The 244,352-nt window shown below is 46.7% G+C and overlaps 68 protein-coding genes across 68 annotated transcripts; 35 read left to right on the top strand and 33 right to left on the bottom strand.

Moving 5' to 3' along the window:
* Positions 1-78: 78 nt before the first annotated feature.
* On the top strand, positions 79-1,218 carry TREMEDRAFT_65289 (uncharacterized protein; the record flags this gene model as incomplete). The annotated part of the gene is made up of 1 exon (XM_007007496.1): positions 79-1,218. One exon carries the CDS (start codon positions 79-81, stop codon positions 1,216-1,218), a length of 1,140 nt encoding a protein of 379 aa, XP_007007558.1.
* A 6,772-nt stretch (positions 1,219-7,990) lies between these two features.
* On the bottom strand, positions 7,991-8,612 carry TREMEDRAFT_65291 (uncharacterized protein; the record flags this gene model as incomplete). Its single annotated transcript, XM_007007497.1, has 3 exons — positions 7,991-8,361; positions 8,390-8,480; positions 8,562-8,612. 3 exons carry the CDS (start codon positions 8,610-8,612, stop codon positions 7,991-7,993), a joined length of 513 nt encoding a protein of 170 aa, XP_007007559.1.
* Positions 8,613-9,291: 679 nt separating this feature from the next.
* Positions 9,292-9,895, top strand: TREMEDRAFT_65292 (uncharacterized protein; the record flags this gene model as incomplete). Its single annotated transcript, XM_007007498.1, has 3 exons — positions 9,292-9,540; positions 9,664-9,791; positions 9,841-9,895. The coding sequence occupies 3 exons, from the start codon at positions 9,292-9,294 to the stop codon at positions 9,893-9,895; spliced, it is 432 nt and encodes a 143-aa protein (XP_007007560.1).
* Positions 9,896-12,690: 2,795 nt separating this feature from the next.
* Positions 12,691-14,212, bottom strand: TREMEDRAFT_65293 (uncharacterized protein; the record flags this gene model as incomplete). Its single annotated transcript, XM_007007499.1, has 5 exons — positions 12,691-12,761; positions 12,807-12,843; positions 13,411-13,458; positions 13,790-14,003; positions 14,184-14,212. The coding sequence occupies 5 exons, from the start codon at positions 14,210-14,212 to the stop codon at positions 12,691-12,693; spliced, it is 399 nt and encodes a 132-aa protein (XP_007007561.1).
* Positions 14,213-14,605: 393 nt separating this feature from the next.
* Positions 14,606-15,794, top strand: TREMEDRAFT_65294 (uncharacterized protein; the record flags this gene model as incomplete). Its single annotated transcript, XM_007007500.1, has 2 exons — positions 14,606-15,421; positions 15,555-15,794. The coding sequence occupies 2 exons, from the start codon at positions 14,606-14,608 to the stop codon at positions 15,792-15,794; spliced, it is 1,056 nt and encodes a 351-aa protein (XP_007007562.1).
* Positions 15,795-16,201: 407 nt separating this feature from the next.
* TREMEDRAFT_65295 (uncharacterized protein) lies at positions 16,202-18,110 on the top strand (the record flags this gene model as incomplete). The annotated part of the gene is made up of 4 exons (XM_007007501.1): positions 16,202-16,234; positions 16,498-16,586; positions 17,060-17,180; positions 17,343-18,110. The coding sequence occupies 4 exons, from the start codon at positions 16,202-16,204 to the stop codon at positions 18,108-18,110; spliced, it is 1,011 nt and encodes a 336-aa protein (XP_007007563.1).
* A 1,984-nt stretch (positions 18,111-20,094) lies between these two features.
* TREMEDRAFT_34771 (uncharacterized protein) lies at positions 20,095-21,919 on the bottom strand (the record flags this gene model as incomplete). Its single annotated transcript, XM_007007414.1, has 9 exons — positions 20,095-20,224; positions 20,277-20,366; positions 20,430-20,487; positions 20,606-20,696; positions 20,877-21,016; positions 21,068-21,106; positions 21,302-21,409; positions 21,545-21,652; positions 21,784-21,919. The coding sequence occupies 9 exons, from the start codon at positions 21,917-21,919 to the stop codon at positions 20,095-20,097; spliced, it is 900 nt and encodes a 299-aa protein (XP_007007476.1).
* Positions 21,920-22,118: 199 nt separating this feature from the next.
* Positions 22,119-25,491, top strand: TREMEDRAFT_74703 (uncharacterized protein; the record flags this gene model as incomplete). Its single annotated transcript, XM_007007583.1, has 13 exons — positions 22,119-22,237; positions 22,286-22,300; positions 22,354-22,374; positions 22,527-22,650; positions 22,763-22,860; positions 23,101-23,198; positions 23,498-23,569; positions 23,728-23,806; positions 24,025-24,227; positions 24,287-24,439; positions 24,672-24,792; positions 24,848-24,968; positions 25,154-25,491. Exons 1-13 carry the CDS (start codon positions 22,208-22,210, stop codon positions 25,489-25,491), a joined length of 1,473 nt encoding a protein of 490 aa, XP_007007645.1. The 5' UTR covers positions 22,119-22,207.
* Positions 25,492-27,576: 2,085 nt separating this feature from the next.
* On the top strand, positions 27,577-29,011 carry TREMEDRAFT_65298 (uncharacterized protein; the record flags this gene model as incomplete). The annotated part of the gene is made up of 6 exons (XM_007007502.1): positions 27,577-27,645; positions 27,678-27,784; positions 28,173-28,218; positions 28,270-28,337; positions 28,369-28,499; positions 28,539-29,011. 6 exons carry the CDS (start codon positions 27,577-27,579, stop codon positions 29,009-29,011), a joined length of 894 nt encoding a protein of 297 aa, XP_007007564.1.
* A 444-nt stretch (positions 29,012-29,455) lies between these two features.
* TREMEDRAFT_65299 (uncharacterized protein) lies at positions 29,456-30,067 on the top strand (the record flags this gene model as incomplete). The annotated part of the gene is made up of 1 exon (XM_007007503.1): positions 29,456-30,067. One exon carries the CDS (start codon positions 29,456-29,458, stop codon positions 30,065-30,067), a length of 612 nt encoding a protein of 203 aa, XP_007007565.1.
* Positions 30,068-31,263: 1,196 nt separating this feature from the next.
* Positions 31,264-32,465, top strand: TREMEDRAFT_65300 (uncharacterized protein; the record flags this gene model as incomplete). Its single annotated transcript, XM_007007504.1, has 5 exons — positions 31,264-31,278; positions 31,576-31,885; positions 31,948-32,009; positions 32,054-32,189; positions 32,362-32,465. The coding sequence occupies 5 exons, from the start codon at positions 31,264-31,266 to the stop codon at positions 32,463-32,465; spliced, it is 627 nt and encodes a 208-aa protein (XP_007007566.1).
* Positions 32,466-42,850: 10,385 nt separating this feature from the next.
* On the bottom strand, positions 42,851-43,315 carry TREMEDRAFT_65305 (uncharacterized protein; the record flags this gene model as incomplete). The annotated part of the gene is made up of 2 exons (XM_007007505.1): positions 42,851-43,126; positions 43,172-43,315. The coding sequence occupies 2 exons, from the start codon at positions 43,313-43,315 to the stop codon at positions 42,851-42,853; spliced, it is 420 nt and encodes a 139-aa protein (XP_007007567.1).
* A 1,040-nt stretch (positions 43,316-44,355) lies between these two features.
* On the bottom strand, positions 44,356-44,982 carry TREMEDRAFT_65306 (uncharacterized protein; the record flags this gene model as incomplete). The annotated part of the gene is made up of 2 exons (XM_007007506.1): positions 44,356-44,540; positions 44,763-44,982. 2 exons carry the CDS (start codon positions 44,980-44,982, stop codon positions 44,356-44,358), a joined length of 405 nt encoding a protein of 134 aa, XP_007007568.1.
* Positions 44,983-52,642: 7,660 nt separating this feature from the next.
* On the bottom strand, positions 52,643-53,490 carry TREMEDRAFT_65308 (uncharacterized protein; the record flags this gene model as incomplete). The annotated part of the gene is made up of 3 exons (XM_007007507.1): positions 52,643-52,725; positions 52,830-52,985; positions 53,319-53,490. The coding sequence occupies 3 exons, from the start codon at positions 53,488-53,490 to the stop codon at positions 52,643-52,645; spliced, it is 411 nt and encodes a 136-aa protein (XP_007007569.1).
* A 289-nt stretch (positions 53,491-53,779) lies between these two features.
* Positions 53,780-54,607, top strand: TREMEDRAFT_65309 (uncharacterized protein; the record flags this gene model as incomplete). Its single annotated transcript, XM_007007508.1, has 3 exons — positions 53,780-54,150; positions 54,201-54,217; positions 54,240-54,607. The coding sequence occupies 3 exons, from the start codon at positions 53,780-53,782 to the stop codon at positions 54,605-54,607; spliced, it is 756 nt and encodes a 251-aa protein (XP_007007570.1).
* A 1,052-nt stretch (positions 54,608-55,659) lies between these two features.
* On the top strand, positions 55,660-56,157 carry TREMEDRAFT_65310 (uncharacterized protein; the record flags this gene model as incomplete). The annotated part of the gene is made up of 2 exons (XM_007007509.1): positions 55,660-55,717; positions 55,829-56,157. 2 exons carry the CDS (start codon positions 55,660-55,662, stop codon positions 56,155-56,157), a joined length of 387 nt encoding a protein of 128 aa, XP_007007571.1.
* An 825-nt stretch (positions 56,158-56,982) lies between these two features.
* TREMEDRAFT_74704 (uncharacterized protein) lies at positions 56,983-59,042 on the top strand. The gene is made up of 3 exons (XM_007007584.1): positions 56,983-57,080; positions 57,177-57,837; positions 58,101-59,042. Exons 2-3 carry the CDS (start codon positions 57,655-57,657, stop codon positions 58,848-58,850), a joined length of 933 nt encoding a protein of 310 aa, XP_007007646.1. The 5' UTR covers positions 56,983-57,080; positions 57,177-57,654; the 3' UTR covers positions 58,851-59,042.
* Positions 59,043-59,351: 309 nt separating this feature from the next.
* TREMEDRAFT_34949 (uncharacterized protein) lies at positions 59,352-62,481 on the top strand (the record flags this gene model as incomplete). Its single annotated transcript, XM_007007438.1, has 6 exons — positions 59,352-59,583; positions 59,776-59,840; positions 60,079-60,113; positions 60,166-60,332; positions 60,617-61,415; positions 61,575-62,481. The coding sequence occupies 6 exons, from the start codon at positions 59,352-59,354 to the stop codon at positions 62,479-62,481; spliced, it is 2,205 nt and encodes a 734-aa protein (XP_007007500.1).
* Positions 62,482-63,090: 609 nt separating this feature from the next.
* Positions 63,091-64,503, bottom strand: TREMEDRAFT_70076 (uncharacterized protein; the record flags this gene model as incomplete). Its single annotated transcript, XM_007007585.1, has 4 exons — positions 63,091-63,203; positions 63,485-63,898; positions 63,956-64,133; positions 64,228-64,503. The coding sequence occupies 4 exons, from the start codon at positions 64,501-64,503 to the stop codon at positions 63,091-63,093; spliced, it is 981 nt and encodes a 326-aa protein (XP_007007647.1).
* A 423-nt stretch (positions 64,504-64,926) lies between these two features.
* Positions 64,927-67,528, top strand: TREMEDRAFT_34790 (uncharacterized protein; the record flags this gene model as incomplete). The annotated part of the gene is made up of 8 exons (XM_007007419.1): positions 64,927-65,232; positions 65,276-65,299; positions 65,408-65,527; positions 65,601-65,665; positions 65,740-66,347; positions 66,451-66,627; positions 66,804-67,045; positions 67,289-67,528. The coding sequence occupies 8 exons, from the start codon at positions 64,927-64,929 to the stop codon at positions 67,526-67,528; spliced, it is 1,782 nt and encodes a 593-aa protein (XP_007007481.1).
* A 538-nt stretch (positions 67,529-68,066) lies between these two features.
* TREMEDRAFT_35021 (uncharacterized protein) lies at positions 68,067-70,094 on the bottom strand (the record flags this gene model as incomplete). Its single annotated transcript, XM_007007449.1, has 5 exons — positions 68,067-68,428; positions 68,564-69,066; positions 69,196-69,336; positions 69,475-69,755; positions 69,945-70,094. Coding segments are annotated over 5 exons (1,437 nt in total), but the record flags the coding sequence as incomplete, so codon positions are not given.
* Positions 70,095-72,798: 2,704 nt separating this feature from the next.
* Positions 72,799-73,293, bottom strand: TREMEDRAFT_34991 (uncharacterized protein; the record flags this gene model as incomplete). The annotated part of the gene is made up of 2 exons (XM_007007444.1): positions 72,799-72,887; positions 73,062-73,293. Coding segments are annotated over 2 exons (321 nt in total), but the record flags the coding sequence as incomplete, so codon positions are not given.
* A 1,681-nt stretch (positions 73,294-74,974) lies between these two features.
* On the top strand, positions 74,975-75,664 carry TREMEDRAFT_65316 (uncharacterized protein; the record flags this gene model as incomplete). The annotated part of the gene is made up of 1 exon (XM_007007510.1): positions 74,975-75,664. One exon carries the CDS (start codon positions 74,975-74,977, stop codon positions 75,662-75,664), a length of 690 nt encoding a protein of 229 aa, XP_007007572.1.
* A 2,285-nt stretch (positions 75,665-77,949) lies between these two features.
* Positions 77,950-79,434, top strand: TREMEDRAFT_65317 (uncharacterized protein; the record flags this gene model as incomplete). Its single annotated transcript, XM_007007511.1, has 2 exons — positions 77,950-78,351; positions 79,030-79,434. The coding sequence occupies 2 exons, from the start codon at positions 77,950-77,952 to the stop codon at positions 79,432-79,434; spliced, it is 807 nt and encodes a 268-aa protein (XP_007007573.1).
* A 3,783-nt stretch (positions 79,435-83,217) lies between these two features.
* On the bottom strand, positions 83,218-85,572 carry TREMEDRAFT_65319 (uncharacterized protein; the record flags this gene model as incomplete). The annotated part of the gene is made up of 5 exons (XM_007007512.1): positions 83,218-84,526; positions 84,577-84,943; positions 85,033-85,170; positions 85,234-85,446; positions 85,500-85,572. 5 exons carry the CDS (start codon positions 85,570-85,572, stop codon positions 83,218-83,220), a joined length of 2,100 nt encoding a protein of 699 aa, XP_007007574.1.
* A 2,928-nt stretch (positions 85,573-88,500) lies between these two features.
* TREMEDRAFT_65320 (uncharacterized protein) lies at positions 88,501-90,479 on the top strand (the record flags this gene model as incomplete). The annotated part of the gene is made up of 5 exons (XM_007007513.1): positions 88,501-88,561; positions 88,612-89,061; positions 89,108-89,459; positions 89,503-90,352; positions 90,447-90,479. 5 exons carry the CDS (start codon positions 88,501-88,503, stop codon positions 90,477-90,479), a joined length of 1,746 nt encoding a protein of 581 aa, XP_007007575.1.
* A 4,152-nt stretch (positions 90,480-94,631) lies between these two features.
* TREMEDRAFT_65322 (uncharacterized protein) lies at positions 94,632-96,116 on the bottom strand (the record flags this gene model as incomplete). The annotated part of the gene is made up of 2 exons (XM_007007514.1): positions 94,632-95,036; positions 95,715-96,116. The coding sequence occupies 2 exons, from the start codon at positions 96,114-96,116 to the stop codon at positions 94,632-94,634; spliced, it is 807 nt and encodes a 268-aa protein (XP_007007576.1).
* Positions 96,117-103,884: 7,768 nt separating this feature from the next.
* On the top strand, positions 103,885-104,604 carry TREMEDRAFT_65324 (uncharacterized protein; the record flags this gene model as incomplete). The annotated part of the gene is made up of 2 exons (XM_007007515.1): positions 103,885-104,287; positions 104,519-104,604. The coding sequence occupies 2 exons, from the start codon at positions 103,885-103,887 to the stop codon at positions 104,602-104,604; spliced, it is 489 nt and encodes a 162-aa protein (XP_007007577.1).
* Positions 104,605-122,799: 18,195 nt separating this feature from the next.
* On the bottom strand, positions 122,800-123,916 carry TREMEDRAFT_70078 (uncharacterized protein; the record flags this gene model as incomplete). Its single annotated transcript, XM_007007586.1, has 4 exons — positions 122,800-122,925; positions 122,978-123,202; positions 123,260-123,427; positions 123,542-123,916. The coding sequence occupies 4 exons, from the start codon at positions 123,914-123,916 to the stop codon at positions 122,800-122,802; spliced, it is 894 nt and encodes a 297-aa protein (XP_007007648.1).
* Positions 123,917-127,241: 3,325 nt separating this feature from the next.
* TREMEDRAFT_65328 (uncharacterized protein) lies at positions 127,242-129,143 on the bottom strand (the record flags this gene model as incomplete). The annotated part of the gene is made up of 7 exons (XM_007007516.1): positions 127,242-127,270; positions 127,421-127,648; positions 127,671-127,851; positions 127,942-128,275; positions 128,392-128,597; positions 128,663-129,019; positions 129,111-129,143. 7 exons carry the CDS (start codon positions 129,141-129,143, stop codon positions 127,242-127,244), a joined length of 1,368 nt encoding a protein of 455 aa, XP_007007578.1.
* A 485-nt stretch (positions 129,144-129,628) lies between these two features.
* TREMEDRAFT_65329 (uncharacterized protein) lies at positions 129,629-130,294 on the top strand (the record flags this gene model as incomplete). Its single annotated transcript, XM_007007517.1, has 3 exons — positions 129,629-129,710; positions 129,760-130,086; positions 130,146-130,294. 3 exons carry the CDS (start codon positions 129,629-129,631, stop codon positions 130,292-130,294), a joined length of 558 nt encoding a protein of 185 aa, XP_007007579.1.
* A 217-nt stretch (positions 130,295-130,511) lies between these two features.
* TREMEDRAFT_65330 (uncharacterized protein) lies at positions 130,512-131,848 on the bottom strand (the record flags this gene model as incomplete). Its single annotated transcript, XM_007007518.1, has 5 exons — positions 130,512-130,539; positions 130,622-131,189; positions 131,333-131,435; positions 131,481-131,550; positions 131,580-131,848. 5 exons carry the CDS (start codon positions 131,846-131,848, stop codon positions 130,512-130,514), a joined length of 1,038 nt encoding a protein of 345 aa, XP_007007580.1.
* Positions 131,849-131,994: 146 nt separating this feature from the next.
* On the top strand, positions 131,995-134,055 carry TREMEDRAFT_45638 (uncharacterized protein). Its single transcript, XM_007007461.1, has 6 exons — positions 131,995-132,070; positions 132,115-132,271; positions 132,324-132,365; positions 132,405-132,519; positions 132,565-133,927; positions 133,972-134,055. The coding sequence occupies exons 1-6, from the start codon at positions 132,054-132,056 to the stop codon at positions 134,003-134,005; spliced, it is 1,728 nt and encodes a 575-aa protein (XP_007007523.1). The 5' UTR covers positions 131,995-132,053; the 3' UTR covers positions 134,006-134,055.
* Positions 134,056-134,519: 464 nt separating this feature from the next.
* Positions 134,520-135,166, top strand: TREMEDRAFT_65332 (uncharacterized protein; the record flags this gene model as incomplete). The annotated part of the gene is made up of 2 exons (XM_007007519.1): positions 134,520-134,974; positions 135,070-135,166. The coding sequence occupies 2 exons, from the start codon at positions 134,520-134,522 to the stop codon at positions 135,164-135,166; spliced, it is 552 nt and encodes a 183-aa protein (XP_007007581.1).
* A 1,231-nt stretch (positions 135,167-136,397) lies between these two features.
* On the top strand, positions 136,398-136,955 carry TREMEDRAFT_65333 (uncharacterized protein; the record flags this gene model as incomplete). Its single annotated transcript, XM_007007520.1, has 1 exon — positions 136,398-136,955. One exon carries the CDS (start codon positions 136,398-136,400, stop codon positions 136,953-136,955), a length of 558 nt encoding a protein of 185 aa, XP_007007582.1.
* Positions 136,956-137,172: 217 nt separating this feature from the next.
* TREMEDRAFT_34801 (uncharacterized protein) lies at positions 137,173-139,458 on the top strand (the record flags this gene model as incomplete). The annotated part of the gene is made up of 6 exons (XM_007007422.1): positions 137,173-137,362; positions 137,496-137,529; positions 137,577-137,679; positions 137,778-138,354; positions 138,553-138,650; positions 139,048-139,458. 6 exons carry the CDS (start codon positions 137,173-137,175, stop codon positions 139,456-139,458), a joined length of 1,413 nt encoding a protein of 470 aa, XP_007007484.1.
* Positions 139,459-139,765: 307 nt separating this feature from the next.
* On the bottom strand, positions 139,766-143,156 carry TREMEDRAFT_65335 (uncharacterized protein; the record flags this gene model as incomplete). The annotated part of the gene is made up of 4 exons (XM_007007521.1): positions 139,766-141,217; positions 141,395-141,632; positions 141,774-142,768; positions 143,025-143,156. 4 exons carry the CDS (start codon positions 143,154-143,156, stop codon positions 139,766-139,768), a joined length of 2,817 nt encoding a protein of 938 aa, XP_007007583.1.
* A 358-nt stretch (positions 143,157-143,514) lies between these two features.
* TREMEDRAFT_34797 (uncharacterized protein) lies at positions 143,515-145,337 on the bottom strand (the record flags this gene model as incomplete). Its single annotated transcript, XM_007007421.1, has 6 exons — positions 143,515-143,944; positions 144,118-144,278; positions 144,610-144,918; positions 145,148-145,160; positions 145,202-145,232; positions 145,274-145,337. Coding segments are annotated over 6 exons (1,008 nt in total), but the record flags the coding sequence as incomplete, so codon positions are not given.
* Positions 145,338-147,201: 1,864 nt separating this feature from the next.
* Positions 147,202-150,809, bottom strand: TREMEDRAFT_70081 (uncharacterized protein; the record flags this gene model as incomplete). The annotated part of the gene is made up of 6 exons (XM_007007587.1): positions 147,202-148,129; positions 148,399-148,897; positions 149,126-149,241; positions 149,285-149,388; positions 149,459-149,992; positions 150,159-150,809. 6 exons carry the CDS (start codon positions 150,807-150,809, stop codon positions 147,202-147,204), a joined length of 2,832 nt encoding a protein of 943 aa, XP_007007649.1.
* A 321-nt stretch (positions 150,810-151,130) lies between these two features.
* Positions 151,131-153,686, top strand: TREMEDRAFT_65338 (uncharacterized protein; the record flags this gene model as incomplete). Its single annotated transcript, XM_007007522.1, has 1 exon — positions 151,131-153,686. One exon carries the CDS (start codon positions 151,131-151,133, stop codon positions 153,684-153,686), a length of 2,556 nt encoding a protein of 851 aa, XP_007007584.1.
* A 55-nt stretch (positions 153,687-153,741) lies between these two features.
* TREMEDRAFT_74707 (uncharacterized protein) lies at positions 153,742-156,159 on the bottom strand. The gene is made up of 5 exons (XM_007007588.1): positions 155,935-156,159; positions 155,606-155,864; positions 155,368-155,560; positions 154,467-155,049; positions 153,742-154,081 (listed from the first exon to the last, which is right to left on the bottom strand). The coding sequence occupies exons 1-5, from the start codon at positions 156,013-156,015 to the stop codon at positions 153,863-153,865; spliced, it is 1,335 nt and encodes a 444-aa protein (XP_007007650.1). The 5' UTR covers positions 156,016-156,159; the 3' UTR covers positions 153,742-153,862.
* A 1,180-nt stretch (positions 156,160-157,339) lies between these two features.
* Positions 157,340-159,033, top strand: TREMEDRAFT_72353 (uncharacterized protein). The gene is made up of 6 exons (XM_007007589.1): positions 157,340-157,485; positions 157,582-157,600; positions 157,687-157,732; positions 158,022-158,122; positions 158,239-158,407; positions 158,505-159,033. Exons 1-6 carry the CDS (start codon positions 157,420-157,422, stop codon positions 158,749-158,751), a joined length of 648 nt encoding a protein of 215 aa, XP_007007651.1. The 5' UTR covers positions 157,340-157,419; the 3' UTR covers positions 158,752-159,033.
* A 246-nt stretch (positions 159,034-159,279) lies between these two features.
* Positions 159,280-162,684, top strand: TREMEDRAFT_65341 (uncharacterized protein; the record flags this gene model as incomplete). Its single annotated transcript, XM_007007523.1, has 12 exons — positions 159,280-159,393; positions 159,615-159,802; positions 159,901-160,153; positions 160,366-160,585; positions 160,777-160,959; positions 161,069-161,155; positions 161,240-161,326; positions 161,425-161,634; positions 161,826-161,965; positions 162,183-162,297; positions 162,378-162,457; positions 162,640-162,684. The coding sequence occupies 12 exons, from the start codon at positions 159,280-159,282 to the stop codon at positions 162,682-162,684; spliced, it is 1,722 nt and encodes a 573-aa protein (XP_007007585.1).
* A 2,194-nt stretch (positions 162,685-164,878) lies between these two features.
* Positions 164,879-168,209, bottom strand: TREMEDRAFT_34999 (uncharacterized protein; the record flags this gene model as incomplete). Its single annotated transcript, XM_007007445.1, has 10 exons — positions 164,879-165,000; positions 165,406-165,575; positions 165,804-165,944; positions 165,990-166,060; positions 166,249-166,541; positions 166,740-166,960; positions 167,160-167,359; positions 167,453-167,561; positions 167,655-167,761; positions 167,808-168,209. 10 exons carry the CDS (start codon positions 168,207-168,209, stop codon positions 164,879-164,881), a joined length of 1,836 nt encoding a protein of 611 aa, XP_007007507.1.
* A 520-nt stretch (positions 168,210-168,729) lies between these two features.
* On the top strand, positions 168,730-171,864 carry TREMEDRAFT_70084 (uncharacterized protein; the record flags this gene model as incomplete). Its single annotated transcript, XM_007007590.1, has 10 exons — positions 168,730-168,873; positions 168,968-169,143; positions 169,184-169,554; positions 169,600-169,836; positions 169,880-170,037; positions 170,079-170,259; positions 170,305-170,807; positions 170,955-171,086; positions 171,332-171,478; positions 171,763-171,864. 10 exons carry the CDS (start codon positions 168,730-168,732, stop codon positions 171,862-171,864), a joined length of 2,151 nt encoding a protein of 716 aa, XP_007007652.1.
* Positions 171,865-172,017: 153 nt separating this feature from the next.
* On the bottom strand, positions 172,018-174,242 carry TREMEDRAFT_45640 (uncharacterized protein). Its single transcript, XM_007007462.1, has 7 exons — positions 174,150-174,242; positions 173,759-173,960; positions 173,686-173,717; positions 173,388-173,475; positions 173,119-173,333; positions 172,628-172,970; positions 172,018-172,349 (listed from the first exon to the last, which is right to left on the bottom strand). Exons 1-7 carry the CDS (start codon positions 174,234-174,236, stop codon positions 172,057-172,059), a joined length of 1,260 nt encoding a protein of 419 aa, XP_007007524.1. The 5' UTR covers positions 174,237-174,242; the 3' UTR covers positions 172,018-172,056.
* Positions 174,243-176,610: 2,368 nt separating this feature from the next.
* Positions 176,611-178,188, top strand: TREMEDRAFT_65345 (uncharacterized protein; the record flags this gene model as incomplete). The annotated part of the gene is made up of 3 exons (XM_007007524.1): positions 176,611-176,688; positions 176,835-177,067; positions 177,438-178,188. The coding sequence occupies 3 exons, from the start codon at positions 176,611-176,613 to the stop codon at positions 178,186-178,188; spliced, it is 1,062 nt and encodes a 353-aa protein (XP_007007586.1).
* Positions 178,189-178,692: 504 nt separating this feature from the next.
* On the bottom strand, positions 178,693-180,801 carry TREMEDRAFT_74710 (uncharacterized protein). The gene is made up of 6 exons (XM_007007591.1): positions 180,677-180,801; positions 180,391-180,542; positions 180,213-180,290; positions 179,836-179,987; positions 179,500-179,611; positions 178,693-179,356 (listed from the first exon to the last, which is right to left on the bottom strand). The coding sequence occupies exons 1-6, from the start codon at positions 180,795-180,797 to the stop codon at positions 178,874-178,876; spliced, it is 1,098 nt and encodes a 365-aa protein (XP_007007653.1). The 5' UTR covers positions 180,798-180,801; the 3' UTR covers positions 178,693-178,873.
* A 534-nt stretch (positions 180,802-181,335) lies between these two features.
* On the top strand, positions 181,336-183,673 carry TREMEDRAFT_65347 (uncharacterized protein; the record flags this gene model as incomplete). The annotated part of the gene is made up of 3 exons (XM_007007525.1): positions 181,336-181,403; positions 181,451-181,595; positions 181,643-183,673. 3 exons carry the CDS (start codon positions 181,336-181,338, stop codon positions 183,671-183,673), a joined length of 2,244 nt encoding a protein of 747 aa, XP_007007587.1.
* A 137-nt stretch (positions 183,674-183,810) lies between these two features.
* Positions 183,811-185,205, bottom strand: TREMEDRAFT_65348 (uncharacterized protein; the record flags this gene model as incomplete). Its single annotated transcript, XM_007007526.1, has 5 exons — positions 183,811-183,856; positions 184,068-184,202; positions 184,361-184,398; positions 184,704-184,787; positions 184,834-185,205. The coding sequence occupies 5 exons, from the start codon at positions 185,203-185,205 to the stop codon at positions 183,811-183,813; spliced, it is 675 nt and encodes a 224-aa protein (XP_007007588.1).
* A 461-nt stretch (positions 185,206-185,666) lies between these two features.
* Positions 185,667-186,866, top strand: TREMEDRAFT_65349 (uncharacterized protein; the record flags this gene model as incomplete). The annotated part of the gene is made up of 10 exons (XM_007007527.1): positions 185,667-185,709; positions 185,769-185,791; positions 185,838-185,880; positions 186,042-186,056; positions 186,102-186,168; positions 186,213-186,226; positions 186,262-186,296; positions 186,338-186,445; positions 186,514-186,673; positions 186,838-186,866. 10 exons carry the CDS (start codon positions 185,667-185,669, stop codon positions 186,864-186,866), a joined length of 537 nt encoding a protein of 178 aa, XP_007007589.1.
* A 56-nt stretch (positions 186,867-186,922) lies between these two features.
* TREMEDRAFT_72356 (uncharacterized protein) lies at positions 186,923-189,032 on the bottom strand. Its single transcript, XM_007007592.1, has 7 exons — positions 188,819-189,032; positions 188,721-188,760; positions 188,284-188,447; positions 188,130-188,232; positions 187,431-187,933; positions 187,160-187,328; positions 186,923-187,115 (listed from the first exon to the last, which is right to left on the bottom strand). Exons 1-7 carry the CDS (start codon positions 188,853-188,855, stop codon positions 187,073-187,075), a joined length of 1,059 nt encoding a protein of 352 aa, XP_007007654.1. The 5' UTR covers positions 188,856-189,032; the 3' UTR covers positions 186,923-187,072.
* A 200-nt stretch (positions 189,033-189,232) lies between these two features.
* TREMEDRAFT_45646 (uncharacterized protein) lies at positions 189,233-191,984 on the top strand. Its single transcript, XM_007007463.1, has 11 exons — positions 189,233-189,316; positions 189,374-189,440; positions 189,482-189,553; positions 189,602-189,820; positions 189,868-190,261; positions 190,323-190,434; positions 190,478-190,546; positions 190,591-190,777; positions 190,868-191,139; positions 191,235-191,575; positions 191,732-191,984. The coding sequence occupies exons 1-11, from the start codon at positions 189,295-189,297 to the stop codon at positions 191,858-191,860; spliced, it is 1,884 nt and encodes a 627-aa protein (XP_007007525.1). The 5' UTR covers positions 189,233-189,294; the 3' UTR covers positions 191,861-191,984.
* A 124-nt stretch (positions 191,985-192,108) lies between these two features.
* TREMEDRAFT_65352 (uncharacterized protein) lies at positions 192,109-193,207 on the bottom strand (the record flags this gene model as incomplete). Its single annotated transcript, XM_007007528.1, has 5 exons — positions 192,109-192,427; positions 192,510-192,533; positions 192,772-192,819; positions 192,977-193,025; positions 193,201-193,207. The coding sequence occupies 5 exons, from the start codon at positions 193,205-193,207 to the stop codon at positions 192,109-192,111; spliced, it is 447 nt and encodes a 148-aa protein (XP_007007590.1).
* Positions 193,208-193,710: 503 nt separating this feature from the next.
* Positions 193,711-194,418, bottom strand: TREMEDRAFT_65353 (uncharacterized protein; the record flags this gene model as incomplete). The annotated part of the gene is made up of 1 exon (XM_007007529.1): positions 193,711-194,418. The coding sequence occupies one exon, from the start codon at positions 194,416-194,418 to the stop codon at positions 193,711-193,713; it is 708 nt and encodes a 235-aa protein (XP_007007591.1).
* A 115-nt stretch (positions 194,419-194,533) lies between these two features.
* On the bottom strand, positions 194,534-196,258 carry TREMEDRAFT_65354 (uncharacterized protein; the record flags this gene model as incomplete). Its single annotated transcript, XM_007007530.1, has 7 exons — positions 194,534-194,638; positions 194,713-194,774; positions 194,836-194,897; positions 195,041-195,085; positions 195,156-195,286; positions 195,628-195,754; positions 195,822-196,258. The coding sequence occupies 7 exons, from the start codon at positions 196,256-196,258 to the stop codon at positions 194,534-194,536; spliced, it is 969 nt and encodes a 322-aa protein (XP_007007592.1).
* A 1,055-nt stretch (positions 196,259-197,313) lies between these two features.
* Positions 197,314-197,773, bottom strand: TREMEDRAFT_65355 (uncharacterized protein; the record flags this gene model as incomplete). The annotated part of the gene is made up of 3 exons (XM_007007531.1): positions 197,314-197,342; positions 197,387-197,473; positions 197,521-197,773. The coding sequence occupies 3 exons, from the start codon at positions 197,771-197,773 to the stop codon at positions 197,314-197,316; spliced, it is 369 nt and encodes a 122-aa protein (XP_007007593.1).
* A 333-nt stretch (positions 197,774-198,106) lies between these two features.
* Positions 198,107-200,096, bottom strand: TREMEDRAFT_65356 (uncharacterized protein; the record flags this gene model as incomplete). The annotated part of the gene is made up of 7 exons (XM_007007532.1): positions 198,107-198,273; positions 198,316-198,486; positions 199,025-199,384; positions 199,583-199,654; positions 199,704-199,721; positions 199,764-199,832; positions 199,877-200,096. 7 exons carry the CDS (start codon positions 200,094-200,096, stop codon positions 198,107-198,109), a joined length of 1,077 nt encoding a protein of 358 aa, XP_007007594.1.
* Positions 200,097-200,508: 412 nt separating this feature from the next.
* Positions 200,509-201,841, bottom strand: TREMEDRAFT_65357 (uncharacterized protein; the record flags this gene model as incomplete). Its single annotated transcript, XM_007007533.1, has 5 exons — positions 200,509-201,167; positions 201,216-201,278; positions 201,330-201,356; positions 201,399-201,494; positions 201,541-201,841. The coding sequence occupies 5 exons, from the start codon at positions 201,839-201,841 to the stop codon at positions 200,509-200,511; spliced, it is 1,146 nt and encodes a 381-aa protein (XP_007007595.1).
* A 507-nt stretch (positions 201,842-202,348) lies between these two features.
* TREMEDRAFT_45647 (uncharacterized protein) lies at positions 202,349-204,277 on the bottom strand. The gene is made up of 8 exons (XM_007007464.1): positions 203,860-204,277; positions 203,796-203,813; positions 203,504-203,754; positions 203,379-203,460; positions 203,288-203,334; positions 203,052-203,242; positions 202,821-202,982; positions 202,349-202,778 (listed from the first exon to the last, which is right to left on the bottom strand). The coding sequence occupies exons 1-8, from the start codon at positions 204,086-204,088 to the stop codon at positions 202,775-202,777; spliced, it is 984 nt and encodes a 327-aa protein (XP_007007526.1). The 5' UTR covers positions 204,089-204,277; the 3' UTR covers positions 202,349-202,774.
* A 176-nt stretch (positions 204,278-204,453) lies between these two features.
* TREMEDRAFT_65359 (uncharacterized protein) lies at positions 204,454-207,532 on the top strand (the record flags this gene model as incomplete). The annotated part of the gene is made up of 12 exons (XM_007007534.1): positions 204,454-204,672; positions 204,715-204,940; positions 204,983-205,134; positions 205,181-205,489; positions 205,539-205,666; positions 205,724-205,914; positions 205,956-206,077; positions 206,133-206,302; positions 206,485-206,714; positions 206,851-207,025; positions 207,137-207,327; positions 207,411-207,532. The coding sequence occupies 12 exons, from the start codon at positions 204,454-204,456 to the stop codon at positions 207,530-207,532; spliced, it is 2,235 nt and encodes a 744-aa protein (XP_007007596.1).
* A 200-nt stretch (positions 207,533-207,732) lies between these two features.
* TREMEDRAFT_34878 (uncharacterized protein) lies at positions 207,733-208,231 on the bottom strand (the record flags this gene model as incomplete). Its single annotated transcript, XM_007007432.1, has 3 exons — positions 207,733-207,829; positions 207,965-208,045; positions 208,125-208,231. Coding segments are annotated over 3 exons (285 nt in total), but the record flags the coding sequence as incomplete, so codon positions are not given.
* A 4,938-nt stretch (positions 208,232-213,169) lies between these two features.
* On the top strand, positions 213,170-215,566 carry TREMEDRAFT_45651 (uncharacterized protein; the record flags this gene model as incomplete). Its single annotated transcript, XM_007007465.1, has 11 exons — positions 213,170-213,358; positions 213,493-213,547; positions 213,727-213,832; positions 213,979-214,052; positions 214,168-214,266; positions 214,419-214,565; positions 214,702-214,790; positions 214,883-215,009; positions 215,061-215,136; positions 215,202-215,331; positions 215,479-215,566. Coding segments are annotated over exons 1-11 (993 nt in total). The 5' UTR covers positions 213,170-213,356.
* An 856-nt stretch (positions 215,567-216,422) lies between these two features.
* TREMEDRAFT_65362 (uncharacterized protein) lies at positions 216,423-217,668 on the bottom strand (the record flags this gene model as incomplete). The annotated part of the gene is made up of 3 exons (XM_007007535.1): positions 216,423-216,572; positions 216,649-217,438; positions 217,496-217,668. 3 exons carry the CDS (start codon positions 217,666-217,668, stop codon positions 216,423-216,425), a joined length of 1,113 nt encoding a protein of 370 aa, XP_007007597.1.
* Positions 217,669-218,511: 843 nt separating this feature from the next.
* On the top strand, positions 218,512-219,617 carry TREMEDRAFT_34983 (uncharacterized protein; the record flags this gene model as incomplete). The annotated part of the gene is made up of 6 exons (XM_007007443.1): positions 218,512-218,755; positions 218,824-218,931; positions 219,028-219,106; positions 219,292-219,379; positions 219,424-219,455; positions 219,581-219,617. Coding segments are annotated over 6 exons (588 nt in total), but the record flags the coding sequence as incomplete, so codon positions are not given.
* A 3,963-nt stretch (positions 219,618-223,580) lies between these two features.
* On the top strand, positions 223,581-224,446 carry TREMEDRAFT_57719 (uncharacterized protein; the record flags this gene model as incomplete). The annotated part of the gene is made up of 4 exons (XM_007007479.1): positions 223,581-223,673; positions 223,723-223,905; positions 223,957-224,022; positions 224,066-224,446. Coding segments are annotated over exons 1-4 (640 nt in total), but the record flags the coding sequence as incomplete, so codon positions are not given.
* A 3,907-nt stretch (positions 224,447-228,353) lies between these two features.
* Positions 228,354-230,147, top strand: TREMEDRAFT_65366 (uncharacterized protein; the record flags this gene model as incomplete). Its single annotated transcript, XM_007007536.1, has 5 exons — positions 228,354-228,383; positions 228,452-228,528; positions 229,103-229,188; positions 229,401-229,442; positions 229,963-230,147. 5 exons carry the CDS (start codon positions 228,354-228,356, stop codon positions 230,145-230,147), a joined length of 420 nt encoding a protein of 139 aa, XP_007007598.1.
* Positions 230,148-231,315: 1,168 nt separating this feature from the next.
* TREMEDRAFT_65367 (uncharacterized protein) lies at positions 231,316-236,252 on the bottom strand (the record flags this gene model as incomplete). Its single annotated transcript, XM_007007537.1, has 14 exons — positions 231,316-231,396; positions 231,622-231,661; positions 232,291-232,365; positions 232,746-232,903; positions 233,005-233,009; positions 233,328-233,365; positions 233,555-233,589; positions 233,702-233,802; positions 233,838-233,922; positions 234,103-234,188; positions 234,631-234,924; positions 234,976-235,516; positions 235,957-236,180; positions 236,210-236,252. 14 exons carry the CDS (start codon positions 236,250-236,252, stop codon positions 231,316-231,318), a joined length of 1,806 nt encoding a protein of 601 aa, XP_007007599.1.
* Positions 236,253-244,352: the final 8,100 nt, after the last annotated feature.

Here is a 244,352-nt window from a genome sequence, read left to right on the forward strand (position 1 = left end):
GGACACACTCAACATTGTTTGACCTGACCGAACATTCAGATTGATTTTCTACCTTTCTGATACTGAATTCCTCCCGCAATGGAGGATCAGTGGCAACGATCAAAGGTAGAGGAATTTCTCACACATCTAAAAACTGGTATTCTCGATGTGACGACACCAGGAGGCTGGAAGGTCTCCCTACTCACTTTCATGGATGAACCGTCAATGCAGGAGAGGAAGGTCTTCATGGAGAGAATTGAGTCCGGAGTATGGCCGGAGTTTGGAAAACCAATTATTGAAATTTCCGTAACTGAAAGAAGCTCATTCTCATACCCTGTACTCGTGCGTGTAACCAAACTCATGGCCACAACTGAACTCATTTCTGAAGCAGTTTCGAAACTTATAGCTACTCATCTGGAATTGGATATCAAGAATTATGTACAATGCCCTTCCACCAGGGTTCAGAGCCATCCTAAAAGAGGGAATCCAGTGATATCAACTCCGGCTCTGCACCACCAACCGCTTCACTTGCACTTGCTCACACAAGACTTACCAGCAGAGAAAGGTACGCTCAGGAGTCAGGCCGAGACTCTGTTGAGGACAGCTATAGAGACAGTTCAAAGTTCTTACTTACCTGATGGAACATCAACACTTCACCCAAACGGTGCTACGCAGATCCTTCATTGTCAAGATACAACTCATGTGATTGTGGTAGAGAAAGATTGGAATGGAATAATCACTATTGGGTTTTATCCAACACCAATACCAATTTGGCATCGAAGTGTTAAGAAACTTGATTGTATACCCGGACACAAGGAAAGGTTGACTGGTGTTATTAATGAGATCAGAAGTGAATACCCATCTTTGATCGACTTATCTCATGAGCCCAATCTGGATTGGAGCAAGTTGAAGGAGAGATACAATTGGAGAGCAGCTAGAACTGTGTCTTCCCCTAGACGCACTCAAACACCAGGTCCAAGAACAACTGCTTTGGCTGACTCACAATTTACTTCACGGCCTAACTCACGATCTTGCTCACGTCACTCACGATCTCGTTCACCAGCAACACATCCTTACCAAAACTTGAGAAACTCTCTGTCTTCAGGGGCAAAATCGCCCAGAGGGCGGTCGCCATATGGGACCACCACTCAAACTGTTTTCAGAGACCCGTCTCTTCCTCGGCAATCGAGAAAGGAGCTCCCTTCAGTCAACAGGGATTTCGTTTCGTGGACAGCTTGAACAAGACATATCGTCCGAAGATTTCTAACGGAGAAACCAACAAGTAGACGGCAATCAACACAGTCAAGCCAGGATTGACAATGGGGGGAATTGGCATCAGCCGGTAGATTACTAGGGTTCTGATCCAAATATAGAAGATAACCAGGAAGATGGAGGATATCTGATTCCCACAAATCTTAGATCCTCATTGAGCTTAGATGTGATTTCGAGTCGTTGGTTGTGAATCACAGGCAATTTTGCCCATCATATTTGCTGGTTTATGAACTCTCTGTACACATGATATGCATCTTGTCATTGCTGATATTCTTCAGGAGGTGAGATGAACATTCTCGTCCTACCAAATACTCGAGGTCTAAGCCCATATCGCGAAACAGATGGGAACTCCAACTCATAACTCCAGGCCGAGCCCACCGGACGATTCACCCATTGGTGCTGGGGCTGACCTCCATCATGCATCTCAAACCCCGGTGATACCACCTGTCACAACCAGCAAAAACGATCCGCTAACTCAGGTCTGAAATGATTCAGGATGGATCCCTCACACTTCCGAATTTGCAGGATCAACGTTGATCATCATTGGAGACCAAAGGGACCCCATCGAGATCCGTGCGGTCCGGAGACCAATTTCCCAGGTCTCGGTAGCGAGGCTTCTAGATTCAAGGACCGGTCGCTGAGAAACAATCCCCGTCTCGGGCTCGCGGGTTGACGGCATCCAGGGCTTGACGGCTTGGCGGCTCGACGGGCTTATACAAGAAAGGAAGGTTGAAATCCCGCATAACTGGGTTGGTCCGGACAGGAATATAAGGGTAAAATCTCCCTACTTGCCCTCCATCCGAATCCTCCTATTTGGGGTGACATTGCCAAAGCAATGGAACTCTCGGCTGCTGCTAGCAACATTGCTAATCAGCGTTTGGCAGTGCAAAGCTCTCTTCACCAGGTTATAGCTACTCTTGTGCGCAATTCTGACATCCCCATGATCGGCCTCCCAATTACATTCCGACATTTCAAAAGCCTTGTGGTGGTTTATCGATCGACATATGGGTCCACTCAGAGTTTCAAGGCCGTCCAGCTCAAACCAGATCATGTATCACTAACTGTCAGGATCACGCGGTACCACGGGTACCTTACCTTGTAGTCGTACTCTTTTCCATTCCCGTCCCCGTCTCCATTCCCGCGTCCGGGCTTACTCCGTTTGCTACTACGCCTGGATCCACTCATTCGACACCTCTACCCTTTTTTACATCTCCGTCTCGGTAACTATCATCGCTCTTCCTCTCCTATTCTACCTCGACTTCATTCCAAACTACGCATGCTCTTATCGGTATCACTCCGCTCTCTTTTTAGTATATAGACGTAGTCTTTTCTCAGCAATGTCTTGTCGAATGTATTTTGTGTTTTCCTAGTTATATCATTTGACATACATCTCATCGATCTTACAGATCTCTTCGATACACTACATCACTAGGTTTGTTCCCTACAAGGCCTCATTGTCATAGCTCATCGACGCAGACTATCCCGACGTCTGGTCCTTACATAAAATACATTCGACCTTACTTGTACCGAACAAGACCTAGGTGATTACCAACAACACGTTATCGGTTGTTAACAATGTCCCTTCCTGATTCACCCACCTTTGATCGCACATCTGTCGCAAATCTTCGCGATTTTCGACATGATCGTCGCACTTTCCAAGCTGAACTCCAAGAGATGCGTCAGCATCACCAAGAACAAAATCAAGTTATTATTCAGCTTCAAGCAGAACTTGCCGCTCTTCGAACAGGGCCGCAAGTGGGGAATCGTCCTGTAGAAGGACAAGGGACTCTCGAGAACCTGGGACAAGAACCTACAGTGCACGGGTTCTCTCCCAACGTGGCGGTAGTGGGTACAAACGAACCCAATCCGCATTCCAATCACTCTTCACCAAATTCCAACCACACGTCGTTGGATTTGAATGACACGTTGCCAGCTGTCAATCAGCAACGTCCAATTCATACTCAACCAATTCCAATTCCGACAAACGCGCATCGGGGCCAATCACACCTCAGAACCCCATTTACTAGTACTCCATTCTCTCAAACTCATCCTGAACGATTCAGACAGGGGACTTACGGAAGGCAAGGTGAACATATGAATTCCAACTACGACCTGTTGGGTTCAGACATAAGGAAGATGGATATCAAAACCCCCGACACGTTTCACGGGAACGGGGACAAGGTAGATGCTTATGTGGCTGAAGTAAGGCTTTATCTGGATCTTAGAGGGGGAGGTATGAACGATAGATTTAGAGTTTTGTGGGCGGCTAGTTATTTGAGGGGGAAAGCAGGAAGGTGGTGGCAAGCGTACTACGTCAAGTCGGAAAAGGACCAGCCAGAGTGGGCTTTCAACTTGAGCCTTTTCTTGGAACAGGTGAAAAGGATGTTTGGAGATCCTGATAGACACCGCTACGCGGTACAACGTCTAAAACGTCTTCGTCAAGACAAGTCGGTATCGGACTATTACTCGTCGTTCCTTTCAATTTCGGCTGATGTCGATTGGGATGACCGAGCACTCAAGGATGCTTTCGAATCTGGACTGTCAACAGAAATTCGAGTAGCTCTCGCAAATCGGGAACACCAACCTCAAACTCTTAAAGAGCTTGCAGACGCTGCAATTAGTCTTTACGTTCATCTAGAAGGTGTCAAAACTTCTTATCAATGGAACAATAATTCTGGTGGACAGGGCAACCGTAACAAAGAAGGGGATAGACAGAGGACAAACACACCTAAAGGAAATCCTACTACGTCTTCTCCGAAATCTACATATGGTCAGCGCGATTCCAACAACCAGAATGTGAAGAAAACAGACTACAACAAGTCCAAATCCAACTCTAGTAGGAAAAGTCTCACCTACGACGAGAAGAAATACAGACGAGACAACGGGTTATGCTTATACTGTGGCAACGCTGGCCACATGGCTAGCGCGTGCCCAGAAGCAAAGAAGAAACCACCAGTAACAGGGTCAAATAAAATCAAGCTGAACACCCTTACCGTAGATAATGGGTACCCTAGGAGGGAAGAGACGTTGTTGGAAAGGGAAACCTTGAAGGAGGAGACAGAGGAAACGAACCATGTCCACTTCTCGTCCATGGTCAAGGAATCAATGATTTCAACTACACCTAGTAGTATTCCAACCACGCCCATCTCCGTTCCAAACAACAACCAATCACTTATCACAATTCCTGTTATTGTTATCGGTCAACCAAATGTACATTCCCGAGCCATGGTAGATAGTGGAGCAACAGTGGACTTTGTAGACGAAGGATTTATTGAACGTTCTCATCTCAAACCTACCACAAAGACCCAAGTCGAACGACTCCGTTTACCAGATGGCGCTACACGCCTTCTGACCAAGGAAATACGTCTTCGAATACTGTTGGGTGAAGGTTTTGAGGTGTACGAATCAACCTTCACAGTCACAAAAATCCACCCTGCCCCTATCGTCCTTGGGCTCACATTTTTGAACAAGATCAACCCAATTATCGACTGGTCAACACAGACTTTGATTCCACGCTCGTTGGAAACCAACAACAGGTTTCAATTCCTAAATATTATTAGCCCAGAAGCTTTCGATCAAGAGGTAGAACCTACCGATATTAGGGGCGCTGTTTACGCACGGACTGTACCAGAAGACGAAACAGAACCAAAGCAAATCGTACCAAAAGAATATTGGGACTATCTAGATGTTTTCTCTAAAGGAGGAGCAAATAAACTGCCTGAACATCGTCCTTTTGATCACCGTATACCCCTGGTTGAGGGCAAAACACCTACTTTTGGACCCATATATTCCCTCTCCCATATTGAACAAGAAGCTCTCAAAAATTATCTCGAAGAAAACCTGAATAAGGGCTTCATCACTCCATCAGAAAGTCCTGCTGGAGCTCCAATCTTGTTTGTTAAAAAGAAAGATGGATCTCTACGGCTCTGTGTGGACTATCGCAGACTGAATGAAATTACAGTCAAGAATCGTTACCCTCTACCCCTTATCGGAGACCTATTGGACCAACTTAAATCCGCCAACATTTATTCCAAAATTGATCTACGTGGTGCTTACAACCTACTACGCATAGCAAAAGGGGATGAATGGAAAACGGCTTTTCGTACAAGATACGGTCTTTTCGAATATAGGGTAATGCCTTTTGGACTCACGAATGCTCCTGCGTCCTTCCAACACCTCATGAACCACATCTTTAGGGATATGCTGGACAAGAACGTCATTATATATCTAGATGACATCCTTGTTTATTCCCCAGATATCCAACAACACGTTAAAGATGTCCGACAAGTGTTAGAAAGACTTCGTCAACACAAGCTGTTCGCCAAACATGATAAATGTGATTTTCATGTTCAAATGGTCGAGTTCCTAGGATATGTCATTCGACCTGGAGGGATAGAAATGGATCCGAAGAAGGAAAAGTCAATAAAAGAATGGCCTAAACCGAAAACGGTCAAGGAAGTTCAATCCTTTCTAGGGTTTGTTAATTTTTATCGAAGGTTCATTGCAGGGTTTGCACATATAGCTAAACCCCTACATGAACTTACCAGGAAGGGGATATCATTCTCATGGGACGAGAAATGTGACAAAGCTTTCGAAGAACTTAAAATTAAAGTTGGATCAGGACCAATATTACGGCATTTTGATCCAAAATTACCGTGCATTGTGGAAACCGACGCTTCGGATTATGCCCTTGGTGCAATCCTTTCACAGCATGAAGACAACGTACTACGTCCAGTTGCTTTTGCTTCACGAAGCATGGCACCGGCGGAACTTAACTATCCGGTGGCCGAAAAGGAGCTGCTCGCAATAGTATATGCCTTTAAGGAATGGCGCCAGTACCTAGAAGGAACCGAAGTACCGGTAGTAGTCCTTACGGACCACCAAAGTTTACAAGTTTTCCTTACCACGAAGCAACTCACGAGAAGGCAAGCTCGTTGGTACGAATTCTTGTCGGAGTTTAACTTTATTATCCAATACAGACCCGGCAAGCAGTCGACGAAACCGGACGCGCTGTCCCGCAGAGTCGACTACAGGCCGTTGGATGTTAAACAGACCTCATTATCTTCAGAACTCAATGATCATAATAACCATCCACTGCTTACCAGCGAACAACTACTTCTCTCCATGATCAAACTACAAGGGGACAAACATTTCGTGAAAACCCAGGAGGAACGGCGTCGAATTATCCAACATGAACATGGTGGAAAGGATGCTGGACACCCTGGTTGGAGAGTAACATTAAGAAAAATTAGCGAGTTGTGGTTTTGGACTGGGATGAAAGAAGATATTAGAAAGTATTGTGAAGAGTGCGAAATCTGTCAACGCACCAAAGCAAGACGTCAAGCCCCTGCTGGTTTCCTACAACCCCTAGAAGTACCCGGAAAACCATGGGCTGATATTACTTGTGACTTTATTGGACCCCTACCCAAATCAAACAATTTTAACTCAATCTTGGTAGTTGTCGATAGGTTGACGAAAGTGGCTGTCTTTATTCCCACCGTTACCACTATAACTGCAGAAGATTTTGCGGAATTATTCCTCAAGAAAGTGTACACAAGATTTGGTGTACCAGACTCAATTGTGTCTGACAGAGGATCTTTATTCGTCTCTAGGTTTTGGAAAACCTTCAACACGTTGTTGGGAACGGACTTGAAGTACTCAACAGCGTACCACCCACAAACCGATGGACAGACGGAGAGAGTAAACCAATGGCTTGAACAATACCTTAGAATCTATGTCAATACGGAGCAAGATAATTGGAGCTCCCTTTTACACTTTGCTGAGCTATGCTACAATACAAACTGGCATAGCTCCATTCAGATGTCCCCCTTAAAAGCTTACTCAGGGCGGGACTATAGAACCAACATGATGCAGCCTATTTACGACAAGGCTACACCATTTCCTTCTCCACGTGCTACCGCAAGAGTTACAGCTCTAGGTAAACTTCAACAACGCCTAAAAGAAAACCTACAACGTGCTCAAGAAAACTATAAACACCAATACGACAAAAAACATAGAAATATTGTTTTCGACGTAGGTGACAAGGTTTGGTTGGACTCAAGGAACTTAAAATCATTAAGACCCACAAGAAAATTGGATCACCGCTTCGTGGGACCATACAAGATTATCCAGAAAATCAATGATAATGCCTACAAGCTAGATTTACCAAAAGAGATGTTAGCAAATAAGATACACCCAGTATTCAACGTAAAACTACTTGCTAGATCTAAAGGACAAGTGATTGAATCAGAACCAGCCTTGGTAACTTCCAAACAAGACGTGGTAGAAGAGGAGGAAGACCTCTACGAGGTTGAAAAGGTGATAGGGAAAAGGAAAATCAGACTACCTGGTCGTAACAAGGCCGAAGAACAACTTAAGATTGTCTGGACTGGATTCCCTGAAGGGGAAGCCACTTGGCAACCGTTGGAAACCATCAAAACCAACCCAAAAGTTATAGAATTCTTAAAGAATTCCAACAATTCGAGGATGGATTCCAACAACACGTCGTTGGGTACCAATGTACTTCATACAAAACGACACAGAAAACCAACTGCTAAGTTGCGTTTTGCTGAGACCCTTTAGGGGCTCAGCAAATAACAAATTTCAATAATACTTCGACATGACGAGAAAAGATTGCATGATGATACTCTTCTATGAACAAATTTGATGCTATCTACAGGTAGTAGGCTTCATTCCACCCGTACCACACAACAAAGGACACGATAATTGATACAAAAATCTATGCCTCGACTTCCTCGCCAGCGTTACCGGATTCACCCTCCACTTCTTCCGTTTCGGTGGTGGTATGAGAGGATTTACTCTCATCCTCGTCACTTTCCTCAATCGACGGTTCACTTGGTTCAGAATCAGACTCGAAATCGTCTACAGCCTTCTGTTTTCCTTTCGACTTCTTATACTTCTTCTTAGACGAACCAGTTTTGGCGATGGGGACCGGTCTTTGTTTCTTGTCCGGCAAAGCAGAGTATGCCCACCGAACATTACAGTAATCGGGGACTTGGATACCAACTACGTGTCCGAAACGATGGGGAATGGGTACACGGAAATCGGGACCAGATATTTTACATTCGTTTAGCTTCTGAAGGTTAGGAACTACGTGTGGTAGGAAACAAACACGCACCGGCGACGGCAACAGGTGGAGGAGAACGAACAGGAGGGACTTGAGATCCGGAACGGCGACCTTGAGATCCAGAACGGCGACGCTTGTTAGCCTATCTCGTCAGCCAGTCCTCCACCACAAAATCGAGGATTTTTTTCGTTTCTTTCGCACGGATCATGGTACTCGTACTCACAGACGCTTCGGTGGCCTTTTTCAAGGACGCAAGTTGTTTACGAGTAACCATTGTTAGTAAAAGTGTTGTTAGAATGGAGAAGGTCAGAAAAGAAATGAGTAAAGAGGTAAAGAGAAGAGACGAGAAGAGAAGGAATCGAACTACACGACGAGGGGAACATTATTTGATAAGTAATGACACGTCATGACCACGTGGAATTCCTGACAACCATCAAATTCTCTTAACAACCATCACGATGACGTCGAGACGACGTCTACCGAAGGAGGGGAGTAATGTCAGGATCACGCGGTACCACGGGTACCTTACCTTGTAGTCGTACTCTTTTCCATTCCCGTCCCCGTCTCCATTCCCGCGTCCGGGCTTACTCCGTTTGCTACTACGCCTGGATCCACTCATTCGACACCTCTACCCTTTTTTACATCTCCGTCTCGGTAACTATCATCGCTCTTCCTCTCCTATTCTACCTCGACTTCATTCCAAACTACGCATGCTCTTATCGGTATCACTCCGCTCTCTTTTTAGTATATAGACGTAGTCTTTTCTCAGCAATGTCTTGTCGAATGTATTTTGTGTTTTCCTAGTTATATCATTTGACATACATCTCATCGATCTTACAGATCTCTTCGATACACTACATCACTAGGTTTGTTCCCTACAAGGCCTCATTGTCATAGCTCATCGACGCAGACTATCCCGACGTCTGGTCCTTACACTAACGCAGATGAGACAGATGCCCCAACTATCCTTGAAGTCCTTCACTCTGAATGACTTTGACGCAGTGGCAACGCAAGTGAATAATGAATCAAATGGACAGTGGACACTCATCAATTCAGTCACTTCTAAGCAAGCTTCTGATGTCCGTCGAATGTGGGAGGAGTATTTGAGAACAAAGGCTCTCAATGGTAGTATGTATGCTGGCAGTCAAATCTGTGGAGAAGAAGACAAAGATAGTACACCTGAGGGGCAGATAACTCAACAAGTGAGTGTGCTCCTTGATGGTGATTCAGGTAGAATCGCTGTAGGAGCGCTTGTACTGTCCTACAGGCTGACTGACGGGTCGGTGTTACTTATCAAACCATTTCACACAGTAGAATATGAACAGAAAACTACTTGGGTGCAACTCAGTATCTTGCCTGCCTCCAAAGCACTGAGTGTGAGCTCCTTCTCACAAGAGTTAGGACTAAGTCAGACTCAGGTACAAAGTATTTCCAGTACTCTAGCCAGTCAAGAGTATAGAATAATTGACTCAACAAGTGAACTGTGGAGCTGAAACAACAAGATTTCTGGCAACACCATGGACCATGATGGGTGTCATAACTCTCAAATACCTGTAAATACCACATGTACATCATCCACCCCAGTCCCCTATCACAAACATGGTTTCTTCTCTTCTTGACAGTCCTGTCATGTGGTGCTGTGTGACATCACTTTCCTCCCATCAGATGAGGTTCCTTTGGACATCTGTTCGCCATCAATGATCCTACCTTCACAAACTTCACCACCCATGAGGGTATTAGGAGGCTAACTTCATCAAGGACAAAGTTAGTGTCATAACCCTCAAATACCTGTAAATACCACGTGCATATCATCCAGTCAAGTCTAGTCAACTTTACTCAAATCGTCTCAACTCGTTCCATTGTACCACATGTGGATCACCATTCAACCTTAATCACCCTCCCATAACTGAGTCAACCTGACTCAACATTGTATACATCAATCACATCATCTGTCGTCAGCTATTGTCATCTATTGTCATCTGTCATCATCCCAAGCTCCGGCCGACATGTACCAGGTTCCGTGTCCTCAGTTCCGCTCAGACCGGACAAACTGATAAGCGAGGGTACCTCGGGAGTAATATTAGCCAGATGGCCGGTCGGCATCTATTTCTGTATATGAACCCGTCCAAATCAACAAACAACAGAATCATCAATGATCGATAATCAGCCATCAATTCCTTAATTACTAATTAGTGCCTTAATTAGCCATCAATTACGGTGTAAGGGTACTGGAAACACAATGACTAAGTCACAGGTTGGGTCGAACTCGATGGAACTCTCGTAGAGTCTATGTATCTCTGGTGCTAAATGGTGGATAGTGTCTCCTCTGCAATCAATGTAGCCAAAGAATGATATTGAAGAATCAGCAAAGTTGGTACTTTGCTGATTGTACTATATACTGTCTACAGGTATCCATGTCTTACTCCCCGTCCTACTGCAAGCGTCTATGTACCTACTCGGACAGGTGAAAAACCGCTTTTGAGCAAACCCAGTGGGGAAATCTCGAAAAGGGAGAACCTGTCCCTACATACTGCAGCACTGCCTCCAACTCCCGCCGTTCTCTTTGTTAATCCGTCAAGTTCGATGAAGTTCTGTCACGAAGTGACAAGACAGTTTGGTTAGAGTCGGATGGGTTGGGTATTTAACCAGCGACCAGCGGTTTGCAGTAACCGCCGGTTAATAGGCCTGTTAGCGCAGTGGTTTAGACCACTGTCTCTGAAGGGCACTGTTATATTGTCCCAATGCTGTTTCGTTGGTCTTGTGACAAGTTCTCTCAATTCGTTGTTACTCCGTAACATACGGGTACCTCAATTAGTGATCAATTGCGGGTACCTTAATTAGCGATCATGCCACTGACATCATAGGAGTACGTACGTCTGTCAACGGTAGTATGACTCCCTCGGTTACCAAATGACTGGTTCACTGGATCAATCACCGGATCGATCACAGGATCAATCACAGGATCAATCACCGGGTCAACCACAGGATCAACCGGTCAACCGGTCGTCAGGATAGCCTTGTGAAAACACATGTTTGAATATGGTAAACATGCTGCTGATCAAAACACACCCGCTACTGATCGAGAAGTGTACACCACTGATGAAGAGTACACACTAGTGATGAGGAGTACGCACTAATGGTCAGAGGTTTCATCTCTTTCAGCAGTGCGGACGACTCAACTGAGAGAAACAGAAGGAAAGCCACTCTACTAAGCATATTCAGCCTATATTTGAACCTCTCGAACCTTTACCAAACTTGCAGGATTGAACCAGGTATTTTTGAGTCAGAATCTGCATAATGTGGGTGCTTAAGAAACACCCTCTGAACCCCCTGAAAGATCAGAGCTCATCTAATTCCCAGGCCTCAAGATCACTTCTCGCGGCTCCTTTATTCGTCTGACTTTTCAATGGGTTTTTGTCACGAACTACGTCGCGACACCTCGATTACTCCACCAACAATGACCCTCCTTTGGCCATCAAAACCCCATCACGCCTTAACCTCTTTACTCTACACGTAACTCAGGACTTCTGACACCAAGTACGGCGAAGTTAGACGGAGTTAGGCTAAGTAGGGACAATGGGAGCAGAAGTGCGGCGATGTTAGGCGGAGTTAGTCTAAGTAGGGACAATGGGAGCAGAAGTACGGCGAAGTTAGACGGAGTTAGGCTAAGTAGGGACAATGGGAGCAGAAGTGCGGCGATGTTAGGCGGAGTTAGTCTAAGTAGGGACAATGGGAGCAGAAGTACGGCGAAGTTAGACGGAGTTAGGCTAAGTAGGGACAATGGGAGCAGAAGTGCGGCGATGTTAGGCGGAGTTAGTCGAAGGAGGAAGAGGATGGCCGAGGGCTCGGGGAAGTTGGACGAAGTGCGTTGAAGTACGTCAAAGCGCGAGAGGGTTGGATGAACGTCTAGGAGGAGTAGATAATATTAGCTGAGAAGATCGCTGAAGTTCTTCAGCGATCCTTGATTGTTGTCAGTAGTGAAAGACAGATAGAGATAGCTATAAATCAAGATACATCGCCATCAGTAGAACAAAACCCTAGTTAGAGTAACTACGCCGAAGTACGCCGTAGTTACACCCCTTTCGACGTCTGCGCCCTCCTGGTTGGGTGAGACATCGACTCAGAGCGTGAAGTTAGCCGAGGTTCGTCGACCGTCGGTCTATTAAGAAATAGTTGTTCGACGGCCGTGACAGTTTTCAGCCTTTGATGAGGAGATCTCTTCTGGGGCTTCTAGGATGAGTCAGAGGCTTCTGAAAAGCTGTTTAAAACACTGCTTTTGATACAGGGTTTCTTCAGGGTCTCCTCAGGGTTTCCCCCCTCGAAGTAGGAGAGGCGAGGAAGGAGTTTTAGGCTCAGTTTGGAGGTCTTTGTCTATAAATAGTGGTTCTAGCTCTCTGTTTGTTTCTCTGTCTCTCTGATCTCTCTGATCAATTGTCATCTTTGATTTCAACTCTCTACTCTAACTTACTGTTGCCTTTAAGACTGTTTGAGACACGCCATTGCGGCTTCATCCTCATCAGTTGTATATTTGTGACTGTTCCGACAACCCCTCCGCCCCACAACAAAGAAGAAGATCCTCTTACACCTCATAACATCCACATTCTTAGAGCCAACAATCGTGGAATATGTCAAGGTAGAATAGTGTCACAATCGTCGTTTCTTCTCCTCTACTGACCGACGGTCAACAAACCTCGGCTAACAACGTCATAGTGGGGTGTCGATGTCTCACTAGGACAGGGTACTCATCAAGGAACTACGGCTAACTTCGCCGTAGTAATACGTCGAGTGGTAAATGATAAGATGATCGTTGATGAACTGCGGCTAACTTCGCCGTGGTACGTCGAACTGCTCGATGGTAGCTCTCCTTAACTCGAAGGTTGTAGCTACTGAATATATCTCTTGCTACTGACAACAATCAAGGATCGCTGAAGAAGTTCAGCGATCTGTAAACTATCTATACTGCTCCTCTCTTCTCATAGAACATCCCTCAACTCTTGCACTACCTCACGCTCAGTCCTCTTCGTTCAACTTCGCCGTACCTCGCCATATCCCCGATGTCCTACTCCGCTCACCTTGCCTAGCTTCGCCTGTCCTGCTCTCCCTCGGTCCCCTTCTCCTAACTTTGCCGTAGTTCTCCGCTAGGCAGGGTTATCGTGACAAATACCCTCTTGGTTCTCGTAACTTCGCCGTAGTCGGTCTCAGTGGTTCGGGTGGTAGTTGGTGATGGTGAAAGGAGGGTTGGTGATGGTGGTTGTCAGGGATGTTACGATGTGGTTTGTGACACAGGGATTGCTTGCCCATTTTGAGGATGATCGCAAGGTCCTATTCTGCGGACTTTCCGCTCATACGACAGACTCAATGGAGCCTCATCCATGTTGAAGATACAAGAGGGGGCATATAGGGCGGTATCTTATACATGTTTCACCTATCAGACATCAGCAGATAACTCACAAACAATGGAAGACACACTAGATCATAAAACACTTGTTTGGTCCTCACTTTGTCTGCTTTGAGCCTTGCCAGCTCCTGATAAGTGTAAAAGCGGGATGTGAGGACATCCTTATGTCTATCAACAAAGCGTCCAACCCAGTTCTTCCCCAATGATTCTTCACAGACAGCTTCAGCAAGCTCTTCGACATGACGGGGTGTAAGGAGGGTACCACGGCTAGCATATTCATTGATCTTGAGCACTAACTGCTTCTCTTGTTCTACTGACAGACAATGAGGGGCGTTGATACGGTGAGGAAGATGGATGGAGCGATGTTGGTCATTGAGGGTGGTTCAGGGGACTTTGAAACGATCTGCCACGCTTTGGTAACTCTTGGAGGGGTGCTGATTCTTGTACTGAACGGCTAGAGCTATCGGACCACCCATTGTTGTCTAACTGAGAGAGAAGTATGCAAAATCTATCTCAAAGCTATGAAAATGTGGCACTGCCGAGAAACACGTGACGACGAGTACTCCATTTCTTCCTTGAGAAACCTCATCAAGCACTTCAGGTCATGAAGCTAAAACAAAGAGAGTTGAAAGGTTTGCCAACTTGTCTCCCGGGCGCACAGGCCTCCTTTCATCATTTTCCTTATGCCCGACGAGCGCGGATCAGGCATAGGACGAGGGTGCAGAGAGAAAGAGTGGGAGAATAAGGTTATAAAAGATCCTCCTGTTCCCCTTCCCCAAATGAAGTCCATAAATCTTCACTGCCAACACCAAATACCGCAAGCGGCTCTTTCAAGATCTTGAACACCCTATCAAGTCAGACTTATTGGAATGCTAGGTGATCCTTACTCAAAAGAACGCGCTTACGCTTGCCTTTGCTCTGTTTTGGATGATTGGTGGCAAACTGGGGAGCCTGCAGCAGTCGTTTTCACAGATTTGGATGACGGAGTGGAGAAGGCCATTTGCATGGATGGGCAACTGAGCATTCACCCCAGAAATCAGGCAATTGCTGCCATCTCAAATCGAAGAGGCGAGGGCCAGAACAACAACTTTCATATCAAAACAGGTTTTGTCTGTGAGGCCACATCATCCCCTGATCTCACTCTGGTAATTTTGTCTGCTACACTGAATCTCACTTCTCATCAGCAGTATTTAGCGGGCGAAAAGACAAAAGCAGCTTTACTAGATAAATCCAGGTCAATGCACAAGGAAGTATCAATGACTTTTGGCAACTTGGATAAATATGGGTCCCCGGCATGCTTGCTTGTGAAGAATCTCATCTTGTATTGTGCAGACCCTAGTGATGTAAGCACCAATGTCAGGGGTGTCTGGGAGGTACAGAATGAAGGTTCAAAGCTGATGTCTTTGTCACGAAGCTTTCCGGACGGACTCCCAATGTATACAAGCGAGGAGAGCAAGCTTGGTACTGTGGTGAAGGAGATTCTACTTGACCAATGGACCAATACCGGTGAAGAGGTCACGATGAAGTGTGGGAATTCCGACGATGATACTTGCATAGCGTTGTGCGTCACGAATTGGAGATTCTGTGTGGCCTACCCTGAGGATGTACCGGCAAGTATGCAGCTTTCCAAACATAAGCTACCAGAAACACTGTCTTTATCACACAACTTCCCTGGAGGACTACCTGTATACAACAGTGGAATGTGCAGAAGGCAATCGGCTGGTGTTGGCGCTTACTGACTTATGGCTGAAGAGGGGTGAGATTGCTTTTATTTGTGAAAATTGGGATGATCAGAGCCAAATGGCACTGCATGTCAAGGACGGAGTACTGGATGCTGTGAAGCCTGATCGTATACCAGAAAGTGTCCCGTCCATAGCAGAAGAGATCCTGCCAACACTATCTATGTCACTCAGCTTCCCTCGAGGACTTCCTAGATTTCTCTTTTGTCCTCATGGCAAGACAGTGGTAGCAACAATATCATGCGGCCTGGCTGGATGTTCTGCTTCCCATGCGGCGGATATAGTGGAACAGATTCTGACCGTACCCGAAGAGGTGTGATCGTTCCGGTCGGGACTGGCATCTTCTCCCGCCACATTGTGGGTGGCATCATTGGAGCTCAGATGTGGAGTGATAGAACACAAGTGGCAGACAGAGACGGAATGCATGTGATTCAAAGCTATCCACGGCACTGGAAGGCCCATAACTAGAGCCCATTGTTACCGTAGATGAAGGTTGCGCAAAGACCAGAACAGGTCTTGGTAGCCCTGACAGTAGTACAACATGTACATGTGTGTGTATTTAAGCTATGGGTGTTCTTGGTAGCTGGTCCATATGGCAGGAAAATACTGGAAATTGTGGACCTGGAGAGAAGTGTTTTCGGCCGGATCTTGCCTCAAGCTGCTGGGGTATGAGAAATTATCTGACCGTTTGTTAGCTAGAGCCCCAATGTCCATGTGAGGGTCGTGATGGTCTTTCTCTCCAATTGCATCTATAGAAACGTAAGTCTATTCGATGACAAAATCATCTCACAAGTTTGTGAGACCCTAGGATTATGGTCCAACCTTATATCGACGTAGGAAACGTTTTAAAAATGATGAGGTCGACTCAATGTCACTAGACCATCTTGGATTCTAGCGATATCGATCCAAGGCAATAGAGCTGACCGGACCATTATTTACTCAAATTTCACGTCTCTTGTCATGCTTCCAACATCTCTTGTCAAGCCCATATGGTCTGAGGGGGATGTTCATGCGACCAACAGGACTGGAGGTGCGACTTTCACCCGGAGAAGTGGGCATGTGCGGCGGTAGGGGACGGACTCAAAAGGAATGTGAGGAGAAAAGCTATGAGGTCAGTGAGACCGTATCTACCTCGAAAGATTTATCACTCTTGTCGGAACAAGAAAGAGGAAGGGACACTAAACAGACATGGTGTGACGAGCAACATTCCTTCTACACTTTCCGTGACGGCCGTTTCTTGAGACGATCTTGTGGTAGAGAAACCTGTTGGGGTTTCCTTGAGGGAGAAACATGCACAGCCACATAAGCAGAAAAGGAGCTGAGCAGTAAGATTCTTGAACCAACTTCTTGTATGACATCATGCTGTTCCCTCGTCGGAGAAGAAGGGGAGATCGAGAAGAAAAGAGGTCCGTGCGGGGCGATGCACCTCTCACCTTCCCATTGTTCTTCCGTGAGGTTCTCATCTAGTCTCCCAAGCTAAATAAATAGGTGGAAGAGGGAAGAGGAGGCCCTGTCAATCCTTCATATCTTTCTCTTCTCAACCATTTGAGTTCAGGGAGGTCACTTGAAACTGCTTGCTGACAGGTCCAAAATGCGCGTTACTCAGAATCAACACCGTTTGGCTGAGATACGAGAGTCTCTTATCTCACAGTTGATAAAGTCTACTTCAGAGGGCCCAGATTCTGAGTGTTCTTTGATCTCATTTGTAGGTCGAGGTGGTGCTTATCACTATCGCTTTTTGCTTTTGGGGATATCAGACCAGACTGGGTCTCAAAGGACTCTCTGGTGGACCAAACAAGTACCCGTAGGATTTCCAAGGCTCTAAAATGCTGAATCTCTGAAAGGCACCGAGGAAGAGATTGCTCAGGCGGCAGAAACGGTCCTAGCATCATATGCGTCCCAGCAACCATCTAAGATAATCATCAATGGTCTCAGGGCGAGCTACAATTTGAGTGCTGCACTACACTCCCTGGACCTATGGGCTCTCAGGCAGATGTGTTCGGGACAGATTGTTCGTCAGTACTCATTTGGTACCACAAAGTATAGGCTATGGCAGTTTACAACGGCTAATAGTGAACTCCTCACACCCATTTTTGAACGAGTTTGCTGGGCATTGCAGCCTGGACCAGAGACCAGGAGAATAAGGGCCGTCCCCATAATAACAGCTCACACTACCTACAATCTAGTGATTCAAAGAGAGTTTGAGGGAGAAAACATTGTGCTCAGTCTTCAAACTGGCTATTGCCCCGAAAACCTGCCCATTGACAGGTGCTCAGAATACGTCTACTTAGCGGACTCAGCAGACGTCCACGTAACGAACTCAGCAAGAGTAGAAGACGCCATCGACAAGAACTCAGCAAGAGCAGCAAGAGCAGCAAGAGCAGAGAACGCCATCCACACGGCCGCCAGCTTAGTGGCAAAGGTAATGAGAGAATATCAGAAGACCAAACCAGATCCTGAGTGGACATTGAGAGGATGCAACGTGGTCCATTGGAAGACCGAACTAGATCCTGAGTGGACATCTGTAAGGAAGTGGGGAAATTTCAGTCCACATACGGATGTAAACCAGAATCACCCAAAGACCATGTATGACACTTCTACAGATATGGACCTCAGTAGTAGTAGTGGTAACTAAGAACCGGTGGTACCATACAGGCAGGGTAGAGTGCTTGTACTATCAGCCTCCTGACCCTAAGGTTTGATATGCGCATATAAACAACAACAAGGGATGAGGAATCGGATGATGATCAATGAGCCAGGAATGATGCATGAACACGAGAGAGAGTGAGTATACAAAACAACACTCATCATGTACCGTTCATCACGGTTACCCATGACTAGATGTGCTTGGAAAGCCACTGTCATCCGCATGAGAAAGAGAGATGGACGCTGAAAAGGGTGACGCGAAACGTTGTTTTTCACTTTCCGTGCTACCTGTTTTCAGCTTATCTTTCAGGGGAAAACCCTGTTGGGGTTTCCACAGGTGGGAAATTTGTACAGCCTCATAGTTAGCAGAAAGGAGACTAGCAGCACCAACTCCAAGTCTGTCCTCCGTATGGCATGTTGTCTTCGTCGTCGGAGAAGAGACGAGGTTTCACGATAAAAGGAAGTCCGTGCGAGGCCGTGCACGTCTCACCTTCCCTTTCTTTCTTGTCTGGTTTTGGCTTCTTCTTCTCAAGCATTCATCCAAGCTATATAGGTGGAAGAGATGAAGAGGAAGACCCTTCAATCCTTCTTAGTTTCCTCTTCTCATCTAGTTACTTTTGGTATCAGGACTTTCAACAATTTGGGTGCAATTGGTGCTCAAGATGAGTAGCATGACAAAAAACGATTGGGCACGGGTCCATGCTATTGAAGAACTGGTTAAACAAGTGTTGTCAAGGAATGATTGTCCTTTATCTGTACTTATTACTAAGCTTTATCTGCCAACAGACTCACAACGAAAAAGGGTGAAGTTTCTGACTGCGGAAAAAATAGGAGAAACCAGTGTAAGGTTGACATGGGCTAGTGTAGTGCCCGTGACGGTTCCCAAGGTTTATCGAGTCGATCAACCAGATAAGCAAGTTTGGCTGCAAGGGACAAAATCACAGATAGCTGAAGCACTGTCTTGGGTTGAAACCAGCAACAGTTCAATCCCGGGCTTAAGAATTATCAATGATCTGGACATATCTGACATATCTGCATTCCATCGTTTTGCGATTCTGTCATACTCTAGGTTCGGGAGCACAGACACAATGAATGGGCCATGGAATATCATAATGTACCCTCACATTCCAGGTCTCTACGAAGCTATTTGCTTGGGTATATATGTAGAGTCACCAATTTCACAAAGTAAAGGAGAGTACATTGAAAAACTCGGAGTAGTGTCAGGTATCGAAATACGATCACCCTTACCTGGGACTTCATCATCGTGGCTTGTCATTCAGCGCAACAGATCATCTATCACGATGACTCTCCATGACGGGGACCCACCCACAGGCCTACGTATTCTGGAATGGCATGAAACACAGATATATACCTCTTTTGATAAGCTCAGAGCAGCTACTACCCTGGTGGCAGAAATCATGGAGCCCTATGGAGTAAATGATCAGACTGATCCATTGCAGCCTGACTGGGAATCTGTGATGGATGTAGAAGCTGGGCGGTCAGCCTTCTTTGAAGAACAACAACAAAAAAAACGGGAATATGATGCTAGGAGGTACATACATCAAAGAGCTGACGTTGAGGATACTGCATATCACAATGATACTGACACAAGTGAATACGGCACTTTTGAGCAAGGGGGTGGAGGTTCTTTTGAGCAACCCAGGACGATTGGGATGAGCGACAGGGGGAGAGACTGGAATGAGCGACCGGAGGGAAGCAACCTGGGGCGGACTGGGAGGAGCGATACTAGAGTGAGCCAGGCGGAAAACAGTACTGCGGGATCGAGTACCCGCAGGCGCAGGAGGAACAGTTGGGGCAGTCCGACTACTGGAGAGTCTAATCACAATTCTGGTAAAAGAACAAGATATAATTGATGCATAAGATTGAGAGAGTGATTTTGGGTCTACATACAATGCAATCTACAATAGAATCACACAAGAAGGAAATCATAATCCTCGGCATTTGAGAAGCAATCACGATTGAAAGGGATGTTGTACCAACTCGCGATATAAATCCTCCGGTATATCCTTGACTAACGCCACGCAGACATTGATCACTGGTCTCGCTTCGAGCGGGGGGAAAGTACGTAATATCTTCATCGGACTGATATCAGTGTTTCATATTTTCTTGATGTTACTAGAGGGTATAAACATACGAAGGAGAAATCATGAGATCTTGTTTCATAAGAAGCAATTGAGCAATAACGCAGAGAACGTTCAAGTGAACTCCGAATGCAAGTAGAAAACTTGATCATTAGCATAACCCAAGCTACTCAACAATGGGGATAGACGGTAAAAAAAGGACTCACTCCCATAATTGGAGCACTTCGTCCAGAGGTGGTGTACATGCGCATAGTGTCAATACGGCTGATAGTCAGTATGTTTCTACTTTCCTTTCGGGTATGATATTGTTAATGATGCTTGGATTTAATAGGAGGAGGCAATGAAAATCAGACGGAGGGTAGATAATGGTGATGAAACTCACATGGGAAGGCGTAGAGCTCAGCAGAAAGGTTTTTCGAACGTAGGTGATCGTATAATTCTCCGTCGACAATCTTCAGGCATCGATCCAGGAGCTATGAATGTAAGCACTAGTCACAATAAAGCGATGACGGGTTGACCCGGCATCGGAAAATGTCATCCGTGGTGAATCTGGGGATTTGAAGGAATGAGTGTCTCCATTCCGATTCAATCATGTTGTTGCTTCACTATACGAGGGATACTGGAGATTATGGTATGAAGCCGCGATTACCCACCTTCAAACCTCGATGAACACCCACCAATGTAGGCTGGACGTATAAAGGACAACAGATTTCGATAAAGGTTGAAAAGCAAGCAAAAGCTTCCAATTGGGTGGGCATGGTATACAGGAAAGGAGCGGAGAGCACGTTCATCCCTGTTCAATAAGCCTCACAAATCTGCACCCCATCTCAGGAGGGAAGATTACCTTGAACGTAGGTGAATGGAAGACCATCCCTCTCGGAACCTATGTAGCGTCAGCTGGAATGCTAAATCGTACACGTTATCAAAGAATGTTGAACAGCTTTTACTTGTCCTGTCAAAAAGGTCGTGAACCCAGATTTTGGCGAGGAGTCAGAGGACGAATAGTTGAGTCACCAGGACTAGCGACACGTTTCGTATATGGCGTTGGACTGGAGGGGAAAGTAAAAGTTGGACTCACCATGATTCTTCCACACGAACGCCTCAAGTAATCTGATTAGCATATCTTCTTTGACTTTACCTTTGAATTGAGTGTCGGTAGCTAATGTTCGAAAAGTGTCATTTTTTACTGATCTATCAGCTCTTTCCATCTCAGTCGTTTGTATCCTCTCTCCTCCTGGACGATTACACCTCACACGCTTCGTCTTATAAGAGCGAGGCTTATCTTGAGGAAGTAGAGAAGTGAGGAAGGGAACCAACTCACTCTTCGTGCTCACACTAGATGGTCCCATAGCCACATATCGCAGGTATTCATCCGCTTGCAAACGTTCGACTCGAAGCATGAGTTTCCATATTCTCGGTCTGAGTGGTGCTCTTCCTTCCTATCCTGTCAGCCACCCTTGTAGGAGACACTGTCCACAAGCGTCAGTATTTATGGAGTGAAGCAGTAAAGTAGAGGTAATAGATCATTTATGGAGGATATCGGAATCAACCGAGAGTGACTTACATCATTTGGGATACCTTCTGTCAATACCAATCTCCTTATCCTCTTCAAACCATCTGAAATATCCGAAGCTGATCGATGTTTCGATGCCGGATTCAACAAGGTGGAGAATTGATCGTATACGTCTTGAGGCATGTCGTCTAGCGTGTATCTCAGTAACAGACTAGGATTCTATAATGTCAATAAAGACACAGTGGTAATGGTGAGAGATGAGAATAAGAAATATGACCAGGTTGAGTGAGTACAAAGTCAAACGCGAAGTTTGTTGTTTTTGTTTCCCAACCGTACCCATCTCGTTTTCGTTTTCTATTTTCGTACATACATACATCATTCACTTAGGTATCATTTGACTGATCACTGATCTGTGTACTTGACCACAAGACAGACGACGTACATCCCAAAAGACCATGATCCCATACAGAGATGCTCAGCGAGGAAATCTCCACTGACATGGTGGGTTTTTCCAATCTCTCATGATAGGAACTTGACTGATGATATCAGGACAGGATCACTCAGGTATGTTCCCCCCCTTGGTGTTTTCGATCTTGAATTAGTTTACTGAACTACAGTTACAAGATGCAATATTGGATGTGAGTCTATACATCTATCAACCGTCTGGAATGATATCGCGCGAAGAGAGGGAGGATGATGGTATATCATGAGGGATTGGATGGATAAACATAGGGAGGAAAACATACGGAAATCGAGAGAAAAGGGTGAAGGGGATGACACTGACACATAGCTTCTCACTATCACTCACACATCTATCGAATATATAACCAAAAGAACGCAGTTCGAACAGACAAGTTTGTCCATACCACAAACATTATCCACCCCTCTGGCCGCACCCAGGGAGGAGTACAAGGGTGAGTAGTCTCAATGCGTGTCTTCCTCCCTAAGCCCTCCCTTCCTAATTTTGACTGGGAGAAGGATAGATAGTGGTAGTGATCATAAGAGATAGACGATAATGATACACAGAATCTATACAAGCATTCGTTGCGGACATTGTAAGACGGAGTCAAGATATAGAAAAGCTCATCGAGGCGTTACCGAAGAAAGATGACAGTTTCGCCAGGGTGAGCTCTACAATATGATTTTTTATCTCCCACAAAGCAGCCAAGACGTCTCTATCATCCATCATGTCATCTCGGTCTTCTAAAAGGATCTCTCTCCGACCGTTCCATTGGGATTAGAGCACTCGCCGTTCACAGGACCTGGGAAGTTATCCGGCAGGTTGAGAAGGAGATATCGAGAGCTTTCATCACCTCCCGCCCTCAATGAATGCTTTGTTGTGAAAGGGTTATACTGATACACAGGCTGCAAGACTACAACAGCTTCAAGACGAAATGACAATAGCCAACGCGGAATACATGAAAGCTGTCAAACAAGCGGAAGAGCTCTTGGCAGAATTACGGTCCGCCCTGGCTGCTGCATTGGGGAACGAGGGGAAATGATTTGAAGATGGACAATTGTAGATCTATATCATAATGCATGCGACTTTGCTTATATCAATGCTTATCCTCCACCTCTGTCTTGGTCTATCCACATGTCTCAATAGCACCGGACAGACAGGTGAATATAGAACAAGATACTATGGATTCGGGAGGGAACATGGTCGCGTGGTGGAGGACGCGTCTTCTTTTTTTGCTCTTTCTATCTAACATTTGACTTTGAACTTTACCATCTTTTGAAGCACATACAACTACAAGCAAGCATGGCTACGTTCGGTGTGAGACCTGCAGCTCCTCCACAGGATCCTAGACTTCAACCTTGGGTAGAAAAGTAGTGAGTTGTTCTCTACCTCTCCTCACCGTCAAGCTCCGCAATGAGCAGCGTTATTTTCGCTCGTCTCGCTGTCTCTCCTACACATCCCGGCTTTTGTTGCAATGCAGATAAGGGGAGATCTGAGAATGTGGTTGTGAAGACATCTGATTCACCTTCAGTCGACCGAAAACTATCGACGATGTGTCATCTCAAGAAAATACCGTCGCCGTTTTGAGAAAAGCATTAGCATCGACTAATGTGAGTGTTTCCTTCTCCATCTGGCCTTCTACCTTCTCTTTCAATCCCCCCCCCCCCACTAACTCTGCCCCTGCCTCGCCATCTCTCTTCGTCAGCTACAGCACTAGTCATCAATGGCTGTTATCCCCTCCCCCCTGACCCCATACCCTCGACTAGGACCACTAGCGTAGATCATTCTCAATGTTTCTGGATCTTTTAAGAATCTTCGCTAACCCCAGCTACCTCACATGCTCTTCTACGGTCCACCAGGTACAGGCAAAACATCTACCATTCTCGCTCTCGCCCGTCAGCTTTTCGGACCGGACCTATTCCGATCCCGTGTGTTGGAACTGAACGCTAGTGACGAACGAGGGATCACCGTGGTGAGGGAAAAGATCAAAACATTTGCAAGGGAGACTCCTAGACATGTGAGCTTGTCTTCGTGAGTATCCTGTTTTAACACCTTGTATCCTATCATGTATTGAGAGCTGACCCGCTCAGAGATGGAAAGACGTATCCCTGTCCCCCGTTCAAACTCATCATTCTCGACGAAGCAGATTCTATGACACATGATGCCCAAAGTGCGTTGAGAAGGATTATGGAGACTTATTCTCGGATTACTCGATTTTGCTTGGTGTGCAATTATGTAACGAGGTCAGTGATTCGACTTTCGTCGGTCGCCCCACTGGTGCAACTCCCCTCCCCCCTTCCCAGGTTCACTTCCCCCTTTCTTGCTTACTTCGTCAACATGATCCTACGCAGGAATGCCTTTGGCAAATGATTGTAACTCCCCTTGACATGATGCTCGTGACTCAACTTGAGGCTTGTCTAATACTTCCAACATATTAAGATAGATCTCGGGCGTTTCAACGAAGCTGACACCCAGAATCATAGAACCCCTTGCATCCCGATGTTCCAAATTCCGCTTCAAACCCCTCGCTCAAGGCAGCTCTCAAGCGCGTATGGAGATGATCGTAAAAGCGGAGGGCGTAGACATAGAGGATGGCGTGAGTTAATCTCTCTGACTTCTGACTTTTTCTGTTTCCAGCTGACAGGCTACAGGTGTTAGACCGTATTCTCGAATTGGCCGGAGGAGATCTGCGTAAGGCCATTACATTTTTGCAGACTGCTCAAAGGCTACATGGAGCGACTTCACCTCCAACTCCTATCTCAGCCATGTCAAGTGAGTTTAGATTGTTCTCTCTTGAGCTCGCATTTCTTCCCCCGAGTATGACAGCCATTTTCAGCAGTCTGAAGTCCTTTCCAGATCTTCGGTCTTTTAATGCCTGTTATTCTCCCAAATTGAAGACGTTACTGCACTCAGAGTTCCGTAAAAAACATTCGCAATTATAGAATGTTGATGTTCAGTTCATGAAATATCCGGAGTTGTACCAGACACAACTATCCATTCCCTCCTTCGGTCCATGGGCGTCGATCCATTCTCCGGTATCGACCTTTCCATTCGTTCCACTTTTGACACAGTCCGGACCGCCGTCAAGTCCATTTCCCGAGAAGGTTGGTCCGCCGGTCAAGTCCTCGAACAATTACACGACGCTTTGATACCCATCCCCACCATTCCCGCTATGCAGAAAAGTCAAGCGGCTCTGGCTATCGCCGAATGCGACAAGGGGTTGTGTGAAGGGGGGGATGAAGAATTACAGTTGTTAGATTGTTGTTTGAGGATAAGGGAGGTGATGGGGAGATGAAAAGATGTTTTGGGGGGGCGGTCGAAAGTATCATCAAGTTTTGTTTTTGGTAGTTTTTTCATAGCTTGAACGAAATTTGTATCTACAGTAAATGGGCTCTGTCCTGACTGCATCAGATATGTACCGTAACTACCTACCTCTTCATCATCCTACTTGTCAAAGATATCATTGTGAATTTCCATACACCGGAGCACATCAGATCCCCATGACGTCTTCCCACCCGGCCCCTGACTATCTTGTCTCAATCTTCTCATTCTTTTGTGTCTTGGACTTGTATGTCAAGAATGTGATGCATACTCCGACCCACCCCAGTGGATGTAGCACCTCTGCCTTAGGTGAGGTTTCTGTGCACCTCAACCTGTGCCACAGCCTTGAGGTTGAAGGGAGTATGCAACACTTATGTCACATACAAGTACAAGTATATACCATCCACCGCCCCTCTTTGTTGAGGTGAACAGTCAGCCACCGGATCACTCTACAAACTTAGCAGAACTTGCCGCAAGCTGAGACCCCCGTCGAAGCGGTTCAAATGACCAATATGTCGCATGTTCTATTGGTATATGTATATCAAACAAAACCTCATCATAATTTCTCTATTTGTTTTGTGTGTGTGTGTCAGGATTGAACCGTGCAAATGATTCATGTCAAAGTGCTCTGACTATGGTAGACCTCAATAGGGACAAGCCTAGTACTGTACCATAGTTGAAGAGAGCTTGCGAGTTCATGAAAATTGGTCAAGAAATGGGAGTAAAGCTCATGGATCACATCCAACTAGAGATTTTGGAGGATGGACTACTTCCATAGGGTGAGAAGAAGGCTGACCATTACTGAATATACCAAGCAAAGATAAGAGATAAAAAGAGGTAGGAGACTAAACTAAGACAGCCAAAAGTGAAGTGAGACAGGGATGAGGAAATGTGACGTGTGGTACTACTGACCACACAAATATGTACTTAAAAACTGTCATTGTATCCCAGCTAAATTGATCCCCTGCCTTTCCAATTTCGTATTTACGAGTAGGTACAGGTTGAGTAAGTACACGTAGAAGGAACAGCATGAGGGTGGTTCATATAGATCAGTAGGGGGAGTAGAAAACGGAGAGGGGAGAGAGAGAAAGAATGATGGTAAAACTAGTCACCACCCCTATCATAAAGACTTATATCCTGACCATGTGTGAGCTCTAGTGCTCCTTGCCTTACAAGAAGGAGGGAGAAATCTTCAACCCCAGATTCAACTTACGTATGTCAGTGAAGGACGGGATCCGCGACAGTTCGAAGCGTCACGGCTTCCATCCGTCACCTAACTCATACCTACATATTACCCTTCCCCCCCCCCCCCCCCCCAGGTCCTTTCCCGCACTTTCATCATGAATTTCTTCCTACATCTTCCAGGTAGCATACCGGATCAATCTTCTCTTCTCTAAAGCTACTACGCCTACATTGGCATGAGCTTTCTTGAAACTAGAGGTCTTCAAACCTGTCTCAAGTGCATAGGATGACGTGATGAAAGAAAAGAGATCCGTGCGAGGCCATTTTTTCTACCCCTTCCCATTCATCACTCCGTTTCGTCATTGTTCACACCCTATGACGTGTAAAAGGTAAGGGTGGAGTATGAAAAAAAGAGAAGAGATCGTCCACCATGAGCTAGATTCTGATCATCCTCTGATCCATCAGTGAGAACGCAATCATCATTTCCCCCTATATCCTATATCGTCAGTATCACAATTTTGGTTTTCACACGAAGAAATCTATAATCCTGGTTGTTGAGGATGTCGGAAGCTCAACCTTCCATTCGTGGACTGATTGTGATGACAGAAGTGACTCTGACTTTTGATCGATTCAGACATTCAACGGTTGTTGGCACCACATACTTCAATCTTGACAACGGCCAAACCGAGGTTTGGTTGTTGTACAAGAAGAGGTAAAACCTGTATATTACTGGTTAGAATGGTCAGACTCCAATTGGAACACTATCAAACAGGCACAGAGAAATGCTACGAGAGATATGGCAATTTCGCCATCGAAGGACTTGCCAAATATCACTCATTATTCCAAAAGGAGAGTCACGGAAGATCAGTTGGTCGTAATGTCAAATAAAGTTGTAATCACGGACAAATCTACTGGTTTGTTTGTCACAGACGCTCAAGGGGAGGAGGTAAGAGTCAGCCTGGAAGATGCTAGCTCAAGACCTTTTTGGGACAGCGTGGTGCAGAAGGTTCTGACAGGGAAAGTAAGGCAAACCTCGACTCACACAGGAGGCATCGATGCCTTACGGGACAAGGAGTGAGAGACAGGTGTGTCACTGTGAGCACCATGTTGAGTCATCGGTACCGTCTGGAGAGAAGTTCGAAAATCTCGAATGCATACCGTACTTGTCTTGATTGCTGATGATCAATCTTCCAATCTCCGTCTTCTACCTTGTTTGGTGTTTATCTATATATTGGGACATGTTAGTACACTTTTCCCTTCAAGGTCGCACACATCATTCTTCTTCGTGACCCTGCTAGTGATTCTTATATAGAACAATCACAAGCTTCCGGCTCACTTTTCATCTTGGATTAGCTTGTATCACCGAATGGATGAAAAGTGAGACCGTGCGCGACTAATTCATCTTTCATTTCCCGACCTTTCTATCTCATGACGTATCCATTGAGTGTGAGATCTTCCCAAACGATGACGAAGTCTCTTTCTCACGCCACAATCAGGGTCCGCTCGCGGAGGGATTCAGGTAAGTTGAATTTCTGAATCTCTATTGTTTATCCTGACTTACTATCTCCAGCAAAGAAGGAAATTGAGCGCTATACTTGTCAATTATGTCATTGTCAACAACCAACATTGTTGGTTCAGGTAGGTTGGAATTGGAAAGAACCCATTTTAGACCTAATTTGAGCAGACCTACAGGTGCAGAGAGGGCTTCTATACAGGGAATATACATTCTCAGTAAGGTATGGGAGGGACATTGCAGTCCGTTTGGTGGCCCACTGAACATCATATATGATTCCGCTACCGGTAAGTCAGTGGTGGTGGAAGTCCATGTGCACCCTGGAGCAAAACTTTACACCTACCGACCACTTTCTGCAGAGGACTCGTTGGCAGAGCAGCGTTGGTTTAAAGAGGTATCTAGAACAATTGACCTGCCTTCTCTCTTGACATATGAGGAGATGTCTCAAACATGGGGACTCTTGCCTTCTGTTGTGGGGACCATATCACTGGCTACTGCACCACGGAGGGAAATTGCCAGACAATTGGCTCTTCCCCCCTCGCCAACAGCCATAAGCACAATGTTGAACAGGATGAGTATAGATGGATTGGACAATCAAAGTCTTGAGGATCATGGACCAGTTACTTCCACCTCACAGCTTCAGAACATTCCACCACACCTAAGAGGTAGACCAGTTGAGGAAGGAGGTAGTGAGAGTAGTATTAGGGTGTCAGGATCACGAGTACCTATAGACGGGTTCCTCAAGAGTCGTACACAGAAGTCGTACTCCGTCTACCCGTTCCCGTCTCCGCTTCACTAATTCCGCCACGGTATCCTCCATTCTCCTGTCCTACCTAATCGCTAGTACTTCAACATGCGATACTTTTCCTTCACCTCCGTGTCCCTCATCTATCACCGTCTTCCTTTGGTCTATCACCCCATATCGCTTTCCATCTTTATTCCGTAGATTTCGGTATCACTCCGCTCCCCTTTTAGTATATAGAAGCACCCCTTTTTCGTAGATGTCTTGTCGAATGTATTTTCTCGTCATTTAGCAAATCCTTTGCCACTTGATCTCATCGACTTATAGTCTCTTCGATCCACTACATCACTAGACTATAAACTACATCACTAGGTTTGTTCCCTGCGAGGCCCTCTAGCCATAGCTCATAGACGCAGACTATTTTCAACGTCTGGTCCTGACATAAAATACATTTGACCTTACTCGTACCGAGCAAGCCTAGGTGACTTTTCGATCACCCCCATGCCCGATTATTACTCGACTTTCTTGTCGATTTCCGCTGACATAGACTGGGACGACCAGGCACTAAAGGACGCTTTTGAATCAGGCTTGTCGCGAGAAATACGCATAGCTCTCGCGAACCGCGAACACCAACCCAAAACCCTTCGGGACCTCGCCAAAGCTGCTATTAGCCTTTACGTACATCTAGACGGGGTGAAGGTAGCGTCAAACGGTAATAACGGTTCCGGAGGAGGGTATCAACAGAATAAGGACAACACAAAAAACAATTTGAATATCAATAAAGGTAATTCAGACAATACTTTCCAGAAATTTAAATCAGGTCAGCAGAACAAGACCAATGATAATAAGGAAAGAAAATCACAAAACCCCAAAGCAAAAAGCGACAATGAGAGAAAGTCTTTGACTTTCAAGGAAAAGAAACATAGAAGGGATAACGGTCTGTGTCTGTACTGTGGAAGTCCAGATCATATGGTAATCAACTGCCCAGAAGCGAAGAAGCGTCCCACGCCAGCGACTGGGGCAAACCGGATTGGACTAAACAGTCTGACAATCGAGGGCCCCAATAACGGTCAGGATAAGGACTGTCACGGCCGTCGAACAACTTCCTCCTAACAGACCGACGGTCGACGAACCTCGGCTAACTTGACGCTTCTAAATCGATGTCTCACCCAATCAGGAGGGCGCAGACGTCGAAAGGAGTGTAACTACGGCGTACTTCGGCGTAGTTACTCTAACAGGGGTTTTTCTCTGATGGTGATGTATCTTAATGTGTATGTAGCTATCTCTATCAATCTTTCACTACTGACAACAATCAAGGCTTGCTGAAGAACTTCAGCGATCTTCTCAGCTAATATTATCTACTCCTCCTAGATCTTCACCCAACCCTCTTGCGCTTAGACGTGCTTCAACGCACTTCAACCAACTTCCCCGAGCCCCCGGCCATCCTTTTCCTCCTTCGACTAACTCCGCCGAGCCTCGCCGTACTTCTGCTCCTACTGTCCCTACTTAGCCTAACTCCATCTAACTTTGCCGTACTTCTGCTCCTATTGTCCCTACTTAGCCTAACTCCGTCTAACTTCACCGTTGTAACGGTACTGGAAACACGATGGCTAGGTCGCAGGTTGGGTCGAACTCGATGGATGTCTCGTGGAAGTCTAGGGGCTCTGGTGCTAATGGATCGTGTCTCCTCTGCAATCGATGTAGCCAAAGAATGATATTGAAGAATCAGCAAAGTTGGTACTTTGCTGATTGTACTATATACTGTCTACGGATATCCTCGTCCTTGTCCTCTTCCTGCTGCAAGCGTCTACGTACATACTCGGACAGGTGAAAAACCGCTTTGAGCAAACCCAGTGGGGAAAATCTCGAAAGGGGAAAACCCGTCCCTACCTACTGCAGCACTGCCTCCAACTCCCGCTTTTCTCTGTCCTAATCCGTCGAACTCGATAGAGTCCTCTCGATTCGTTGTTACCCCGTAACAAGTTTCCCCCCCTGTCTCAAGGATCCTCGCCGAGGATCCTGAGTCCTGTAACCAAGTGATTCACATGGATTGTTCTGAGACACCTTTGGTGCGCCCTGACGTCACACCTACGCTTAGTGTGACGGTTGCCATGAAACGCGTCACCCGCACGGACCTCCAATGTGATCGAGAAATTACTGACCAAGTTACCTCCCCGTCTTCTTTCTCTTCTTTCCTCCTCACTCTCTCTTTACCTCTTGTTTGTCGTTCTTTTTACTTATCTACCATTATCCATCCATATCTTACCCATATCTTAGCGTATCCTTCCAACTCTGACCTGTCTGTGAGCATGAATAAGCGCACTGTAAGCAATTCCTTTCGAAGTCGATGTACTTCTTTCTATTTCTCACTTGGCTGACGAGATTAGTTGTCTCCTTCTTCGTCTTCTCGTCGCACTCGGGCCTCTACCTTGGCAATTTTACCGGACGCCGACCCCGAACATCTCATGTGTCAAACGAAAAGAATGAGATTTACTTCCCAAGTTCCTGGTACTACCCAGACTCCCACGGTTGACGCTTCTCGAAGGGCTCTCGACACCATTAAGGATTGATATCAATCCGGTCCTTCTCGCGATCAACAATCGTCTCACCTTGATGACCAGGCCATCGAGCAATATTTCGACTTCAAAGGGGGTGCCGGGCCATCTGCCACTGGTGAGAACCTATCTCCCGCCAAATCCGTCGAATCCGAACACGGCACCGTCGTTGAAAATGAAAATTCTCCTGGTAATAAGTCCCCTGCGCCACCTTCTGATTATTCAGAGGGACTTGTCGAGGTTCCCAATGAACTCGAAACCATTTTCCACGCCCCTCGCAAGGTTCCGGCCAATGAAGAACTGGCTAAGTTGCTCCAGGATCGAAAAGACTCCGAGATCGGTGATGATTCCACCGAGTTCTGTTCGTTTCTGACTTGTGAGCTGCCCTTTGGTCCAGTATGACCTTCTCCTCTGTTCGTCTTGCGTTGAAGGACGAAGCTCTGGATCGATTCCGCGAGACCAACTCCATCAAGCCCACTGTAAAGTGGTTTAAGAACGCTGTAAGCCTCGAATTCTTTCAAGTTTCATCGATTCTAATCATTAGCTCGATCGTTTGGCCCAAGGTTGGCGCCTCCGCAACAAAAATGGTGCTGTTGTTCGACTAGAGGGTGAGCTCTGTACCGATTGTCAACGCCGTCTCGATGGTGGTGAAGATTTTCGTGTTGGTTGTATTGGCCCTCGTAAGTTCTTGTTGCGACTCGTTCGATGTTGATGCAATTCAGTTGGTGGTGTTTGTGGAGAGTGCTCTGCGAAGGGAACTTCAAAGTGTTTGGTGAAAACCAACAATCCCGAGTCCAAATTTCGCGAGGTATCTATCTTCTTCCTTCGAACTTGGTCGATGTTGATGTATAGGGTATCGTTGTGGGAGCAAGAACGGTCACTTCCAAGGTTACCTTTGTCCTGGAGCACGAACTTTGTGCAGCTTCGGTCCGTTATCGATCCCTTCCCGCCCATGATCAATCCGCCTGTCTGACCCAACTTTCGGGTTACATCCATCTCTTTACCTCCCTTCTCCTTCCTCTCCCCTCTCAACATCTGGATCTTTACAAATCTCTCCATCTTATTTCTGCCAACTACGCTCCTCCTACCGCCGATGAAACTCTGGATCATCTTACTTCTACTGGGGATCCAACAGGATTGAGTTCTTCTCAACCAGTCGCTGGCCCTTCGTCCTCTCCTCACACCCCTCTTCCTCGCAACATCATTCATATTCCAGCCTCGGTTTGTCGCCTTCGAGCCGATTCCAACGCTTCCATTGACTAGCGTATTCACATTCCTTTAATTTGTAGACATATTTCCTGTGTATGTATCCATTTCCAACCGAGTTTTTGTGACTTTGATCGAATTCTCACTTTCTTCTGGGTTCCTTTTTCCTCTTTTCCAAAAATTCACCAAAGGCGGCCAATCCTTCTACATTTTCTCGTGGTTCCCAGTCATAGGCCGCATTCCCTGTGTATCCTAACCATTTTACCTTGAATTCTTCCTTTCCTCGTCGAATTCTGCTGTCCACAATCGCTTCCACATGGAATTCCTCCTGGCCGTTTATTACTACAGGTGGTGGAGGTTGTACCTGTCGACCTGGTATCATGTCCCTAGGATATGGTTCCAACAACGTGACATTGAAGACATTGTGCACTTTCATTGATGGAGGTAGATCTAATTCGAAAGCATTTTTCCCCACTCTCCTTATGATCTTGAAGGGGCCAACGTATTTTACTTCTAATTTTCGACTGGGTCTTTCCGTCGTAAGATACTTCGTACTCAGTAGTACCTATTCTCCCTCTCTGAATTCTTCTGGTATACTCTTGTGTTTCCTGTTGTAGTATTCTGCACTAATCTCATTAGCCATCCTGACCTGTTCTTGAACAGCCGCATGTAATTCTCCCATATCTCTCCATTTCCTCTCCAACTTGTTTGACTTTGATCGAATATCGTGCGAATGGATGTCATAGTGTGGCACATAGCCGTAACAGGCTTCAAAGGGACACAGACCGTGGCTACTATGTGGCAAACAGTTATAAGCGAACTCAGCAATTGGTAGAAGTTGATCCCAATTGTCCATGTTGTAGTTTACATACATTCCGAGCAGGATTTCCATCTGTTGATTTACTCGCTCAGTTTGTCCATCTGTTTGAGGGTGATACGCAGTCGAATATAAGTTCTTTATTCCTAAGAACTGACATATTTCCTTCCAAATTTCCGCTGTAAACTGAGTTCCCCTATCTGATACAATTGTTCGAGGTACTCCATGTTTTGAAAAGATCTCCTTGATGTAGATGTCGGCCACTTTGTTCGCTGTTAGTCCAGTTGTACATGGAATAAATCTAGCCATCTTGGTTAGTCGATCGACTATCACTAGTATCGCGTCGAACTCGGTCGATTTTGGTAGGGGTCTGTCACGAGACATACTGACCAGCATATGCACGATATAACAGTGCCCAACGGAACAGTGATCTAAACCACTGCGACGAAAAGGCCTATTAATCGGCGGCGGTTAACACTACCGCCGATCGCTGGTTAAATACCCTTCCCCGACTTTCGCTCGACTTGTCACACACTTTGTGACATTATGCACTCTCTTGGGCCCCCGCTTTGGGGCCCCGACAAGGGGACCCCGCTTGGGCCCCCACACTTGGGAAGGGTACGATAGACCGAAAACTTACTCCGAGAGGGAGGTTTTCCAAGTAGAGCCTGGGTTACCCCCGGCGCCGTCCCGGGAGTCGAACCCAGGATCCTACCCGTAACCGCCGATTAATCTGGCACGAGACATACTGACCAGCATATGCACGATATAACAGTGCCCAACGGAACAGTGATCTAAACCACTGCGACGAAAAGGCCTATTAATCGGCGGTTAACACTACCGCCGATCGCTCGTTAAATACCCTTCCCCGACTTTCGCTCGACTTGTCACACAATTTGTGACAGGGTCCCACCATATCCATAGAGATATCTGTCCATGGGAGTGTGGGTACTGGTAAAGAGACTAAATGTCCATACGGCTGATGTCGATGAGTCTTATGTCGGTTACAGATCTCGCATCCTTTTACATATTTCGCAATATACTCGTCCAAATGTGGCCAGTAATAGTCCTCTTTGACCATGGTGATAGTTTTGTCTCTTCCTGGATGACCCACTAGTATCGAATCGTGTCTTGCTTTCATTACTTCTAATCTTGCCTGTCCCTCTGATATGACTACTCTGTTTCTGTACAAGAGTAATCCGCTCTGTGTCCATGATACTATTGGTGTCTCGTTGCTAGCCTGTGTCTTCTGTGTGTCCTGTGTGTTCTGTGTGTTCTGTGTGCTCGGTGTGCTCGGTGTGCTATTTGTCTGTGTCATTTGTAGTCCTAGTTGTCGTATGTTTGCTATGTCTTCTGAGTCTTTCAGTCCGTTCTTGATGAGTCCGAATAATGAGTCTTCCCGGATTGCTCCTCTTACTATGTGTCTTGGTCCTTTGTGTTCTGAGTCCATTGAATTCGATCCAATTTGTTCGTGTGTCGGTAGCAATTGTAGCCAGTTACCTTTGTTTAGGTCTGGGTCCTTGCTACTCCCTCTTCCCGGATGATAATCTCCTCGTCTAGTCAGAGCATCTGCTCCCCCATTTTTGCTACCTGGTCGGTAAGTGATCTCTATGTTGAAGTCTCCCAATATTTCCAACCATCTCATCTGCCTTCGATTTAGTTGTCGTTTGCTTTGGAAGTATTCTAGGTTCTTGTGATCTGTAATGACTTTTATAACATCACTACTGTTGGCCAAGTAGGGCCTCCAGGCGACCAAGCAGTCCACGATGGCTAGTAATTCTTTCTCTCCTACCGTGTAGTTTAGTTCACAGGGTGTCATTGCTCGAGACCAGTACGCAACTGGGTGAAGTTCGGTGGTTCCCTTTATTGATGGGTGAGGGAATCTTTGAGACGCTATCGCACCTATTGCACAGTCGGATCCATCGGTTTCGATCCAAGTTGGTCGGGTTCTATCAAAATGTCGAAGTACTGGTGCTGTGGTGAATGTTTTCTTTAGGTCGTCAAAAGCCTTTTGGCATTCTTGCGTCCAGTTCCAAGCGTGATCTTTCCTGGTCAATCGTGTGAGAGGTCCCACAATATGCGAAAACCCCTTGATAAACCTTCGATAGAAGTTCGCAAAGCCCAAGGACACTTGAGTATCCCGGACTGTCATGGGTTCTCCCCATTCTAGAATGGCTTTCACCTTTTCTTGATCCATTTTGATCCGTTCGTGTCCTATTACGTACCCCAGCAACTTCACTTCATTTGAACTCCATTCGCATTTCCTCGGACTGACGACCAAATCGTTTTCAAGTAGCCGATCTAACACCTTTTGGACAATTATCTGATGGTTTTCGATCGTGTTGGAGTATACCGTGATGTCGTCGATATAGACTACTACCCCTTCGTCAAGTAGATCGTGAAACATGTCTTGTAGAAAGTTCTGAAAGGTGGCTGGTGCATTACACAACCCATCCCTTAGGACTGTGCTCTCGAAACTGCCGTATCTTGTTCGTAAGGCAGCTTTATGTTCATCTCCTTCCTTTATTCTAACTAACTGGTAAGCCCCTTTCAAATCGAGCTTAGTGAAGATCCTTCCTAATTGAAGTCGATCGAGTAGTGTCGAGATGAGTGGCATTGGGTATGAATCCTTAACGGTTACCTTGTTAAGCGCCCGATGATCCGTTACCACTCGATAGGGAATCACTCCCTTTTTTGGAACCAGGAATACAGGAGATCCATAAGGGGATTTACTTCTTCGTAAATGGCCGCTGGCCAAACCGTCATTGATCCACTGCTTTAGGAATGCGTCCCCATGTTCATCCAGTTGGTATATTGGACCTGGTTTTAGCTCTGCTCCGGGGGTCAATTCGATCTCGTGATCACATTCTCTTCTTGGTGGTAGTTTTCTGGCCCGTTCCACTTTAAATAACTCCAGGTATTGGTGCCATTGTGTCGGTATGACCTGTCGTAACTCTTCTTCGCTCATTTCATCTTCTCCTTTTTCCAACGCCGTTCCTCTTACCAATCCTTCCTCCAATCTTGGATACTTCTAACCGTTATCTTGTCCGATTCTGTCGAACTCGATCAATCCCTTTCCACAATCGATCCTTGCCCGAAACTGTTTCAAGAAGTCCAATCCCACCAGTACCTCGGGGCCTTCGTATGCCATCACATCCAATCGAGTCGCAATCTTGAGTCCTTCTCCTAAATCCAATTCAGCTTCTACATACTCGGTCACTAACGTCGCGGTTGTTCCATCGAGGAACCTGATCTTCCGTGGTTCTTGATACTGTCTTTTTGGGAATAAATGATATAATGGACAGGCCGGCTGTACGTATCTTCCGGTAGCTCCGGTATCAATTAACATTCCAAATCGTAGGGTATCTTTTTCTGCCTGTATTTTTATGTATATTATAGCTGAGTCATTACTGAGATCTATTGGTAGTTGGATCTTGTGCGATTCTGTTAGATCCTGGCCGCAAGTGGTCGCATCACTTAGGCCAGGTATTCGTTTCCCTCTTCTTCAAAAGTCACCGCCATTCCTCGAACTAATGGCCCTTTGGATCCGGTTGGGATCGAGTACGATCCACTAGGAATTGGTGAGCTATGCGGGTTTGGGGATCCCCTAATGTTGTTCCTCGTATTTCCTCCATTTGGACAGTTGTTGGCGTAATGTTCTGGACTTCTACATTTGAGACAACATCGGTTCTCCCTCCTCCAAATCATTTCGTTCTCGCTGAGACGTCCTCCGTCCTCTGTCCAAGTGACCGGAGGGTCATTTGGTAGACCATAATTCATCATCCCTGGTTTTCCACCGGGCAAAGGTCCTCTACCAGTCGATTGTGAGTGGCGTTCTACCGGGTTGGGCGGACTGGTATCCAATCACATCGAATTCGATCGAGGGGGAAGCCAGGTCGTCTCATTTTTGCGTCTAGCAGCCCATCGATTCGCTGCAATCATCGTTTCAGCCATCCGTTGGTTCTCCTCAGTCCCTATCACATGCTGTTTGAAATAGATCCAGTCCGATTTGGTTTGAGGGTCGGTGTTATTTACCACTACCACTTTCAGTAGCTCTTCCTTCAGGCCCTGTATGGCTGAGGCGATTTTCATTGCATCTGGTACCTTTCCAAGGTGTGTTGACCAAAGTTCGAAATTGGCAAAATACTCGGCGGCCGTATCAGTCTGTCTTAACTCTTGCAATTTCCTCATAGCCGTCCCTGCCATGTTAATGTCACCAAATTGAGTTCGTAAATGCTGGATGAATTTGTCGTAGCTCTCTAGCCATTCGGTCGAATTCCATATACTTGGATTGGTTATGGCCGGAGTCAGAAGCATTTGAGGGGTGCCTCGAAGATACCCGTACATGAACAGGATCTTTCTGCGATCGGTGGCGTACTCTGCCCCTTTGAATTCGAAGTTCATGTGGCATGCTGCAAGGAAGTTGTCCAATTCCCCTTGTTCTCCACTGAAGGTAGGTGGATCCGCACACCTGGTTCTTCCTGTTCGTTCGTTGTTGGTAAGTTTTGGCTCCAAACACGGCTTGTTGTCTTCAATTTCGATCGAACTTGCCCCTTTCGAGGTGAGTAGCTGTTGGTTCTGTCGGTCAGCTTTGATCATAGCCAGTTCTTCCCTTAATGCATTTTGTTCCTTTTGTTGTATTGTCATAATGGCTAATAATTGTGACAACTGCTGCGATAATTCATTCAGCGGATCTGGGGTAGTGGTGGTAGAAGTGAGGTCATGTGAAATGGTACTTCTCGAAGAACTTGTTGGTATTTCTTCCTCTGGGACCAGCCCTTGTTCCAACTCCTCTCTTTCTGGTATCATTTTCCTCGCTTTCCCTCTGGTGAGCATGCAGTACTCTCCAATTCGACCCAAGGTGCGTGAGGCTGATTCTTCAACTTGTAACGGTACTGGAAACACGATGGCTAGGTCGCAGGTTGGGTCGAACTCGATGGATGTCTCGTGGAAGTCTAGGGGCTCTGGTGCTAATGGATCGTGTCTCCTCTGCAATCGATGTAGCCAAAGAATGATATTGAAGAATCAGCAAAGTTGGTACTTTGCTGATTGTACTATATACTGTCTACGGATATCCTCGTCCTTGTCCTCTTCCTGCTGCAAGCGTCTACGTACATACTCGGACAGGTGAAAAACCGCTTTGAGCAAACCCAGTGGGGAAAATCTCGAAAGGGGAAAACCCGTCCCTACCTACTGCAGCACTGCCTCCAACTCCCGCTTTTCTCTGTCCTAATCCGTCGAACTCGATAGAGTCCTCTCGATTCGTTGTTACCCCGTAACAACCGTACTTCTGCTCCCATTGTCCCTACTTAGCCTAACTCCGTCTAACTTCACCGTACCTCTGCTCCCATTGTCCCTACTTAGCCTAACTCCGTCTAACTTCGCCGTACTTCTGCTCCCATTGTCCCTACTTAGCCTAACTCCGTCTAACTTCGCCGTACTTCTGCTCCCTTATGCTCCAGACCCCGGTATACCTTATTCTCACACTGTACTTTGCCGTAGTTGGTCTCAGATGTCCTGAGTTACGTGTAGAGTGAGGAGGTTAAGGCGTGATAGGGGTTTTGATGGTCAAAGGAGGGTTGTTGCTGGTGGGATAATTGAGGTGTCACGGCGTAGTTCGTGACAAGGACACAACAGAAGCGAATCAGAGTTCACAAGAAACGACGACCCACCGAGTCAGTTTCAACTCCATGACAGTGGAACCCGTTTTATCCTTCCCCAATTCCGATATGGGCTCTCCAGTAACCAAAGACCCACACAAGCTCATCACTATTCCCATTGTCGTGCTCAGTAATAAGCAAGTCCCAACGCGGGCCATGGTAGACAGCGGTGCTACAGTGGACTTCGTAGACGAAGGATTCGTGGCCAAATTCGGATTCAAACCTATTAAAAAAGCTATACCGGAACAACTCCAATTACCAGACGGCACTACTTGCCTTCTGACGAAGGAGATACATTTTCGGGTACTACTAGGCGAAGGTTTCAAACCCTATGAGGCTACCTTCATGGTCACGAAGATCCACCCAGCACCAATCGTACTAGGCATGACCTTCTTGAATAAAATGAACCCGATTATCAATTGGACTTCCCGAGTTTTGTTACCTCGGCCGTCCACATTAGATAACGGCATTCAGCAATTAAACATCATCAGTCCCAAATTGTTTAATCAACATAACGGTCCAGAGGACATAAAGGGTGCGCTATACGCAAGGGCTGTACCAGAAATCAGCACAAACCCAACAGACATTGTACCACCCGAATACTGGAAGTTTCTTGACGTATTCTCAAAAGGAGATGCTGATAAACTTCCTGAACATGGACCATTCGATCATCGTATTCCCATCATGGAAGGGAAAACACCCACTTTCGGACCCATTTACTCCCTGTGAGCAATTGAACAAGACGCTCTCCGGAAATATCTAGAGGAGAACCTTTCCAAAGGGTTCATTACGCCATCCGAGAGCCCGGCAGGTGCGCCTATTCTTTTTGTTAAAAAGAAAGACGGGAGCCTCCGTTTGTGTGTCGACTACCGTCAACTAAATGAAATTACCGTCAAGAACCGCTACCCATTGCCCCTAATCGGCGACCTTTTGGACCAACTAAAGAATGCAAAGATCTACTCCAAAATTGATCTTCGAGGGGCCTGTAACCTACTGCGAATAGCAGAAGGAGATGAATGGAAAACAGCATTTAGAACGCGGTTTGGCCTATTTGAATATAGGGTTATGCCGTTTGGACTCACAAATGCGCCAGCCTCTTTCCAACACCTAATGAACCATACATTTCGCAACATGCTAGATTGCTCGGTGATCATCTACTTAGATGACATCTTGATCTACTCCCCGGATGTCAGGACTCACATCAAGGACGTCACAAAAGTCCTTGAACGACTCCGTCAGCATAAGCTCTATGCTAAACATGATAAATGCGAGTTTCATGTTGACCGTGTCGAATTTCTCGGATACGTGATCAAACCTGGAGGAGTCGAGATGGAACCCAAAAAGGAGGTAACAGTGGCGGAATGGCCAACTCCAAAATCGGTCAAGGACGTTCAATCCTTTCTAGGCTTCGTCAATTTCTACCGGCGGTTTATCAGAAACTTTGCACATATTGCCAAGCCTCTTCATGACCTTACACGAGCGGGGATAGTATTCTCCTGGGATGAACCATGCGAAGAAGCTTTCCGAGAACTCAAAAAGAAAGTTGAATCAGGGCCCGTCTTACGTCATTTTGACCCCGATTTGCCCTGCGTAGTGGAGACCGATGCTTCCAACTACGCACTTGGAGCTATTCTTTCACAGAGAGAGAATGATGTACTACGCCCCGTCGCTTTTGCTTCAAGGAGCATGATTCCAGCAGCACTCAACTACCCGGTCTCAGAAAAAGAGCTCTTAGCAATTGTGTATGCTTTTAAAGAATGGCGACAATACCTAGAAGGAACCCAAACACCGGTCATAGTTTACACAGATCATCAAAGCTTACAGGTTTTCTTAACCACCAAACAACTTACTTGACGACAAGCAAGGTGGTACGAATTCCTCTCAGAGTTTAACTTCACTATCCATTACAGACCCGGAAAGCAGTCAACGAAACCAGACGCTTTGTCCTGCCAAGCGGACTACAGACCATCGGATAGTAAACAGTCATCTCTGTCTTCCGAACTGAACCCATTCAACAACCAACAACTCCTCTCCAGTGAGCAATTGCTATCTGCCATGGACCGGGAGCCTAAGAAAACTAGTTGTGTTGATGAGGAAGAGGATCGAGAAGAAATATTACAGAACGAGCATGGCTCTAAGCATGCCGGTCACACAGGTCGGAGGCTGACATACAAGCGGATCATTCGCTATTGGTGGTGGCCGGGAATGAAGGAGGATATTCGGAAATATTGTCAGGAATGCGAAGTGTGTCAACGTACAAAAGCAAGACGACAAGCCCCAGCCGGGTTACTCATCCCACTCGACGTTCCCGGAGCCCCCTGGTCGGAAATCACTTGCGACTTTATCGGTCCCCTCCCACGCTCCAAGGATTTCAACGCCATCTTGGTAGTAGTAGATTGCCTAACAAAGATGGCAGTCTTTATACCTACAGTTACCACATTATTGCCAGAAGATTTCGCAGAACTGTTTGTTGAAAAGATCTATACTAGATTCGGAATCCCTGATTTGATCGTCTCGGACCGAGGTAGCATATTTGTTTCTAGGTTTTGGAAAACCTTAACTACATTATTGGGAACAGATTTGAGGTATTCAACCGCCTATCACCCCCAAACCGACGGCGAAACAGAGAGAATCAATCAATGGCTCGAGCAATACCTTCACGTATATGTCAATATGGAACAGGAAAATTGGAGTTTGCTTTTACATTTTGCAGAACTCTGCTACAACACGAACTACCATAGCTCAATCCAGATGTCCCCACTTTCTGCTTACTCAGGCAGGGAATACCGAACCGACATGATGCAACCCATTTTTGACAAGGCCACTGACGTACCGTCTCCACCCGCAATCGCACGGGTTAGTGCTCTAGGAAGATTACAGGAAAGGCTGAAGGAAAACCTTCGAAAAGCTCAGAAATCGTATAAACATCAGTACGACAAGGGAAGAAGGACAACCAGTTTCGTAAAGGGGGAAAAGGTTTGGATAGACAGCAGGAATCTCAGAACCCTAAGGCCGATGAAGAAATTGGACAACAAATACATCGGTCCCTTCAAGGTCCTAAAGAAAATCAATGACAATGCTTACAAAGTTGATTTACCCCCACATATGATTGTGAATGGGATCCATTCAGTTTTTAATGTTAAGCTATTATCAAAGGTTCAAGGGGATATTCAAAATCCGCAGCCAGCAATGGTCGCGTTACGAGAAGAACCGCAAGATTCAGAAAAAGACACTTACGAAATCGATAGGGTTCTTGCAAAAAGAACAATAAGGGTCTCCGGAAAAGGAAAGAAGGAGGTTCAACTGAAAATCAAATGGGTTGGCTACCCAATTGAAGAAGCTACTTGGCAACCCATGGATTCAATTAGTGGTAATCCTAAAGTTAAGGAATACTTGAAGATCTGCGAAATGCGCAGAGCCGTTGCCGAAAATGTGAACAAGGATTTCGTTCCCATTTTGCCGGCTAAAAGGCAAAGAAAACTGACCGAACGGTCACGTTTTTTGGAACACTGTTAGGTTTCCGAACACACCAAGAACATAACATACTTTGGCAAGACAGAAAAGGGATTTCATGTTTCACAAAATCTTTCTTGATACTCTACAAATTTGTTTCTCCAAAATAGATTTCATTATACACACGCTTCACCGCTCTAGCAGGCTATTTGGAGGAGTTCCATCGTACCAGCCCGTCGTCATCCATCTGAGGCAAATCCTCACGCCCCTTTCCCTTCCTAGTCTTAGCCTTTTTTGCCCTGGGCGTAGACAAAGTCCCAGCGGGCAAAGGCTCAACGGTCCTCTTCACTGCAGTCCAAGGAGGTTCAAATTGCCAGGAACCAACAGCGATACTATCGTCCAAGCGATACGATGACCACTTTCCGAAAGGACAACCGGGCACTCGTTCATCTTCACCCTGTATTTTTGCACCGTCAACAGCCTATTCCGTTAGCGGAAAGCACTTGCTGAAGATAGAACAGCCTACCAGGGCGACCTTCTCCACTTCAGCATACGCTGTATCCACATGTTCAAAATTGTGATTGGGATGCCCCTGCAAATGACTCCCCGCCTCGGCCAAGTGGGCTAAAGCCAAATCAAGGGGGGGAGATAGGGAAGAGAACTGGGCCATTGTGTCACGGTCCTGTCCTTGACAGACCTCAATGGATCAAAGACAGGTGGACTGCAACTGTTTAATTAGCTTGGACAACGACGGTTAGTATGTTGTCCGTGGTCTTGTGATGTGGTCGGACGGCTAAAGTGACTTGCAAAGGATCTGGGCAGGTCGAGATGACGGTGACGGTTTGTGTGATGGTGTGGACAGGGGTAATGATGATGAGCGATATGTCAGATGTAAGTAGTATGTCAAGAAGAGGTCTTTTGTGAGTGGCAAATAATATTTTGATCCTTGAGAAAAAGAAACTACAAAATAGATACACGCAATTTATATACTTTTCGAAAACCCCCTCACCCAATAATCAGTACGATTCTCGTATAATGGAGCCACCTGATAATCAGATGACAATTGTACGCGAATCACCTGATATCATGCATTATCGTGTGATAATCACCTGATATCATGCATTATCGTGTGATAATCACCTGATAATTGGTGTATTAGCTGACACTGGTGATAGTCAGGTGAGAATCATACGAGAATCAGGTGATAATATGGTGGATCAGGTGAGAGTCAGGTGAAAATCCCTGACTCAGATGATAGTCAGATGACACTCAGGTGACAGTCCCTGAATCAGGTGATTTGGGGCACGACTTGGTAGAGTCGTGACACATCGAGAGTTCCAACTGGGACCTAGGTCCGACCCGGGAATCCACGCATAGATTGCAGGTACCCCTTTCAATGAGACACCAAAAGCAACTTCCCGGTCAGCAATTACCCCTCACTGAAAAAGTGTGATGGGCTTACTGTCCTCCAATCCACACTTTAGGTGACCCCAAAAACCTTACACTTGGGACCAGGCAATGCCACTTATTCATCTTCGAGGACCACCTTCCCTTTCTCTCTTTCAACATCTCCGAACAATTTGAGCAGGGTATAGACAAACGACCAATAATCCCGCCTTTTATTTTCAAAAGGTCTATAATCGGTTTGACCTTTTCCTTGGTTGACGCGGCTTTCAAATTGGACCACAATTTTAGGTACTTCAGAAATCCCTACCCCCCAATTAGCGTTTTCGGAAGGGGGATGGAGATAAACTTTACCTGGGCGGTTGGACTTTCGATCTTAAATGGAACAATTTCGACATCACGATACGCATTCTGATGACCCCCCTCTTTAGGAACCACAACCTCACCATCCTCAATGTAACGAGGGGGCACCGAATCAGAAACACCCTTGCCTGCGGATCGCACTGTCACGAACTACGTCGTGACACCTCGATTATTGTTGATAAGTAATGCCACATAACTACGACTCGAAACTGTTTATAGATACGATTCCATCCGTAGTCTTCGATGTGATTCTTACTATCATTGTAATCGTACTCGTCGTACACATTCAAACAGATTAAAAGTCTCAGTACCTCTGGATATAGTGAAGATATCACACCGATCGTACGCACTCGAACGTGCATACGAACCGACCCGACGAGACATCGGGAACCGTACGACGAACCGTACACGAAGCACCGTACTGGTGTAGTAGAATAAGGACAGTCCAGCTTCGGTTGTGACGTAGACGTCGCCTCGTAGACGTATAAAATCCAGTCCGTGCTGGTGGCGTACACAGTAGAGGCCTCTGGTGTACGTCTTGTGTACGATAAGTCCTCTACGAGAGTCCATTATTGTAATACGATTCATAAGCTGAAATACAAAGCACGATGTCTCACAATCGTTCGACTACGATTGGTCTTGAATCCGTTCCCGTACTATCGAGTCAAAGCAACTACTTCGATTGGAAACTTGCCATAGAAAACTATCTCCTTATCCATGGATGTCTTGGGATAATTGAAGGTACGGATGTCGAACCGTACCGTCCACCTACGATTGCTCGTACGGTTCGAGCAGGCTCAGTCGTACCTACAGCTGAGGAGACTATCACCCACACCTCACTCGACTCAGATGATGAAGAGCGCTGGGAATCGTGGTGTAAACGCGAACTTCAAGCTCAAGGTGCGATCATGAGCAAAGTTGAACGCGGTTTGCTCATTGATCTACGATCTCTTTGAACCGCATACGAAATGTGGACATTCCTTGCAACAGATATGCAACTACAGACACCCGAACATCGTACGGATGTCGAACGCAAGCTACGAATGCTTATGCTCAAGTCAAACCCTACGGATACGGAGATGACACAACACCTACAGAAATTTAACCTACTCTGGCTTGAAGCTGAAGAGTCAGGATGCAAGTTCTCAGCTGATACTCGTGCGCTCTGGTTCCTCAATTCGCTTCCTCGAAGCGACTTCAAAGTCATGCAATCTCTCTACATTAATCTCCCTACGAGTTCGAAGACGTGGGCCGAACTTCGACGCTTGTATCAAGTCGAAGTCGCAGATCGTGCACGACTCATTACTCCTACAATGTCTGCTCAGATCAATAATACAAGTGCGGATCATGCGCATTCGCATACGGATACGCATGCGAATACGGATTGGGTTAAGACAGCAGAGTGTCACTATTGTCATAAGAAGGGACATCTTAAAAAGGAATGTAGGAAGAGGATTAGGGATGAGCAGAAGGGAAAATTGAAGGGATCGAAGGGAAAATCGAAGGGGTCGAAGCCACAAGTCAATACAACACAATCGACCACGACTACAACAAACGAAGGCTCTTCGAACCCTACGATTGATCCATTCTGGGCTGCTGCTATCAGTCTTACCGAGCCAACCGTACAGTACGTAGGCTCGAAGCTCGTACCCGAATTCCTCCTTGACAGTGGAGCTACCCACCATCTCACACCTGATCGTACGATTCTCTCGAACATCGTACGACTCGACACGGCTATCACGTTCGGTCTTGCGGATACTACGACCAAGGTTCATGTATATGAAAAGGGAGACATTCTACTACGACTCCCCTCTGGTCAAACCGTACGGATCACAGACGTATACCTTACGAACGTCGCACGACAGAATATCCTATCCGCAGGTACGCTCAAAGCTCGTGGGTGGGACGTAGACTTCGTAAAGGGCGAAATTTGTAAAGGAAAGGAGATTGTTACGATACGAGAACATGGTGTCCTCCCATATGTAAAAATGGGGGAGCTCGTACCCAAGACTACGGGTACGATCAGTTCGACAACTTGTATTGGACCACTACAAACCGAACACAATCGACTTGGTCATATAGGTCGTAATCGTATTATCGAGCTCGCACAAGCGGGGGAGCTACGATACAGTGCGGATGAGTTGAAGGCAGACTCGTGGCGTACGGATAGCTGCGCGGTTTGTCAAGAACAGAAGAACACTCGACTTCCAAAGAAGGATGTCAGTCCGCATGGAACTCGTAATTGCGAAATCATACATTCAGATATCTCTGGACCCCTACGACCTTCGGCGCAAGGTGCGACATACATCATTACGATGTACGATGACTACTCGAAGGTCAATCGAGTAGTGACCGCACCGAACCGACAGCATGTCGTATTCTACCTTAAGGAGTTTGTCGCAAAGATCAAACGACAACTCGGTGGAACCGTACGATTCCTTCGTACGGATGGAGGTACCGAATACGCAGGATTGCAAGCACGACAATGGTATGCAGAGAAAGGTATCATACACCAGATCTCTCCACGCTACACACCTGAACTCAATGGTGTAGCTGAGCGCTTCAATCGTACTCTCAAAGAGATGGCTAGTTCGATGCTATCTTCGGCTTCCCTCGATCATTCGTATTGGGATTATGCTGTACGATACGCATCCGTAATGATGATGAAGACAAATACGAGTGCGGACGGTACAAATGCGTGGTTCACACTCACAGGTCGTAAGCCAGGCCTAGAGAAAGCTTTCATGTTTGGTGAACTCGTATACGTACAGATACCGATCGAAGTACGTGGCAAGTCGCAGCTTGACTTCCACAAAGGAGAACTAGCAAGAGTCTTAGGACAAGAGGAAGGTATGAGTGGTTGGATCGTACAATACAAATCGAATGGTTCGATCGTGGTTAGTCGTGATGTGCAAAGCGCACAGGAATACATTCGACCTTCGGTCACAGTACAAGATCGTGTTCCCGTACCGGTCGTACCAAATACGAATACAACTACAGTCACTACAACACTTCCTGATCCCCTCCCTGCACCTGTACCTACGACACCAGTACGACCTGATTCACCTGAATCCGTACACGATTCCGTACACGAATCTACTCCAATCGTAGAGAATCCTTCGAATACGATCCCTGCGGAATTGCCTGCTACAACTGCAGAAAATACACCTGTTGAAGCTATTGAAGATACTACTGCTGAAGAACCTACAACTACTCCTACGGTTCAACAGCCTGCACCAATCGCATGGGTCGTACCGCAACCCACTCGTACAAGCGAACGAATTAGAGATCGTATGAGCGTACAAGGTACACTCTCTGCAGTGACCTGGTTCCCTGTTCAAGCTTCGCACTATGGTCTAGCCAGTGAAGTTGCAATGATACTCGCAATCGAAGGAAGTGATGTCGTACCACAGACTGTGGGGGAGGCTCTTTGTAGTCCGCGAAGTACGGATTGGAAGATCGCAATGACTCGCAAACTCGACAATATCAAGTCGAAGGATACATGGAAGGAGACTACACTTCCGCAAGGTCATAAAGCTATTGTTTCAAGATGGGTCTTTGCAATAAAGAAGGATGCAGATGGGAAGATCCTCAAGTACAAAGCTCAACTCGTAGCGAAGGGATTTTCGCAACAACCTGGTATAGATTACAAAGAGACGTACGCACCGGTAAGTCGTATGGTCAGTCTACGAATCGTACTCACGATCGCTGCATCGTACGATCTCGTAACACATCAAGCAGATGTCGAAGGAGCTTATCTCAATGGTGTACTTGAAGAAGAAATCTACATGAGATACCCAGAAGGTATGGCTCGAGCTCCTGGGTGTAATACCTTACGATTGTACAAGTCACTGTACGTTTCATGAATGACACTATCAAATAATGACTTGTCATAATCACAAGTTCAAACCTCCACTCTCATATCTTCCTCTGCTCTCAAGCCTATCAGGCGTAAACTCCAAGTCTATCTTTCCTCTGCTCTCAAGCCTATTAGGCATCAACCCCAAGACTATCTTTCCTGTGCTCTCATGCCTGACAGGCATAAGCCCCAAGTACTTCTCTAGTTTCTCTTTCCTCTGTTCTGATGCCTTGTAAGGCATAATCTCTTAGTCTCTTGTTCTCGCAGCTCTTCTATGTTCTGCATAGTTCCTCATAGTTCCTCATCGACCACCTTCGACAAAGTCACCGACTTCCGGCGCATCACATAGGATATCATAGTAGGACGTAGGTAAACGCAGATATGGCATCGTAGGATATCAGTGGTAATCGGTGGGATGCATGGCAATGCATGCAGGACAGTGCAGAACGGTTCAGAGCGCTCGTATTCCGCAGGTCTGCACGAGCCTCTTGGAAAAGGCTGATTTTAGTATTTAAACCCTATCTAGTGCTGTAGTTTTCTTCTTCAGCAATGTATCTTTTCAATTCCCTTACCCTCGTTTGATAAGTCACTCAGTAGGTTCTAACCCAACCTCTCAAACCCTCAGTACCTAAGGCAGTCACCAAGGTCCACGAGCCAGAGACTAAACCCCTCAGTTCCCAAGGCAGTCCTTTGCTACCGCAGTCTACCCGCAGGCGTGACAGTACGGTCTCAAGCAGTCTGCACGAGTTTGGTGGATCGAACTCGGTAATGCGCTTGCAACATACGGATTTGTACGACTCGAATCAGATTGGGGAATGTACTACAAGGCATCTAAAGGTTCAGATGGTCCTATTATCGTACTCGCATATGTGGACGACCTCATAATCGCAGCGCGAACTCGAGACGTGATCATACGACTCATGCGATTCCTCAAGTCGAAGTGGACAATGACAGAAATGGGGGAGATGAAGCAGATACTAGGGCTCAAGGTAGTTCGTGATCGTACGAACCGTACAATTCACCTATCGCAACCAGCGTACATCGAATGTGCAGCTGCGGAGAACTCAGTTGCGATTCGAGCCTACGGTACTCCCCTCCCACAACATGTAGAGGATCTCTACACCACTTCGACACCGCTCGAAGCTACGACTCCATATCTCAAGATCATTGGATCATTGATGTGGATCGCAAGTTCGACACGACCTGACATATGCTTTGCGACACGGTATCTTGCTCGATTCTCTGCCAAGCCAACTGAAACGCATCTCGCACTTGCGAAACGCGTAATGTCGTATCTCGTACATACGAAAGACTACGTTCTCAAGCTTGGGGGAGAACCATATTGTCAGGATCACGGGTACCTATAGACGGGTTCCTCAAGAGTCGTACGCAGAAGTCGTACTTTACCTACCCGTCCCCGTACTCCGTCTGCCCGTTCCCGTCCCCGTCTCACTAATCCCGCTACGGCGTCCTCCGTTCTCCTGTCCTACCTAATCAATTACTTCTTTACCATGCTATACTTTTCCTTCATCTCCGTGTCCCTCATCTATCTCCGTCTTCCTTCGCTCTTACACCCCATATCGCTTTCCACATTTACTCCATAGATTCGGTATCACTCCGCTCCCTTTTTAGTATATAGAAACACCCCTTTTTTGTAGATGTCTTGTCGAATGTATTTTCTCGTCACTTAGCAAATCTTTTGCCACTTGATCTCATCGACTTATAGTCTCTTTGATCCACTACATCACTAGACTATAAACTACATCACTAGGTTTGTTCCCTACGAGGCCCTATAGCCAAAGCTCATAGATGCAGACTATTTTCAACGTCTGGTCCTGACACATATCAACTCGAAGGATGGGTTGATGCGGATTTCGCTGGTTGTACGGAAACACGAAAGTCTACGACTGGCTATCTATTCAAGTTCTGTAATAGTTCGATTCAATGGCAATCTCAAAGACAAGCTACGATCGCGCAGTCTACGATGGATGCGGAGTATATTGCAACCGCAGAAGCTGCTCGTGAAGCCATATGGATACGAAGTCTATTGACTGAACTCGGTTTCAAGCAAGTCACAACACGACTTAATTGCGATAATCAAAGTGCGATACGACTCGCACACAATCCTGGTACGCATGCTCGATCGAAGCATATAGACGTACGACATCATTACATTCGTGAGAAGATATACAATGGTGAATTGAAACTCGAATACGTACGATCCGAATTGCAAGACTCGGATTTCCTTACGACGATCCTACCAAGAGAACCACACGAAAAGAACTGTCTTTGAGTTCGACTCGTACACAATTCAACACCACACTCTATATCCCTTCTCACCTCCCTCACTCATCTTGTCAATTCGGATCACGATCTACATGATTCGAACTCGACATCGCTCGAATCGTACGACGCATAGAGCGTCATACCGAACACTTCGTACTGTGCACACGAGATTTCCTGGTTTGCTCGTGATTCATGCCTTTTCATCCCGTACGTCCAGGTCTGCGATAGAGATCCCATTGGGTTACGATACGATCTTATTAGTTGGTTTAGAACATGTTAGTTTGTCTATTGGAGTTAGTGTCATTAGGGGGAGTGTTGATAAGTAATGCCACATAACTACGACTCGAAACTGTTTATAGATACGATACCATCCGTAGTCTTCGATGTGATTCTTACTATCATCGTAATCGTACTCGTCGTACACATGGGAACAATTATTCCACCAACAATGACCCTCCTTTGACCATCAAAACCCCTATCACGTCTTAACCTCTTTACTCTACACGTAACTCAGGACATCGGAGACCAACTAAGGCGAAGTACAACGGGAGAATAAGATATACGGGGGCCTGGAGCATAGGGACAACGAAGTATGGCAAAGTTAGACGGAGTTAGGCTAAGTAGGGACAAAGGGAGCAGAAGTGCGGCGATGTTAGGCGGGGTTAGTCGAAGGACGGCCGGGACTCGGGGAAGTTGGACGAAGTGCGTTGAAGTATGTCTAAGCGCGAGAGGGTTGGGTGAAGATCTAGGAGGAGTAAATAATATTAGCTGAGAAGATTGCTGAAGTTCTTCAGCGATCCTTGATTGTTGTCAGTAGTGAAAGATTGATAGAGATAGCTACATACAAATTAAGATACATCGCCATCAGAGAAAAACCCCAGTTAGAGTAACTACGTCAAAGTACGCCGTAGTTACACTCCTTTCGACGTCTGCGCCCTCCTGGTTGGGTGAGACATCGACTTAGAAGCGTCAAGTTAGCCGAGGTTCGTCGACCGTCGGTCAGTTAGAGAGAAGTGTTTGATGGCCGTGACACGCGCCAACGGAGTATGATATGCGACCGTGCTTCGAGGACTTGGACCATGTTCAACGGGATTCTGGATAGGCACACCGCTAAACAAGGGCCCAGTACCGGTATCCTTGTCACCCTGCGGAAAACTTCGACTTTGTCTTTCCAAGGGACAGGAGAGGGATTAGTATCTTCGGAACACCCTTGAGGCAAATCATCTGGGCCTGTGACCGGTAATTGATTCTACCACCGAAAAGAATATCGTCAGCCACAAATTATCGATTTTAGAAGACTGCTCACAGGAGTACAAGGAGGAAATCAAGGACGAGGAACATCAGGACTACCAGTTTCAGACATGGTGATTCGCCAAAAGATATTCTAGAAAAGGATTCAGCAAAGGTAGAATGGATGTTAGCAGAAGAAAGTGACAAGGTAAAAGGACAAAGAAGAGAAGAGGATACTGGAAAGTGGATCTTGAGATCAGAGAGTATGTGATACTGAAGTACATGTCATAATCTAGGCGGTTCTCTCGATCACATCACACACCCTCGCTACCATCATCTCTATCCTCACTACCATCATTTCAATCAAAAAGTGCCAAATGCTACACTCAATTCAGTGGAGTTTTGTTTTTCAACAGGACTACAGGACGTCAAGGCGACCTCTATTGACGGGGGAGAGTAATGTCAGGATCACGGGTACCTATAGTCGTGTGCCTCAAGAGTCGTACGCAGAAGTTGTACTCCACCTACCCGTTCCCGTCCCCGTCTCACTATTCCCGCTACGGCATCCTCCGTTCTCCTGTCCTACCTAATCGTCATTATTTCACCATGCTATACTTTTCCTTCATCTCCGTGCCCCTCATCTATCACCGTCTTCCTTTGGTCTATCACCCCATATAGTTTTCCATCTTTATTCCGTAGATTTTGGTATCACTCCGCTCCCTTTTTAGTATATAGAAGCAGCCCTTTTTGGTAGATGTCTTGTTGAATGTATTTTCTTGTCATTTAGCAAATCCTTTGCCACTTGATCTCATCGACTTATAGTCTCTTCGATCCACTACATCACTAAACTATAAACTACATCACTAGGTCTGTTCCCTGCAAGGCCCTATAGCCATAGCTCATAGACGCAGACAATTTCCAACGTCTGGTCCTGACAACTTGGAGAGAGTCATAGCCGCGCTCTCATTATGCAAGGATATCTAGATCCACTGATATGCACATCTCTTGACATATGCCAAAATGCACCAAACATGGGGCTCACCGCCTTCTTTTGTAAGGACAAACTCCATATCAGAGGCCACTAAGTCGTGTTCGGAAGCTACCTGGCCATCAGATTTCTCCTCCTTACCAATAGTCGAAGCGACACAGTCATCGGAGAGGACGGACATAGACCCATCAGAAGCTGGACCAGCTCCCGCTACCCCACAGCTTCAGGAGTTTCCACCACACCCAAGCAGAAGACTCGACAGGGGAAAAGTTGTGATTCTGACCAGCCAACCAGCTGAAAGTAAGGACTTAGAATAGTGATGATTAGAGATTGCAATGGCATAGGAATGATGGGTGATGGTGACCCTACATTGCAGTTTCAAACGATACATACTAACAATTGAGTCCCTACCCGCTGAGGGCACAAGAGCTGTCTGTCCCATTAGAAGCCAATACTTGATACTCTATGGAGGAAAGCGAACGGGAGCAAGTCGGCGAGAGGGAGGAAACCAATTTCTTTCGAGAACGTCATATCACCACTTACCTCCCATCTTCTGTCTCAATCTTCCACCGCGGCATCTACTGAAAGAGGATACAGACAGAGAGCTTAGACTGGTCACACGGCACCATTCATCCGGTAGAGACACGGCCTCGACCTTCACCAAATAGTCAGAAGGGTGGTCCGTGCACTGCCGCCGAGGCCGTGCGCACGTCATTTTTCCTTCCCACCGGAAATATTCTTCTCATGACGTATGTTAAGGACACGGCCGGAGATGTTCACCGTATGCTAATCAGTGAAAGCAAGTTGAGAGGAGCTATAAGGGTGCACAGCTTGTCCTTTCTCCCTCTAGAAGCTTGGATCTCTCATTTTCAAGGCAGTGCATCCTGTGTGAAGGGAGTGTTCATGTGTGGAGGTTAGGGAGGTCTATATAATGAGCACCCCCAGAACTCTGAGTCTGGCCAGAGATATATTTATTGATAAACAGTGGATTCACAACAATCATCATGCTATCTGAAAGCGCTACAACTGAAGGCAAGAAGGTTCTTGCTGAGCTGAACAACTCATTTGCTGAGTATGGGGGTCCTGTGTATCTTGTGATCAACAATCTGGATTCAGGAAACCAAGAGGCAGTTTGTGTGAGTGAAGGTCCACAGGGTCAACATGATTACACCTGGTCACATCTGTCAAACATACCCGTTGATGCTGTCTGTCCAGACCCTGTGATCAGGAGTGCTGCCCCAACTTGGACACTATCAAGATTGAGGGACTTTCCAGGCATGGAGGAGTACAAGCACAAATACCCCCCAATGCCATTGAGGGACTTCAACTCCGGTGATTCTACTGACAGGTCTGAAACCGGTCAAGAACCCTTGCTGTAAGTTGACACCTTCTACACTAAGATTGATATCCCTACTATCAAACCAGTACTCCCCCTATGCAAAGTCATGAAGCTGATCCACATAGGGAGCACCCAAGCCCTTGCTGCCAAAACTCACGACTCAGAGGCGGAGGAGCGCATGGGAGAATTCTTCCACTACCTCCGAGAATGGGATTTGTATGACGTCGTGATTGCTACCTTCCTGAACAGTGACAAAGACAACAGTGACAAAGACAACAGTGACAAAGACGATAAAGACAAGAAGTGGACGGTAAGAAGGGCAGGGGCCAAAAAAAACAGGTCTACTACCCTTCACAGACCCCCAACCGGACTTGACTATAGTCAGACCATACAAGTCTATCCACCAAAGGGAGTTAAGACTGATCCGATCTCCATGTCTGGGAAAGATGTTGAGCAGTACCTTTCTCAAACATCAAGGAACCAGGAAGTCTGAAATTCTCACCTGGAGGCAACACGCCCGGAAGCTTAAACAACAAGGGCAGCGCCCGCCTGAGGTGTATCCTGGTACAAGGATGACTCAGCAGGTAGTGTACTTTTGACTGATGATGGAACGGAGGTAAGAGAAGACCTTATACGCGATGCATGGAATCATGGTGAGCAGCAATGTCAAAACATTTGATCCGACTTTGGGTCTCGTTTGAGGTCTGGTTCAAGATCAGACCCTCAAGTCGTTTGCGACCCAGTTGGTAGGACTGAGAGTAGTCCTATGCCTACTGATCTCTGTATCATCAAAGGGAACCCGGGGATGGTAAGAGATAGGGTTGAGACCAAACCCTACCTCATGGCTGTACTTTCTTCTACACCTAACATCTGTATACTCTTCTGCTGTGTAGGGGATACTATCACCGTACGCAGAGAACGTCTAAATATAGTCATATCCCTACCGATGGTCCTGAAGATGATCCCTCTGCCGCAAAGAAAGATGAGTCCGATGTAACCACACATAGCACACACTGAAAACACACATGGCGTCATTCATAGAGTTTAAGTACGTTGTCATGGGTATCCTCACTATCCGACATCCTAGCTTATTGAGTTAAGGTTTCTTGATTACCTTCTCCCCTGTCATGAGACAATCTTTCAACCCATTCGGACCATCAAAGAGTGTGGTGTTGAGTTGGGGATCCCTTCCATTCCTCCGTTTGGTACATACGAACTCGTGACGCCATCAAAGAACGGCGAGTTGCCTGGGGAGCCGTGCGCCCCTTCTCCATCCTCTCTTTCAGATGTTCTCATGCCACTGAGATGTGTGGGAAAGAAGATGACAAAACTTCCCCGAGACATAGCATTCCCTTTCTCCTTCTCAATAAAAGCTTCTCATAGTGATAAGGCAGTGTAGGTTGAAGTTGACTGACACTGACCCCGGATGGCAAATCTACGACATATATGTATTCCGAACCCACCCCCTCAGACAACAACACGATCGTCGGCATCTATCGTCTCATTCCATAAAACCATCAAACATACATACCAACTAAGTAAAACATGTCAAATTCCAAGTTGACACCTGGAAGCGACGCCGCAAAAGCGCTTGTTTTGATAGGTGAGCTGGTACAGAGCGCAAGTAGACACCCGGACTGGTCATCCATCACCAATACATTTAACCCTCCTGGTTTCTTTGAGCCATGGGTGGTAAAAGTCAATATTGGGAAAGGTAAGACGACTTTCAACGTCTTACCAGCTTCGGAAGTTAATTCGGATGAAACCGAACAAGTATTCCGGACCACGGTGCCCAACATGACAATAAGTATGGAGAGTGTCAATCAGGCTATAGAAGAAATCGCACCAACCGGGCCATACTTTCGAGGTTTTCTGCCAGGCGATGCCATTCGTCGTATATTGAGTGTCTCTCGGAGTCCTCAACAGACTCAGAATGATTGGTCTCGTGCGGAAAGTGAGACGGCCTTGCCTTACTCTGAAGAAAATTATGGAGGAGTAATCGCTATTGACTTGATGATTGAAGAGGTCTCCGAACTATCATAGGAGGATGCAGCTGACTTCTTGGCCTTGTTGGGGAATCTCGAGAGCAACGTCGATGGCATGAACGGCAGTGAAGAGGTCGAGGTTGATCATCCACCGGAGTAGACTGAATCGGCTTGAAAAACAATGAGCCTGGTGATTGATAGGATGGAGAGCTGATAGATGCATGGAAGGGACGTGAGAGTTACGATGGAAGTGACTGAATGCATTTCGACGTTTTGATTGGTGGCTTCTCAATGACTAAATTCAGCATCAAAGGAGGAAATCGCCACAGTGCCACAGTGCCACAGTGCCACAGTGCCACACTGCCTCTGACAGGGGCTAACGGCGGGAGTAGCCGGCGCTGAGCTGAAGCTTGTTTCCCCTCCACTTGCAGGTTACATGTCACAACAAGGTCACGGATCACGGTGAAACGTTAGGCTGTTTGGACTGAGGGATGAGGGAGGGATGGATGGAGACGCGTTCAAACAAAGAGGTTGTTCCATGCTACATGCTACATAAAGTCTCCATCCTTATCGCCCTTTGTTCCGGCTGCCATCACCTTTGAGCGTATCATCCATCATCCCCCCCGGACCAATCACCATCAACTCTTACTCGCCACTCACACCCGGATAGGACGGCGATCTCATCAACACGGGTAAGTTTTGGTTATCGGTACATAGCTTCGGTAGGTCAAAAAAGGAAGCGGAGCGAGATCACCCGAAATCCGACTCTTTTTTTCAACATCAATCCCGTCTCATCTTTCCTACCCCCTCCTTTTCCCTCATCACTTTTCGCCGTCTTCCTTTTCCTGTTTCTCTCTCTCTCTCTCTTTCCTTCCCCCCTTCTTTTACCACCCTCCACCCTTCATCTTTTCACCTGAGGGGATTCAACGAATAGGAGACAGAAGAGTAGTATCGACACTTACCATGGTGTCAATCTGAAACGTGAGTAAAAAATCCATATCCCTCGTCCCATGGTTAGCTTGTCCATGTTACAAAAGGAACAAAAACAACACTAGTCGTGGCCACTGACGTATTCAGTTCATCTCAACTCCGCGTCTACAACTCGACCATTCTACAACGAGTAAATAGTAACATCTAGGACCAGCCGCTAGCCGACAGAGAGAGCAAGGTGTTTTAAAGAGACGATCATGTTGCTGGATAATTGAACCTCCCCCTCACCCCACCCCATCATTCCCCCACGACGACAACATCACGCTCCACATTGACGACACATCATCAAACGCCCCACTCACCCACGAGCTCACACCCTTCACTCTTACCGCATATCTATTCGACTGTCGATAGCAAACGTCGTCATTTCGCCACTATTTCCATTTTCTCTCAGAGTCAAACAAGTCTTTCATCGCCATCCTAAAAGAGTAAAGCCACGCCACGCCTGACGCTGTCACACCACTTGCAATCGTGACCGATCGAGTCAATCTTCCAAATTCATTCTCCCACAGTATAAAAGGTCGTCAATATCGCGTCGACTTTTTATCATCTTTCTCATTTCAAAATGAACCTCTCTATCCCAGTCATGCCTTCATTACCTCAACGACCAACTCTCAGATCATGCTTGTCCCCTCCTCGTGCTCCATCACAGGAATCAATGAGCTCGGCTTGTTCTTCTCGCTCAACATCATTTTCTTCTGTCAAATCTGTGAGATGGCAGGAACAGCCAGAAGGGGAGCCAGTGACTGTGAGTTTATCTCCCATTTCTTCCTAACCTGTCCGTTCTTGTCCATACGGTTTCATGTCCCACCGCGCCTTGCTTCACTTCGCCCCTCACCATTGACCTTCATCGCGTCTCATCCCCGTTCCCCCTTTCACCACTGGAGCTCATGATCGGACGCAACTTCGTCACCTTTCCCTCTCTCGCCACCGCACTCGCTCTCTCTCGCTCATACTTGCCGTCGTTGAAGTCACGTATTTTACGCGGGTGACCAGAACTAATAATCTCAGGCATACCACCCTACATGGTCCAAGGCGGAATACGATCGCACTCCTCTCGATCCACCTTCTGACGCTGAACGTAATTGCGTTTTTCCCGAACGCGACGCTCGTTGTATACGCCTCGACATCCCTTCTTCTCCCACTTCACCTTCTTCCCCAGTCTTCCCATCTTTCTCTCACAGTCGTTCCACACCTCAAACCCCTCATCCGGGGATGATCATGGCTCAATTACCAATCACATTCGAGGATGACGCTATCGAGTCAACCCCAGATACACCCATAGCACGTCAGATGAACCCCCAACAATATACTTCTTCTGAATCACCGGACGAATGTGATGATGGAGATAGTGACTGGGAAGAATGTATGGCAAGAAGGAGAATGATGTTTGCCAGTATGTGTGGTGCCAAACTTCCTCAACCGGAATTCGATGGTTATAGAAGTATGTCTACAGCTTTATCGGAGATGTTACATAGTATGGACGTTCAAAAGTGGGGTGAGAGGGATGATCATGTTATTGAAAATGATGATAATGATCATGGAGAGGAACAAGGAGAGAATAGTAAAGTGGATGGGTTGAGAAATCTGGAAGGATACTATGGTGATGTGGAAACTCACACGCCTAGTTTATCTTCAGCGGAGAGTAGTGAAGAAGAGTGTGTTTTGGAGAGTCCGAAGTTGAACTCAAGAGGTACCGATCATCGTGGTGGGTGCGGAAGAGATGATGTAGGGAAGTCAGGATTGATTGGGGTTTTGTAAGATGAGTTCTGGTGGTGTCATGGAGATAGATGTCTTGGGTATGGGAGTCTCTTTGGGATAGATGAGATGGTGGGAAGTCACCTTTAGATTTAGTTTGGAGAAAGATATATGGTGACTGATTCAATCATGTGTGTAGCTTGATTTACTTTCCAACAGAATAGTACGATTTTATGAATGTCACGACTTTTGCTTGTTGTCTTTTGCCCAAGTTGATTTATCCCATTTGTATCCCTCGACGTAAGTCTGGGTACGAGTGGACTATATGTACTTCAAGTATGTAGTAGTCTGGTCATTGTGACATGTGACAGAAGTTAAAGTTGCGCACAAAGCTAAATGTCTTTGACTTTCTTTCCTCCGTTCTCCATCTCCATCTCTCCCTCCCACTTTCCTCTCTCTCCCCATCATTCACTTTGTCAATCAATGTGCACATATCTACCTATCTGAGCTACATACATACTACACCTTGATAGCCCATCTGAATCCGTTCATTCATCCTTCACCATGACCCACTCAATCACTTCAACCGCCCCGACCAATCCACCCGGCTCGACATCTTATTACAAACCCCCAATCTTCTCTCTCCCACACGAAATCATCTCCACAATTCTTACTCATATTCCGGATCGATACAAAAACCGCACTGTCAAGTCGTTAGAACTAGCTCTACCAGGGTACACTGTAACGAGTAAGGAGAAATATGGATGTGTGGTCCTTGAATCGATCCATTCGATACGTCAGATCACTCTTGAAAGGGCCAGAAATGATCAGAATACAGATAGTGCGGCAAGAACACAAGACCATGACGCTTCTGAGTTGAGGAATCTCAACGAGAGGGAAGATGACAGGCAGGAGATTATATTTGGAGGGACTAGGGAGAACAAAGGTTCCATTTTCGCTGAAAAAAGATCAAGGATTGAAGTAAGAGAAGAGATTAGGAAATTGTGGAGAGAGATGAAAAATGAAGGTGAATGGGTCAAGACATTTGGGTTGGTGAGTTCTTTTAGGACTTTCTACTACCTCACTGTCTATTCTATGATTATAGACCAATCGATTATCTTCCATCTTATACCTTTATGGACTACCTGAAGATTATCCTTCACTTCCTCCTCATAGGGCACATCATCATCGTTTCCTTTCTATTCGATGATCTACCTAGATTGATGTTGGCCTACCTGGAGACTGTGTGATTATGGGATTCTATCGATAAATGGGTTCAGCTGATAAATAGGAATCATGGCAATGTGATCCTGACCTTTTAAACAAGTAAGCAAATATAAGTTGCGTAAAATCGGGGTCATTGAACACTGACTGAAAGTGCTCTACGATGCTGTCCCAACATCGACATGATAATGCTTAATATCGGAACTGATTTCGGACCTGATCATCTGGCTGAAATGTTTCAAGAACCTAGAAATTTGAGGAGGATGGAACTTCGGTTTAGGTTATATGTGGAGAGAGCTACTTATTTACAGTTTTTGTCTGGTACGTCTGAGTATTTTGTTTCTCATTCATACCTCTGCTCATGACACTGTACATCTTCCATATTCCCTATCGCGCTATTCAAGTGCTTCATTGTGCCTTTTATTTTACTCACTATGAGATTCCCTCTTCTTCACGTTGTTTCCCCCTCCTGTTCTCTTCGTCCTCTCAACATCTGTAACGATCCTAATCACCCGAGTCATATTGAAAATGGTTGCGACTGAATACATCCCTTGTCGGGATGCTTTTTTTGAGCTTGATTTCCTATTGTACAGTGCTAAGTCCAGGAATCTACTTCGACACCGCCATAGAGGTTTTATCTCGTTGGCCCGCTTGCCCCAGTTTCACCCACTTATCTCTCGTCGAAGATCCCCCTCCGCGCCAGAACTCATCTCATACCGATTCATCTTCACTCGTCACTTCTCTCACTGACCTGACACTTGACCCATCACCCATCCTCAAGCCTGATGATCGGAGCACGAATCCGTCAAATTCTTCTACCGGTCTGGGAGCGAAGAGTATTACCACCTCTTCTCAACACACCTTTCTCCCAACAAAAACCAACTCGAATTCTGAAACTTATACCGGTCACGGTCCCATTCCTTATCTCTCCGAAAGACTCGCATGGGTAAAACCTGATTCTTTCGCCCAGCCTATCGTATTTTTCAACTTTAAATGTCTCTCCCTTCTCGGTTCTTCACCCATCGCATCTAATCTCACTCATCTTCGTCTTCGAATCCCCTCAAGAGACCTAGCACCTGTACTCATTTCTCAAACTCAACCCGTTTTCCCTTCCTTACGATATCTAGATATCTCTACCACCAACATGCGTCTAGGTACGACTTTGATCAAACTTCTCAAAAGTCATCCTTTCTTAGAACATTTGGTCTTGGACAGAGTAAATCTGTTCGGCTTCAAAGCTCGTGAGAAAGGTGCGGAGATGTGTGCGGAATTGGCGGGATGTATCATCAGCGCGTGTGTACAAAGAGGGAAAGAGAAAGATCAAGAAATTGCTGCTTGGGATTTTGCAGAACGATCTAGAATCGCAGCGGTCGAAGCTAGGATTAGAGCTGAATCTTCCAGACGGTCAACCAACTTGAATGTTTCGTCATCCTCTTCTCCGTCTGCTACAGCAAGGCACTCAGGTCAAGTTTCAGCTCAACCTGACGATCACGACCAAGATGAGGTTGATAATGAGACAGAAAATGAAGAGGAAGATGGTTCAAGCGACGATGCCACAATTAGGAGAAATGAAGAAGAGGAGAATGCAAGATTAGAACGTGAACGTTTATTAGCAGTGGCAAGATCAAGAAGGGGACATCGATCAGCCGCTCAATCAACTTTTTCATTACGAGATCGTCCGCTCAGAACCAACACCATATCTCAATCACAATCACAAATACAAGTACCTCCAAGTGATAGGATATACATCGTTTTACCTCCTTTACCAAGTATGAAATCCATTTCCATTGGTGGAGAAGCACAAGGTGTAGCAACGGTCAAAGTTAAACACTGGGAAAGTTCATTTCAAGAAGAATGGAGATTAGGTTTAGAGCGATTATTGAACTGGGCTATACATCAAGGTGAAAGGTATGAAAGAGCTATGAAGCAAGTGAGAGAGTATGAAAAGATTATCTCTTCGACGAAGGGAAGTGGGAATGGGAATGGTAAACAAAAAAACAAAGACAAGGGGAAAGGGTTGAAACCAAGGATGAACGTGAGATTGTTTAGATTTCCATTTCCAGGAGAATTCGATGCCGATCAGAAGAACAAAATCTTCGCACACGATGAAAGAAATGACGATAGAGTGTCTAGAGTTGAAAATGATATCAATGAGATTAAGATTGAAAATAAAGAGAAGATAGAGTTGGAAATTCCATTAAAAGGTCTGATCGAAATAAATCCAATAGAAAAAGAATATCTTGAACCTTATCGTCTTTATCTTTCTCAAGCTCAATTATATCAAAGTGATACTTTACAAGGTATATCAACTAAACCGAAATGCGTTTTGTGTACTGTACCGGATTGCGAAGGACCGCTGAGGAGAGGCGCGGAAGGTGAAAGATTAGATGGGAGAGGTGGGATGGAAGGGAAACATGTGGTTGGTTGTGGACATGAAATAGGTAGAAAAGTTTGGGGATGGGGAGAGTAGGTTAAGATTCATCTTTACGTTCTACTCCCTATTGGATCGTGATCTCTTTTGTGTCTTTTTTGGTTGGAAGGTGTTGCAATGTTGATGATAAGATATCTGGATGAGGAAATATCATAATCATGTAGCTATTATCATGTACATGATCAACGAACACAATAGTTTCAAACATTATATCAGTATCACGTAAGATGCAAGCTACCTGACCAGTGAATGTAATCGTCGATTTTCAGTCATTATACCACATACTTGGAAATGAGATGCATGTCTAGAACGTCAGGTTTCTTACGTGTATCAAGAGCGCACCATGGCGTGGGAAAAAATAACGTTTGGACTTGGTAGATATGATGCTGGTAAATGAAAGGCTGATAAATGGGACGGTCTGACATTGCCTCAGAATGGGAGAGAAAGATTGATAGACAGATGTCGTTCTTGTATCTTGTGAGTGGGGTGATATGATGATAGAGTCGTGTCGATATGAAACCAAACAAAACGTAGGGAAGGCTGATCAGATTGAAATTGGATCGAGGTTGGATGAGTGGCGACAAGAAAATGTATACCGTGATTTTGAGTAAAGAAGATGTTGCCGCGAGTGTGGAAGAGCTAAAAAGATCAAAAAGCGCCAATTTTAGCATTGGCTAAAATCATCTGTCGACACTTCCCATTGAAAAAGGTCTTCCAAAGTTCATCTCGGACTTCTGGTAATGTGATCAAAGTTCTTTTTTCTGTTCGTCAGCGATATGTTCCAACTCAAGTCATCTCCCGGGTCCCCTCTTACTATGACTAATCTTCCTGATGCCATTGCCTACCTCTGATTACTCCTGCTTCCTTGCTTGTCCGTCTTCGGCCATTGCTATCTTCTTGTATCCGCCCGAGCGATCACCTCTGTTCTCATCTCCGCGCTCCCATCTGCGCTCATTCCATGACGTCACACATTAACATATAACGAACACCAAAAGATGAATGATATATGATGAAAGATTGAAGAATGACAAACCCAACTCACTACTATCCTCATGTCCCAAATCAAGCAAAATAACACTTCCCTCACTCAATCTCAAAGCTCCAGATTCTATCAACTTTCCCACTCTAGCCGGAGTTCCCACAGCTACCGAAACTTTCGTCTTTTTCAAATACTCCTCTTGAGCTGAGAACTTCATATGTTTCGCGAATAACTTTGCTACTTCTCCATTTCCACGATAAGGTTTTACGGCGCGAACCACATCTACACATCGGAGACCGGAAAGACATAGTATGATGATGTTTGGTGAGCCAAATGTTGTGGGTGAGAGTGAGAGAAGAGAGAGTTGTTTTTGGAGTGAAATGAATGATTCAGAAGAAGTTTGTGATTGATCATTATTGATTCGGCCCTTTGAATCATCTTGCTTTTTGGTGGGAGGATTTGATAGGTCTTTGCTGTCTTTGATATGGCTGGGTTGTTCTATGATTGACTTTGAAGACCTGAAGCTTTCTAAACGAGTGGATAAGGGAAGAAGGAAGATGTTTAAAGGGAGATATAGGTCAGTCAACTCCAATTCACTCGCTTGGGGCAAGGAAGCCTTTAAAGAAGAGGTGAATAGGGTAGATAAGATCTCGGGAGTGTAATCTGCGGGAGATACATCTGATGTTATAGTCGTTACACCGGTGTGTATGCGCTATAGTCATTAGCATGAACTTGTTCTTCTGCGCAGAGCTCTGTTTGAGCGAGATGAGGAGGACTGAGAAAGGTAGAGAGGGAAAGAAACAAACCTTTGCTCTCCGGATCTTATCCTTTTCCCTCTTCCTCTTCCTTTTCTCTTTTTGCTTATCTACCTCATCCTTGTCTTGATCAAGCTCTCGACCTTCAGACTCTTTCCGTTTCCCAAGGGTCGACTTTGGAACAGGACGTGGGGAGGGAGGTTCGAGGTATTCGTCAGGATCAACGTTGCTTTCCGCCTCTGAAGACGCTACGAGTTCTGGATCAAGTTCGAATTGATCGTCTAGGTCGTCGCCTCCGGCTCCACTTTTACCCATAGCTAATGTCATGAAGGGTTTGAGCTGCTATGCCGGCTATCTATCTCATACCAGTACTAGTAAGTAGGTAAGTCGTAACTTTAGTCGGACACCCAAGCAAATTCAGCCGAGTGGACGAGTGAGAAATATTTCATCACGTGATTTGTCATTTTCTCGCCACGTGGTTTTGTGTGCCTGACTGTACCTGAGACCGAGTGACGTCGTCATTTTTGTGGTCATTTTTCCTGTGCCATCATTTCATCTCTTTCTCAATACCATACCTCTCTTCACTTGCTTTCTCATACACTCTTCTCCCTCCCGTTATACCCCCTCGTATACACCTCGACAGAACGTTTCGAAATCACAAAGGAGATCAAGCGAGCTGTGAACAAAACTCCGACCCTCGCCACCTCTCTCTCTTCCTCAAAAGCAGATGAGAAGATAACACTTCAAACCATGATTCCCATATTCTCCCTCTTCCACCTTCTTCCCTTGCTGCCCATATCTCTGGGACAGCTCACCCCTTCTGTAACATACAACCCTCCGAATCCCACACAAGCTCTTGTCCCCTCTACTGGCTCTCCTAATGCTCAATGGTCAAACGTGTTGGGAAACACGTTGTGGTTTTACGATGCCCAACGATCTGGACGATTAGACAATGGGAGTTATCCTAACAGAGTCGGATGGAGGAACGATAGTGCTTTACATGATGGGGACGACTGGGGTGTGGATCTGACTGGTGGTTGGTATGATGCTGGTGACGTCAGTTTCATCGTGTGATGTGGATTCACAAGCTGACGAATAGTATATAAAAGCTACTTTTCCCCTGGTGAGACCATACTTACGTACATCTCCTATCAAGACTGTCTGCCACGGTATCCTGCTATTTGAGCTTCAGTCTGTCATGGGAGAATATAAGAGTGAGCCTGACTGGTAGGGATTCACAATGTTCGCCTTGAGCTGGGGAGCGTTGAGTTATGGTCAAGGATACGACGCCGCCAAACAAACTGAATATCTTGATTCCACCATTCGATGGGGATATGACTGGTTAATGAAAGTGAGTTATCAAACCCTCGTCTGTTCTTTACTCTAGTCTTCTTACCCGGTCAAAGATTGACGCTCACTCTCAGGCGCATCCCGAAGACGACGTATTGTTTCTGCAAGTCGGTTCAAGTGTAATCGACAACGACTATTGGTGAGTCTTGAACTTGGTATCCTACTTGCTCTCATTACCTTTGCTCCTACTATGAACCATGGCTGATGAACCAGGGGCGGTGATCAAAACATTCCCACTCCACGACCAGCTTACCCAATCAACTCCTCTTCCCCCGGTACAGACGCATGGGCCTCAACCTCCTCCGCTTTCTCCTTAGGAGCTCTTTTATATTCCGGTCAAGTATGGAATACCACCACTTCTTCGTCTCCTCCAACCTCTCCTTCTCTGACAAACTCTACATACTCCGCCCTCCTACTTAAACACGCTGAAACCCTTTACAACGTGGCCAACTCCACACGACCTTTCGTATCGTACGACGCTTCCGTCCCCGAAATCACCGACGCGTATGGTTCTACTGGATATTGGGATGATCTTTGTTTGTCAGCACTGAGCTTGGCCATAGCGACCAACCAGTCAAAGTATTATTCAGATGCTTATTTTTGGTACACGAATTCGTCACTTACCAATAACCAGAAGATATGGAGTTGGGATAAGAGAACCGTAGCGGCTTATGTGCTATTTGCAGAGACATCGGTGGCTCGACCGGGCTTGGCACAAGGAGCAGGATTAGACGTGAATGTTACGGGATGGCAGACGGAGGCTGAGGGGTATTTTGATAAGATTCTCAATGGGGATTTCAAGGATGCCCATGTGACGAAAGGTGTGTTCAGCACGGTAAACACGTTATATTTTCTTTCCTCGACTAAAATGATAGGGAGACACCAAGTGCAGATGTGATGACAAAGACTTGTGCTGACTTTTAGGCGGTTTACTTTACTTTGGGGAAGATTCCGCCGATAATTCACTTCAACCAGCTTTGGCGACGGCTACACTTATGTTCCGTTATGCACCATTGGCGTCTTCGTCGGATAAGACTCAAGCGTACAATGCGTTCGCTCAGAGTCAGATCGATTACATATTGGGAAATAATGCGATGTCATGTGAGCGGTCTCTCAATGTTCTCAACACCTATACCGGTTTCTTGACCCTTCCACACAACCTCGACTATCATCATCGACAACCTCATTCTCATACTCCCTCCTCCTTGAGGTGAACTTCCGGGTGGTTGAGATCTGCATTAGGGGTGTAATGAGACCCTTTTGTGACTGACTGTTAGCCGTTTATATAGTCGGTATGCACCCTAACTCTCCTCAAAACCCTTCCTCCGCCCCCGCATCAGGAGGTGACAATATCGAAGATGTACGAAATGATCCTCCTGTTGAAGCTCATGTTATCTATGGTGGAATGGTGGGAGGCCCTTTACGGAATGACAAGTTTTGGGATTGGAGGGATGATTGGGTTCAAACGGAAATAGCTTTGGATTATAATGCCAATTGGCCAAGTGTGGCTGCTATGATGGTGAGTCACCCATACTCTAACGTCTTACCTCCCTTCCTCCCCCCGTTCACCTACTCTTCCCAGTCGCCACTCTTTATATTCACCACAAAGTCGCCACCTGCCTCATTGACCTCACTGGTTCCACCCAGTTTGTAGGAACCATACATCCCAGGAATTCTCATTAATTACTCGTACTGAGATGGGAAGGCATTACACTTGTCCACATGGGACTCAGACACGTTATGAGAGACGATCTGACATTAGATCGCAAATAATTCCGCTGATCCATTCTACGTCTCGTTGGCCGTCAGGACTTACTCTACACCATCTGGTCAACCATGTGACAACGCCTTGCCATGTCATGGAACTTCCAAAGGTAAAATAGCAGGGATAGTCGTGGGTGTCGTCTTGGGCGTTTTGTTGATTATTGCCGGATTGGTATTTTGGAAAAGAAAACAAATTGCCAGATGGTGGAGAAGAGGGTATAGGTTACCAAAAGCTTGATCTGGTGTGTTTGGTGAATGGAGTTGTGTGAATTTCAACACCGTCTGTCATCCTGTCTCCATCCTTCACCCTTGTTAGTCTTTATCGTTCCGTCTCAACCTTCATCTTGCTCTAACTTGGTTAGTTATTCGAATCATAATTATCTGAAACAATTTTTACAATTGTCATCTTTATCATTTGTTGTTTTCAAGTGCATCATGGAGAATTAGTGTGAATGTGAAGATACAGGTAGAGTTTATGACTACGATGCACAAAACGATCATCACTAGCATGGCAATTTTGATAGATGTACTCTTTTCTCTGATGACACGGATCCATTTCATATGTAAATGTTTGAAGATGATACTTTGAGGTTGATGTATTCTCAATGTGGAAACGCGATGTTAAGATGTTCAGATGGATGGATGAGCCGGAAATGTACGACACGTTGTCGTTTGAATGTGTTGATGACTGTCGAGTAACGATGTTCATCCACCGAGTTGTATCACGTCGCTAGTGGTCCTCGAAAGATGATTCAATGGTAAACTTATGAATCTCCTCAAACCTTCTTCTTCTTCCGAGGTTGTAAAATTGTCACCTCCCTTTCCACTCTTTTCTTCTCAATCACCCCCATACCGATCTTAGCGGGTATAAACCCTTTACAACTTTCCCATCCATCAACACCTATCTCCGACTTTACTATATTTTCCACACTGTTCAACCAAGTTGCAGAACTTTCCAAGCCTGCTGATGTCGTCGAAAAATCAAGATTGAGTAATGTTTCCAGTAATCTAGAAAGGACCAATGGGGGTAAATGAGGATCTTCTCCTTTCCTCTCTTTCCTAATATCCAGCATGTTTTCATGTTCGGTCGATATCGTCCCTGTCATCTCTTTCTCTGAAGTTGCTCGGACAGTCTCTTCTGACTTCGCTGGGATTTGCTCTTCGATCGTGCGGGGTTGACTCTCGTAAGTCTCTATCGGGTTAGTTGTTGTTTGTAATGTAGTCTGACCTATTATGTGTGACAGATAAGTGGTTGAAAAAGTTGAAGGGGAACCATATATTGTTAAACTGAAAAAACCTGTGACATCCCCACTTGAACATTCTTGTCTGAACCCCATTCTTTCCCAAAATTCTTTCATTGAAATTTCACTCAAAGCGTTATAAGATCTTTGTCTTTCTATATTATCTTCATCTCTATCTTTTTCTCTTTTCGTTCTCTTTTTCTCATCATGTTTCATTGTTTTCTTTCTTGGTGAAACGACATGATCATTTTGTGATGTTATTTTCCATTCTGGAGAAATCTCGGATTTTGGTGCTGGGGCCGAGGTGAGGTTATTTTCTGTGATATGGGTTGAGGTCGAAGCAAGGTTTTGTGATTGTGATTGTGGTGGTGGTGGGGGTTGTAATGTCGGTTTGGAAAACGAAAGGACTAATTCTTCTAAAAATCTAGTTTTGGGATCATCAGGAAGAGAAGGGATGATATTTCCCAAACTCTTTGTTTGATCATACATGTTATGGAAAGACTTCGGAGGTTTTGTATGTGGATCACCGGATGAACTGGGGTTTGCAGAATGGGATTGGGATTGAGATGAGGGAAGTTGAGTTGTTCTGGAAAGAGAAGGTATCGAGGATGAAATCTTAGATGTTGAAGTGGGAATAGTCGTAGATGTATGAATGTGGGTCGACGCTGGGAAAAGAGGTTGAATGAAGGGAGGTGAATATTCCCATTTTAACCATTCTGGTATTGGTCGACGAGGAAGACCTAACATACCTTTCGCTTCGGCTTCAGAGTAACTAGGAAGTAAATAAGATAATCGAACATCATTTCTTACTTTAGTAGGTGATATTTTAACAGGCTCTTCTTTATCCTTTACTGATGTCGTCGCTGAAATGGTCGTATTCGTGGATTTGGTCGTATCCGTAAATTTGGGCGTATCTGTATATTCGGTCGTATCTAAAAGTGACATAGAATGAGGTTGGATATGCGCCCCAAGAGATTCAGTAAATCTTTGAAAAGATTCAGATGAGGTTGATGAAGTTTGAGACAAAAGATATTTCATGGATACTTCCTCGAAAACACTCTTCCACCATTGACATAACTTCAAACCACCCAAAACTACCTTATTTCCTTCTCCCTCTCCGGAATTAGGGAACAGATAACGTGTTTGACTTCTGGCGAAAAGAGTGATGATAAGTTTTGGTTGTTTGGATTTCGATTCAAAAGTCGAGATTAAATCCCCAGCCAACTTCATAGAGTCAGACACAGATGTCGATTCTGAATTTGATAACCGTGTTTCCAACGGAGTGATTTGATTTTCAAGTTCGGGCGAAGGTTTATCGGGTTTCAGTACAAAGTCGATTTGAGATTTGTTTAAATTGTATGAAGCTGCATCGGCGTTGATCTGAGATGGAGGAGAAGAATTGGCCTGAAGGACGAAATAACTGAGGAAGCTGATAACCAAAGTCCTAGTGTATGCTAAAGGAGAAGGAGCATAACCTGAAGAATCGACTTTACTTATGTAAAGTATCGATGTGGAACCTAGGGTATAACGATATGCCGATAGAGCAGCTACGAGCGTACGCGGTGAGGATGAGGTGGAGGATAAAGTTGTCGTCTTGGATGAAGAAGTTTGAGTATCATCAGATTCTGTCTTGGTTGAAGAAGGTATCGCGGTAGTGGTTTCCGTAGAAGGATGGATAGTAGTTTCGGTAGAAACAACCACTAAATATTCTTCTTGTTCCCATTTCGGTCCTGGTGAATGAGGGAATAAACTTCCTGTTTTTTTAGGAGAAGAAGAGAGTACGGTGAGGTGGATCGAGTGGGTATTGGGGAGTGAAGAGAAAGATGAAAGAAGATGATCTCGGAGACTATGAGTTAGCTATTGAGTACTGTGATTTGGGCCGATGTCATGAGGGATATAACGTTGGTAAGAGAGGGTGAGTTAAGACCAGTGAAGATTATTGGAGGAGAGCAGATGTTTTTTGGTCAGCTGAGGAGAAGGGGTATACTTGATGGAGATGGGTGTTAGACGATAAGGGATGATTTGCTGGGACAGCACTGAGGTGACCACAACAAGGCCCGAAATCCAAAGAAGAAAAGGGAGAGAAGCGCAGAAAAGAAGGAAACGACATCACTTACGAAGGCATATTTTTCATATCGTAACGATAGCAGTGGGCATGATAGATACAGTGACAATGATACCTTCGATAACCAGGTAATACTTGATGGCTGACGACAGCAAGTAGAACATGTAAGTTTAGTAGATGGATAGAGAAGGAATACGCGACGTGACGTGAACCGTCACTGGCTGTGTCTTACTACTTTCACATCATACATGTCATCTCATTTCTCATATAATCACGACATACCAACATCTACCCATACCCACACTGAACCTACTCCCTCATACTCTCATCAATCTGTCTCCTTCTCCACCCAAGATTCACAGCTACGATCCAAGCTCTTATCAACTGTACATGTCTTCTTCTACCTTCCCTTTCCCTCCTCACATCCTTCATATCCATATTCACCTCATCATGATCTTCCTCTACTCCTAACGCCATGACGTGCTGTCCATTCTGTTCCCCGTCTAACTCTACACGCCCATCAAAGTCCAAACGTCTCACGCCTTGTCCTTCGTCCAACTCTAACCTCTTGACACCTCTCACAATCTCTTCATCCGTATGTCTCTTCACCGGTAATGGTAAACTTCCCGTTGAAGATAAAGATCCTCTTCTACTATCTCTATCGATATCCGCTAAAGAAGGTAAAGCCGGTCTGCTTGACTCCACTTTGTGCATTGCAGGGAGTTTCAAACTTGGATCCATCTGAACATCCACTTCGTCAATCAAAAGACTTCTAACTGAGATCTTCGGAGTGGCCTCATCTTCAGGTTCGGGAGATGAATAAATACGAATTTCAGAAAGTGACGTTTCTTCTTCTCCATCATCATCATCATCCGGAACATCCGATAAACCTGTACGTTCTGCACTCTCTCTTGGTCTGGTAGACATTGCCGCTCCAAGTGGGGCAACATGTCTATATGTCTTTTTATAGAATTCCCTTGGAGCGAGAGCGATGGGTGAAGGGCTGGATTTGGAAGGAGCGAGAGAATCGAAAGAATAATTGAGATGATGATAATCATTGTTATTAAAATCTCCTAATAAATTAGGATACTGCGGATAGAGGGAGGTAGACATGTTGGTTCTTGGTAGTGCCGCGATAGGTCGTTTAGAGATATCCAACGAGGTTTCTGTATTGTTTGACATTCGGAAACGGGAGTTGGATGGATCGATAGACGGGTATGAGTTGTTGTGATTGTTGTTGTTGTTGTATGTATTGTGGGTCGATTGTCGTGAAGGAGGTAAAGGAGGTATACCCGGCATTCCTACCAATCCCAATGAAGCAAGTTCATCAGCACCAAAGAGATCTTCAATAGGACTTTGATCTGACAGAGGTGAATCGGAAGAACCTCGACCAAAGTCATGTGTCTGTTGAGGACCTGAAGTGGTATTACCGTTGGCGGCATCTTTTCCTAAAGAAATCATGAATTGATTGAACAGAGCTAAATCTGATTCTGTTCTGATTTCAGGTATCTGCATAGGAGGTTGTGGTGCAGAGGTGGATTGAGAATTGGGCATCGACATTGGTAATGGTACTGAAGGGAGTTGAGGAACAGTTGGATAGATTCCTTCGTGTTGCGATACATGTAATGAAGATTGTGAAGGGTAAGATGTCATTTCAGGAAGAATAGGTGGTGCCCAAGAATTAAGTCGATGAATCATATCGTCGTCATAAGCGGGAGCCACTTTACGTTTCTTCATTTCCGCGATGAAACTATCAATAGATTCTCCTTCATGTCCTTGTCCTCGTTTCATCCCAGTTCCTATTTCCTGTTTATTGTCCAGAATCGTTTCTTGAGCGAATTGAGCCGCATAAGCTTGACTTTGTTGTTGTTCATATGCCAATTGTTGAAGTACCAACATTTCTCTTTGTTGATAGGCAGCCAGTTCTTCATGTTGACGTTTATGTAATGCAGCCAAAGCACTCGGAGTAGGAGTGGGGGATGAACTCTTGGCTTGAACTCGAGACATGTTGGTGAGTAAATTTTCGTATGGTGAGGAAGGTTTTGAAGCGTTAGAGGAAGGAGGAGATAAGGAAGTGGAATGGGCTGAACTTCCATCGCTGATTCGTCGACCGGCGGTGGGTTCGATGATGGAAGTATTGTATGCTGCATCGATGGTAGTGGGGGCTTTGGATAGTTTGTGGAGGGCGTGATGTTCTGCGGTATGTATACGTTCATGTTTTTTCAAATCTTGAGGTCGTTTAAATGTCTTTTTGCATACACCGCATGGGTGAGGTTTCAAAGGTGTGTGGACTGATTTTAGCGCTGCGCAGTCTCTGAACGGCTTGATTTCATCACTCAACCTCCTCAGCACTGAGCTGGTGATATGATCCATACAGACCTACTGTGAAGGGAAATTCCAAGAGGAGGGAGGGTAGATGAGAAGTAAGCTACGAATATAAGGGTAAAAGAAGTAATTCAGCTCACCTCTCAAATGACTAGTGATATGATCTCTCTTCACGCACTTGACCCCACATCCTTCCCACCCACAAGTCAAACAAAGATTATTCGTACTCTTTCTTCCCACATGAGCATTGCATAAATGTTCATATAATTGATCCGGTGATGCGCTAACATATTGACATTTCGCCCATTTACACGGTATAGCCTCACCGCCACCTTCCTCCTCGTTATCTCCTGACGATCCCTCAGTGTTCATCCGGTTCTGCCGAGGTAAAGGCGGTGTGATAGGTTCCGAGAAAGAAGAAGACCCCGTTGAAGAGAGAGAATGCGACAGGTTGTTGGAAGGTAATTCGAGGTATACAGAAGGTGGAAGAGGAGGATAAGTCATTGCTGTGTTTCTTCGTTGCCGAAGAAGTTTCAGGTTGTATTTTCGAATCCCGACCAGATATACAAGTAAAGATGTTAGGATCAGATGAGGAAGGAGTTTGACTGATGTATGTTTGACACGTTTAGGTGTCAAACGGTGAAAGTATGAGTGTGTGGAGGTTGTAGTGAGGTTGTGAGAAGGAAAAGAGAAAGGGGGAGGGGGAGAAAGTGAGAAGAAGCCAAGATGTTTTGCCAAGACCTTGGCGCTTGGCCTAATCGGTGGCCCCGCAGCAATTTCCACTTTGGGCCATTTTACGTAATCTATTCTTTTCCTGTAAGGTCGGAAAACTCGTCCTCCTTCTCACCTTTCAACTACGAAATGTGCCCATGTGAGCTATATATCCCCCAAGGCTTACTAATAATCCAGTGACGCTAGACTTATGGTAGGAATGACAACGGAAATAACGGCATCACTCATATCTGATTATCTGACCAAAGGTCCCGGTTTGATGGCGGAAGCGCATGACCGGCACACCGCTTTGCCTCACTTTCGAATATCTGTTCCTTCGTTTAAAGCGTACGGATTGACTTTCACCTATCACCACCCCCCTTATCTATCGGCTCTACGTGATTTAAAACGATCAGCCAAGTACCACTCCACTGAATGTCAAACTCGCCACCAACACTTCTAAAAGAATCCACCAGCTGACGTCTTACCTTGCGTTGGAATCACCGTCTGGCTTATGAAAAGTGCAAATTCAATACACTCGATTTTCCTAATTTTAGACTTTCTCCAACGCAAGTAAGGAAAATACGTACTCCTTCTACTTTCATTTCCAGCCCAAGTCCACGAGAGATCCGTAAATTCTACAAAGCTCCAATCGCTCCACCCAGTTCGCGATACGAAACTCTTTTCCTAAATCCAGACTTCGAGAGTCATCGACCCAAAATCCCGATACGTCGTCTGGTACGTTCGAAAACCCCTACGAATCATAGCTCCATAGCTACATAAAGTCACACGTCGTACTAATTGTAGATTCGAGACTCCACTTGGGCCATTCATGAAGTGACGAGCAATCTCACGGAACTCCTTAGAACAAAGATACGTTATCATCCAGAAACTCATTTCCTGTATTCCAGACATCGAGAGTCATCAACCTTGGTGTCCGATATGTCGTCTTCCAAGTCAAATACCCTTCAAAACATAGCACCATAGCTATGCGAGACCATACGTCGTACCAATCTTGAACTGCAAACTCGATTCGAACCATTCATGACGTGATGCAATCCCTCAAACCAAAGATATGTTATCAAGGGGTTACTCGACCTCCATTGTTCTAACTCATGAAACTTATTGCTCATGATGAATTAGAGGACCCATCAGACCATTCTCGAGAAGACGTGCTCCACAACTCCACCGAATAAACGATGTCGTCAATTCCCCGTCCGGGGAGTTTGGTCGATGAGCTTATCTTCCAGTGAGTGGACTTCCCTCAGAGTGGAAAAGTATATAAAGAGACTGAAACTGACTTGATAGAAACAACGTCTCAAGTCTAATTCAATATCACACCATGAGTTCCAGTGGGTCAGACTCTTCTGATGACAACGACTCGATAACAAAGGTCAACGCCGACTCAAAATATTCCATGCCCTCAGATGCCGATTCGACCGCTGCGAGTATGTACAACATGAAGGTCGGCACCGACTCCCGATATTCCATGCTCTCAAACACCGATACGATCGCTGCGAGTATGAATAACATGAAGTCAGAAGAAAAGACGCCAGAAGTGACAAAAGAAGAATCACTAGAGGTGAAAAGCTGGTTGACTCGATTAGAACAAGCTCACAGACAAGGTAAATCTGGTCTTCTTTCAGTTGACAACTTTTTCAACCAAATTCAATTAGCAAGAATCACGCAAGTTCCTGACACTGCAGTCATACTCCTTGCTTCCATCGGTGGGACTCTCCTCAATATTGATTTGTCAAGCAGCCTCCATTTCTACAATGATAAGGGACGACATGGCTGGATGGCATTCGGCCAAGGAGAAGATGGTAAACAGTATGAACTTTCTCCTTTAGCAAATGAACCAATAGGTACAATAGATCTTAATCATGTTTTGAAGGTGACGACCCCTACAATTAGTGAAGCATTTTCATTGGCGAATAAATTTGACCAGGTTTGGGATGAAGAATATACCTATGAGGTAGGAATATTGCTTATCCCTCCAAATTTATCAAGGCCGGTCAAGGCTCGTCTTTGATTTTCGACGGTGGTCAGGATCTACCACTTTGTAATAGAAGATTAGGAATCCCAGATGAGAGAAGAGATGTGATGAAACCTAATGATGAGAATATGACTACCTGTATATACCTTATTCTTACTAAGCATACTGCTACCAGACGCTGACGTTACTGATTCAAGAGTAACCTTCTTGGCCCATCGACTCGGTGGTGGAAAGGGGTGTTGGTCGAACAATTGAAGAATATGAGTTTTTTACAACTACAAAGCTGCTCGCTTTTCTCATACGACCTCTTTCTTTGTCTGTACTATCCTGAAAAGTACGTCCCAACACTTCCTGATCCTTACTCTCGAGGACAGACGATTCCTCGATATTTGCTCGGAGAACTTCGAATCCTGTGACACTTCTTTCATTCCTGACATGTCTCCATCTTTCCTCTGTCCCCCCGCCCTTCGTCGAAATTGAAGGGGGGAAATCCTGAACCCCAGAAATTCTCATACACTGCATTTGACCTCTATTGATGGATCTTCACCTTTGTTCATGCCATGATATTCTCCCTACAAGGTTCCTCCTTCTTCCATCCTCCCTCTCCCTCTCCCTCTCCCTCTCCATCTCCCCCGACCGTCACCCTTTGTGCGGAGATCAAATCGCGCGCCTTCGTGTCCACAGTGAGCCCGCTACCTGCAGGAGGCTCCACACAGCTTATAAACCATCCCACAAACATGATTCTCCTGGGAGTTTTATTTATTTCATCGTCAACAGGCAAATTTCCACACCCGAAATCAGATGGGTAGCAGTGTACTCAACCAATCACGCTCCCTTTGGACCGTAAGGACTTCCCCTCCTGATGAGAAGAGGTCACAACAAAGGGAATATGTGGTGGAACACCCCACAGAGTTTGGAGTATTCATGTTCGATGTTCAGTCTGACCAGAGATGGGAAAAAGCTGTGCACCGACTATCAACTCATAAGCCAGAAGAAGGTATCATTGGATATGTTTTGTCCGTTGAGTCCAATTGCAATGAACCTCCTTACACTCACACCGAGGAGTATTGTGTCTTCTCCCAGTGGAAAAAAGGCAAGTGGACCGTGCGACTTACCAGGGAGAGACCTAAAACTATGAAGCCAGTCTGTGACACAATTCATTGTTCCAGATATAAGTCATCAACCAGTGAGCTTCCTGTGGAAACCACTGCTTTACTAGACAAAGGAGGACGTCCACTTACATATTCTGCTATGAGGTTTCGAGGCAATACACCCACTACAAGACCATGGGTGGAATGGAAGCTTCCAAAGACAAACTTCATCTCCACATTGAGGAATTTTTGTTTGTGCACAAGTGAACTTCAAATCTCAATGGATCAGGACCCAGATGATATTAACACCTTGGCTGAGTTTGAAGTGGACGTCACATCAGTCAAGCAAGACCGAAGTGCCTATTCATGCACAGAGATGCGCAAGCAGCCTTTTGCCCAAAGTGAGGATACTCTGGTTGAGAAACATGAGGTTAGGAAATATGATTGTCACGAACTACGTCGTGACACCTCGATTACTCCACCAACAATGACCCTCCTTTGGCCATCAAAACCCCATCACGCCTTAACCTCTTTACTCTACACGTAACTCAGGACTTCTGACACCAAGTACGGCGAAGTTAGACGGAGTTAGGCTAAGTAGGGACAATGGGAGCAGAAGTACGACGAAGTTAGACGGGGTTAGGCTAAGTAGGGACAATGGGAGCAGAAGTGCGGCGATGTTAGGCGGGGTTAGGCTAAGTAGGGACAATGGGAGCAGAAGTGCGGCGATGTTAGGCGGAGTTAGGCTAAGTAGGGACAATGGGAGCAGAAGTGCGGCGATGTTAGGCGGAGTTAGTCGAAGGAGGAAGAGGATGGCCGAGGGCTCGGGGAAGTTGGACGAAGTGCGTTGAAGTACGTCAAAGCGCGAGAGGGTTGGATGAACGTCTAGGAGGAGTAGATAATATTAGCTGAGAAGATCGCTGAAGTTCTTCAGCGATCCTTGATTGTTGTCAGTAGCGAAAGACAGATAGAGATAGCTATAAATCAAGATACATCGCCATCAGTAGAACAAAACCCTAGTTAGAGTAACTACGCCGAAGTACGCCGTAGTTACACCCCTTTCGACGTCTGCGCCCTCCTGGTTGGGTGAGACATCGACTCAGAGCGTGAAGTTAGCCGAGGTTCGTCGACCGTCGGTCTATTAAGAAATAGTTGTTCGACGGCCGTGACAGTATCAAGGATCGCTCTTACCGACGACCCGTGCGAACCTCGGAGAAGTACAAAGATAATATGGAACCAGAAAGAAGAATTACACGAGGGATGAGTAGGGATGGAGACAGGATGGAGGAGAACGAGAGGAGAGCATTGGAGGAGCTTAGCAGAGCAATGGGGCAGGACCTTGGAGTGGAGGATAGTGTGGGGGGATCAATTCAAGGAGATGAGTTCGTTCCACCGGTGCCTTCTAACCCTCCTTCTCCTCCGTCTAATGCTCTCCCACCTGCGGGATCCCCACTTGGATCAGACCAAACCCCACGCCCAAGAGAAAACACTGGAAGTACGGCGAACTTGGGAGAAGAAGGAACACAAGGGGTGGTGTTGGCCTTGATGCAGATGGTGGCGAATATGAACAAAGACATGATGGAGGAGAGAAGGCGTAGGGAGGAATGGGAACAGAGAAGAGAAAGGGATACAGTGGGCGGGATTGCAGAAGGGATATCAGAAGGAGTGAGGTACGCCATGGGACGGCAAACTTCGGCGACCCCAAGCGTAGTGGGCGAACAACGGAAGGGGATAAAGCTACCTAACCCAGACCTCTGGAGAGGAGATCGGAACAAGTTAACCGCCTTTCTGTCTGAGTGCGACGTACATTTCGAATTGAACTCTCATCTTTTCCCCGACGACACTAAGAAAGTCTTTTTCATGATCTCTCATCTACGCGAAACACCTCTTCTTGCAGTGCAGCCCGATCTATCCAAAAGACCTCTTCCTGAGTACCTCACGACACACGATCAGTTCGTTAAGTACCTCAAGACTAACTTTGGTGATCCAGACGAAGAAGGAACTGCGGCCCGACAACTTAACGACCTCAAGCAAACCGGGTCTGCTTCGGACTACTTCTCCGCCTTCCAGCGACATGTTGCGATTCTTAAGTGGTCTGATGATGGAAACCTAGTTGACCGAGCCAAGAAAGGACTAAAATCGCACCTTCTAGATGAAATTGCAAGACACGGTAGATCGTTTGGGACTGTGAAAGAGCTATTGGAGTTTGTGATTCCCTTGGACAACCGCCTGTGGAGGAGACAAGTGGAGAAGGAGGCAGAGAGGAAAAGGGAAGGAGGGATAAGGACAACGACAGTGGTGGAAAGTCAGAGGACGGAGAAGAAAGAAGAGAAGAAATGGGAAAAGGGGCAACCTTCGGCGCAGGGTGGTGTCCAGGCGGCTATGATGTCGACGGTGGTAAAGAGTACACCGCCAAACATCGACGAAGTTCGCCGAAGATGGCCTAGGCCGAGCTCCGATCTGAGGGAGACAAGGAGGAAGGAGGGGAAGTGTACCGAGTGTGGTGAAGCAGGACATTGGCTGAAGGAATGCCCTGTAAGGGAGGCTAAGGTTAAGGTTGGACTGTTGCCTCCATGGGGGGAGAAGTTCGGAGAACGTGGTGGAGGATCGGGAGGGAACGCAGTACCTCTCGGACAGAGGAGGAACTTGAATGCGGTTGGAGGAGAAGCAGATTTGGAAGAGGACCAGGGAAAAGAAGAGGACCTGTTGCAGTAGGCGAGGCTCGGCGGGTCCGCCATATTCTCTCGGCCACCATTCCCAAACCCATAAAAGAAGCACAGCTGATGGAGCCAGAGGATTGTGAATACAAAAATACACCACTCAGTACCCCTTGTTCATGCAATGTCGATAATCATCTCCTCATCCCTTCCGTTTCCAGAGATCAACCTAAATCGGACATTTTCATTAATGGAATAAAGCTAACTACGCTCTGGGACACTGGAGCTACTTGTTCATATATAAGCCCTAAGGCAGCAGCGAAGATAGGTGTAGAAAAGAGGCGATATCAGGTGAGCGTACCCGTTCACATGTTCGACGGCTCGGTGAGTGTCGCTGGACCCATCACCGAGTTTGTCGAAGTCGGATTTAGTTTGACAAAGGACGCCGAAGTGCGATCTGTTTGTCTCGATGTAACAACGCTCTGCGACGCAGATGTTGTGATAGGGTGGGATTGGATGAGGAAGGAAGGGGTTGTCCTTGATGGAAGAGACAACTCGGTGAAATTTCCCATCCCAACCCCACCAAGTGCGGCGAAGTTAGCGGCCATAGGGCTGCCGACTCTGACGGACGCGATAGACCTCCGCGGCGAAGATGAGCTTGAAGAGCTGAGCCCGGAGGAACAAGACGAGTTGTTCCAGGTAGTTCCTGAACAATACCACCAGTACATTGACGTTTTTAATCCGAAGAAGGGAGGAGAGACCCTTCCCCCTTCAAGGTCCTACGATTTGAAGTTTGAGCTTAAGGAGGGGGCGAACCTTAAGGTCGCCTCCCTCTATGCTCAAGGAGAAGATCAGAGACGCGCGCTGAGAGACATACTAGATCGCGAAATCGCCGCTGGCCGAATTCGGGCAAGTAACTCGCCATACGGCTCACCAATGTTTATGATACCGAAGAAAGCCGAAGGACAGTGGCGAATGGTCATCGACTATCGAAAACTGAACGAAGCGACCATACCAGATGCCTACCCTCTCCCTCTAATAGGTCAAATTACCGAAGAACTTGGAAAAGCGAGGTATTTCAGCAAACTAGATCTAATTGGAGCATACCAATTGTTGAGGGTGACAGAGGGACATGAACACCTGACGGCGTTCAGGACACAGTATGGTATGTTTGAATCTCTGGTTGTTCGTGATGGGCTGCGAAACGCCCCCGCGGTCTTCCAACACTTCCTAAATGAGGTGTTTAGAGAGCTACTAGGGAATGGAGTCGTGGTCTACATTGACGATATCCTCATTTATGGGAATACGTTGGAGGAATTACGAGGAACTACGGCGAAGGTCTTTGAGGTACTGCGGAAGGCGAGCCTGTACGTGAAAGCTAGTAAGTGCGAGTTCAAAAGAGATTCGGTGGTGTTTCTGGGTTTCGTGGTATCCTCTAAAGGTGTATCGGTGAACCCAGAATACATTGATGCCATCACTTCCTTCCCACGTCCTAAGAATCTACGAGAGTCAAGGGGATTCATTGGAGTTGTAAGCTACTACAGGCGCTTTGTCCCCAACTTCTCGAAGATTGCTAGACCTATCAATGACTTGACAAGGAAGGAGGTACCATTTGTATGGGGAGTCGAACAGGAGTCAGCCTTCAAAGAGTTGAAGGCTAGGATGTGTACTGCGCCGGTGTTAGCCCATTTTGACCCTACATTGAAGACGATATTACAGACAGATGCGTCGTTCTTCGGCTGGGGGTTCATAATTTCGCAGATCAACACGGCTGGTCAAGAACACCCGGTAGCTATTGAGTCTGGTGCTTTCAACACAGCTCAACTGAATTATACGGTAGGAGAAAAGGAGTTCCTCGCTGTAGTGGAGGGTTTCAGAAGAAGGAGACACTTATTATTGCAGGTGGAAACCACAGTACTTACCGACCATCTAAACCTTACCTACTGGATGGAACCGAAACAACTCAGTCCTCGGCAAGGTAGGTGGGTAGAGGAGCTAGCTAACTTCAGGTTTAAAATGGTTTATCGGCCAGGAACCCAGGCAAGTCTTCCAGATGGATTATCTAGACGGGCGGACTATCATTCCGGGAAAGGAAGTACCATGGTACAAGAGAGCAACCTTATCCAAGGTCTGCCGAAGTTCGACGAAGTTGACGCCACCACGTCGGAGTTGCGTCACCTCCTTCGAGCATTGCAAGGGACAAGGGAGGTAAAGGAAAATGATCTTGTGGACCCTATGGATCTAGTACTTGGAGTTCAGGAGGACGAAGACATAGAAGGGGTCAGAGAAGAATTATTAGGAGTCGTTTGCGCTGAGTGTTCTCATCCTACGTGTAACGATAACGTGCAGGAACCAGGATCAATCACCGAACTACGCCGTAGTTCGCGGTCTCCTCTAATCCTTCGTGGGGGGTGGAACTCAAGAGGTTTCCTCACATTCGACGATCGCATTTATGTGCCGAACTACGCCGATGCTCGGCTGAAGATCATGAAGATGCGACATGACTCAGCCTTGGCCGGTCATCCAGGTTCGGCGAAGACCCTTGAACTAGTCCTGAGGGATTATGTCTGGGTTGGAGTAAGGAAGGATGTTGAAGATTATGTTGCTGGATGCGCGGTATGTCAGAGAGCGAAGACTAACAGGCAGAAACCTCATGGGGAGCTTAAACCACTGGAGGTAGCTACGAAACCTTGGTCTAGCATCTCGATGGATTTTATCGAGGAGCTGCCAAATTCCCATGGATATAATTCCATCCTGGTAGTGGTGGATCGGTTGACCAAATGGGCCATTTTTATCCCGACTACGACGAAGTTAACCGCAGCCGGCCTATCAGAGTTGATATTGGACTATGTGGTGGCCCAGCATGGGTTGCCAGAGAATATAGTATCGGACAGGGGATCGAAGTTTACCTCCAAGTTCTGGAAGAATTTGACCGATAGTCTCGGAATAAGACTACATCTCTCTACTGCATATCATCCACAGACTGACGGACAGACCGAACGAACCAACCAGTCTTTGGAACTGTATCTTCGAATCTTCACCTCCTATCAGCAGAACGACTGGTCAAAGCTACTCGCTCGAGCTAGCTTTGCTTACAACAACACCCAGCACTCTGCGATAAACAAAACCCCATTCTATGCGAACTATGGATATCACCCTCGTTGGGCTGAAGAGATAAAGGCTAGCGAGGTCGAAGTGCCCGCTGCTACGGTGGTGGTAAAAGACTTGACTGAAATACACAAAGATTGTATCGAAGGAATTGAGAAAGCTAATGAGAAGTACGCCGAAGGATACAATAGGAAACACCGGACTACGCCGAGCTTCGCGGAAGGAGACCTAGTGATGCTGTCGTTAGAGAATATTAAAACGAAGAGACCAATGAAGAAGTTAGATGTTAAGCAAAGTGGGCCGTACAAGGTAGTACGGCAGGTAGGTTCTCATGCTTGTAAATTGGAATTACCAGGAACGATGGCAGGTATCCATGATGTATTCCATGTCTCCTTGCTCCGTCCTTATCACCCTCCAATATTTCCTGGTCAGCAAGCTGAGCCACCTGGGCCAGTAGAAGTAGACAATGTGGGAGAGTCTTGGGAGGTAAAGGATATTGTGGACTCTAGAGTAAATAAGAGGTCAGGAAAGTTAGAGTACTTGGTAGAGTGGTTAGGTTACGAAGGAACAGACGATTCAGTATCATGGGAACCAGTGGAGAACGTCGATGGAGCTGATGACATATTGGCGAAGTTCCACGAACTTCACCCTACTAAGCCGAAGGAAGGGCGACTGCGAAGGGCTAGGAGATAGAACGTACTGCATACAACATAGGATTACAGCTACGTACCGCTCACTTGTCCTTACTCTTACCCTTACCTTTTCCTTTTCCTTTCTCCTTCGATCTACTCGGTCCTGCGGGATTGGTGTGGAGGCTACCGATGACCGAAGGTAGATCGAGAGTCTCAGACGGGAACGCAGTAGAGAGAGAAGCATTCCATGCCCGATTCATAGCCCCAAAGAAGTCACCGAAGTCCTGGACATCTCGAGCAGCTTGCATGCTCGGGGTCCTCCACAGAGAACGTATGGTCCGTAGACACTCGAAGGGAAGACTGAGGAGGTCGAGAGCAGTCTGGGCGGAAGCTGGGACACGAGAATTACTACGGCGACCTAACCAGTCAAGGGACGGTGGTGGCTCATACGCCATAGGAGTGACTAGGAAGGGGGTGTCGAACAGTCTTCGGCGAACATCGGCTATCTCAGTAAGGCTTCGGCGAGAGACGCCCGCTAACCTTGTCCTTGCTTCGTCGTCCAGAGCCCCAGTGTTGACTACATCTACTAACGCCGCAGTAAGATTGTTTAAAGCGTTAGCTTGACGAGAAGAGAAGTCAAGCAGGAGAGATGTATCATTTCGGGCGGCCTCAAGCTGAGTAGTGAGACCGAGGACGAGAGAACGATAAGTGGCGAATTCCTTTTCGTCCTCAGGAATACGGACGTCCAGGGAGATACGAGGGTGGACGAGGGACAACCGGGGAGCAGAGGGACCAGCACGCTGAGTATCTTCATTTTCCACATCACCATCATTGAAGGCAACCTCCTTCTCTTTAGATTTCCCTTTTGATTTCTTTAAAGAAGACTTCGGTGTCTTCTGGGAAGCAGAGGGAGGGGTGACGGGAGGGGCCGCCGAAGAGGCCGGAGGAACAGAAGGACACCGACTTCGGGTGCTGTGAGCCGGAGGAGAAGCTACCACTGGAGAGGACGGACGTGGCGCCGAAGGACGAGAGGCCGAAGGACGGGAGGCCGAAGGAGCAGAGGCCGAAGGACGGCGAGAAGACGAAGGAGGAACAGCCGGGAGACGTGATGGGCCGGCCACAGGAGCGAAGGGCGACGGCGACGGAGGCGACGGGCGGAGGTCCGGCGAAGTACGGCGAACCGACCGGAGAGACGAAGACGGTACCCGCGAACGGGGGACAGACGCTGGAGTCTGGGGAGGGGGGAGAGGAGAAGCGTCGAAGGGACGGGGCGGGATGTCCCGGGCAGAGGAAACGGGACAGAAGGAGCAGGGGCCAGACGTGCATGAAGCACAACGGAGGGCCTTGTTGTGTGGCCTGACCGCCTTGAGGCAGGGCCAGTTTGGACGATTATACGTGATAATCTCACGTCTACTAATTAGCAGGAGTAACTTCGGCGTAGTACGAATAGGTGGACTCACCGGCAACGATCACACGCTTCGTCAACACCAACCGCGATCCAACGACCAGGCTCGGACTTCATCTTCTCCCACAAGTACTCTTCTTCCCGCAGTGATCTCTTCACCCGTTTGGGCGAAGGCTCCCCTCTGGGAGAAGGGGGGGGAGCAGCGACGGGGGCGGCGGGAGCAGGACCGGCGGCGGCAGCAGGAGCGATGGCGGCGGCAGCAGCGGCGGCAGCAGCGGCGGCAGCGGCGATGGCGTTGGGGGGGGGGAGAACCCCGGAAGAGGAAGAAGAAGAGGAAGAAGAAGAAGAGGAAGAAGAAGAAGAGGAGAGGGAACGGCGTCGTTTCTGGCCCACAATTTGAGCAGGGGGAGGGGCAGGAGCGGCTGCGAGTTAGCAATGTCTTGGAGAGCTAAAGAACAGATAAACAAGGCCAAGTTCGGCGAAGGTGTGAGAGGTTGGACGAAGAACTCACGCTCAGGACTATCTACGTTGTTGTCCTCTACACTAACCGCCACCATATCATCATCCGAGTGTTCCTCTAACTCGGTTTCACCCTCCGACACGATTCTATCATCCTCATCACTATAATCACCCCCTTTTCCTTCGAAGTCTGACTGATCGTCCGACTCCGAACCACTGAGCGACTCCTGGTCGGAGGAGGACGGAGACTCACCAGGACGAAAGGCGGGCGTCCTGCGGCGAGGGCTGGCGGCAGGAGGGGAAGCAGAGCGAGGACCAGGAGGAGGAGAAGCAGAGGGAGAACCAGCGGGAGGACCGACGGGAGGAGAAGCGGAGCGAGGAGGCGGGACATCGCCAGACGGCTCCCCCAAAGAGAGGGTGCCGAGGCCGAGGGAGGAGACTTGGCGAGATCTGTCGCCGAAGGAAACTGAACATCAGCCAAGTCCGGCGAAGTAAGGTAAGTGTCGAGGAATAACTCACGAGCAGACGACACCATACCACCAAAGTTCCTCATGGCGGCGAAAGGGTTAGAGGTGGGAGTAGGAGGGGCCATGACGTTAAAAATACTTAAAGAAATAAAAGATGATTCAAGGTAACAAATCTGTTTTCTAGGTAAGAGAGATAGAAAGTTTTGAAAGCAGATGGGAAAAAGAGAGAAGCTCGACGAACTGCTCAGTATTTAGTATAATCAAACCTAAACCCTCGTCGTCAACATGCAGCAAACTTCGCGTTTCATCAACAAAAGGCATCGCAGGGACGATCAAAATTCCCACGCTATAGTGTCTCATCTCAATATAAGCGAGGGTTACTTCGACAAACAACGGTGTTGTTCGGCTGCCATTCAGGAAGCGTGTCTCACCTACAAAAGACACAGGGCTTCTTACGGCAAACCTCGACGAAGTTAGGGGAGTCTCATTGTCGGGTTTTGGAGTGAAAGGAGGCCCAACTACGAAGTGCGGCGCAAAGAGCAGAAGAGTGGAGGATGGTCATGGGGAGGGAGAGAATGGGGTACTACGCTGCTAAGTTCTCTTGCCACGACAGAGGTGTAATCGCTCACGAGGACGTTCGCGGCTAAAGAAGGGGGCGACTGTCACGAACTACGTCGTGACACCTCGATTACTCCACCAACAATGACCCTCCTTTGGCCATCAAAACCCCATCACGCCTTAACCTCTTTACTCTACACGTAACTCAGGACTTCTGACACCAAGTACGGCGAAGTTAGACGGAGTTAGGCTAAGTAGGGACAATGGGAGCAGAAGTACGACGAAGTTAGACGGGGTTAGGCTAAGTAGGGACAATGGGAGCAGAAGTGCGGCGATGTTAGGCGGGGTTAGGCTAAGTAGGGACAATGGGAGCAGAAGTGCGGCGATGTTAGGCGGAGTTAGGCTAAGTAGGGACAATGGGAGCAGAAGTGCGGCGATGTTAGGCGGAGTTAGTCGAAGGAGGAAGAGGATGGCCGAGGGCTCGGGGAAGTTGGACGAAGTGCGTTGAAGTACGTCAAAGCGCGAGAGGGTTGGATGAACGTCTAGGAGGAGTAGATAATATTAGCTGAGAAGATCGCTGAAGTTCTTCAGCGATCCTTGATTGTTGTCAGTAGTGAAAGACAGATAGAGATAGCTATAAATCAAGATACATCGCCATCAGTAGAACAAAACCCTAGTTAGAGTAACTACGCCGAAGTACGCCGTAGTTACACCCCTTTCGACGTCTGCGCCCTCCTGGTTGGGTGAGACATCGACTCAGAGCGTGAAGTTAGCCGAGGTTCGTCGACCGTCGGTCTATTAAGAAATAGTTGTTCGACGGCCGTGACAATGATGTACTCAGCTCAGAAGAGGTAGGTTCTTCAATGGACAAACTTCTTTCTTCATTTCTGTGCCTGAGCCTCCCTACAGCCTCACATATCACCCGGATTAAACTGGGATGAATAGTCCTTTTTTGGAAGGTTGGAATGTCATAGGAAGAGATGCATGAAATTTGAGAGGGCCTAGAGTGTTAGCATCATGAATCAGTAATCATGACTCAGATTGACCATGGACTCATAGTAATAGTGACTCATAATCAGTCAGGATTGACAAGGACAGTCCAGGCAGTAATCACAGACGGTAGTTATCCTACCCAGACGTCTGCTTGCATCTGGACGTTGTCCACCATGAAGTCACGTGACACCGCCTTTTTTGCCCATAGCGTCCGAGGTCCCGTCCTTGTGACCGCGGTTGCAGGAATTACACCATACAAACAGCTGTGGTTACAGACCTCCGCCGGTTCCTGAGTGTGAACAAGGGTTACAATGAACAATGCAAAATTATTTTCCCTATTGGCAACTGTCTTTCATTCTGTCACGGCCGTCGAGCAATTACTTCCTAATAGACCGACGGTCGACGAACCTCGGCTAACTTCACGCTTCTGAGTCGATGTCTCACCCCAACTGGGAGGGCGCAAACGTCGAAAAGGAGTGTAACTACGGCGTACTTCGGCGTAGTTACTCTAACTAAGGCTTTGTTCTACTGATGGCGATGTATCTCGATTTATAACTATCTCTATCTGTCTTTCACTACTGACAACAATCAAGGATCGCTGAAGAAGTTCAGCGATCTCTAAACTATCTATACTACTCCTCTCTTCTCATAGAACGTCCCTCAACTCCTGCACTGCCTCACGCTCAGTCCTCTTCGTTCAACCTTGCCGTACCTCGCCCTATCCCCGATATCCTACTCCGCTCACTTCGACTAACTTCGCCTAACTTCCCCTGTTCTGCTCTCCCTCGGTTCCCTTCCCCTAACTTCGCCGTAGTTCTCCGCTAGGCGGGGTTATCGTGACAAATACCCTCTTGGTTCTCATAACTTCGCCGTAGTTGGTCTCAGTGGTTCGAGTGGAGGTTGGTGGTGGTGAAAGGAAGGACGGTGATGGTGAAAGGAGGGTCGGTGATGGTGGTTGTCAGGGATGTTACGACGTAGTTCGTGACAGTCGCCCCCTCCTTAGGCGCGAACGTCCTCGTGAGCTTTGTATGCATGTAATGAAGAAAAAGACACTCAGCAGGTTACAGGAAACACAATTGGTCATATAACAGTTGTTGGTAGATGATACCATGGTTCATTGTTAAACGGACAGTAAACTTCGTCGAAGTTCATCGTGGTTGCTTGTTGTTACCCTGTGGTAGTTACCTTATAGGTGAGACAGAGGATTTGGGGTACAACAAACCTCGTCGACGTTCGTCAGCGTATCCCTAACTTATATGAATGTGAGACACGTAGCGTGGGAATTTTGATCGTCGTCATGGTGTTTGTTGTTGCTGAGACACCTTGTTATGCGAAGTTACCAGCGCCCTGACGACGAGTAGCCATGTCAGTTATACTAAATACTCAGTACTTCGGCCCACTTCTTCTTCTTTCCCAGGACTAATCCTAAATCGTACTATCATCGTCTATCGATTTCCAGTCTTTACCTTACCAAACGTATCAATTTGATATATTTCAACAAAATGTCTTCTCGTCCGGAGCTCAACGCCCATAAATTTTTTGCAGATCGCTTCGCCGCTGTCCGTAAGTCTACTTGTACTCTCTATAAGCTACTCTGTCGCTGATTGTCCTAGTCGCTCAGCAGGGGAACTCTCCCCGCCAAGTGTCGTCTATGGGCTTTGGAGCCTTAGCCATCACCGATGGCTCGCCTTCTGCTGCTGCAGCTTCCGCTGCAGTTCCTTCTGCCCCCGCGTCCCCTGCTGCGGTTACGACCCCTCTCTCCTCTGGCCAACAGGAGGTCAGACCTGCTCCTGTTGGCCCTTTGCAAGCTTCGGGTCAGTCCGCTACTGTGGTGGAAATCGACGATGATGATGAAGAGATGGATGGTGATGAGGAGGCGGTTGGTGTTCGTCGTGGCGAAGAGACGGGTGTGTTGGTTGATGATGGTGAGACGGGTGGTGCAGATGATGATGATGAGATGGGTGAGGTCGATGAAGATGAGGAAATCCTCAGTGTTGATCTCGGTGATCCGGCGCTGTTTGAGGATAGAGAAACTTGGGTGTCAGAGTTGGAAAAGTTAAGCCGTATGTCCCCTTGTCATATACCCTGCTCGTAAGTGCTGACATGTAGCTGTTCGTGATAATGAGGGGTCTCCCGAATTCCGCGTACGGCTCCAGACTTCTTTCGGGAAGAAACGGGTTGCGTATCAGGAGAAGATGGATACTCTGGCTGAGATTAAAGCCGAGAAACGTCGCCGTTCCCCTTCCGCCCACGACGAAGTAACCCCTCCTTCGGCGAAACGGGTCAAAGAGACCCCTCGATCCTCTACAGGACAGGCTGAATTGTTTCCCTCCCCTTCCCACGAGCCAGGGAGTGCTCGCAAGGCATCGTTGCGAGAGCAGGATAGGCTATGGAAGTTGTTTATCGATGAAAGGGAGCGATGGGAGGTCGCCAGTATCGATGAGTCCTGTGATAGATGTCGGTAGGTTCCTTCCCTAGAAGTTTATACATCTGCTGATCAGTAGCCGTGAAATTATCACGTATGGGAGAGCGAAATGGCCGTGTCTACGACCGGTCAAACCTCATAATCGCGGGTCCCGTTGTGCTTCTTGCACTTCTGGCCCCTGCTCGTTCTGTCCCCCCAACACCGCTCGGGATATTCCTCCTAGACCTTCTGCTCCCCTCGGTCCCCCCTACACTCCGTCCGCCGCTGTTCGCCGCCGTCTTCCCACAGCCCAAGACGGGGACTATCCTTCGCGCTCTCCTTCGGCGAACTTCTCCTCTCCCGGCCCCATCTCGCCGTCACCCGCCGTCCGTTGCCCGCCTAACTCTCCCGTGGCCGGACCGTCTCGTCTCCCTGCTACTCCTTCTGCAGGTTCGTCTCGTCGCGCGCCTCGCCGTGCACCCTCTGCCTCCCTCCAGCCCTCAACACCTGTGGCTGGCCCATCTCGTCTCCCGGCTACTCCTTCTGCCGGTCCGTCTCGTTCCACCAGGAGCCGTCCTACTCCTGTGTCAACCCAAGAGGAGTCTCCCCTAAGTCTCCCTCCTGCCCTTGGGACCCGAAGCCGTCAACCATCTGCTCCTCCTGCTTCTGGGCTCTCGACTCCTGCACCTCCTGTGAAAGCTCCTCCGAAATCTTCGAAAGAGAAAGGCAAGAAGAAGAAAGCTGTCCAGTTCGAACCGGCTGTGGTGGAAAACGAAAGTACTCAGCTACCAGAGGAAATCCCTCCTTCCCTCGACCACCCCACTATCGCTATCGACCCTCGGATACCAGAGGAAGACAAACAGCTAGCCACCTTTCGCTCCGTCATTATTGGTTTAACCACTCAATTACAAGCCAATAGACGAGATACGGCGAAGCTCGTCGAATATTGTGTGAAGTTGGTCTCCGCGATGAATACTCTCTCTCGGACAATGGCAACCCTTGTGAACTCCTCCGACATAGGGCCATTAGGGCGAACTGAGTTAGCTAGAGTCTCCCGAGAGCTCACAACGGACATGAGCGACTTCTACCGCAATCTCTTTGACTCTCCCTACCTCCTGAACCCCACTGAGTATATGCTCCCCCCTACGCTGGACTGGTTAAAACCATCTCAACCAGCTCGACTCAGTTCTCAGGATGGTGCTTTCCTCGATATCCTAACTCTTCCCGCAGACTGTCTTAGAGCACTTCGTCAGTTGTGGAAATCACCTAGTCTGAGTCTCGCTCGTGATCCTGCTCTCCACTCCGCTCACATTCTCGCCTTTAACACAGCATGGAAGGAGACTCGAGCCCTCCGACGGACGGTGGCACCGAAGGTTACTGAGAGTAGTTCTGGGGGTGGTCCTGCACCGGGGAACGAGGATCAGGGAGGAAGTTCGCAGCAGTGAGTTGTACTTAGCTAATGTTGTACCAGTTGTATGAATTACTTCCTCGTTCGTGATCTTACCACTCGTCCTTTCATCGGCTTATCCGGGTGAAGTTCGTGGAACTTCGCCAATATGTCATTAGCTCCGTCCACGTTTTCTACTGGTTCCCATGATACTGCGTCATCTGAGCCTTCGTAACCTAACCATTCCACTAGATACTCTAACTTCCCTGACCTCTTATTCACTCTCGAGTCCACAATATCCTTTACTTCCCACGATTCTCCCATGTTATCCACCTCTACTGGGCCAGGTGGTTCAGCTTGCTGACCAGGAAATATTGGAGGGTGATAGGGGCGAAGCAAGGAGACATGGAATACATCATGGATACCTGCCATCGTTCCTGGTAACTCTAATTTACAAGCATGAGAACCTACCTGCCGTACTACCTTGTACGGCCCACTTTGCTTCAGATCTAACTTCTTCATTGGTCTTTTAGTCTTGATGTTTTCCAATGACAGCATCACTAATTCACCTTCCACGAAGTTCGGCGTAGTTCGGTGTTTCCTATTGTACCCTTCGGCGTACTTCTCATTAGCCCTCTCAATCCCCTCAATACATTCTTTATGTATCTCGGTCAGGTCCTTCACTACCATTGTAGCAGCGGGTACTTCGACCTCGCTAGCCTTGATCTCTTCAGCCCAACGGGGATGGTATCCATAGTTTGCATAAAATGGTGTTTTGTTTATCGCAGAATGGTGGGTGTTGTTGTAGGCGAAGCTAGCTCGAGCAAGCAACTTTGACCAATCGTTCTGCTGATAGGAAGTGAAGATTCTAAGGTACAGTTCCAAGGACTGATTGGTTCGCTCGGTCTGCCCATCAGTCTGTGGATGGTACGCAGTAGAAAGATATAGTCTTATCCCGAGACTATCGGTCAAGTTCTTCCAAAACTTCGAGGTGAACTTCGATCCCCTGTCCGATACTATGCTCTCTGGTAACCCATGCTGAGCCACCACATAGTCCATTATCAGCTCTGATAGCCCAGCTGCGGTCAACTTCGTCGTAGTTGGGATAAAAACCGCCCATTTGGTCAATCGGTCCACTACTACCAGTATCGAATTATACCCATGGGAATTCGGGAGTTCTTCAATAAAATCCATCGAGATACTGGACCAAGGTTTCGTAGCCACCTCCAGCGGTTTAAGCTCCCCATGAGGTTTCTGCCTGTTAGTCTTTGCTCTCTGACATACCGCGCATCCAGCCACATAATCTTCGACATCCTTCCTTACTCCAACCCAGACATAATCCCTCAGGACTAGTTCAAGGGTCTTCGCCGAACCTGGATGACCGGCCAAGGCTGAGTCATGTCGCATCTTCATGATTTTTAGCCGAGCATCCGCGTAGTTAGGCACATAGGTACGATCATCGAACGTGAGGAACCCCCTTGAGCTCCATCCTCCACGAAGTATTAAGGGGGACTGCGAACTACGGCGTAACTCGGCGACCGATTCTGGTTCCTGCACGTTATCTTGACATGTCGGATGGGAGCACTCAGCACAGGTTACTCCCAATAGTTCTTCTCTAACCTCCTCCACCTCTTCGTCTTCTTGTATCCCAACTATCAAATCCATAGGATCAATGAGGTCGTTTTCTTGTACTTCCTTTGTACCCTGTAAAGCTCGAAGTAGGTGTTGTAACCCAGAGCTAGTGTCGTCAAGTTCGTCGAACTTCGGCAAACCTTGAATGAGATTGCTCTCTTGCACCATGGTACTCCCTTTTCCCGAGTGGTAGTCCGCTCTTCTCGATAATCCGTCCGGCAGTGTGGCTTGTTTTCCTGGTCGATACACCATTTTGAACCTGAAGTTAGAGAGCTCTTCGACCCACCTACCCTGTCTAGGGCTAAGTTGTTTAGGTTCCATCCAATACGTCAAATTCAAGTGATCTGTGAGAACTGTAGTCTCTACCTGTAGCAGTAAGTGTCTCCTTCTTCTGAAAGCCTCAACGATAGCTAGTAACTCCTTTTCGCCTACCGTGTAGTTTAACTGCGCCGCCTGAAACGCCCCGGACTCGATAGCCACCGGGTGCTCTTGCCCCAACTGGTTCACTTGCGAAATTATGAAACCCCAACCGAAGAACGACGCATCTGTTTGTAGTAGTGTCTTCAACGAAGGATCAAAGTGAGCCAATACCGGGGCCTTACACATCCTATCCTTCAATTCCTTAAAGGCTCTTTCCTGTTCTACTCCCCAAACAAACGGTACATCCTTCCTGGTGAGATCATTGATCGGTTTAGCAATCCTGGAGAAGTTGGGGACAAAACGCCGATAATAACTGACAACTCCCATAAATCCTCTACTCTCTCGCAAGTTCTTAGGACGAGGAAAAGATACAACAGCATCGATGTACTCCGGGTTACTGGAAATTCCCCTCTGTGAGACCACGAACCCCAGGAAGACTACCGAATCTCTCTCAAACTCGCACTTACTAGCTTTAACGAACAAATTCGACCTCCGAAGCACTTCAAACACCTTCGCCGTAGTTCCCCTCAGTTCTTCCAACGTTTGACCATAGATGAGTATATCATCTATGTAGACTACTACTCCTTTTCCCAACAGTTCTCGAAAACTTTCATTCAAGAAGTGCTGAAATACAGCAGGAGCATTTCGTAGACCATCTCGGACAACAAGAGACTCGAACATACCGTACTGAGTCCTGAACGCTGTTAGGTGTTCGTGTCCTTCTTTTACTCGCAGGAGTTGATAAGCCCCAATTAGATCTAACTTGCTGAAATACCTCGCTCTTCCCAGCTCTTCGGTTATCTGGCCGATCAGAGGCAGTGGATAGGCGTCGGGTATCGTTGCCTCGTTCAACTTTCGGTAATCAATGACCATTCGCCATTGACCTTTTGCTTTCTTCGGTACCAAGAACATCGGTGATCCGTAGGGCGAATTACTGGGTCGAATTCTTCCGGCCGATATTTCGCGATCTAGGATGTCTCTCAGCGCACTTCTCTGATCTTCTCCAAGCGAGTAGAGTGGAGCAACCTTCAGGTTCGCCCCCTCCTTAAGATCAAACTCCAGATCATAGCCCCTCGAGGGAGGTAATTCTTCACCTCCCTTCCTTGGGTTAAAAACATCAATGAACGAGTGGTATTGTTCAGGAACCACCTGATACAATTCCTCCTGTTCCTCCGGACTCAGTTCATCCTGGTCATCTTTGTCTCGGAGATCTATCGCGTCCGTCGGAGTCGGCAGCCCTATGGCCGCTAACTTCGCCGCACTTGGTGGGGTTGGGATGGGAAATTTCACCGAGTTGTCTCTTCCATCAAGGACAACCCCTTCCTTCCTCATCCAATCCCACCCTATCACAACATCTGCGTCGCAGAGCGTTGTTACATCGAGACAAACAGATCGCAGTTCGGCGTCCTTCGTCAAACTAAATCCGACTTCGACAAACTCGGTGATGGGTCCAGCGACACTCACCGAGCCGTCGAACATGTGAACGGGTACGCTCACCTGATATCGCCTCTTTTCTACACCTATCTTCGCTGCTGCCCTAGGGCTTATATATGAACAAGTAGCTCCAGTGTCCCAGAGCGTAGTTAGCTTTATTCCATTAATGAAAATGTCCGATTTAGGTTGATCTCTGGAAACGGAAGGGATGAGGAGATGATTATCGACATTGCATGAACAAGGGGTACTGAGTGGTGTATTTTTGTATTCACAATCCTCTGGCTCCATCAGCTGTGTTTCTTTTATGGGTTTGGGAATGGTGGCCGAGAGAATATGGCGGACCCGCCGAGCCTCGCCTACTGCGACAGGTCCTCTTCTTTTCCCTGGTCCTCTTCCAAATCTACTTCTCCTCCAACCGCATTCAAGTTCCTCCTCTGTCCGAGAGGTACTGCGTTCCCTCCCGATCCTCCACCACGTTGTCCGAACTTCTCCCCCCATGGAGGCAACAGTCCAACCTTAACCTTAGCCTCCCTTACAGGACATTCCTTCAGCCAATGTCCTGTTTCACCACACTCCGTACACTTCCCCTCCTTCCTCCTTGTCTCCCTCAGATCGGAGCTCGGCCTAGGCCATCTTCGGCGAACTTCGTCGATGTTTGGCGGCGCACTTTTTACCACCGTCGACATCATAGCCGCCTGGACACCACCCTGCGCCGAAGGTTGCCCCTTTTCCCATTTCTTCTCTTCTTTCTTCTCCGTCCTCTGACTTTCCACCACTGTCGTTGTCCTTATCCCTCCTTCCCTTTTCCTCTCTGCCTCCTTCTCCACTTGTCTCCTCCACAGGCGGTTGTCCAAGGGAATCACAAACTCCAATAGCTCTTTTACAGTCCCAAACGATCTACCGTGTCTTGCGATTTCATCTAGAAGGTGTGATTTTAGTCCTTTCTTGGCTCGGTCAACTAGGTTTCCATCATCAGACCACTTGAGAATCGCAACATGTCGCTGGAAGGCGGAGAAGTAGTCCGAAGCAGACCCGGTTTGCTTGAGGTCGTTAAGTTGTCGGGCCGCAGTTCCTTCTTCGTCTGGATCACCAAAGCTAGTCTTGAGGTACTTAACGAACTGATCGTGTGTCGTGAGGTACTCAGGAAGAGGTCTTTTGGATAGATCGGGCTGCACTGCAAGAAGAGGTGTTTCGCGTAGATGAGAGATCATGAAAAAGACTTTCTTAGTGTCGTCGGGGAAAAGATGAGAGTTCAATTCGAAATGTACGTCGCACTCAGACAGAAAGGCGGTTAACTTGTTCCGATCTCCTCTCCATAGGTCTGGGTTAGGTAGCTTTATCCCTTTCCGTTGTTCGCCCACTACGCTTGGGGTCGCCGAAGTTTGCCGTCCCATGGCGTACCTCACCCCCTCTGATATCCCTTCTGCAATCCCGCCCACTGTATCCCTTTCTCTTCTCTGTTCCCATTCCTCCCTACGCCTTCTCTCCTCCATCATGTCTTTGTTCATATTCGCCACCATCTGCATCAAGGCCAACACCACCCCTTGTGTTCCTTCTTCTCCCAAGTTCCCCGTACTTCCAGTGTTTTCTCTTGGGCGTGGGGTTTGGTCTGATCCAAGTGGGGATCCCACAGGTGGGAGAGCATTAGACGGAGGAGAAGGAGGGTTAGAAGGCACCGGTGGAACGAACTCATCTCCTTGAATTGACCCCCCCACACTATCCTCCACTCCAAGGTCCTGCCCCATTGCTCTGCTAAGCTCCTCCAATGCTCTCCTCTCGTTCTCCTCCATCCTGTCTCCATCCCTACTCATGCCTCGTGTAATTCTTCTTTCTGGTTCCATATTATCTTCGTACTTCTCCGAGGTTCGCACGGGTCGTCGGTAAGAGCGATCCTTGATACTGTCACGGCCGTCGAGCAATTACTTCCTAATAGACCGACGGTCGACGAACCTCGGCTAACTTCACGCTTCTGAGTCGATGTCTCACCCAACCGGGAGGGCGCAAACGTCGAAAAGGAGTGTAACTACGGCGTACTTCGGCGTAGTTACTCTAACTAAGGCTTTGTTCTACTGATGGCGATGTATCTCGATTTATAACTATCTCTATCTGTCTTTCACTACTGACAACAATCAAGGATCGCTGAAGAAGTTCAGCGATCTCTAAACTATCTATACTACTCCTCTCTTCTCATAGAACGTCCCTCAACTCCTGCACTGCCTCACGCTCAGTCCTCTTCGTTCAACCTTGCCGTACCTCGCCCTATCCCCGATATCCTACTCCGCTCACTTCGACTAACTTCGCCTAACTTCCCCTGTTCTGCTCTCCCTCGGTTCCCTTCCCCTAACTTCGCCGTAGTTCTCCGCTAGGCGGGGTTATCGTGACAAATACCCTCTTGGTTCTCGTAACTTCGCCGTAGTTGGTCTCAGTGGTTCGAGTGGAGGTTGGTGGTGGTGAAAGGAAGGACGGTGATGGTGAAAGGAGGGTCGGTGATGGTGGTTGTCAGGGATGTTACGACGTAGTTCGTGACACATTCCTTTCAGCTCTCTATCACCTGCTTTTGCTCTATCCAACCATATAATGTCTTGTCAAAACTGTCTTAACGCTACTATACATGATGAGATTGCAGTGTCATGAACTACGTTGTGACACCTCGATTATTGTTGATAAGTAATGCCACGTAACTAGTAACTACGACTCGAAACTGTTTATAGATACGATACCATCCGTAGTCTTCGATGCAATTCTTACTATCATCGTAATCGTACTCGTTGTACACATTCGAACAGATTAAAAGTCTCAATCTCTAGACTTCGTGAGGATATCGCACCGATCGTACGCGCTCGAACGTGCATACGAACCGACCCGTGCGGAACCACCTGCTACAACTGCAGGAGAAACACCTGCTCCAGAACCTACAACTACTCCTACGGTTCAACAGCCTGCACCAATCGCACGTATTGTACCGCAACCCACTCGTACGAGCAAACGACTCCAAGATCGTATGAACGTACAAGGTACTCTCTCAGCAGTAACCTGGTTCCCTCTTCAAGCATCGTACTATGGTCTAGCCTGTGAAGTTGCGATGATACTCGCAATTGAAGGAAGTGATATCGTACCGCAGACTGCAGGAGAAGCTCTTCGTAGTCCGCAGAGTACGGAATGGAAGATCGCAATGACTCGTGAACTCGACAATATCAAGTCGAAGAATACATGGAAGGAGACTACACTTCCGCGAGGTCGTAAAGCTATTGATTCAAGATGGGTCTTTGCAATAAAGAAGGATGCAGATGGGAAGATCCTCAAGTACAAAGCGCGACTCGTAGCGAAGGGATTTTTGCAACAACCTGGTATAGATTACGAAGAGACGTACGCTCCCGTAAGTCGTAGGTCAGTCTACGGATCGTACTTACGATCGCCGCGTCGTACAATCTCGTAACACATCAAGCAGATGTCGAAGGAGCTTATCTGAATGGTGTACTTGAAGAAGAAATCTATATGAGATACCCAGAAGGTATGGCTCGAGCTCCTGGTTGTAATACCTTACAATTGTACAAGTCACTGTACGGTCTCAAGCAGTCTGCACAAGTTTGGTGGATCGAGCTCGGTAATGCGCTCGCAACATACGGATTCGTACGACTCGAATCAGATTGGGGAATGTACTACAAGGCATCTAAAGGTTCAGATGGTCCTATGATCGTACTCGCATACGTGGACGATCTTGTCATTGCAGCTCGAACTCGAGACGTGATTGTACGACTCATGCGATTCCTGAAATCGAAGTGGACAATGACAGAAATGGGGGAGATGAAAAAGATACTAGGGCTCAAGGTAGTTCGCGATCGTACGAACCGTACGATTCACCTATTGCAACCAGCATATATCGATCGTGCAGCTGCAGACAATTCGGTTGCGGTTCGATCCTACGGTACTCCTCTCCCACAACATGTAGAAGAACTCTACACCACTTCGACACTGCTCGAAGCTACAACTCCATATCTCAAGATCATTGGATCATTGATGTGGATCGCAAGTTCGACACGACCTGACATATGCTTTGCGACACGATATCTTGCTCGATTCTCAGCCAAGCCAACAGAAACGCATCTCGCACTTGCAAAGCGCGTAATGTCGTATCTCGTACATACAAAGGACTACGTTCTCAAGCTTGGAGGAGAACCGTATCAACTTGAAGGATGGGTTGATGCGGATTTTGCTGGTTGTACGGAATCACGAAAGTCTATGACTGGCTATCTATTCAAGTTCTGTAATAGCTCGATTCAATGGCAATCTCGAAGACAAGCTACAATTGCGCAGTCTACGATGGATGCGGAATATATCGCAACCGCAGAAGCTGCTCGTGAAGCCGTATGGATACGAAGTCTATTGACTGAACTCGGTTTCAAGCAAGTTACAACACGACTTAATTGTGATAATCAAAGTGTGATACGACTCGCACACAATCCTGGTACGCATGCTCGATCGAAGCATATAGACGTACAACATCATTACATTCGTGAGAAGATATACAATGGTGAATTGAAACTCGAATACGTACAATCCAAATTGCAAGACGCGGATTTCCTTACAAAGATCCTACCAAGGGAACCGCACGAAAAGAACTGTCTTCGAGTTTGACTCGTACACGATTCAACACCACACTCTATATCCCTTCTCACCTCCCTCACTCATCTTGTCAATTCGGATTACGATCTACATGATTCGAACTTGACATCGCTCGAATCGTATGACGCATAGAGCGTCGTACCGAACACTTCGTACTGTGCACACGAGATTTCCTGGTTTGCTCGTGATTCATGCCTTTTCATCCTGTACGTCCAGGTCTGCGATACGGATCCCATTGGTTACGATACGATCTCATTAGTTGGTTTAGAACATGTTAGTTTGTCTATTGATTGGAGTTAGTGTCATTAGGGGGAGTGTTGATAAGTAATGCCACGTAACTAGTAACTACAACTTGAAACTGTTTATAGATACGATACCATCCGTAGTCTTCGATGCGATTCTTACTATCATCGTAATCGTACTCGTCGTACACATTCGAACAATTATTCCACCAACAATGACCCTCCTTTGACCATCAAAACCCCTATCACGCCTTAACCTCTTTACTCTACACGTAACTCAGGACATCTGAGACCAAGTACGGCGAAGTTAGACGGAGTTGGGTTAGGTAGGGACAATGGGAGCAGAAGTACGGCGATGTTAGGCGGAGTTAGTTGAGGGAGGAAGAGGATGGCCGGGGGCTCGGGGAAGTTGGACGAAGCGCGTTGAAGTACGTCAAAGCGCGAGAGGGTTGGATGATCGTCTAGGAGGAGTAGATAATATTAACTGAGAAGATCGCTGAAGTTCTTCAGCAATCCTTGATTGTTGTCAGTAGTGAAAGACAGATAGAGATAGCTATATACAATCGAGATACATTGCCATCAGTAGAACAAAACCCCAGTTAGAGTAACTACGCTGAAGTACGCCGTAGTTACTCTCCTTTCAACGTCTGCGCCCTCCTGGTTGGGTGAGAGATCGACTTAGAAGTGTCAAGTTAGCCGAGGTTTGCCAACCGTCGGTCCACTAGAAGATAGTTGTTCAACAGGCGTGACATGCAGATTGTTGGAATACATCAGATAATTGGCAAGAAGACATTGGGGAACTTGGAAAATGAGTAATTCTTCCTCAACACAAGCTCATTATCAAGTACGCATACACAGATGGCAAGAATGGTGCCAAAGCATGAAGTTCAGCACTGGGTATGTGACTTCGTATGAATTGGCCAACACCGGCCAACATTGGTGGCAGATCACTTGATGGGGCAAAGTAGGTACAATCAAAAGAGGCTAATTGTTCCAGAGGTATGGTTACACCAAAATACGCCCTTAGATGGATATATACTCAAGTGTTATTTTACCCAAATAATGGTACAGACATAAGCAAACAACAACGACAAAGTACACCTGAGGAAGCAGAAACATCAGCTTCTGGAGCAAGAGCAGCAATTTCTGATCTATTGCCAACATACTCAATTGAAGATGTTGAAACTAGTCTGGATATGGTGGAGGAAAGTCAACTGCAAGCTTTAGATGTGGTTGAAGATCTAACTTGAGGAGGAAAAGTGCCTACAACAACAGCTAGAGAAAGTGGTGTGTTCACTTGCTACGTATAACATAAAGTGCTTGCTGAATGCCAGTTTTGTTGAAACTCAGCTGAATGGCGCAAAGTTTAGCGTCAATTAAACTTCATGTAGCTGCTCTGGTAAGTTTATGGAAACAGCAAAAATACAAAGGTATGGATAGCCATCCTCATCCGCACTCAGCAGCAATGAAAAGCCTCTTGTTGGTCCTACAACAAGTAGATGAACAAACAAAAAGGGGTTTGTTCATTGATAAGACAAGCAGTAAGTTAGGAGAGCTAAGCACATAATTAATTATTAGATACCATCTTTGACGGATCTGAAAGTAGAAAACAAATTGAAGATTGTTTCAGTGCTTATGTCTCTCAAGATACCGAGCAAGGCCTTCATGATGCTGTAGCCCACACTCTAGGCTTGTAAGTGCTCTACCGGGGTCATAAGCAACAAGGCATGGATCTTTTGGATTTGGCGTACACTGTGTGGGACAACAAGGGACCAGCACCCATAGTAGTTGTTGTGTGTGTTGGTCAATGTGAGAAAGTTGATAAGTATGGCAAAGTGGAGTATTTGGGGTTGTTACTCAACAAAGATGTTTTTATGTGTCCTGTGGGTATCTTAGCGGTTCACCTATTTGCCTGGTGAGTGAATGTTGGCCAACGTCGGCTGAGCTAAAATAATATGAATGTGTCACAGTTGTCGTTTCTTCTCCTCTACTGACTGACGGTTGACAAACCTCGGCTAACTACGTCGTAGTGGGGCGTCGATGTCCCACTAGGACAGGGTACTCGTCGGGGGAACTACGGCTAACTTCGCCGTAGTAATACGTCGAGTGGTAAATGATAAGGTGATCGTCGATGAACTGCGGCTCACTTCGCCGTAGTACGCCGAACTGCTAGGTGGTAGCTCCCCTTAACTCGAAGGTTGTAGCTACTGAATATATCGCTCGCTACTAACAACAATCAAGGATCGCTGAAGAAGTTCAGCAAGCTGTAAACTATCTATACTGCTCCTCTCTTCTCATAGAACGTCCCTCAACTCCTGCACTGCCTCACGCTCAGTCCTCTTCGTTCAACTTCGCCGTACCTCGCCATATCCCCGATGTCCTACTCCGCTCACCTCGACTAACTTCGCCTAACTTTCCCTGTTCTGCCCTCCCTCAATTCCCTTCTCCTAACTTTGCCGTAGTTCTCCTCTAGGCGGGGTTGTCGTGTGTCACGCCTGCGGGTAGACTGCGGTAGCAAAGTACTGCCTTGGGTACTGAAGGGTTTTAGTCTCTGGCTCGTAGAGCTTGATGACTGCCTTAGGTACTGAGGGTACTGAGGTGTTGGGTTAGAACCAACTAGGTGACTTTCAAAGATGAAGTTCAACTTCAAGATGAAGATACATTGCTGAAGAAAGAGGGGGGAGATGTGCTCCTTATATACCCTTCAAAACTAAAGTAGGTGTACTAAATAAAAAGCGTGTGAGGGATTTTCTAGCCAATCACATAAATGCCTCAAAGTGAGTGCACCGTGGGAAACTAATTCCAGCCAATCACATAAATGCCTCACTGCTAAACTGCTGAACCTTCCAGGCTTCAGCCAATCACGTAAATGCCTCACTGCTGAACTGCTAAATACCATGACTCATATTTTCCTTCAATCCTTATCACAGTTCCTAGCATGAGTCATATTTCCTTATCACTATTCTGAGCATGAGTCAGAATTCCTTATCACTATTCATGACATCGTGACAAATACCCTCTTGGTTCTCGTAACTTTGCCCTAGTCGGTCTCAGTGGTTTGGGTGGTGGTTGGTGATGGTGAAAGGAGGGTCGGTGATGGTGGTTGTCAGGGATGTTACGACATAGTTCGTGACAGAATGTTAATCCACTTAAATTTCAAGCCGGCAGCCTTGGAGAAGAGGAATTTCCCAAACTTGGTTCTTGTGACACATGGTACAATGATAAACTCCTCCAACATTTGTTTTATTCCCATACAGATCAGCTCATGTATAAAGCACAATATGATCCAATTACTCAGGCTTTGAAAAGCACACAAGTCAATACGGGAAAAAAGACACATATCAATAGAGCTGGAGGAACTCAGCTGGCCAAAATCGAAGGTGTATCAGCTCAAAATATTGCTTGTGCAGGCCATTGGAATCAAGATGTTTTGGAAAATGTTTATCTACTCGGTAGGTCGCAAAAGTCCTGTCCCCTCCCCTGGCTGTGAATAGCAGGTGAGTCTTTTGCAGCCACCCGTACCAAACCAAACTGCAGGAAGACAGCTCTATGCTTCCATGGAGATGATAGTAGAACATCCAGCATCTTACTCATTCCTTTGCATGCATGCCTTTTGTAGTGGCTTCCCGACTAATGTTATGGGAAAAAGAGCAATTTTGGCTGTGAATTTGGGGTTGGGACAGGACTTTTGCGCCCTATGAGTAGGTCATATGCCTTGGTCAGTATTACGTGTGTTGGCCGGCATTAAGCCATATGGATGTCAGAATCACTACCTCCCGCATGATATCCCTGTAACGGACACTCTGCAAAGATTGGTATTTCCTTTGCTTGAGAAATGGTAAGCAAATCTTGTCTGTAAAAGCACGGCTCATGCAAAGGGAGATGGGTCTTTCCTGATGGCAAGGTGACACTATACCTGTGGCGGAGGGCAACACACGGTAGACACGACTTTGCACACCCGGAATTCATGCATTTTCATCACCCGTTTTCACACATTATCCTTCATATCTTTACCATCTCTTTAGCTAGTCTGCTTCACTTGTGCTATGGCTGTAGAGGCCTCATAGGGGACAAACCTATTGATGTAGAAGATCTAAAAGACCTGAAAGGTTATTGAGATTGAGTGGCGAAAGATAACACTAAAGAACACAAAATACATTTGACAAGGGGGCTATGGAAGTAAACTGCATCTACATATATGGGAAAAGGGGAACGGGGTGATACCGATGCGACAGAGTAAAGACGGAAATGGATATGGGGTAGAAGAGTGAAGTAAGACAGGGATGTATATGAGACACGGGGATCGAGGAAAAGTATCATGTGGTGTGAGAAAATGGAATAGGGGTAGTAGGAGAGGACACAGTCAATGAAAAAGAAGTATGACTACTACACTCCCGTAACCAGGTACCCGTGATCCTGACAAGATGTAAACAGGGGAGAAACCCGTTTACTCACCACATCCTGATTGCCTGCCAAAGTCGAGAAGGCTTCCTGGAACCCATAGATGTCCTCACTACCTGTTCCTACCGCACGCACGACGTCATTACGGCTTCTTCCCACTATTTCCATCCCGCTGAATAAAGGATCGATTTTTACGTTTGTAATGCGGGAGGGATATCCGCGTGGAGTTCCATTTTTCACTCATCTCCTTCTGACTTGATAAGTTGTAACTTTCCTCCCCTTCTTTCTCATACCACATACCTTTTCCCTAGTAGGAAAACAGAAACAACATACTCGGTTCTAGATGTCCGGTATCGGCTCCTCGACGGGGACAGGTACGCGCAAAAGGGATCAGTCGATCCGGCTTCAAACCCTGAAAGGCCTGGTGACGACCACACCGGAAGAGCTGAGCAGGTGGCAGGCACTAGGTGAAGCGACCCAAAAAGCTGCAATGTCAGGGACATCTACTGGTATCCTCATCATAATGAGATCTGAGCTTAGTGGCAAGAAAAGACAATTCTATGATGCTTGGACGTGTGTTGGTTCACACTTGTCATACGAGCAATTAACTACACGGAGTCCACGGACCGTTATAAATCAGGAAAATCCAGTGAAACTTACACTTCTCACTTCTCCAATTGATGAAAGTAATTGTGCTTGTGCCTGTACCACACCGTGTGAAGAGCAGAGTCATCTTGAGGTGCAAAGTAAGTTAACACAGCTACCTTCCATGCTCCCTCTCTCCAACATCTCCGAGGGGGTGGCGCATGTGTATTCCCAAGCTATTGAGAATCGGGCTGCGTCACGGGGGTGTTTGACCCAATTGGAACGTGACAAACGTGACGCCAAAGACTTAGTCCATGAATTGTTTAAGCAGTGAAGGTCCACCACCATTGCGTAGTAATATCAAGGGTCCAGTTAGTGCACCTGAGAGGCAGGGGAAGGGGATGAGGGAGACACATATGTTTTGAGACACCCAGGATTAATGCCTCAAGATACGTATGTGCATCCAGTATATGGTTGATACACTGTTAGTAAGACAAACTTCCTCTTTGTTTTGTCGAGACTAATCTGTTACGGGGTAACAACGACTGGATGCAGATCCATCAAACTCGACGGATTAGGATAGAGATGGGCGGGATTTGGAGGCAGTGCTGCAATTAGGTAGGGACGGGTTTTCCCTTTTGAAATTTCCCCCTGGGTTTGCTCAAAAGCGGTTTTTTTTACCTGTCTGCGTATGTACTTAGAAACTTGCAGTAGGAGAAACAGGGGAACAGAGATGTGGACACCTGTAGACAGTATATAGTACAATCAGCAAAGTTGGTACTTTGCTGATTCCTCAATATTATTCTTTGGCCACATCAATTGCAGAGGAGACACAATCCATCACCTAGCACCAGAAACACCCAGATTTCCACGAGAGTTCCATCGATTTCAACCCAACCTGCAACCCTGTTAGACGATAGAATCGGGCCAGGACGGCCGAACCGCCGTTGGATAATTACCCCTTCTGTCAAACATTCCGGCATTCAACTTATCCTCTGAACTCTATTCGATTGTCCCTGGTTTACTGTGTGTGAGTGGAATGTGATAAATATAGAGACATGTAGAATTGATGCGTGCTCTTTTTCCCCTCTGTATTATCATCTGTCACGAACCATGTCATAACATCCCTGACAACTACCATCACTGACTCTCCTTTCACCATCACCAAACCACTATCCATCATCAACCACCACCACCCAAACCACTGAGACCAACTACGAGGAAGTTATGAGAACCTAAAGGGTATTTGTCACAACAACCCCGCCTAGCGAAGAACTACAACAAAGGTAGGAGAAGGAGATTGAGGGAGCAAGACAAAGTGCGGCTAAGTCAGCGGAGCAGGATATCATGAGGAGAGAGGAGAAGTATAGATAGTTTACAGATTGCTAAGCTTCTTCAGCGACCCTTGATTGTTGTCAGTAGCAAGAGATATATCCAGTAGCTACCACCTTTGAGTCAAGGAGAGCTACCACTCAGCAGTTTGACGCACCACAGCAAAGTTAGCTGCAGTTCATCAACGATCATCTTATTGTTTACCATTCAACGTTCCACTACGGCAAAGTCAGCCGTAGTTCCCCAACCAGTACCCTTCTCAGTGACATCCCTGAAGACTAGAACATCTACCTGCCAATGGGGTTTGTTGGTGGGAGAGCTTGGGCGGAAGGGAATGTGGCTAATTGCCTTGCTTTGGCTGCTGCGTATGGGCAGCCCACTCTCTTTGTGACTGTCACCTGTAACCCAAACTGGCCTGAAATATCTGCCTCCTTGCGACCCGGGCAGGATTACACAGACAAGCCTGTCATTGTTGCGCGTGTCTTCCACGAACGCCTGCTACTCATCATGAAGGACCTTCGCAACCTGTTCCCTGACATCGGATCACCCCTGTACAGCATCAAAGTCATTGAATTCCAAAAACGAGGGCTCCCTCACGCCCACATCCTCCTTTGCTACCCTCGCGACCTGATCTCCACCGAAGCCATTGATTCTGTGGCCTCTGCCTCCCTTCCCTCTGACCCTGCCGACCGAGCGTTGGTCACTTGCTTCATGATGCACCGTCACCCAGATGGGGGTCCTTCCCAGTACTGCAGGCGCACAATCAACGGGGAGCCTGTGTGTCGCTTTGGATTCCCCCACCCCCTTCAACCCACGACAACCATGGACAAGCTTGGACGTGTCAAGTACAGGAGGCTGAACCCTGGCGATGAATGGGTGGCGAGCTACAACATACAGCTGCTCAGGCGTCACCAGTGCCACATCAATGTGGATGTTGCCAGCACGTCCGCCCTCTTCCAATACCTCTTCAAGTATGTCAACAAGGGTCCGGACTACTCCCGTATTGCAATTGTTGCTGGAGAGGTCTACAATGAGGCGGAGCATTTCCAACGTGGCCGTCACCTCTCCGCAAGCGAGGCAACCTGGAGGATACTGGGTTACAACATATCAGACCGGTACCCTGGAGTGGAATGCCTCCCGATCCACCTCCCTGGACGTAACACAATACGATACGGTGCCACTCGGGGTGAGGCGGGGAGCATGTCCCCCCTTTTACGCTACTTCCATCGCCCCTCTGGCATCCTCACTGTGCTCACCCCCGGCGACCAGGCTCAAGTTTCCTTTGATGATCTCACATTCTGCGACTACTTTCGACACTGCCGTCTTGACACTGTGGGTACGAGGCATGGGGAAGGTGTCCCCATGTATGAGGAGACCGATCTCCCAGACAATCAGGTTCCCAAGGTGGTTGTCCCAAGACAGAACCCTCATGTTACAAGGATTGCCTTGGTCAAAGCCTCACAAGGGGAGCTCTTTTACCTGCGTGCCATTGCCAATGCACGCTCTGCCAGGTCGTTTGCCGACCTCAAGACTGTGGACGGCATAGAATATGATACCTTTCAGGAGGCAGCAAGAATGCTGGGCCTCTTTGTGGCTGAGAACGAGGCGCAGATGGCTCTCCGGGAGGGGCTGGCCAATCTCTTGACACCTGCCACCCTGAGGGGCCTGTTTGTGGACCTGCTGCTGAACGACGCTCCAGGGCCTCTGCTGCTGTGGGAAGAGTATGGAGAGGTAATGGCTCAGGATTTCACCCTGCACGCTCAAAACGATCTGGACAGGGGTAAGGAGAGGGCGTTGCAGGAGATAGGGCGGATGCTGGGTGAGCATGGGAAGTCTCTGGCGGACTTTGGGCTGCCTGTACCAAACGAGTTTGAAGGGGAGGTGGCGCATCACATCAGCCTCTTTGCTGACAGACGGGTGGAGCTGCGTGAACAGGCCGACATGAGACTCAACCATTTGAATGCGGAGCAGCGGGCCATCTACGATGACATCATGGGAGCGGTGATGGGGGGACGTCCCTCATGTGTGTTCATCGATGGGAGAGCGGGTAGGGGGAAGACTTACTTGGTGGCTGCTCTCCTGGACCGACTGCGCTCCGAAGGCAAGATCCCCTTAGTGGGGGCCTCATCAGCGTTTGCTGCTCTCCTGTACGAGGGGGGGATAACCATACACTCCCTCTTCAAAGTCCCTGTTAATGAGCGCAACGAGGAGCTGGCATCCATGGTTACCCCCCACTCCCCACGTGCGGACCTGCTGCGGGAGGCGTGCTGTGTGTTCTGGGACGAGGCTCCCATGGCCAACAAGGCTGTGCTTGCCTGTGTTGATAACCTGCTGCGCGACACATGTGACCCCAACCTGCCCTTTGGGGGGAAGCCCTTCGTTCTGCTTGGAGACTTTTGACAGTGTGCCCCGGTCATCAGAGGGGGGACCCAGGCTGAGATCGTGGAAGCGTCCATGCGCACTTCCTACCTGTGGCGTCACTTCACTGTCCACCGTCTCATCACGCCCATCAGACATGCAGACGACATCGAACTTGCCGACATGGTCGACATGGTGGGCGACGGTACTACCCCCCTGCAGGACGACATGGTTGACCTGTCCATGATACCCACCGCCCTCACAGGGGAGGACCTCACCGACTTTGTCTTTCCACAACATATCCGGTCAGATGCGGTGGCATGCCTTCACCGGTCCATCCTCTGCGCCACCAATCGCCAGTGTGACCTCTACAACTCCAACATCATCTCTACCATTGATGGTGAAGAGCGTGTCAGCTACTCCCATGACACCATCAAGGAGGTGGAAGCTCTCAATCCTGAGGACAGCCGCGCTCTGCAGCCCCATACGCAGCAGGATTTCCTTCATGCTCAGACCCCTCCTGGGGTGCCACCTCATGTGTTGTCCATCAAGGTGAACACCATCGTCCGCCTGCTCCGCAACTTCTCCCAGGAAAGAGGTTTGGTGAAGAATGTGCGCCTCAAGGTGACAGGGGTGGGTCGTCAGACGGTGACCTGCCAGCTCATTCGTGGTGTCAATGGTGTTGGGATGCTTCAACCTCACACGATCCTTATCCCTCGCATCACCTTTGAATACCCCTTGCCCAGGAAGGGCTTTACCCTCCAGCAAAAACAGTTTCCTCTTGCTCCTGCCTATGCCACAACGGTCAACTCCTGCCAAGGGTTGACTCTGCATTGGGTGGGGCTGGACGTTTCCAACCCGGCGTTTTCTCATGGACAATTATACACCGCGGTCTCGAGGTTCAAGCAAAGGGAGGATGGCCGGGTGTATTATGGCAAGGAGGATACAGTGACTCCAAACGTTGTCTTTCGTCAGCTTCTCCTTTGATTACAAGATTTTTTGCTTTTTTGGAGGTAAAATGTGAATGCATGTGATTTTGATTTTGTGCCTGCTCACGGGATTCAGCACGAGGGGCGGGAGCCCGCGTAGCGGGCGACCTGTCTCTATGAAACCGAAACCTGGATGTAATACCTTGAAGTTAATAAAGTCTCTTTACGGTTTAAAACAATCGGGTAGGACATGGTGGATAGAACTTGGGGAAGGATTATCTCACCTAGGGTTTTCAAGAATTGAGTCAAGGTGGGGTCTCTACTATAGACCAGAAGGGAAAATTGAAGGAAAGGGAGCAGCAATACTGCTAGCCTATGTCGATGATCTAGTATTTGCCATGAAATCGAAGGAAGAAGCCAAGGAAATTTTCGATGGGCTAGGGAAAAGGTGGATAATAACCGACCTGGGGGAGATAAGTACCATTCTAGGTATGAAGGTAACAAGGAACAGAGAAGAAAAGACGATATGGTTAAACCAACCAGCGTACATTGATAAGATAGTTCAGAAGTTCCCTGAAAACGACTTACATCGAGACCGAAAAACGCCACTACCCCTTACTGCAAAAAATCCTTTGATGTTGGAGGTGGAAAGTGAAATTTGACCATTTCAAGAGTTGATAGGATGTCTACAGTGGTTAGCCACATGTACTCAACCAGATATATCATATGCAGCATCATACATTGCTAGGTATCTCACCCCCCCCCCCCCCCCCCCCCCCCCCCCGGGTGACGAAGAAAGTGTGGGAGGAAGGAATAATGGTAATTACATACCTTCGGTCCACTTGGTTACATGGTATTTGTCTTGGTGGCGAGGCTAGCAATCTAGCAGGATGGGCTGATGCCAATTGGGCAGGATGTAAAGACACACAACGATCAACAACAGGCTTGATCTTTATGTCACAAACGACGTTGTGACACCTCAATTATTCCACCAACAATGACCCTCCTTTGACCATCAAAACCCCTATCACGTCTTAACCTCTTTACTCTACACGTAACTCAGGAGATCTGAGACCACCTACAGCAAAGTACAACGGGAGAATAAGGTATGCGGGGGCCTGGTGTCATGAATCAGAAATCATGACTCAGAATAAGTATGGACTCAAAGTAATAGTGACTCATAATTAATCAGGATTGATAAGGACAATACAGACGGTAATCACAAACGGTAATCACAGATGGTGATTACAGATGGTGATTACAGATGGTGATTACAGGTGGTGATTACAGATGGTAATGACAGATGGTAATGACAGATGGTAGTCACAGATGGTAGTTACAAATGGTAGCTACAGGTGGTCAAGGGTGACCAACGGTACTCGCAGACGGTAACTAGTTTTAGTCTATATAAACTTGTACTTTTCAGTAGTTTCTTCAGTTATGAATCTCCTCTTTATTTGTCAAACACAGTTGGTCCAAGCCCGACACTTCTAGTCCTCGCCATCCCTGTTCTCCTCGACGTCATCACTTCATCCTCCGTCCTCTCTGTTACTCTCTTGACGAGCCAGAGACTTCATTGGGTCATAGTCCCATTCTCAGGTTACAGCCCTGTATTCTGTTGTCCTTTGTGACAAGCCCCACCTTTGTGACACCTGGAGCATAAGGGAGCAGAAGAACGGGGAAGTTAGGCGGAGTTAGGCTAAGTAGAGACAAAGGGAGCAGAAGTACGGCAAAGTTAGACAGAGTTAGGCTAAGTAGGGACAAAGGGAGCAGAAGTACGGCGAAGTTAGACGGAGTTAGGCTAAGTAGGGACAATGGAAGCAGAAGTGCGGTGATGTTAGGCGGAGTTAGTCGGAGGAGGAGGAGGAGGATGGCCAGGGACTTGGGGAAGTTGGACAAAATGCGTTGAAGTAAGTCAAAGCACGAGAGGGTTGGGTGAACGTCTAGGAGGAATAGATAATATTAGCTGAGAAGATCGCTGAAGTTCTTCAGCGATCCTTGATTGTTGTCAGTAGTGAAAGATACATAGAGATAGCTACATTTAATTCGAGAGACATCGCCATCAGTAAAACAAACCCTAGTTAGAGTAACTACGCCAAAGTACGCCGTAGTTACACTCCTTTCAACGTCTGCGCCCTCCTGGTAGGGTGAGACATTGACTTTGAAGCGTCAAGTTAGCCGAGGTTTGTCGACCGTCGGTCTGTTAGAGAGTGGTTGTTTGACGGACGTGACACTTTATGATGAACAACTCACCGATAACATGGAGTTCAGAAAGACAAGCTACAGTATTGTTGTTGACCGTCAAAGCAGAATACATCGCAATGGCTGAAGCAGCAAAGGAAGCTCAGCAGTTGAGAGGATTGCTGAGGGAGATAGGCTATGATCAGCTAAATCCTACTGTCTTAAAATTGTGATAATCAAGGATTGATATCACTAGCAAGAAAACCTGGTACTCACCAGAGGACAAAGCATATTGATATACGACATCATGCTCTTTGCGATCTAGTCAGTAATGAAGTTATTGAACTAGAGTACATCAGCACTGTCTCTCAGAGAGCAGATGTACTCACGAAGGCTTTAGGTGGACCAGTACATTTGGTGAATATGTCAGCGATACGTGTAGAACCACCGAAGAAGAAACACATTGGTTCAGTATATGTGACATTAGATGATGATGAAATCATCAATTACGATCATTCTGATTTTGAAGATCTAGGGGACCTATCAGGTGGCACGGAGAACAAAGTGGTATCAGAGAGAGGTGTGTGGGTAGAAGGAAGTTCAGAGAAACCCACCAAAGAAAAAGAGACCACCAAAGGAAAAGTTGTAGTGAGCCATAATGAATAAATTTCAGGTGTACCTATGACTGTGAGTAATTCTAAAATAGGTCAGAAACCACAAATAGAACCTAGAGTGGTCAGAGAGATGAGAGAGAACAAGAGAACAAGAGAACGAGAAGGGAAGACAGTCTGCTACATGGTATAAAAATAAAAAAAAAGACCGAAGAAGAGATCTACAGACCCCCCATCTTCAAACTCACAACCCCTCGTTTTTTAGGTCAGGACGTCTCTCACCCCTCCTATCCACCCCTCCATATTGAAGAGGAGATCAAACAAAGCAGAAGAAGATCCCTGTGCCCCACAAGAAAGATCTACCAAGAGGCCCCGGGAATGTGACAGGGTACCAAGCAAAGCACAAAGACAGTATACCTGTCATAAATCTCGAATCTCGGTCGCAGCACAAGCAGTTTATTAAGGGTCTCAGCTCATACTATGAGCTGAGCATTGGATCTTTTAGCACAAGAGCTTAGTGCACGTCACCCTTTAGGCGTATGCATTACAGAATGCTCAGCTCCACCATGACCAGGGTTCGACTCCCTGTGTGTGCACATTCTCGAACCCACTTCTTTGTGGCACACAGAGGCTTGTGGCAGTGCCACATTCTGGGATCTAATTTGTCATGGGAAAATCCGTAGGAGGATTTTCGGTTCAGAAATTGCTGGCTGCTGGGACATCAGCCCTTGAGGGGGGGCTCCTGTCATAAATCTTGAATCTCGGTCGCAGCACAAGCAGTTTATAAAGGGTCTCAGCTCATACTATGAGCTGAGCATTGGATCTTTTAGCACAAGAGCTTAGTGCACGTCACCCTTTAGGCGTATGCATTACAATACCATCAATGAGGGAAATTCTGAAAATCAGTCTAGGTAATACCAGAGAACGTGAACCACATACCCTTTCTTTCCTCTGGCCTAGAGAAGTCACGGAGAAGAAAACCAGCGCGGGACATAATGATATTTCTAATGAAAAGAAAAGTTGTTTGGTTGGTGGTGATTCTATGAGATGTTGTCAGCCAGGGACATGAAGGAAATCCATAGATTCTCGAAATTCTACTATTAAACCTGAAGTTTTGAGAAGTAGACAGGATAGAAGGAAGTTCAGACAGTCAGAAATTAGTGATAAAAGTGGAGAAAGACGAAAGGTGGACATACCGTTTACTGGAGGTAAAAGTGATGAAGTAAAAGGAAAGATAGAGCAGAGTGAGTCGTCAGTAGTGAGTGGTGACCACGTGTCAGAGCGGAGCCGCGCAGTGCGGGGCCCCACCAAAACTCATTTCACGATTTCACCTACCACTACTACCACACACATGACACTCAACATTTCATCATTACTACCTTCTACATCATCACAAACCTCGCCGTTGCCATTGATAAATCTTTCGGGACTACTGCAGAGTTGAGCATTGTCCTGTCACGGCTGTCGAACAACTATCCACTAGCAGACCAGCGGTCGACAAACCTTGGCTAACTTGACGCTCCTAAGTCGGTGTCTCGCCCAACCAGGAGGGCGCAGACGTCGAAAGGAGTGTAACTATGGCGTACTTCGGCGTAGTTACTCTAACTGGGGTTTTGTTCTACTGATGGCAATGTATCTCGATTGTATATAGCTATCTCTATCTGTCTTTCACTACTGACAACAATCAAGGATCGCTGAAGAACTTCAGCAATCTTCTCAGTTAATATCATCTACTCTGTCATGAATCACAAGTATCAGTTTCCGCATGTTTTATTTCTGCTCTGATGCCTTTGAGGCAACAGACCTGAACCTTTGGTTAGTTATGTTATCCTCAGTTAGTATGCCTGGTATGGCATTAGACCCAAGACTTTAGTATAGTTAGATTTTAGGCGAACGTATGTTTTACGTTGTCATGCGTACTTCTGCGTGCAATCAACGGCGTATTACACGCAGCACGGCGAGAACAGGGCGCAGTCAGTTGCTGTTAGTTAGAAAACAGTAGGGAACGCAAGGATTACAACGGTTTCCTACGCAGGACGACTCCACCTGGTAGAACACCTGTTTTACAGATATAAACCCCTCATAGTTTTACATACTTCTTCTTTACTTCTTGATCAAAAGTCATTTCCATTGCCACCCTTTCTTTGAGTCCAGTCCAGTCCAGTTACAGTTCCAGTCCAAGTCCTTCCTAGTCTTGTTAGACAAGCCAGAGACATTCTTTGGGTCACAGTCCCATTCCTTGTTGGACTCAGTCTTGTTATCTAAGTATATTCCTTGTCACTCCTAGTCCTTGTCCCCTTGTCCTTTGTCCTCTGTCCCAGGGTGGGCAGTATCATTGACATACTCCTCCTAGACGTTCATCCAACCCTCTCGCCCTTTGACGTACTTCAACGCACTTTGTCCAACTTCCCCGAGCCCCCGGCCATCCTCTTCCTCCCTCGACTAACTCTGCCTAACATTGCCGTACTTCTGCTCCCTTTGTCCCTACCTAGCCTAACTCCGTCTAACTTCGCCGTACTTCTGCTCCCTTTGTCCCTACCTAGCCTAACTCTGTCTAACTTTGCCGTACTTCTGCTCCCATTGTCCCTACATAGCCTAACTATGTCTCACTTCGCCGTACTTCTGCTCCCATTGTCCCTACCTAACCTAACTCCGTCTAACTTCGCCGTACTTGATCTCAGATGTCCTGAGTTATGTGTAGAGTAAAGAGGTTAAGGTGTGATGGGGGTTTTGATGGTCAAAGGAGGGTCATTGTTGGTGGAATAATTGAGGTGTCACAACATAGTTCGTGACATGTCCCGTGGGGGAGTGTTAGCCGATAGAATCGGGCCAGGACGGCCTGAGCCGCCGTTAGATAATCACCCCTTCTGTTGAATATTTTTCCGTTCAACTTATCCTCTGAACTCTATTCAATCGTCTCTGGTTTACTGCGTGTGAGTGGAATTTGATCAGTCTAGAGACATGTAGGATTGATGCATGCTCTTTTTCCCCTCTGTATTATCATCTAACTATCAGTAAACAATGTATCTGATTGGCTTGAGAAGGAAGCCGATAATCATCTCTTTGGGATGAGATGTAGCAGGTGGAGCGGACAGAGATCACAGACGGAATAAGGCCTGATCTGCCGGAGAGGGAGAGATCGTCAAGTAGGGACTGATGAACAGATGCTGGTGGGTAACAGTGCCGTCAAACACGGGTACGAGCGAGTTTGACTGAGGTGATCGAAGGCAGAGGAAAAGGACAAATTTGCGAGCCGAGATCGATCGACGGCAGGGGCAAGACGGCAAGTGGAACAACTTGAATGATAAGGCTGGTTGGTCTGCTTGGATCCTCATCGTTGCTCATGTTGGCGATGTATAAAAACATACATAAGTAGGTAACGGGTGAGTTCTGCCGGTGGATTCTGGGGAGGATCTCAGTAGTTAGTTGTGAGTGGTGGACGATTGTGGCACCTGAAAAATGTGGCACTTTTCGACTTTTCGCGGCCGGATCATGACCCACGCGCACGCTTCTTCTACCTTCCCCGGTCAACACGGAAAATTTACATCTGCCAATCCCCCCTTCTAATCCTTTCGTGATAGAATCAGTGACGCGGTAACCACTTCACCAGCGCCGAAAGAATTTGACATGCTATCGGAGGATTATATCGTGCTATAAGATGAAAAGATTATGCAATTTTCACGCTGTCTTCCGATTCCCTCCACGAAACTGACGTCAATATGACGATCAACGGAGGTTGTCAGAAGATAAAAGTGGTCTACGGAGCATGTGGAACATACTAGAAAACATGGCGGACATCAATTTGACGTCATCCAAAGGCCTGGATCAGGTTAAAACCATGAGATTGGCATGAATTTGATCATCAGACCCGGTTATCCGCCACGATGACGTTTTCGCTCCACCTCTCTTCGGGTCATACCGTGGGAAACGAGCCATTCGGATCATGCACTGCTACTTGACGACATCATAGTCCTTCTCATACTTTTCTGAAGGTGGTATGAGGCCTTCACAAGTTGAAACTACTTAAGGACAATCAAGGGGACACCCAGCCCACAATTTTTATCTTCATCAACCAAAGAACACAATGCAGGAAACCAATTCCACGATACTCACCAGAGTACCACTTACTCCAATTCCTTCCTTGTACTTTGACGGCGGCTCCGACTGGGATGACAGTGGCCCCACCACGCCTACGGAGCTGGATGGGTCAATATTGGCAACCATTCCGACCTCTTTGGACAAACCGCCCCCACAGTCACATCAGGCTACAAGAGTGGAAGACAGTAATGGACCTACCCAAGAAATGGACCAGGCATACTCAAGCCTCTGGTGTGTCAAGTGGCTGATGTCTCGGCTGAGATACACTCAACCGGGTACAGAACTGGACAGGTCGTTGCAGCGCGCCTTGGGTTTGGTTAGGGCTGATGGTGATCCCAGAACTGCCATACTGGGTTTTCCAAGCACAGGCAGCGGGAATGATGGGACCAAACTATATGCAATCCCCAAGTTTGTCAGGAAGGAGTCCAGTCACGAACTAGCAAAGAAAGGGTGGGCAGTAACCGCCGAGGAGGTGCAGACTTAGCAGGGTACAAGTAAGCAAAAACATATGTTTTGCTTCCAAGCTCCCCTTAGAGTTCTAAGTACAAGCTCTACAACCATGGACAGGCATCCTTTGATATAGTATTGGCTCAATTGGATGCAAAGGTCTATCATAGGACTCAAGAGGGAGGTGTGATACCTGCGTTGTTTGTTCAATTTGTGAGGTGACCCATGTAGTGGATCTGACCATCCCCTACATACTGATCAGTACCCAGCTACTAGATTCTCTTCCAGATACACCTACCCCTGTCTCTTGTCTGCCTATCATGGTCTATACAAGTGCTTATACGCACTTGCCTCAGTTACGCCTTCTTTACCTATAGTCTCTCCTGTCTCCTAGTATATAGTATTCACGCATAACGTGTCAAAGACGCAGATTCTGTCACGTCTTTCCTACGTCAAACGTCAGCTCATTTATGCATATAAGCCGGGTCTGAGGGGGATCTCTTCCTCCATTGTCTTTCTTCTCCCATCCTCTTTCTTCTCACTTCTTCTCCTCCTTTTTCCTCCACCTCTCTCAGACCCTCTTTGGTTTCCTTGATACACTCTTTACTTACATCTACTAACCTTTGATCATCGCTGGCTAGTATTATCCACATCACAGAGTTCCGATTCAGTATCCAGCCCTACGGGTAGGTTACATTTATTTATTTGTGGTGATCCTCACAAGCAGGATCGTTACAACCCACGGGAGCCGTCACACTTTGGAGCGTCATGGGGATCAGGGTGACTGTCAGAAGATTATAACCTATCATAGAATTCATGTCAACTGTACTGTGATTCTTCTCAACCCCATTTGTCAATAATGATTGCTGAAAGTGGTAGTGAACGGTAGTTACACCTGGTAGTTCTTAACTATGTAGAAGGCAATGAAGAACTACCAGGGACAAGACAATTTGGTATGAGGCACCGCTTATCACAATGACGTGAATTTCAACACCATTCACATCCATGACTAGGTTGTTCAAGTCTCCTTGTACAATGTCCAGCCAGAAATACAAGCCAGAGATGCATTTTAACCCTTGCTTTTGGTGGATCATCAAGGAGCATCTGGCGCATTTTATCAGATCATGTATGGAGAAAGTTGGGTAAAAACTTGCTCTAGTACCTTCGCACAGCCTCCGACATCCCTCCACAAAAAGATGTGATTGTCCAAATTGACATTTGTTGATGAGCAATTCTTCTGTGGGACATGGGCTCTTGACCATTACACTCCAAACTGTCACAGGAGAATGTTATGTATGACACTCCTAAGTGGCACAGATCATCCATTAGTCATGCTAGCCCCTGTGACGCTCTGAAGTGTCACAGCTTCCGTGGGTGACGTAACATGTACTTCACACTCCCACTGATCTTTGTATCTGATGATTTGCTAAGTAGGCGTTCAGCGCTGGAGTGGTGTGTCTCTGTTAGGAACACAGCCGGAGACGGAGCCCTCTGGAGCTGCACACACCTGATCAGACCCAGTCAGAGACAGTCCACTCTGGAGGTGCATGACCCAGTATCAGACCCAGCCAGAGAAGCACACTATATAATTCAACGTGTCACAATTTTCACAACTGTTATACCTTTTGCCATGAGTTCTCGGACGACAAAAGCTTGGAGAATGGTTCTAAGAAGTCTGGATCAACCTTACTCACAATAGTCCCATGAGGGAAGCATCCAATCTGTCCCCCCACAACAATCACATTCCGCCATTTCCACAACAGAGAAGGCAGTCCAAACAAGGTGTCACAGACGTCAAATAACTTCTCTCTAACAGACTGACGGTCAACAAAACTTGGCTAACTTGACACTACGGCTTTGTTATGACTGAGAGCTAGGCAGTGACCAGACTTAACTTCAGTGGACGACAGCGACGGAAGACAAAGTGATAGCGTAAAGTGGATTGGACGATGATGACGAGCACCTCAGTGGTGAACGCGTTATGGCGTAAGTCACTAAGATAACAAGGGATGAGTAGAGTGAGTGGCAAAGTTTTATGAGAGTAACTTATGAGAATTCATCGACAGAGGGAAAAGAGCAATTTCAGCGCTCTTATATAGACCTCTGTTTCTACCGAACTACAAACTAAACCAGCTACCTCCACCTTGCTGAATCATCAATGATGTCATGATTGATAAGCATCTGAGTAAGCAGCTTATCAAGCAATGATGTTATTGCTGATCAAGCAGCTGAGTAAGCACAACTAATCCCCATGCTGAATCAGCAATGACCAATCCCCATGCTGAATAAGCCATGACATCATATGATATCATGTGCTGACCAATCCATACCAAGTCTCCTAATGTTCTGATATCTGTCTAACCTTGATAAGCTCCATTCTCCTATTCCACATCATGCTCCTTATCATACTCTACAATGCCAATCATACCTCCTTGTATGCAGTGTCATAACAGGCTTCGATGTCTCACCCAAACAAAAGGCACAGGCGTTGAAAGGGGTGTAACTACGGCGTACTCCGACGTAGTTACTCTAACTGGGGTTTTTCTCCGACGGCAATGTATCTTGATTGTATGTAGCTATCTCTATCAATCTTTCACTACTGACAACAATCAAGGATTACTGAAGAACTTCAGTGATCTTTTCAGCTACTATTGTCTACTCCTCCTAGATTTTCACCCAACCCTCTCGCGCTTAGGCATACTTCAACGCACTTCATCCAACTTGTCATGAATCAAGAATCATGACCTAGTATCGTTATGGACTTATAAATAGTGACTCATGATTAATTAGGAATTGAGAAGTAATTAAGGAACTGCAATACAAACGGTAGTGCAGAATGTAGTGCAAACTGTGTTACAGATATTGTGGACCAACTGTAGGACAGTTGGTAGAACCAAGTCTTGTCTGCAGTGCCATTGCACTACAGATGGTAACTAGTCAACAAGTATATAAACCCATAGTATCAGTATCTTCTTCAGCAATGAATCTCCTTTTTCTCTTTTATCTTTTCTAACCTTTTCTCGATCATCCCTGTCACGAATAGACGACTGATGATGATGAAGCCACAATGGCGTGTCTCAAACAGTCTTAAAGGCAACAGTAAGTTAGAGTAGAGAGTTGAAATCAAAGATGACCATTGATCAGAGAGACAGAGAAACAAACAGAGAGCTAGAACCACTATTTATAGACGAAACACCCCAAACTGAGCCTCAAACTCCTTCCTCTCCTCTCCTACTTCCTGGGGGGAAACCCTGAGGAAACCCTGTATCAAAAACAGCATTCTAAACAACCTTACAGAAGGCTCTGAATCATCCTGGAAGCCCCCAAAAGAGATCTCTTCATCAAAGGTTAAATTCTTGAAAAGAAAGACGAATAAAGGATCCATGAAATGTGATCCTTTGATACCTGAAACTCTCCTATGCTGCCTGGATGAGCTCTGATCTTTCAGGGGGTTCAGAGGGTGTTTCTTAGGCGCCCACATTATGCAGATTTTGACTCAAAAGTACCTGGTTCAGTCCTGCGGGTTCGGTAGAGGTTCGAGAGGTTCGAATAGAGGCTAAATATGCTTAGTAGAGTGGTTTTCCTTCTGGTTCTCTCAGTTGAGTCATTCGCACTGCTGAAAGAGATGAAACCTCTGACCATCAGTGCGTACTCCTCATCACTAGTGTGTACTCTTCATCAGTGGCGTACACTTCTCCATCAGTAGCGGGTGTGTATTGATGAGTAGCGTGTTTTCCATGTTCAAACACGTGTTCTCACAAGGCTATCCTGTTGACCGGTTGACTGGTTGATTCCGTGGTTGACCCGGTGGTTGACCCGGTGATTGATCCTGTGATTGATCCTGTGATTGATCTGGCAAACCAGTTATTTGGTAACCGAGGGAGTCGTACTACCGTTGACAGATGTACGTACTCTCCTATGACGTCAGTGGTGTGATCGCTAGTTAAGGTACCTGCAATTGATCGTTAATTAAGGTACCCGTGATTGATCACTAATTGAGGTACCCGTAATTGATGGCTAATTAAGGCACTAATTAGTAATTAAGGAATTGATGGCTAATTATCAATCATCGATGATTCTGTCGTTTGTTGATTGGGACGGGTTCATATACAAAAATAGATGCTGACCAGCCATCTGGCTAACATTGCTCCCAAGGTACCCTCGCTTATCAGTTCGTCCGGTCTGAGCGGAACCGAGGACACGGAACCGGGTACATGTCGGCCGGAGCTTGGGATGACGACAGATGACGACAGATGACGACAGATGATGACAGATGACAACAGATGACAACAGATGATGACAGATGACGACAGATGACGACAGATGACGACAGATGACGACAGATGACGATAGATGACGATAGATGACGATAGATGACGTGATTGATGTATACAATGCCGAGTCAGGTTGACTCAGTGATGGGAGGGTGATTAAGGTTGAATGGTCATCCACATGTCGTACGATAGAACGAGTTGAGACAATTTGAGTAAAGTTGACTGGACTTGAGTGGATGATATGCACGTGGTATTTACAGATAGTCGAGGGTTATGACAATCCCCTTGGGTAAGAGAGTAAGAGACGTCACTCAGTTGGTTTTAACCCAACACTCTCAGTTCCCTCAGTATCAACATAGTCATTCCATCCTACAAGCCAGATACTAACCCCTTCAGTATCCAAGCCAGTCCCTTTGTTATTGCAGTCCAACCGCAGGCGTGACACAACTTCCCCGAGTCCCCGGCCATCCTTCTCCTCCTTCAACTAACTCCGCCTAATATCGCCGCACTTTTGTTCTTGTTGTCCTTAGTCCGCCTAACTTTGTCTAACTTCGCCGTACCTCTGCTTCCATTGTCCCTACTCAGCCTAACTCTGTCCAACTTCACCGTACTTTGCTGTCCTTATGCTCCAGGCCCCCGTATACTTTATTCTCCCGTTTGTCACAATCGTCGTTTCTTCTCTTCTACAGACCGACGGTCGACAAACCTCGGCTAACTACGTTGTAGTGGGGCGTTGATGTCTCACTAGGACAGGGTACTCGTCGGGGAACTACGGCTAACTACGCCGTAGTGATAGGTCGAGTGGTAAGTGATAGAATGATCGTCGATGAACTGCGGCTAACTTTGCCGTAGTGCGTTGAACTGCTCGGTGGTAGCTCTCCTTAACTCGATGGTTGTAGCTACTGAATATATCGCTCGCTACTGACAACAATCAAGGATCGCTGAAGAAGTTCAGCGACCTGTAACCTATCTATACTACTCCTCACTTCTCATAGAACGTCCCTCAACTCCTGCACTGCCTCACGCTCAGTCCTCTTCGTCAACCTCGCCGTACCTCGCCATATCCCCGAGATCCTACTCCACTCACTTCGACTAACTTCGCCTAACTTCCCCTGCTCTGCTCCCCCTCGGTTCCCTTCCCCTAACTTCGCCGTAGTTCTCCGCTAGGCGGGGTTGTCGTGACAAATAATACCCTCTTGGTTCTCGTAACTTCGCCGTAGTCCGTCTCAGTGGTTCGAGTGGAGGTTGGTGATGATGAAAGGAAGGTCGGTGATGGTGAAAGGAGGGTCGGTGATGGCGGTTGTCAGGGATGTTACGACGTAGTTCGTGACACCGTTGTACTTTGCCGTAGTTGGTCTCAGATGTCCTGAGTTACGTGTAGAGTGAAGAGGTTAAGACGTAATAGGGGTTTTGATGGTCAAAGAAGAGTCATTGCTGGTGGGATAATTGAGTGTCACAGCGTAGTTCGTGACACTCTACGAGCCAGAGACTAAAACCCTTCAGTACCCAAGGCATTACTTTGCTACCGCAGTCTACCCGCAGGCGTGACATTGTCCAACTTCCCTGTCACAGACGGGTAAATCCCTGTCACGGCTGTCGAACAACTATCTTCTAGTGGACCGACGGTCGACGAACCTTGGCTAACTTGACGCTTCTAAGTCGATGTCTCACCCAACCAGGAGGGCGCAAACGTTGGAAGGAGAATAACTACGGCGTACTTGGGCGTAGTTACTCTAACTGGGGCTTTGTTCTACTGATGGTGATGTATCTCGATTGTATATAGCTATCTCTGTCTGTCTTTTACTACTGACAACAATCAAGGATCGCTGAAGAACTTCAGCAATCTTCGCATCTAATATTATCTATCCCTCCTAGACGTTCATCCAACCCTCTCGCGCTTTGACGTACTTCAACGCACTTCGTCCAACTTCCCCGAGCCCCGGCCATCCTCTTCCTCCTTCGACTAACTCCGCCTAACATCGCCGCACTTCGGCTCCCATTGTCCCTACCTAGCCTAACTCCGTCTAACTTCGCCGTACTTCTGCTCCCATTGTCCCTACCTAGCCTAACTCCGTCTAACTTCGCCGTACTTCTGCTCCCATTGTCCCTACCTAGCCTAACTTCGTCTAACTTCGCCGTACTTGGTCTCAGATGTCCTGAGTTACGTGTAGAGTAAAGAGGTTTGGTCGTGATGATGGGGGTTTTGATGGTCAAAGGAGGGTCATTGTTGGTGGAATAATTGAGGTGTCACGACGTAGTTCGTGACAATCCCCTCCATGACACGCAAAATACACCTCATAGTATGACTATGCTCAGTGAGAATCTACATATCGGTACTTGTATGTAACAAAAGTGATGCATACTCCGACCAACGCCAGTGTGGCACCAACACCTCCGTCTATGGTCCTACTTCTATCATGGCCAGGTAGTCCGTGTAGGTGGTTTAGAATGATGTCTGCAGTCCGTCTGCTTTCTCCAGCTCATCCCGACGTGCCGACATACTTTCTATCAACTGATTTACTCGAGTGATTGGGATCCCATCCCAAATGCGCTGGATCTCCTGGAATAACTTCCGTCAACAACATATCCTACTTCTAGATCGTCAAAGACAGGGAATTCACCTTGTCTGCATTTGTAGGCTGTGGTCTACCATGATCTAATTCATGCTTGACATCAGCCCACATTGACTTGATTGGATTGAGATCCGGAGAGTATGGAGGATGAGGGAATTGTTGAAGAGAAAGCGCTGCCTCAGCATCCCGAGTAATTTGTGCTCGATGTGCCGGAGATCCGTCTACCATCATGCAGACTCCGCCCCCCTGTTCCTCCTGAACTTCCGCAACATACTTTGAGAGGAGTGGTCAAAGGATCAAAGTGATGTACTTGTCTGCATTCAATCCAACTGTTTTCCACCCTTTTGGTCTTTTGATACGTTCAAGGGGAATGCGAAATAGGGGAAACTTCTTGTTGTACGCTATAGCTCCCCAGATGGGGACGGAAATATGATTGGAGTGGAAATGAATGTGCATGTGTTTGGAGGTGTATTCTTTGTGTGCTCGTCGGATAGTCCACTCTCAAGATGCTCTGTGTTTTGATCCCTCAACAACAGTACATTCATCTGTGTATACCCCCTTCTTCCAATCCCGCTCCTTCGTCTCCTTTTTTCACTCCTTCCTTTTCTCAACTCCAATAGGGAGCAACCAAGATTTCTTGCGTTTGATCCTCTTGTGTAGTCCCTCCTTCTCAGCTACCCGTTTGACTGTTTGTCCGCTGACATTGTTTTGGTGTTCATCCACGTTCCGTCCATAATATTGCCAAGGAAGGTTTGGATTATCATCAATTTGACCAAGGATCTTGCGCTTAGCCGGCTCAGTTACTTTGGAAGGTCTACCGGAACGAGGATGTGAAGAGTGTGAGTTGTCCTCAAGCTTGCGTTTGGTGGTTCTGTGGACGGTGGATTGATTGATGGATTTCTGTGCCGCAATCTCATTCTGCTTCTGACCTGCGTCCCAGCGTCCATAGATCTCACTCCGCTTCACCTCTGACAGTTCTCTCCTCATCACACTCCTCTTGGACACAAGGCAGGAAGTATGGACAGATCAAAGTTAAAAAGTTTCGATGATCCACACTCAAGTGCCACACTCATCGGCGTTGGTCGGAGTATGCATCACTTTTGTTACATACAAGTATGAAAACACATGTATTATCCATGATAATATATGATAATACGGTTATTCTCATTGAGAATATATAGGGATAGGTGAGAATACATGATAATACATGGGAATAGGTAGATGATCCATGAGAATATGTCTATCCTTGCTGAAGATACATGTATTATCACCGAGAATACAGATAGTCTCAGTCTTGGTGTGCAAAGGAGGGTATGGATTAAGGACATATGTAGACTATATAAACAGTGCATCTACTTTGTGTTTGTCTTTCTTCTCAAGGATCAATATATTGTTTGCCACACACAATCTAGACCTCACTTTGCTTACCAACGTCGTCCCCCACATCACAACCTCTCTTATCGTCATCACAATACCCCTTGTCACCATCTTGACTTGCCCGGATCCTTCGCAAGACATCTTAGTCGTCCGACCACATCACAGGTTCACGGACTACATCTATATCGTTGTAGTCCCTGCCTAGTAAACCATTGCAGTCCTCCTGTCTCTGATCTCAGAGGTCTGTTAGGGACAGGTTCGTGACATTCCCCGACTCCCGGGCCATCCTTCTCCTCCTTCAACTAACTCCGCCTAACATCGCCGCACTTTTGTTCTCGTTGTCCTTAGTTGTCCTAACTCCGTCTAACTTTGCTGTACTTCTGCTTCCATTGTCCGTGGTCCATCTAACTCCGTCTAACTTTGCCGAACTTCACCATCCCTATGCTCCAAATGCCCGTACACCTTATTCTCCCGATGTACTTCTCCGTAGTTGGTCTCAGATGTCCTGAGTTATGTGTAGAGTGAAGAGGTTGAGGTGTGATAGGTTTTTGATGGTCAAAGGAGGGTCTTTGTTGGTGGGATCATTGTTAACAGCTATGCAAAAGTGGGAATCCCCAATTGCATCCGTGCTGGTTGTACTATTTCCAACGATAATTGGGGTGTCACAACGTCATTCGTATGGCTGGCCAAATGACCAATTACATCGTCTTGCATACATCGTTCAACATCATTTCTCTTTTCTCCACATAACTCAATAAGAAGAGTACTTAAACACTTGCCAAGCATACCATTCGAACGCCCCAGACTCCCCCTACACGCACATATTAAAATGGATGCATATCATGCAGGAATTATCAATGATGAACCCGTGAGCCCTCCCCCTCCTTCTGATACTGATCAAATCAGGTTCATCAACCGATTCCTCTCTCCCACAATGAGATTCTCATGCTTTATGAGGACATTCACCATTATCTTGACCCTATATCTATCCTTGTTACCTCTCCCCCTGATCTCCGTGACCCAGATGATGTAGTGGACGCTCAGGATGACATCCGTGAAATACTTGAATTACTCAACTCCCTTCAACTGTCTCTCCCTGTCAATATCTATACAGATCTCATGGTCACTGTTGGACAATTAGAACAGTCTCTGGACTGGCTGGCTGAGTCTCTCAATCAGCCAGAAGGGTTCCTTCCCCCTCCTCCTGGTCGGCGATGGGTACGAGGTGATAATGGCCGTATGAGACTTGATATTGATCAAGATTTGATGTTGCTACTCATGGAGCATGGCTGGAAGGACAGAGAGCTACAGGAGATGTTTGGATGTGTACGATCTACACTTCAGAACAGAAGAAAGGATTGGGGATGGTCAAAGAGGGGGTTTACTGTGACTAGTGATCTTCAACTCACGGAGGTGAGTAATAACTCACTTTCCTCTGACATTGTTCTATGACATTGGCTAATGCGTAGCATATCAATCGCTTTCAAGCCTCTACCACTGGGCTCCTTGGTGTCAAAGCATTGCAGGGAGCCCTCCGATCTGCTGGTGTCTTTGTTCCTCGCTATCGAGTCCGCGAAATACTTCGATCCATCGATCCTGCAGGTGTTACCCTTCGCTGGGCCCGCAATATCAAGAGAAGGGTGTACAGCGTCCCCTATGTCAACTCTCTGTGGCATATTGATGGCCATCACAAGCTGGTTACATGGAAGTTTGTCATCCATGGGGCCATCAATGGCCATTCCCGTGTAATCACCTTTCTACACGCCTCCACGAATAATCGTGCAGATTCAGTACTCGATCTATTTCTAAATGCGACTGAACGATGGGGTTGGCCTGCTAGGGTGCGAGCAGACTATGGAGGAGAGAATTTACTGGTTAAGGATGTCATGGAACATGTTCGCAGTGAGTCACGACACCTTTTACCTCTTTTATCTCTGTGTTCAAAATCCCTACCCACTCTTCTCTGTCATTTGCTGATGTCTGCAGGTAATATCCGTCGTCCCTTTATCCAAGGCCCTTCAACTCGCAACCAGCGTATTGAAAGACTATGGGTGGACCTGCAGAAGTGGGCTACTCTGTCTTACCGACGTGCATTCGAAGCCCTTGAGGCTGAGGGTGTCCTCGATCTGAATTCCCCCCTGCACATGTGGTGTCTCCACTTCTGCTATCTCCCTATGCTGAACCAGAGTCTCAATGACTTCAGAGTCTTTTGGAATAACCACGGGGTGCGGACAATGCAGGGCCGAACCCCTGTTGACCAACACCTGCGAAGTAAGTCTCATCTCCATCTTATCACATGTGTCAGCAAATACTGACCTTTAGGTCGTGTGGAAGCGAAGAAAAGGGGAATAAACATCATGCGAGACCCCCTGGCCCTCCCTCCTGAGACACCTGAAGCCATGCGAGGCGATACAGAGCAAAATTTCGAATACTATGGGATAGACAACTTTGGCCGAAGGGAAACTCGTCAACCTCAAGATATGGACCAGTATGTTGTTGTCCCGCCGGTTCTAGTAGGTGTACAGCCTGGAGTTCAGGCACTGTTGGAACAGCAGGAGACAAAACAAGTGTTATCTCAGTTTGCCGGGCCATCCTGGCTTCCAGGAGTGGATTGGGGACGACAAAGGTATATCGATACAGTGAACAAGTTAGGTGAAATTTTAGAAAATCGTTTTGATTTTTGATTCAGCAACAACACATGCTCATGAGATGTAGATAATATTGCTGGATAGCCATGAGAGAGCTCTTTCAGGATTGCATCCCAAAATCCATGCATGCAATACGCATACACATCATCTGAGGGCTTTTCAAAGTCACCAGTTTCACTCTCCTTGTAGTTCCGCGAACCGCCGACCAATGTGGCGCTCCAACTTTCCTCTTTCTTTTCACATATGTTTTCCAAAATCCTTTATTCACATTCACAAATCTCAATATTTCAGTATACAGCCTTCAGGTAAGAGAGAACTAACCCGTAGCTATCAGAAAATATTCATTTGAACCAAACTTAATTGGTACGATTTGACTTAATGACTCGACCGGATACTTTGCTTTGTCCAACGACTTTAGATTCACTTGGAGGGGTTACCTGGATTGGATGAGCAGTTCCCGACCTACTTGAGCCGGCCCTGGACTTCTTGGCATGTCCTGGACCTGCTACAGCCTTGCCTTTACGTTTTCCTGATGGTCCAGCTTGAGATTTGGGCTGAATCACACTGGATCCTTGCTGCGAGTTTGTCATTTGGCCCCGAGGACGAAGATTCTTGGATTTCTTGGCTAAAGCAGATAGATCTAGGGGAGGAAGTGACTCAATGTCATCCATACCAAAGTCTTCACTATTCACGTCTGTATCATCAGCTAAACCCACAGGCCTTCAGAGGAGGATAATTACCAGCAGAGAGCAATTGATCTTCGGCCGACTCGTGTTCTTCTGTGTCTGTTGACATGTATGTCTGTGGGGAAGTTGGTTCTTCTTTGATTACTGGTCTCTTATCGATAGGAGAGTCAGTTAGATCGACTGGGAGGGACCTAGAACCTTGTCGAGCGGGCTAGAGGACAAGTAAGCACATTTTTCATGAAAAACTTGTAACTTCCTTCACCCCCTCCCTTCTCCTGACTCGTAGGTCAAAATTACTCACATTACGAGACGTGCAGGCCCCTAGATGAGCTGTGTATAGGTGGGAGGCCATCTTCTGACCACAGGCGTCACATTTTCGGGTTGCAGCACTGCTTGGGGGTGGGGTACTAGGTTCGTCTTTGTCCGAGTCATCAGATCCATTATTCTCCTCATTCTCCAACCTCTCCACTTCCAATTTCCAAGCTTCAGCAAAAGAGGAGTCCCCTGTGGTACTGTCGGAAACTATCCATGCGTATTCAGCGCGAACAGAGAGATCGTGGACAGCTTTCCCCCAGATCGCACTAGATTGACCAGCTCGCATGAGGACATGGGAGAAGTCATCTCTCTCGCACCACCTGTCCAGTAAGCTCTATTATTGGTTTTCCCTTGTCATTCTACTGCCAGATCCGCCAGTAGAAGCTGCGGCTTTCTCCTGATCAGACAAGGACAGAGATCAATGAAAAAGGCTCACGAAAATAGAGATCCAACCAGTGAAACCCCATTACTTGCAAAAGACTCAAGAACTATGGTCTGTATCTCGATAGGTTCGTTAGCCCAGCCAAAGTAGGGCATAGCAATGAGCTGACGAGCTTGACAGACATTGAGAAGGGCCTTAAAGTTGTTACCACGGAGTACAATTTTGTTTTCTTCGAAGTAGCGGGTGGGGATGTAAATTACCTGCAGATCAGCAGATTCTATCATATAGCAATAAGACATGCCTTCCCCTTCTTCCCCAAAGTAACTGCACGACCCTTACGAGTAATAGTAGCAGGTTTATCCACCTTAGGCCCTGCAGAACCAGCACCTGTATTGTTACGAGATGTCCCCCCAAATCCCCCTCGGTCGAGGTAACGAGCAAACCTAGATGACTCGAATGCACGTCCAGGAGCTTGATCACCACGTCCCCTTGGTGTAGAGTGGCTTGCTTGAGCTGCAGAGCCTTCCAAATGCTGAACTGCAGAGGCTAACTGGGCCGGGCCATGAGGATAACGGGGGACTGCAGGAAGGGGCCGAACCAAACCAGGGGGTGGGTAGCCAAGCTGAGCCTCTAGAGCCTGGATTCGAGCAGTGACCTGGGCCAGGTTGGCAAAAGTCTCTGTCTGTTGGTCTTCAACAGACTTATTCTATGAGACATTAGCCAATTTCAAGAGGAAAAGAGAAAAGAGTCAGGGTTGAGTGAGAGAGACATACAAAGTGAGAAGGAGTTCGTCCGGGGTCAGTCATTTTTGACTCTTGCACACTATGCAGAGTATGTGCGTGTAGGGGGAGTCTGGAGCTTTTGAATGGTATGCTTTGCAAGCTTTTAAGTGCTCTTGTTATTGAGTTATGTGGAGAAATGGGAAATGATGATGAACGATGTGTGCAAGACGATGTGATTGGTCATTCGGCGCTCCATACATTCGCGGCGGAGGTGCTAAATCCATTGAAAGGTAGATAGTAGGCTCGCCAAAAACCCTATTAGGCGCCTAAAAGGTGGTGCCCGGAGGATGTCATGTATGGTCTGGTCTTGTCTCCATCCAAGCTACTAACTACAGTAGTAGCATCGGTGATGCGGTCACGTTTGAAAGGAGATATCTAGCTTACTCAGACTAGACTACTTCCCTCAGCTGCACTAAAACTCGACTTGAGAACCTTACGCAACCAACCTCGTTTGTTTCTTGAACTATCCTCTTCTCTCCCCTCGACCCTACGTCCTCAACAGCCGCGATATGCCATATACAACACCTTATGAATGGCTTCAACCGAGCTCGAAGGAAATTGCTACTCGAAAAGATGTTCCATACCTTCCTTGTAGGTCTGATTCATCTTCATGAGAGAGACTACGGATTGACTGTCCTAGATGTCATTGGTTCTAATGGAAGTGTTTCCCCAGAGACGCATGGTACACATCGTAGGCTTTTAGATGGATACGCAGATCTTGCCGTCTACGAATTACTCACAGCAGCAGAAGAATATAAGATGACAACGTTAATCGTCCGTTTCATAAGGATCGATAAGGATGAATCGAGTTGGATGACGTATCGGATTCAAGGAAGGTACATAGTGGAGAAAGTGGCTACAACGAGACCTATGGGAGTCGAATTAGATACCATTCGAATGGAACCAGGAATTTACGGGCCGCCAGCTTTGACTGGAACCGATTTTGAAGTAACTCAAACTGGTGTAGGTGAAGAATTACGACTTACAGGATCTAGATCATTTGTCTTTATCTTTGCTGACTTTCAGCGTCTACCGAAGATAAGTCTGGAAGAGGGTCAGAAGACTATGATGAATGGATGGCATACAGCACTCCGGGCTTCATTTTGGAATTGGTCGAAAGAGTACGCTTTACTTCATTCAGATCCGTCGTCTTTCACACACATAGACTCAAATAGTCATGTGAGGAATACAGTAAGTCATAGAGAATCAATGATCCCTTCGATAAATGTCAATCTTATCATTACGAGGTTGAGTTATGAGGAGCATAATGAAAATGCACTCCTCTTGTACAAGGTTGTTCACGGTGGAGAAGACTGAATGCCTATTTCAGAGGATGGATGAGAAGCATGATGCATGATAATGACCATGTGATCCGGTTTACTTAACGTAGTTTCAGTCTACCGCTCTCCACTTTATCACCCTTATTCACAGCCCATGACTCGACCTGATCCAAAGATAGGTGAAGCAGTCTCCCGCCCCACTCAAGACTGGTCTCAAGATACGTCTTCTTCAACACCTCCCAAACCCGTTCCCGTATTCCACTTTCGACCCAGGATAAGATCATCTTTTCGTATGGTGAAGCGGAAGGATTGTCTAAAAGTGCGTAATACGCCAGAGGACTGAAATGCTCGACAGAGACAGCATGATACGCCCTGATCGAATACGCCAAAGCTGATCTGAGCAAGAATGGATCTTGAGGTTGGGTAGGTGGAATTGAGTTTAATTGGGAATGGGTAAATGGGGTTCGAAGACGGCGTGATTGATGATTTGTGAGTTCCATGAGGGTGGAGTGAAAGTTTGTGGACGAAGAAGCATCCTGAACGAGGTGGAAGAGGAGTAACAAGGAAGCGAATTCTTCTCTCGCATCACGTCTCGAAGAAGAATCAAGATCGATCTTTGAGATACGATCGGCAAGGTTATCAAGGGCGGACGAATCTTGCTGTTTTGACTTGCCCTTTCTGCGAGTGGAATCTACGGCGAGGTACAAGCCAGGAACCAAACCACTTAGAGCGGATAGCAATTGACCGGTGTTTTTGGCCAATATGCAAAAACGGACAGACGATTCGAATACTGCAGGGTAAGCATTGAAGAGTCACACGAGAAAGACCAACCTTCTACAGAAAAATCGTCTGTGCGATGTGAAGCCACTACACCTTCACGGAGTTTCCCTAAATTCGGATTAGCGCTATTTGAGCTGGACGAGGGAAACTTACGAAATAAGAGAACGATACTCTGTAATGACTCCATCTCCTCTGTATTGGCAAAATTTGGCGGTTGATGTCTCGGAGTTGAATGCGTGGTGTAATGTTTCTGTATCTAAGTATGTCAGCGCGAAACAAATGCTGGTAGAGTGATTCTCACTCTTTGGTCGATGTATCGTCGATAACGCTCTTGCGTCTTCCAATCTTTCAGACTAGCCTTCGTCCGTGAGCTGCCACAAATAAAGAGAAAGTGACATACGCATCGCCCTCTGCCCCATCCCCACCACTTCTTGACACGGATTGTATGTTTCCCAACATGTCCTGCTCCGTGCTCGCTGCCCTGGGTCGCATGGGTTTGAGGTCGGAGGCAGGCGCCGCGAGAGAAGACGAAGACGCTGTAGGGCCATATCGGGGTTTATTTATTATCCTACTGGGAGCCGTTGAAGACGCGGAGGGCTGACCAGAGAGTTGTGCTTGTGGCCTACGAAGATGTGGGGGCTTATAAGATTGCATCGTTGATTCGAGCATCATGGAGCGACAGAGGGGAAGGGTCGGCAAGAGGGACCGGAACCGTCTCGTCTGCCACATTCACTAATCCCGGATAACGCCACCCCTCTTCTTCCTCCCCATCCACCTGCTCGCTGCTTTTGGTCTTTGTAACATCCATCCGCCTTCTATAAGGTATCAACAGACTCCTATCCGCCGACGTAAATCTGGACATATACCTGGCAGCATGGCAGCTCTCGCAAGGTGAATATTTATATCCGACCAAATGGACGTCGACTGACTCTCAGGGCTCTACCTCTCCCCCTTTACAATCCTGTAGAGGAATACGAAGATGTCGCGCCATTGTCCATCCCCCAAGGGCCATCCATACCTAAATATGGCAAGCGAAAGGGTTGGAAACCTAGACAGCAACACGACTTCAACGGTGGTGGTGCATATCCAGAGGTGAGCATACGACACTCAGGCTGTTTGTTGGATTTGCCACTGACACGAGCAGTGTCACATCGCTCAATACCCTTTGGATATGGGCAAGAAGAAGGTGAGTTATTTGTCAAAGCGAACATCGCTAATATTGCAGGCTGGTGCCGGATCGACGCTAGCTCTGCAGGTTGATGCGGACGGGATGGTTAGGTACGACGCGATCGCTCAGCAGGGTAGAGCCCCGGGTAGTAAGGTGCAGTCGAGCTTCAAAGGTGTGTCCATAGTATCTGTTAGAACTGTTCTTTGCTTACTGGTAGACCTCGTGCCTCTCGCCAATCGACATGATATCTCTGACAAGGAACGGGCGATGGAGCGACCGGACGAGACCGCAGTCCAAGAGACCGCCGAACGGACACGTCTTGCTCTGGAGCGACTGACCAGTGCAAAGATCAAAGCTGCTCAGCCGAAACATGTCGCCAAGGCAAACACCGACTCGTCTTATATTCGCTACACACCAGCCAACCAGAGTGCGGACGAGGGAAAACAGAGAATAATCAAAATGTCGAGCGTCCAGGAAGATCCTCTCGAACCTCCAAAGTTCAAACATAAAAAGATTCCCAAAGCCCCTGATGAACCCCCTGTTCCCGTTCTGCAATCCCCACCTCGACCCGCTACGGCTCAGGACCAAAAAGACTGGATGATACCTCCTTGCATATCCAATTGGAAAAACAACAAAGGTTACACTATTCCCCTCGACAAGCGTCTGGCAGCGGATGGGCGAGGGTTACAGGACGTGCATATCAATGACAACTTTGCCAAATTCTCTGAAGCTCTGTACGTCGCCGACCGACATGCTAGGGAAGAGGTACGGGCGAGGGCGCAAATGCAACAGCTATTGGCGCAGAAGGAGAAGGCACAAAAAGAGGAGAACTTGCGACTACTGGCTCAAAGGGCAAGAGAGGAGCGTAGTGGAATCACACCTTCTGTCACCGCTGCGTCCAGTACGCGAGGACCGCCCAAGGAGCTTGGCGTGGGTTTGGCCGCGTACGGCAGCGACAGTGAGGAAGAGAGTGAACAGGAAGAGGATGTCAGTGAGGACGAGGAGGACGATGAGCAGGTCGAGGAACGTGAGAAAGTGCGACAGGAGAAGAGGAAAGAGCGAGAGAAACAGATGAGGATGAATAATATGGGTTCGGAGACTCGCGCCAAGATGATCGCTCGAGAACAAAACCGAGATATTTCCGAGAAGATTGCCCTTGGTCTTGCCAAACCGACAGCGTCTAAGGAAACTTTACTCGACTCTAGATTATTCAACCGAGAATCACTCAGCACTGGCTTCGCTGGCGACGAGTCGATCAGTATCTACGACCGTCCTCTCTTCAACGGGTCTTCAGCTGCCGCGGCCATCTACTCTGCTCGTGGGAACGCTGGACGGGATGATGAAGCATATGGTGGTGGGACTGAAGAGGGTATCAGGGAAGAATTGGGCAAAGACAGGTTTGCATTGGGTAACGCCACCCGTGGATTCGACGGCGCCGACAGTGCAGTGGTACGTGAGGGTCCAGTGCAGTTTGAGAAGGATGTTGTGGTCGCTCTTGATGGGACGTCCGATCCCTTCGGCGTAGAACAGTTTATGGACGCCGCGAGGAAAGGTGGGAAACGGACTGCTGAACATGATAGGTAAGCCTTATCTGAATCAGAAAAGTCGGTGCTGATTTTCAAAGGGAAGAGGCGAGGAAGAAACAAAGGGAAGATTAGATTTGTTGTTTGTCCACTATGATTTTCTAGCATGTACTGATATCTTCTCCACCACCGCCTCTTTCAAAAGATTTCTCACGCGCTTACATTCTCACCGTTCTCATACCCAACTCGGCCGACAGTCAAACGGACCAGGCCCTGACGACGAGGAAGACACAAGAGGCAAAGGGAGTTGACCCGGTCTTTGCGATGATTTCAACAAATCCTTTCTCGCATCGAGGCAACGTTGGCCAGGCCGGGCGATATGGTCTTTCGCTATCCTATGCTATCTTCGTATGCGATGCCCGGGTCTGCAAAGGAAAAGCGATGCTGGTGGTCAAACATTCACGCTCCGCCGGTATCCTCTCCCCGACACCGATCATACTCCGCCCACGGGCTGCCAGATAACTGGAAAAAAGCGATGTTCACGGATATCTCCTTTGATGCTTACGGTGCCATGGACGCTAGTAGGAGAATTTCCAAAGGGTTATAAGGGGAATCAGAGGTCCACTATCATTGTTGCCCTCTACCCGAAATGGCGCCGAATTTGAAAGACCTCACAACGAGCTTGCAAGCTACCCATCCGTACAAGTCGAACAGTCCCAATCTTCCAAACAGCATACCAACATTCCTCCAGCAGTTTCCAACCCCGCCCTTGAGCATTTCACGATTCTCGAGCAATTTAGCTTCGTACGGACCGAAAGCATCGTCATTCATCGACTCCACAAAGGAAACGTCGCAAATGCACGGATGGCATTTAGCTGACTGTCGAGCATATGCAACCATGGTTGTTCTTTATTTGACACGCGACTCAGTCGTCGGCGACACTCCGACGGGTCAAGACTCGTATGCAGTTCTGAACGAAGCCAATGAGGCGGCAATGGAAGATTGGGCTGAGAGTTACTTTGACGAGCATTTCAACGATGAGCAACGGGGTCGTGGACGAGCTCTCTCGGAGATGTTCTCAAATCTGAAAAGCCAGCGACCGACGTGAGTCTGCCGGTCGAGAGCGAGAAGCCTTCTGACACTGGGCAACCCACATCCAAGACATGCCAATCTGATGATTGGACACTGACCACCTCTAGGGTGAAAGATGGTCACCTGAAAGTTCAAGTCACATCGAGAGCAAAATGGTCTCCTGTGCGATCGCCTCATTCGCTGCCCACTTTTCCTGAGCCGTAAGAATTGGACCTGGGACTGGCCCGATTGGCCGATGTGTCATATATATATATATATGTATATACATGCGCATGCAGTGAGAGTTTCCGATGGTAGATATATGATTCGTCGCCGTCTACATGGTCACACAAGGTAAGGAAAGAAGTTGACCGTCATCTGACATGGTTGCTTAGTTGAGCAAGGAACTTTGAATTTTCGCATTCGATTTCTTCATCTTCTCGACCATCAACATCTCTTCATCTTTCTCTTTCTCTTTCTCAAATTTGAGTTGGATCAGAGAGCACGACAGGTCCATGACGTCTCCAGTGATACATCTCACAGGTTACGACGACTCTTACTTGGGACGAGTACGACTGGGCGAGTGTACCTACTCTATGAATTCCTCTTTTCACTTCTTTCACTCAAGTACTTATCATTCTCATAAACTCCCAAGCCACCTTTCATCTCGACTTCCCTTCATCTACAAACCCTCGTTACTCTCACTTCTTCTCGCTTTCTTTGGTCTAGCGATGAGTGATATCAAACATAACAATGGATGCTGACTTGGAAGGTTGAAATGATTTTAGTCAATCCCCGTGAGATGATTTGATCGTTGGCTCGGAAGACACTCTCCCACCTTCCCACACACAGTACTTTCCCTCTCTCACGCTCATCTTCCCATCGGTCAACTTTTGACACTCTTCCATCGCCTATCAACACCCCACTCCATTCTTCCTCCACTTTTCCCATTCTCACACTCACCATTCAACGTCGCCAAGAAGGAAAACTCTACTTTTCATTCAACTCGAAATTATCTCATGATTCACCGCTCCACCATCTTCTCTCTCCTAAGTACAGACATGAATTCACATTTTGTTGATTCTCTCTCAAGTTCTCAGACTTCACCTCGACAGGATCTCACCTTTGTTCCATTCTTTCGAGTTCTCATACACTACCTTTCTCGTTGGCCAGAAGGAATTTCCACATATGTATCGCCTCGTTGATCATCCTTCTTACGACGTTTCGTTCCCTTGATGACTTTCTCTGCCACGCATAAATGTACGACGCCTTCGTCTCACGATTCTTTCGACTTCACCGGCCTGTCCCGGCGACAAAGAGAGGGGTTGATAAGCGGTGTCAGGGGGTTTGGAAAGGATAAAAGGCTCGGTTGTTCAGATGAGCCTCAGAAGTTAAATTGAAAGCAGGCTACCAAAAACACAAAGACAAAGAAACATCCACTTGAATAATTGAGAAAATGACAACTAGTCGTCGAAGCACCGCCTACTCAAGCCCTGATGATGCCATCGATGACAAGATACGTGGTCTGACTAAGGGGTCTGGGTCGTCCCCTCCAGTTTACCAGATGTTGGCCTCGACCTTATCGATCTGCTTTTCAAAACCTGGGTCAGCCGTCTGGCGGACTTCACGAGATACAGGGGCGCTTAGGGAATGGGTGGCCCAGTATGCGCCTTGTTCAGAGACTGAAGGCCAGAAGGAGATCGTCTCTCACATGAAGGATTTTCTCAATCACCACACGGTGCAAACGAGCAACCCTGTAAAAACGGGGGAGGCGAGAAGCAAAGTGGTGTATACGAAAACCGGCAAACATTTCATTGCCACAGGTCGTTGGATTTGGAATAGGGAGTCAAGTGCGGGTGTTTCAATGATTCGGTCTCTTCAGCTTATCCCCACTGGGCCTTTAGAGAATTACAACACGAACCGGATGCTAGCGACGACGAAGACGGCGGGCATGGCGATGAGTACGGCGGCGACAAAAGAAAATCGTATTATAAAGATTGAGGAGGCGTCATAGACTGGATATGAGTTGATAGCATGCTTGTCATTACATTTCTATGATCATGATGACCAGATTCTTGGGTCGGCGGGTTTAAAGATGCATCGTTTTCTCTTTCTTCCCATTAACTTCCCAACTGAGGGGCCCCTCTAGTCATCGGACCGAACTCCGCTCTGCTGTCTTTGTCCGACTTGACAACTTATCACTTTACTCATACCTTGTGCATATCCTCAGGATGGCTTCGTATGCTGCTCGTCTAAGACTGACGTACCCTTTCAAACCCCCTTCGACATCCATAGACCATATAGTCATTGGAGGAGGTGTCGTCGGTCTCAGCGTGGCGGCGGGTTTGGTCAACGTGTGTGGGAAAGACCGAACGACGTTTGTTATTGAGCGACGTGATCAGGTGGGTGGTGTGACTCATTGTAGTTTATTGAAGGTAGAAAGCTAATGAATCAAGTAGCTTGGGCAAGAAACGACGTATGTCTTATGTCATACAGTAACCCGTTGGCCGCTGGCCGTCGAATAGGAATGTGAATCATTACTGATCGAGTAGAGCTCGGAATTCCGAAGTGATTCATTCTGGTATTTAGTAAGTTCATCTTTTTATGAGATATAGGTGAAAGCTGAGGAAGAAAGTTATCCTGAAGGTACTTTGAAATCAAGGTTATGTATTAGAGGTAGGGAGATGATGTATGAAAGATGTAGAAAACTCGGTATTGATCATCGTAAAACACAAAAAGTATGTCCTTCTCCTTCTCTCTCTCTGTTCCCCCCTTCCTCTCCTTTCTTCTTCCCATTCTCTCACCATTGGGACTTTGTACATGAGCTAATTGATAGTTATTAGTAGCAACAGATTCATCTCAAATTTCTTATTTGACAAAAATAAAAGAACGTATGACCCAACCTTCTTTCCTTCGTTCATCCGAGAAAACACACGAATCAACTTCAGTATGTCCCGTTCAACCACTTACAGGTGATCAAGCACGTGAACTCGAACCTGATTTATCTTCTCAAGTAGTATCAGCTCTTTTGATACCTGAAACGGGTATAGTAGATTCTCAAGCTTTAGTAGATTCTTTAGCTAGAGAAATTGAAGAACCGGAATATCTTTATTCTTCCAATGCTGAAGAAATAGCAGTAGGAGTTGATGTTACTGGTGAAAGAAGAAGAAGAGAACCAGGTGAAGGTGTTATAATGTTAGGTACTAGAGTAATTAGGATAGATAAAGATTTTAAAGAAGATGGTTGGATAGTACAGATGGAAACTGGTTGGGAAGGTTTAAAAGATGGTGAAAAAGGACAAGTTGAAAGTGTTAAAACTAATGTTATTGTAAATGCTGCTGGATTAGGTGCTGTGAGTTTGATGGAGGGTTTAGTCCCGACTGAGGAAATGAAAGAGATGTGGTTAGTTAAAGGTGAGTTAAAGATGTTGGTACCCTTCCTTCATCATCTACTCATCCATTTTATCACCAGACCACAATAAGTGAAAGAGGTTTTCAATCTCTCAAGAGTTTGATGTGTTCAGGTTCGATTGATATCTCCTACGGAAATTGATAATGGGGGTTTAAAAGCAAGTCGGGTATCAAGCGAAAGATCAACCGTTGACAAAACAGGAAATTACATGTCTTATAAAGGTCCAGGAGTGGAGAATATATCTAGACTTATTTATCCTTGTCCAGGTAATAGTGTAGATCATCTCGGTACACATCTGGTTCGTGTGCATCATCCTTCCCATCTTCTTATCGTTTCAATCTCCGATCTCCCTTTCGCCCCCCTCCCCCTCCCCCTCCCCCTCTCTTGATAGATCTCAACCTTATGTTTCCCTACAACACTCCATTTCTCAACACAAAATCCGTATTCCTTCATATCGGACTTTTCCCTATTACTAACCTCTTCCCTTCCAAGTTTATCTTCATTCATCATTCTCCATCCATCATCCATCTCTCTCCCATCATTTCATACCTCCAACACATCATACGACTCCCCATTGCATCCATAAACCCTGGAACAACATCCTCAACCTCTCCATCCACCATCTTTCCCCGTGCACCAAATATGTCACTCACTTACCCATCAAACATTCTGGAAAGAAAGAATCCTAATTCCAGACAATCGACTTATCAGGTAATATAAAATTCGGTCCCGACGTCCAACCGATAGGTCCAAATTCAAAATACCAAACCAACCCTGATTTCTGGCAATCTCACTTAACACCCACAGTCTCAGCTGAAACATTCGCCAAATCCGTTCAAAGTTATTTACCCAACATTGATCCTTCTCGTCTCACACCGGATTACGTTGGGTTCAGACCGAATCTAGTTGCTCCAGGACAAGGTTTTAGTGATTTTCATATCGTTCATTCCAAAGATAGAAAAGGTTTGATCGAATTGTTAGGTTTCAATTCACCTGGTTTGACTAGTTCTTTAGCTACTGGTGAATATGTGGGTGAGATGGTTAGAAGGGAGGTTTATGGGTTGAAAGGGTTGGATTGGGGTGGGTTGGGATATGGGTGGAGATGATATGTTTTGTCTTCTTCTTTTTTGAGGGAGAGGGGGAGGGGGGGGGGGGGTCGGATTTCCAGAACGGTGAATTGGGTAGTTGGTCAGATGGGATATCTTGAGTACGAGAAGTGAGAAAAATGAGTAAAAACGAAAAGGGATGAAAGCTTAGTGTGGCAGTGCTGCTTGAAAAAGACAGGTAGATGTATGATGGATAAAGTGAAGGGAAAGTGGTTCAGGGGAGACGTTCGGAGGAGAAAGAATATAAATTTGAATTGTGATCGTTATGTCCGATGTATCATCTTGAAATCCACCCAAATCCCATTATTCATGTCTTAAAATAAACCTCTAAACCTCTTTCAACATCTTGCCAATAAGTTTTCCCACCTATTTGACTTTTAGGTAATTTATCAATCACCTCCATTAAACCCGTTGGTCTCACACCATATTTCTTACTAAGTTCTGAGATTTTCTTCCTGTACATTTCTTTCATACTCACCACTATTTCCTTTCCTTTCACATACTTTTCCACTCTCTCGGTCGGTGTGACAGGTTGAGGTGTTATCGATTTTCTTTTTCTTATATTTTCAAAAACAGGTAGATAAGAAGTTGATGATTCGGGAGGAATGGGAATTGGGATATTCGTATTTGACAGTATTTGTTCATGATCATGCTCATGTTCATGTTCAAATCCTTCTTCTTCATTTCTTCTCTGGGGGATTGTCTTGTTCGTCATGGAGGGAGATTCGGGACGATTATTGATTTGTGGAGTTGATGAAAAAGGAGATTGTAATCGTTTATGAGAAGAAGAGTGACGTCGTAGTTCAATTTCAACAAGTTCATCTTTCATAGATCTCAATTTCTTTCGAGGAGTATGAGAACTTGATGTTGATCTTCTTTGGTCTCGTAAGGGTAAAGTAGGTTGAGTGGAGATAGGATAAGATGGGAAACCGATTTGGGTATTCTTCGAAGATGAGGCGATTCCAAATGTGAACGTCATTGTTTCTGGTGGAAATTGATGAGATGGAATGCTCGGAATATTCTCCATATTGGGTACTACTGCTGGATCATGCTTCGTGGTTTGATGTGAAGGTTCAGGAATAGGAGAATGAATAGGAGTTGTGATATTATCGTCCACTTGCATTTGAGAAGAAGAAGGTAAAAGTAAATCTCCCACCAAAGCTCGATCCACAAGTTGGTCCAGAGGAGTTTGTTCATTGACATTCACAATTATCGATGAGGAAGAAAGGACAATCATGGGTGGGGTCATGTCGTCGACACCTTTTCGTTCCCGATTAGCTTCATCCTGCATATCCACGTGTTCTTGCTCATGTGTCTTCTCACGTGAAGCTGCCGTTCCTGGTCCAGTACCCGCAATAGGAGCTGTTGTGTCGATATTCGCTGACCTGGCATTGGGCGCGACGGGAGGAAGAGGAGCAGTATCGATATCACCGCTACTCCCAGTCGCAGCAGCAAGAACAGATGGGTTTGTCGAGGTTGTCTCTTTGATCGAAACGACAACATTTTCGTTCGTCCCCATAATCTCATTTCTTCCTTCAATCTCTTTCTCCCTCTGCTTGATCTTTTCCTGCTCTCTGGTTCTCTCTTTCTCCATCTCTTTTTCCTGCTCAGCTTTAGTCTTTAAAGTGTCGCGATCAATCCTAGCGGCTCTGAAACGCTCGATACGTCTCGTGAACACAACTTGATTCCTTTTGAACCTTTCATGCCATGATTGATCGGAATGTCTACCGATGATAGGGAATTGATGTTCCATCGAGATCTGGGAATTGTCAATCATTCGTTGCTTTCTCAATTCCACTCTGATAATTCTCGTCTTTCCCCTTGAAACCATTCACCCCTCACAATCCTTGTTCAATCTTCACTACTTGGCACCTCCTTCGGACTGATGTTCCGCTCTGTTTGAAGTCATGACAGTGTACATCGTTGTGTTTCTCACATCTGGGATACCCGCCTCGAAGGTCAAACCCCAAGCCTCTACTCCTATCCGTCCGGAAAGAGAAAACAAGTGAAGATGTAATGTAAGAGTTGAGAAGAAAACAGAACACATGATAAGTGAGACATCACCCACCAGATTAGAATAAGTTTTCCTACTCTGCCATGAACCCCCAGGATGATAAGCAGCGAGGTATCGACAAAGAAAATCGTCATCCTCTGGTGTATAATCCACTCTAGGTCTGATGATCAGTTATGTCCATACCTTTCCCCTCTACCACTGGGGCAAAACTTCAAAGCCCCCAATACAATATAATGCGACCAGTTGGTGTTTGCGAGAAGACATCGACAGCATTGTGAATTTTTTTACTGAATGGACTCACTTTCCCGTAGGTCTTCCTGGACCTCTACTAACGATTTCATCCTCCGCTATCATACTGTCCACTTCATCCTGATCGCTACCTTGATCATCTCTTCTTCTTCCATCCTCTTCACCATCCCTCTTTCCTCCAGCTCTTTCCCCGTCATTCACACCTTTTATCCCATTTTCACCGTTTACCCCATCTTCATCAACATTTCTGTTGTTTCCATTTCCATTCGATCTTATTCCACTTCTTTCGCTCCCATCTCCATCTAAGTTCATTCCTTTCTCTTCCACTGTTTCCACAACTTCATCGATACTCTGATCATCCTTCCAATCCAATTTACCATCTTTAACACAAGCTTCTACCCAATCTCTCTCTACTACTTTCTGCCAAAACCTACCATTCCTTTCTCTTTCCGGCATAATCTGCGTCCTAAAGAAATTACTATCACGATCAACTACCAGAACGTCCGCCGATGATCTTTTATCAACACTTAGTGCACCTCCATATTCTAATAATTTTCTCACTGTGGCTTGAGCTTCAAGACCGTGCATCTCGTTGACCATACGAGCTAAATTGACAGATACCCATACTTTCAAAGGAGTATTTTTCTTTCTTTTCTTTTCGTTACTCAAAGTACTTTTCTCAACTTTGACTTTCGAGTCTACATGTTGTACAGTGGTTTCGACCTTGTTTTCTATGTCGTCATGATGTACAATCGGTTTGACTTCGAGTTCATGTTGAGTGGTAGGTTCAGGTAAACGTGAATTTGATGAAGGAGTAGGAAGAGTTGAAGATGAGGAAGAACCAGGATGAACGAAAAAAGGTAAATGAGTAGGTTGCGTGACTCTTGTAAGTGCGTTCAAACATAATGATAACCAATGATATGGTCTGATTTCAGGTACAGGGGAAGAAGGAATGTTGGTAGAGTCGGATGAAAGTATGGGAAGGAGTGGATTATGAATGAAGATGGTACTTTGTTTTATCGAAGTGACATGGATCGCGCCGAGTCGCTATGGGTTAGCGGGGAACGGAGGATAAAGTTTGAGAAATGTTTGAAGAGATTGAAAAAGAAAGGCAGACTTTTGAGCTAGGGCTGACTTGGATATGGTGGATGATAGATGGTGGATGATAGATGGTGGATGATGGATGGTGGATTGTGGATGGGGGATGGCTAAGGGATGATATATTAGAGACCGATGAAATATAGATAGTAGGCTACTGCCTCAGAGGAGACCATGTGAGGGAAGAAGAAGAAACACAACTCACCTTGACTAAACCTCTCAAAACATCACCAATATCATCATCGAAATGACCTTGTGCGAAATACACCCTCTCCCCTTTCAATACATGAGCAGCGTCCGGTGTGGGTAAGTAAGACATGATTATGTATGTGGCCATGTGGGGTTGTAGTACTTAGTCGAGGATGTGATTGAACATTTAGAGTAACTTAGTGAAGCCACAAGTACTCACTCAAAGTTGACGTGTTTTCCGGAGCCCCGCATGTTGACGTCCCTCCTATACTAGATCCTCCCCCACAAAGCAGGGTGGAATCTTATACAGCTCGATGATACAAGTGATGAAGAAATGAAGAACGGCTTTGTAACACCAGTCTACTCTTGTATATCTCAATGATCCAATATGCATGCACAACATTTCTTTCCAGGGGTATATATCTTCTTTTCCATTCCATTTCTTCCCTTTCCCCTTCCTTACCTCTGAACCCCCCCGGGCGACTCCCGACCAGAACACAACCCCCTCAAAACCTTCTTCCTGTAGCTTGCGGTGCAGGTCGATGCAATACATGTCCATGTCCATGTCTCTGTTCCGTCCCTCCTGTCCCCGGTCTGGAATTAGGTATTGGCGCTGGTGATCCTCTAGGAGGGATAGGAACACCTCTTTGTGATCCTACAGGTGGAGGCATCCCAGGTCTGTTCGGTGGTACTTGTCTTGCATCTCCTCTGAAACTTGGAGGATTCCGATTGGCTTGTATACCTACAGGAACGGTGGAGGCTATTCCAGGTCCGACGGGGGTTCGGGAAGGTGATGGACCTGAATGGGTTCGGGGGACGGTAGGACGGAGTGTGGATGCTGGACCGGGTGGACGAGGGGCTGTGGAGGCTGGAGCGGAGGAGGATGCAGGAGGGTTCTGATGGGCTTTCTTTTCTGCTGCGTGGAGGATTTGGTCGCTTATCATCAGCTGGGCTTCTATGCGTGCGTCATGGCAAGGCATGATATCTGGCCGGAGGGTGTGAATGTGAGCGAGGGTATAGATCTGAGTGAGATTGTATGACAGAGAAATTCAGTACAAATGTTCAAATGTAGTGTGTGAAAATTGGATGAAGGGAAAACTCTCACTCACTCGAGTAAATTCAGACATGCACAGCATACAACCCATTCAACGCAATCTTCATTACCCACTCCTAGAGTCTGCCAAACTTGTTTCTCGTCTTCCGTCTTACCGGTGATAGAAATCCTGGTGCCGCCTCCTTTCTCCGGAGGGTTCTTGGCGACTTTGCCAAACTTGACATCAGTCATGGGTTCGAATCTCGGTTTATCCTCCCTCTTCACCATTTCCACCATACCCATTCCTTCTTCTTCCTCGTGCATCTGAGTGACGCCCCCTGTCTCCCCCATCTCATTCCCGGCAGAGACTGGACACACTCCACCCAAAATAACAAGGGCCAAAGGTCCTCTGGGATACAATCTGACGACTCTTGTCCAAGTACAAGTACTACTCATACTACTCAAGAATGGAATTGGAATATTCTTCTCAAGCAGGAGTTGGAAAGCTCTCGACAACATCCCAGCACCTCCGATGAAGGATACCAAGGAAAAGCAACGAAAAACCCACCTCTATCCGTTTGGGAGGTATCTGATGTCCAGCATATTTGAAATAAAACATTGTCCAAAACTCCGCATTAGGATTCGGTTTACTTATCTGATACAAAGGCGTATCGTCTTGATTTACGATTTTATAAATCGGACTGACCACTCCTGTATTCTCGATTGTCCATTTCAAATCGCGTGAGGCTTCGCATCTGACCACATTGGCGGATTTTGAATGGGGGTTAGGGGTGGAACTACGATGATGAGGAGGGAAAAGTTTGGCGACGCATAAGTCACCTTGGGGTGAAGGAGTGAGGAGGTAGTTTACGCGATTCTTTTTTTTCAGCTCTGTCTCCTTGATCAGTCCAATGGATGATGCCAAAAATAGGAGGGAACAGAGAGAGAGGTGGTGGTGGGGGGGGAGGGGGGGAGAGAATCAATCAGCTGGACGAAGAGATCTGGAGACGGATGGTAGAGAACGCGGGTCGTCTCAACCGGACGAAGAATTCCAAAACTAGGATGATAGGGAAGGCGGGAGGAAGAGAGAGGAGGGGAGGACTGACTTCTTCCGTATGTCTGTTGATTAGCTATGGTCAAGAATAGTAAGACAACCTTACAGATAAGTATATAAAACAGAATTTGGTTGTCCTATATCTCAACATTGTCTCTCTCACAACAGAAAGACTCACCATGAGGAGTGACGATGAGAGTAGGGAGATGATTTGGCATTGGTGCATGATGAGGGGAAGTGAAACTATGTGTCAGCCGAGAACTGTGTTGACTCGAAGGCTTTTGTCAAAAGTACCAAGAATTCACCCAAGACTTCCCGATAATTATAGGTGGTATGAGAATTTATAGATGGTATGACCACAAGTAAAGATGCGATGAGGTAGGAACTTACACCGTATAAATGGCTATTCCCCAAATTCCAAAAGGACCAAAATGATGAATTCGTCCGATAAGAAACAGCAAGATTTACAAATACGCGTCGAGAGATTTAAGAAAGAACAATATCAATTTTAAATCCCTTCTTCAATCTTAAAGACGACTCACCTGCCATATTATCTTCTTTCCCTCTCTTTCAACCGTAAATGTATTGGGGTCTGTGCCTTGGATAGATATGTAAAAACGGAGATATGAGTTTGTTGTGATATGTGTAAAGTTTAGATTATGATGGATGATACGTTGAGATGTTTGATGTGATGCGATGCGATGCTTGATGTTTCAGAATTCGCTAATCCGGTCCGAGCAAACACGTCCAACGTCCAACGTCCAATCGTTTTGACAACACTTCGAAGTTGGACTCTGGATTATCACACTTTGTCCTCTTCTCAGGCCCCTCGGAAGAGCTTTGATGCGGAGAACGAGAGGGATAGAATGGTATGATATCGAGATGAATGATGTGCACGGTCCGTAAGATTGTAGACGGTGGTGGTGGTGGTATTGCCGATATGTATCCTCGTGTTCTGTCCAACACTCCACGATGTCAAGCTCGCAGCTAAACTTTGATAAGGTGGTGTATAACTGAATGGATCGATGAGATGAGTTGGTATTGGTTGACAATGTGGATCTCTCGGATGGAAGGGAGGAAGGAAAGAAGGAAAGAAGGAAAGGAGGGAAAGAAGGTATCAAAGGGAAGTACAGTGTAGGTAAAGCAGGAAAGGTCTTAATACGCCTTTTCTAAACGTTTTTGGACTTAACTACACCCATTTCAAAAAGAAGGACTTTAATTACACCTCCCTTCCTGGACCCCCAATGCATGCTTTGCATGCATTAAAAACACTCTCCTCCACCCCTAACCACCTAACCCCCTAACCCCCTAACTTCCCCTAACCCCCTAACGTCGTTATGCATGGTCAATCCCCCCCCCCCCCTAACTTGGTGCCCATAGTCCTCCCTAACTGGGGGGCAGTAAAAAGGACCCTTCCCCCAGCCAAAAGACGTAGTTAAGACCCAGATCTCGGAAAAGGCGTATTTAAGTCCAAAAACGTTCCGAAAAGCGTAATTAAGACCTTTCCTCGTAGGTAAAGATCGTCTGAAATACCTCCTTTGGTATTTTTTCTTCTACTCGTGTACTTTTCTCTTCAAATGTCCCAGGTACCCTGGTATACCAGGTGATAGGTGTTGAAAGAGTTGTGAGATTGATGAGATTTCACAGAGTCGCCTCTGGAGGTAGAGTGTTGGATGTTGGCCAAGGTGTAAGTTGACGCGGTGTATTGGTATTGAGTGTGTCTCGTAGTACGTATGTACTCACTCTGACACTTATATGATCCGATGATCCGGTGTTGACTTTAAGGAGTGTACAGTGAGGAGGATTAGAGAAGAATGTTAAGATGAATGTGTAGATGTAGAAGTGAAGAACAAAGAGAGTCAAGTTTGAACAAAATGGCTGGTTTTTGTTGTTTCACCTCTAACTTACCTGTATCTCCGCAGTAAGTTTGACCAAGCGTTATATGTAGCATAATCAATGCCGCATAATACTACTCGACTGTATACAAGTACGAGTACTACCTCTTGTAGCCATGTAGCATGTAGCAGGTAGAAGGAAGGAGATGAACGCGTAAATATCATGCACAATGCTTGCATTCGTATATGTATATTGCAACAAACAACCCCCTCAAACTGCCCTTTCTTCAGCGGCATCTTGCCAACTACTAGAACTAACACTACCACTTTCTCTTTTCCCTTTACTTTCTTCCGATCCACTCCTTCCTCCATCTCCACTAATTCCACTACCTCCACCACCTCCACTCCCCACACTACCTCCATTACCTTCCCTCTTCCCTCCTTGGTCCCTTTCAACGACCTTCGAATCAGGTTCATCACTATATCCTTCCATTCTAGGTGGATCATCATCTCCTAAGAAATCATCATGATATCTCAACCTAGTCCTTTCATCTTCTTCCTCATCCTCATCCTCTTCACTCTCTTCATCACCAAAAGCATCATATAACTCTTTAGTTCCTTTTCCTTTCTTTCTCAATCTACCTAATAAACCCATAGGTACATCTTCACCAACAGGAACGTAAACACCTCTTGCACCTTCTCCATCATTTGCCAAACCGAATAGATTCTTTCTTCTCCTAGATCGGAAAAAGAAAAACATTCCAACTCCAGAACCTAGGAGAATGATAATCATACCTGCTCCTGCTATCCAAGTGGATGATCGACCTAATGATTCTATTCCAGAAAACCAACCTTCGTCTAAATGTTCTTCTTCGTCGGAAGGTGGAGTTATATCTTCTCCTGGAACTGGTGTTGGAGATGCTAATCCTGGTTTATCAGCTTCACCAGAAGCTTCACCATGATCTCCTGGTAAATGTTCGGTAGGTTTAGGTTTTTGAGATAGAGTAGCGGTAGCTTCTTCCGATCCGGTTTCTTCTTCATCCGCTTCACCTTCTTCCGCTGGAGCCCATAAACGAGCTAGAGAGGGATCGACACATTCTCCCCAGAGTTGAAGGGACCAAGCTATGAATCGACCGGTACGATCGGCATAACCTTGGTCGTGTACACGAATGGTCCATGTACCGATGGGATTTTCGTCCCTGTCTTTAGCAATGGTACAAATGTATATCACGGTCGCCTTCTTCCGCCACCATCTTCTATATTCGACATTCGTTACATCCTATACAATGACAGCATTGAGGAAGAAATGAAACAATGGAGGGAGATATTGGGTATTTCTCTTTGAATTGAAGCAGACAATTCGCAGTGGAGCTCGACCAGCGGGGATTCGACGCTGGACGCCCCCCTCTTTAACATAACATTGACGAGGAGAAGATGAGAGACGAGCAATCGCAACAAAAACACTCACCAATGTTTCAAAGTCATAAACTTCCACCCCGGAAACCCAGTATCGGCCTCATCAAACCTTCTCTTCCTCGCCAAAACACTTTTCACGCCGTTTGGACTCTCCAACTCTACCTCGACATCTCCCCTCCTACTATGGTCGATCCACACCCTGACCGTGACATGTTCCAATCTCTCAAAATTGCTATCATCCAACATGGCCTGAGTGACGGAGAAAGTGCTGACCACGTCGTCGGTAGAGAGGACCGAACCGGATGGTTCGATCTCTAACACGGGTTCATCTTCAATATCTCCTCCGTCCGTTTCTTCTGGTTCCGTCGTATCTTCTGGGGAGTCATCTTGTCGTTTGGAGAGTCTGATGGTGGAAGAGGTTTGTCGTTTACGATGTCTGGAAGAAGTAGAGTTCAATTCGGTGGTCGGAAGGTAAACGGCAGGGGAGTCGAACCATGCTTGGGGCTTGACCAGAGTCCAAGATTCGGCTGCGGCGACAAAACGACCTGCGTCTATTCGACCGTATCCGTCAGTGAGTCAGCTTATCTGATACTGCACATGACCTCCATCATGAATATGGTGATTGAGGTCGAGCGCTGCTGGGGGTTTGACGCTTGTGTTCGTCACTGCGAACAATGACAATTGTTGCCTCGTGGGGCAATCGCTGGTGTATGTGGACAGTAGGCCAACAGCTGAGAATTTATGTAGGACTATGACGAGCAGTAGGAAGAATGACTTACACTTGTAACTGAACATTCTTCCAGCGGCCGTTTTCTCCCAATCTGGATCATCGGGGTTGAAAAATACTGAATTCCTCACTGCTATATGTTGAAAATCTCTCCAAGACAAATCGGGCCTAACATTCAGCTCTGAGCAGGGGTTCAATCAGATATACTCACCTGACAGAAAGTGTAAGTGCGAGAACTCCTGCTGCCAGAGGAGCGGCAGCAGAAGTTCCACCATGCGTATGAGCACATTTATCTTTCCCGACATCCGTAGTATGCTAATGGTCAACCAAACTGCTCAGTACATATAGTGATTTGATAATGAAAGAAAAGGTCGACTAAACCCACGATATGATCCCCACTACCTGAACTAGGAGCAACCATCATCATTGCCGAACATAATTCTGAATAATAAGGATGTAAACCTTTCCTATCCACCGCTCCTACTGTGATCGAAAAGATTGAATTGGTATATCCATCAAAATTACATTGATCGTCCATTCCTCCTCCGTTACCAGCAGCGAAGACGAATAAAGAACCTTTTCCATTCCTACCATTTTGAACGCCATTGACCAAAGCTTTGAGGATGATACCTTCTGGTGCTTCCATGGATTTCCCATCATCCGGTGGACCCCAAGAACAAGAGTATATCTCGTTCAGTTGATATGCATAATTCAAAGCGGCCGCTTCGTCTGCGTCGGAAATGGGTGCAGAGAGAATTCTGACGCCGGCGATTTTAGAAGTGTAGGCAACCCCGACTCCACAGACATCGTTCGGGACAGCGGCTATTTCACCGGCGCAACGGGTACCATGTTGATCATCACTCAATCGGGGAACGGGAAGGTCGGTATGGTCATTGAAATCGTATGATCCTTCGGGGTACTGTATGTGAGCATGTGGTGAGTCTGCGATGCTTAATGTGATTATCACAATAGGGCAGAAGTCGTGTGACAGAGTAGGATCTCGGTGATGAAGCACAAAACCACCCGCTGATGAAGCAGTAGAATGACGAGGGGACTTAAAAGTGAGAAATAACATGGTCACTCACAAAATTATCTTTAAGATCATCAGATTCCATATCCAATCCATCATCCACGATAACAACTTTCACATCATTCCCAGTCACACCTTTGCCCCATAAACCAGTAACGTTCAATTCTATATCTGGCATTTGAGTATTGATCAAATGCCATTGTTGATGTAACATTGGATCTTGTAAATGTAATTCGTTTTGAGCATACCATAATTCCGCTTCGTCCTGTCTCACATTCTCTCTCCTCTTGTCCAACAGTTGTAATCCGTTTTCATGTGGAAAAGTCCGTTTGGCCCGTTGTTTCAAATGCAATGGAGTGAGAGAACGTAAATGTGATTTACTTTGATTCGAGTTGGATCTTAATGAATGCCATCGTTTGATGATTGGATCTTGTATCGACCTTGGGGTTAAATGTGATGGGGTTTCACCTGGTGTGCGGACTATCCAATGACCAGGTAATTCGCCTAAGGGTTCTATCAATTCCACACCAAGAGAAGAGGAGATGGTTTTAGCTTGTGTGAGGGATGAAGATGGGTGTAAGTCTAAAGTATAGTAGGAATGTGTGTCGTATGATTTCGGTTGAGGTCGACGAGGGAGAAGACTGGGTGTGGTGAGAGAAAGGAATGGAAAGAGGAGTAAGAGATTGAGGAGATGATGAGATCGCATGATGGTGTGGAAGTACAATTGATGAGAGTGGGTTGGGGGTGGTACCAGGGTTACTACTGTGTGAGTACCTGAACCTCGGGGAGAGGAAGGGATGGTTATGCCTTCTTGTTATGGGCGATGAAGGATGGACGGAGGGAGGAGTACAGTGATTCGGCTCCACGAAGTCACCCCGTTATGCCAGTCACGTACCAGTGACCATTCTTATCAACCGTGGGAGAATTGCTACTTTGCTACGCAATTCCCGTGTCCAAGCTACTTTGAAACCTTACAACTACTTTACTACTCACGACCTCGCGATCTCGACGACTTAGACCCGACGCAATGACGACCAACAACGACCACAACGCCAATGACTCTTTAACTTCCCTAAATGCCTTGCTCAGACGTACAGCCTCTTCCCAACCTCTCAACCTCTCGCAGTCGGATTTACAACTCATCCCTACATCTTTGTCAAGCTCGAACAGAGAAACCAAGTCCATCTCCCTCATTATCTTATCTAAATGGTCCAATCAATTCAACCCCAAATATGATAACTCCAAGGATCATGAGGAAACCCACCGACCCTCTTCCCAAGATTTGATCCCAACCCTTCGACCATTTTTACTCTCCACATTCTCCGAAGACAGACCTCCAGAAGAATATATCCCTTTCACTTGTCTCATCTCTCATCTATACCCTCTTCACCCTGCAACATGTACCGACATACTCACCACTTCGACCTTCGAAAGTGAAGCCGGTAAAGAAGATGCTTTGAGCGTTTTACTCGAAGCTGCCGAATTACCCTCTTCCCTTCAACTCGCATTAGCCGAAATGTTCGTCCATGCCACATCTACAAAATCGGGAAGAGAATTGATACGTTCCCGTGCATTGGATTGGTTAAAAGGAGGTATGACAATGGGATCTGAATTAGGAGTTTTATGTTCTGTATCACTTGCCAAATTATCAAGTGCTGATCGTGATATCCAACCCACTTCTACAACTACATCAACCGAATCGGATAATTTGGAAATTGACGATGTGGAGATATGTGAACGGATGATTTCTCTCATTCAATCTTCTCCTTCTTCTTCTTCCATCTTATCAGAAACATTAGAAGGTATCTCCATACTTTCTCTCAGACCTCATATCAAAAATCTCCTTTCTCACAATGATAAATTCCTCAAATCACTCATTTCTTTATCACCCATCCCAACGCCAAAAGGAGGTAGTTTGCCTCTTGTCCCTAGAGGTGAAATGAATAATGAGGTGAAATCTGATCTTGTGGATTCAGGTATTTGTTATGGTATCACTACCATTCTTGTCAATCTTACCAATCCAAAGAGGAATTTAACGGAAGAAGAAGAACAAATCAAAAAACTTCGTTCTATGGCAGTTGGGAAGAAAGTGGAACTGGAATTGGACCCAATGGTAGAAATGGAGATGGTTAAGGAAAGAACTAAGAAAGTGATTGATAATGGTGTTGTCAATGCTTTAAGTGGATTGATACGTGCAGAGAGTAAACTTGTAAAGGAAAATCTAGGAAGATTATGTTTGAATCTTGTGGAAGATGTAAAGAATAGAAGTTTGTTTTTGAAAGATGGAGGATATAAAGTTTTATCAAGTTTAATTAGGGATTTGATACCTCCTTCTTTGGTTGTTTACGATCCCAGTTTGGATTCTTCAACAAATACCAAAGCACAAGACTCTCAAGACAAGTCTACTTCCTTGACAAATGAATCCACTTTGAAAGATGAAGTAAACGAAAATGTTGGATTGACAAATACGAACCACGCAACTACGAAGATAGTTGAAAGTATTGAAGAAGAATATGATATAATACCAGCTATACAAGCAATGGCAAAGATGATAATAACAACACCACCTCAATTACTTTTCACTCCTCCTTATCAAACCACCTCCCTAGATGCTATTTCACCACTTTGTAGATTATTACTGGAATCAAATACGTTATTACAATTCGAATCTTTGATGGGATTAACGAATTTATCTTCCATTTCTACAGAACATTCAACAAGAATATTCTATTCTTTCGTATTTCCTTCTCATCCCTCCAAACCTTCTCATTCCTCTTCTCTCCCATCCTTATCTCAAAATGATCCCCCTTCTTCTGATCAAATCCAAAGGAAAAACTCCACGAACTATTCGTCGGCAAGACAGAATGGAAGTGGGAAAGAGAGCAGCGGAATGTTTTCATCCCCAGTCACACCAACTCGAATCCTTACGAAGATAGAAGAATTAACGATCGACCATAATACCCTCATCCGTAGAGCGGCAACACAACTCGTATGTAATTTAGTTTCATGTGAAAAAGCCTTTGAAGCGTGGAGTGGGGAAGATGGTAATTTTAGGTCAAAAGAGAGATTGAACATTTTGGCAGTTTTGAGTAATGGGGATGATTTATCAACGAGATTAGCTGCGGGAGGAGCATTGGCGATATTGACAGAATCGAGGGAAACGTGTAAGAGGTTGTTAGTGATGAATGGGAGGAATATTTGGGAGAGAGTGTGGGAAATGATGGGGTTGGAGTATGAAGAGGATGGTTTTGACTCTACTACGGAGATGGAAGTGGGTATCGAAAATCCGAACGAAAATCGCGAAGGAAACAAGACTGAGAAAGGAGAGAAGGAGAAGGAGAAGGAGAGGGAGAGGGAGAATGAGCAAGATGAGGGTTTGATATTGAGAGCAATAGTGATCATTTTGAATTTACTCAATCACGTCGTATCTCTTTCAATGAAAGAACAGAACGAACAAATTACCCAAATCAGAAAAACAAGAATGGAAGATATTCTGAAAAAGTTGATGAGTGAGAAAACGGGAGATATCTCGGATTCTGCTCAAGAAGCTCTGAACATCTTGGGACGGTTAGGAAGTACGTAAGATCGATTTGAACATCACGAGCAGTTGAAGTCGTTTCATACATGGCGTGTTGGCATAGATGATTTCAGATGCATATGATGATGTACTCTATTGGTTTGTAAAACGAAGCAAGAGTTGGTTTGAGTGAAATAAGCTGGAAATATAAAGGGTCGTACGTAGGGTAGGGTAGGGTAGATTCAAAGAGTAGGATCAAATGGTATCCATCCTTTACATTTAAAACTTTGACACATACATTTAACTCTTTTATCCATTTCTCCAAGTTTGTACGAAGAAACGGGAGTGTTGCTCGGATGGGAGGAGGGTATGGAGGAAGTGGGAGGGACTAAGGGAGTGGTAGAAGATGCAGAAGAATAATCGAAGGTTAATTGTTCTCCTGGTTGAATATCACGTCGTGTCTACATTATTCAGCTCTTGAGAAATTGATAGGTTGACGTCGAGTCATAATGAGATTGAAATTCTTTTGACATGATTGAGGAATAATTAAGCTTTCAAGTTTTGACATGGAGAGTGGGAGAATAATAAGATAGATATCGAGCCAGTTGAATACTATCAAGACTTGGTTTGGAGGTAAATGAAATAATCTTCCCCTTCATAGCGTGATGAGGGACGATAGGAAAAGACGATAGGAAAAGACAATAAGATAATGGATGATAATGATATCATATTGCATATCTAAATGATGAAGAATAACCCAAAAAAAAGAAAAAGAAAAGAAAGAAAAAATCATCATTGTAAAGATCATATGAATTGAACAAGTGATGAGATCCAAGATAAACTCACATATACTCCAGCTCTTGGCCAAACATTCCCTGAACCCCAAAAAACAATCTCAATGATACAATTTGGATCACAAGAATGGTTCATATATCTTGAAACGTTTCCTATACGTCTAGGATCTATGTGCCAAGTTTGGTTCGGAAGTCGGATTGATAGTATGTAATTGTCGTTAGTCATCGTTGGTGTTTCATTCAGAGATGATATGGTTCTTCCTTGGGATAATGTCGTTTCTTCTTGAGACAGAGTGGTTTCGTTCAAATCACCCTTTGTTGGGAGTTCGTCGACTAGAATATCCAGGATATCGAGTGACGCTTGGGAGGTCTCAGGACATCTGTAGGAGGTAGAATGTGTACGTGATGCCCAACGAGTATGAGCTTGAAGAGATGTCAAATATTCTCCTGCGTATAGAGCTATAAAAGTACCTTTTGGTAAGATTTGAGATACCGAGTCGAGTCGGTTCACAGGATCGATCAACTTTACAGAGTCGGAGGGTGATGTGTTATTTATCGTGGATGAGAGATGAACTTTTGGAGTGTAGAATAATCCTAGACCTTGTGTAGGGGTAGGTTGGACGGATAGTTTGGTTCTGAAAGTCAGTCTGACGAATCACTTTATTTCCCGACTCCGTCTTTCGTTGATATCTTGTCTAATCTGTGATCATGACAACTCTTGTCAAGTATCTGGAGAGTCAAGTGGCAATTGGACAGGTGCACATCAACGTTCCACGTTCTCCTCCTCTTCTTCCTGGGTCAAAACTTTGATCGACCACCAAAGCCCCAATTTGAATTCCGATGCAACAATCCCTTCACCCCCACCTCAAACTCTTCCTCGCATACACTGTTTTCTTTCCCGTCGACCTCATATATCTTGATCTGTGAGGAGTCATCAAGCAAAGTTGACTCACCTAACCCCTCGTTGACTGACCCGATTAGCACACCATTCCCCACATCCGCACTTAGGTCCACATTCCACCAACGGTAAATTGGGCGGTAGAGCGTCAAGCAATAATACCTGATCCCCTGGCAGCTCTTGCTTCGATAATATTCCATGCTTTCTCCCTACGCTTTGTAGCGACGTAGGAGTAGAATAAAAGTTACCTAAACCTTATCAGTAGACGATGTACAAGTCATAAAATGACCTACCGAATGAAGACACACAATCACATTGGGATGAACTTGTACATGTCCATTCTCCTCTCGAATGACAATCACATGATATGCTCTCTTCTCCTTCTTCGTAGTCTACAACGTCTTCCTCATCTTCATTACTCCTTACTACTTGGTCTTGCGATACTTGTACTGTCCATTCTCTGTCACCTTCGACGGTAAGTTCACTGCTGTCAGGTGGACAATCAACCTCCGTAAGGGGTGTCCCATTTGGTAAAACAGAATCCGTCACATACTATTCATCAGTCCATACCCCATGTGTATGACCAGATTGGTTCTTCGTGGTGCATTAGACGACGACTGACCTGGACAAAGTCACCCAATCCCCCATACAACGGAATGGGCACAGTCTCTCCACCAGCGGAAATGTCGGGATAGACCGGCATGAAGACGGCCACGTGTGAGACAGATTTGGACACCGCCCTGAGGGCATCGCAGGGTCTTTTTTGAATCGGGCGCCGGGGCGTTGACGAGTGGGTGATTCAGTAGTCACTGCGCCCCGCGAGTCGTGTATAATGAGGATGGTGCTGTGCTGGGTAATTGAGAAGACAAGAAGAAAGTGGTGGTAGTGTGGTCGCGAGGTTGAGTTGTTGGAATACTACTGGTCTTGGATGGACAGTGCGTGGGTGGTTGAGTCGGGTGGACGACCTCCACTTTTAGGCACGGTGTGGGAAGAGCAGTATCAGTGGGGTGAGGACTGAGGAGTGACGCGTGAAGACGCGACGACGTGGTTGAAGATCGTCCGATGGTGATGACGAGTTCTTTGTCCGAGCTGGCTGCCGGCTGCATCGAGGAATGAGGCAAGGGCAAAGCGCACAGCGAACCGAACTTCGCGCACGACACGAAATCTCTTCACGCACGACAAAATCACGTGACTAGCCGTTAGGCATGCCGCAGAATCAAGTTAGGCGTCTCAAACCACGTGGCTTCTTGTGCACAGATCGCCCTTCCACTTTTCTCATACTTTCAAGTAATATCAATTAACTTCATCACTTTCTGCAACTTACAGGAGATAAGCTATGATATTGAGACACTGACCATCGTTCTCAGGACCCTCGATAATCCCCATTGAATACCTTCCAGTCAGTATAGGCTCTGAGGCGGCCGGAAATTCATGGGGAGAAGGGGTGGAAGGGAGATCAGTTTATCTCGGTCAGTTCTTGACCTTTGAGCCTGAAACTTTTACTGACCAATAGAGGGGGACGATCTCTACATGTCCGTGTAAAAACCAGGATCTTTCTATGCATAGATCATGGAGTAGGTTAGCAACTCTGGCCACAGGACAATTGGGGAGGGGGGGAGGACGGAAGGGTGTCCCTGCGTGCGCCTAACGTCTCTGTGCTGCATGCCTAACGCTTTATCACGTGATTTTGTCGTGCGTGAAGAGATTTCGTGTCGTGCGCGAAGTTCGGTTCCGCACAGCGTCCAAGCTTTCAGTTCCTATCCATTGTGCGTCAAGGAACAACAAGGTTGACTTGGCCGATGCGCAGTCAGTACATAATTCCCTTAGTGAACCATTAACAGAGTTTGAGGCTTGTGTGTGGCAATTGCTAGAATGAACCGTGCACCGTGAACCGCGCACCGCACAGATCCCTTTGTCCCTAACCGCCCCCCTTGCCTCGTTCCCGTTTCCTTCCCACACTCTATTCTTCCCCCCCCCCCGTGGCCCGTGGCCCGTGTCTCACTACTACTACTTACTTATCCCTTTCTTCTTCTTCTCTTCATCATCACTCTTTCTCTCTTCACTACCACCACTTCATCCTTCATTATCCACAGACATCACCATCGAAATGTTCGCGAAACTCTCTTTGCTCGCTCTCTTAGGCTCAGCCTTGGCTCAGAGTATCAACACGCCCGTGAGTTGACTCATCTGTTGGAAAGTCGCCCAACCTTCCTTTGTCTATCAACAATAACAATGACAACAACAACCGCAGAATCATGCTGACTTTCAGCCTTCTCTCGTGGAGTGTCGTGAGTCCAATCACTTGTCACCCTCGTCGATGACTGCCTCTCACTTGTATCTACAATACATCAGTAGAAGACTGACCGATGAATAGAACCCGCAGCACTCACGTTCTCCGGTGGTAGTGCTCCATACATCATGTGAGTATCGACCGGTTCATATCATCCAACCCCTCCCCTTCTTCATATGACCTCTTTACTCCTTGTATCCCTCTTTCGTCCTGACTTTTGCGGTCTATCTCCCAAAGCTTTTTCACCGATTCTGACGTTTGCGGGTAGTGTTAGCTACTTAGGCTCGGGTGGCAACCTGAACCTTCTCCAGTTTATCGCAATGCTGTATACTCTGTCTTGTCTAGGCAGCATTTCCTCCGTCCTTCACTCCCGCTGGTGCATCACCACTTTGATGAGAAGAAAAGTGGCTCACCCACAGCGCCGTCATACCTGGTGGCCAGGTCACCGCCGCCGCCATTGAGACCATCTCCTCGGATGCCACTTCGAGTCCCTTGACATGGACCGTCAATCTCGCCTCAGGTGAGCTTTTCTTCTATTCAATGACCACAATCTTTCCTATAGACGCCTCCACTCTCAGTCACATCGTCTCCGTATCATCAATGTCATCACACAAACCTCGATGCTGACTTTTGCAGGCACCAACATCACCCTCAAGATCACCGACTCGACCGGTTCCATTGGTTACTCGTCGCCTCTCGTCATTCAGTCCGGCGACAGTAGCTGTATCGGCCAGTCAGCCTCGGTTAGCAGTCCCGCCTCGGCTTCCGTCTCGTCCACCTCTGCGGCTTCAAGTGGTGCTTCCTCGTACGTCTATTTCACTTTACTCATTTTTACTTCATATGCTACCCTTCCTTTACTGACCCCTGATCAAATACGATATTGTCCTATCGCTAACATTCAGTGCGGCGTCCGTAGCATCCTCCGCAGCCCCAACTACTACATCTAAGAGCTCCGTCGCTGCCACCTCGGCACCTGCGAGCACCTCTTCCACCACCAGTTCTGTCAAGTCGACCTCCTCGACTCCCGTCTCGGCTGCTCCATCAGCCTCTGCCTCTGGTACTTCGGGCGCTATGGCTGCTTTTAAGATGGGTCCTCTCGTCCCTGCTATCGGAGCCTTGTTCGCCGGTGCAGCCGCTTTCCTCCTATAAGTTGATCAGCTCGAGGTTTCCATTCCTTTCGGTGATCCTCTTTATACTCGATGGACATGGAAATCTGCAAAAGTAGGAGGTTATGAAGACGATGATGGTGATGATTCACTCCTTGAACCCCAAAACGCTCGTGTGATGTGGCCGGATCTGATAAACGATTTTTTTACTCTGCGGATGCTTTGCTCTTTAATCTCATATAGTTACGAAGGGGAGGAACGAGGAGGGTGGATGGATGGACGATGTGATATATAGGTCTTGATGCAGAACGTTTCTTATCCATCGCGACGCTGTTGTTGGCATTGTACAAGATTGTAATGCTCCACCAGTGGTCAGTGGTCAGTGACCGGTGGACGATCACGATGCACCATGGCTCATGGACCACGCAGTGACCGGGTAATTAGTCGATTGGCATGGCATCTCCTATGAATAAAGGCAAACTATCTCTCTTCTGACCACCTTGTCGCATCTACTCACCTGTCACGAATCCACCATGAAGATACCATAAAACAAGGAACACCTTCTCTCAACATGCGTGTGTTCTGGCCTAAGAGTATACAAGTAGAGACCGGGGTGGTGATAGGATGGAAGACCCCCGATGCACTACTCTGCGTCATCACCATTGTCTCAGTGGTCCCACAAAGGGTATGTGTCTTCTTCATGTCTAACTCTCCACGATCTCCCAAGTCTGAAGCTATCTTCCTGCCCTCCTCCACCCTCTCGCCCCTTGTCTCGATCTTCCAATCGGGTGATGGCTTCTTCTCCTTTTAGTATCCCCGCCGCTTGAACTCTTTTTTTCCCCATGCTCCTTCTGCACTCCAGTCAGAAATCCAATCTTTCACTCAAAAGCTTGGCTGATAGAAAAGGTGGTAGATCATCTTCCCACCATATCTCACAAACCTGAAGTTTTAGGTGAAGTGTTGAATGACTCCGAAGCAGATGAAGATGAGACGAACGACAACTTCAAGAGTTCAGGACCACCCACTAAAAATGATTATAAATCTGGTGGAAGGTTGAAGATGAGGATAGGTAAAGATGGGCGGATCTCAACAAGGTCAGTTCTTAACTATGGTTTCAGACCTACTTGAATTTTTGTATGGCTTATTGATCAAATCGTCTGGTATTGAAGTGGGGGGTGGAGTTGATACATAGTGAACCAATCATAGTAGAAATGATCTGCTTTACCCCTCCTGATCCTACTCGTCTTCGATACCTTTCCCTTCGACCTCGAGGTATGTCAAATGGTAGAGGTGCTTCCGTGGACTTCTATGGAGGGTCTATTGCGAAAACGGTCCTCACGAAAGTGGAGAGGGAAGAGCAGCTTTGTAGGATGGAGATGGAGAAACAAGATGAATATGGTGTCGCTTCTCTTTCTTCAGGAGGGATTGAGAACATCATACCTTTGGTGAGTTCTTTCACGATACATGACACTACTCCTTCACCATGACAGATTCCTTATGGTTCGTCTTTCGATTCAACGTTGATAAATCTCTTTGAGCCAAGTCACTCATTTGGGAGAAAGCCCGGTTCTGGCTGAGCTGAGGAAGTTACCCTCCTGAATTTCCCTATCCATTAGCAAGGGGATTACAGGGATACGGAAGAGGACTGATGAGATAGTTGAATCGAACGTTTCTCGCTCAGAAAGAGATCCAAGCTTTGGACCATAATCGACCATCAGGGAAACCCTCCCGATTCCTCACTTTTGGCATGGAGTTACTTAGACCGGTACGATTGTCTATGTTACCTTTACGCATATTGGCAGGGTGGTTCGTCTTTCTGTCCGAGAGTAATATGCTGGGAAGGAAGTCCGGTTCGTTACGACAACATAGTGCTACTGGTGAGTTTCATCTCACCTCCTTATTCGAATTGTCAAATCCATGCTATCCCGCATCAGGAATTGTGCATTCACCCCGACCCCACTCAATCAATTTGACTCGGACCGTTCTGAGGAGAGGAGCAAAAGACCGACCTGGATCTCTAAGGTGAACTGGTGACGAAAGGATGAAAGATGAAGTTGACGATACCCAGTTGAACAGATTTGTTTAAGATTGGGACAACAATCATCTGCTTCTGAGAAGTTCAAACAGGCTATGAAGACTGACGTAGATGTGGGAGTGCGAAGTAGGGATTACATCGTGTATGGTTCCCTTCCCGACATGTTTCGGTTTCCGCTAACAGGAAAGATTTTGGAATATGATTTGGCTTATTCTAGTCAGTTTGCCATTATCTGCTTTTCCTGCTCCCGTCGATCATCCCGTCTTACTGGGGCAGTAGCTATACTAAATTCCGCCTCTTTTGGGTGATTTGTTGCTTATGGCAGAACGACTTAATTCTCGGATATACACTTCGCAATATGTTACTCCTCTCCAAACCAGTTCTCATAACCGCTATCCCCGCTCTCTTCCAAGTAAGTCCCCACTCGTCTTTCTGAATATAGCTAAGACATAGCAACACGGCATTCGAACCATCATCTCAATTCTGAAATGGCTAGACGATTGGCCTGTCGGTCTCAAATTAAACACTCCTCTGAGTAACTTTTTCTGTTCCACCTTCACTTCATTCATCAGTCAATGGGGAAGTGAGTGCATTTTCCTTCTATCCCTCCTTCACATCGACCAAGCACTAACAACCCTATCAAGTTAATCATGGGTACGAAAAGCATGGGCTAATGAGAAGATTTCCTCACACCTTTATTAATCGAATATACCGAGAAAACTGTGGATATCTTATCTTTAGGTTCTTTAGGAGGATTAACAATATCATCATGTATGATATCGGATTTACTCAAATTGTTGTTCGTTCATATGGAAGGATGTTATTGGTTCATGTCTAAATTATGTGGATGGCAAATTGAATCTTTATCAGGTTTATGGAATTTATTCAGAGGTCAGTTTATTGTTCCATTTTTATTTCATTCAAATATATACAACCTCGATCTTCCCTCTGTTTTGCTTTACCTCTATTAGGTTACGTCAAGAGACACAAATCATCACCAATTCTCCCGAGATAGATTATCGGAGAAGGGGGTATATGATAGATGTCATATAGAGGTAAGTGAAACAGAATTAACTTGATAGGAAAACGTTGGAACGTACTTCGACAAAGAACCGATTCTTACGCTTATGATATCGATCAACTGTTCCTTGGTTCTATGTTGTTTACGGTATCGGCTTTTTTATTTCCTACTGTTCTCACTTACTCTGCATTGTTTTTCACCGTAAGTCTTTACGTCTTTCCTATATTTCCTACCGTCCTCACTTCCTCTGCGTTGTTCTTCAACCCGAGTCTTGAGATCTTTGATATCATTTCCTACTGGTCTCTTCTATGCCCTATCATGCTCATTTCTGCTTTATTTGCGCTATATGTCCTCAGATGTTTAGATAAGAGTTTGATTGAATGAGAAGACTGTGTAGTGATGTGTTGCTGATTGTCAGATTCACCTGAGTTTGGTCGTCATACAAAAAGGGTTGAGTATGGCGGTATTGGCGTTGAATGCGTTCCCTTTATTCGAAGTCATGCTCAGTTTCAAAGAACCCAGTCGATTACCTGGTAAGTCATAATCTTCTCCGTCCACTCATTCCCTCTGGCCACACAATGTACTCAATGAGCGTATGAAGCTGATGAATCAGGAGGTATCACATTCGCCCTTCGACGACCAGTACCATCTCGGCGCTCTGAGGGATTAATTCTGCCTCATCTTGAACTGAAGGTTCGTATATTTCCCCTTCATCATGTGGCTCACTACCTTCCCTTTTGTCTTGCCGCGACAACAGCGACAACAACCACAATGAGAAAATCGAGCGGATTGCAAAACGCCAACGAGGGCGTCGCATCATCATGGTCGAAGGAAAGAGGGGATGCAGAGGTGATGAACGATCTGACTGATCTCAGAACGCTCCTAGATCTCTCAAAGATATCATCTTCCGTGCAAGCTAAACACGTCATGTTAATGAAGGGAAGAGTTTGCATCCGCATATACTGGCTTCTTCTGGCAAAATGAAAATGAACGAGTGGCGAGGTTGGAATGTGGACTGTGAAGAATGGGGAGAGACTCTACAAAACTCGATTTGTCAAAGGACGAACACAACGAACGACAGGTGCCATCGAGTTGACCTGCTCATTTCTTGCATCCGCAAGTGGCACCGCAGGAGCAGCTGAGTGTGAGTATCATACTTTCCCCCCTATCGATCTACAAAGCACTGGCAGGGGTGGGAGGTAGTGTCGCGGAGCGAGAGTGATTGGTTGATATCAGACTTTGATGGAATCGACACGACGATGGGGAGGGAGGAAGGGGCTACGAGGAGCTAAGCAGAAGCTATCGACTTACTTCTCGTTGCACGTAGAGCAAGTGCCATCACAGTTGTTGACGAGAGCCTAACTATCAGCGTGTGGTCTTTCCTCAATGACTATTTCCTCCAACGACAACACAGTGTTGATGGGCTCCTCCATCCCGCCACTTCTTTTCCACTCTAAACCCGCGCACGATAAGGTCATAGGGCTCGGGAAATCTCAAGAAGACTTACAGCAGTAGTAGAGTTCATCTTGAATGAAGGAAATCGGTCTGATTTGCGAGTTGTATTGAATTGAGCAATTGAAGTGGGAAAAAACAATCAGGTTGGTTGAAGAAGGAAGTGTTACCCCTGGAGACCCTTATATACCTTTTTTTTCTCCCTTTTCCCTCGGGACCTCGGTCGGACGATAGCCCCACTTGATGATTGATCTATAGACATACGAAGAATGATGATCAGGTTCTAACTCCGCAGTGGCCGATACAGCCGATCTCGAAACGTGTTTCTACCGCCTTTGGGGGATGAGGAAAGAACGATACAAGCGAAGTGTAAGGGGGGGAGAAGGAGAGAAGGTGTAATCACGAGGACCGTCGATTCGTTCGGCCGATTATTTTCGAAGGATGATGGTGCGTTAGGAAGCTTTAAAGATTGATGGTTGCTGATCGGTAGTATGGCGATTATGGCGACGTTTTCGAATTTTGAGGGAATTTATGATTGTCTAGGTTTTAGATCTGAATCGGAAGATGATCCATCTTTCAATTCACTGACGACTTCAAAATCCTCCTACTTTTCTTTTCGACTCGAATATGACCGACGCACTTTCACTAAACAAACTTAACTTTCCCATTGTCTATCTTCCAATACTGACATGAATATTGGACAGGAAATGACCAATGAGCTCTTTTCAAATGGGGGGTTTCATCACGTGAATCAATCAGAGATGATAAAAACGAGGGAGAAGATCATTCATCTTTTGATTTCTTGATCTTCAATCTCGATTGTATGATCAATGAGACGATGGATAGGTATGATTATCGTCCAATCTCGGAATTGAAACTCAAGATTCATAGGATGAAGACAAGGCCGTACGGTACGGTGGTAACGGGTAGAACCGGAAAGATTATACAACTAGTTAGTTTCGACCCACAGGACACAGGACAACGGACAAAGGTATTTCAAAGTGAGGAAAGACGGAAGAGTCGTCGAGATGATACGTACTGACCCACCCCACCGATCTGATTCATGATGGGATTTGAGTGTTTTTCCCTTCTGAGAGTCTGAATAGTTTAGGTCGAAATGGACGTTGATGGATAAGATCGTTTCTCTTGGCTTCCCGTCTTTGGTCGCTTAGTCGGTAGGTCGCATCATTGACGATCAACTCTCTCACATTTAGTTCAGGGGGGGGAGGGGGGGAAGGCAACTACGTGGGTTGTGGGGTTGATTCCTCATGGTTTGGATTAAGATCTATCACTGACCTTATAAGCTTATCTATGATAGATTCCCCTTCCTTCAAATCTTCTAGGCTATACCCCTGATTGCTGAGACGTAGGAGTGTCAAAGTGTACTTCCATCTCATATAAAACTCAATAACTTCTCACATCGATATGAGAAAGTACATAGCAGAATCAAAAACGTCAAGTCGAACACTTCCTCCTTTTCGTTCGTGCTGCGTGACAGTCTCTATACGATCATGCAGGCCAGGCAGGGTAGGTGTGAAGAACACTTAAAATGAGATATACATGGAATGAACTTTCCGATTGAACGTGATTTCTCAAACGGTTGTAAAAGATGAAAAATGCATGTTTGTTTCATATGTTATAGCTACAAATAAGTATATTGATTCACTCTTGAACCGTATCATTCCCACTCGTCTCTTCTTCAGGTCGTTTACGTATCCCATATTGATATCCTACATCTTTGGCCAGACCGACTTTACCTAATGAGACGAAAATGAGGCATGCGGCTGAATGTGAGAAAAGAGTTCCTCGACGCCCAGATGCCGGATGGATGGATGGATGGTGGAGCGTGGTTGGATGAGGTGGGGTGGGGTGGTGGGATTCATGGTCAGACGATCATTCACCCATTCTAGGGTCAAAAGTCTGAGAGTCTAAGGGGAATAGGTTTCACGATGATGTGGGGGGAATGGGATGAGATTGATTATTGCGGAGGGAACGATGAGAACGAAACGTGGTTTCTATCACTAGCTGATCTTGTGTGAGGCGGTGAATTTCTTATGGTCAAAAAGACAAGGAAAGGAAAGATGAGTCAAAAGGAATGATTTCAGTGTATCCACTTGGATGGTTGATTGTAAGATGACTCGATGGAAAAATGAAACGATGGGGGAAAACGGAAAAGAAAAGAGATTTACCGAAGAAACCCCATGCGGAGGAAAACCAAAACCCATCTCTTAATCCCGTTCGGAGACTACCGGTGATTTGAGCTCGATTGGATTGTACGAGTGAAACTATACATATTGAAGTAGGGATAGCGGTCTGAACGCCTGTTTGAAGTAATCCACCAGCGAGGGATTGTTCATGTCTATTCCGAATGAGCGTCATAACAAACTGTCAAACATATGGAGTCATTGCTGACACAGTTCGAGGTGGGATGTGTTCAGTCGAGGAATCGCAGTCAGATTTGAGGAGGATTGGTCGTGAGATTAGATAGAAAGATTGGATGTGGAAATGACTCTCTGGGGGAAAATGGATGTTTATTCTGATATAAATGTGGGTGTAGATGTGGATGGAGAAGATGAAGTTGACTTACTGTTCAACCAAATTAGCCATCAAGATAGACCCTACACCAGTCATCATATCCGTCGAATAAGGTAACAAAATTTGTGCCGGTAATTCCGCCGCCCAATAGGTCAGACCATCAGGTTCGACAGCATACAATAAGTTTGCCACGCTTTTCTGATCAGTGGAATTCTACGTAGAAAAAAAGAGGACATACCCTCCGAGGATAGCTCCTGTCATAAGTAAGTATGGAGCGCGAATTCTCGGTGCTAGGTACATGACGGCGGCCTACGTGTTTAGTATAAGCTATTTTCTCTCCGATTTCTTCTTCTCCTCTCATACGTTTTTCTCGTGTAAGGAGATCTAGAGATGAGATTGGTGCTGAGTGTCAAAAGGTCTAAGTCTTGGCATACCAAGCCAGTCTCACGACTTTTGAATGGGTCACAAGTGAGAGGAAAAAACACCGAATCACTCACCATTGCTATTATCCCACATAAAGTAGCAGGAATAACATGTATAGCATTCAATAAAGGTGAATAACCTTTATATTCTTGATAATAAACAGTAGCCATGAAAATCCATCCTGCCGTACAAGAGAAAGAACAGAAAGCGCAAACGATAATACTTGCGACTTTGTAATTATGTCTTGTCAAGAGAGATAATTTAAGAATTGGTTGTAGTATATGTGAAAGATGATGTTCCACGTGATGTTCCCAAAATCCAAAAGCGAGTAACATGAGGATGGATATACCGGTGCAAGCTGGAACGTCTGAATGTGAGTCATGCGTCTGACCTGGTCATGAATCCGCGATAGCTATAACTATGTCCACCAAATCGTATTGATTTAACTGAGAATTCTCTGCGACAATCTTGAGAGTGCGCAAGTTAGGAACGAGAGGTCGAGAAGCGGAATGAAGTGATAAACAAATCAGGACATAAAGCGTTGTAAATGAAAGAGTAAACTCACATGGTTCTGACCATCCCCGTTCTACTAGACCAGATTGAGTGATCGAGAATAAGAACAGAGCAATCCCTCCACCGATCAGAAAAGCACCAAACCAATCGATCGTCTTGATCCACCCAGGGGATAATGTTCGTTTAGGTTCCGGAGGGACGAAGAAGAAGACTAAGGTGAGGGGGACTAAAGCGAAACCCATGATGACTAAAAAGACGTATGACCAGCCGTGTCTGTCTGTCAGCAAACACTGCTATTCGACGACATCTTCATCATTTCCCACTCGTCTCAGGAAAATCTCACTCGAATCACAACCGAAACATCGTCTCTCCACAGCATTATCGTCCGGCATTTCCATTTCAAAATATAAATTGTACGATGAAAATGGTAGATTAGAGACGGACGTGGATCAAGGAGTAATGTCAAACTTACCTCCCTGCACTAGCCACGGCACCACCAATGATAAGACCCGTCGAACCTCCTACGGGTAATCCCATCCCCATGATTGAAAAGGCTATAGTCCTAGCTGGTTCTTCTCGGAATGTCGTACCCAAAATACCGAATGCTGCTGGGGAAGCGAGTGACATTCCGAATCCTCCTATACCACGAAGGACACAGATGGCTATTCTGACCTGACAATCAGCTAACATCCGAAAGACATACTCCCATGACAAGGGATCTTACCGAAAAGGCGAGAAATATGATATGCTGAAAAGGAAACTCACACGCATGAATTTCGTGATCAAAGAAGTTACAACCACTATGCTCAAGCCTACCATGAGTTGTATTCGTCGTCCAAACATATCTGCAAGTCGACCCGATATGAGGATACCACTACCGGTCAATTCGACGATCTACCCTCCGGATCGACTTACCAAGCGAAAGAAAGTCCCCATGCAGATGCCACCTCTCTATCAGCCAGAAGACAGTGATAGAGGAGTCAAGAGACTCACCCATTGAGCAGACAAAACGGATATACCAAGATCCTCTGCCAAAGAAGGAATCGACAGCATAACAGTGGATGTAGAAATCGTCTTTAATCTTAGCATTTCGTCTGTAAACAGAGAAGGGAAGACTCACAGAAGTGAAATTCGAAAAGAACATAGCAGCCCCGATTAGGATTAACCTATTCCTCGATAACTTGACCGAGGGAATCACTTCAGAATCTTTGGTTTCTACATTTTCTCCAACCTCTACATCCTTCTCTTTCTCTTGTATATCGGACAATGCACCATTCGATTTAGTCGACCCTTCTCGCTCCCCTGATCTCTTCTCATGTACGTCCTCATCGTAATCCAACTTGACGGATTGTCGCTCTGATCGGCTGTTTGTTCTAAGAGGGCGAGAAGCAGAATGCGATAATTCCAATTGCAGAGGGATGACCTCAGGAACGGCCGCTTCTATTGATAGTCTTCTACTAAGTCGTTCTATGCTTTCCCATCTACTCAGTGGAGACCCGATTGGTTGACTCGGACCTGACATATTGTGAATCGAGGAGATATCTGTTCTGTGTGGTAAACAGAAGAGGCAATGAACACCTCGTCAGGTTTCGAGGTGGAATGATACATCTCTTGTCGTGATGCTGTTCATGTCATGACAAAGGTCGAAGACTGACCGGTTTATCACCGGAATATGTTCCGGCGCCGAGGTTCCGGTGATAAACCTTATCTTTCCCCATGCCGCCGGCATATCTTCAACGTACGACGTCTCGTGAGTTCGAGACGAGGTCGATTGCATGTCGTTGTAGTCTCGTCTTGTCATCTCATCCGATATGCAGAGAACCTTGATGGTGAAAATGTTCAGTTGTATGGTCTTGCTTGAACCGACCTTTGCTCGATTTAAACTCAGGTTTCATGAGGGTCACGTGACCTGCCTTTATATTTCCCACGGTCGTTTTGTCTCCAGAATTTCAACGTCCAATGTGACCAAGGGTAATAATAATTCCTATAGCTTACAAGTAGAAAAACTTAGTCGTGCAACAGCGAGCAGCTAGCAGCTCATCATGGGCAAGACACAATACAAAAAGAAGACTCAAGCATGGAGGCACAATCCCATACGAGTGCCCGACTCTCATTTGGGATCAGGCAAGGCAGCGGGTAAAGTCGATCCCACCAAGGAGAAGCAAATGTTGCCGGTGCTGCAAAAGGTTTGTCCAGCTTCGATCAATGCCTCCCCTGTCTCTCTCTTGCTTCGAGCGGTGTACGTCAGTCTTATCTAGGAGGGACGCTGATAGACCACAGCTTAAATCACCCTCACACGCCGATCGAACATGGGCATGTGCAGCCATTTGCAACCTCATTCAAGACGATCCTGCCACTCGACGGCTATTTCAATCCCGCAACGTCGTAGGTGAGCTCATTGAACGTTTGTCAGATTCAGTGGACGAAGTGGTCGTCGAGGCATCTGGAGCTTTGAGGTAAGTAGATCTGGTCCTCATCTAGGCCGCTCATGAACAGAAATCTTGCCATTGATGGAGGTCATGAACTATGTGGGGAGATGTTCAACAAGGGTATCATCTCGCATCTTGGTGTCTTATCCGGTAAAGTGAGCTCGACAGTTGAGCAGTTCATAGTCGAGGCTGATACTCAGATCTCAACGACTATTCAAGCCATTTCTACTCCAGTACAAGGTCGCTTAACAGACGACCAGCTGCAAGCCCGGAAACATCTTCTGCAGCTTACTGAAAATGTGATTACCCTGATATGGAGTTTGGCCGAGACGAGTCATAAGACGCTTCAGGGAGTCATGGGAATGGGAGTGGAGGGTTTGTTAATTCAGATTCTTGACCGCAGGGAGATGTTGGGGCCTGGTGTTGTCGTCGCTGCTGGTCAGTCACCGGCTCTGACTGCTGGACGCAGCTAACATATGACAGCCCAAGCCCTCTATTCTCTCTCATCCGATAATGAGCCTTTCAAGCTGGCGTTACTACGACATCCTATGGCCTTATCTACCATCGTGGACATCTGTCAAGTGGATCATACACGTGACAGCCATCAGACGAGCAACAGAAAACCAAATGGGAAAGGGAAGGAGAAATCCAACGGAATGATGGATGATGAAGATGAGTTGGGAGATGGGAGAACTCTTTTGGCCCGACTTCTCTTATGTGGTGCGTATTTCCATCTTCCGTTTTTACTTATGCTGAGTGGTAGGCGTCCTAAGAAATGTGGTCACTACTGGGTCAGAGGCGGATCAGTCTATAAATCTCATCGCTCTCACCACAAAAACCATCGTTCCTCTCATAGACGGCTTGATCGATATAAATCTTCCGAGTGTCGTCGATCGAGTCATAAGCCTCGTCTCTCAATTGGTAAGCCTATCAGAATTCGCGTACCCAATGCTCATTGTCAGCCGTCCCAGGATCTCACAGAAGCCCTTGATCATCAATTGAACGGTCACCGTTCTGCCCCTTCGCTCACCTTGGAAAGGATTGAGAGGAGGCTACATACTGTGTCAGTGGCTCTGGAGATACTCACCGGCATATGTGCAGGTTTGGAAGAGCTAGAGGAAAGTGAGCAGCCCGATGAACCTGGTTAGCCTTCTCACCCACTTTCATTTGATGATAGCTTACGTCTAGATGGGGAAGATGAAGAGATGGACTCTGATTCCCTACCAGACGAAGATATCATCGCTCAATCTCAAGATCATTCAAATATGTCTACACAACCGACTCCTGTGGTCATATCCACTTCCATCACCCTCTCACATCTCATCACCACCTTGTCTCTTCCTCAGCGCTTAACTACTCTCGCTCAGCTTACACCACTTTCTTTTCCACCAGCATCAGATCAACCCTCCCCTCATCCACCTACTACCTCAGCTTTGTCGATCTTACATCTCAGAGCCTTGGAAGCTCTGAACAACCTCCTGCTCACTATTGCGGCGGCTAGTGAAACTGATCCGACTGTCAAAGGGCCTGTCCCGTCTCAGGGAGTATGGGAGGGGATGATGACTGTTATTGCCCTTTTATATGCGGAAGCGGACGCCTTGAAGCGGAAAGGACATGAGATGAGGAGAGAGGTTCTGGAGATGGCTCTGGGATGTTTGTGGGGTGCTGTGAAGGTGTCTGAGGAAGGTTTGGTACGTTATACGATCTCCTTGTGCTTCTTGGTATCAATCGAACTCCCTCTCTGGCTCGACTGTAGATCTCCCTCTCTCCTCACTTCATACTAGTTCGCAGGTGTTGTTGTATGTGAAGATGACCCGGAGGCATGACTGACTCTCCAGCTGGTACGACCAGATCAAATCCAAGGTCTCCTCACTCTACTGCCACTTATTCGTGAACCTGCCCAAACTCGACTAATCGAAACTCTTTCTCTTCTCGCTTCCCGACCAAATGTCTCTTTAGAGGAGAACCAAGTAAGTCGTTATCCACATGATTTACACTCCGGCTCTGCCTGATTCTTTACCAGACCCCTCCCCCCTGTACTCTCCTCCTCAACCCGATTCTTGCGATTCTCACACGAAACCATTTGATACAGTACTTCCATCGAACATCTCTCGTCCCTGATGACAAATCGAAAATTGGATACCTGAAAACTCCAAGACCGTTAGCTAATTTATAGATCATTGGATCTCACTTTATGAACTTCCTCGTCTCTCAGACACCTGAAGGATCTATACTCGTTTCACTGTTGAACGCTATAATCGACATTTACGCCGATGAGACTAGATCATATGATGGACCTGTTTTCGTTGCTGGTGGTTATCTGGAAGCTCTCACTGGGGTAGTGGGAAGGGTCAGAAGTGCCGTGAGTGAATCGATCAACTACTTACATGTCCTATCAACCTTTTTTGTGATTCCGTCGTGCCGCTCCGTCCAATCTAGCCCGTGAAGCTACTCACATGATGCCTGAAGGAATACAGAGGTGAAGCAGTCCGCACGGTTGTCCGATATTCTCATATGGGGTCTTCCTCTCTAGCTTGGAAGAGATGTTTTCACTCACTCAACTTATGAAACCACTACAGGAATCAGTGGGCTGGGAGGAGATGGACATACTTTTGATGGACCTGTGGAAGATGAGCTGATTATCAGGTGAAGAAAATCGACAGAAGGACAGACCGATTACTTCGTGCTCAGGCAGAAGAAGCTCAAGAGAATTTGACGGCGTATATCAAATATCGTCGTGCTTTATGATCATCCTTCTCCCCATCCATCCTTGTCATCTTTCGCCATCTCATAAAATTCGAGCTATACCACCAGTATTTTCATCTAATTCTCATCAGTCGTACGATCCTGATCAGTTTTCACTTTTGTTATAAACATCGATCTTTGCACATAAAAGTTATATGATTTCAAAGACCGATGCATATGTGATAGTTACGTTGATCATTTTTTCTTTCCCTTGCTCTTCTTCTTACTTCGTGTATCGGGAGTAGAGACTTCCATCCAACTATCATCCTCTACTTCTTCCTTTGACACAATAGGTGTTGTCAAAGTTTCCGTTTCTGTCGTTTCTCCCTTGGACTGTTCTGGGACGTCAACATTTGATTTTGAGGATTCGATTGTCTTTGAAGTTGAATCGATATTGTCATCGTCTGGTTTAGGTTCGGTGATCTCGGTGTAAGACCATAATGTTTTGAACTCTCCTCTGATCAGAGAGAGGAATATCGGCCCAAGACCTGATGATTAGCTCTATGAACTTTACTGGCCTTGTCCACGTCAAGACTATCCGACGATTACGCGAGCTTGGAGCAAACCGTCGCGATAGATTAGATCTGAATATCAAGGAGGGATAACGGGTCTTTCAACACTGTCTGGGAAGAAGTATACAAACGAGATAAAAATAGGATACGATACGAAGTATGGTGTGAAGTGGTGTTGATAAGGAACCGACGTGAAAGTCGAACCGAATGCAACAAGGTCAAGAAAGATGAAAAGGATTAACTGGACAACTCACTACACGCTGGACTAAGATATAACAAAGCCGGTTGAGCTTTCCCACTCATTTGCATAACCCAAATTGTAATTGCTAATCCAACCACATAACTCCCTACACCCATGTAAAAATAACTCTTCCCGAATCGAGATCTTACGTCTACATCTTCCGTAGGACGAGAAGAAGCGTATCTGTTGAGATCGTATCGTAGACACAGGGCGATGACCAGACCTGGAACTACTATATCTCCAAGACCCAGCATTGCGAATTCGGCAGAGGAAGAGGAAGATGGACGAGGGGAAAGTATTTTGATTGGTGCATCAATGGATTTTGCAACTGTTACCATTACGGGCGTAGCGAAGACCTTTTCATTAGCTTGAACCATATACAAGATTATTCCACTTCGCAAGGGTCAACCAATACGTCAAGGTTGCACAGATAGCAACATTGGACGACGAGTCTAAGGCAAGGGAGGGGAGGATAAGGAAGTAGGAGGAGGGAAGATGATTTACCCAGAAGATATCATACAATAATAATACCCCCAGAAGGACGAAAGCAGTAAGAAAAGAATCCAATTTCAGTACTGCCAAAGTTGAAGATGAGAGACATAAAGCTAAGATGTTGGATAACCAATATGGTCTACCTAATGGAATATATAACGCTGAGAGGATGATGGAGATGGGGATGAATAATAGAGATGGACCAGAAATGGGAAGATGGAAGATTTCTATCCAGTCAGTTTTGACTGTGGTCTGTTAATAATACTGGAGAAGGAACTGACGTTTAAGACCGGCAGAAACACGGATATGATAAATCTGAGATTTATGACCAAGAATGCGAAAAGTATATTCAGTTATGGAGCTGAATGTCTGCAAATGAGCTGTGGGGTTCTTTGATCTCTCACCTTCACCGCAGAATCGGATAGCGATATAGCTAACGCTTCGTTTACGCAGCATTGCGATCACACGTCGCATCACATGGGCGCGCTTTCAGGATGAGGAACGATAGACAAAGTTTTAGTACGGTCGGACAGTTTGAAGATAGAGCAAGTGAATCATTGAGAGGAGTACATAACTCACCGAATGAACTGCCCACATTCCAGCCAGCGAAACTGACGTCAGCTTGAAAGCACACGAAGTACAGCAAGCTCACAGTATATCCCCAAAGCCATGTTCAACCATTCCGTTCCGAAATACCGTATGATCAAATATAAACTCAACAACGCCCCACTTCCCAGTACAGGGAAGAGAAGTGAATCAGCCCATGATAGTACCTCATCGAACGGTTCATCTTCTGGTTCTTCTCCTAGTGATTTGGCGGTCTTTCTTCGTCTGGCAAGAGTCGTCTCTGGTGTCTTCTATCAGTCTCTTGAGTCTACTACATCTGAATCTTATCTATGTGTAGTAACTTATGTAGTGGGTTAGACTGTCGTGTAGATACGATCCTCGTGAGAGACGCGAGTGGACATAAAATGATTTACGAGTTTCGAAATTTGACCATCGAGGTTGACACAGATGGGGAAAGGATATGTGAGCTGACGTACCTTTAGGGATTGAAATGAGCCTATAATTATCGGTATCAAGGCTTGTCCTCCAAGTATCAAATACGTTCTTAACAGTGTTAGGTCCATCGTGAGTAGATACACCGATAGAAGAGGAGGGGAGTAAGGGAGGAGGCAAGAGGTCAGTTGCGTTGTGTGGCATGTGGCACTTTTCCCTCTACGTCAAATCAACGGCCAAAGATCCAGCGGCCATAACATCCACCCCTCATCTGGTGTGGCAGATCGTAGAGGGTAGCTGATAGAAAGTACCGTATAGTACGACTCTGTACTCTAAGTCTTACATGGACACAAGGTTACCGAACAAGTGGGGTGAGAACAGAAAAGGAGGTGATTTTGAGGGGTAGCATATGACAGAAACTCTGACCCCACCTTGAGCCTAGATTTTTCTGAGAAACAGTCTAAGTTACCTTACCGAGAGTGAGGAAGGACGACGACGATCACACATTAGGTACTAAAGAAGAAATCCGATTCCGTGCCCGTTCCTTCCTTCCTTCCGGTCCCTGTCACTCCTTTCAGCTACCATCTATGATGACGTGCTCTTTCTCTCATCAAAAGGAGTTTGCGCCCAAGGGATCACTGCTGAACTGATACCGTACCTAGTGACGAGAACAAGTTTTACATTTACAGTATGTACATCCTGTTCACAGTAGATGTCGCTGATACATCTGATATCTATATGAGAGTGAAATGAGTCGGTTCAACGTAATTAAGTGAAGCGAAGGTTTGTTATTAGGGAAAATCCCAAATTTCCAAGGAAGCGACGTCATTCAAGAAGAAAGAAAGAAAAATCTCAACGACGACGACGATCCGTGCGTGCTTCCTTCACATTCTCATCCCTGACATTTCTCATTCTCAACAGGTCCTGAATTTCGGAAAGGTATTCGTACGACCACACAGCCTCGCTTCCAATTCCTTGCACTAACATCTCTGGATGTTGCTTTGTTCCGTAGTACCGTAGTCCATGCTCAATGTTCGTCGCCAAGCAAAGTCAGCATTCTCTCCTCAAAGTCCTTGGAGATTCACCGCACAATATTATCGTACCACCTTGATGAAAACTGTGTGACAGACGACACACAATGAGCATTCTCACAGGAATAAAAAATGTCATATTCTACACGTCACCAAAAGCAAAACCACCACCAATGACTCGTCAAAGGTGATCATCCCCACTTTCTCTCAAATCCTAGAGTATCGGAAAGATCAAAGGACACTCAAGGTTCATTTTTGATCAAAACGTGGCGTCAGGGTCATCATCAAAAACCATCATTCCTTTCGCCGTTGTTTCCGACATTTCTTCCGCTGTCAAACTGTCTAAATGCCACGCCTTTACCTGATGGGGAACGAGTCATTTCCCGCAATCCCTCAAAAAAGCAAAGTTGAATACAAGTAGTTAGTCTTGTTCCCTCTCGACCTTACCCAAACGTCACGTCCGGAGATACCTAACGGTCGTCGGCCTCGGGAAAGGGGACGGACTGAATAATAGTACTACTAGAAAAGCCGCGGGAGCGGACGGCTATACTAGTACTCGTACTGTGAAATCTCAAAAGAAAGGGAAGGTTGCTCAAAAGAAAAGTCGGTTACACGAGTGCAGTAACTTTTTCTACTTTGGTTTTTCGGTCAAACGGCAAGAGATATCTATCTACCTTCCTTAACATTTGTCCTCTCTTCCAATCGTCAATTGACTGTCAAAAGAAGAAGACAAATACTTTCCTTCTCTACACACCTCCATTTCAATCTCGATCTGCTGGGAAGAGATCTCTTTCGAAAACAATCGGTGGCGTGAACTGTGGAGACACGGAGTTGAACAGCCACTGTTACAGAAAGTGAGTCTCCGCTTCTTACTTTATCGCCGCTTGAGGGCGCAGGGCGTAAACTGAGAAGGTAAGGGATCAGGGAGAGAGTCAAGTGGCCAGTGGGGGATCCGAAAAGTCTCACCACACGATCCTCGATTTGTGATTATCATTTTCGGTGACTTTCCGTACCTCCGTGAATCTGTGAACAAAAAAGACTTTTTTTTTGGTTCTTGATCAGGTTGATAAAGGTTGACACGACTCTGATAGATCCGAGCGTTCCGCGGTATCCCTGGTGTTTTCGTATATCTGATTTTTGAGAGGGTGTGGGAGAAGAGGGAAAGCTTGACTTTACTTGGTTGGTTAGAGCCAAAAAAGAACCTTGCCAGAGTGGGGGAAAGCTGACGTGTATAGATTGATACATACATATATCCAACCTCAATCAAGTCATCCTTCCACAAGATATAGATGGGAATGGATATCTTTTTCTCTTATCCTTTATCTCGACATCGACCATTCTTACGACACTGGTATAAAACATTCCTCGATCTTAAAGAACCTTACATTCGCTCATACTACCAAATCGGTGGGAGTTCCAAGTGGGTGATTGGGTCATTTATATGGAAGTCAAGTGGCCAAAAAGGAGTGAAAAGATGTCTGCTCCATTGACGATCTTCTGTCAGACCATAGGTCATTGTCTACCGTTCTTACGTCGGAGGTCTGTCACAGATGTGAGTTTCAATTCTCCTTACTACATTTTGTCCAACAGGTCCATTCCATGTACCCATGGGCATCATACATGATCCTACTACCTCAAGCGACCAGTTCGGTATCATGAAACGTAGTGATGATTGGTGAGGATGCTGCTGACTTTCAGCCTGAAAGAGAACGTCTCTTCCCACCTCCCAACACCATCCTAACACCACCTCGTCCCCGTTCTCAACTCCCAAGACTGGACAGTACCTCCGCTCTTAGTCGCGTGACAGGTGGTCGGAACGGTTCCATCTCACCTACGAAGCCCGGGTCGGCATACGATTCGACCGAGGAACTACCGAGGTTGGCACAAGAGAATAAAGAGAGGATCGGGACTATTTCAAGGGCGTATGCTGGGTAAGTTTTTTTTTCCCGTTCTATTCGTTCTTGATTCCTAAGTTATTCATCTTGTCTATCTCTTTTTGTTTATCCCTTGTTCTCTTCTTGACATCCTCTTGTTTCATATTTTCCGAAAATGAACAGATAGAGGTTAGTATCAAGGTGGGGACGACCGATATGCCGTCAGACCGAATTAGGTCGTCAAGTATCTGAGGTCGGTTGAATAATTTGAAGAGGAACGAAATTATGGTGATTATTTGTCAGAATCTCGTTTAATAAACTTCCTTTATTCAACCGAGATTAGAGAGAGCTCGATGATGTCTTTGACCGAGGTTTTGAAGCGAGGGGTTAGAAGAGGAAAATGGAAATGACGACTGACAAAATTTAGTCGAATGCAACATATTCGTTATTCTTTACCTTCAACACCAATAACACCTTATACACCTCATTCAGCTTTCTCAACACGTTCTTTACATTCAGGTCCTTCTCATCCTTCTCATAACTTTCCCATCCAAACCCCTCATTTATCTCATCATCATAATCATAATCATCATAATGAATCTCATACTGTACCCGTTTCACCCGAAACTCCTCTTAGACCCGCAGCTCCTCATCTCGGTAGATCAGTTTCAGAACCTGAATTGGCTTTCGCACCACATCAACTCCCTACTTATGGTAGTACATTACGTGGACGTCCTCGAAGTTCCACTACGTTGAATGGATTATCACCTTTGACATCACGTTCCGTCACTCCTTCTCAAAGATCACAACAGGTTTTGAATGATGAATCGCAGCTTACAGGAGGGAATGTAGGGACGCAGGTTGATGGAAGGGATAATGGAACGCAGATTGACGGTGTGGAAAATGAATTAGGAAGGGATTTGGAAGTTGAAGAAAGGGGTAGAAGAAGTAGAAGAAGTATGAGTGTTAGTATACTTCGAAATGTTCTGAATCAAGATAGATCAGGAAGTGACGAGAGGGAAAGAGAAAGAGAAAGAGAAAGAGAGAGGGAAAGGGAAAGGGAGATAGGAGGAGAGGTAGTGAGGATAGAATTGGGTTTAAGTGAATTACCTATGGCTAGAGGAAGAGGAAGAAGGAATTCAAGAGCTGTAAGAGGTAGAAGAGTCATGACTACTTGAAGTCGATCTTGGGTTTTTCCTAGACGTCATCCTCAGTAGATACGGATTGTTTACGGCAGCTGTTCCATGTTCCACCACTCTACTGCTCCCCCACTTAACATGTTCAACGATGGCGCTTCCAGTTGTAAGAGAAATCAACCTACTTTTCTGTCGAATACCCGACCTCTTCATCCCTCCAAATGTCCATGTCATCCAATCGAATTATCCATCCAATCATCTATGTCATTCCCATACTTCATATGACACATCCATCTCAACATCCTTACCGTCCGTCATCCGACTGTCAACAAAAAAATCACTCACAAGATCTCGTCCAATTAGATCCTACACATATCATCACAGAGAAAACAACATCGCACATCAGACCACCGAATCATTCATCGCACACCAAAACAACTCAAAAATCATAACACACACAAAAACGAAATGTCATTCATCTGTCAGCATAGCATCTGTGAAATCCACAATCATGAATACGAATTTTTCAACGAAATAACGAAGTTTAGAAGTAGAATGCATACGTACTTCATATGCACTCATTCTTCTTTGATCCACTTACACATTCTCTCCCAACTTAGATCCAAATGAGATATTCGTTCGATCTCATTCTAAAACAAACAAACAAATTCGTTCATTCCTTCTCCATCCTTCTCACTGCACGGACTAATTTGAGAAGGAAGAGTCTTTAAACATCTTCATCATATTGAGTCTCTGGTACCCTACTCATCCTCCCTTTCCCAGCAGGACTTTGAGTGGCCCAAGTTCCGCTCTTCCTAGGTTCTTTCCTCTTTCTCCCAGAAGGAATTTGACTCTCCGTCGAAACTTCTTCTGTACCCTCTCTTGATTCTGATAACTCTTGTTGAGTTTGAGTTTGAGTTTGAGTCTCATCATGTTGAGGTGATTCAGGTTGTTGTGGAGAAGAATGTTCAGATTCCGAACCAGAATGTCCAACGTCACCTTCAGCTCTAGGAACACGTTTACGTTTATTCTTAACATCCCGTACATAACCATCTTCTTCTCTTCTGACTGATGCTTCTCCAATAGGTCTAGGTGCTTGTTCAGCGAAAGGAATTTTACAAGCTGGACATTGAGGTCGAGTACGGAGTAGTGCTTCGTGACAGAATCCATGAATGTGTGTGTTGCACTTCGGATTTGTACATGCCACGCCCTGGTCGTTAGTTATCCTCCCTGGATCCATTTCTTTTGTGTCGTCTTTATATCCCCACAAAGATTCAGTACTCTGTATGAAGATTGGATGAGTCAAAGGGAATGTAGGGGAAACAAGGGAAAGAGGATAAAAGATATACATACGGTCAACATCAACTTTTTACATCTTCCACAATTGTGTAAACCATCGTACTCTCCTCTCAAATAATTTTCAAGTTCCAGCATCGCTCTAGGGGCCAAGGAATATCTTCCACGGCTAGTGGTCAGACTCTACACATTGAATCAAACAGTTTCAAGATGTATGAGATATTCTCTCAATGGGAGAAGACTGATATGTCTTGATCATGCAGAGAAGATTGTCAAAGTGAGAGATAGGGTTTGACACACCCTCGTCTCGTAACGACAGTGCAAGATGAGGAGTGTTAGACGACGAAGACGTTCAAGAATGTGGGACTAAGAAGTCAAAGTAGGACGACCCACTTGGATTTCGCTAACCATCCTCTTGATACCAAAGCACGTAACACCGCCTCAGCGGCGGAACGAGTGAGACTACCGTCGAGTCTGTTCACGAGGGCGATAGCGCGATTATGACCGATAGAGTTTGCGGGATACGATTCCATGATTTCTGCTATCTAAATATCAGTCACCGAACTCCAGGTCTCATGCCGATATGGAATCAGAAGTTCACTCCACTGCTTCACTAATTGTTTTGTGACACTTTGCCACTCCGTCCCCAAGAACATTTCAGGATAGTCTCATGGCAGAGGCATGGGGAAGTGTTCAAGCATTTTTTGGGTAGACTCGTGACGGAAGCCAACTAGGGAGGAGAGGGGGAGGACTAGAGGAGAAAACCATACCATTTCGCGATAAAAGGTAATTTCAAGAGGAGTCAAATCCGTAGCGGAAAGGGCCACATCGGATGGGTCGGTATTACACTACTTTATCAGTCATCTTTCCCCATCATGATCTTGAACAACATTTCTCTCGCAGAAACCATGGATCAGGATAAGGTGTAAAAGAGAGTTTTAAACATACCAGCACAATCCATTGTCTTCCCTTTCCAATCTCCTCTCGACCTTCACGAACGTTCATACCCACCTCTTCCAACATATGTCCGATCTCATCAAGGAATGATTTGAATCCCGCTGCCGTACGGGGATGAGCTGGGTGAAAGTCTGCGTTGAGAGCTGGCCATCAACATCTGGGTATTGCCGTCTCAATAGATCTCTCGATGGAGTGTTGACTTTGATCGTCACGTCGGATCGTTGATAATGTTGGAAGAAGATGTGGGAGGGGAGTGAAAAGAAGTACCGCAACGTACCTTGACACGCAGAGATAGCCCTTTTGTACATCTCCAAAGCTACATCCTCCGTCATTGCCCGTCTCGAGAGGAGACATTGTATGTATACCCTGTGCAGGTCGGTCGGTTCGGTGTATGACATTTTGGCAGAAAGTTAGTTGGATCGGATGGAAAGTGAACGTTGGTCGCGTCGGTAAGATGGAGGTCACGTGACTCTGGGTGCCTGGAAAGATTTCCATCTTGCAACGAAGATGGAGCTACTGAAGCTGTCCAAACTTACCCCACGTACTCGAGTACACTGTTGGAGAATAATGGCCCAAGAGACAATCACCAAGCGGCTTCATATTGGTGGTATCACACCAACTATAACACCTCAGCATCTGAGCGAGAGATTCAAATCCTTCGGATCCGTCATATCTGTCAACCTTCTCGGTCCTGATCCCTTAGGTTGGTCCTCCGTCACTCATAACACATTCCTCTTCCACAACCCTCTCTTCCTCCCCGGCATTCGATCTCTCTACGTGCATCGAGCCAAATTATTAATGATTTTTTGTGCTGACTCACAGGACAACCGAGACCCTTCGCCTACCTTACCATCCAGACTAACCCGACGCAATTGAAAAAATGTCAGATTTCCCTTTTGTCACATCTTATCGATCTGACGGACAGGCCTCAATATCATGTCCGGTTCCACATGGCGAGGCACCCAACTCCGACTTGCAGAAGCTCGTCCTTCATATACTACCAGGTAAGCTTCTTTACCCCGCACATTGAAAGCTCACTCACTGTTCTTAGATTGGAAGCAGAACGTCGTATCACACCTGAAGCCAAAGCCAAGAAAGCAGACCGAAGACTTCGGCGGATGATAGCAGAAGAAGATTTAGGTAAAATGGCACAAGATCAGAGACTTGTCACTTTCCAAAATTATCAAACGAAAAAGGTCAGTGCTCTCTACTCTAATTACTGGAGTAGAGGACTGATGGATAGTTTTGGCAATTGGCAGATGGGCATCTCATCAGACCAATGTGTATGAGACCTTTACGACCGATCCCTCATGTAGGAACGAAAATAGGAGACACCAAGAAAAGTAGACCGCCATTAAGAGCGAGAAGAAGAGTGATCGATCCCCTGAAATATGGACATAAACATCTTCACGAGGTAGAAATACTTGGAGACAGCTTATGCGAAGAGAAAGTGAATGTGGACGTTTTTGAAGAATGGGTGTATGAGGATGTTGAGGATGAAGAAGAGAGTGAAGAGGTGGGATCGGGTAAATGGAAGAGAGGTGAAGAAGAAGAATATGTAAAGGTGAAACGTCGAAGGATTCAGGTGATAGATGTGGAAGAAGAAAGTCTTGAGGATATATCCCAGGGCGAGGGAAGAAGAAGTATATCACCTTTATTTTCAACGAGGGAATACAGAGACTCGTCCCCTTTGTTCTCTCAACATGATCATCACAACCTATCTACACCATCTTCCGAACTTGATCACCAACGACGCAACTCTCTCAGTCCTGCGACGCAAGAAGTACAGGAAAATGACGAACAAGAGAATCCACCTATATCCATTCCGCAGAGTTCCCCTCATCGGGATTCACCTTTATTCCCTACCCAAAGTTTCGCCAGCCATTCAATCACTCAACAATCCCCACCTCCGTCCTCGGTCGCTGGTAGACTTCCCACCACTTCACCCGTCCCGCCCATCTCTCAGACTCCGGCGATGGGTAAGACGCATGTACCATCTGAAATTCTTCAAGCCGCTACGATCGAAAAACAACGTGATCTCTCCCTTCTCGCTTCTCTCCTGGGTGATATATCATCATCACCCCTCTCTCCCGTTCGATCAGTAATTCATGTATCCGACACAGAGACGGAAGAAGATGATTACGAAGTGGAACACCCACGTACAAAACAAGAACATTTATTATTTACAGAGATGAACGATGTGTCTATGCTCTTAGATCTCTCTCCACCTACTCCACTTACTCCACCGTCTCTCTTCGAAAACTTCCCGCAGGCGCTGCCTGATCTCCTCAGCAATAAGGGGGAGTCAGGGGGGAAAGACCTCATGTCACTCTCGGGACGGACGGATGAGGGATTGCATACCGAGCCAAACGATGGAACGGGGTCAGACTCTACAAAACCTGAAAAAGATAATGACGGTGATGATTCGATGTCTGAGAAATCGGGATCTGAAGGTGACGATGCGGACAAGGCATCTGATGAAGAGGAGAATACGGACGACCATGACGAGTCCGATAAATCTGAAGAATCTGATGATAACGACGTCAATGAGGAAAATCCCTCTGACTCCGACACAGACACTGATTCCGATGATAGTTCTGACTCTCAAGATTCCGACACTTCGGATTCAGATAGCGATAGCGACTCGAATTCAGACTTTGATCCAAATGAGGAGAATGAGGAGGAGGAGGAGGAGGAGGAGGAGGGGGAGGAGGAGGAGGAGGAAGAGGAGGAGGAGGAGAACAATGTCTCAGAGAGTACCAAACCTCCTAATGAACACATTCCCTCTATCAACACCAAACCCACCTTGAAAGATCTCTTCGCACCTTCCGCCGGTACTTCCTTCTCTCTCGCCCTGAATGCAGACATAGAACCAGAAGAAGATCTCGACATCATCCTTCCACTTCCTCCTCTTGTCGAACACGATGACCAAAGACAAGTGATGGAAATTGCCCCAAAGAGCCTATATGATCCTTCTGCTGAACTACCCATGTTCTTCCCCCCTTCACGACCTCAGAACGTTATGCAAAGTCATTTGAAGAAAGCCGAAGTCCCTACCAGAGCCATGTGGGCGAGGGAGGGTGGGACGAGGGAAGATTACGGGATGATGGAAGATGAGGTGGCTGGTGAAGAAGGTTTTTGGAGACAGGAGACAGATGCTGAGATGGAGGAGATTTGGCAAAGAGATAAGTTGGATTTGACTAGGGAATGGAAGACCAGACATCGAGATGCTAGAAAACAACGAAAGAGAAAGGGGGTGCAGGATGTGGAGTAGAAGTAGGAGTTGATTATTCAACTTAGTGCAGCATGCAGCAAAGTCTCACAGGGACGGAGATAGAGCGAAATCATGCGTGAAAGACCAAAACACAGTTTAAATACATCATCATCTATGTAAGTCTATCAAGAAACATTTTAGAAAGCTACAACTTTGTGACGTTCGTCTGAATCCACCATGACACTGGTGGTCACATGCTCATCATCTGAGACTAGAGGCAAAGGGCGGAAGAGGTCACAGGCATCTCAGTTGGTCCTTCTTCGTCCGAACATTGGTCGTTGTTGTAGCGTCACCGCATCTGAGGATGTCCCACCATCCCTATGACGCGAGGTTGGAATGGGGAGATTTCTACGCTTCAATCAGTGATAATCTCCGCCATACTCGAAAGACTCACTTGTACACTGGGTTCGTTCCCACCATGAAAGCCACCGGTTGCAGAGTTGGCGTCAACATCTCCTCTGGCCAAGCGTCAGGTGAAGACGATATCGAAGATTGAGGGGAATGGTTCATACGAGCCGACCATGATGAGCTGATGAGAGTGTCATCGCTACTGCTACTTGACATACCGCTAGAAGGGAGCCGGGGATTAAAGGGCTGTTCGGTGCCCGGTCCGAAGGTCCTATCTCTAGATATTGAGGAATAGATGATAGGGCTGGAAGGTAGCCTCGGGTGATGTCTCGAGCTAACCCTTGGCAGGTTACTTCGACGTTCTTGCAGGGTGCGGTCTGTCACTTCAGTTCAGTTCAATTTCATTGAATCCGTTTCCAATACTAGCACTTGAGAGCATGAGGTATGAGGTCAAAGAGAACACAATACAGGTATTGACCGGCTGGTCCAAAGAGCTAACACGGGAGTTCAAATCAAAGGAGAGAAAAGGGACAGGTGGAAAGTGGGGGAAAGAAATCAAGTCTCACAAGTCGGCCTTGAACGCTGAACGTCTATCTCTCCTCGGTCATGTGATCGATTCAGAGCTGTTGAATTGGACTTCCCTTGAGTTGACGTCTCGGTCAGAATGATAAACATAACGTACCATCCTCGATCTCCACGCTGGATAGTAAAATGGTATTGCCTTGGGATTCAACAAACTCCTTGGCGCACGTTGTTCTTGAAGTGGCTGATCGTAATTAATACCTGCTCATTCGGTCAGACAAACAGCTCACCATCTCAGGATATCCACCCATTGGCCATCTCCCTTCTACGGAGGTACAAAATGAACTTTTACCATGTCGCCCAGGAGGGGCTGCAAGCTCGTAGCATTGTGTGAAGTGGGGATCGTACGACCACAGATGGAGTCCATTGAAAGTTGAAGCCACGTAGATAACTGGTGGGTCGAGAATGAAGCGTTTCACGTAAGTGATACCCAACTCGGTGAAGGCATCAGTATACGGCGGAGGAGAGATAGGTGGGTTTGGAAGGGGAAATGGCTCGGAGGCGGGGGCGAAGGGAGGAGGATGATCCATCACTGGTTGAGGGTAGTAGTCATGGTTCCAAGGGCGATAATCAGGTGGTGGGAAGTAAGGTTGTGAGTTCATGATGAGTGAAGGAATGTACGTATGGAATGGGAGGAATGTATGTTACGAAGGAAAGAGGAAGAGGTAGAAATGGTGAGGGAGGATTGGGGAGAGGTGAGAGGTGATGAGGATGTTTACACAGAGGGAAGAAAGAGGGAGAAGGGGTGGGGAAGAAGAGAAATAGAGAGGAGAGGTTCAAGTATATATGGGAGGGGATGGGTGACGGTGTGGAATCAAGGATGACGCATCAGTGCTGGTGGAATGGAACGATGACGTTTTTCGATCGATCGAAAAGAAGAAGAAGAAATCAGTCGCGTGCACGGACACTCTGTCCAGTCATCCCCACAAATTCCCTGCTCAATTCGTTCTCCTTCTCCTACATCCTACCTCCACCCTCCTACCTCCGCCTTTCTCAGTGATCACTGTAGTCACTGTGAGACCAAGTGGTTCTGTTAATCCCACCTGAAGCGCAAGAAGCTATCATGTCAAAGAGAGGTCTATCGGCCGAAGAGAAGAAAGTGAAGAGTAAATTGTCCCTCGTTCCCCACTTCCCCTACCCATTATTGAGTAAAGCTGACACGCAGTGTTGGAGATCTTCCATGAAAGTGTCAGCTTACTGAGCCATGTCTGTAGTAAGACCGAGCTGATCAAAGGCTGATTTCTTCACCATGAAAGAGCTTGAAAGGTTGGGTCCAAGTGAGTTCTCGTCGGAAATCTGCTGTCCATTGATTCCTTCGCTTCCCCTCTGTCTCTCCTTCGACCATTTACGCTTCGTCGTCCTCAGCTCCAGGATCACTGAATGGGATGTATTTGCCTACATGATGACAAGACACACTAGAACTTAAGCTGACCGATAGAGCTGAAAGGTGTTAGTGAGCTATCATGATTTCTATCATCGGATCCAACTGAAGAGGGAGTTACACAAAGTGTAAAAGATGTCGTTCAGGAACTCTGTGATGATGGTCTCGTATGCTTTGACAAAATGTGAGCTATGTGTCGAATTTAAGATTGAGGTGACTGACAATCAGAGGAACCGGCAATTGTCAGTATGAAAGTGATATGATGACTGACCTCCAGATTACTGGTCCTTTCCCAGTGCTGCCGGAGCCTTGGTGAGTCGTCCCCACTCTGGCAGATTTGACTGACGAATGAGAAACAAGCAGCCTTGACCAAAGCTCAGAAAGAAGTCGAGATGGTAGAGACGAAGATACAGGAATCACACGCGAGTATTGATGATGCGGAGAAGGGACGGGAAGATACTGTCAGTCTCTCTCCTCTCACTTACTCTTGTAGGCCGATAAAGGAGGGGCCGTCGACATTGACGAACAGGCCGAGAGACGTAAACTTCTCTCGATTCGAGAAGACTTGACAACACAATCAGCAGCATTGAAGAAAGAGCTAGAAGCGTTCGGAGCGGCCGATCCGGCCAAGTATGAACGGAAGAAGGCTGCCGTCCAAATCTGCAAGGATGCAGCAGTTCGATGGACCGGTTTGTCACTCGTTTGTGTCGGGAAGGTCGTGGCTGATGGACGGATAATACGATGATGGTTATTCAATACGCTGCGAGTCAAGGGTTCGAAGACTCTCAGATGAGGCAGATGTTGGGAATCAGTGGGCCTTAAGTTTCATGTTGGCGATCTGCTGATGAGGTAGGCGAAGAATGGGATGATTTGAGGGTCTGAATAGATATCGATGTTTATCCCGTTCCACCTTAGGATCATTCGTTATCAGCTATCGTCTAACTAAAATCAAGCAAGCATGCAGACCATGTACATATATTGGGTACACAACATGTCCTCCAACGTCAAACCTCAAACTTCGTAACTCACGCGGACGACATCTAATCGTCGCGGACTGGTCTCACATCCAACATAAGGTGGTGAGCCTTTTAAAACATGTAATTAGAACGGAACAAGGCTGAGATGGATTCTCTGAGGGATCAGTGGGGGCTGAGAAAAATGAGGAATGGACTGACCCGTTATGTGTCCTCCTTATACTCTCCGCAATCACTGGGGCTATGTCAATGGTGCCTAGAACACCACCACACGCTGCTTCTCGATCGGTTTGGTCGATCGAGTTGGTGACGATGAGCTTTCGAACTGGAAGATCTTGTAGATTATCCATAGACGTCTCTGACAAGAGACCTGAACGTTAGTTCCGGTACCCACATATTTATATGGTCACATTGATGAGGGATACGAAACCTTGTTTGGGATCCAAACCTACACAAAAAGGCAAATACGCACCATGAGATATCAAAGCATAAACCTCTTTCGCCCCCGCTTCTATCAACACCCCGGCAGCTAATCTGACAGTGTGACCAGTATCGATCATATCGTCTATCAAGATGGCAACTTTGCCTTTGACGTCCCCAACTAGCAGTTCCATCTTTTCTACCGCCGTCCCTTCTTCAAAGTCGTACCCACTACCACTGTCGCTTCCCGCTGGAGTGGGGGGAACAGTGGGAACAGTAGCTGTCACATCTCGTTTGCGTTTCCGGTTGATGAGGGCAAAGTCGAGATTGAGGCGATCAGCTAGATTTGTGGCTCGCTTAGCCCCGCCAGCGTCGGGAGACACGATAATGGCGTTCTTCCAATCGGGAATCTCTTGTCTGATGTACGACATCATGGAGGGTTCTGAGATGAGATTGTCGACCGGGATATCGAAGAATCCTTGGATCTGTGAGGCATGAAGGTCCATGGTGATGACATGGTCGGCGCCGGCTACGGCGAGTAAATTGGCAACAAGTCTGGGAGAGAGTCAGCGATGGCTTCTTGTTCGATCAGAGGGTATCAGTCTCCTGTCTAGAATGTGCAGGGGGCAAGCGAATAATTCCTGCGTACGAAGTCTTTGAGATGAGTGATACAGACCGATGCAGTGTAGAGTACTGTACGAGAGGAAGAACGTTATCTGAGGGAGAAGAGACGTAGAAAGTGATCGCTCACTTCGCCGTGATGGGTGCCCTGGATTTGTCCTTTTTATCTTGTCTCGCATACGGGTAACACGGAATCACAGCGGTGATCCTTTTTGCCGAAGCGGTTTTGCAAGCTGTCTCATCAACTCGTTATCTCGGACAGGTGCAATCGAAGGTCCACTGACCAGAAATCATGATGAGTAATTCCATCAAATGATCGTTGATATCAGGCGGTGAAGGGGATTGAAGGATGAAAACATCTTCATCTCGAACAGACGAATGAATCTGAACGCTCGTTTCGAGGGAGAGGAATTTTGAGACGTGACATGGAGTCAAGGGGATACCAAGTCTGAAAAAAATTAGCTCCACCATCTTATTCCCATCAACGCGTCGCGTGACAGCCCCCTCAATTTTGAGACCCATCATGATGGATCAGTTTGAGAATACCGCCGGGATTGAGAAGATTGAACGTGTGTGCACAGAAAAAGGATGGGAAAGAACGTGGGTGAAGTATGACGATAGGAAAGGATGAATCGAAACAGGGGTCGTTTGGATTTGTGGGAGTATGGAAAAATAAGGAGGAGAGAGGAGTACGATGTCTTGAGGTATGTGAAAAGCTCACCGAGCAGCGACGGCATCTGCGAGTCGAGGATGAGAATTACCTATTTATCAGATACAAACCTCAATTGGATATAAGAGATTAGAGAAAGACGAGCTGACCAGTGAGGAGTTTTATGCTATTTCCGGTCTGGTGCATCTTGCGAAGGAGGGGGGTCGTCAATCCGAAGTTGGTTGGGAAAGATGAAGAGGGATGTCAAATAGTCGAAGTATGACTCAGAACTTCTTACAGATGACGAGTGGAGTGTTTGTAAAGAAGGCAAAAATATGGCTATATCGTCATTGGAGGTTTAAGAGTAGAGATGAACAAGGGAAAGGTGTGATAGAGGAGGATTTACAAGGATACTTGTATTGGTGAGGGGTCGAATTTTTGATACCGCTGACCGCAAGACGGAGCGGGAAGGGCCGGTAAAAGCCGAACGCTCATTGGGCCCCAGGAAAGTGACGTGGCATTTCACGCACTCAAACTCGAACAGAGTTTTTCCATCTTACATCCTTCACCCCTCTGACGGATCACTCGTGTCGGATAGAGAGCTCAGTGATCAGTGTAGCGCGCAGAGGCCACCAGCTGGGACAGGATGAACCCTCCGCAGTACGCATGTGAGTTATCTCCTCTTCGTACACGCTCTCAAACGTGATGTATGCTGACTTGGCAAGTCCGAGCTCAGAAGACGTCGGGTATAGCAGAGGGTCCTTCTTGGGCGCTTACCTCTCAGATACCTCCGTGAGCTTTTCGACATCTTGTAAGACCCAGCTGACCATGAGTGACACTGTCGCTTCTAAGACGTACGTTTACTCTCCTGACGGGCAATGGTTGGCATATGCCTTAGCCTCGACGTGAGCTGATTAGTCTCTCTCATTGCAAGTAATCAGCTGATCACGTAGAGTTCACTTGATACCGTCCTCTTCTACGTCCAAAACTACATCAAGAGTCATTGAGCAGGCCAATGTCCTGGCTCTCAGCTTTTCACCTTTGTCCTCTACTTTATTCACCTTTGAACGTCCCATCAAGTCCAGCACGGACGTTCATAGGAATGTCAAAGCGTGGAATGTTGATACGGGTGAAGAAGTAGGAGGATGGTATCATCGAACTCAGGATGACTGGTATATCCAATCTTCCCTTTTCTTCTTCCATTGGCTAATCATCTCAGGGAGCCCATTGTCACCGCAGACGAAACACATCTTATACGAGCATCCACATCTGACATCCTCGTGTTCACCCCATTCCTGGAGCCCCGACCTGCCGTACGTTTGAAAATTGATGGTTTAATCAAGGGTATCTACTTGTCCAGTCCATCTGCTCTTCCTGAAGAATCAACGAGCTCGAAGCCACTTTCTCCCAATGACGAGCCAGCTTTGGCAGTATGGCTAGGGGAGCGACATGGAGCCCCTGCCAGCTTGGCTTTGTATACACTGAGTAGTCTGGTGGGAACTGGCTTGGAGAGTGGCACGACGCAGACTCGAGAGATGCCCCCGACAACAGCGAGAAAGGCCTTTTATAAAGCGGATAAATTGACGGTCAAGTGGAATCCAGCAGGTACAATGGTGAGGTTTTTCATCCGCTTTACTTCTTCATCTGCCACATGTGCGAGTAGCTGAACGACAGGCGTTGTTCATGACCCACACAGAGGTGGACCAAACGGGTAAATCATATTATGGCGAGACGAATCTCTACTGCGCCAGTCTGGATGGATCTTTCAGCGGAATGGTGGAATGCGGTATGCCGGTTCCCTCCCTTCATTACCGGAGCTGATCCGTCAGATAGAGAAGGACCAATTTATGATTATACATGGTCCCCCACATCTCGCGAGTTTGTGGTGTGCTACGGATGTGAGTCAGTTGCGTGCGGCTTGCGCCCTGGGCTGACACGTCAGATATGCCCGCCAGAGTCCAATTGTACGATCTCAAAGCGAAACCCATCCATTCGTTTGGTCCACAACATCGCAATGTTGTCATGTACCAACCGCAGGGTAGACTGTTGCTCAGTGCCGGCTTCGGCAACTTGTCTGGTGGTGTGGACATCTGGGATATCAGCACGAGGAACAAAGTGGGCGAGTTTCAGTGAGTACATATATTCCTTTTCGTAACACGCTGAAACATACAATACTTGGTGTGGGGTTTGGATATAGTGAATGAAGCTGACTCCTTCAGAGCCCCAACCTCTTCCCACTGTCAATGGTCATCTTGCGGAAGATACATACTTACCGCAACGCTATCACCTCGATTACGAGTCGACAACGGGGTCAAGATTTGGTGGTGTGGTGGTCAATTACTTCATGTCCATTTACAAGAGGAGCTGTACCAAGCCTCGTTCCGACCCCAAAAAACGGGTCAAATCATTCCCTTCCCTTCTGTCGTACCCAACGCTCCAGAGGCGAATGAGAGTGTTGCGTTATATGGGCCGAAGGGTCAGCCTACAAATGGTGCGTTTAACTGCCCCGTCCAGACTTCTCCATACACGCTATGTGCTCTCCCTTACCTTTGACCGTCATGAGATGTGAGAAGTGGCTAATAGCAGGCGCGGCAAAACCCGTCGGAGCCTATAGACCTCCAGGAGCAAGAGGTACGGTGGCATCTGAGGCCTTTAGTCGGAGGGACGAATCGACCGATACGACACCAATGTTCAGAGGTGGTAAACCGAGCAATCGTTATGTACCCGGTGCCCCACCTGGGTCCGCTCCTCCGAAAGACAAGACGAAAAAGAAGCCGAAGAACAAGAAAGACAAGCCGGAGAATGGGACGATGACACCGGAACTTGAGGCGGAGTTGGAAGTAGAGAAGGTGGAGGAGCCCAAGGTACAGGACTCGCCTGGGACAGACGATCCGAAGCAGAAGAAGATTAGGACTTTGATGAAAAAAGTGGGTTCACCCCTGCACCTTTATTCGTCCCAAGACACACCTCGATTGTCGTTACTCCGAAGATCCCCATCCCACACACTCATTCCATGGGGACTGAACTCTGGTTCAAGTTGTCGAATGGACTCCGAGGATGTTCTTGGAAGTGCTAATCCTCAGCTCCGCGCCGTCGAGGATCTCAAGATGCGCCAGGCCAACGGTGAGACCTTGGAAAAGAATCAAGAAGTCAAAATCCAAGCGGAGCAGACGTTGCGGGACGAACTTCGTCAACTTGGTGAAGATACCTGAACCTACGCAGGGTGGTACTCGGTGGTGTATATGATGAGCATTAAATGAAGATTCACGAATGGGGAAAAGTAACATGAGATTTGGCATTTTTTGCATTAGTCATGCGATACATACATTGCTGTCCAAAATCCGACCGCTGACAATTCAACACTCTAAACGCCCCACCTTCAAAGATGAGACCGATCCTCCTTCCCAATGATCAAGTGAGATGAAAGGATATATAACGGAAGAGACCAAATGCCTTCAGGTCATCCTTTGGTAACCTTCGGTGCGGCAGCTGGAGGCGCTTTTTTTGATGCTTTGGTAGCTTCCGGGGGAGCGGTACCGTTGGCTATGGCAGCTGCGAGAGCGTCTTTGGCCTGAGAGTCAGTCTTCCAAACATTGTACCTCTTTGTCCCTAATCTTCCGTCTGTCTCCACTCGTCTCTTACGCCCAACTACCTTGCTCAGTTGCTTGTGAGATCGATCGGTGATGGTCATCCTCACACGGCTTACAGCCTGGCAAGCCGGCAGGACAGTAACACAAGCTGAGACTGAATAACGAGAAAGAATGGGACATACGGCTTTTCTACCAATCAGCTCTAAACATCTTCATAAATACATTCAATGGACTATTATCATGAATAATGGAGAGGGGTGGATAAACTCACTTTTCCGCCATTATCTTTGCATCTCTATACTGTTCTCAGCTACCGTCTCCAGTCACGATTTTCACCACCAAAGCATCGTAAACCTGACGAAACTTCGCCTCCTCTCTGTCACCCACGTCGCCAAGAGCGCGACTGTCAAGACTTGTCCTTTTTGACAATCACGAGAGATCATAAGGAGTATACGTATATGTATCTTCAATGATCCGACAGATGAGACGAAATGGATAAGGGAGAAGTGGAACAGGAGAAAGTATAGACGCACTGTTCATTTCTTTGTTGAGGATTACCAGACTGCTTTTTACCTTTTGCCCTGTTGATCAGTCCTGTTGCAGATCCCCTCGCACAGATACACCACCATATGAGCAACATAGGAGAGTCATACTTCAAATCTACCGGGCTAGTTGTCGAGATGGAGATGACATCGCAGTGGGCATTATGATATGTAGGATGAGAACTGTGGAACTTACTGAGCTTCTTTGGTCGCTTTCTCTCGAGCACGATCTCTTTGATTACCTCCTACCTCATTAGCACTCAATCTTTTACTTGTATCGCTGGTCAAATAACAGTCGAGGATCGATGAAGATGGGGGAAGAGTGTAGTTGAATGGAGTACGAAAGGTTGAGTAGAAGAAAGATTCGAGGTGTGAGGAGAGAAAGGGCAGTAGGGGCAAGTGAGGAGATTAAGTACTGACGCGTCATGATGGGTTCTCTAAGGATAAAATTGCGATATTAGAAGGATGATTACAGTGGTCCAGAAGACAGATACGGTACGCTAAGATGGGAAGAGATATAGATGATCACTGATAGAGATGTCCGGTTTTCAAATTCAGTCATGTTTTCGCAAGGCAAGAGTTGAATGTGGCGGTGATGTGATTGTGGCACTTTCCCTGGACGGCGCCGTGAGATTCATCGACCGAAAAGCTTTCCTGACATCGCGCCGTTATAAACGACCTGTTTGAGTATGCATTCCAAAAGATCAGATCGATAACTTCAACATCGACGATGCGTTTTCGATTCTTACTTTTCGGCTCCTAAAAGCCGAATCGTCGGTCTCCCTAGGCTACTGCCGTTATCGACATGACAATTCATTCATCCTTCTTGTCTCTACATACAAGTCATGTTTGAATCTCCTAGCACAGTAGCAGACGCATTGCCTGTCGGCCGAGTAGATGCTGCTTTGTTTTACTTCTCATCCTAGTCTATTAGTCGTCGTACCTTCCACGAGTGCCAGCGCGCCCAAAATTACTCCTCTTCTGACAAGGGGTCCTTGGGAAAGCCGTAGCCGCGTCCTCGAAACTCTCCCTCCCTCGTTTCCCACGCGAAGTCGTGCTTCCGGGAGAGAGAAGCTGAAAGTCAAGCGGCTCTCCTGACTCGTGACCGTGGCCAATGGCACTATCATCGTCGGCGGCGGTTGTCGGTTCCCATGAAACGGGCGAGCCATTGCGACTGATCAGCTCCTTAGAAGTGCGACGATTCCCTGAGTTTTCGACTTTATCAAACGGGCTGCCGGAGAGGTTGGGTGGAGGACGCACCAAGAATGACTCTTCCTTGTCAGCTCTCGGCTCAGTGGCTTCCCTCGTGTCCATAGCATCTTCGATGTCGGCAATTTCAGATGAGAAGGAAGCTGATACTTCATTCTCCATGTGGTGATCCTCCGTGATCTGGTCATCCCTCCTCCCGTCAACCTCCCCCTGAAATTGACGACTGGTGTATGGCGATGTGTTTAGCAAAGAGTCGTTGCCAACGGACTGGGATTGGGGTGCATCATTATGGAAAAAAGTAGCCGCCCTATGACTGAGTGGGGACCCTCCTCGTAAATTTGACCGATCATCTTTATTGGAAGGGATTCTACTGCTGGCGTTGTTTCTTCTCAATAACGTCTGGACAAAGCTGGTTGGTGTGGAGGTCATTCTGAGTTTTTGGGAAAACAGTTGGCTGACCCTCTAGAAATGTGAGACAAGGATGTTGATACCTAAGCTGCCGCATTGTCGGTTTATTCTATAGGGTAAGTCGATATATGTTGGTCTATAAGTCTATTAAAAGAGGGTGGGAAGGATTGCCAAACAAAAAGGAGAAGTGGGAGTGTGAAGCAATAGGATGGCCAGTCTGGGCTATGAACCACATTGAGCACTGCCATAGTCAGCTCAACATCCTTTCTTCCATCCGTGAGAATGAACAAGCTTCATGTACAGCTTCTTACACACCGCTTTTGGCCATGTTCCGAGCGCGTTGCTCGATTGTTGAGGTGGCACGTTCATAAAGGATGCTACCAGTCAGCATACATTGTCCTTGTCAAGAGGATAGAAGATAAAGGGACTTGTACTCACTCTGAGAGGACCTCGTGTCAAACCTATGTAGGACACTGAACCGTCTCGACGGTGTGAAATGTCTGCTTATCAACTTGTGATTTTCGACTTTTCCTCATTCATCTTCATTGGAGACTGTACCAGTTCTATAGGAAAGTAAGTGAAGCTCCCATCACGCGTAGTAGCATACAAGACGCAGAAGATGGGTGAATCTGAGTTTACGTACTTCTCCTGTGTCCCACTTTGTAGATCTTTCCCGTCGTAACAATATCTGAGTCGTCACGAAACAATTGGCGCCCTAAGCTTTCATGAGTGAAGTGGGTTTTTACTGGTTGAATCACAGTTTCGTGATCTTCGTGGGATAATTGTTTGGAGCTACCACCTCGACTCGCAGTCCCGAATGAGAACGGTCGTGTACAGTAGAGGAGATGATATGGCTTCGGCAAGGGACGCTATCACGAGAGTGATGAATCTGGATCTCAAGTTAAAATCTTGGCCGAAAGGGAAAGGGAGTGTCATGACGTGTGTATCTTGAAACACCCCAAGTAGCGGTCAGACCCCTGGCTCTGGTTGCTTGGAAACGCTAAGTACGGGGACTCAGGGGTGGGCATAACATGGTGAGAGGAATAACTCAATGGCTCATAGCCAGCAAGTAGAATCTCACTACCTGATCATGCTTTCAATGCTAGCAAGTAGAAGAAGTAGGGCGAGTGAAAGTACTAGGGGGAGCGCACCACTACGACCATGCATCTCGTTACAATTACTACGTCATCTGGACATTGTCGTTCAGGAGAAAAGAGTCAGTCCACTTACCGAATCATGTGTCCGGGATAGGGGGATGTCCGTCCGTTTGACCACTTCAGTCATCCTGAGCTGAAGGACGCCTAGTACGCCTTTGGCCACCTCTACTTCCCGACCTGGACGCCGTTCTCCTTTCATGCTGTCTGGTCACAGATGAGAGAACAGAAAAAGGATGAGGTTCGGAGGGGGGATCACATTTGCTAGACCGGCGTCGGGGTCTTCCCCGGTCACTCGATTGACCATCGTTGTTCAGGAGCGAAGACAAATGCCAGCTGGGTATCTTCAGAAGTCCTTTATCTCCTTTATCACTCTCTTCTGATTCTACTTGTGTGTCACCCGTGAAGCAGCTTCCTGTCGGCGTTTCAGGCCTCTCACCCTGGTGTGGGAGACTTGCTGTAGCCATGATGCAACCCAACCCGGATCCAGACGTCTTTGGGAGATCGTCCGTCCCGGTAGACATGAACGTCGTGTCGCGAAGTTCCGATGAGAGGGTGTCTGTGTGGGGCGTGTGAGATGGAGAAGGGATGTAGCATTGATTCAGAGAAGATCGACCGATGGGTACACGATGATGAGACTTCATATTTTGACGCCGCGATCGGTAGAATGGTTCAAGTGATGATAGCCGTTGGAAAGACGTAGACATGTTGGGGGTTGGAGTGATCGATTATGATTCGCCCCTTTTAAGTATGCTAGATAGTGGTGATACCTTCTGAAAGTCAGTTCTCTTTGATTCTCCACGCTATGAAAGTTAGACGACAGCCTGTAAGGGAAGTGTGAAACGATCGCCAAACCGTGAGAATGAGAGTTGCTTACGGTAAGAACAGATCTCTTCTTTTCATACTGTCTCCCACGACCAAGCAAGAGCCACATTGGTTCGAGATCTTCGCAGAGTGTGGGCGAGGGATTTTTGTGGACTTGTCAGCGACTCTCACGGCTGGTTAACCATGAGACTTCCTACACAAAGAAGACAGTTTTACTCCTTTGATGAGTTTTGAACCGGGGTGAACGTAGAGCCCCGGCAAGACCATCTCTTGCGAATCTTCTTTCAAGCCTTCTTTGGATAAAGTGTTTTTCGCTCGACTCGGATGAACGGAAGGTAGAGATCTCAGGGAGTGATCAAGGAGGGTAAGTCTAGAGAAGCTTACCATACGGGGCCTTCCGGATTTTTATAGTCTCTCACGCCATGAGACTCACACTTCCGACGAACATCACAAGGTTGGCCTGGGCAGCAGGACTCACCGACAGAACGATTGAGTAACATGAAACAAATGATGTGACAGCAAGTACTCAGAGAAAGGGTAACACTACTTTTGTCTCCAAGAAGCAAGTAGAACGTGATGATGGTTGATAGTTTTCGTTCCAAGATGAAACATGATGATGTACCTTGCCGTTGGGCACTCCGGGGATCGGAGCCCAATGACAGGGGACCGGTGGAGAACACACTATCTCCTAAGTTATAGCAAGCACAGGCCGCAGTTCTCATCGCCGAAGCATTAGAGAGAAGGAAGCAGATGTCATAAAAAGCGGATACACATGTTTCTAGGATACAACACAAGTCAAGTAGAAAACTCTCCCATGTCAGTACTGTAAGGTCCGAGGTCAAGTGTACAATTCACATGAGTAGACTGGCCACCTGTATCACCATCAGTAAAATTCAAAGATGTTGATCCTTCCAGGCTGGCCGAAGGATATGTTGGTTTACCCTGCGAGTGATTTCCTCCATGGTTCTTGTCATGTCAGCCGCTGTCACTGACTCTCTGAGCAGGCTCACTCACGGCTGATGTCTCATGCTTGGAGATCCAGGGGCGGAACAACTCAAGGATTTGGTGAATTGCCTCTGTATCCAGTTGGTCCTCATCTACTTCTCAGTATCGTCCGTCAGTCCGATGCACAAAGTTCACTCACCCTTGAAGACAGATGACGGAGGAGCAGCATGGGAGCTCATATTTTGGAAGTCGGACAAGTTGCCATCCTCATCCCCAGGTAGACGGGCTCCATCCTTGGCAATATCATCCTTCTTAGGCCGGGGAGTCGCAGCCATGAACTCACGCAATGGAGATGACCACATAGGCCGATGAGAGCCTGCTCCAACGATTGACGCCCTCCTCTCTTGCCACTTGCGACGTCGATCCCGATGAGAAGTATCCGGAGTCCTCATGATTGAAACCGAGGGGTCAAGAAGGAAGAATGAGGTAGAATGAGTCAAGACCAAAGGCGAATGAGACTGTCTGCCCCAGATAGCGCAAAATGCAAGATGCGGTGTATACTGTATAGCCTTCCTCGTCGGTTTCCTCGTCACTTTGATCGGAGTTCTAACGCGGGCTTTCCACTTTGAGTCTAGGGGGGAGGGAAGAATGATCAAAAAGGAGGTGACAAAGTCGTATGTGAATCTAACCAGATTCATGATGACGTATGTATCCTTTGAAACGTAAGATTCATCTACATCTTCGAGGAAACACACTAGCTCACTTCCGATAGGTATTTCATCCCTTCACTCGTATAACGTCGCATCGTTATCTGCCTCTATCTCGGTAGGATACGCATCCTCGAAATTGGATTTCGTATATTGCGGACCGATTTCTTGATCGTCACCAACCCAAACAGAAACGTTGATGCCTAGAAAGTATCCATTGGTGGAATAATACGATTGTGCTGAGACTACTCATTTAGCTCGTCCTATCGAAATGAGATGAGACGTACCCCAGTGCGTCCGCCGTACTTGGTCAAGCTCCCGCAAATCCGATCTTGTCCAATCCGGTAGACGACCGCATAGAGCGCAACTCCAAGCTTCGGGTGGAAGGGTGTCGTTATAGGAGACGTTGAGGGTAAGGGAATGTTCTCCGGTTGTGAGACAAGAAGGTGGAAGCTCCTCTGGTACATATGAAATGGATTCGACTTGCGATGCGAATCAAACCGACTTTGGTTTACCTGATCACTTGTTAGTCTCCTCCAACATCATGCCATTCAACCATATGAGAGTACCTACTTGATCTTTCGGAACTCATTAGGTGCAGGGGAAGATTGTTGAATCGATTGATGACCTGGTTGGTGAATAGGTCGCCTGATTGCATGAGGGATGTCGGGAACGAAAACGGAGTGTTCATAGTCGTTTCGATTTCATTCGCCGCCGTAAAGTAATTAATTTGTTTCACTGAGAGGGGCTGACAGCTCCAAGTCCACGTTCCGCCCTATAAGGCGCCAGACCGTAGTCAGAAGAATGACATCTCGGTCAAAAGATGTAGCTTCCTTTCTTCCAACAGAACTGCGACAAGTGTCATCGTCACTCTCCATTCTCATAACGATATTCACAGGTCAGTCCAATAGTCTGAATGGGTGAAGGGTAAGATCTAGAAAGAAAATCAGTTGCATCAAGCTGCCGCCGTTATCAATGACGATGTCATAAACGAACCACCCTCTTCACTTGTGGGAAACGAACTCCCATTGATGTGAATACTTGGGATAGGTCCCGAATAACCAGTGTCCGCACCGGTGTAACGTCCTCCTGTGGAAGTTCTCTCATCACTAAGGTCTCCATTCGGAGACTGTGGCGGATCCGCAAATGCGGTAAAGATCGAAGACGATACCGCGCTTGACGGACCATGACTCGGGTTGCTTTGAAAGTGGTAGTCCGTAGGTGTGAATTGACTCATGTTTTGACCCCATGGATCTTTCATGATTGAAACGCGGAATGCTGATGCAGGTTTGCTGCTTGACACTCCTGTGTTTGAGATTGTCCTTGGGATTGTTGAAGGTGGACGAGTAGATGAGACTGGAAGTGAGTAACGAGTTCCGACAATAAGGGGAAATGAATTCACCCTTCCAAGCAGCGTTGTATCTCGACTTTTTTAGTGGGGTGACTTCACTCTCATTGTCATTGTCATAAGCCTCATTGCCTGACCCCAAGTAGGAAGAAATGGCAGCTGGAATCTTAGTCTCATTCCTGTTGATTGGGAATTGGTGTACTCACGAGCTGAAGCCATTACATTCCGGGCCAACTTCAATGCACTGACAACGGATGACGCATTACGAAGCGCTTTTTCTATCCTCATCAGTCGCACGCTAGATTTCGCAAATTGGCAGTGACTTACTAGGTAAAGGCGACGCAGCTTTTAGATCAGCTAGAGTATCCAGGATGAACAAAGACTTACCAAAAAAAGATTGAGCGCTGCTCAAACCCACTGAAAGAGCGTCGGAGAAAACACTATCATCTTCAACTACTGGCATCAGCACAACGAAGATTTCGGCTGACCGAAAGACTTACGTTCATCGGGGGGGTTCAGTCGACTAAAACCGTCAGCAAGTAGATCAGATGCTCCTGAGACATGATCCAATATCCTTCTCGCTGAGCGATTACGAGTTCCACCTCCGCCTTGTGACCTCGTGAAAGTGGGAAGAACAGACGTTCTCGTCGATCTGGAGACGCTGCTTGCTATCGAAAAACCTGTTGACGCAACTCGACTTGCTGCCCGACCAGCGGCCATGAGTGCAAGAGAGGTTACTCTTGAGTCAAATCTGTTCAACAAACGATTCCACCTGGTAAGAAGTCACGCTTGATCCGAAAGTTCGAGCAGGTATCACAGTACGGATCGATATCAGATAATAGATCATCCTTTCACCCCGCGGAGACTCCGACTAACTGCTGCGTGTCATCCCTGCTCAACCTTTATATCCGACTTGGTATCCTTTGTTCCCTCACTCATGTCACGGTGTTGTGACGGTGACCAAAATGTCCCTCCTTGTCGTCCACAGTGTCACCTATGAGAAATGTGAGAAGCGTCAGCTTCTTTGCCTACATTCTCACGCAGAAATTGTTGACAGATCCGGTCAGTATCAGCACACGTAAGTCATGCATCTGCATCTCATCTTCTCCCTCATCATCAGTAAATCATTAGTTCAAACCTCTTCCTCACCCCAGCCTCCAATACCAGCTGTATTGAAGACATCGTGTTCTCCCAATTCGGTCCGTCCATCCTCGTCTTCGGAATATTCCTCCGGTTCGCTCTCCTCTTGTCTTTGTGAACCCTCGACGGAAGCACGTCGAAAGTGCTGACTCCATTCTACATTCCTTCGGACAGACAATGGACTTGGTGGTTGATCACCATAGTCGGATTCCGGCTTGGGCATTGAGGGAAAGTACGAGCCTGTTGGGCTACTGACAGTTGACGTTGTGAATGACGTTGTGATTGAGAATCTACGTTCGTCTGGAGATAGCGGGCCAGAGGATATGCTTGGAGACCAGGGACCCGCGTACCTACTCGGGGTTCGAGGGCCTGTGTATGTGTTTGATGAGGCAATGGTCGCCAGTATACCAGCCTGTGGTGGTGTTGTACGTTGGTAGCCGCTACGCATGGAAGATGTCCTGCTCATTGGTGGACTCCACGGTTCGTAAGGTTTGGAAGGATCTTGATTCCACGAGCCTTGCGGTGTTCCTTCGTCAGCCAGGTAGTAATCGTCACTCAAATCTGATTCCTCCAACATGGAGTCGTCAAAGGTGAAAGGCTCGTCATTTGTAGGCATGTCGATCGTGCTTGCCGCACCTTTCGCTCTACGATCTGGTTTACTCATCAGCTCAATTCATGAGCTGTATGATATGGACTTACGCCGGTTATACGCGATCTGAGTACACTTGACACCTATCTTCCCGCCGAGGATAGTGGCGTGCACTGTATCTTGTCAGCTTGGGATCCCTCGTATCTTGTGTGCGTGTGACTTACAGGCGGGAGGAGCATTCTTGAACTCGCCTGCGTATTAGTAGATGATCAGATTATTGAAATCGTACATACCCATTGTCTGTCCCATGATGGAGAGCATTTTACTGGTATTTGACATCATCGCACTTGTCTCGTCGGGCGCCCCAGCGTCTTCCGCAAGCAAGTCCCCTGTCAAGAGTTAGCAATTCGTTGTACGACCTCAGAGCACACTGACCTGCATCACTCGAGCGGGCGATAGCCCCGATCCCTCTGCTCGTCGCTTCGCCGGTTCGAGCCCACCAAGGCTTTTCCTTTTTCTTTTGCTCTCCGCCATTGGTATCCCCTTGACCATCTGTACTTTCTTCCCAAGACTCTTCCTTCTCGTGATGACGGTGGCGATGATGATGATGGCCGTGTGGATGATGATGGGGAGTTGTTTGCTGCGTGTTACTCCCGCTTCTCCGGTGTGTCGCGATAATTGTGGGTCGTACGGAGGTGAGTGAAGTGGTTGATAGTGTTCTGACCAGTGAAGTCATGTCGACAATTCGTGAATTCCACCTCAAGGCACTCTAATTAGTAATTGGTTTAGTGTCTGGTAGTGTTCTAATTGCACCGGTAGAAGATGCAGATGCCCGATGAGATGAGAGATAATAGCAAAACGCCCCATTTCCATGTGCCCAATTATATTCACCCGGTCTGTCCACCGCGGACTCGATTTCGAAACACATTTCACGTTTGCGGCGCGTCAAGTGAGGCGGAGAATCACTTCATTGGCCTCTCCTTTGTCTCGTTGATGAGTCGTCATCAACCAGCTGCTCCTGCGTGAACGCCAAGATGGCAAATGGGGATAGATAGCACGCCAGATCAGATAACGCCATCGGACAAAGGATGAATCGCTGTATGTCAGGACAAGTGTTACATCAGTCAACTCAGCTTCCTAGTATGGTCTCTTCTGCTAGCGAGGAGCAGCCTCCTTAAAGCCAGAGGAGCGCCGTCAGATTCAGCATACGTTCCATCATTGCACACCGTCGAGCGTCAGTATCGAATCGAAAGGTGCATTGTTAAGGAGATTTACCTATGCAATCCGCTCCGGATTTGATCGGGCGAAGTGGACTAGTTTAGGAGTTCTCAACATTCCACAGTCCCCCGTCCAAGCTCCTTTTATTCTGACAGGCTCGGAGAAGGATTAAGATCATGGAACTGGTATCGCGGATCGAGCAGAACCGGTGTCGCCATTAGATTCGCGTGGTCAAGCTTGGGTGTTTGTGAAAGATGCGGAAGTCGAATGTGAAGATTGCCTACTAAAGAGGTCGGAGGTCATCCTGATGATCGTCAAAGCCCTCATCTGGAGTTGAAATGATAGTCGTTCGAAAACATGAGATTCTGAACACAAATAGGTGGTCTTCCGACGATCTACGCAGCTACGAGGCGTGTGACTGATGATAAAGATGTGAGACATGGAGGTCCTTTCATCTGCAGTGTCAGCATCTTCGCTTCGAAGAGTTTCGGTCTTACGAGAACTGATGTCCGACCGCCATAGCTCTACCCCAGACCATCCCTCTCAGCGCGGCATATTGACACCCGGCACCAGCCAGCACAAACAAGTGAAAGATCTGATGCGAATGGCCGAAGTAGTCGAAACGGCCGGGTGCGAGTTGTTCAGGAAAACGAGCGGCACTATGGGTCAGTTCAATCGATCCGTGCATCGGATGGCGCATGAAGGAATCAAAGAGGGAGGACACTCACTATAAGACTGCACCAAAGATATAAGATACCCCTCCAGCTACGAGGAGGTCCAAGGAGAGGACTTGGCGAGAATACGATATGCCTTTCGTCGCCACCACGTGTCCCACGGGAATCACAGCGGACAGACCAAGGGCAATAAAGGTGAGCGTGCGGTGCCATCGATGAGCTCTATGATGAGGCGAGAGAACGATCTGTTGCGTCAACTCAAGATCCGTAGGTTGGTTCATGTCACTGACATATGCAGATGCGATACCGGCTGCGCTGATGGCAGCTATGACGTAAGCTGAAGTATGAGCGAGGAAGAAGACGACTGGCCCATGTAGAAACTCTGAAAGAAAAGAGAGTCGTGGAAAGCGTAATACATCCCGGGCAAAATACTGCCAACGATCAAGGTGACGATTCCAATCCGCTCGTCAGCATGTCATCGTGACGAGTCTGCAGGTGGGACATACATAATCTCCCCGATGAGCAGCATCGCAAGTCGCCTTTGAATGACACTGCACTGTGTGAAACCAGCTACTGAGTCCTAGACATGTCATGGCGCATGACAGGTAAAGGGTCAAAGCCACCTTGTCATGCAAGGTTGGAGGAACAGGTGTCGCTCTGTCTGAGAAGGAGAAGTGGGGAAAGTGCGTGGGATGAAGATGTAAGGGCAGCAGTATAGCAAAGAAAGCTGCTCCGAGAGAATGAGAGTGTATGTTGACTGTGGATTAGCACTAGAAGAAGACCACAGAGAGAGATCACCTGTCTCGTTGTGAAGATCTGCGACCATAAGCATCCGAATGGCCATATCTGGGAACACGCTCACAGGCCACGGAGCTCCGAAGACAGTCTTGTATGGTACGCTGTTGTCTTCGATAACCCGTGAGGACATAGTCGTTGTCTGTTTGCCATGGTACCAAACGGAGAGACTGGTCATAGGTCAGGAGGAGTGATGAAGTGGAGAAGGTGAGATCAGACGACGACTCTTCAGCGACCAAAGGATCTTGTTTAGCCCCCGAGCTGCTGACCCGGGCAGATCGACGTGTGAGAGGCATCGGGTAGCGAGTGAAAAGAATGACTTGTCGAATGATCTACCCTGTAAAATATGGGGAGCGGTCATCCATCCGTCCCTCACTCGTAGCTGTTGCAAGCTCCTTCACCTCTTCACTCGTCGTTTGTAAGTGATCTTCGAGATAGTGATGATTCGATAAACTTAATCTTCTTCCTCGTCGTCGGGGATGTTGCCCGATTATCGATGTGGCCTGCATGTAGCAGTAGTAAGTAGGAGCGAAGAGGTTCCATCAATAGTAAGTTGACTTTTGCGTAGAATATCACGTGACCCCACCCACCACTACAAAATTCGACATCTTCCTCTTACTGAACTCTGCTCAAGACATTCATCGTCGTGACTTTTTTACCCATGAAAACCAAGCGAAAGCTTCAGAGCGATATTCCAAATGCTGGCCCTTCATCCGCGCTCTCTACTCTACCCGTCGACGCTTTGCCATGGAAGACCATCAAGACGACCTCCTTCTCTGGGCTCGATGCGGGGGGCGGTATGATGATGCTTGAGGAGCTTGACGATGTGGCCGTCGAATGGGTCCAGGATGAGGGTGGAGCTAAGAAAGCTCGTTTCATTGTGAGGTTATACCGACACATGTGGTCAACGGCTGACGTTCAGCCTGCTCCAAACTCTAAAGGTAAAGGAAAAGCTAAGGAGACCAAGAATGGGAAGAGAATAGCAGAGGCAAGTAATCAGGGTATTGATGGTGAAGACGAGGACGAGACAATCAACGAAGATCAGGAGATCACAGGGGACGACGAGATACCGTCTTTCAGCAGAGTCGAAGAGGAGGATATGAATGAAGTGGACCAAGAAGATCATCTGGGCGATGAAGCTTTTGACGGTCAGCCATCTCCTATCACACAATCGCACGATTGACGTGCAGATACTCTTCTTCCTCAATGGTCCTCCATACCTCTGCACCCTATCTTGAAACGGTCTCTCTCAAAACTTGGCTTCACCAAACCCACCGATATCCAAGCTCGAGCCCTTCCCGTGTGTTTGGCAGGGAGAGATGTTGTAGGTGTTGCCGAAACTGTCAGTCCTTCTCACAAACCGTTCAGCGTGTGTGGCTGACGTACAGGGGTCAGGAAAGACTCTTGCCTATGCCCTGCCTATACTATCATACCTTTTACGAAATCCTAGGGCAACAACGTCAAAACGCACTCTCTCTTCCCTAATCTTATGTCCCACACGCGAGCTGGCCCTGCAAGTCGTCGACCATCTCAACACAGTCATCCGACAAACGTTCCCTGAGAAAAAAGGTCCACCTCGTATAAGCGTAGGAAGTGTCATCGGTGGTCTGAGCGCACAGAAGCAGCAACGAATCCTCGATAGAGGCTGTGATGTATTGGTAGCCACGCCCGGACGACTATGGGATCTCATAAAGGCAGTAAGTCACTATGGTGACCACTGATTTGTGCCTGTGAGACTGACCACAGAACGATGATCTTGCTGCTGAGATCAAAAGGATACGATTTCTAGTCATAGACGAAGCGGATCGCATGATTGAGAACGGACACTTCGCCGAGTTGGAAAGTATCGTTCGTCTGACAGAACGACAATCACGGTGCGTTCTTGTTTTCTCTGTCAACTGCTTTGGAGATGATTTTTGCTGACCCCGCAGCCTATCAGGTAGAGGCGCTGCGGAGGAAGAAGATCCTGTGTTTGCTGCTACTTCGTCACTCGACGACGTATCGGCCAGGTCAGATATGCAGACCTTCATCTTTTCCGCCACTCTGTCAAAAGATTTGCAGCAGAATTTCAAGAGAAAGAAACGAGGGTCTCAGAAGGGGGACAAGAAATCTTCGGCTCTAGGTGCGTTATATCCCTCTTTCTGTATTGAGCTGATTTGCTAGAGGATCTGGTGGAGAGGCTCGATTTTCGAGATAAGAACCCTGAAGTTATCGACCTGAGCCCAGAAGGTGGTGTGGTGGCTATGCTCAAGGAGAGCATGATAGAATGTGTCCTTAGTGAGAAGGTAGATTCTCTTTTGCGCCTGTCATCTGGGTATAATGAGAGTAGCTAACGAATAGGATTTGTTCTTGTATTACTTCCTTCTTCGCTATCCTGGCCGATCTTTGGTATTCGTGGGAAGTATAGACGGTATACGACGACTGGTACCCTTATTTGAACTATTACGAGTCCCCGTATGGCCTTTACATTCTCAATTGCAGCAAAAACAGCGTTTGAAGAATCTTGACAGGTGAGTCGCTATTTCTTATCTCCCTTCAACTTGATCGGTCTCCTTCCCCATCATTGTCACTTGCTCCTAATCAGGAATCCATCCTCAACGAGGCCTAGACTGCTTCTCAGTGTACTCGAGATATGTGCGGCTGTGTAGGATGGGACCTTTATGTTAGGAAACATGACGACTGAGTGTTACAGGTTCAAAACCTCCAAAAACGGCATCCTCATCGCCACTGATGTAGCTGCCCGAGGACTTGATATCCCTCATGTGGATCATGTGGTCCACTTCAACCTTCCCCGAACTGCAGACGCATACATCCATAGATCGGGACGTACGGCCCGAGCTCAGAATCCGGGTTTCGCTCTGCAACTAGTTTCCGCTGAAGACAAGAATGTTCAGAGAAGTTTAATGAGATCTCTAGGTCGAGGTGGGCTCTTTTCGACATCTATTCAGCTTAATCTCCAGTCGATCCCTCTCAATCTCAACCTTACAAGTAGACACATCACGAATGAGATGAGGCTGTTAGATTGAGTCTAGATTTCCAAAATCATGCTGATGAATAGACATCGACATTCCCGATCTACCTATCGAAGGTGGTTTCCTTCCCAAATTAAAAGAACGTATTCGAGTAGCGCGAGAAATTGAAAAAGCTCAACACGGAGTTAAGAAGGAGAATCATGATCGTAATTGGTTACGTGAGGCTGCTGAAGCTATGGATGTGGATATAGATCCTAGCATGTGAGTTATCCTCCCTTCGTTGCATTTCATCATCTTGAAGGAATCTCCTTTCTTTTCACCCTGTGTGGACCTTTTCTCATCCGACTGGAGAAATGCAATTATTGACTCCAGGTTATCTGACGGAGATGATCCTGATGCACCTTTTGCCAAATCTCAAAATATCGGTCGGTCTGGTAAAGTGGTGGAACTAAAGGAAGAATTGAATCGGTTGTTGGCGGAACCTCTCATCGCTCGTGGTGTATCAGCTCGATATCCTACCAGCGGGAGTAAAGTTATTGTTGGGGATTTACTTTCTGCCAGAGGTATGTGAACCCTTATCAGTGCCCGTCAAGTCCCGTGATTTTACAATGGTCGTAAGATGGCATGAAATCGAGCTAACTTGTAGGTCATCCTACACTCCTCGGAGCATCATCAACATCAGCATACGACGAAATTCAATTCGCAAAGAAAAAAAAGCCCAAGCTATCGGCAACAGGTGAAAGACGTTCGAAACAAATTCATCGATGATATTCCAGGAGATTCTACATTGTCCATTTCATGTGTTATAAAGATACAAACCAAGGAATATGCAGATTTACTTTTTTTCCCCTTTGTTGATAGTTCAGCAAACCCGGCAAGACAGTAAGACAGCAAGCACTTTTGAAAGTGCAATATATATATTGAAGAAATTTAGATAGAATTGAGATGCTAACATGGCGAAAAAAAGATTATCGTCGTTTTCTTGAAGATTGAGGGATGGCACCGGAACATATACCTCTTTGACGGTGTCTTTCAAGTGCGTCGGCTCTGGCAAATCTTCGGTCACTGGATGTTAATATTGTTCTTCGAGATGTTGAAACTGTGTCTACAAAGTGGAGTAATGAGAGATAAGAGAGCTATAGAAGGGGCGTTTGGCACTTGAGATTGGAAAAGTCGGCTGAGAAAAGGGAACAAACTAACCAGTCGCATATGAATGTCTTATCACCGGTATGAATCTTTCCATGTCTTTTCAAATCATGTTTTCGTACGAAAGATGAACCACTGGATAGTCAGTGTTCCATACATTCTCACGTGTGATGGATGCAAAGAGGAATAGACTGTGGTGAGAGGATCTGCTCACCATCCCGGTTCCAGACATTCAAATGGTTTGACATTTATATGCGTTTTTATATGAGCTTCTCCCGCTGCTTTCCTCGGGAAATCCCCATCACATCCATCAATCAGACATTGAAACCTCTTCTCCGCAGCTCCATTACTTTTCCGAGTATGATGAGTTTTCAACAAAGTTGAATAAACCTGTTTGAGCCATGCTTCGCTTGGTCCATCATCGACCAGAAGGGGTAAAACAAATTCTAATTTCTCGTTCGTTTCATGATGACGATAGAAAACTCGACTTGCTATACCTGTTCCTACTCCCGTCACACTACTCGTTTCCGTATCATCTGTCCTAATTAATCTCAGTGGTGTTTGCAATGGAGAGAAAACATCTCCTGAGAATTGAGAAGAAGGAGGACCGACTGAACCCACTCTACCGCTGCCGAGAGAGGAACTTTGATAATTGATCAAAGTGTTAGGATCCAGGGTTCTGGTTGATAGTGGAGAAACCGGAGGACGGGATTTTGAAGGTGTCGTCCCGTTCTTCGGACGTGGACCAGGTTTCAATCGATTCCCGAGTGTCGGATATCTTTTCCGAGGTGTTTCAGGAGCGGAAGAAACGGATCTCCTCACAGGTCCGAATTGAGATTCCTGAGATGTCCCTGGAGCTAAAGCCGCTGTGGGTAAAGAGGTCACCGAGGGATTGGAAATTGGCATAGGTGGCATTTGAGGAGCAGATAAAGAACGACTTATAGGTTGTCTTGGATCCAAATTTGGGTGATAATTCGGTCGAAAAGAATTAGATATAGATTCTGCTTGTTGATTGAGCTGATGTTGGTTGAGGGCGATCATCCATTGACGCACGGGTTCATGTATTTCTTGTGACATCGACGGTTGAACTGGGTTCATGGGTTGTAACGGATAAAATTGATCTTTTGGCATAGAAGATACGGATGGTTGATATGCATAACTCAATTCGGAAGTGTAAGAAAGTGTAGAATCGATTGAAGGTTGTCGATAGCTATAACTTGATATCATGGAGCTTTGTCCACTGGTGGATCTTGACATTGGAGCAGCTTGGGTGACTTCGACCGAAAATGGAACTTGCGTTTCAAGAGGAGATTGAAACATGGGTGCAAGAGGTGTGAGAGGGTTGAAAGAACCAGAAGAAAGACTAGGACTAGGTTCCAAGTTGTCAGGATTATTCCCCTGTCCCATGGTAGGAGGTAGTAGTGAGTTTTGATTCATAGGTGCCGATTGAGAGGAAGGTAACATGTAAGATGTAGAGACCAGTCGAGGGTTGAAAGTTGGTACTTCTGAAGTAGAAGCTGATCGTGCTAAGGGAGTTTGGGTGGTGAGTGACATAGTAGGAGCCGTGGAACGTCTAAATGGGATCGGCGAATTGAGTGCACTTGACACATGTCGATAATTTCCTTTCATGGGAGAAGTCATGAATCCACCATTTCCTTGTCCATATCCATTCCCATCGGAGTTCATTGTTCCTATCCCCATACCCATTCCCATTCCAGAACCTGATGCAGGACCAGAGGCGGGACCAAATTGATTGTTGGTCATATTGTTTCGAGGAACGTAAGGCGCCCTTCCCATACCCACTCCGTCATGTCGTTTTCGTATAGCATGAGAGGTAGTCGCCTGAGTAGGAGTGAGATCCATCCGAGCTGACATGGAAAGATTACCATATTCTGATCCGTCTTCTTCGGCGATGGGAGGACAAGCTACAGACTGAGGTACGTATGCTGATCGATGAGGAGTGATGAGGAAAGACTGAGGAAGTGGTATTGCCGGTGAGGAATTAGTGGCAAGGGCGTTCCATTCGTATGACGGTTTATGAGATTTGGGTGTTTGATCAAGCATTTCGGAAGATGGATAGGGTATGTTCATACCGGGAATTTGGAACATGTCTGCCGAGGAGAATTGTTGGTTGTCGTGAAAGAGGGAATACTCCGCATTGGAGGGATCGATTTGTTGAAATAGACCTTCGAAGTCGTCCACAGGGACAAAGTCCCGGAACGGAGAGGATGAACTGATGATAAGTGGAGTCACCATGTCTGTCGGAAGATTACTGAACAGTAACGATGGGAAGGAGCAGGAGAAGGAGAAGGAGAAGGAGAAGGAGAAGGAGAAGGAGAAGGAGAAGGAGAAGGAGAAGGAGAAGGAAAGACTTACGGATATGCCTCCGTCATAATGACTATGCGACGACAAGATGAATAGGGTAGTATGAGAAAGTGTGAGAAAGGTGAAGAGAAGAGTAGATATCGCCACTTCACTGCTGAGGATCGAGATGAGCCACCCAAATGGTGAAAGAGGTTGGGAGAGCTAAATGAGACACCCAGATCCCCTCAGGCTAGTGGACGTCTCCGTCAGGCGGTATCTATCACCTGGACGCTACAAACTGTCGGTCTTCAGTTGATAGAGTCTTGCTTGCCTGAGGAAGGGGAAGAAGGGGGGAGAGAGTCGCCTGTTTATGTATGGACGATGGGAACGGTATGGAGATTGAGACTTATCGTCAGACTATGGTAGCTTCCTAGCTACCGGGGATATACTAATGAGTTTTTGTGTAAGGAGTGTGGAGGTCTGTCAAGATGACCAGACAATTATATATGTCCTAGAGTGGACGGCGATCCAGATGGGAGTAGAATGATTGAGTGGGAGAGGGTATGAACAGAAGAGAGAAGATGACGATTGGAAGTGAGAAAGAGGATGAATGGTGATGAGAGAGAGAAGCATTGTGTACCGTACTGACCTGGTCTGAAGGGGATGACCGTCCGATGGGTCAAAGTGGATTTCTCAGGATTGTCAAGACTTTAACTTGGGTAGACTACAGGGTCTACCCTGAAATGTTCGTCTTTGGATGATCGGGGGTAGGTAAGAGGAGAGAGAAAGGGTACTTTCCGATAGAGTCATTCGTCCGTTCATCTGTCTTTTCGATGCGCAGTATACGCATTATGACGATTGCACTTCTCCTCCTACCAAAAGTGAAGCATGACTTAGGATTCTCACATGCCCAAGTAGGACCGTACGCTAGTTACAATCCCTTTGTTTGATACAGTATGTGCATAATAGGATCCTAAGAAGACGGATTCTTCATCCTTATGAACAATCTGAAGGTGAGGTCACGAAGGGAAGGAAGGAAAGCAGATGTTTCTGGATCATGGTCAGTCAGTTGGTGGTGATGGTTATCGCTATACCAAACAAAGCTTCCATCGTACTCTCTTTGTTCCTGGATCTTGTGAAACTCATGCATGTTGGTACTTTGGATGGTTACTACCGTTCGTTCCCGACTCATCGACGTCAGAGTACGTAAGGAGTAAGTCAAGCTTGTCAGTTGGTGATCGGAGACATGTGGGGATAGTCACGCATCGTATGCTATCCAGAATTCAAGCAAAACATGGCACATCATGCACAGAAGGAGAAGATCTCAGGGATGTAAATTCAAGCTTGTTGTGCATGCTAAGTGCAAGTAAGTCAAAAAACTGCGTCGTACTCTTGGTACTTCACTCTTCCAAAGTGACGTTGTTCAAGTTTGTTTGTGAGAGAAAAGAAATCAGTCGCGTTGAACTGCCTCATATCGGTGTTAGTCGGGGTTTCACCAATCAGTTGTTCCCTCCTTGTCAAAAGCCAGACGTGGGCCCCCGCCATTCAACCTTGCCCCCGAGAGACCGTTCTCGACCCCACTCTTTTATCATGTCAACAATATCAGTATTCGATCCAGCAATAGACCCCGCTCTCCGGACCCCACCCCGTACTCGAAGGAGATCATCGGTCACGACTCGCTCGACGACGGGAAATGTTAAGAGAAAATCTCGTGGACCTCAGGATATCCCTCCGGGTGGAGCGGGTACAAAGGGGATCATGAACCGGAGGACTGGATCTTTCGTTGGGGTAGACCAGGAAGGTGTGGAACCTACAAGAGGGGAAGAGGAAAACTTGAATAGATATGATTATTCTACTGCTGTATGTTTAATCTTTTCTCCCGCACTAAGTTACCCATAAGCAAGTCGATTCTTCAAACGGTCTACATGTTTTGTCTCAAGTCGCTCAAATTCAAAACAGCTGAAAAGTAGAAACGTACCAGGCATAATCCGCCTGTCAAGGTCGTCAACGATCAAAGATTCGATCCGGCGTTGGACATGTCTACGTGGTACGGTCCCTCGGCTCTTCCGGCGATACCAATAGTCTCGACCATGTCTAACGATCCTCTTCCTGATCCGGTTTTGACCGAATCGAATTCCCCCAAGCAACCCATCCCGGTCAGTTCAAACTTGATGAATGCATCGGACAAAAGCTTATCAACAGACCCATAGACTTCCTTATCCATACGGAATGACTCCATTTCGGTATCCTTGTTTAACACCACATCTCCCACCCCCACCACCGGGTGATCCTTCCGACCCTTCATTCAGACGATTTGACCCATACGAACCTCGACAAGTCGATTCTCCCGGTCAACCACAAATTGCGGATCAACTCGCTCATCCTGTACAGACACAGGTGCACGGAACACAACATACGCAAACGGGGGTAGGGGTCAACGTAGAAGCGGAGAGGGGGCAAAGTGAGATGCAATTCGGAGACGGGTTCCCGTTAGGGATGGAAGGTCAAGATGCTGATGCGTACGCGTCGATATCGGCCTTGTTATCAGCTTCCGCAGCGTTCGAGGGTCAGGCGGAGTGAATGAGATATCTTATGGCAATGAGATGTCAGGATGAATGTAGCATAGTAATTACGAGGCACCGATAAGAGTTTGGGTTGGTAGAGATATCGAAATGTCATCTTCGGCGTCCTTAACATAGCCTTTGAGCGGTGTTCTTTGTCATTGGCAGTACGGCCACGCATATGGTAGAAAATGTATGGCCAGACTCATTGCTATACGACGTAGCCAGCGGTCGTCTTTAACTTACCGGGAAGTGAGGAGGACGTAGATGGTAGAGATTGAGCCAACTTTAACCTTGTCTTAAGATTCCGGTAGATCACCCATCACTCACTCATCGACCTCTCTCCTCGTATCAACTCATTCCTCTACTCTTCGTCTCCCATCCATCCATCCATCTTGTAGGTAATTTACCCTTCTTCGAACTGACGTCGGAGGCTGGATCATCAACCATCCGAGCGAGATCAGTGGCGACATAACATCACCGCGTATTTTGACACACGTTCACAACCTTCCTTACCATTCAACCTCGCACACCGAACCGCGCCCAACACCTCCCTCCTTTATCGGACCTTCTACCGAATCATGTAAGTCTGACTTCTCCATGTTGCATCTAATCATCATTCCAACTTTACCTCACTTTGCTATCTGAGTGTTACCCAGTCTCGATGGTGTCGCCAGCAGGTCAGAGAAATGGAGGAGATGGAGGACTGACAGATAGGAATTACGTTCAATTGGAGAAGTTGGGGGAAGGGACGTATGCTACAGTGTACAAGGTGTGTCTTTCTTCTGTACCTCTTTATGGTTTCATCTCCTTATAACCCTCTAGCAGTCAGGTGGGGGATCTTCAGGATTGGTGTCATTCAGTAGTAACGGCCGATGTCTGACATGTATCATATAGAGAGGAGAGGGTGGCGAAAAGCACCATGTCGGAGTATGTTCACTGATGATGCAGGGAAGATCGCGGACGACTTCAGAGATTGTAGCCCTCAAAGAGATTCACCTGGATGCTGAGGAAGGTACACCCAGTACGGCCATAAGAGAGATCAGTTTGATGAAGGGTGAGTTCTTACTCCATCACATAACACCTTCCTCCATACGAGTACATGTTCTCCCATATATCCTACGATTCTCAGTCGTACTGAAGACGTCGCAAAGATGTCGTGCTTGTGTATGGACGAGGCAAGGTACAGAGCTGAGTGATAAGAACTTCGACATGTCAACATAGTCAGATTACACGATGTCATACACACCGAATCTAAACTTGTTCTGATATTCGAAGTGAGTCTCTGTTTCTCTTGACCTGGTCATTCTATGTTGTAATCCATTCTATTCCGATGTGTTTTCAGGTTGGGAGGGTCGTGGTGTTTTACAAGAGGAAAGTGCTCATGTTCAGTACTGTGAACAAGATTTGAAAAAGTATATGGACACACATGGAGACAGAGGCGCTTTAGACCTTGCCACTGTCAAACATTTCACACATCAATTGTTGAATGTGAGTTTTAGCATCTTCCACTCTCTGCACACACCTCTCATACCTCGATGTTGTTGAAGAGACAAGCTCAGTCATATACCACCTTCACCTCTCAGGATTTGATATTTCAATGAATGAGACAGTCGTGTCTTGGAGGGAAAACTCATGAACAGGGAATACAATACTGTCATGATAACAGAGTGCTGCATCGTGATCTCAAACCTCAAAATCTGTTGATCAATCGACGGATGGAATTGAAGATTGGTGATTTTGGTCTAGCTAGAGCGTTCGGAGTCCCGGTAAACACTTTCAGTAACGAGGTGAGTTTGTCCGTCCTCATTTCCCTTACTCCACTCTCCTTTCCACTTAGGCGTCCAACTACGTTGGCTTCATGTTGGCTTTGATGTGGCCAAGAAGAACGCATACTGGGTAGGAGAGACGAATGCTCATCCTCAGGTCGTGACATTATGGTACAGAGCTCCTGATGTTCTCCTAGGCTCGCGGACATATAACACTTCCATCGACATCTGGTCCGTTGGCTGCATGTGAGTCTACACTTTCTCGCCTTCTCACTAATCTTTACGACTACATGAAGTTGTCAGTTAAAACGGTGACATTGGCCCTCACTGATATTCAGTTTCGCAGAGATGATCACCGGCTACCCTTTGTTCAGAGGGAGAGACAACCCTGATCAGCTCAATTGTATTATGAAAGTCATCGGGACTCCAAGTGAAGCTACCATCGCGCAGATCAAGCTGGATTCAGTAAGCCGTTTACAGCTGAACTTCATCCATCAGCTTACCGTCTAGCCCGAGATTCAACTGAAGACTCCCCTTACGAAATACTCCAAACAACCAATGCACCTTCTCCTTCCCAAGGCTCCCCATGATGGTTAGTCTTTCTTCATGTCTCCGTCTATCTGATCAGTGATATCGAAGTCCAATGCTCATACTCAGCTGTCAACCTGATCGAACATCTCCTACAATTCGAACCTTCCCGGCGATACGACGCCGCCAAAGCTCTTCTTCACCCATACTTCACCGCAGCTCCCATCGCCCCTCCTCCTCTTCCTAGCGCCGTGTCGTCGTCTACCGCTTCCCTCGCCCTCCCTCCACGTGTCGCTGCAAGGGCATCACAAGCCTCTGCGGCTGTTCAGGCGCAACAACAAGCTCTACAAGCGCAGCAAGCAGCACAACAAGCTCAACAACAGGCCCAAGCACAGGCTCAAGCGAGGGCTTTGGCACAGCAGCAACAACAACAACAGCAGCAGTATATGATGCAGCAACAGGGGTATTATGGTGAGTCATCGATTCGCTTCTAAAGTTTTCTATCACACCTCACGCCTAAACTCGCCTTTCCAACCGAACGTGGTATGAACATCAGAAGTAATGCAATCATGGACGGAACAATGTTGACAGTAAGATCCGGCGCAAATGCAAGCACAGGCACAGGCTCAGGCAGCGGCTCAAATGCAAATGGCTCATGCACAAGCTCAAGCCAGAGCGATGGATCCCTCTGTGAGTGGATTATTGTCCTCTCTCGGAATCTCCTCAACCTACCCCACTCGTAACTGGAGTATCTCTTCCCTTCCCACTTTATCTCGATGTCCACACGTTATTAGATCTGACGTACATCTCACGCTGACAAACAGATGCAACAGGGGTATTATACGAACCACGGACAATACTAGTTGTGCTCGTCAGTCATGTGTATCCGGATCTATGCCATGGCATCGCGATGTATAGTACTTCGGCATTGGTGTCGTGTACAAGAATGATGTTGAATCAGAAGTCGGAGACTCGGGGAATATGTACTTTTTCCTAAACTCATACTCACATGTTCAGTACTGACATGTCTGTTCCATCAGTCACTGACAGGTGAGAGACGTGTGGTGAGCAACACTGACCTTAGTAAATGTCACCCTCGGACACCATTTGGATATGTTTTCAACACTCAACCCATTCTTCGCTGGGCGTTATGATCCTTCCATTGCCCCAGCCAAGCTCTCATTCGATCGTGTCGAGGAGCATCTCCGTGGGGAGACGCGACCGCTTGGTGGTCCTCCTCTTCGCTTTTGGGAACCCATCGAGGTATTCTTTGATGAGAACGTGGGACTAGTTCCGGTGTCTGCTCTTCGAACGGCTTGATGACATGAATTGTCTGACTGTTGTTGCTATTCAAGCGGTTGATGAGCTGAGGCTTTTCCTTCTCCATTTCAATCGACAGACCGCGTTGGGATTCACCATTTTCAAGATCATGGAAGTCTTTGCGGGTAGTATTTGAAAACGAAGAAGGTTTGATTTGTCTGTTGAGGCGTTGGGATTCCACTATGATCTCTTCGTAGTCGAGACGCTTCACTTCTTCACTGTTGCTCCTCCTCGGCCGAATCAACTCCTGATTCACCTGTCTGGAAAAATCCCCTATTTCTTCATTACCACCGCTGAGTTTTCTTACCTCTTTCTTACACTCCTCCAGTTGATAAGTGGGACTTGGGGTTTCCTCTTTGTCTGGTAATTGTGTAACAACCCTTTTCTGACGTAGAACCTCAAAATCATGTCGTAAACCTTTCAACTGAATGACCAAATCATCCCTCTCTTTCCTTCTACTTTCGGCTTTAGTACCCAAATATTCCACTTCTATCTCGTAATAATCCACCTGCTTCCTCAGTTCCACCTCATTCTGAGAAGGGGTAGAGGTGGTCAACACGCAAGCTCGAGTGACCTTCAGTTGTTCTTCCAATTCTCGGATTCGTGCAGATGACGTTATTTCTGCTGCTTGACTATTCTTTAGACTATTCTCCAAAGAGGCTATACGGAGATGAGAAAGTCGTTGTTCTTCTTGGTGTCGAATCTCAGTTTCTAAAGCTCGTTTTTTGTACCAATCAATGAGAGTTTGAGCGGTATGGAATGCATCGGAGTGGTGTTTATTCAAAATGGGGTCAGAGTCAGGTGTGGGAATACTGGTCTGGAAAGGGATGGGAAGGTGTGTGGTGAGTGGAGGTCTAGCCGACGTTCGTTTCTCCAGAGATTGAGGGGTAGAAGGAGACGGAGAAGGATAAGTCGGGTTGTGATGTACCATAGTCGGATCATTGTCGGGTTCAGAACCAAAGATATCATAGAGATCATCTTCGTCAAACGTATGTTGTGACAGACCGACTTTATCAATTTGGTTGGATGACGATACAGTGAAGCTTCTGGTCAATCAGTTCAACACTACTTTATATACTCATCCACAAGAAGAAGAAGCGCACTCTACCCGTGGTCTCTTATCCAAAGGTTCTGATGACAGAGCTCCACTTTCACTGGGTTTCCTCTTTCTTCCGTTGCTTTCCTTTCTCTGAATAATTGAGTCCTGTTCTAGTTCTTGACCAGGCGCATTCCTGTGCGAGTCACCTGATACGTGGATATGAGAAATTTCAACCATCTTGAGATCTGATTTGGCTGTTCTCAGTGTTTAAAGGGTAAAATCAGTTGATGAGTGTATGGCTAACGTTAGACATCAAAGATGTGAATGTGTCCAAGAGAAGTTTTGGTTGTGAGAAGGGCGGTAGTTGGTCGTCGTCATCAAAAACGAGGGTTGTCAAAGCCCCGTGCGTCGATCGCAGTGCCACTTGAGAAACGTTTAAGGGGGGGATCGAATACATTCTTCGCCACTTTGACTTTCCTTCTCCCGCATGTTTCCATCTCTATCTTTCATTCGACATTATGCCTCCTAGGAAACCACGTCAGGTCAAATCTACCGCACCTTCGCCATCCCCAGGACCCGTGAGATCTTTGAGAGCACAGAGGGGAGGATCCAAGTTGTCAGAGAGTACCACTGTCGGGGTCGTTGAAGAGGAGAATGTGCAGGTGACGGATGAGGGAAGTAGTGAGAAAGAGCAGGATGACGGCCAACAGCAACAGGATGCGGAAGAGGATCGGAATCAGGAGATAGAGGGAGAAAGGCAAATTGACGAAGAGGATGAGGACGCGAGGGAAGATGGAGAGACGGAAGGGACGGAAGAGACGGGCAAGGTGACAATGGCGGACAGAATGCAAAAGTTGAAAGAATTACGGGCGCGTATGGTGTGTTATTTTCCCAGCTTTCATCCTTCTCGACCTCAGTTCCTTCAAGTCTCCTCCGTTGGCTGACCATCATACACATGCGCATTATGAGAGGCTGCTAGGATTCTCACTGCTCTCAGGAAAAGGAAGCAGACGTCGTTCAGAAGTTGGCGGACATTTGACGTCTGTACGATGGCTTGGGCTAAGCTCACATTAGAACGCCTCCACCGTTGCCAATCGTAAAGATCTCATTGCCGACCATCAAAAGGCCAAAGTGACGGCGAAAGAACTAGCAAGGTTGGAGAAACAACGCAAGCTTGCTCAAACTTTACGACTGAAGGCGGATGCCGAGGAAACGGGTGAAGATCTGGAGAGGAAGAAAGCTTGGGAGTGGAGTATTGAGCAGAATGAGAGATGGGAAGCTAAGATGGCTGATCAGGCTGTGAGAGCGGATGGGAGATTTCACAGTCAGTATCGCCTTTCTCTCACACTACTCCACAAGTTTGTGTCCCACAAAACAGACGCTGATGACTAGATGCGGAGGATGAAGCACACAAACAGTATAATCGTAATGTACGCGTCACTAAACCAGATCTGGTGGCATATGAACGGGCCAAGGAAGCGGCGTTGGGATTAGCACCTGGTACTCTGGTTCCTGCCAACGCTACATCTGCGTCGCTCGTCGCTGCCGGACCATCGAAGGCGAAAGGGTTGTCCGCTGCGGAGGATCTGTATCGAGGAATGGACACGTTGGCCTATGGAGACAGTAAGCCTAGTGAGGATGCAGTGGACCGGGTGGTTGGAAAGATAAATAAAGAGTGGGTGTCTTCTCCGCCTCCTTACTCATACAATATCCATTCGCAATGTTATCCCCTTTTCCCCCAACAAAGAGCATACGATGCTTCAAGAGGGCGCACATCCGTACGAATTCAATAGCTCAGCATTGGGATAGGCTGGAAAGAACGTGGAGGGATAATAGCCAGGCTATAGTGCTAATGTGCAGTCTGGACAAGGGTAAGAGAAAGAAGAAGGAAGAGGAAGACGAGACCGTTACGTATATCAACCAGCGCAACAAAGTCTTCAACAAAAAGGTGAGTGAACGTTCCTGTTCGTGCTTCGATGCATTAATCAGTAGGTTGCGCGGTATTTCGACAAATACACGAAAGAGTGAGTCTTACTCGTGCATATACACTATCCTGCTTTTGATGCCTCTTCCCACAACTACCTTCTATCCCTCATCGAGTCATATATATCTGGTTGTCCCTTCAACGAGACCATAATCTGACGTCCAGGATCCGAGCGAGCTTCGAACGGGGTACCGCTCTTTAGGACAGCTTTGGTCACGACATTACACAACTCTAACATCTACCTCGATACTTGCGCCTCTCACTCACCTCAAAACGTCGTATATACGTCGGTCACAATTCTCAGCCTGGACATGTGAGTAACTCATGGGTGATTCATCAGCGGCCGGGCAGACATGTGGGTCAGGATTTAATTCGGGGTGAGATCCGTTTTCCTGCGGATGGAAAGAGGACAAGAATGTATCAGAGCCAGTCAATGTAATTTGTAGAGTAGAAGATTGCATCTGATTTACCAATTCGGAAACTCATCTTCTATTACCAGTACAGGAAAGTGCATATTTGCAGTTTCCCATCACTCATCACTTGCATCACAATTTCTTTTCCTCGTTTGATAATCCTTTCCTCCTCTCGACTCTCACTTTCTTTTCACATTCGTCTTGCGTTTCTCGTGCCTCCTTGTTCCCACTCCCACTCCCACTCCCACTCTTCATATCTCTCACCTCGTATCACCTCAATCACGTGTTGCACGTTGAGCATCTAGGTGACTGAGGCTGAGGTGAGAAATTTGAGGATCGGGTTTCTCTGTCTTATCCCATCACCTTCCCCTCATTTCCTGTCGCTTACTGACAATCATGTCTCTTCCCAATCCGCCTATTGAATCATCTTCCACTTGGGTCAAAGATGAAGCAGAGGTTTGTGAACCGGAGATGGTTTCTCTCAGACCATCAAAACGTGCACGGTGAGTCGACTCCCACACCACGTAATCATTCCCAACCCTCTCATGTCTGGCAGTATGTAGCTGAGCATGTCTGGTATTTCCCTTCAATCTCATTCAACATGGATCTCTCGATAGACATGTCATTCTGCCTCAGCTGGTGTGCTAATTGACAGAACTCATTCTCCCGTTCAAGAACCTACCAGTCCATCTTCCGATCTTGATAAAGTCTATGACGAACTGTTCGGCGCTAGTCCTGCTCCTGCTCCTTCACCTCCATATCCCATTATCGACCTCACCGTTTCACCACCTATACCTACCATTTCACTTTTTGATGACGAAGAACTTCCTATAGACATAACTTCCCCTGACACCTCTAAGCATGTTGGATCATCCAACCAGACTTCCGAGTTAAAAAGAAGGACGAAAAAGGTGGTCGAATTGAAGAGTCAGCTTAACAAAGTTGTCGGTGAGAAGGATGAATTGCAATTACGAGTCTCGAGATTAGAAGAAGATGCCAGGAAGAGAGAAGAGGAGGTTTTGACATTAAAAGAAAGAACTGCAGCTGCTGAAGCCGTATCAAGATCTCGTCTGAACAACTCGAAGATCTCTCATCAAATGGAACAGACAACTCCGTCTGACCAAGTCGTAAAAATCTCGGAACTGGAATCGCTCCTCGGGGACAAGGAAACAGCTATGGAAGATCTCGAAAAACGTTATGCGGAAAAAGAAGAGAAATTGAGCAAATTTCGTGAGAATGCTAAAGATTGGCAGAACAAAGCGGAAGAACGTAGAGTTCAAAAGGAAGAAATAAAGAGACAGCTCAGAGATCTGGAGGATGAACAAATTACTTCGAAAACAAGGACTTCTATGTGGGAGAGATCACGAGAGCAGATGAATAAGAAATTGGTCCAGTTAGAAAAAGAGAATATGGGGATGAAAGTGGATTTAGTGCAAGTACAAAGTGAAAAGGATACGAATAAGAAAGAGTTGGAAGAATTGAAAATGACGAGTGGAGAATTGATAAGATTGGGAAAGACAATGACGAAGGAACTTGAAAGGTTCTTGGTCTTTCATCAGAATCAGAATGGAGGTGTAGGACTTGGGTTCGATGTGGGAAGATGGGTTGAAGAGGTTTCTGACATGTCAGCTTCGGCTTTCACGAAGAATCAGGAGAAGGAAAAGGTTACAGAGCAAGTTGGAGGAATAGGGACATCTCGATTTCCTCTTCCCTCTCGACCTGGTCTCCCCACTCCTCCTAGTGGTCCCTCTCAACCTCACTTCTCCCCTCAGCCTTATCTTCCTACCCCTCGTCATTCTTCAGGCTCACGAAGCGGAGGTGATAATGGGAGTGGATCTTTAACGAATCCCTCTCAAATGCACTCTCCTCAAATTCATCCTCCATTTTCACAATCCCCTCTGCAGCCGCAATATGACACCGTCACTACTTCACCCGACCTCGATCATCATTCAAGGAATGAATCAGACGAACAAAAAATGAAAACTGAAGACGAACCAAGTGTGGAAGAGAGATATCCTCTCACAGAGCAAATATCCTCGATCGCAAAACTACAGACAGAGCTGACTCGATCCAAGAACAAACTTCTCGAGAGTCAACGAGATACCGAAGCGGCCCTGAGAAGTGCTCAGATGAGTCGAGCAGAAACTACCAAATTGACCGTTGAATTGAAGAACCTACGAGATCGGATGACAGATCCTTCTGTCATGGCGGGAGAAAGTATGGAAGGATTGAAGAAAATCATATTGGAGCTTCAGAGTCAATTGAAACAATCAAAGCGATTAGTGGAACAGAAGAATCAATCCATCAGTAGTCTACAGGGGAATTTGAAGACGTTGAGCGGATTGAGGGGTCAGAAAAGTGTAAATGGAGAAACCAACGTCGAAGTTTTAAAAAGTATGGTAGTGAATGTTCATGAAGAATTGAGTAAAGTTCAAAAGGCGTTACAAGAGAAAAAGACAGAAATCAATAATATGAAGATACGAGATCAGAATTTGGTCAAATCTGTTTCAGAAGGAAATGTGGACAAGTTGAAGAAAATGATTGGAGATCTTCAAGCTCAGTTGAAAAGTGTCAAGAATGCTTTTGAGGAAAAGAAGAAGGAAGTTGGTTTGTTACAAAAAGCATTGGGGAAACGTAAAGAGGCTCAACAGAAATTGCAGGCGACTATCAATTCTCTCAATGCGGGGAAAGGGAATAATGTTGGGGTGGGTGTAGAGGTTAAGACGGAGGAATTGCCAGTGTTGAGGTTCGCATAAGAATTAATGAGGCATTGAACGGATTAGCATGATACGGAAGATATGGGGTGAAGAGGTGAGCATGAACTAGATCTGTAGATACATAAGTATGTGAAGAAATCTGACATGTGCACAGAGTTTGGGGAAATTGTGTAGAAAGTCTGTATACGATGCACGACGTATATTGCGGGAGAAAGGCCCTGTGAGGTGAACCGTCGTCAATCGTCAATCGATCATACACTTTAAAATTACTGGGATTTTCATTCCCTGCCTCCCTTTATTGACTACCCAATAATACCGCGCAAATCACGCAGTTCTTAGGAACCGTAGATACGGTGGCCCATACGGTGGCCCGATGGTCCCTCAGAATCACCCATTACTGATTTTGCGTTCTTCTTTTCGAATAGAATCCTTTCTTTCCCTACCAGTAGAGTGGCAACTATACTCATAGTGCAGATTCTAGAGATCATTTAGCGCTCCCTCCTGCCTGGTCCCCACTGCAGCTACATGCATGAAATCCTCATGATACACTCTTCACTATCTGATGAGGATATCCGCCACGTCTAAGCCGTTGAGAGTGTCCTGTGGGGGAGGGATGCGGGCCATGGTTCATGGGTTTGGAGGGGAGAATCGAAAACGCGGACTCCGGTGATGGCCGGTGAGCCGGTGACGCGGTGACACACAGATCCACAGAACCATTAATCACACACAGTCTGCGCTCGGTTCCACTTCACCTTGGACTCACTTGGGGCTCTTCCCTCTTGCCCCCGTCGTCGACTGGCGACTGCATTACCAAGCTCTGGTCCTCATACAGGCATAAGAAGCCGGGACCGTACACGGCGGCACACCCTGCGAACATGATACCTCTCCACCCTATATCATACCCGTCGACAGAGGATTACTTCATCCACCCTCTCCATCACAATCATTCTCAATCCTTACAACTACGCCAAAACCTCTGCTGTGAGGGACACGAATCAACAAGCGACTATCCGCATCATGTGGAAGAAGACCAAAACGAGGCCTACTCGTACTCTTGACCAAACGCCGGCCGAGTGGTCCACGACGAGTACTGGCTCGTTCATGTCTTCTCTGACAACTCAGACAGTAGTCAGTTATCATTCTTTCTACTAGCTACCGCGCTATGCTGATCTTGCAGACTACCAAAGTTTCTGGCTCGAACGAAAGTCACGGTCTCGACACCGGTAATTCCACGATCATCCCTACTTCACATGGGAAAGGTGTGCGTGCAGATAAAGAATTCTCTGCGTCTGTCAATCATCATGACGTATCACAACCCATGTTCGACAATCGTCACACTCATGATGATCGTTTTGTACCCGTCAGTTCCATTTTTTGTCTTTGTCATGAAATGCAAGCTGACGAACATAAGACTTCTCCTCCAGGTGAGAACAATCGTATACCTTTTGGTCATGGCATCGAGTATTCGTTCGCGGCTGTGAGTGAATCACGTTCAAATCATCATTCCCGCTGATTGGCAGATTCAAACCACAGGAGGAAAGACTTCATCCTCATTTCGTCCCCGTAACAAATCTACCAAACGCTCGGTTACTTTTCAACCAACCACTGTCACGATTCATCAACCTCTCCCTACGACAAACACTAAGCAAGCACCTCTTCTCGTGAATTTACACAAAGACAACGTCACTGTCGAATCCGCCGATGATGAAAAACTTGAAGAGGAAGAAGATGACATCACTCATCCGGAATGGAAGACAGTCATGCTGAAAGCTCATGATCTACCCAGCTACACTCGTCACTCTGCTATCGAACATGTAACTCAACTCTTGCGACACGGTCCTCCTTTACATTTCATTGATCGGGATGGCAAAACTCAAATCGTAGACATGGAAAAAGTTCAGGTCCGTCCCGGCGATAAGACCTATAGAGGGAATCAACGTTCTGCAACAATCCGTCTCTCTCCTGAACTTTACACTCAAGGTCAAGCGGATGAACAATGGTTGGAAGCAGTCATGTGGTACCTCAAGAAATGTGGAGTACCCACTGTGTGGTCTTCAGCTTCGGGAAACGATAGAGTCACAATTTTGAATTTTAGTTTACAATCGACGACTCGAGTTGACATCGATGAGAGAATGGGGATATCTATCATCAAAGCCATTATGAGAAAAAATGGTGCAGTACCAGCGTCCGTCTGGAATCTGAAAAACTCAGTACCCGGTTGTATCGGAGGTTCTGTCGCCGACTTCAACCCTATACGCTGTTTCGATCTCATTTCTAGAAAAACAAGTATTCACACTATAGACGGAATCGATTTCAAGGTCACCTTTGGTCCCCCTCAAAATTTCATGTCACCTTCATCTTGCTGTACTATCGCTCTTTACATCGGTGGTGATCCTAACACCCCACTGAAGACTTTCCGGTCGAACGCTCAAGATTTGATTGATGAGTATACGAAGTACATCGGTAATCTCCGGGTCGAGAAAGGTCATAATGGACCACATCTGCATTACGATCGCGAAGCTAAAGTGAACAACTTTCGTCGTTCCGATGACCTTCAATGGCTCATCGTCGATCCATCTCACCCTCATTTTGCTTATTGGCTCACACGCCAGAAGACGGTCAACGGATTCTATTATGATTTTGTATACAATCTAAACTCGAAACATAACGGATGGTATGGGAGGACCGCTTTGAAAGATCGAGATGCCAAAAGGACCGAGATTCTCAATACCTCTTTCAAGACGACAGAGCCAAAAGGGGCTCCCTATGATCTCGTCGATTACGAAAAACTTCAATCCATGGCTGGTAGGGTTACCAATCGCTGGGACCCTGAATACGACATCCAGCCTATTCACGGGGGGAACGGCTTTGAAGCCAACTATAAGGACCGCGTCCGTCGTCGTAAAGTACCTCGGATCGATGATTGGCCAAAGATCGAACGTTCGACGTGGTCAGGTATCAGGATCAAGCAAAGGCCTAATTCAGATCGTAGCGACCCTAAACACTAGATCCCTCAGGTCAGCAATGTCTACATTTACTACAACAACAACCGCTGACTGCAGGCGCTCACGTCTACCGATCATGATGTATGTCAAGTGACAGTATCAGATAAACATTGAATATGGTGACTGTTTAAAGTAGGGGCATTTCTTTGTGCATACTGTATCTGTTGGACCCCACCTGACGCTATCGAGGAGATTCACCGGGAGCTAACCAAAAACTTGCCTCTTGAGCAATATGCCATCAATTTGACGGGATCGAGTTGAGGTCTGATTTGCCTAGGCCCTAACAATATCCCACACCCACTGACTGTATCATTAGAGAGTTCTCGCAAACGACGCTATCACAGCACTTCAACCGATGCCGACATCTTGTAGTCTATCGTGCCCGACCCAGACTCTTCCCGTCCCCAATCGCCGTTCACTTGAGAAGCAAAACTATAAAACGTCCCAACAACGAAAAAGGAGATCCGTTCTGGGAATCGAATCAAGGTCACCCGCGCGGTTGCTGCGGGGCTGATGCTAACACAAAAGCACATAAAATAAGGCGCTTATGGTGGAGGGGTTAACATACTTCCTTAGGGTTACGTAATCCAGTTTGGAAGTGGTCCCCGGTTCGAGTCCGGGTGAGCGCCTACTTTTGATCTTATTCTTTTTTGTGTGTCACTTGTCTCTTCCAATTATCCTAATCTAATCTAATCTATTCTGATCTATTCTGATCTATTCTATTCTATTCTGTTCTATTCTGTTCTATTCTGTTCTATTCTGTTCTATTCTGTTCTATTCTGTTCTATTCTGTTCTATTCTGTTCTATTCTTTTCTATTCTGTTCTATTCTTTTCTGTTATATTCTGTTCTATTCTGTTCTATTCTTTTCTGTTCTATTCTGTTCTATTCTGTTCTGTTCTGTTCTATTCTGTTCAGTCTCTATTTAAGTATATCAGCTTCGGTCCTGTAATCGGGCAACATTGTTACAACCCGGATAATGTCCTAGGGTCGTAACCAATATCACACCAAGAGCTGATCTCATTTTCTCGCATTCTCAAGCCACAAGCCACCGAGAACAACATGAGACAGGGTATCTCTACGGGATCTCTATGAGACACAAGACATCTCTATGAGATACACACAAGATCTATCACAATCTTCGTTTCTTCGCCTCTACTGACCGACGGTCGACAAACCTCGGCTAACCACGTTGTAGTGGGGTGACGATGTCTCACTAGGACAGGGTACTCGTCAGGGGAACTACGGCTAACTTTGCCATAGTAATACGTCGAGTGGTAAATGATAAGATGATCGTCGATGAGCTGCGGCTAACTTCGCCGTAGTGCGTCGAACTGCTCGGTGGTAGCTCTCCTTAACTCGAAGGTTGTAGCTACTGAATATATCGCTCGCTACTGACAACAATCAAGGATCGCTGAAGAAGTTCAGCGATCTGTAAACTTTCTATACTGCTCCTCTCTTCTCATAGAACGTCCCTCAACTCCTGCACTGCCTCACGCTCAGTCCTCTTCGTTCAACTTTGCCGTACCTCGCCATATCCCTGATGTCCTACTCCGCTCACCTCGCCTAACTTTGCCTAACTTCCCCTGTTCTGCTCTCCCTCGGTCCCCTTCTCCTAACTTTGCCGTAGTTCTCCGCTAGGCGGGTGTCACGGACGGGGTCTAATCCCCAGAGGGTAGGTGTCACGAACTACGTCGTGACACCTCGATTATTCCACCAACAATGACCCTCCTTTGACCATCAAAACCCCCATCACGTCTTAACCTCTTTACTCTACACGTAACTCAGGACTTCTGAGACCAAGTACGGCGAAGTTAGACGGAGTTAGGCTAGGTAGGGACAATGGGAGCAGAAGTGCGGCGATGTTAGGCGGAGTTAGTCTAAGTAGGGACAATGGGAGCAGAAGTACGGCGAAGTTAGACGGAGTTAGGCTAAGTAGGGACAATGGGAGCAGAAGTGCGGCGATGTTAGGCGGAGTTAGTCGAAGGAGGAAGAGGATGGCCGAGGGCTCGGGGAAGTTGGACGAAGTGCGTTGAAGTACGTCAAAGCGCGAGAGGGTTGGATGAACGTCTAAGAGGAGTAGATAATATTAGCTGAGAAGATCGCTGAAGTTCTTCAGCGATCCTTGATTGTTGTCAGTAGTAAAAGACAGATAGAGATAGCTATAAATCAAGATACATCGCCATCAGTAGATCAAAACCCTAGTTAGAGTAACTACGCCGAAGTACGCCGTAGTTACACCCCTTTCGACGTCTGCGCCCTCCTGGTTGGGTGAGACATCGACTCAGAGCGTGAAGTTAGCCGAGGTTCGTCGACCGTCGGTCTATTAAGAAGTAGTTGTTCGACGGCCGTGACAGTAGGCAAGGTGACTGGAATGGGGCTGTAACCCAATACTTGTCTCTGGCTCGTAGAGCTTGAGGAGTATACGGAGGGTGACAAGGGACTGAGGGGACTGAGGGGACTGCAAGATGTCAGGCTGGGACTGACTGGATTGACACAAGATCCATAGGTGGGGAACAACCTGTTTGGAGGGGGTATTTATCCCCATCAAGCAGGTTGCTCAACATGTCTACGGAATAAACTAGAAAGCGCAAACGTGGGAAAGATTGCTCAGCGAGCAGACTGAATTACTACTTTGGGAAAGTGGAGGCAGGCACTGAATGTTCCGGACTATGGATGATTGCTCAGCAATCAACCAGAGTTGCTACTTTGGGAAGGTGGAGGCAGGCACAGAATGTTCCAGAGTGTGGAGGCTTGATAAGCAAGTGGAGGTAAAGGTGGAGGCAAGAGTGGAAGGTTCCAGCATGTGGAGGTGGAGGTGGAGGTATTCAGGGGTATGTGTTTCAAGTGTCTGATTGCGCAAAAGCAGTTTGACAAGTGGCAGATAGGTGATGTATGACAGCGGGGTTATCGTGACAAATACCCTCTTGGTTCTCGTAACTTCGCCGTAGTCGGTCTCAGTGGTTCGGGTGGTGGTTGGTGATGGTGAAGAGAGGGTTGGTGATGGTGGTTGTCAGGGATGTTACGACGTAGTTTGTGACAAGATCTCTATGAGACATGAGTCATCTCTATGAGATACATACAAGATCTCTATGAGGCATGAGACAACTCTATGAGATACATACAAGATCAGCCTGAGGCACGAGACATCTCTAAGAGATCTCTTTGGTATCCCTGGGAGACATTCAGGGAAACATGAGATTAGCATGAGAGCATAAGACATGAAGCAAGAGAATATATTGAAAAGATGTCTCTTGACATGTTTCTAGGTTTGTCTCTATGTAAAGTATATAAACCCCTTCCGTAGAAACCATAGTTCTTCTTCTTAAAGGATCAAAATATTATTTGCCACTCTACAAAGACCTCTTCTTGACTTATACTTATCTTCGACATACCTCCCTCGACAAAACCCTTGTCCACATCATCACACGCACCCTCATCATCATCATCTCAACTTGCTTGGATTCTTTGCAAGTCACTCTAGTCGTCCGACCAAATCACAAGTCTACGAACAACATAATACTAACCGTTGTTGTTCAAGCTAACTAAACAGTTGTAGTCCACCTGTCTTTGATTCATTGAGGTCTGTCAAGGACAGGACCGTGACAATACCTAACTCGCCCGAACAATATAATATCCGTCAGTGAAAGTCAACTCTACAAACGTCTAAGGTCAGTATCTGTATCTGTATGAGGATGAGATGTGGTTGAAGGGTAGGTGGGTGGATGATATCAAAGACGGTTGAGATGGTGTCAAAGGTAGGTGAAGGCGATGATGATGATAGCAAGTATGATGAATGGGCGATGGAAGAGGAAAGGTGATGAGAGATGAGAGATGAATTGTGTGATCAGCACCTAAGGAGTTAGATGATGATGCACATAAGGATAGAAGAAGTGAGTGGCAAATATGTCTAGAAACCAAAGAAGAGTGAAAGACAACAGAGGAAGTGATGGCCTCTTCTGCAGAACCGGTTCCCTTCATATACATTTCAGTCTTCAAGAGGATCAAATGTTCTCACAATTTGAGGTCAACATTGAAGAACTTCTACAAGAAAGTGACTATACTACTACTAAATAACAAGTCTATATACATACTGATATGAACATATGGAAGAAAGGAAGGCCGAGAGAGTCTATACAGACAGTAGAGAAGGAATTACAATGAAGTGAGTATGGGGAGGGAACGGAAGGAAACAAGTGAGAGATTGAAGAAGACTATATACAAGATAGCACTGATAATGCACTGGTGTACTCCCTGTGCACTCTACAGACTGTCACATGAACATTGAAATTGCTTTTGCCATTGCCGCCGTCAAATATGTCTTCAAGTATGTCTACAAAGGCTCTGACAGATCAGCTCTTGTTGTCCACGAGCGTCAACAGTCTGTTGACGAGATCACAGATTATATTGAAGGTCGGTATATCTCACCAGCGGAAGCTAGGGGGTTAACTGCGGATGCCCGAGCCACCCTGTGCCGTGTGAAATCATCAATGTTGGAAGCATTCTTTCTGTACTGTGCTGCTCATCCTGAGGAGACCAGAGACCTTCTCTACCCCGACGCACCAGCCACACTCACTTTCCATGTCATGAATCAGTAATCATGACTCAGAATAAGTATGGACTCAAAGTATTAGTGACTCATAATTAATTAGGAATGATAAGATCAGGCCAAATGGTAAGAACAAAAGGTAAGGACAAATGGTGATAACAAATGGTCATGACAAATGGGCATACCAGATGGTAGCACCAGATGGGCATGACAAATGGGCTACGCAATTGGTAGCCTGAGAGCAAGAATGTCCAGACTGGTCAACCCGTTTGCAACTAGCTCTTGTCTATATAAACTTGTACTTTTCAGTACTTCTCCAGCAATGAATCTCCTCTTACTTCTCGTCTTCCTATCCTTGATCCTCCCCTTCCAGTAAGAGACGTCACTCAACTGGTTCTAACCCAGTACTCTCTGTCCCCTCAGTATCTAAGGCAGTCATCTAGCTCGACGAGTCAGAGACTATACCCCTCAGTACCTAAGGCAGTCCCTACGCTATCGCAGTCTACCCCCAGGCGTGACATCCCATAAGGCTGACGCTGTGTGGATGTCTCAAGGAGTGAATGCTTGGAGAACTATTGGCCGGGTTGTCTTTGTCCCGCCATCACAAGATCAGGTCAGTACTGTCAGTGACAACATTGATCCTACTGACAGTCAGCGGTTCTATCTTCGAATGCTTCTCTACCATGTCAAAGGTCCTCAGTTGTTTCAGCAACTACTTTTTGTGAACAAAGTCCAATGTGACAGTTTCAAGTCTGCGTGTGATGCTCTAGGACTGCTAGTGTCATGACCCTACTCATCATGACTTCCCCATCCAAGGTTCCGGCCCATTCCTCAGACAGAAAGGTTCTCAGTGAAGTCTCACAGAAGTCTCGCAGAAGAGAATAGAGGTTTACGCCTCGCTTTTATTCAAGATATCACGTTTTGATTCAAAGTATGACGTAACTAAACTTCTGGTGAAGACTTAGGTGAGATTTCCAACGGGAATCTCTTCAACAATAGTCTTGCTCTGCAGGATATATAAACCCCCCCTGTTGGCCCCATGGATCCTTTTCCCCAAGGATCAAAATATCTTTTGCATTTCATATTATCAGACCTCTTCGGGAGCACTTCTTACAGAAGTGTCATCCTTGTTTGATACATACTAGCTTGACCACTCGATCCTTCCAAGCTATCCTATCCTTCTTGACTTATACTTTCTTGACTTGAGTATCATCTGATCACTTCACAGTACCACGGACCATCTTCATTCGTCTTGGTCCAAGACCATCTAAACCTTTATGTTCCACTCCGTCTTTGTCCTTCAGGTCTCACAAGGACGGGTTGCAACAGCTAGAAAACGATCAGGAACACAACCTCTGCCTCACCGAAGCTGCAGGTTTCAAAACTGCACATACACTTCAATTGCTTTTCATGACCATTGTTGTCCACAGCAGCCCAACAAACGCTTCTCAGGTGTTGGTCAGACACCAAACAGATCTTTATGACAACTGCGCCCATCAGCTCAGGACAAGATATGGGCTTACAGATCCTACAGCTGAAGACACTGTAGCTCTGGGCCTTGGCCTGCTCTCCAGGCTTGCTGAACAACATGGATATTTGATGACCAAATTAAACCTTCCAGAACCACCCAAGCGGTTCCATCAGTTCAATGTCTTGTCCTTGGTGCAAGACAAGAGGCAGTACAACACTCCAGCCCTCCATGATGAGATTCAAGCCGCTTTGTCATTGGCAAACTTGGAGCAGAGACAGGTGGTTGACAATGTTACTGAGTCTGCCTCACAGGGCCTTTGCAATCTGTTCTTCTTAGATGGGCCAGGGGGTACAGGGAAGACATTTGTTGAGAGAGTGTGTCTTGGTCAGGTCCAAGCCGCTGGGAAGATTGCTCTGGCGGTGGCTTCTTCAGGGGTTGCATCACTACTCCTGCCTGGTGGTTGAACAGCACACTCCTGGTTCAAGATACCCATTGAAGTCTCCGCAGACTCCACCTGCCATGTCAGTGTTCAATCACCCCTTACAGAGCTTTTCCGACTCACATCACTCATTGTCTGGGACGAGGCTGTCATGCGACATCACCATTGCTTCACCGCTGTTGACCGCATGCTTCAGGATTGCTGACAAACCTCATCTCCATTTGGAGGGGTGACCGTCCTGTTTGCTGGTGAGTAATACTCTACTTGAATCCCAAAACTCACATGCAGGTGACCTTCGGCAGTGCCTTCCCGTGATTCCAAAAGCAAGCCGGTCTCAAATAGTGAACGCAACAATCACTGAAGCATCATTCTGGGGTCAGATCATTATCCACTCCCTACACAAGAACATGTGTCTTGCAGAGGCCTTTCAACCTCAAGAAGCAGCGGCGTTTGCACAGTGGCTTCTAGATGTAAAGGACGGGAAGGCTTCACAACAAGGAGTACTCACTCTCCCTCCCTCGCTTTGCCTCCCTCCTAAGTCAGACAGGTTGCATCTGGTGCAACACATCTTCGACAGTGTTGTTGGTATCCAACCCAGTGACCCAGACATGTGTGCAAGGTACTTCCAAAGTCGAGTTCTTCTAGTGCCGCACAACAATTCTGTGGATCAAATAGACGACATTGCTCTCAAAGGATGGCTGGTGACTCACATTCCCTCCTCTCCGCCGACAGCTCACAATTTGAGGATGGTTCTAACACGGGTCTCACCAAAGAGTATTTGCACACCTTTCAGCCTGCTGGCTTCCCTCTCCATGTACTCAACCTCAAGACTTCCTCTCCTCTCATTCTTCTCTGTAATCTGGCACCGTCCGATGGGCTGTGTAACGGAACTCGCCTACTTGTCATCCAAATTGGAGCCCGGGTACTTCAATGCCGTATCCTTGGAGGAACTCATGATGGTGACTTGGTGCTTATTCCCCGTATCCGCCTACTCACCACCCCTGAACCAAACGCCCCGTTCACCTTATTTCACACCCAATTCCCTCTTCGGCTGGCCTTTGCCATGACCATCAACAAAGCTCAGGGTCAATCATTGCCAAATGCGAGCTTGGATCTAGCCATCTCTTGTTTTGGTCACGGGCAGCTGTATGTTGGGCTGTCTCAGGCAACAAATCCGCAGTCAACCAAGATTCTTCTTTTGGAAGATAGGGAGGGAGAAACAAACAACGTTGTCCACCAAGAAGTTTTGATGGCAGCAGGCTTGAGGATGTTGGGGCCGGAAGTGGGTCAGGCAGACAATATGGTTGAAACTGACTGACTTTGACCTTCCACATCCGGATTGACACTGAGACAATCCCTTTTTGTCAGCGTCTGAGATGTTTCACTCTGTTGACCGGATTGGGCAGAAAAGTGTGACTGTGCCATAATTGCCATTTCCGGTTATGAGATGGAAGCTTATGTCACCGGTGTACACCTTCTCAGCTGTTATATACCGCAATGGATGGATGATGCTGTAAACAATCACTCGCGTTCAAGCAATCCTCACACATTCACAATGGCAGCACCCGCACCCAACCACCCCTGCCGTGTATATGGCCCACTCCTCATTTCATCAGGCACTGTTGAACCCACCCGGCCTCGTCAACATCACTTCAGCTGCAATCTCAACCTCCTTGGCGCCGGAGAGACTCACCCTGTCACTGTTCACGCCTACACCACAGATGCTCCCATTGAGGAAGAGCTGTGTCACGAACCATGTCGTAACATTCCTGACAACTACCATCACCGACCCTCCTTTCACCATCACTGAACCACTATCCATCACCAACCACCACCCGAATCACTGAGACTGACTACGGCGAAGTTACAAAAACCTAGAGGGTATTTGTCACGATAACCCCGCCTAGCAAAGAACTACGGCAAAGTTAGGAGAAGGAGATTGAGGGAGCAAGACGAAGTGCGGCTAAGTTAGCGGAGCAGGATGTCAGGGATATGGCGAGGAACGGCGAAGTTGGATGAAGAGGACTAAGGGTGGGGCTGTGCAGGAGTTGAAAGATGCTCTATGAGGAGAGAGGAGAAGTATAGACAGTTTACAGATTGCTGAACTTCTTCAGTGATCCTTGATTGTTGTCGGTAGTGAGTGATATATTCAGTAGCTACCACCTTTGAGTTAAGGAGAGCTACCAATCAGCAGTTTGACGCATTACGGCAAAGTCAGCCGCAGTTCATCGACGATCACCTGATTGTCTGCAACCCGACATACTACTACGGTGTAGTTAGCCGTAGTTCCCCGACAAGTACCATGTCTCAGTGAGACATCAACGCCCCACAACGACGTAGTTAGCCAAGGTTTGTCAACCATTGGTCAGTAGAGAAGAAGAATCAACGTTTGTGACACGGAACAACAGAACCTGACCCGGACGGACAGGAATACAATATCCAAGTGTTAAGACCTGGTTAACCAGCACCAGGCCATACACTGGCCATGCATGTGACATCTTAGGCCACTGCGCTAAAAGACACAATATTGCAATCAGCCCTATGATTGCGATCCGGTTATAACCTGATGTCACGACTGAGGTTGCAGGGTCGTGACACCAAGTTGACGTAGGCAGAGTTGACCCCACTTCTGAACAGTCGGCAAATGTTCATCCCCAAATCCGTCAGGAGCAATAGGCATCACCAAACTGTACTCGCTATCATTGATGTCTATATGCACCATTTCAGACTGGCCAGTTGTTGCTGCGACCATGGTACCAAAACCGCCAAATTCAAAGGGACGTTGACATTGAGTGGTTTGAAAGGCTGGAGCAACCGCCTGGGGGAGAAGGCTGTTGGTGGTGAGGTCGTTGGAAACAAGGGAAGTGTAAGCTTGTCTAGCAAATAATTCCTTGTCGTACTGCCGGATGCAATCTCCTGCCAATGTAAGAACATTTGACAATGCACTACAAAACTAGGTGATCACACCTTGACATTGTTGCTGGGTTGCAAGGATTGCTCCAGCTTGCATGGTATCGGCACTGAATATGGCTGGATTTCTTTGCCTCAACCATCGTCCAAAGTGATAGGTTGGGCGAGCAAAGAGTCCGTGTCTTCTATCCTCTGCATCAAGTTTCTTGTGAGCACGGCATTGAACAGGTGGAGTGGATAGGTAGTTGTATGCTGTGCCCAATTCCAACTGCTGGGCAGGGGTAAAGATATTATCCAGATGGGTAGCCCAGAATTTAGGGACTTTCTCGACGGGTCGCACAATGGCAGAGCGGTGCAGCTTTTCAGCAGTTTGTACTTGGTCGGGAATGAGAATTCTGATGGTGCCATGTTCGAGGGCCTGGATGTATGAGGGATTTGTGAAATAGGGATAGCGCTGTAGCCAAGCTTGGCGGGCAACCTCATTCCGGGAGCCTCCAAGAAGGAAAGCAGTCTGGACGTCATATAGGGGAATGTTTGCTTGGGGGGCAACTACTGGTCGTAGGGTGGCATTTCCACAAGAATTAAGGCTGAACAGCATCTGCAAGTCAGCACTTACAGTCACACATAATCAGAAGGCGCTGACAAGGATGAACTACGAAAATGTGCTATCACAATGTGGAAAGTGAGGAGAGGGGACCGGAAGGAAACAGATCGTCAATGAACAGGTCTGGAGCTAAGTGACAGGAGTGGGAATCAAATGATGGGCAACACGGGCAGTAATAATGGGTTTGTCAAAAGAGAAAGGGGGGGGGCTGCGGCTGATGGTTACCAATGAGGAAATGCCGAATTGCCAAAAAGGGAATGTGGCAGAAGGGCTGCTCAAGACACTATGCATGTGCACAGCCGTTAAAGGCTGCAGCCCCTGCCCCCGGCCAGGGGGAAGGAGCTCCTTTCCTTTTCTTGATCTTGATCTTTTTTGGGGGTGTCATGACTCCCGTGCTGCCGCGCTAGTCGGACTGTTTGGATCACAAGACGCACCGGGCTACATAGGAGAGCCACTTTGGGCACAACCCTAGTGTAATTGGGGCACAACCTGCCACACTCAGGGTAGTCAGGCACGTACCACCGGCATTTCAGTAACGCCGACCACGCGACGGACATGAGCTCGCCACTGATCGGGATTTCAGTAACGCCGAACTCCACCACAACGACGTGACATGTCTGCTCGCTACCTACCAACCTGTCCTCACCACCACTAATCTCTTTATCGTCATTATACTAGTAAACTCACGCTCTTTTTCACACACACTGTCTCTACTCGTCTCAAGGATCATTTTGATACTCTTCTCACTCTTTTACGACTACTTTTCACCCACTTCTGGCCCTTCGCCTTCTCAACCTGCGCCCTCCTGACTACCACCCATCAAATTGCTATAACTTCTTACAGAGCAATCGTGGTACTCTCTCATCTTCTCGACGCTGTTCTCCTGCTCTCTGCGAGTCTGTGAGTACTTGTTTTATCATCAGAAGTGAAAATCTGACTCCAATAGGCCCTCTCGCCATCATCATCCTCGCCACCGAACCCCTCTCGGTGAAAAACTTTTTTTACTCTTCAACCACACATCTTCAGCCTTTCTCGATAACTCGACACTGTTCTCCTGTTCGTCCTGAGCTGTGAGTACTTGTTTTATCATCACAAGTGAAATGCTGACTTCAATAGGCCTCCTCAACCTCAAGATCCTGGCCACCGAACTCCTCGAAAAATCTTTTTTCCTGCGATAACACATATGCAGCGACACTGATCCCTGGTTCTTCCTGAGCTGTGAGTAGTTGTTTTACTATCAGAAGTGAAATGCTGACTTCAATAGGCCTACTTAACATCATCATCCTCGCCACCGAACTCTTCGAAAAATCTTTTTTCCTGCGATAACACATCTTCAGCCTCTATCGATAACTCGACGCTGTTCTCCTGGCCTCTGCGAGTCTGTGAGTACTCTTCTCATCGAAAAATGTAAAAATCTGACTTTTACAGGATCTTGTCATCATCATCATTTTCGCCACCGACATCCTGGCAAAAAACTTTTTTAATTCTTCAACAACACCACCCCCGGGGTTCTAATTTGTCGACATGTATTCTGCTGGTCTCGGGCTACGAGTGAATACCATTTTTACTGCATGAAGTAGTCATTCTGATGAGTTAGATGTCATCACCGATTCTTATCCCATCGTCGCCACCCTCATCACCAATTCTGGATCGTTTTTCAAGGTCCCCTTCTATAAAATTCAGTCCTCGACGCTCTCTTTCTCCTGATTTCGTACCAGAAACCCAGCGATATTGTGACCACGACTATAATGATGAGGAACTCGATAATCTCATGGCGGAGATCAATCTCGACATTCGCGAGGACACAAGATTTGCTCCTATGGCTCACCACATCCACCCTCCCTTCGATCTCGAACCTCAACCAACCATGATGGCGGCTCGACTTCATACTCAACAGGTAGCCATGGAACACACCGTCTGCATTGTCACAAAACGCAGTATTGAAAAGAAGGGGAGACTCGATCTCCAATGTGCTCTTGGAGGGGATGGTCGGTCACATCGATCTGACGACTTTGAAGATGTTAGAAAGCAACCTCGTACTACCAAGCAAGCAAATTGTCCCTTCCTCATCATCTGGCGAAGAGAGACGAAGAAGGTCGCTCAAGAGGCCAACCACGAACCCCTCTGGATCCCCGACATCATCAAAAATTTTCATAACCATGAACCTGTCCCCCTTCTCCATTATTCTTTTATTCGTCAGGCTAGTCGATCTCCTGAAGTTCTTCAGTTCATCACCAATCTTCTCAAAGGTCCACACACTCTTCGTGGTATCGTCTCTGCTGTCCAGCAGCATTTTGGTGAAAAAGTTATTCTCACAAAGCAAGATGTGCAAAATTTTCGATTTCGTCATGAGAAGGCCCTTCGCCAAGGACAATCGGCCACTGAGGCTGCTATCAAACGTCTCACCGACAACAACGATCTTTTTAAAGCGTTCACCAACAGTAAAAAAGAACTCTGTGGACTCGTCTTTACCACTCCTTCGGCCAGAGCTATGACTCATTCGTATCCTACCGTTCTCTTTATGGATTGTACCTACCGAACCAATCGATATCGTCTGCCAATGCTACACATCTCAGGTTTTACTGCTACCAATCAAACCTACACCTCTGCATTCGCATTTTTAAGTCAAGAAGTGACCGAATGGTATTCCCTCGCGATCAAAACCTACCTCGAACTCATGGGTCCTATCAACAATGACATCAAAGTTATCGTATGTGATCGCGAGATTGCTTTACATAATGCTCTGTATTTCCACCTCCCTCATGTGCATTTGAATTTTTGCCGCTGGCACCTGCGAGAAAACATCAAGGTGAACTGTCGTAAAAATTTTCAGTCCCTTTATAAAGAGGAATGGGTGGAGAAGTTATCTGAGTTTGGTGATCATTTCATGGTGGATATCTGTAAAGCAAAGTCTGAAGAGTCATTAGATAAAGCTCTGTCATCAATGCAGGCTCGGTGGGGACATGAGAAGTTGGATGGTGCGAGGGCTTATGTGAGACAATTGGTGGATGAACACAAGACACACTTTGTCTCTGCTTTTATCGATAAATACCCTCATCTTGGACAGACAGCAAATTCTCGACTCGAAGGTAACCACACTGCATTCAAGAGACGGCTCAAGGATTCGTATAGCGACTTTTACGGACTGCTACGCATTACTCAGGACTTCTTCGACGACCAATGTAAAGAGATAATACACCAAATGTCTCTCGATAGACTCATTCAGAAGACGAACCTTAACTCTATCTTCTTCTCTGTCAAAAATCGTGTCTCAAAATGGTCGGTATTCCTCATGGAAAAGCAGTATGATAAAGCAACCAAAGGCAACCTCGAAAATGATGACGATCACCACCTGTATTCGACATCAATGGGCCTCCCTTCTGCCAAGGATATTGCTGAAGTCATTGAAAACGATGGTACCATTGCTCTGTCCCCTCTCCATCGACATTGGCGTCTTCTTAACCCCATGTCCTGGCCCACCACCATTGAACAGGTTACTGCGACAGTCATTGGAGAATTTACTGGGGTTCATCAATTATTAGGGCCAGAGTGGGACATCGATAATGATACCAACAGAATTCGAGATCCCCACCTTCGAAGAAATCGGTTGGCTTTGGCCAGGAAAGCCACTCAGAACCCCTCTGCGACTCAGATCGACTTGACCAACGATAATGACGATAATGACGATAATGACGACCCCTCACCTGTCGAAAATCCCTTCCTCTTACCTCCTCCTCCTACTCTTCCTCCTTCTCCTAAAAGGGGTGTAAAATCGAACCCTTCTCAACTGTCTAATGATGTCTCTCATACCGGTCGATTACACACTCAGTCAGAGAAATTCCTTGGTATCAAGAAAAAGGCGAAGCGTCCCTGTCCCCTGTGTGGTTCAAGAAGTCATGGTCCTAAGAAGTGTAAAAGGGCTAATGAACATCGAGAGAGGGATCCTGAGGCCTATGATCGCGAGGTAAAGGCGTATGATGCTGGAGAAACGACCTGGACAGAGGGATCAGTAATGGGGACTAATGCTGCTCTTGAGAAGAAGATCTCGAGTCTTCAGGAGATGGTTTCCGGCCTGGCTAAGAGTATTGAGGACAGAGATAATAGGGAAAAGGAGAAGGAGAAGGAAAATCGGCCTGTAGTAGTGAGGACAGAGGACAGGATGGTGAGGAGACAGGATGTGATGGCCGGGACAGGTTATTTGGTGGGTTTCTCATATGATAATGACATTTCTCCTTCCCTCCTTCTCCCCCTCTGTGTCCTGCAGTCATTCCTGGCTATATTGCTCTGTCTCTGTCTATATTGGCCTCACGATCTCGAAAATTTTCACTCTTCTCTTAGTCTCTTACTTTTAAAAGTTTCCTGCAAGCTGATTGGTCCAGGAGACACCAGGAAATGGCCAATATCAACCGAATGTGAGTCTCTAATACTGCATTTTCGGCTGTATCCGATGGGGGGTCTCTAATGAACAGGTACCCCATTTTTCGACATTTATCCTCCTGAGGAGAGGTACCTACCACCCCCCCCTCTTCCACCTACTCTCCCTCCTCTATCCTCTCAATATTGGCCTCCCTATCCCTCTCAGGGCTCTTCTAGACATCCCTATGGCTCATATTATCCTCCTGGACATTGATAGATAGGAGAATGCATGGACAATGACCGGAAATGACATGGTATAGCTAATAATGACATTGACGATGTAAGAGAAGAGTGAGCAATCAGAGATCGCGGGGTTACTGAAATCCCGATCAGTGGCGAGCTCATGTCCGTCGCGTGGTCGGCGTTACTGAAATGCCGGTGGTACGTGCCTGACTACCCTGAGTGTGGCAGGTTGTGCCCCAATTACACTAGGGTTGTGCCCAAAGTGGCTCTCCTACATAGGCCGAACAGATCGACTCCCGGCCAAGAGAAGAACTTACAACCACTGAACCACAGGGACTATACTTTCACTGCTTGAAATTCAATTGGTTGTGATGTGAGGGGGCAGATTTGATTGGTGGTTGACTGTAAAAAGCCAGCCGCTTATATCTCTTTCTCCCCATTGGACTTTACCTCGTCTGCTCTTTACTTCCCGTTTCATCTTTTGCCAACCTTTGTCCAAATACACTGCTTCCCACAAAGGCCAACACGTCATCAAGTTGAGTTTGAGACCAACACGTCATCACGTCATCGTTTCATTGCATTGTCGTTCTCGTTTGGCCAACTCACTTCTCCTGCCGTGCAGCAGCGGTTGCGTGCTAGTCTTCTTTTCTGTCTTTTCTATCCTTCCTGTCCTATTCTGTTCTATTCTGTTCTTGTCACAAACCATTGTGACATCCCCTCACCATAACTACACCATCTCCTTTGAAACGCCAATATCCATCACTCACCCCTGACTACAACCTCCATTGGATCTGACAATCACCTTGACAGCAAACTTAATCCATGTAGGGCAAAGTCTGACTGGATGCACATAGGGATAGGAAGTAAGACCGACTACGGCAAAGTCAGGGTCTGGGGGACTAGGGGATTGTCATGACTCTCTCATTCAAACCAAAATACCCCAACTCTGTCCAAAAGAAAGCTGTTACTGACTTTTGGGGCAAACCCTAAGCAAAATTCCAGCAAATGTTCTGCACGTCACACAATCAAGGATGAACATAGTGAGGACCTCATCTATGAACAGGTGCTACATCTATTAGAATGGAAACGCTACAGCAAAGAGATTTTCATTACTTCAGACACAATAGAGGATGGAAATGAAGATGCTATCTACCAGCTTCTGTCATTCTGCTCCACCATTGCCAAATTTCTGGGACCTCTGGCTAAAACTTTACTCAAACAACTCAACTCTAGTGCATTTAGACCCCATCACCAAGTGAGTTCCCCCCTCTTTTCCAGAAAAGACATTTATTCACCTTCAGGTCTCTTCATGATAGATCAGATATACCAAGACCTGAACTTGAAGAAGCACTAATTGGCTGCAGAAGACAGATGCAACCTTTCCAAATCCATTTCTGTTGCAATTTGCAACTTTTTTAGCGGTGACAGAGCAAGTTGGAGAAGTATTTCATCTTGATTTTGGAGATTCAAATCAGACATATGCCCTGCTAGCTCCAATGGGGAGGTGTACATCAGGGTGGGAATTACACATCCCCTCTATTGGTCTGTTCCACCGTCTTTCTCCTTGTTCTGCAACTTTCTTCTGCTCCACCTTCTTACCCCACAAAGTCACTTCCTGTCACGGCCGCCAATTAACTTTGTCACGCCTGCGGGTAGTTTGCGGTTGCAAAGTACTGCCTTGGGTACTGAAGGGTTTTAGTCTCTGGCTTGTAGAGCTTGATGACTGCCTTAGGTACTGAGGGTACTGAGGTGTTGGGTTAGAACCAACTAGGTGACTTTCAAAGATGAAGTTCAACTTCGGATGAAGATACATTGCTGAAGAAAGAGGGGGGAGAGGTGCTCCTTTTATACCATTCAAACTGACTAAACTGTTAAACTATAATTTGCAATCTGACTAAACTGATAAACTAGTATTTGCAATCCCTAAGTCCTATTGGCAATCCTTGAGTCCTTATTTGCAATCCTTGGTTGGGGATTGGCAATACTGCTATGGTGATTTGCAATGCTGATTAAGCATGCACTACAATTACTACTTCAGGAAGGTGGAGGCATGTGGAGGCATGTGGTGATTTGCAATGCTGATTAAGCATGCACTGCAATTACTACTTCGGGAAGGTGGAGGCATGTGGAGGCTGTGCCTGAGTGGTAACAAAACCCACATCATGCATCTTGCATGTGTTCAACTTTGGCAGTGTGGCAGAGCCACTCTGGGTTCATGACAAACTTCTCTATAACGGACCGACGGTTGGCAAACCGCGGCTAACTTGACACTTCAGAGTCGATGTCTCACCCAAACAGGAGGGTGTCACGATCGTCGTTTCTTCTTCTCTACTGATTGACGGTCGACAAACCTTGGCTAACTACGTTGTAGTGGGGCGTCAATGTCTTACTAGGACAGGGTACTCGTTGGGGAAACTACGGCTAACTTCGCCGTAGTAATACGTCGAGTGGTAAATGATAAGGTGATCGTCAATGAACTGCGGCTAACTTCGCCGTAGTGCGTCAAACTGCTTGGTGGTAGCTCTCTTCAACTCGATGATTGTAGCTACTGAATATACCTCTCGCTATAACAATCAAGGATCGCTGAAGAAGTTCAGCGATCTGTAAACTATCTATACTCCCCTCTCTTCTCATATGACGTCCCTCAACTCCTGCACAGCCTCACGCTCAGTCCTCTACGCTCAACTTTGCCCTTCCTTGCCATATCCCCGATACCCTACTCCGCTCACTTCGACTAACTTCGTCTAACTTCCCCTGCTCTGCTCTCACTCAGTTCCCTTCTCCTAACTTCGCCGTAGTTCTCCGCTAGGCGGGGTTATCGTGACAAATACCCTCTAGGTTCTCGTAGCTTCGCCGTAGTCGGTCTCAGTGGTTCGGGTGGTGGTTGGTGATGGGTAGTGGTTTGGTGATGGTGAAAGGAGGGTCGGCGATGGTTGTTGTCAGGGATGTTACGACGTGGTTCGTGACAGAGGGTGCAGATGTCAAAAGGAGTGTAACTATGGCTTACTTCAACATAGTTACTTTGACTAGGGTTTTTTTACTGATGGTAATGTATCTCAATTTGAATGTAGCTATCTCTATCAATCTCTTCACTACTGACAACAATCAAGGATTGTGTCATGAATCGACAACTCTGCTCTTGTGCACACAAGGCAGAAGGTCCAAGTATCAGTTTCTTCATGTTTAGTTCTGCTCTTATGCCTTCTGTCACGAACTACGTTGTGACACCTCGATTATCCCACCAACAATGACCCTCCTTTGACCATCAAAACCCCTATCACGTCTTAACCTCTTTACTCTACACGTAACTCAGGACATCTGAGACCAACTACGGCAAAGTACAACGGGAGAATAAGATATACGGGGGCCTGGAGCATAGGGACAACGAAGTACGGCGAAGTTAGACGGAGTTAGGCTGAGTAGGGGCAAAGGGAACAGAAGTACGGCGAAGTTAGACGGAGTTAGGCTAAGTAGGGACAATGGAAGCAGAAGTACGGCGAAGTTAGATGGAGTTAGGCTAAGTAGGGACAATGGAAGCAGAAGTGCGGCGATGTTAGGCGGAGTTAGTTGGAGGAGGAGGAGGATGACCGGGGACTCGGGGAAGTTGGACAAAGTGCGTTGAAGTACGTCAAAGCGCGAGAGGGTTGGGTGAACGTCTAGGAGGGATAGATAATATTAGCTGAGAAGATCGCTGAAGAACTTCAGCGATCCTTGATTGTTGTCAGTAGTGAAAGACAGATAGAGATAGCCATATACAAATCGAGATACATCGCCATCAGTAGAACAAAAACCCCAGTTAGAGTAACTACGCCGAAGTACGCCGTAGTTACACTCCTTTCGACGTCCGTGCCCTCCTGGTGGGGTGAGACATCGACTTAGAAGCGACAAGTTAGCCAAGGTTTGTCGACCGTCGGTCTGTTTGAAGGAAGTTGTTCGACGCTCGTGACACCTTCAAGGCAAGAGACCTGAACCTTTAGTTAGTAAAGTTATCCTCAGTTAGTCTGCCTGGTATGGCATTAGACCCAAGACTTCAGTTTAGTTAGATTCAAGGTGAACGTATGGTTTACGTCGTCATGCGTGCTTCTGTGTGCGGTCAACAGCGCATTGTACGCATCATGTCGCAAAGACCACGCAGCTTTCTGATCCATGGTTGGATATACACATGAGATCGAGAATCACAACTCTTTCCTACGCAGGACGACACACATCCCAGAATGGACTCAGAAATAGA

This window comes from Tremella mesenterica (genome assembly GCF_000271645.1).
Source record: "Tremella mesenterica DSM 1558 unplaced genomic scaffold TREMEscaffold_14, whole genome shotgun sequence".
NCBI lineage: Eukaryota > Fungi > Basidiomycota > Tremellomycetes > Tremellales > Tremellaceae > Tremella > Tremella mesenterica.

What these genes read in the sequence shown, in the direction of transcription:
- TREMEDRAFT_45646 (XM_007007463.1), top strand. Translation starts at nt 189,295, where the DNA reads ATGAACCCTCCGCAGTACGCAT. An exon ending in GAAGGGTCAGCCTACAAATG is followed by an intron (nt 191,140 to 191,234) that starts GTGCGTTTAACT and finishes GGCTAATAGCAG; the next exon opens with GCGCGGCAAAACCCGTCGGA. An exon ending in TTAGGACTTTGATGAAAAAA is followed by an intron (nt 191,576 to 191,731) that starts GTGGGTTCACCC and finishes GCTAATCCTCAG; the next exon opens with CTCCGCGCCGTCGAGGATCT.
- TREMEDRAFT_45640 (XM_007007462.1), bottom strand. Translation starts at nt 174,236, where the DNA reads ATGGACCTAACACTGTTAAGAACGTATTTGATACTTGGAGGACAAGCC. An exon ending in CATGGCTTTGGGGATATACT is followed by an intron (nt 173,718 to 173,758) that starts GTGAGCTTGCTG and finishes AGCTGACGTCAG; the next exon opens with TTTCGCTGGCTGGAATGTGG. An exon ending in ATATCTTAGTCCAGCGTGTA is followed by an intron (nt 172,350 to 172,627) that starts GTGAGTTGTCCA and finishes GCTAATCATCAG; the next exon opens with GTCTTGGGCCGATATTCCTC.
- TREMEDRAFT_72356 (XM_007007592.1), bottom strand. Translation starts at nt 188,855, where the DNA reads ATGCACCAGACCGGAAATAGCATAAAACTCCTCACTG. An exon ending in GCAGATGCCGTCGCTGCTCG is followed by an intron (nt 188,448 to 188,720) that starts GTGAGCTTTTCA and finishes AATTTTTTTCAG; the next exon opens with ACTTGGTATCCCCTTGACTC. An exon ending in AGGGCACCCATCACGGCGAA is followed by an intron (nt 187,934 to 188,129) that starts GTGAGCGATCAC and finishes ACTCTCTCCCAG; the next exon opens with ACTTGTTGCCAATTTACTCG.
- TREMEDRAFT_74707 (XM_007007588.1), bottom strand. Translation starts at nt 156,015, where the DNA reads ATGCCGGTCTATCCCGACATTTCCGCTGGTGGAGAGACTGTGCCCATT. An exon ending in TGATTGTGTGTCTTCATTCG is followed by an intron (nt 155,561 to 155,605) that starts GTAGGTCATTTT and finishes GATAAGGTTTAG; the next exon opens with GTAACTTTTATTCTACTCCT. An exon ending in GGCCAAGAGCTGGAGTATAT is followed by an intron (nt 154,082 to 154,466) that starts GTGAGTTTATCT and finishes TGAATAATGTAG; the next exon opens with ACACGACGTGATATTCAACC.
- TREMEDRAFT_72353 (XM_007007589.1), top strand. Translation starts at nt 157,420, where the DNA reads ATGTTCGCGAAACTCTCTTTGCTCGCTCTCTTAGGCTCAGCCTTGGCT. An exon ending in GGTAGTGCTCCATACATCAT is followed by an intron (nt 157,733 to 158,021) that starts GTGAGTATCGAC and finishes GCTCACCCACAG; the next exon opens with CGCCGTCATACCTGGTGGCC. An exon ending in GACCGTCAATCTCGCCTCAG is followed by an intron (nt 158,123 to 158,238) that starts GTGAGCTTTTCT and finishes TGACTTTTGCAG; the next exon opens with GCACCAACATCACCCTCAAG.
- TREMEDRAFT_45647 (XM_007007464.1), bottom strand. Translation starts at nt 204,088, where the DNA reads ATGCCTCTCACACGTCGATCTGCCCGGGTCAGCAGCTCGGGGGCTAAA. An exon ending in CGACTCTCTTTTCTTTCAGA is followed by an intron (nt 203,335 to 203,378) that starts GTTTCTACATGG and finishes CTCATACTTCAG; the next exon opens with CTTACGTCATAGCTGCCATC. An exon ending in CCGGTATCGCATCTGCATAT is followed by an intron (nt 203,243 to 203,287) that starts GTCAGTGACATG and finishes TTGACGCAACAG; the next exon opens with ATCGTTCTCTCGCCTCATCA.
- TREMEDRAFT_74704 (XM_007007584.1), top strand. Translation starts at nt 57,655, where the DNA reads ATGAACCTCTCTATCCCAGTCATGCCTTCATTACCTCAACGACCAACT. An exon ending in CAGAAGGGGAGCCAGTGACT is followed by an intron (nt 57,838 to 58,100) that starts GTGAGTTTATCT and finishes TAATAATCTCAG; the next exon opens with GCATACCACCCTACATGGTC.
- TREMEDRAFT_45638 (XM_007007461.1), top strand. An exon ending in TGGATATGGGCAAGAAGAAG is followed by an intron (nt 132,366 to 132,404) that starts GTGAGTTATTTG and finishes CTAATATTGCAG; the next exon opens with GCTGGTGCCGGATCGACGCT. An exon ending in CGGACTGCTGAACATGATAG is followed by an intron (nt 133,928 to 133,971) that starts GTAAGCCTTATC and finishes TGATTTTCAAAG; the next exon opens with GGAAGAGGCGAGGAAGAAAC.
- TREMEDRAFT_74710 (XM_007007591.1), bottom strand. Translation starts at nt 180,797, where the DNA reads ATGTCATACACCGAACCGACCGACCTGCACAGGGTATACATACAATGT. An exon ending in GAAGACAATGGATTGTGCTG is followed by an intron (nt 180,291 to 180,390) that starts GTATGTTTAAAA and finishes CTGATAAAGTAG; the next exon opens with TGTAATACCGACCCATCCGA. An exon ending in GTAAAAAGTTGATGTTGACC is followed by an intron (nt 179,357 to 179,499) that starts GTATGTATATCT and finishes ACTAACGACCAG; the next exon opens with GGCGTGGCATGTACAAATCC.